General features: G+C 45.1%; 3 protein-coding genes across 5 annotated transcripts; 1 reads left to right on the top strand and 2 right to left on the bottom strand.

The window, feature by feature from the left end:
- Positions 1-55,410: 55,410 nt before the first annotated feature.
- On the top strand, positions 55,411-59,058 carry TP53I11 (tumor protein p53 inducible protein 11; the record flags this gene model as incomplete). Its single annotated transcript, XM_082283103.1, has 6 exons — positions 55,411-55,571; positions 56,126-56,184; positions 56,758-56,806; positions 57,239-57,335; positions 57,883-57,984; positions 58,925-59,058. The coding sequence occupies exons 1-6, from the start codon at positions 55,443-55,445 to the stop codon at positions 59,056-59,058; spliced, it is 570 nt and encodes a 189-aa protein (XP_082139229.1). The 5' UTR covers positions 55,411-55,442.
- A 5,098-nt stretch (positions 59,059-64,156) lies between these two features.
- Positions 64,157-184,018, bottom strand: TSPAN18 (tetraspanin 18). Of its 3 annotated transcripts, none has more exons than XM_082283173.1 (10): positions 183,879-184,018; positions 121,923-122,053; positions 89,551-89,640; positions 83,762-83,853; positions 82,806-83,000; positions 77,324-77,398; positions 71,507-71,605; positions 70,100-70,279; positions 67,198-67,281; positions 64,157-66,265 (listed from the first exon to the last, which is right to left on the bottom strand). In XM_082283173.1, exons 4-10 carry the CDS (start codon positions 83,822-83,824, stop codon positions 66,218-66,220), a joined length of 744 nt encoding a protein of 247 aa, XP_082139299.1. In that variant the 5' UTR covers positions 83,825-83,853; positions 89,551-89,640; positions 121,923-122,053; positions 183,879-184,018; the 3' UTR covers positions 64,157-66,217. The 3 variants fall into 3 exon arrangements, with proteins under 3 accessions (XP_082139299.1, XP_082139301.1, XP_082139300.1); XM_082283175.1 differs by lacking the exon at positions 183,879-184,018 and adding an exon at positions 183,296-183,344; XM_082283174.1 differs by lacking the exon at positions 183,879-184,018 and adding an exon at positions 182,235-182,352.
- A 72,595-nt stretch (positions 184,019-256,613) lies between these two features.
- Positions 256,614-275,882, bottom strand: CD82 (CD82 molecule; the record flags this gene model as incomplete). The annotated part of the gene is made up of 8 exons (XM_082284143.1): positions 256,614-258,160; positions 258,662-258,745; positions 259,035-259,226; positions 260,883-260,990; positions 265,678-265,752; positions 266,904-267,028; positions 270,379-270,451; positions 275,820-275,882. The coding sequence occupies 8 exons, from the start codon at positions 275,880-275,882 to the stop codon at positions 258,083-258,085; spliced, it is 798 nt and encodes a 265-aa protein (XP_082140269.1). The 3' UTR covers positions 256,614-258,082.
- Positions 275,883-288,358: the final 12,476 nt, after the last annotated feature.

Genomic DNA, 288,358 nt, shown 5'->3' with positions numbered 1-288,358 from the left:
CTACCACCATTGCTGATGGGTTCAGCCTTGGCCAGCAGTAGGTCCATCTTGGAGACAGCTGGTGTTGACTGTTGGACATTGGGGAGCCTTCTGGCAGCAGAAGACACCCTTGTAGCCATGCCACTACCCAAACCTTGCCACACAAACCCAGCACACCTTGACAGTGTGCCACACCCTCCTATCCCCTACTTGAGTGGCAATAGTTACACCTGACTGCCCTACACAACTTCACATGCAGCATGTCACAGTCATCTTGACAGCTCCCCAGCCCCTGGAAACCCACATAACTATTCAAGGCACATTTTGTTCCTCCACAAATCATCCACACATTTCCTTTCCTCCATAAATGCTGTGATAACAGCTGAAAAGTGAAAGCAAAATAAAGCTGTGTGATGCATGTGAAATGCAAAATGGCTGCTCTGTGCTGGTACCATTTGTACACTCCTTTTCCCCTATCACCCAGAAAAAGGGGTCATCAATAGAACAAGGCAAGAACTGTAAGGGAGGGTGATGCCTTGTATTAGCTGCACTGGTGCAGGCCATCTAATACATCTGGTACAGTTTACCCTAACAGCAGATTATTTTAGCCATATTTGCTTTGAAGTGCCAGATCAGAAGTTCAGAGATAAAAAAAAAAGGGAGATACACAGAACTACTGAGCTGCCACTGGGGTCTCCTGCATAGGAAACAACTCCTCTGTTTCCTGAACAAGATGTGAACAGAAACAAACATCAGCTCAAGGACAAGCAGGGTTCAGGGCAAGTAGAAAGCCTCAGTTGGAGAGAGCTCTTAGTTCAGAGCCTGGTCCTATCAGTTGCCATGTACAGTGAGGGAAGGGCTAGCAGCCTCATGAATCCTTAAGAGAAAACAAAACAAACCAGTGAAATCACTGTTACTAATGAGGACCAGCACTCTGTGTCTTTGGAAGGATCAGGAGTACAGTTTCTGCTCGGAATAGCCATCAAAAAGTGCTGCACAAGATGGAAAGGGGTACAACCACTCCCTTAGGGTGAAACTGCCCCTGGAGATGAGGGGCAGCCCAAAATCTTTCCTGTTCTGGAAAGCCCTGCAAGCTTGCTGCCTTCCTGCTACAGATGGTCATGAAAGCTGGTAGGAGAGGGTCTCTTTTTGCACATTAGTGCACTTGCCTCTGATGTGTTGACACCTGGACCCTAGTGGAGCAGCAAGGGAACAGTAATTGCCAGACGATTCTTTGGAAGATAAATGCTTTGGTCTTAGAGCCCTTGTGTGACTCTCCATCATTTATTACAGGCCTTTCAAGGCTCTGGAAGCACAGAGAGAGGATGTGGTTTAGGCATGAAGGGGCTGATCTGGAGGTGAACAGAGCTGAAACTCCTCTGTCTCTGTGTACACACAGATGTATACACACAGATGAATGTGCACGCAGGCATGCAAGTTTATTTTCCCATGAATTTCCTTTTATACCGAACATCTGTGGAGAAGGATCAGGCTGAATCTCTGTTTGAAACAACAACATGGGACTGTAAGCTCACTTTTCTTATCTGCCTTAAATTTACATAAAAGTCCTTGTCCCATTACCTATCTGTAGGAGTGAATAATCTTCCTCTATCCCTCTGAAGATTCATCTTAGCTGTAATGGCACCAGTCCCAAGAAAGCTCCCTTTTTTTTTTTGAGCCAATTCTATATCCCTCAGGGGTTAAAATTCATTCATATCAGGATGGGAAGGAAATCTGTTCTTTGTGCAAGTGTTTCAGACTAGGTAACATCAGATCTGGCTGTCAGATCTCTAACACATGACTGAGAATAATAATAATCATGAGAGAACATATTGCACATCATCTTTGATCCAACCAAAACAATCCCCAGGCTCTTCCTCTATGCCCTGTGGCCTCAGCCAGAGCTGAGATGGTTAGATCAGGGTGAGGATGATCATGGCCCCTGTGGTGGAGCACAGCAGGGCTGGGCTCATTAGCATGCCAAGAGAGGCCTATCCCAAAACGGAAAGCACCACAGAAGGCTCATTTTAATGCTCTGTAGATGAATAAGACTGCAAACCAAAAAATATATCATTATCTGGGCACATCTTGTAATTCTTGTTCAAACATTTTGGGTAATTTGCTGCTACTTTCAACTTGTCTGTCCCCCATGTGGCAATTTTTGACAAAGGGGAAACAGTAAGTGATCTATTCTTGGAACATTTTCCATTGCTTATTCAGACCAGACTCTAATTCAAAGGATAAAATCCCCATACAATCAGGGGTATGAATAGCACTGTCTGGTGGAAATCAGTCCACTGTTTAGTAGCAGGCTGGTTACGGTTCGTTACCTCTTGCCCAACCCCAGAGCTTTGGGGATGGGGAAGGAACCTCCCAGGGAAGCAAGATGAGTCAAAGATCAGTATCATCAAATACAGCTTGGGCACACATTTGTCACTGACCACTTAGAAATGATGAAGAAAAAGCAAAGAAATGCACCAAAACCGTCTTTTTCCTACCTGCCTGCTTGTCTGGTAATAGGACATATCTGATGCAATAATGTCTCAAAACTGCCACTTAAGATCACTTGGGACTTTTTATAGGATATAAACCTTGCTCTGAAGTTTCAGAATTTTTTGTTATTACCAAGAGCAGCTCTGCATTGCCATTAATGGATATGCTGAAAAAGGAGGGGCCACAGTCTTGCCTGCAGACCTGTCTTTGGTCTCCTGGGAGCAGCTGTGGGGCTGAGCTGTTCCCCTGCCAGCTGAATGGAAAGGCTTCTGCATTTTCCAGAGACAAAATTCCCCCTTCAGCGGATGAAGATGTGGGCAATGTTTGACATACAGAATTTGATACACATTTTTTAAATGTCAAAGGTGTAGATAGAGGGGATCCACTTTCAGAGGAAATTTGTGATTTTGGTGTTCATGGGAATCATAGAGTCATGTGAATGTTTGGGTTGGTAGGGACCTTTAAAGGTCATCTGGTCGAACTTGTGTGCAATGAGCAGGGACATCAACTAAAATCAGGTTGCTCAGAGCCCCATCCAACCTGGCCTTGAATGTTTCCAGGGAGGGATCACCCCCCAGCTCTATGGGCAACTTGTTCTAGTGTTTCACCACCCTCATTGTAAGAAACTTCATCCTTATATCTAATCTAAATTGATTCTCTTTCAATTTAAAACCATTGCCCCTTGTCCTACCACAACAGACCCTGCAAAAATGTTTGTCCTCATCTTTCTTGTAGTCCCTGTTAGGTACTGGAAAGCTTCAATAAGGTCTAACTGGAGCCCTCTCCTCTCCTGGCTGAACAATACCAACTCTCTTAGCCTGTACTCACAGGAAAGTTGTTCCATCCCTCTAATCACCTTCATAGCCCTCCTGAGTTCAATCCAACAGGTCCAAGTCGTTCCTCTACTGAGGACCCCAGAGATGGATGCAACACTCCAGGTGGGGATTTCACCAGAGTGGAAAACAAAGAGTGACTTTTTTCTCCCCTCAAAACAAAATCAAACCCAAAGCCCTAATATTTATGTATAAAAAACCACTTGTAACCTACAAGTAACTATCTGACTAATTCCAATCATAAACACATCTCATCAACATCATCCTTTTTGCTCTGATGAATTTGATGAATTCAATTGCATTTCTCTATGTATGCAATAAATGTTAATAAAACCATGCCAGGGAGATCAAGAGTGCCTTGTGTCATGTATTGGCACTTCCTTATTCGCAGAAGAAGCTCAGAGTTTATTGAAGCACTTTATCATCATTTTGGGCTGGCACAGGGTGGTTTCAGCCACGCTGTGGCTTACAGGTACCCCCTTGCTCCACAGCTCAGCTGGGAGCCATCCAGTGGAGCAGTGAGCATGGCTCAGAGGGCTTCACCCCTCAGCTGCCCTCTGCTCCCCATGGCAAGTGTCAGCTGCTACTCTGTGCTCTGCTTTCATTGCTCCATCCACGCCAAGGGGCCAGCTCAGTGCATCAGCAGGGTACAGACAGTGGTCAGTTAGTGATGCTCCCACGATTCTCCAGGAAACATCTCTGACTGCAAGCAAGGCCTTAATAGAATTGTCAAGCTGATTTACAAATACGGCTGCTCTCTGGTGCAGATGATGGTGCTGATACAATCTTTGTGGCTTGGAGTTTATTTGCAGCATGGATGTTGGAGCATATTTATTTGACAAAGGGAAGGAAAGGAATTACTTGGGCTACTGCTGGATTTGTCTGAGGCTGATGCACCAAGTCAAGTCAAGGCATAATCCCCAAGTAGTGTTGCAGATAAATGATGGACGGATTGGTCTTCTCTGGGCAGAGTGCCAGGGCATGTCCTAGGGAGCCCCACTACTCTGTTTAGATGGTGTAGTAGTAAATAAAATGTGGATAAACAGACCTGTTGAGTACATACGAGGAGCCCATTTACTCTGTATTCCCTGAATTGGAGGCAGATAATCTCCTTTATTTTTGTTTACACTCAGCTGCACACAGGTTTATTGGGAAGAAAGCAGCTTTCCCTGCAACGCAGAATGCAATTACTGAGAGATTGTCCCTGTGCCTCCAATGGCTCCCAGTCAGCAATCGAGCCACAGGCGCTGCCAGCAAGGAGAGTTGCCAGGAGCTTCTCAGGGCTGTGCTGGCCCTTTGCACTTCACACCGTGACAGGATGGTGAGATGTGTCCTGCTGTTTTGCTCCTGAGGAGTCTGTGTCTAGTGGTGGAGAGATGCAAAATCAATCTTTTTAGCATCAGTTCTTTCATTTTGTTTTACTGTTTTCTGTAGGTGTGACTAATTCCCTTCTTCACTGCTGCTGTTGTGAAGTGTTTATACTCTCCCATCTCTCCCATCAAGTCCTTCTCCTCACCCTGTGCAATCTTTCTACAGTGCACAACTCAGGTTTTGCATGTCTAGCTTTCAGTTCTCCTCATGTTTCTTTTAATTCCTTGCTGCCTAGGTGATTTCCTCTTTGCCCCTCTCAGCACTTCTTAACTAATTTTTCACACAATTTTGTAAAGAGAGAGAAAGACAAGAGCAGGATCATGGAGCACCCTTGTCTGCAAGAGTCCCACCCTGTTCATCACCTCCATCCTTGGATAGCTCTGATAGTCTCCATATCCCTGTGGAACACAATGGCACAGGCTGTACAGCGTATACAGAGGACTGCCCAGTGTCTCTGCCTAGAGCCCCTTGCACTGGACTCAAGAATGTGTGCTTTTAACCCTTTGCATTGTAGGGCTACACTAGACAAAGTCAATCTGACTTTTGACAGAGACAGCTGTGTTAGTTATTCTAATTGCTTAGCTTTCAAATTCTAACTCCCAGAAGGATTGCGTGAGCTCTGGGGTTTGGTGTGGGGTTTTTTAGTTCTAATTTTTTTTTTTCCTATGGAATCAGACAAACACAATGGAAGCGATTTCAAGTAAGTATTTCAAGTTCCATTACAGATTTCAAGTCTGGTTTAAGATAAGTCATGATGACTGTGGAAAAGGACTGAAGACAGGCAGACTTACCAAAACCAGAGATGAATACACTGTCAGGAAACCATGACAGGTCAATAAATTGTGGAGTAATACAAATAATCAAAATAAGGGAGGATGGTAATCACAACTGTCAGTGCTGACAGCAATTTCATACCAAAGAAGCACTGTTCAGTGGAGAGATGGGATCAGCCACAAACTAATAAAAGAACAGTATGAAGGAACTGTACACTGAGCCAGGGGAAGCAGCTGTTAGGCTCAGTGTCTGCTTAGACTCTTCTGCAATAACGCTCAACAGTGTCTCAAGGGTGGCAGTGATGGGCAAGAGATCCCCATGTGCTTCTTTAAATGGGCTTTCTGACACTGAGGCCACAAAGCATGAAATGATAGATAATATTCAGCTTTGCTTTCTCTGCTCCTGGCACTGAATGAGATGTGCTGTCCTGAACCCAGGAAAACCAGAGGGCAGCTCTTGGCTTTGGGATGAGATGAAGACTCATTCAAAAGCTTTTTTTACATTCCTCAAGGCAATGAGGGGACAAAATGTTCCTGTATTGAAGGGTTCATGTTTGCTATCCATGTTGGGGATTTGACATTCCAGTTACCTGTCTACAACCCATTAAATATGCTGTTTCCCTGCACGATCAACAAATTTACACTTCTGACCTACCCAGCTTTGTGGTTTATATCTGATAGCAGATTTTGGCTTTATATCATTAAGAACCAGCAAATTAATAGAAAATTATCCCATTTCTTGAACAAATTAGAGGACTGTCACCAGTGTCTGAACAAGACACAAATGCCTGGAATAATCCTTATCTAATCTAATTTGAATTTGTGTGCCGTTGTTAAAGAAAAACCTGCACACCTCTAGCTGTAATCATTCAAAAGGGCGAAGGCATGACAAGCATTTTATATGCAGACCTCCACAAATAACACCAATTAACGTGCCCTGATCATTTCTCTAGAGAAAAAATTGTTATTGATGAGTTCCCACAATAGTAATGACTGCCAAGAGAGAATTTTTCCCTGAAAAAATAACCAACCCATAACCAAAGATTGCCGTAAGAAGAAAAGGACAATGAAGTGTCAGGGAGAAGAACCAGCCAAGTAGCAACAATATTTAAAAGTTTTGATTGCAATCTTCAGTAGGAAGCCAAGAAAATGAGATTAATTTACCAAGGATGCTCTCACTACTGCGAACTCAGGGCCTCTGGTCTGACACTGGAACTTCCTTCCTGCAGGCATGAACAAAAGGGGGTGGCTGGTCATTAGCTGGTCTGAAGATGAGAGTGCGATCTGGCTTTAGTTCTTGCTGGATTATTATCTCCTCTTAATTAAAATGCCCTATAACATTATTTCTCCTTTAGAAGAAAGAGCCTTTGAAAGCTGCTAAACCTCAAGACGAGGTAGGAGAACTTACATCCTCAACAACTTGAGAAAAGGGAAGGGTCATTTTTCCAAATTAGAGAAGCAAATCTAGGAGCATATTTGCTGACTGGTTCCAGAAAGAAAATCTTTATCCTCGAGACGAAGCCAATTAGTGAGGCTCATGACTACATGTTCCACAAAGAGCATTTTGTGGGAGGAGAAAAAAAAAAGCCGGTGTTAGATTTTGAAAAGGTGACGAATTTCTTGTCCTTCTTTCCATACAGTAGGCACAAACAGCTGCAGGGCAAAGCCTTCAAGTCGTGGCACTGGCCTGAGCCCACTGCTCTTTGGACCAACATGCAGGTTCCCAGGTGTTCTTCTCTACCAGCCATATCCCCAGCACAGGGCCCACCAGAGCTTGCTCAACCCTAAGTCACAGTCCTGAGAGTGTCTTGTTTTCAGTGACTTGAACGCTGGAACTGACTCATATTCCCTATTTTGTTTATATACTCATCATATTTGCTTCCCACTTATGCATCACTCTAGCTTATGTCACAAAATTAGAAAATGAGACAGGCTTGTTAGAGACCAAATACGATCTCTGGTTTGACTCAGCAGTGTTTATGTGGAGCTATCCAGACATAATGCAGTTTGGCACATTGATGATGACAGAAAGGACAGGTTATAATAATTTTCCAGTCTTTACTTCCCCCCCTGAAAAAAGCCCAACCCACCAAAATCAATTGTCATCCACTGACACCTTCATTAATAATAGAAATAGATATGCATGAACATGCCTTTCAGATCTGCGTTCAAAATTTAAGACTCCTTGCAAAGGATTGCTGTTTTCTCCCATCTGTAGGAGTGATGCTCGTGACAGGTACTACCTCTCCCTCCACAAATGCTCTTGCTCATTGCTTCACATATGGGAAAAGATCATCCCAATTTCACACTTCAGATGTCTGCAAAAGGCTGAATCATCTTTATCTCTGGCTCTGACTATGGCTGGTTTGTTTTAAGCTCATGCAGGTGTTGATGGATGAAGCCACCGGCAGTGGGGTTTCCCACTGTGTGTGGTGGGTGCCATGCCAGGGCAGAGGCTGGCCAGCTGCACTCACTGCCACGTGTGGCTGTGTTTCCAGGGGGTGGCAGGTGAGTCCACACAGGGGGACAGCAGCTACACAGAGTTGTCTCCTAGCATTTGTGTGGGGACCAAAACGGGATCTGGCAGCCAACAGAGCAGATTTGTGTAGCCAACAGAAACTGGCAATGAAGGCAGTGGCTCCAGGAAAACAAACACAAATATAGAGGCACAGCAACAACAGGATACTATGGCAAGGATGGAAGATGAGCTAGCAAACTGACTCAAGCAATCAAGCACAAGCCAGCTGCACAGGGTATCCCTCAGCTTGGCAGGGAATATGGGCAAAGCACCCCTTCCTTGGCCCTGGAATCATGATATGCTGTGAGGGCAGCAAACTGCCAGCACAGAAAGCGATGATCAGCTCAGGGCTTGGTTCTGGTGAGGGCCTTTTGCCAAGATGGGAAATAGCAAGGACACTGTTTGAACCTCCTGCCTACCAATTATACAATTGCCAACATATTGCATCACAAATTTTTGGCTAAGGTGAGACCGGAACCCAAATCTACTGGGTCTGTATCCTCTGCCTTATTCAAGTATTTGACCACATCCTCTCTATTCCTTTCCCTAACAGAAGCATTGATTTCCGACTGGCACTGCCTGATTAACAGAGGAAGCAGCCATGAGGAGGGTCCTGATGTTCACTCTCCTCAGATACAGCAGGGCTGCATCCCCAGGACTGAACAACCTGCAGGGATTGCAGCAGCAGTGTTGGGGCTGGGCAGTGGAGCCACATTCTTGGCCTGAGACAGTCTCTGCGAGTTCAGTACAGGGTGCAAAAGAGCCTAGGAATGGCTGAGCCAGGTGGCCTGGATCGTATCTCTGTGGAAACAAAAACACATAATCTCCTTCCCTCTAAACACTCTGCCAAGGCAGAGACCATGCTGGACAACTTGCCAGCAGTCTTGGACATGTAGCCAAATTCAAGACAAACATTGACCTCAGCTTTTGAATCCTAACCAGACTGTGCAAAGATACCCTTAGTTACACTTTACTTTCTTTCCAAGCCCATATTCTCCAGAGGCCTGAGAACAAGCTGCTTTCTCACACTGCCTGAGAGTGGAGCTAAGATGATCTAGAGTCTGGGAAGAAGGGAACAGCACATCTTAATGGGGTCACACAGTCATGTCTAAGCTTTTATTTTTCAATGGGCCTTCTGTTTTGCTGTCTCTAGCAGGGTTTCTGGATGACCCCAAAGGCCAAAGTCAGAGCAGTACAGTAATTTGTGGAAAACACGTCACCGCAGTGCAGCTCACAATGTGTTGCTCTTACGTAGGGCAGCATGTGTCTCAAAACAAACTGGACCAACCCACGCTTCTACAGCATTCAGCTCCTCTTTCACTTTCTCTCCACCTCAGTGTTGCACTTCTCTGTCTTGTGACAAAACAGCCATCCCTACGGCTTCCAGCTAGCATGCTACAAACACAGGATTAGGACCACGGCTACTTTGCTGTGTGAATTCCCCTATGGTTAAAAAAGAGCAATAGATGACATGCAATAAGAATAATGACTTCGTGCCATCAAAAGTTTCTTGGGAAGAGAGCCATGCCATCAGATTTGCAGGATTTTAAGCTTTTTAACAGATAGCTTGGAAGCACTTGGCCTTGAGAGGCTGTACCTATCAAGGTGTTCTGTACCACGGTGGGGCTTATTACCATGAGCAAGAACAGGCAGCTCAGGGCATTGCTCAGTAATCACCTTGGTGGATACAGCAAGAACAGTCGTCACCTGGCCTGGCACTGTGGCCTGGACTCAGGTAAAACTATTCAATAGCCTGTGACTAAATGAGTTAAAAATGGGGATTCTTCTGTCACTTTAAGAAAACTCACATAATATTCCTGGCAGGTAATCAATCTCATCTTCTTGTGCTGGAGAGCTACTGCATCCCTCCATGATGATTCTCATGACATGGAGCATATGCTGTGCTCCTCCAAGACCACTTGTCATGGTCTGAATAATCCAGACCTCTTAAAACAAAAATGTGTCCTTCAGTGCAGGTTGGGGGGAAATTAAGAGCCTTGCCTGAACACCTCTTTCCCCTCACTCTAGTTTTGTGGGGAAAGCATCAGTATAAAGGGTTGGATGGGTAGAAACAAGAGGTCCTGATGCTCTAGACGTACTTTTTTTGGTGTTTCTAGAACACTCATGCACCTGCCTGTGCTGCTGGTGTAATTTTGGGGGCATGGACCCCGTTTGGCAGCAGGGTGGTGCTGCATACCACGGCTTTGTTAAGGAGCTGGTGCAGCCAAGTTTCTCCAATCCTTGTTGGATCCGTAACCACAACAGCCAGGAACAAACTCTGATTTTCCTCTGAGCCTTTGCTTCCATGTCCTTAGAAGGTTTAGGCAACAGACAGACATTAAGTTTTTGTTTGATTCACTGTTTCACAAAGTGCTTAAACTTGTGGTAATCAGGAGCAAGCAATCTCCTCTGGTGTGTTATAATGGTCTACTGGTGATAAGGGGCTCCTCTTTTGGGGTCCTCTATATGCTTCCTATCAATAAAATAATCTGTCTGTAACACACAGGGAAGTTGGTCCTATGCAATGAAGGTCCTAATCTGTCACGGGGTGTTTCGAGGCTTGTGATGCACTGAGAGGTTTCTTCTGGACCCAGCTGGATGAGTGGCCTGGAGTAATCATAGAGGTCCCTCCTTCAGGGATCATAACCTTGCCTTGCACTGTCCCTGCCTGAAGCCAGTCCTTGAGCCAGAGATTATGATACTAAAGAAACAAATGACAAAACCTTTCTGCCCTTGGGATCAATAATAACAATAGAGGCGGATGTGCCACAGCCTTTTCAAGGCAGGTATTATTCATACACCCCCTCAGACATGATTGGTGTATATAAATCATAGCAGAGACTATCTCAATGTGTCCCACTCTGCTCCTGTAAAAGAAGGTGCAGCTGGATTTTATTTCTCTTTCAATTCTATTTAAAGAAGGAGAATAATCTTCAATAACATGGAAAGGCTTTCTGATCCCTCACAGACAGTACAGAATAGAAGGCTCAGGATCCCTGAAGTGAGTGGCAGATGGGAAATGCTATTCTTCCTTTCATAAATCACAAATCAGAGCAATTTTCTTGAATTCAGTCCTGTTATTGTGGTTTTCCCTGTTTCAAATATGAGCATTAATCCTCCTCATTTTATGCAGCTATGTAATTGCATTCCCAAATCCAAGAGGACAAGTCTGCCTGTTTCAGTAATTCTTACGATTTGCTGTTCCACTTGCAGCTTGGAGACTGTACAGACAGGAAGAGCTCTGAACGACTCATAGTCCAGGAGAACCTCTTGGGACACAACCAGATTAGAGGCAGGCTGGGGGCAAGGAGGGAGCTGCACAGCATTTCAGCCACTGGAGGACTGTGGATGCCTCCATCGGACTTGTAAGCCATTACCCTTACACTGATTTGTGTAACTACTCTCCAAGGACAATAAAATGGAGAACAAAAGTGCTAGGGTCTGACGTAAAAGTTGGGTGTATCTTTTTTAATTCGAGTTACATTTAAGTTCAAGTCCAAATGCGTTTGACTTTTCGTCTCATTTGGCTGCTTTCATTTCCTCTTTCTTGCACGTTTTCAAGCCATTGACTGTCTCTTTCTGCAGCTAAAGCTGCTTAGTTGGGAGGCGGGGGGCGGCGGGAGGTTGCTCTTCCTGAAATGCTCTTATTTTATTTGCTGTTTGGGTCTGAATTCCTTCCTGCTCTTACAGTCAGTAAATGTTAAACATTGCTTGCTCTCAATATTTACCTATTTTTAACCCTGACTCATTTTATTTATTTCCATAATATGTGCCTCTCTGCGCTTTACTTCTCAATATCCTCATTCATTTTTTTAAACTGCAGAATATCCTCACTTATTTTCATTCGTAAGCACTTCTGTTGTTCCTATTTTTAGTTCACTTTTTAACTCTTTTTCTTTTCTCCTTGTCCAGTTCTGGGGGTTACTTTTCTGAGATGTGGGAGGTTGTCTAGCCCAGGAGCCCACATCTCTCTGTGTCCTCATCTTGGAGCTGCAATCAACCTGTCAGAAGCATTCACCTTGCTTACACTTTCCCTTGTAGAAATACCAGGATCCACTGATTCATCCAATGAAACCTTAAGCATCTCATACCCCATTCTATGGCAAAGGCAGAGCTGAAGGTGTCAGGAGACAAATTATCTCCATAGTTCAGCTTACTGCTCAGAAAAAGAAAATCAAAAAGAAGATTTTAAAGGAAGATCCTATGGGAAGCCAGCACGGTTAGCAATGGAAAGAAACCCCTTCCCTCCCCACTGCTAGTAATGAATCTTCTTTCCCTCTCAGCTGGTCCCAGACCTCCCCTTGGAAAGCTAATTACCAATGTAGGGCACGCGGAAGCTGGCCATACAGCATTAACTCTCAGACCCTAATGAGGCAGAGCGGCAGATGCTGGGGTTATTCAGAGGTTATGGGTGACCCTCCAGCCCATGAGGGGAAGCCGTGCTGGGAGTGGGGTCGCTACAAGCTCATGCAGGGAGCCTGCTTGGGGATATCTTCAAGCCAACCAACAAAGCAGCAGGCAGAAGGGTTAATGCTGCTCAATAAATGAACCAGCATCAAACAAGAGAGGCTTGTATCTTTCTTCCCCTGTAACACAATTTGTTGGCTGCTGGGAGCCTCCCCTCTTTTAACTGGGGCTTTCTCTCAGGCAAATCAGGGTGGGTGCTGCTTGCACAGCTGCAACATTGATTTCCAGTTTGGAGTAGAAAAGGAGTTATTTTCTCCTCCTTTGTGTCATCCCAGAATGAAAAGGAGACAAATAAATAAAAATCCCCTCTGTGCAGAATATGACACTGAGAGACCGTTGTGCATGGCACAGCCCCCTCCTCCACCCATCCCTCACCCTCTGGATACAATGCTCCCTCATTAACTGGACTTTTCATTCAGAGGCTGTTGCCCAACTTAATTTGGAATAATTTATTGGATCGGATTCATATCAACTTAATAAGGCTTTAGTTGAGTGCAGAAAATCCATTTTTCACCAGCAGTAATTGCAAGTGATGTTAGAAGGTGACCCCCTCCAGCAGACACTGATGGGCTTGCAATGCCACATGGTAAGGCTTTCATGGGTATCACTGGAAGCTAGATGGGATAACTCGAAGGTATCTCAAAGGCTTAATTCCAAACAGCACAATGTTTGTCCTCCCATTGTCCTGGGTTACAACGTAAGATGTGCCCACAAGCATGTATTCTATCACCATCTTCATGAACTGTAAAAACCAGGTGGGGCAGTGCTCCCTGCCTCCTCCCTCAAGACTATGCCCTGTTAATTGTCCAACAGTGCCTTGTCTCATGACTCATCATTCCATTGTGAGATGTTCCACCCAGAGGGAGAAACCAAGCATCCCATCCTGGATATAAATCCGATTTTTGAAGACCACAGGCAGCCTTTCCCACTGGATTTCCAGAGGACAAGAGCTACATACCTACCACTGGACCTTCTGAGGAAGAGCAGATCTTTCTACACAGAACCACATCCATTCACTTCAGGAGGACTGCAGCCACCACCTTATCGGACTGCTACTGCTACCCTGACTAACAGGGTCAGGTCATATCTGACTCTGTCAGTTTAAATCAGGTTTTTTTTCCCTGCCTTGTATAAAGAACTGTTATTCCTGTTTCCCATATCTTTGCCTGAAAGCCCTTTGATTTCAAAATTATAATAATTTGGAGGGAAGGGGGGTTGCATCTTCCATTCCAAGGGAGGCTCCTGCCTTCCTTAGGCAGACACCTGTCTGTGAAACCAAGACACCCATATATCCCCCCTCCCCACAGCCTCCTGGGCTCTGTTGCCCACTTCTTAGTGGGTTTCTCCTCCAGCTCCTGCTTCTCAGCTCCGTATTGACCCCCCAGCTTTGCCCAGACTTGCACCTTGTCAGATCTTCCCCTGCACCCATCCTGCCTCTCCAAACTCAGTCTTCCTTTCTCACTTCACTGCCTGCACAGCCCTTTCCCATTCTCTGTCCAGCCCTCCCAAACGACCAGTTTCACGTAGATCAGCGTTGAGGGGAGACACCATTGCCAGCCGGTGAAGAGTGGGTATCGAGCTCTGCCATGAAAAAGAAATGCCCACCATTCACTACAATTCCATGCCTGCTGCTCTCCTTGCTGCCCCCAGGAATTCGGAGAAGGGGTAGAACTCTGCTACAAAGTATTTTTAAACACTGTAATTCCCTCTCTTATCCACTTGCAAATAATTTAAGCCAAGCCAAAGCACATCTGGAGAAGAGGGGGAGAAGGGCCTGTCCCTGTGGGCACAGCAGCAGGAATGCTCGGCAGTGAGCTGGTACCTTCATCTCACCCTAACACCTGAAGTGTCACCAGCACCAAGGAGCAGTCTCCTGAGGGATAATCCCTTCCCACGGCTGCCCACAGTCACCGCCTGCTCAGACAATTCAGTCTGCAGCAGCGACTCCCTTTCATGTCCCAATCTGTCAGGCTGGGGAGGGGTTAAAGGAAGAGGCTGGCCTCCCCATATGCCAGGGGCTTTTCAGTGTGTAACCCTGGAGCTGCTCAGCTGCTGTGCCTTAGCAGTGCTGCCTGATAACGCTTTCATTGCAGCCGGGCATCTGGACAATTGTTTGCATATGCCACTGACTGCGCCGGCTGAAGCTCCTCACGTAAACTCATTTTCCTCAAGGTCCATCTGTCATGAAAAGGTTTTGGATGGACACATGCACATAGCAGGCTCACCTCTCCACTGTGCACACCTGCCTTCCCTGCTGCTCCTTTCTTCCCACAATATATTTATTTGAGAGACCTGAGATATGTAATGCCTGATGGGTAGATTTGCTGTGGTGGGGTTACTCTGCCCCACTGCCATGCCAGCTCGCTCATGTCAGGTCAGGCTGTGTCTGAAGGCTGCCAGTTATCAGTAGCTACCACTGAAAGTTAAATCAGCACTGCAGGGTTAATAGCACCAGGCTGAAGTTGGCTCCAGTAGGTTCTGGTCACTGTGGGCTGCCGCAGAGGAGCAGGGCCAGGCTCAGTGCTCTGCTCCTATGAGGCAGCTTCTGGATACTCCAACCGAGCACAGGCATCATCGTGGATGATGATGCTCTGACCGTTTCTGGCACAGCCCAAATGAATAGGTGTGAACATGGTTTGGTGGCCACAATGCACAACTCGTGCCCAGAACAGGCAGGGAAGACAGAGAGAGGCTGTGAAGAGACTGTGGCTTCTTCCCAGTGTTCCCAGCACCAACACGTACTCTGCTTCCACTGATAATTAAAATGCAGTGGGGAGTGGGAGGTGGAGGGAGAACAGAGAGACTTCTTTTCATAACTGCCTGAAGCCCTCTGACCCTTTATTTGAAAAATTACCATCATAATACCTGGAATTATCGCTGTGCTGTTAATTCTTCTCTCATTGTCCTCCTGAAAGATGCAAATGGCATCACCCATTACTAATTCTCAGCATCGGAGTTCTCTTTAGAAGAAGCTAGGCAACAAGAAAGTAATTCTAAAATCAGCCTAATGGGCTTCTGCGGAACCTGAGCGCAGCTGGTGAGCCTGCCAATGTGCTCACACGCTCCTGACACAGCGATGGGTAACAGAGTGGGCTAGCTACGCTTGGAGCAGAGCATCTCCGTTCCTGCTAGAGCAATAGGCTTTACCTGGTGCTCAGAGAGAAGGAGAAAAGTCCTCCCGTATCCCAAAAATGAGTAGCATTAAAGAAAGGCAGTGCAGGAAACAACATCTCCCCTGGTTTTCATAGTCTTTTGTGCAGATGGAGAAGAGATTTTTCAAAAACCCAAAGCAAACATTGACCTAAGGCTACTCTCCGAATATAATGGCCACCGTGGAGAGCTTTTGCAAATCCTGTTCCCAGGCAGAGAAAAACTGTTTCATTTGAATAAAGGGAGGGAGTGACTGAAGTCAGAAAATTATAAAGCCATGAGCTGAACTATTCCTGGAAAAAATCCTAAAACAAATAATGGAAGAAAATTTTTGAAGCACCTAGATAATAAGGCTGAGACATTTTTAAGTTAATAGGAATATGTCAGGAGTAAGTTGTGTCAACATGATCCAATTTCTTTCCTGGCAGGGTTATAGGGTTTGGGGATGAGGCAGGAGCAGTCAATATCATGTGTCCTCACTTCAGTAAGGTTTATGACATTGGGCTTATATGACACACTCATAAACAATTTAGGGTAGCATGGCCCGAAGGCAGCTTCTATAGGCTGAGTATAAGGTTAGCTTAAATCTGCTCACATTTAATTGTCAAGTTAGAATGATTCATCAGCTGAGATTTTGCAGTGATCATTCCTGTAGCAGATGTTATTCAATGTTTTCATTAATGGCTCAGATGATGGAATGAGAACAAGTTTATTAAATTTGCAGGTGGCATTAATCTGGGAGGGACTGCAGGCACATTTGATAAGATGAGAACTGAAAATACTCTTGATAAGTTTAAGAAATAGTCTGAAAATAACAGGAGATAAATAAATAACAGGAGTCTTTAATAAAGACAAGTCCAAAGCAGTATCCTTAGGAAGGAATAATCAGATCCTTAAATGAAAGATGGAGAAGGTGGGATGGGTAGTGGGCCTGCTGGAGAAAAAGGGCTCATAAAGCATCACATATGCAGACTTTAGACCATAGTTACATTTTGGTGGAAAAAATCAAAATCATAGTGGGATGTATGAATACACTTTTAAAGACAAAGAAGGAGATTCTTTGCTGGAGGAAGGCAATGATGCTCAGAAGTGACTCATGACACACATAAGTGTCCCTGTCACCAGAGAGCTGGTCTGCAGAAGGGTAGAGGGAGAAATGGCTAGGGAAGTAATTTTTCCAGTCAGAGCACTTTAACCAAAGGCTAAATACCTGAAAAAATCCCAAAAGTAATCCTCCCCAGCAGCCTAAGCTGTGTAAAATTAGGGCTGCCTTCCTCCATCCTTCTCACTTCCACCCAGTGGTGCACCCCCATGTCACATCCTTGGCTGATGGTGTAGCCTGAGTGGCTGAAGCACCAGCCCTGCAAAAATAAGTGTTTCCTTTGCAGTCTTGTCTCAGCAGCTGAAGTGCCTGGAAATGAAGCCATAGTTTTTTCTGACTTTTCGGGTGTAGGATTCTGCCCAGCTCAGTTCCCTGAACCCTCTGTACCCAACAACCCACCCGGCTGTGGCAGCAGTCCCACTGGCCACAAGGTAACCAATTCTCAACAAATACTTGCAAACCACGTAGATGCTGGCATCACTGAGCAAAATGGCATGTTTTTTCAACCAAGCCAAATTTCACAATTCTCCTACACTTGATCAGGGATCTGGGCCAGCTGCTCATTGCAGCATAAGTCCAATTAGAGGCTTGCCTGCTTTCCTTGGGGAGCCTGTGACCGGTGATACAATGACGAAGTCTCCCTAAAACAAGCTTGTTTGTTTTCCTTCTCTGCTCAGTTCCATTTGCTAATAAACTGCCCACACACATATTTAGACCCATCTAATCTTATGCCTCACTACAAGTGGAATGAAATCGGTTTTCTCTCTTGCATTATGTGAAAAAAACAGATGCAACCTATGTTGTTTCTAAAAGTCAAGGACCCACTGGAATTCAAGCTGTTTTATATTGTTCTTCCTGTCTCCCACTCTCTGTTTCCTCAGAAAAAAACCATCTTCTTTTCCCCCAAAGCAAACAGCCTGGAGCATACCCAAGCCCAGCTACACCACCTAGGTTTTGCCACATGCCCTGGTTTCTCCAGGAGACAGTTTCAGGTGCAACAGAGGAAATCCAGCTGTTCCCCACCCCGAGAAGAAAGTCCCTACTCGCTCCCCTGCCATGTCCCTGTTCCCCTCCTTTCTGCTCTAGCTCCAGAGATGTGCTCTGGCCACCTCCTTGCTTGGTTTGATTCCAAGGTGAGCCCAGCTGCTGGGGTGCTGGAGCCATCCAGTCCATACAATGTCCTCAGGTTAGTTTGAGCAAAAGGCTTTTTGGTGGTTTGTTCCAGGGGACAACCCCACCCTATTCTACCAGGGCGGCAGCACTGGGGGTCTGTCATGCTGGGATACCACACCACCAAAAGCACCACACCACGGAAAAACAACACGTGTGAGCTCCGGTCTCATTAAACTCCTCCCAAATTCCTTTTATAGGATTAAAGTAGGTAGGCTTTAGCTAATTCATTGTCACTCTCCTGGCTGTCCCCTTGCACCAGGAGGCTTAGATCAGCCCTAATGAGCTCACATGTGCAAAATGTGAGCCCACCGTTTATGCTGGGCACATTGTGCAGAAGAATGTGAGACTTTGCAAATGCTCACAAATGCTCACAAAGCCAGTTCAAACACTCATTTTTTACCTTAAGATACACATTTCCTAAGATAGCTTAAAATGCCATGGTGACTGCTGTTTGTTATAACACAGACAAAGGCCCTCTTGAGTGCCTAGAGGCTTTTTGGCCAATTAAGCAGAGATCTTTTGTAACCAGAGGGGTCATTTCACTGGTACAAGTCCACCTAAAGGCATATGCACAGGTATTACTAAAAGACTAGGGGAAAACAAAACCGGAAAATTGAATGTAGAGCTTTGGGAGGGGCACATGTCCTTCTGTGCCCTCTCTATGCACTTGTACACTCCTTCTTAAATCATCCTTCAGTGAGAGCAGGAATGTCTCTCAGGAGTTGCCCTGAGCAGCAGCCTCAATGTTAGTGCTGTTGCTGGGCTCCTGTCTCCAAAACTCTGCTCACTCAAGTGGATGAAGAGTTGGTACAATTATCCCAAAGCCTGTCCTGTTTAGATCTGTTTAGATCTCAGGTTGAGATCTCCAGATAGGGGCTTTTGCTGTGGGTATTTTTTTAACACTATCTTGCTGCCCTGCAACATCCTTTCTGTGGGGAGGGGGACGCTCTGCAGCCGGCGATGGAGGTGTGTGTGTGGCTGTGGGTCAGACCACACAGCATCCATAATGCTGGAAGAGGGCACGTGCCCACAGCCCTGGGCACCGCCCATGGCAGAGCTGCTGCCACCACAGCACAGACCTGGCTGAATGTCTGTTGACATGGTGTTACCCAAAAAGGGCAAAGGAAATCTCTGTTGATAAGTGAGAGCTACGCAGATGTGGAGTTTTGCCAAGTGAAGGTGTTTGGGCTGTTTGCAAGAGCTGTTTCTGCTGAATAAGGAAGTGCAAGGCTGCTTGGCTGTAATAAAGCATGCTGAGGAAATGATTTGTATAATCAAAAAGAACTCTGCATGAGTGCACAAAGTAGGTAAAGCAGCTCTCAGAAAATTACCTTAGACAGTACAAGGGTTAGAAAGATAAGGGGGAACCTTGCATGTGGTTTGGGTTCCTGGACACCAAGCTAATGTGCTTCCACTAGTCTGTGCTGAAGTTACCAGAGCAAATAACTTTGGGCTTCAGGAACAGAGTGTGAATACTGTGGACTTTTTATTTCCCCAGAAAGACTTTTCTTAATAAAATGAGTGAGATTTTTCAGATGTGACCCTAGAAAATCTGCTAAGCAATAACGGGCTTCTACTTACTTTAAATGTTGTCTGGGAGTGCACAGCCTTGGTAGATCCATGCCCAAACACAAGCTAGAATTCACACTTACGCTAAGCAAAGTTGAATTGAAATGATGAACATCTCCTTTTTTCCCCATATGTCCTTCCCACAAAGGTAAAGCTCTAAACTGCTAATTGCACTCAAAGTAGTTCCCAGTATTTCCTGTAAAGTAGGCTCTCACTGCTCTGATAGTGGTGGTATTTTTTTAAATTTCATGCTATTTGTCTCCTTGGATACCTGGCCCTACTCACCTCCCAGTGCCCCAAGGAAATATTTTACACTTCTTTGGAAAACGATCGTTGTAATTTTATTAGGAAGTGTGGGCTGAGGCCAGTTTGCAACTCAGCAAGGTGGACATTGCATAAGAGTTGGAGGCACCTCCGATAACAAGGATACACTGGAGAAGTGCATGCAGCCTGGACCTTGCCCTGCCTGAATCCCTGCAGATGTGACCACCCCATGACTATGTCCAAGCTCTGGCCGGCCTAGGGGCTGACCAAAATCTGAAAAGAAAAGCTGTTTGTTGCAGGCCTGCTGCCAGCCAATACAGGATTTAACTTCCCTAGCTCTTTGTGCAGGGAATATAAGTATAGTGTTTAAAACTCAGGCCAAGTCTGCCCTGGGTCAAGGCTATGAGTGACAGCTGGAGTTCATCCTGAATAACAGACATCATCACAGACTTGGCCTCTTGTCAGTTTTAACACCTCCAGAGATAAAACTGACCTTTTCTGGCTGTGATAGACATTTCAGGAAGAGGGTGATGGAAACATGATCACATCTAAGCCTTATTTCAAGCCTGCCTATTGGTGTCACTATTAATTTGCATTTAAAACTTAATTTTGATTATTAGAAAGCAAGGTGATTTTTTTGTGCTGCTTGTTTACTTCTTATATCACTTCAGGTTAAAACTTACTAGGCAGAAGCACTCACTACAGAGAGCATCCTACTGCATTCCTAGTTAGCATGGAAGTGGTCCACAGGCTTTGGACTGGCTCTTGGCACAGTGGAGAACTGCAGTTTTGGTCCAGAGCTCTGACAGACAGCTTCACTTACTATTAACACCTGCTGCTTCAGAGGTGTCTGCACATCCCTGACTCAGGGACAAGCAGGGACAGGACAAAGTCTGTGCCAGAGATGAAGAACCTGCATTAATTCTTGTTCCTTTCTTCTCCCCAAAACAACCCATGACTTTGAATGCCACTTTTAAGGGGTGCATTTCCCTTCAGCCATGCTTCTGAGAAGTGCTGCTGTTTATCCTTGCTCCCTGATAGGAGATCAGGCTCCAAGAACAGCTGCACTGGGAGCTGGCCTAACTTTTGGCATGAGGGGAGCTGTCAGAGCGCCCAGAGACACGAAGAGGCCAGATGCAGGAAGCTTTCTATTTACCCTAGTGGGACTGAAAACATGTTCAGTAAATTGGCAAAATATACTGAGAACAGAACTCAGCACACTGGAAAATGTGGGAGTTGGCAAAGGCATTCATGGCATTAAAAGTACATATGCAAAGATGCCAAGCATTATATTTATATAACTAGCAGGCAGTGGAACATTTCCATCCCCCTAGATGGTCACCAAGGCCCACCAAGGTCCTCAGGGTCCCACCATGAGCTACCAAGTACTCTCAGCTACACACATCAGTGTTCAACAGGTCAGGCAGGGTGTCCCATGGCCAGGGCAGAGGGCAGGCCAGCAGCCTGGTGACAAAAAAACCCAAGTGGCCCTCCAGGCTGGCAGTGAAAGAGGCAGAAGTGACTGAAGAAGAACCAAGTGCTCTGTCCCTTTGGTGTGAAGATCAGATCCTGCCTCTTATCCAATGCCAACCCCAACAACCAAGGGTTGAGGAATTTAACTTTGTCCCTGCTCTGTCACCAGGGCAAACCTATGTAAATATTTTGTCTCTTTTGCACTTTCCCTTGTTTACTCTGAGCTCATACCATTAACCCACCCTTATTTTGGTGACCACCATGTGCTAAGCTACATTTGCTGCCGTAGTGTTGAACACTCCCAGTCAGCAGGGAAAGAGGGAGCTGGCAAGCCTCAGCCAGCACTGCCTGACCTCAGCCTGATGCAATGCAGGGGTGTGGGACCCTGCAAATCCTGACACCTGGCTGTGGGCAGCAGGTCACAGCTCTCCCTCACAAGGGACTGGTTGAATGCCATTGTGCTGTATCCCCATCATGCACCCCACACACAGCAGACTGTCAGGGTGGTGCTGCACAAGACTGGCCCTGGGTCCTGCCGACCCTGAGCAGCTCCTGCTAACTCCCACTTTCCTTATAATGTGCTTTTCCCTTCTTTTGGTTTCTCCTGCATCAGACTCCTCGTGGGCAGCGTTCTGCGGGTGCCCGTGGCTCCTCACCGCCCAGCTCACATTGACTCAGTAGGGTACAGCACGGTGCAGGGGCAGCTTATTTCCCAGGAACTCATCGTGTTTTCCCTAAAAGAATCTTTCCTGCTGATACTACAGTCAGGTGCAGGACAGTAGCAGCCTACCCCTAACAAGCACCATTTTGCTTGCAGGAAGGTGCTCCAGTGCACTGCAGACACCAAGGGACACTGAAGAGTGATTTATGTTTTTATGTTAATCTTGGCTTCCAGTGAGCAAAGGTGCTCCCTTTCCCACAGTGCAGTTGCTAAAGAAATCTTGGGTTTAGTTCACTGTTTATGCATTTTTTTCTATGTTTCTGCCAAATAAACCACTACCTTCAGGAGGAAATCTGTCACTGGTATATGAACACATCCTGGTTTCTTCTGGGAGAGCAACTGGTTGCTTGTGAGTTTGGTGTCAGCAGGTATGTGGGAGAGGGGAGCTACACAGCCTAGAGCAAATGGCCACAGGCCACGGAGATGCACACCAGCAGTGATGGCTGAGCAGGGGACACCGACCTCTGGCAGAGGCTGTTCCTCTGAGGTGCTGCTGCAGTGGCAGTGGTGGAGTAGTGACAGCCCTGGAAGGCAACCCCATCAAAAACTTTAGTGTCACCAGCAGGAAGCCCTGAATTTGAGCTTTCAATATGAGGAGACAAGGTGGGCATGCTCTGGGTGAGGGTCTGGAAACCCTGCTTCAGCTGCACTGGTACCCAGCCTGGGAGCAGCTATAGGCAGACAGCAAAGGTCTGTTGTGTGTGACTTACCAAAAACTCAGCAGAGCGCAGGAGCTTGCTTGGCAGCAGCCCTGCTGTGGCAGAGATCACAACCAGTGACACGAGTGCCTCTGAGAAGGGCACAACTGTCGACCAGGGAAACCACACCTGCAGCAAACCACCAGCCCCAGCTCTAGCGAGGGTCCTGCTTTGCATATTCACCTTTGTGGCCATGCACAGTGTTGTCCTGCATGGCTGTGGCTCTGAAAGTGCCACGTAGGCAAAGAGATCTGTGGTGGATGCCCTGGCCATCCTGCTGGAGCCTTCCAGCTGTTGGCAGCTGCCTGATTTTGTCCAGGGGCTGAAGCAGTTAACTACAGAAACAGCTGAAATGTTAAACTAGGTGGCCTATATATGCCAAGAAACATTCACAACTGCTCTTTGATGTTAAATTTAATCTGTAGTATGCTGTGCGAGTACGGTTGGCTGTGCATCTCGTATAAATTAATTACAAAGAGCTCGTCATGCATGCAGAGAACAGCGGGCAGCACTATAAACACTGTGCGCAGTCATTTAAGGTCGCGGGGGGGAAATCCTGCTGCCAGGCTCTGCCATGGGAGCTTTTCCCCCTCTTTGGGAGGACACCCTGGACATCACAGCTTCTCTGACTGGTGAGCTGTGGTTAGAGCACATGGGTTTCTCCCTCCATCCTTGTCAACCCCAGTGGGAGGCACAGAGCCCCTTCCCCAGTCACCAGCACCCTGGGACGATTCAAAGATGAGGCATGCACTTGGTCTGGATTCTGGGGATACACTTACTCTTTAACAAAAAGATGAAAAGAAAACTAGTACATCTGGGAGCTGTTCCAGAAAGGGCCCATCCAGAATTACAGGGAGCTGTAATGGGGTCACTCACTGGAGAGTGGGTGATCAGCACCCAGGCTGGTGTGTGCTGCATGCACTTTGGGCAAAGTACCCCGGGAAAGTGAGAGACACCTTCTTAAGACACCTGTGCTTGGCAGTGGCACTGGGTTCTGTCTTCTTGCAATTTTTCATTCTCAGCCTTGTACCAACAAGCTCTGAAGTCTATACCTTGAGTCTTAAAAAGCAAATTGCTGCTTAGCTGTTGTTGGGATGTGGGTAACACACATTCCATCTGTACCATGGGTACACACCAGGGCTGTGCCTGCCCCCAGATCTGGCTCACGAGGAGCCCCAGCAGCACCTTGCTTCCCTGCTTTACAAAAAGAGACAGGCAACGTCCTTTTCAGAAGGGAGAAGTCTTCTCTTTTCTTTCTCCCACCCTTCTGACCTGGAACTTTGGCAGTGGAAATCAATTAACACAAAGGAGAAGCATCTCACATTCTGTCAGAGATTAAGCCAAGGAAATCTCAGCCCACAGGTGAGAAAAGAAAAGCAACAACCAACCAGAAGCAAGAAGTTAGAAGGGAAAAGCTCATGCAGCCTCATATTTGCAAGTGAAAAACTGCTGCAGTGCCTACCCCAACATCTGGTGTTGATTACCTACCCATCCTTCTCACAGCATTTTGTAATCATTAGCTAAATCAGCCGACTTTTAACATGGAAAAGGGAGTGAGAGTATGCAGGCACCAAGGGCACAGGCTGCTGGGGTGTGCAGAGCACTGGGGTGGGGAGCACTGGGGCTGGCCTGGGGTGCAGCTTGGGCATGTGACTGCTGGCAGCCTGGCCACCCCTTCCCTACCTCTGTGGTTTGAAAACAGCACCACTGAGCTGGCACCTGAGGTTTCCCTCCCCCACCCAAAACCGTCAGCAGCAGATAGCTGGGAGATGGCTGGGGGTGTCCAGGCAGGGAGAGAATCTCCTCACTCCTGGTTTCATTGGCATGGCAGCATGGCTGCTCTGCAGTGAGACAATGCAATGGCTGCAAGCAACTGGAGCATGCAGCACAGCTAACCTTGGAAGAAAGGGCTCCAAACAAGGTTTAGTCACTGATTTTCCAGCTCAAATCAAAGAGGACAGGGCTGGGAGGGAGCTCTGTTTTTGTTTCTATATGTTCCTTTATAGTTTCTATTGTTGCAGCCCATCAGAAACATTCACAGCCTTCCAGATGGGCAAGAGCACTACCAGACCCCAGTGTGGTGCCTAGGTTTAGGGGAAATCCCACTTTGCCCCATTAGTTCTCACACTTTTGCATCACTGCTCTTCACAGCCCTCTTGCCCTTTTCCACTGCTCCCTCCCTCCTGTGTTTGGCCAGGAGACTCACTCATTAGAGTATAAGCCAGGCTTCCCCAGGTACCAGAGGACAGGCAGCTTGCCTGTGTCATCTGCCTCACCTTTGCCTGTACCTGCAAAACAAAGCACAGGCAGCTCTTTTCCTGTGGGCAGGTCTCCATCAGCTTTGCTTTCCCCAAGGAAAGGTGCCAAAGATGTCAGAGGGGCTGCCGTGGCCTCCCCTGAGTACAGCTCACATCCCTCCCTGCTGCCTTCTCCTGCTGGGGAGAGAGGATGGCAGACGCCTTTTCCTGCTTTGCAGCAGCCACAATCCCGGTGATAAAGCCATTGTGGTTTCCAGCTGTGGGTGAGGAGCCAATGGGTGAGGAGACAGTGGTGGCTGCAGGGCTCTGGACAGGAGGGAAATGGCAGGGACAGGAGCTGCAGCCCTCACAGCACAGCCCCCTGCCCACCTGCCCGCTCTGCTCACCACCACAAGGAAGCAGAACCACAGCACAAGGTATAGTCATGGACCATTTACAAGTTGCAGTCATGTGGAAATCTAATCCCAGGTATAATCACTGTGCTGCTGTCACTGCCACAGCACCTGGGATTGCCAGCAGGTAACAAAGCCTGCTGGGATGAGATCTGCTGACTCTTAACGTTGACAGTCAAGTCTCAAAAACCAACTTTCTCCATTCAAGATTCACACTTCTCTCATATTGCACACATGGCTTGTTCATTTTTCTTGCAGCAAATCGGGTTGCTTTGCATTTGCTGAGCACCAAGGAGGGGTTAGGAAGTAAATTGCCCAAGGTGGGAGGCTTGAGACAAATGCAGAATGTTGATCCAGGAGATGATCCTGTGGTGTCTCATCTATTAATAGAAGATGTAAAATACACATGCTTCCAAAGCAGTTCCCAGTGAAAACCGAATGTAAGACCTTTAGATACAGAAGCCATAAAGCTGCTACTCCTGGGGTTAAGGAAGACGCTTGCTGTCAAAAAGAAGATGTCCACGAGGAAGAAAACACATGGAGAACCTTTGAGGTGCCACAGCTTCAAATGATACATTGTCCAACACAACTGCTCCACATATTGGCTTCACCACCACAAGCCCAGCACTGCTGAGGAGAGCAGGTCACTCTTTGCTTCCAGGTGTTCCAGGTCCTTTAAGCCATCAGTACAGGGTACAGAAACCTCCAGTCACCAGAGATGGATGCCAAGCAAACTTCAATGCCAAATTAGGTATGTTTCTCCCACTAGGCTGATCAATCATCACAGCATGTTTCTGGAAAGGGAAAGGCACTTGATTGCCCGTCCTACCAGGTTTTTGTGCCCAGAGGGAGGCTGTGCCCACCCTGTAGACTTGCTGTTGGTTGCAAGATGCTGCCTGTAGGATGTGCACAACAGGATGGCTTTTGCCCCTGCCAGCCATGTGCCTTCTGGAAGGCAGTGTGGGGGACAGCAAGGTGACCTGTGGGTTGAGATACAGAGTTAAACTCTGTGTTGACTGTAGTCCTTCAGCATTCAGGAAGGTAACTTCTGCAAAGCAGCTGTAGGGTAAAAGGTAGTCCTGACTGCCTTTCTGGAAAGTATGCTATGGCTATGAAACTCAAGAAGCTGTGATGGGTAGAAGAGCTTGGACTACACAGTCTAACCATGTTCCCTGATCTTATATCTTATAAATCTACCACTCAGCACATTTTCTGAAGCATCTTTCAAAGGAAACAGTAGGAAGGATTTCTGAGTGTGAGAAAATGACAACCAAAAGGGTGAAAATTGAAGTCAGCAACTATCTCAACATGCTGTAGGGACAACAAGACAATCTCGGATGCACAGCATAAAAGGACTGAAAAGAGAACTCTCAGGGATACTCAGAGGAGCTCAGTTGCTGGGGTGAGTAGCTGGGGGTAAAAGCAGCTCTAGGGTAACAGCAAAACAGCATTGCAGAATTCTGAAAAATAAGGGTGGCAAAGGGGTGTGGGAGGCTGCTGAGGTGCAGGAAAAAGAGGGAAAAAAATATTGCTCTGTTCCTTCTTTCACAGGGGATGGAGTCTGAGCCCAACCTGCTGAGGTAACAAAGCTTCTGCAGGAGCCTTGTGCAGGCGCTGGAGCCCCTTTCAGTGATGCTGGGCACACACAAGCCTCCCTCTGGCTCCAGAGATGACAGATAAAGCTGGGAATAGCTTTTTCACTTTCATTTTTGTGGTTTAGATTGTTTTGGGGTTTTGGTGGCTTTTTCTCCTAAAAATGGTATTTCAGCAAAGTCACTGAGTATGTCTTATTCTGCTTCAGATAAAATTTGCAGAGATTGGTTTTAAAGTTTGTATTCCAATGATAATTTTCTGCTTAATTGTGTATACACAAAATTATTTAAAAGACAGAGATTCAAATGCAACCCTTTGCAGGCCCTGAATCAAAATGCCTTGACCTGAAACAAGTTTTTGAGATTTCCTTGAGAGAAAAGCAAAAAGTTTGTGCCAATACGGGACCTACTTTTTCCTCTTTCTAGGCCTTGCCACTTTTCACAGATCAGAAAACACAATTTTCACAACAGTTTTTTTCCCTGAAAGCCTGTCCATCTGACTATGCAGCATCCTAAAAGAGCAGCCTGGGGACACAGACCCTGCACCAGATCTCTGCGCTCCCCTTCCAAGACAAAAAGGCTGCCTTGCTGTTAAAGCAGTTTGTGTCCTGTTCCTGGTGAAGAAAGCGTCCAGTCACCACCTTCACACCCCAGCCCAACCTCAGGGGCAGAATCAGTTCCTCTCATGAGAAGTGACCTTAGCCCAAATGGTACACGCTGTCTTGCAGGACCTGCGGAGCTGGGGTCACACCCAGCGGACACCAGGGGACAGATGGCCAGAGCTGCGAGAGGTGCTCATAAAAAACCAGAGACATCTACAGAGTATTGATTACTTCGGCTGTTCCACAGTTGCAGGCAGCTGCCCGCTCCACGCCAGCCTGCTGCCTCCCTTTCCCAGGCTCAGAGGGACACGCTGTCCTCTCCAAGTCCTTTCCACCCAACACCTCGCAACGTAACTAACTCAAGTAGGTTTGCACCCATCAGGTGCTGTGTGGGCAAAGGGCTTGCTTGAAGATGGCTCCAGCCTCCAACCCCTTGGACAGGGACCACCTTCACCTGCTGGGGCCCAGGAGGGGACATCTGAGGAAGCAGCACACCCCACTGCCAGCTCTGGCCCCTCACAGCAGCCTGCTGTCTCTCTCTTGCCTCTCCATACATTGCCTCACAGGCAGGACACACCCACTCATACCCCTCATGGGACTTGGATCTCACAGAGAAGATGACAGAAGGGGCCGGGCCCCCAGGGAAGAGCAGGAGGCAGTGCCACCCACCGGCTTTACCTGCCCTGTCCAAGGTTCCAGCTGACCTGGGAGAAAAATTAAGACTCAGCATTGTTTGAGGAAAAACGAAATCCTCCCCGTCAACATTGCGGGGGCTTGCTCCACGCACAGTCTAACAGAACCGAGTCTCTGTGCTCTAGCCTGCCTTGCATCCTCTCAGCACGTATTTTAATGTGTTCAACACTGCATATAACAAATCCTACTGATGTAGCAGCCTTAGCACATTTCAGAGGCATCGTGTTTAACAGACTGTCCTATTTGGAGATGCAGAAAGCAGGCTGGTGTTTCTCCAGCCCAGGACTATGGAAAACAGGGCTCTGCCGTGCCTTTGATCTACACAAAAGGCTTTCTCCCCCGCAGCGGGGGAGGCTGCTAGACCCTTCTCCTTTGCAGACGCTCCTCCGCCAAATATTCATGAGCACTGCTTGGGAGGGACTCCGAAACAAACTCTCCCTTCCCCACTGCTGCCTGGGGCCTCTGAGCCCCCATCGCTCTGTGTCCCACTCTCTGTGAGTCACTGTCGCTGTCCAGGGACTCTTACCAAGTGCAGGACATTCTTTAGGGAGAGTTCACAATTTTTTCCTTTCCTTTTCCCCTTTCGTTCAAACGCCAGGCTCTGGCTGGATCGTGCGCGTGCACTGGTGGGTGCAACCCTTTCCCTGCTCCCCTCCCCACTCTGGTTTGCAACGCCTCTTCCCCCAGGCCCACAGCTTGGGGCTTGTTTTACATCCTTCCCTCTCTCCTGCCTGATTAAGGGCCGCAGCCAAAGCTCCTGGGGCTCAGCAAGCTGCTGGCTCTGAACCACTTGATTTCCTTGGTCCTGTGGTACAACGCTGCACGTCACTGTCAGCCCCAGGCCACTGGTGCCTGCTAGAGATGCTGCAGCGAGGGTTTGATTGCGCACATACTACAGCTGCTGTGAAGGAAACTAAAGCCTGTTTGGACCCGTGTAACACAGCAGCGTGGCGCAGGTGAGAGCCTCCCGCAGACCAGCTGTTGCCTTTTGTACATCTTCTCACAAGTGCCTCCTGCTGCAGAGAGCTGCTGATCCCCCTTGTGAGCTGTGTCGCACCCCACGCCTGCCTACAAGGAGTCGGGAGAGATCTGCCTGCACCCATCCATCTGCCTGTTGATGAGGGAGCCAGGAAAAATCATACTTGAAAGCCTCAGGTTACTTATCAAACGTAGTCACACAGACCAGTATTAATGCTGTGACGATCTGCTCTGGCCAAACAGCATCAAAGAGAGAGGGGAGAGGGGCAGAGCTGAAAGCACATCCTGTGGTAGCTGTCTTGCCATTGAAACACTCAGCAGGGAGGACAAAGCTTCACCCAGGCTTCTGAATTAATAAAAGCTGGGTGGGTCGGTGGGTGATGTAGGCAGTCTCAAACAATGCAGTTGCTGCAGAAGGCCTCTGGCTCTTGTTTATGAATTCAAATCTTGGCTGAGGGTAATATTTTCAAAAGCACATTTATATGTGCCAGAAATAACCCCAGAATTCCTTGTGACATCAGATAACACAACTGTTTGAATGACGAACATTGAAAAGAAACGCTTACTACTTCTGAAACTCTTACCCTGCTGCAGCAGCCTGAGCTATCCTCAGAAAACTGCTCATTACTTCTTTGAAACAATTTTGAGAGATCTCCTTGAATGAAAATCTCTCTTTAAAAAAAGCCAGCATGACATATTTTGACTTTCCTTGTTTGACAATATCATAGTTATTTCATCTCAATAATGTAAAATGTGATTGTTTCGGCTGTGCCTTCTCATTTTGCTCTGTGTGCTTTTGTATTTCATTATCATATTTCAATGCCACAAAGCCCAGATGGAGTATGTATAATATTTCATCTCTTGTACATGTTCTGGCACAATCACACTGAAAATTTTAAACTTTATCACAGTAAAATGTTTGACTAGCTCCAAGGGAGGATTGAATTTGTTTTAGAACTTGGATTGGAAAAAAAAAATCAGCTTTCCCCCCCTGTTATGCAGCTACTGAAATGTCAGATATTCCCTCTGAAGAAATGTTCTGTTTCCCAAAGATTCATTAATTGGCCTCTGTGAAATGATACATTTCAGCCCAGTTCCCAGTGGATAAGCCTCCAGTTTCTCAAAGGACACCCTTGTGTTTGCAACGACCCCATCACACTGTATGTTTGAGGATGTGGTTCTCCATTAGGGTTTATCCATGGGGTTAAAGTGAGTTCAAAGGTTGCCACCCGATCCCACTCTCTGCACTTCCCTCTCCCTTTCTCTCCCGCAGGCACTGTCCTCTTCTATGCCTTCAAACTGGACCAGTGAAACGAGCTGGGTCAAATGAACACAGCAGAAACCTCCCTTGGAAAAAAAGAGTTCCATCAGGACAGGGACAGAGCTGCTGTCAACTCCTCTGCCACCTCTCTGTGTGCTACTTGCCCGTGATGTTTGCCCTTTACCATGCTGTCATTCTCTTTCCGTACAATCTTATCTGCTCTGAGACAACTGCGACATTAAAATGCCGGCACGCCAGATTTGGTCTCCGAGCATCCTTCCAAGAGGGACCCGGTGATGTGAGCCTCGCTCCAGGGCAGCCTCTGGCGAGGCTGGTGGTGGGAGCTGGCCCTGCAGCTCTCTGTGCAGCCAGGCTCTTCCCCTGCACCAACTCACTTGGAAAGAATATGCGTGTTCCCCTGCGCCCACGCTTATTCTCTTTTGCCTTTCGCAGGGAATCGTAAAGCAGTCCCCGAAACCACGCGGCCGTGACCAGCACGATCGAGGCCGCATTTGTATCGCAGAGAAAGACTGGGACAGTCTCGCTGCCGACCCTCGGTGGCTCTAACCCGCCGGACATGAAGCGATGAGATCCCCTCCGGCAGCTCCCCGACGAGCCGGGTGGGACAGGAGCCTTTTGTTGCTCCCGGGGATTTATTTCCACGGGTGCTCCCGCCCCTCCTTCCCTCGCAGGAACCCGGCCCCGGGACGCCGCTCTTTGTTCCCAGCGCCCAGACGCGGTCACAGGCGCGTAACCCGCACCGGAGCCGCGCGGGGCCGCGGCGCAGCCCGCAGGTGACCCACACACCGCCCTGCCCCGCCCGGGCGTGCGGCCGCGGCGCTGCTGCGCAGCGGGCGGGGTGCGCCGGGCCGGGCCGGGCCGGGCGGCGGGGCCGCCCCGTCGGGCGGTGGCGGTGGCGGGGCCCGCCCGCCGTGGGCCGGCGCGGGCGGGGCGGGCGGGCGCGGTAAAGGCGGCGCCGCGCGGGGGCCGCGCTTAGTCTGGCCGCCTGCGGGCTGCGCGGCTCCGCGGCCGCCCCGGACCGCTCTGCCCATGGGGCAGCCGAGCCGAGCCCTCGGGACCGTGCCCCGCCGCCGGAACCTGCGCTAGGGCGGTGAGTGCCGTGCGCGTCCCCCCGCGCCGCGGACTTTCCCCGCCGGCTCTCGGGGTCCCGCGGGTCGGGGCGCGGACCCCGCCGCGGCCGTGCGCCCCGTTTGAGCGCGCTGCGGGCAGCCGCCCCCGCTCCCCTCGCAGTCAGCGCGGACGGGGGGGGATGGATGGACCGACGGACGGGCAGGGGAGGCAGGAGAGGGATCAGCCCTTGTGTTGGCTGCGCATGGCTGCGATGGGACCGTCTCCGTCCTGGCCGTGCCTAGTCCGGGTGGGATGGGTGGAGGAGGAGGTGGTGGAGCGTTGTATGCTGGTGGGAGGGTGGCAGGTTACTCTGAGCGTTGGAGGGACAGCAGCCGTGCCGCCTTGCGAGGTGATGCGCAGGCGGTCCTTTGGCTTTGTGGCGAGGGCTTTCTCCTGGCTGTTACTCGACTCAAAGGCAGGAGTCCGATATCACTTCTTTCCTGGAAGTGCCCCGTCTTTTTCCACGTGCTCGGAAAGCGTCACAGGAGGTACCCAAATGAGTACCTCAGCTGCCTGAAAGGGAACGCTGATGAGTCCTGACCACTGCACAGCCTAGGAGGTCAGCCTCGGCGGCTGAGCATTGTGTTGGGTTGGGATGAGGGAAGCTAGCACAGCTGTGCTCCCCGTGGGATGCAATCCCGTAGGTGTGCTGGGGAGCCCTGGCTGCGAGGAAGGCTTGGCCACGGTGGACGGGGAGGTGCTTGGGCTGGGGATGGAGGGAGAGGGGCAGGGGAAGGGAGCCGCGCTAGACCCCCTGACATCACAGACGGGAAGGCGAGGAAAGCCAGCTCTCAGCGGGCTCTGCATCCCCGCCTGAGCTTGCACATTCCTGCGTGCTGAGCCGTGTGCTATGCCTCTTGCAGGGTCTGCCTGTCCCATCTGAGCAGGTGCACTGCTCTGTCTAGAGCAGCAGCAGCAGCTGTTAGGCTTCCCTGTTGAGAACAGCTCCGACTGAACAAACCAGGCTGAGCAAGAAGCAACACCTTATTCAGCACCTGCTCCTTGCCCTGCCTCAGTGCTGCTTGGAGTTGCAGTTCAGTGAGTCTTTTTCTTGCCTGAGCAATGAACCTGACCTCTTGGAGCTGCCTGAGAATCAGGGCTGCACGCGATTAAATGGGTATCATTTACTCTCCTCTGTCTGCAGAGGCTGGGAGTTACAAATGCCAGCAGCAACCAAAGCCTTGTTGACTTTAGGGTACCACTGGCACAGCTGAGCCGTGAGAAGCTACAGAGTGTGCAAGAGCCCTGGCTATTCTGGACTTGGCATAAATAACTTGTTCAGTCACTCTATCTGCAGTAGAGCAGTCTGCTGAATAATGGCATTCAGGGCCTGTGGATGAGGAAAGTGATTTTTAAACAAATAAATAGTAGTTACAATTCAAGTAGGGGAGTCAGCCCAGGGAGGAAGTTTTCTTAGAAAGATTTGGCAAAACCCCCAAATAAACAAGGTCTTAAGACTCATCTTGAAGACACCTCAACTAGCCCTAGCCCTGTCTCAGCTAGGTTGCATAAATGCACACCTGATGTGTGCACAGCAGAGAGTGAGGGACACCATGAACCTGTGGTATCCTTCTGCCCTCAGCAGAGAGGAGCTGGATACTGATGGCAGCTGGGAAAAGGGGGACCTGGTTGCTTTAGTATGTGTGTGTTCTTGTTCTTTGACTGCAGTGCGGAGTAAGGTCAAGGGAGTAAAGTCAACCTCTTTGAGTAGGTTGTTGTCCCAACCAGGAGGCTGAGAAGGTGAGGTCTGCTCTATAGTCTCAAGAGAAGTTGGTCCTTTCTGCTTGCAGTCCTGTAGTGAGGTTTTATCGTAGAGATGTGAACAGAAGAGCATCTCCAGAGATGTACATCAAGGCGAGGCTTGGGGTGGCCATTGATCTCTTGGAGAATAAACCACAGACATGCCCTCCCTTGAGGTTTTCAGTCCATTTGGAGCTGCTTGGAGGCTGGGGTGTGATCCAAAGGGAAATGTTTTCCTGTTGTTCTCATTGAGCATCGAGTGCTGAAGTGTGCACAATGCCAGGAGTACATCTGCAGCTGGTGTTCACTTGTCCTGCAGCTCTCTGAAGGTCAACACGTTGAATAGTAGGGGCTGGGAGGGATGGTACCACATGCTGCTTACAACCATCACTTTGAGCTGTTTGGATTGTGAAATGTTCTGTGCGATGTGTGTGTTTGGTCGTCATCCAGTAAGTCCCCAAATTTCTAATGAAAACTGCTAAATGCCGTTAGAACACAGAGTATCTCCCTCTGATGCAGGCAGGATTGGCTGCCTTCCCACCAGGCTGCCCAGGAGGCTGCACATTGACCTGGGTGGGGCCGTGCATGAGGTCTATCTTCTTAGTGCTACGTTTCTGGCTACAAGCTTTCCCTTGGCACAGGATAAAAGCACACGTGAACCAGAAAGATGTTGAGATTGTTTATGTTTGACTTCTGGCCTGGTGCCAGAGGGAACGGCTTGGTGACCTTGGCACTACTGGGACATTATTTATAGAAGGTAGATCTTCTGGGTTTTGTATTTTTGATGTAGGAATATGAAAATAAGTCTCGGGAGGAAAAGACCCAATGCTGGCCACAAAATACATTTGGACTTTTTCCAGACCAGGAAAAACAACACTTAAGAGGTGACCAGGTGTTCCCTGTTCACATTGCTTTCTGCCTTCCCTTGGAAAATATGGGTTTGGTGCTGTTGTGGAGATCCCAGGCTAGCATGAGTTCACTCTGTGTTTGAAAAGTTCTTGTTCAAGATGCTGAAAGAAATGTTCACAAAGAAATCCAGCTATAACCAAAGACACTCACAGTAGTTTAGACATGAATGGAAAGGATAAATGACTCCCTGGCCTTCTTGGGTTTCTTCTGTTTGTGAAGCTCTGTGTCATCTGCAGGGCTTAATGCATCTCTGTGTGTTTCAGTGCCCATCTGTGGTGCTGATTAGTCTGGCTGACCCCGGATGACAGATGGAGAAGAAGAGACTTGGAGATGCACAGGGTTTTACTGGAAGGCCCAGCACACAGTGCTGGCACCACAGCTGTGCCTCCTAGGGCTCTGGTGGAACCCCAGGGGCAAACTTTCCTTCTGGGTTTCACAATGTGCATAAGTCTCTCATCTTCATTCTGTGCAGTGGGTATGCATTCCAATTGCCTAAATCTGTAAATGTCTTTCTATCCCTCTGTATGCAAAGTAAGAACTTATTGAGCGTATTTGCACATTGGTTTTGATGGGGAAGTCCTTGCCTAGGCTGTGCCTGACTCATTTATGCCAGACCTTGGTTGGACCCTTACCCAGCTCATCTTCCAGGGCAAAGTCAAGGACCAATGTCTATAAGAAAGCTTTAGTCCAAATTTATACTGACTGCTGCTGTGATTATGGGGAGGAGAGATCCATCACCAAAACAGGGAAATTATCAAAACCGTTGTAGTTGGGTTTAGTGCTAAAGGTTGAGCAGCTTCTGCTGATGGTGGCCAGGCACTGTGTGCTCACTTTCTGAACCTGTGGGGCCAAGATCAGAAGCCAAAGTGTAGGGACTGGTAGCTGGCTCCATTGCTGCAGAGTTTCCAAGAAGTTTTTGTTAGGGATTTGGGTTAACATAATTTAAGTCAAAGGCACAGAGGAGAGCATGGGGAGCAAAGCAGTTAGGCATAAATCCATGGTTCGGTAGTCCGGTCTCCTGAGGAGTGGTATTACAGATGAGTTGGTGTAGCAGGAGATGTGCACAGAGGAGTGTCAGATAACTCTGGCCAACTAATTATTTGTTTGAAGGGATTCTGTGTTTTAGAGGGAGATTAGTGTGCAGTCCCCTCTGCAGCTGCCTGCTGCTGCAAAACAGAGAGGAATCCCTCCTTTTGGTACTAAAATGAGGCAGCAGCACTTTGACTGCGTGGCCCAGAGGGGCAGGTGCAGGCAGAGTGGCACAAAAAGGCTTGTAACCCTCTTGTTTTTAGCTGTATCCTGCCTGGGTTGAGAAAGTAAACAGTTTGAGGCTGTGTCAGCAGCCAAACAAGAGACCTACAGAGAAAACCCACAAGTCTTCAGGAAACCCCATGGGTGACTCAGGCGGTGTTTTTGTCTGAGTACCTGTTCATTCAGTAACCCATGATGGCAGCAGAAATGCTTTTTGTAGTGGTGCCACCTTATGAGTGAAACACAAACCTCTGGTGTCGGATGTTTGTGGTCATATAAAGACTTGAGAATCCCTGCCAGCCAACAGATGTTCCAGGAATTCCACTGCTGAGCCTTAAAATAATCCCAGCCCTTGCTGGGTGCTGCAGTTTCTTTCTGGGCTTCCAGCTAGGGCTGCTGTACATGGACATATATGTGACAAAGAGCAGGCAGTTTCCCAAGGACAGCTGTGCTTCCTATCCTTCCTGACACCAAGAAGGTGCCTTTCCTGGCTGTCTGGCCCTGCCTTGCTGTGTGTGACATGCACCCAGCCAGGCAGCAGCCTCTCTAGTGCCCTGTACTGTGTTGCTGCAAAGTTGTGAGAGATGTGTGGGCAATGCTGGAGCACAGCCTGGGTGCAGACACTCTGCCATGTTGTACGGAGTCCTCAGGAAGGACTGTGTTGTGGACATGGAGGCCTGTGTTTCCAGTCTTAACCAGAGCTCCAGGAAGCAGGCTATTTTCTGAAGACACAAGATACCATAAAGGTCCATGGTTTTAAGTCCCTCTTAGTCTTTCTCTTGGACATTTAATTTTAGCTGCCTGGCACGCCATTCATGGTAGACGTTTGGTGTATTCTAAGTAGGTAGAAACATGAGCCACCTCCTTGCAGAGGGGAGAGGGAAATTCAAAAACCACAATACTGAATCCAGGGGAGCTGGGTAGTATTGGCTTTCACCAACATTTTCTTTGTGGCCTAGGAAGAAAAGTTTCTGTAGAAGCTGCTTAATAGCAATAAAGAGTCTCCAAACATTACTCCACAGAAAACAGAAATCTACCAGGAGTCAAAGGTTGCACCAAACAGGAGAAGAATGTGGACCATCTGTCTGTGTTTCCCTAGGTTGTTTTCATGGTAAAGTAAAATAAAATTTAGCTGTCTTTAATATCAGCATTGCTGGTGGGGTCTCTGTAAGTGCTGATCACAGACCTGGTGTGCTTCTGAACAGTAGGCACCTATGGTGCATCCTTCCACCCTCCTGCCCTACTGCTCTGCCCAGTGCAACCATTTTCTCCTCGGGGTGTATGAATGTGTTCTTGCCTTGTCTGCTGGCAAAAACCCATCAGGAGTTCATCCAGTCCCTTCCATGAACTGTGACATCATCCACTGTTTAAATCTCTGGACAAGTAGGATGCATTGAGAGTTGAATGGAGGAATAATAAAGCAGTTGAGCATATCCCCTCCAGCCAATTTATTCCCTGCATCACATTGCCATCCAAACCGAGTGCCTGTCATTAATGCTTACAAAGAACATGGGGGAGAAGAGGCCAACCTGGAACCCTCAGGGCCCTGGCTGTATGGAAATGACATTTCAGTGAAAGGCACTGAAAGTGCCTGAAGTGGGGAAGGTGTTGACTAAAACCTGACACTTCCATGTCATGAGCTCTTCTAAGCAGGAGGCTGTGCTATATGTTTGCTATATGTGTGTGCTATATGTTTGCTGACATACACACATACAGTAGCACAGCACCGTGTGTGTACACACACATACACAGTCCTGATGGGTGATCCTGATATTACTGGAACTTGTTGTACCCAAGTGTCTGAGACTTAAAACTGTAAAAGAAGGGAAGGTCCTTAAACAACCCTTGATAGTAGAGATGGGACATCTGGCAGTACTGCGTTTTCCATGGTTACTTGAGACCTTGATTTGTCAGCACTGATGCTGCTATCACTTGGCTGCCTGAATCTCTCTGTTGCTTCCTTGTTCCTGGGTAGAGGAATCAAACAAAAGTAAGGAGAAGAACTAGTTTGTACAACCTTTATCAATTTCTTTCCTGAGACTTCTCTTGCATGTACCAGGCAAGATGGAGAGAGAGCTCCTGTGGTACCTCTCAGTTCTCAGATATCCCTTGTCACCAAGGCTATTTATGCCACATACTGGTGTCCATCCCTTTGCCTCCTCTCTGCTATGAAGAGAGAAATCTTGCTTTAGTTCCTTAGCCTGATGTGGGTCCTCTGTGCCTGTGACTAATAAGAGTTACTTAGGGCATAGCATCTCCATACCCTTTTGTTGCATGTTGTTGTCTAGTTTTTCTTATAATCCCAAAGTGTGTATCTATGCCGTGATAACTTTTGCTGGGCAAAAGTGATCCAGGGTTTGCCTAGGATCAGGTGTGAAAAGTTCACTGCAAGGATCTTGATCTTGTCCATCCATATAAAAGCAATCAAAAGCCTAGTCTTGCTCACCATCTAGGCCCTTCTGGTAGTATATGGAAAGAGGTGAACCATTGCAGGGGATGATGCATCTTGTCCTAAAATGGACACCTCTGGGGGTTGGCTCACCCTGCCTATTTCCCAGGGAGCCTGAAAGAGCGAGGTGAGGAGATGTACAGATTCAAGTTATAGTTGATGCTTCCAAACTCCATTCTCTCTACCCATTAAGTGCTTTTATTCTGGGCTGGGGACAGGCTGACTCTATGTGTGCTCCTCACAGTACACATACCCTGGTCTTTTGTGGAAGCTGGAGAACCTGTCATGCATCAGAGACATTGTCTCTTTTAGTCTCCTTTATATGAGTTCTTTTTTCTGCTGAAAGCTTTCTAAAGGGTACTTGTGTGCTGAATAGCCATTGTTGATAATGCATGATATGAAATCCAAAAGGAAGGCTGAGATTAAATGTCACGCACTTCACAGTCGGGGAATTCAAAGAGCCTTGTTGATCTGTGCATAATTCAGGGTTGACAGCTCATGCATAAACAAACATGTGCACATCCACATACATGGATGCGTGCAGAGTTTTCCCCTGACTCAGCAGCACATGAAAGCAAAGTCAGGTGGGTGTGAGTTCCAGGGGGGTGGGTGCCATGTTTGTGGGGAAAGCCTGTGCCTTCTTCAGGACTGAGAACCACACTGGCAAATGCAGTCACTTGTTGTTAGTGTGGTGGGCTTCTTTCCGCCCTCCTCCTCTGTGCAGCTCTGTGCTGAGCTGTGGCTGCTTTGATTTTCTGCATCTGGGTTTAATCTGACCATGAGAATCTTCCGAGAGCGTCTGGTGTGTGCAGTATCGATGTGAGGTTCACCCCAAGGTTTCCACAGTGCTTTCTCCCACCAGCAGTGAAGGAAGACAGAAAAAATCATTGTTGTGCTAAACTGGTTGTTAGTCAGGCCAGGAAGGGCATTTCTGCCTCTGACGTGTGTAGTGAACCAAAGGCTGCACAGGTGTCCACAGAGCAGGTCTGGGTGTCACAAGCTGGCACTGGTGGGGTACAGTGGCTGGGCCATTGCTTGTGAAATGTTTTACCTGCTGCACATGAGCCATGTGAACTTCTGCAGTAGATTTACTTCTCATATACAACTGGGAAAACTGAGGTCTCAGAGGTTTAATGACCCAGTCTTGATTTTATGAAAGGAGAAGCAGCACTGCCAAACCTATAATCTAATAGTTTGGTTTTCAGGCTTCCTACTCTGCATGCTGTGCTGTAGTTCTGTTTCTAAAAACAGCTGGTTTCACTTTCAAGTGCCTCATTGCAGAAGAGGGATATACTTGTGGCTCCTTCTTACTTTGAGGGATGCTGTGGGACAGTGCTCCACAGACATGTCCCTGTGCACCATGTGGTACCCCTCTAGTGGGCTGCTAGAAGTTTCTTTTAAGTTGTTGCACCACTGACTTGTGAATTAGCAGAGCCTGTGCTAGCTCTGGCAGTGGCTATTTAGAAGTTTTCCTCTTCTAAATCTGTCCTCCTAGCTCCTGTTTGCCCAACATGGGGAATTTTGCATCTGACATTTTTAGCAGTAACCTGTTGCTATAGAAACTGCTAAGGTGTCAGAGGGAGATTTTTGCCACCTTGGGATAGGCTACCAAGTAGCTGAAGTATGTGTTTTGTTGGAAGGCCTTCTCCATCATGTTTTTGCTAAGCAACTCCCCAAGCCTGTCTGCATGTCTGGGCTTATTTCATGTCTAAGGAGCCATGAGGGAGCCAGAGTTCTAATTGTGTGTGAATGAACAGGCAGATTGTTTAAGGAAGATGTGAGAAGGTGTTCTCAAGATGCAGTGATGGGTCCAAGTGGTGTGTAGGGTGGTAGTCCAGGGCTGAGAGATCACCAGTGTTATCAGTCTTTAGGGCAGTAAATGGTTGACCTAGAAGGAGGAGTTGAGACTCTCAGTGACGTCTGCCAGGAAAGAGTCTGGGATAAGCTGCTCCTCTCGCCCCTGAGACCAAAATATAGATGAATGCCAACATATTTGGCTGATCTAGTAGTCTGAATTCTCTTTACTAAACAGCCAAGAGATCGTGCAGCAGAACCCAAAGTAAATCCACACAATATATATGTATATATAATAAATATATTTATATCTACATTCATGTACACATATGTATATTTATATATAAAAATATATATGTAAATTTTTATATATGTACATTTATCTAGGTGTTATTTGTTCATATATAACTTAATATTTATAAATTAAATGTATTTGTATAAATAATAAAGTTTTACAGGATGTGCATGTAACCATGTATATGGGAAATGCTCTATACCAGGGTTGTTTACAACTCAGCTGTTGACTGATAGTCACTTGGGCCATTTCATATCAGACCTGATTTACAGGACTTCTGTGTCATAGAAGGAAACTTTATTGCTTGTACAATGAGAAGTGTGAGTCCTGTGAGTGCCTATGTCCCTGGGGCTCCGGAAGTATCCTGGCTAGACCAAAAGACAATCTTGCTGCTTAATGCAAATTTATTCGTCTGCCCTTTTTCCTCCCTATTGTGTGTGCCTAGACTGCACATCTGGTCATATCATGACAGACTGTGGAGATGAGAAACCCTTTGTTTTCTACACAAATGGAGGAAAATCTGATGCTGCTGGGGTGTCCTGCAGGAGTTGTTCTCAGGCTGGGGTTGCAAACTCGCCCATGAAACTGGTTGGGAATCTGCTTTTGTGGTTCTGGAGTGGAACAGACTCATTTCATCTTGCATTTCATGGATGTAGACATGTTGGTAGTGTACAAATCACAGTTGGTTGCATTGTGCTGATGTCTCGGTTTTGAAAGACAGGTGTCTGCTAAGGAAGGCAGAAGCCCCCCTTGAAGTGGCAGATATAACCCTTTTTCCCTCCAAGTTATTATATTTTGAAATCAAGGGCCTTCAGGCAGAGATGTGGGAAATAGGAATAACAGTTCTTTACTATATATATATATATATATATGTATATGTATATGTATATAACCAGTCAAACAAAAACAACAACAACTATGACAGTAACAGCACACACAAACCCAGTGCCAGCCTTCTCGGCTGTCAGGCTATTTCCCCTCGGGTGCAGTTCCGCTCGCAGCCGGCAGGGGCGCTGGCGGCTCCCGGTGAGCAGGGCAGGTGCGATGGTTCCCCCGCGGCTGCAGGGGGCGCTCCGGAGCGAGCTCGGGAAACACGCGGGCAATGGCGGCCTGGGATCCCGGGAAGGGAAGGAACAAAGGCTTCACAAACCGCTGGGCAGCCGATCCCGGACTCTCAGGAGCAGCAGGCTGGAAACGGCAGGCAGGAGCGGCAGGGACGAACGCAAATCCCGGGTGGCAGGCGAGATGTATCCAGATGGGAGAACCCCACGGGTGCCCAGGCAGGCAGGGCGAGCAGGGCTGCAGCGTAGCGAAAAACTCGAAGCAGCAGCAGTGGGGCAGGGCAGCCACAGCTCGGCCTCCAGCAGGGCAGGGAAAGCGGCTTTTGGGGTCCCGGCGTTGTTTCCAGCAGGAAGAGAAGAACGGCCAAAAAAAGAAGAAGCAGCAGCTCCTTTCTCTGCAGCTTCTCTCTCCGGACGCTCAGAGCGAACTGCCCCCACACCCAGGTGTAGACAAAAAAGTAGCCAGGCCCGCCCCACTCCCTTTTTGTCTTTCTTAAGTACAGCTATTTGTCCCCTAGCAACATGCATATGGGAGAAAATTCCTTTAACAGAAAAAAACCTAAGACTAAACTAAAACCCCAACATTATCCACCCCGAATTTTTTCCCATACTAACATGTTACATGAAACTTAACTTTTTTTCTTAACCATATAAATCTATGCATTACCCAAATTATACACAAATATACATGCTGATAGTGATACAAGTACAGAGTCATGGGTAGTTCACCCTAAAACAAGGTCCCCTTGAGGTAAGCATCGGGTCTCTCCATCCTTTTGCATCACCCACCAGGTGCAACCTGGTCCCTGAGCAAAAACGACCCCACGGATGGGTTTGTCTTTGCTCAAGGCAGACTTTACCCAAACAGTTTTTCCAAGCATACCTCTCATGTGCACCACTGGAACCTTATCTCCGTCTGTTGTTTGTAGGGGTTCGGATTGGGCAGGGCCTGCTCGGCTGGTGGAGCCTCGGGTGTTAACTAACCAGGTGGCTCTTGCTAAATGCATCTCCCAGTTTTTGAAAGTCCCCCCACCCAGTGCCTTCAAGGTGGTTTTAAGCAATCCATTACACCGCTCAACCTTCCCAGCTGCTGGTGCATGGTAAGGGATGTGGTACACCCACTCTATGCCATGTTCTCTAGCCCAGGTGTTTATAAGGCTGTTCTTGAAATGAGTCCCATTGTCAGACTCGATTCTCTCAGGGGTGCCATGCCTCCAAAGGACTTGCTTTTCCAGGCCCAGGATGGTGTTCCGGGCAGTAGCGTGAGGCACAGGGTAGGTCTCCAGCCATCCAGTGGTGGCTTCTACCATTGTGAGCACATAGCGCTTGCCTTGGCGGGTTTGAGGCAGTGTGATGTAATCAATCTGCCAGGCCTCCCCATACTTGTATTTGGACCATCGCCCACCGTACCACAGAGGCTTCACCCGCTTGGCCTGCTTGATCGCAGCGCATGTCTCACAATCATGGATAACCTGGGAGATACTGTCCATGGTTAGATCCACCCCTCGGTCTCGTGCCCACTTATAGGTGGCATCTCTGCCCTGATGACCTGAGGCATCATGGGCCCATCGAGCTAGGAACAGTTCTCCTTTATGTTGCCAATCTAAGTCTATCTGGGACACCTCTATTTTCGCAGCCTGATCTACCTGTTTGTTGTTACGATGTTCTTCATTAGCCCGGCTCTTGGGGATGTGAGCATCTACATGACGGACCTTCACGGATAGCTTCTCTACCCGAGTGGCAATGTCTTTCCACTCTTCAGCAGCCCAGATTGGTTTTCCTCTGCGCTGCCAGTTTGCCTTATTCCACCTTTCCAGCCAACCCCACAGAGCATTGGCTACCATCCATGAATCAGTGTAGAGGTAGAGCTTTGGCCACTTCTCTCTTTCAGCTATGTCCAGAGCTAATTGAACAGCTTTGAGCTCAGCAAATTGGCTCGATCCACCTTCTCCTTCAGTAGCCTGTGCAACTTGTCGTGTGGGGCTCCATACAGCGGCTTTCCATTTCCGGCTAGCGCCTACAATTCGGCAGGAACCATCAGTGAAGAGGGCGTATTGTCTTTCACTCTCTGGTAGCTCGTTATATGGTGGGGCTTCTTCAGCACGTGTCACCTGCTCCTCTTCTTCTTCAGAAGATAACCCAAAAGTCTCACCTTCCGGCCAGTTCGTAATTATTTCCAAGATCCCAGGGCGACTTGGGTTTCCAATTCGGGCGCGCTGCGTGATGAGGGCAATCCATTTGCTCCAAGTAGCGTCGGTGGCGTGATGCGTGGAGGGAACCTTTCCTTTGAACATCCACCCCAGCACCGGTAGTCGGGGTGCCAGGAGGAGTTGTGCCTCTGTGCCAATTACTTCTGAGGCAGCCTGGACTCCTTCATAAGCTGCCAGGATTTCCTTCTCTGTGGGAGTGTAGTTGGCTTCAGACCCTCTGTAGCTTCGGCTCCAGAATCCCAGTGGTCGGCCCCGAGTCTCACCAGGCACCTTCTGCCAGAGGCTCCAGGACAGACCATTGTTCCCGGCTGCAGAGTAGAGCACGTTCTTCACCTCTGGTCCTGTCCTGACTGGGCCAAGGGCTACGGCGTGAGCAATTTCCTGTTTGATCTGGGCGAAGGCTTGCTGCTGTTCAGGGCCCCAGTGGAAATCGTTCTTCTTGCGGGTAACCAGGTAGAGAGGACTCACGATCTGGCTGTACTCGGGAATGTGCATCCTCCAGAAACCTATAGCGCCTAGGAAAGCTTGTGTTTCCTTCTTGTTGGTCGGTGGAGACATTGCTGTGATCTTATTGATGACCTCAGTAGGAATCTGACGCCGTCCATCTTGCCACTTTACTCCCAGGAACTGGATCTCTCGGGCAGGTCCCTTGACCTTGCTCTTCTTGATGGCAAAACCAGCTTGCAGGAGAATTTGAATTATTCTCTCTCCTTTCTCAAACACTTCGGTCGCGGTGTTCCCCCACACAATGATGTCATCAATGTACTGCAGATGTTCTGGAGCCCCACCCTTTTCTAGTGCAGTCTGGATCAGTCCATGACAGATGGTGGGACTGTGCTTCCACCCCTGGGGCAGTCGGTTCCAGGTGTACTGCACGCCCCTCCATGTGAAGGCAAACTGAGGCCTGCACTCTGCTGCCAGAGGAATAGAGAAGAATGCATTGGCAATGTCAATAGTGGCGTACCACTTTGCTGCTTTGGACTCCAGCTCGTACTGGAGCTCCAACATGTCCGGCACGGCAGCGCTCAGCGGTGGAGTCACTTCATTCAGGGCACGATAGTCCACAGTCAGTCTCCATTCCCCATCAGACTTGCGCACAGGCCAGATGGGGCTGTTGAAGGGTGAGTGGGTCTTGCTGACCACCCCTTGGCTCTCCAGCTCGCGGATCATCTTGTGGATGGGGATCACAGCATCTCGATTTGTCCGATACTGCCGGCGGTGCACTGTCGAGGTGGCAATTGGCACTCGTTGCTCTTCCACTTTCAGGAGCCCAACTGCAGAAGGATTCTCAGATACTCCAGACAGGGTGTTCAATTGCCTAATGCCCTCTGCCTCCACAGCAGCAATACCAAATGCCCACCTGAGTCCTTTTGGGTCTTTGTAATAGCCATTCCGGAGGAAGTCTATGCCCAGAATACACGGGGCCTCTGGGCCGGTCACAATCGGATGCTTTTGCCACTCCTTCCCAGTCAGGCTCACCTCAGCTTCCAAAAGGGTCAACTGCTGTGATCCCCCGGTCACCCCAGTGATGGATACAGGTTCTGCCCCCACATGTCCCGATGGCATTAAAGTACACTGTGCCCCAGTATCAACCAATGCATCATATTTTTGTGGCTCTGATGTGCCAGGCCATCGGATCCACACCGTCCAGAAAACTCGGTTCTCCCGTGCCTCTTCCTGGCTAGAGGCAGGGCCCCTCTAGCCCTGGTTATCATTCTTTCCCTGGGTGTACATGCTCGAGGTACCTTCAAGGGGATCCGACATATCATCCTCCCTTCTGAAATATCTGGCAGCTCGGTCACGGGAGGCTGAGGCTACCTTCACCTTAGCGGAACCCCCTCGGTTAGTGCCTCCCTCCTTGAGTTCACGCACCCGCGCTGCCAGGACAGAGGTGGGTTTCCCATCCCACCTTCTCATGTCTTCCCCATGCTCACACAGGAAAAACCACAGCTCAGCTCGTGGGGTGTACCCTCTCTCTCTAGCAGGGGGACGACGGGCTCTGACTTGGGGGCCTGTGACTCGCACTGGTGCCACACTGACCCTCCTCATCTCCTCCCTCATCTCCTCCCTCATCTCCTCCCTCATTTCCTTCCTCATCTCCTTCATCTCCTCTTTGAGGTCCTGGACCACAGCAGAGACATGAGCTTTCAGCGGGCCATTGATCATGCTGTCATAATGCCTGAGCTTGCTGGCAACAGAGCCCACGGTTTCTCGGGTATTGTCAGCATCAATCGTTGCAATGAAGGTGGTGTATTGCGATGGCCCTAGCCTTGCCAGGTTCCACATCATCTGTCCTGTGCACCTGACCTTATCGGGGTCATTATCATGCTGTCCATCCCTCCCAAAGAGTACCTCTAATATTGCCACCTCTCTTAGCTGTTGAATCCCTTGCTCGAGTGTCTTCCACTGCATTCTATGATGGTACTCCTGCATTCTTTCTTTGTGAATGAACCTTTCTCTCACACTCATTAAGAGCCGCTCCCAGAGAGAAAGGGGCCCTGGCTCCCTCACAAATACCTGGTCCACACCTGGGTCCTGGGTCAATGATCCCAGATACCTTGCCTCACCACTATCCAGTTGCACACTTGTGCCCATAAGGTCCCAAACCCGAAGCAGCCAGGTGGTATAAGGCTCACGCCCCCTTCGCGCAATGTCGTTTCGCATAGTGCGGAGACTGTCGTACGACAGGGACTCAGTGATGATTTCTGGCTCTGGCTCTCCTGCTGGTTGTGAGGGCCCTGGTTGTCCATCATCATTAACTGGTCGTACTGATTTGGTCTTACACTTCCTCCTTTGCACAGGGGCGACTGCTGCTGGCTGTGGTTGTCCTTGTGGTTCAGCTGAAGCCTGGACGGTTGTAACATCCGTGGGTTCTACTGCTGTACCATCGGACTCACCCTCTTTGGGGCAGGGAGAGGGCTTTTCACTAGCTGAGGAGGTGTATTCCCTTAGCAATTGGCATATCTCCTGGCGCACCTGGCCCATCTCCTGGCACATCTCCTTGCGCACCTGGCCCATCTCCTGGCACATCTCCTGGCGCACATGGCCCATCTCCTGGCATATCCCCTGGCGCACCTGACCCATCTCTTGGCACATCTCTTGCATCCCTTTTGCCAGTACCCCCACCCAGTTTGGGTAGTCCATTTCTGAGGTGGGCTGTTGGGCGGTATCAGTCTGTGGGGCGGGGTCTCTAGTGTCTGGGGCTACGTCAGTCTCTGGGGTAGGATCTCTAGTGTCTGGGGCCGTGCCAGGTTCTGGGGCAGGATAGGGCTCTGGGGTAGGATCTCTTGTGTCTGGGGCCAGGTCAGGTTCTGGGGCAGGATCTCTAGTCTCTGGGGCTGGTGTCCGGGTAGATATCCAAGCCAATCTCAACTTATCCTTGAGTGCTAAATAGAGTAGGCCTATCAGCAGCAGATGGTTAATATTCAGAGGGAATTTAAACCCTTCGAAAATTGATGGGGTGGGCCCGAAGAACTGGTTGAGGGGTTGGGGGAAAACTTCCCCTGGTGTCATTTCCTCACAGAAGGTACCATTGTTAACATAACCCCAAAAACATGTGCTCAGTGTGTGATAGCCGTTTATCCATGTGCCCACATTCCGGAGGAAGCTAAAAACCCATGAATTCCTCACCTTCTCAACCCATAACGCAAGCTGGATAACAGCAATGGTAGCCTTAGTCAGAGGACCCAGATTCAAGTAAGGAGCTGCAAAGGGGAAGAATATAGCTACGGCCACATGCCACCCGAACCAGGGTAAACTAGACCACATAGTGCAGCCTAACAAGGTTCCTATATCTGGCACACAAAATAAAGTTCCAAGAACTGTTATTCCTTTTTTTTTCACCTCTCTCTCTTAATGCCCTCAGGCCCCACGTTGGGCGCCAAGATCTGTCTCGGTTTTGAAAGACAGGTGTCTGCTAAGGAAGGCAGAAGCCCCCCTTGAAGTGGCAGATATAACCCTTTTTCCCTCCAAGTTATTATATTTTGAAATCAAGGGCCTTCAGGCAGAGATGTGGGAAATAGGAATAACAGTTCTTTACTATATATATATATATATATATGTATATGTATATGTATATAACCAGTCAAACAAAAACAACAACAACTATGACAGTAACAGCACACACAAACCCAGTGCCAGCCTTCTCGGCTGTCAGGCTATTTCCCCTCGGGTGCAGTTCCGCTCGCAGCCGGCAGGGGCGCTGGCGGCTCCCGGTGAGCAGGGCAGGTGCGATGGTTCCCCCGCGGCTGCAGGGGGCGCTCCGGAGCGAGCTCGGGAAACACGCGGGCAATGGCGGCCTGGGATCCCGGGAAGGGAAGGAACAAAGGCTTCACAAACCGCTGGGCAGCCGATCCCGGACTCTCAGGAGCAGCAGGCTGGAAACGGCAGGCAGGAGCGGCAGGGACGAACGCAAATCCCGGGTGGCAGGCGAGATGTATCCAGATGGGAGAACCCCACGGGTGCCCAGGCAGGCAGGGCGAGCAGGGCTGCAGCGTAGCGAAAAACTCGAAGCAGCAGCAGTGGGGCAGGGCAGCCACAGCTCGGCCTCCAGCAGGGCAGGGAAAGCGGCTTTTGGGGTCCCGGCGTTGTTTCCAGCAGGAAGAGAAGAACGGCCAAAAAAAGAAGAAGCAGCAGCTCCTTTCTCTGCAGCTTCTCTCTCCGGACGCTCAGAGCGAACTGCCCCCACACCCAGGTGTAGACAAAAAAGTAGCCAGGCCCGCCCCACTCCCTTTTTGTCTTTCTTAAGTACAGCTATTTGTCCCCTAGCAACATGCATATGGGAGAAAATTCCTTTAACAGAAAAAAACCTAAGACTAAACTAAAACCCCAACAGCTGAGTAAGTTCCAGGACTGCAGATAGAGAACTAATGTTGCTGGAGGTGTAGATTATTGTCTTTGGGGAGGGAATCCATTGAGAATGGCTTTGAAATCACTACTTCAGTGACAGTATACAGATGGATGTTTTGCCTGTGTGTGGCTCAGGGGACTTAATGTCCCAAATTGTAGTTTCTTAACAATTTTCTCTTGAGTTCTGGAAAAGGACAGAGGTGTGGGGAATTGTTGAGAATAAAGAGCATTGGCTTCCTGGAGCATTTATGAAAGTCTCTTGTCAGGTGCTTGGGGGCACAGTGGAAAGAAAATCTGTGGAGGTTTGAGGTTGTCAGGAAAGGAGGTGCCAAGAAGCCCCATGTTACTGTGAAGATTCAGTGTCCAGCAGTGTGGTGGATAAGCAGCACGTGTATGGACTCCTCCCTGCTCCTCCCAGGGTCTTTCCATAGAGTTCCTTTGAGCCTCTGTTATACCTCAGGTGTGAGGCAGAGGAGATGAAATGCAGAGTTGCACCATATTGTCTGTAAAACTGACCTGTATTACAGTGTTTGGTTGAAGGGCTTTCCAAGCTTTTTAAGCTGCTCTTTTTCAGTAGCAAGTGTTGATTTACTTGGCTGGTGGTTTTTTTGTGTTTCTGTGTGTCTGCATATGGGTTTTATTTTTCCTTCTAATGTTTCCCTGTAGAAATCATCTGCAGGACAGATGGCCCGTTAAGCTTCTGGGGCTGTCTCTCACAAACACCTGTCTAAGGCAGCTGGGAATCAATAAGGAATTCTTCTCTTTTAATGTCCCTAAAGAAAACCAGCACCAGATCCTAATATGTCCTATTTCCCTCTTTCTCTCCATCCTCTCAGCTTCCTGGGAAACTCAACTGTTTGGCTGTGGCCATCTGTTGAGACAGCAAGGGACTGGGTGGGAGGTGGCAGCCAGAGCCTTTGGGGAGAGCAAGGGCATCTTTGGGGTGATGGATTGCTGTGGCTGGCTAGGTTGAGAGCCTCAGTGGCAGCGAGGAGGATGATGCAGGGGGTGGACTTTCATGTGAGTAACACAGATGAGAGCTGCTGAAGCAGCTGTTGTACATTGTTGTGCCTGTACCTTTCATCCTTTGTATTTGCAGCCAGGAATGGGCTACTTGAGAAGGCAGGGTAGCATGGCCAGGCCTGCACGTGGGGGGTGAGTGCATGTGTGTGGCAGAGGAAGGGTGAAGTCTGTTTGTCCCCCGTGGTGGGAGCCCACTGAGCCTATACAGAGGGGCCACGGTGAGGCCAGGTGTCCAGCTGGGCACCCGCAGGGAGTCCTGTGTACTGTGCCGGTCAGCACAGCTGTGCAGGACACCTGCCTGAGCACATTCAGGGTGTCACAGGCTGCCCTGCCAGCTGCTGCGAGAGGCAAACAAGCATTTCTCCCCTGAGGTGCTGCCCAGGCTTGCCTGGAGGGGTCAGGGAGTTGCTGCAGGTGGTGCTTGGCAGGCTGGCGGGAGTGAGGTTGCTGTGTTTAATTATAGCTCCCGTTCGAGAAACTAGTAGAGCAACAGAGCTTTTTATTGTGTTCTGGGGAAACTGAGCACTTTACAGGTTTTGACTGCTATATAACACATCCTGTGACACAGACGGAAACTTTTCTGTGGTCTCTGCAAAAGGAAATTTGAAACCTATGGGCAGTAAAATTCCGGAGATGGGCTGTACCTCCCAGATGCTATGGGATATAGCCAATAGTGGTTCCTCTTGGGGCAGGATGTTTGTACAGCCACAGGGAGCTTAGGGACAGGAGCTGCGGTACCTAGGGGCTGCAGAGGAGCAGTGGGGAGGAGGGTGCAGGGGCTGAGCCTGCTTGGGCTAAAGCAACTCTGAAGCAGACGGAGGAGAGGATGCATGAAAAAGGCTGAGCAGACTTTGGATGCTTTTTTGTGAACTGGTGACTGAGTAAGCAACACAAGTTAACTCTTTCCTCCTCAGCAGGCTGCAGAGACTCATTGTCCCCTATTGAGGGTGATGCTTGCCATATCCATTATGTTTGAGGGTGCCAGAGCTGCTGTAGGCACTGGGTGCTGCTGCCTTGCAAGTGGGGACTTTGTGGTCGTGGGCAGCTCTGCACCTTTCACAAACAGCATTGGAGGGCATCCAACGATGTCTGACCATGAGATGTGCCCAGCCTGAAGGATGAGCTTTAGATGTGCCTGAGGCTCTTGGTGTGTTGCAGATGATGTGGTAGACGATCTTGAGGCACCCAGTGAAGATGTCCTTTGACCTAAGGATCTTGCTTTGCACTTTCATTGTGTGTAGGGGCAGAAAATCTACTGCCTAGGTGTGTAGGTGTTCCCTAGTGCCTTTTAGAGTCACTTAAGGAAGCAGCAGGACTGTGGTAGGGCTGGGGATGAGCCTTTGACAAGACACGCTTCCTGCTGGTATTACAAAGAGCCTTCTGTGCTGAAAGGGCTGATGGTTATGTGTGAATGGAGTCCTGTGTACCTGACTTGTTACAGGTGAGGAATCTGAAGTCTCCCTGTTGCTTAGGTGTACAGACTGCCAGACGGAGCGGGAGCAGCCACTGCATTCTGCTGCTGTGGTGGCTGAGTGCTAATTGTTTTTACTGCCTGAGCATCAGGTTATTTTTGGCTTGATCAAGTTTCATTCCCAGCTGGCTGGTGGTAAAGAGGTCCTAGTAGTCTCAATCTCCACACTTGATAGAAATCTAGGCAGAGAGCTGGTTTGGTCACTGGGTTTGGGATGTGCAGTTGCAGAAATACAGCATGAATATAGCTATATCTTGGTAGTTACATGGGACATGGAGAGTTCTGGCTCAGGGTCTGCTGCACCATGCACTTCCAGGGGAAACTCTTGTTAGGCCATTTAGATAGGATGCACAAAGATGTTCTGTGGCTCTCGGGTGTGTTTTTGGGTTAGACACAGGGAATCTACCTCATCCCTCAGGATTTCAGAGTCCTGAAGTGTCTGAGGTTGTTTACCAACAGATTTTAAGCATGTAAAAGTGAGCAGACTGAACCTTCATGTGTGGTGGGACAAAAGGAGTCTTGGGTCCCATGTGATTAGGCAACAATGTAATGTTTGCAAGGACCAAGGTACTTGGTTGGTCTGTGGATCCTGTCCTTAATCTACTTGTGTTTCCACTGCCTCTCCTCTTCACCCTGCCCCACGTGTTTGAGCCCAGGCTTTCTTGACAGCTCTGTGGCTGACAAGGTATAGGGTCCAGAGCAGCTGCTATGGACCCAGTAATGTCCTCACCAGCAGAGACAGAACTGCCACAGCCTGGAGGAACATTAGAAGAGCTGGACAAATCCATTACAGCTGCTGGCCCTTGCAAGAGAAACCTGGGGGCATCAGCCTATCTATGAGGGCCAAGTACAGTACAGCTGCCATGGTGGATGCCCCTCTCATGTGCACACTCCCTTGTGCTGCTGCAGTGCTGGAGAACTCCCCTGGGCTCTGCCAGATTGCTCCCAGAGAACTGCTGAATTGGAAAGGGATGCTGCCTCTGCTTCATACTTAGCATTGGTTTTCAACCTGTGCTCTGTAGAAGATGCTGAGGCATGGCAAGTGCCCTGTCAGGCTGTTACAAAGGACATGCATCCACTGTACCTTCTTGGTTAATTCTTAGGAGTAACAAATCAAAGCGGGCTCAAGATGTTGTCTCACTGGCCTGAATGTGAGTGAGCTGAACAAACTTTTGTCCAACTTAAATGTATAAACATTTCATTGTCCCAGCTTGACTCCAGTTCATACTCTCTTCCCCTGCTTGCAGACTGGAAGTGCCATCAAACCCTTGGAGTGGGAGGTTCTGCAGTGCCGCCTCTTTAATTCAAGCAGTACTGCTTTGTCAGGTAATAGGCTGCACTGTGGATGGCCCACTGAAACAGCATCCAGCTTAGCAGTAAGCAGCATCCCTGTGCCCAGGGCCCTGGGGAGCCATGTCCTTCCAGGCAGGCAGGCAGGCTGCCACCCACGAGCGGTTTGGCTCTGGCTTGCGGCAGCCGCAGGCAGCCAGCTCCAGGCGCGGCAGGAGCGGGGTCTGGTTCTGCACCCCGCGGTCGGTGCGCAGCTCTGGCTGCTGCAGCACCGTGGCTGTGCAGTTGAGTCTCCTCTCTCCCACGCTGCAGAGCTCTCCTCTCCAGACGCTGGGAGGGAAGTGGAGACGTTGGGGGAAGAGCTGTGGAGGTGGGGAGAGATTGAGCTATCATTAGCGTGGCACCAGTGAGGTTTCTTTGCACCACTAAGCAGTAGCTATCAAAATTGAATGCAGTATGCTGAACAGTTGAGCAAGGGAGCAGATACTGAAAAGAGCCTGCGAAGGAAAGGGATCTATGAGGAAAAAACCCTCTTTCAGCTGCACAGAGGCACTGCCCATCACAGAGAGCTGTGGCAGGGAGTAGGAATTGCCTGTTTATGGTGGTTGATCTGCACAGTCCCTGGGATGCTTGGAAAAAGGATTAAGGAGGAGAGAATCGCAGGAGAACGAGGAGGTGGAGGTTTCCCTTTGCAAACTCACAGGCTAATAGAAATCATCCTCTAAATTGTCAGTGTGTCAGGATACATTAATGTAAGTATAATGTTTTCAAATCCTCAGCATCTTCTATCTGAATGTCACTGAATTAGTGCTAATTGCATTCATTAGCTCGTTAGCCATTAATATTCAGCATTCATTAGGCTGGCTCTGTCTCTGGAGGATGGGGGTAATGAGATGTGGGACTGGCTGTGGGGCCATGCCATACCTGTGCTGTAGGAGCGTGGGTTTATGTACCAGGTTGTTTTATTGGCATTTGTGTCCGGCCTGTGTTGTCCCAGCTCTTGGCAAGTAGCTTACCACAAATTAGTGGAAACTTTTAATGGGAGAGCAGTGTTAATGATGATGTGGATACATTTCCACCAACTCCTGCCCTGAAAGCAACTGGTGAGACAAATGATGAAGGCAAATTTTGATCTTTTGGCCTTGAGCCAGTTGCAAAACTGCCTCTGTAATCACAAAGCTCTTCAGTGTAGTCTTCATTGGTGAGTCATGGAGTCCCACCTTTCTTTGCTTCTTGCTCTCAGGAAAAATCCTCTCACTTTTTCTTCCTTTTTTTTCCCCTTATTTTTTTTCCTTTTTTTCCCCTCTTCTTTTTTTTCTTCTTCCTTCTTTTTTTTTTTTTTTTTGTTCTTCCTTCATTTTCTCTTCCTTCCTTCCTTTCTTCCTCCACCCCCCCCCCCCCACCCCATCCATCTTCCCTTCCTTTAGCATTTCTGGCCATGAGGCCAGAGCAGGAGATGAGAGTATCAGGCTTTCCCCAGCAAGAAACTAGGAAGGATCCAGAAGTGCCAGGATGGTATGGCCAGCACACTCAGCACCCCAAGTCCTGTCAAGACCGGAAAGCCTCAAGTCTCTTATCCCTGAGGAGAGTCAGTAGGATGCTCTTGCTCAGGTGCTCTGCCAGACTTTCCCTCACTTTAGAGATGTGGGATGGCCTCAGAGTGGTCCTGAGGCTCACAGTGAGAAAGAGGAGCATTCGCCACAGGGGTGTTGCTTCACCATTGGAATGGATGGCTTTGATCAGAAAATGCTGGGCTAGAAATACCGCAGCCACATGTCTTCTCTGGTTTCAGCAGTTCTGGTGGGAAACCACTCAGCATCCAACCCGGTGAGTCTGGGTCAGCCAGGAGCAGAAAAAATGGCAAAAACTGTAGCTAGTTAAAGAGGCTGAGCTTTTCTTTTAAACACATCACTCTGGCTTTGGGGTGGATTTTGTGTGCACATTACCTAGATTTGAATACACACAATTTATTGTGACAGTTTAGGTTGGCAAGCCCCAGACATGATAAATCTTTCAAACTTTTCTACTACTTTTGGTCAGCTACCATTTGAGCTTCCTGTGTTGTGCTCAAGGGTAGGCCTGAGTATACAGCTTCCACCTTCCTTCTGAGCAGTTTTTTTCCACTGTCCCACTTCTGGAATATTTCTGGACCCTGACTGCTGCATCTGGCTTTGTGCTGCCTTTCCAGGAACCTGGGCTTAGCTATTCAGTGGAATAAGAGCAGCCAAACAAGCCATGCTACAATCCAAAAGAAGTACCTCCAAAATACTGAGTAGCTCAACTGGCTCACTGAAAAGCATTTTGCCTGCTCTGCTCAAAGGATCTTATTAAACCCTTGATCATGGGGTTCACCTTTTGAACCATCCCAGCAAGACCTCTTAACTTTGCCTCAAAGAAAGAGTTATGTTGAGCACTTGCAGACAGGACTCGCTGTTAACCTGTCTGAACCACCACAGGGAAGGGTTTTCCTGTGAGAGGGAATTCCCTCGCAAGGCACTGGGACAACATCTGCATGCACAATGCCAAAATAATTGTACCTCATTTTATTACTCCCCAATGACTCATGAAATATTTAGACATCAACATAAATGGTCTCCTCCTGGGGCAGCTCTGGGAAGGCTTGCCTGGGGCATGGGGCTGCTGGTGCTTGAGCCTGACACTTACTTGGATTAGCTGTGCTTTGGTGCCTGGGGGGGAATTTCAGTGGGTCTCTGGGAGGGTGAAGAGGCAAATGGAAAAAAGTGTTTGTGTTCAGCTGAGCCCAGATGAAATGAAGACAAATTGGAAGAAAAGGCTTTCTGAACCAAGGGTTTCCAGGGTTTTATGACTACGGGATGAGACAGAGTGATTTCATGGGACTCAGTACCTGTACCTTTATACACATGCCAGGGCAGAAGTTATCTTTTTCAATTCTCTCAGTTCCCTGTATTTACTTATCCCGGATGGTATTTGTAGTTTCTAATTGCCATCATTTCCCAGAAAGCAGCATGTCTTCAGGGAAAATCATTCCTCTGGCTTCTTGTTGTTCAGGGGCTGCTATGTTCTGGCACAATGTGGGGGGCTGCAGCATCTGAGGGGAGACACACAAATAAATACCTGATACTTGTTTGGGGTTTGACCTGAAATGGCAGCTGAAGAATGTGATGTATTGCATGGGAAAAGAAAAAAGGCCAAGTATTACTTAATGACTTTAATTCCCCTAGTCTGAGACGCATTTAATTCCCCTAATCTGAAAACCAGAAAAGAGGTACTATTGGGCATTGCCTCATGCTGGGATAGACAAGATTATGGTTTGTAGGTTAAAAGCATTTATAACTAAATGTCCATGCTAAAGCCACTCTGCTCTGATTTTTTTCTTTCCCCCCATGGCAGATCCCGGTGAGGGCAGAATCAGCCCGAGATGAGCCACCTGTAACTGGGGCCGGCCTCGTTGCCAGGGCTCTGTGCCCCACAAGGATGAGGAGCCATCTGCCGGCCTAACAGAAAGATTTTGTGGCAGTTGTTTTATTTTCCCCAAACCTCGTGGAATTTCATGTGACAGCGGAGCCGCTTCCTGCACCTTCCTTGTGCCACCTCACAGCCAAGGGCTTGGCGGGGCAGGGCCACCACCATGGCAGCGAAGCAGCCCCCGCCACTGATGAAGAAGCACAGCCAGACCGACCTGGTGAGCAGACTGAAGACACGCAAGATCCTGGGCGTCGGCGGGGAGGATGACGACGGCGAGGTCCATCGCTCAAAGGTGAGGGCAGCAGAGAGGGAAGCCTGTGTGCACTAATGATGGAAAAGAGACCTTATGCTGGGGAAACCAGGGTTTGGCCATCCGTGTGGTTTGGGGTATTCACACCAGGCATTGTGAACAGGAGCATGTCCACGTGAATGCACACGGCTCTGGGCAGCGTGCGCGTGAGGGCAGGACAGATGCTGAGACACGCTGAGGGCTCTGCAGGAGCCTGTGCTCCATCAGGATGTGACATGCAGGTGATGTGTGTGAGGAGTCAGTTCCCTTCTTACACAGATAAGAGGAAACAAGAGTTAGTGTTGACCCTTCCTCTGCATGCTGCAGGTGGCTGATCCCAGTAAGGGAGCAGTAGAGGCTGTAGCTCCTGATGGAAACCAAGGCAGGTGTTCGGACCAAGGAGTCACAGATGCATCCCTTGTCCTCCTCCTCCTTCCAGCCCTCTGAGAGAAACTCCCACATGGGATTAGGCATGTAGTTTTGGGCTGGTGAGTACTGCCTAAAGACTGGGGAAGGATCTGCTTAGCTTGTGCCTTTCATTTGAATTTTAATTTCAGATTAGCCAAGTACTGGGAAATGAAATCAAGTTTGCAGTCCGGGAACCACTGGGACTCAGGTAAGGTATTGGATCACCTTGGAGCTGGGTCATCTGAGGGCCCTCAGCCCCAGCATTCCTGACAGCTCTGGTTTCTGACACCAGCTCTGCTGCTGTGCCAGCATCACTGCTCCCTGCAGGGGCTTCTTGGAGGCTGTGGAACCAGATCAGCTCTGCCTTCTTCTCCCATAAATGAGCCCGAGGCCCTTGAGTTCTTGTCTCATTGCATGTGCAGAGAACTATAAGGGCTCCATGGGGCTGGAGGAGCTCCTGTTCTACTGTATGACAGGGTGGTGTGTCCTGTGGGGACCCTGCTTTGCACCATCCTCTTGGCAGGGTCATTTCCCTCCTTTGCTTGGGTGAGGGAGAGTCTGGCTCTGTCTCACCATCAAGGTTGGTCTGCATGCTGAGGCTGGAGCTAGCGGGATGTGGAAAGCTGAGCCCTTCCATGGGAGGTTTCTGGCTGCCTCGCTTGTGCATGTGGGAAGGATGAAGGCTGATGAACAAGCAGGCAGCCGGAAATGCTTTGTGAAGTATGAGTGATGGGGTCACCTCCAAGCTCATGCTGGGTCCTCTGTCTTCCCTCTCACGCAGGGTCTGGCAGCTGGTTTCCGCCGTCATGTTTTCCGGGGTCGCCATCATGGTGAGTGAGGGATGTGGTCCTGGGAAGAACCAGCTCCCGACTGCCAAAGGGGTGCTTCAGCATGGCTCTTCGGTCTCTGGCATTTATCTTTCTCCACTGCCTCCAGCAGCTCCTACTGCTTTCTCCTGCGAGGCCTTTGCCCTCGCTGTGTATCAGTAATGGGCTTTGCCAACAGTGTCCTTGGCAGTTCGCTCCCATCACCAGAGTCCGTTTTCATTAGCAAGGCCCATAAACCAAGGAATGGCAGCCTTGGCCACAGAAACCAGCCATGCAGCTGACATGGTGATATTTCTTTTGCCTCCTTAATTTCCAATTTCCTGGCCAGTGGCTCCAATCCCACAAAGGCATGATGTTGAAGCACTGCTGCCCAAGAGGACATTTTGGTGGCCCCAGCAAGTTCAGGTTGCTGAGTTTCTCTCTTGCCTCTGCCAGGCCCTCGTTTTCCCTGACCAGCTCTTTGATGCCATCTTTGAGGAGGAATCGGTGAGCAGCAAGACTCCCATCCGGCTCTATGGAGGAGCCCTGCTCAGTGAGTGCTGTACCACCGTACTGGGGCACGCTGCTGCCCCACAGAGTAAGGGGACAGGTGGCCAAAACAGCAGCAGGGGACAAAGTCCATGCCCAGCCGTACACCTGCAGCTGGAGAGCAGAAGATCTGCTGTTAGCAAAGAAATTGCTGAGGGGGATTTTGAAAAGCTTGGTGGCTACTGCTGCTTTTTCCTGGCAGGGGTTCAGGCGTGCTGCAGGTGGGGTAAGAAGAGCTGTGCATGCTCTGAATCCCTGGGGGAGCACGCCATGTACCCTAGCAAAGGCAGCCTGCAGAGCGCCCGGGCAAGGGCGCTGGGCTGCGGCTGGGGCTCAGCGGGAGCCGCAGGGGAGGTGGGGCCTGCGGAGGCATCCCGGGAGCGGCGCAAGAGGAGCGGGGCGAAGGGCCGGGAGGCGAGGGGAGCTGGGAGAAGCGGTGTCGAAGGAACAGGGGCCCGAGCCGCGTCCTGCAGCGGCACCGCGCGGGGCGGGCGGGAAGCGCGGCCCTTCCCCTCCCGGCCCTCCGGCAGCGCGCCCCGCTGTCCCCGCAGGCATCGCGCTCATCATGTGGAACGCCCTGTACACCGCCGAGAAGGCCATCATCCGCTGGAGCCTGCTGGCCGAGGCCTGCTACTTCGCCGTGCAGTTCCTGGGTGAGTGCCCGCGGGCCAGCCGGGACGAGGAGGAGGGGGGTGCGAAGGCTTTGCGCCCACGGGGATCAACGGTGGGCGGGGCAGCGGCGTGAGCAGTGGTGGAGTATCTTCCCTGCCAGCTGCTTGTCTTTTCCTCCCCCATGGAATAGCCTCTGCCCTGAGCTGCTCCTTGAAAGGTTAAACATCACCCTCTGACAATTCATTTATTTTTCTCCCTGAAAATGTCCTGGGCTTTATAGCCAGCACAGGTCATTGATGGAGCAGGCTGCCTAGGTGCAAGGGTCTAAAAAGAAAAGATTATAGCAACCTGTACTAAAAAGGGGGATGTTCAGTGTTACCAAAACAGAGCATAACAGTTTAGCTTGTTTCTACGGAGCTTATCTATATTTAACAATGAAGGGGGTTCTTGTATGTGTGTCTTGGTAGCTCAATGTGTAGCTGGTTTAGATATGAGCTGTCTGTTGGTGGCCAAAAAAGTGAGGTGTTCAATAGAGGCGATGTGTGTGGACTGTGCCTATTTTGTAGATGTTCCTAAAGTTGAGAAATGTTTATCAGCACTGAAGTGTTCAAGCAACAAAGCAAAGTCAGGAGGATGTGGCTCCCACATTAACACCTGAGAATAATGGCAACTCACATCTGCTCGAGTGACTGTTTCAGGCTGCCTGAATATGAGGCTGCCGTGAAAGCAGGGTTTCTGTAAGGGAGAGCTCTGGGATCCATGGCAAGCTTCAAGGCTGTGAAAAAAAGCTAGTGAAGAGTCTCTGCCATGGGTTCACTGTGCATGTGAATGAGCCTGTGCTGAAAGCGCCCGTGCTCGCAAGGCTCAGCAGTTCCTGCCGAAGCTCTGCATTAGAGGGCAGCAGAAAACAGCTTTGTGCTATTTGTCTCCTTTTGGTTTTGCATCACCAACCTCTGCCTTGTCTCCCTCCTTCTCCTCCAGTTACCACTGTCTCCCTGGTTGAGAGTAGCCGGATAGCCACAGGTGCTGTGCTCCTCCTGATCAGCCGAGCCCTCTTCATCCTCATCAGCATTTATTATTATTACCAAGTTGGACGTCGTCCTAAGAAAGTCTAATTCCTGGGCTTTTTGTTATGGGAAAGGTGGGAGGGGGGAGTTTGTGTCGGTAATTTTGCATTATAATTTTTTTTTTTTTTTTTTTTTTTTTTTTTTTTTTTTTTTTTTTTTTTGGTTAGTCCCTTTTGGTTCTAAAGTAGTTTCCTTCTTTACCGGCATGAATCAGTGTGTAACCCAGTGCTGGTGGCATTGCCAGGTGAAATGGGGGGGAGCAACATCGGTGGGACCCCCCAGCCCCTCTGCAGGAGGTAAGGAGCAGCAGGAGGAAGGCTCAGGGAAGTGTGTGGGCCTGGCAGGCTCAGGGAAAAAAGCCAGTTTTCTAGGGGGAACTGGCTGATGGGATCACAGGCTCTGAACCCGCTGGAACAAAGCACAAAATAAGGCCAGCATAGTGAAACCAAACCCTTGAGGAGACAGGGCAGCAAGACAACCAACAAAGGACTTGGCTACTCTACTTGGTAAGCCCTGCACCTCCCCTGGTTTACAGCCCGTTCCCCTTTTAGCAAGTACTGACTGTCTCGGTAGCCAGGAGCTGGATGGGGTCACGTTCAGTGCTTTGCAAACAGCTCTTCTTTCCTCGCTGCCAGAGGTGCATTTTTGTGTAGTTCATAGTTTTGCACTGGATGCTGTGCAGAGCTGGGCAGGAGATACAGCAAAAGAAGAGGGAGAACCCTTGCTTGTTCCCTCTGAAGGGACAGCACTGGGAAGAGTGGAGCAACTTGAATTACAAGATGTGAGAAGTGAAGGAAGCTATTGGAAATAGCCCATTGAGCACAAAGACATCCCCTTGTTTGGGGTGTGTCATGAAGTTTCTAGGCGGGGGTCCTGTCCCTTCACCCCAGAACACTTCACACAGTTGAAGCTTTACTGATGGTAGTAGCAGTGGTGGATGTGCAGCAGCACCTGATGCTTTAGTTGAGCAGTGCTGCTGTGGTTAGCACTAGTAAGAGCAGAGTACTGTAATAGTAAGAGCATCTGCACAGATGCGTGGGCCAGGGAGCAGCCTCTAGGCATGGCCCCTGGCTGTGGGAGATGGTGTTCCAATTCTGCTAACATCTGCAGGCATCATATCTCTTCTGATCTCGAGAAGAGAGGACCAAAGTTTGTAGCATTAAGATATTTCATATTTAACTGGGATGAAGAACAGCAAGGAGCGGAGCATATGAAGGCAAGGACAGACTAAATGTGCTTTAGTACTCTCTGGCCAGTTTCTCCAGCACCTCCTGGGCTTAACAGCGTTGACTGCCCTGCTTCCTAGTGCTTTCCTTGTGGATTATCCTTGTCCACACCTTGAGGCAGCATTTTTTATTCTCCATGGGACTAAAGCCAGAAGGTCTGTGTACAGGATATGGACTTCTTACTCATGCACTACTGTTCACTGGATCAAAGCATGCCCTGGAATATAGCTGGCGTTCCAAAATCCCAGTAGAAGGATTCCTATACAAACAGAACTGCTTGTGTGAACAACAGTCCTCAAGCCACTGGTGAGACTGGGATCTACAGCTATTGCTATTTAACACCTTAGTAGAGTTAGAAGAAGGTAGTGGGTAGTTATTGTATGTTGTGTTAGTGCTTTTGGCTTTTAGAAGCAGCTGCATAAGCTTGGGACACTGTGTGCGTTGTACTTACCGGCCATGCAAAATGCCTGTCACCTAGGAATGCTGGAAATAGTTGAATCAGGAAACATCACAACTGTAACTTAGTTCTTTGCCTAATAGGTAAATCAAATGGAGAGGCAACATCCAACAGCAGGCTAAATTCTGGAGCCTCACAGCAATACACGCTTGTCAAGCTGCTTTCAGCATGTCCAAAAATGATACTGAGCAACTAAAACTTTTAATTGAGAGGAGTGTTCCTGTTCAGATGGAAGAATTGGGCTCTAAGAGGTAAACCTTTCCCTGTGAGGCAGGTAATGATCAAATGCAGGCTGGAGAGGATCAGAAATTAGACCAAGTGGTGCAGCATGCGGGAGCTGGAGCATGGCATGCTGTGGCTGTTGCTCTCCCCCTGTGCATCACCTGCATGGGCAGCTGCAATGGCCTCAGTGTGGCACTTTGGCTGTAGTTGTGGGGATAGGTACGTGAAGCTTGATTCTTTGTGTTTTGGGGTGTCACATGAATGTATACACAGATTGATGGTTGGTTTTCAGGGGGGTGGGAAATTATGTTTCTAGGACAGACAAGTAAAACCTACCACAGCAAAAGTAATCTTACAGAAGAAGGAAATGGAGAGTCTTCTTAATGCTGCCTCCCATCTGTGTTGGCCACAGGTCCTATGAACTTAGTTATGACTTGGGTCTGATTAGAGTACCTTAAAGTGTCATCCCATAGGTGAGAGAAATGAGTTACTGCACTGTGTGAGAGCAGTAATCCAAATGCTCTCACATTAGATGGTTGATGGTTAGATCAAGTGGGAGGGTGGGGGAAGCGGTTACAGCTTTCCAGGGTAGCTTTAAATAAGGTGAGATCAGATTCCTCTGGTCCCCTGATTAGCAGCTGCCTCTGCAAAACTTGAAACAGTCAGCCACTTCTAGGTTTGCCAGTCAATGGCTTCTTCTGCTCCAACATAGAGCAAAGCCTGGGGGAGTGGCCACTTAAAAGATTTCATGCTACTTAGTACCTAGTTCCAAAAGTGGAGTGATGAAGTTGTTTTGATGCTTCTTGCTCCATCTTACTGTAAGTGGACCATGTAGAAAATATGGAGCTCTACACCTCTTCTACAACTAAGCTGTGGTTCCTGGCATGTCCCTTCTCAGCAGCAAGGTGTTGCAGGAGAAACATTGCCAGGCCCATTGGAGGTGGTGAGTGTGTAGCAGGTGAAGCCTAGGAGGGAGTTTCTCAGGGTACCTTGAGGATGGAGCCCAGACAGAGCAGCTGCAGCACTGCCAGAAACCAACTGCACATGGTTGTCTTCCCTCTGTTGTGAATGGGGAGAAAGGGAGGAGGATACCAAAGCCTTTGTACAGACCTGTGTCCCCAAGGACAGAAGTGCTGACATTACAGCTGGAGGTGGCAGTTGAGAACATAATTTGGGATTGAAAGCCTGACGTGTCACTTCAGGCTCTGCTACTGATCTGCTGACAAAAAACCTCCATCTCCACAGGCCTCAGTTTCCTTATCTGTTACATTGTGAGGGAGGCCTTGGACCGATGTCATCTCCCAAGGGAGACTGCAGTGAACTTCCTGCATGTGTACAGTGCTGTGCAGGAGTGGGGGTCTGTTCCCCAGGGGATTGTGCTCTAAGCAGGCACAGTCCAGGACTTAAAGCTGACCCCCTTTCTCTGCCAGGGATGAACCCAAACTGTTGCATTCACAGAGCCCTCTCTTTGGAGGGTGAAGAAAACGCATCATTCACATAACTCCCTACATCATCTTGTTTGCGCCTAACCAATATCTGGCAAACTGGAGCTGGTGACACAGGAGAGGCTCTGTCTGTCCTAAGCTGGCCTCTTTTCTGGTCAAGGGTTTTTACTTGGGAGGGTGTGGGTGGGGGGTGGTGGTGTAGGGGAGAATGGGACACTTCAATTTATACCTCATTTTAGCTGCTGTACCTGAGTTTATTTCTCTTCTGGTAAGAAAGTGACTGTACTTAACACCAAGCAAATAGTGAAAATTAAAGCTGTTTCACTTCACTGTCACAATATCTTTTATTTTTTGGGGGTTTTTTTAAGAAATGCACACAAAAACCGTGCAGAGTGCGCTTCAGGCTTGTGTTCTGGTTTATATTACCAAAAAAAATTTCCTTTCAATATAAAAAAGCATTACAGTAGGGAATACAGGATAAATTAGCTCCACTATCTAATAAAAAGAACATTTACATTTTTTTAAAATAGATTTCAAACATTATTTCACACACAGCCCTTTTCCCAGGCATTTGTGACAGTCAGTCATTGGAGCATTAAATAGCAACCAGGAGGCAGGGATGCTGAGAGGGGCTGGGGGCTTGCCTGGGCTGGTCTCTGCTACTCCCTCCAAGGTGCTTGGGCCATGGTCACAGTGCTACAGCGAAGGAGATGGCAGCTCCTTCTGCTTTCCAGCCTGCCTTGAGTTCTCCAGCCAGCAGTGACTCCAGCTTGAGCCCCTGACCCCAAAATACTCACCAGAGCTGTTAAAAACAAGTACAAAAATACAATTGCTTCTCCTGCCTACAGTTCTGAAAACTAGTGTACAACAGCGAGGGCAGCCACGAAATCAAGGGACAAAACCAACAAATTTACGTACTTTGCCATACACTGGGAGTCTGCTTTCTGGGCTCGCTTGTTCATTAAATTCCTCCAAGGAAAATTCCTTCTCCATGTTACTAACTGCCACAGATCCTCTCAGGCTTGCACACATCTTTACAGCTATCTCCAGTTCTTGTTTGGAATTGCTGCCTGGCCTTTTGAGCTGTGTTCCCAGTGGCACATGAGCCAGCCTGCAGAGAGGATTTGAAATTTTCACACAGGAAAGACCAGTGGGGGATCAGAAAAGGTAGAGGAGAAACAGCTGTGCACAGCCCAGAATAACAGATGAAGAAGAGATCCTTTTGAAGGTACAGGGACTATCATTGGGGAGAGGGAAAGCAATAAATCTGAAAACAGACAAAGCAATAAGTACAGAATTAGGAAAGCCAAAGAGAAACAAGCCATTAGCAATCATATTTCAGGCATGTACATTTAGTACTTGGTGCTCTGGCTGCTTTGGTCTGGTTCCCTGAGCTCTAACAGGTTTTTCCCCCATGCCACTGCTGGCAGAAAAAGGCTTTAAGGCTTTTTTTTCCCTTCAGCCACCCACCATGCACAAATGAGGGTATTTGCCAGCCAGGCTCTGACCTAAGAACTCTGCATAATAAACTGAGGGGAAAGGAAGAAACTGGAGACTGGGGGAGGCAGTGCTGCTTCTTTCAATCACCTCCAGCCAAATTATCAACTCTGCTGACAGTTTTGTTCCTTCCCTGGGAATTGCTCTCCCAGAACAGTCACTGACACCAGCTCCTGAGGCAGAAGGAGAACAGATAAGCTCGCTTTCTGCTCAGCCCATTCCCTACAAGACTGGTAGATGGAACAGATTTTTCTTACCTTAAGTGCAGCACCTGCTGTCCAGTAAAAAATACTGCTGGGTTTTGGCTAACAAAACTATTTTCCTTTATTAAACAACAGAGCAGAGTTTAATGCTAAAATGCCTCATTACAAGAAGGTCCAGAGGGAAATAGTTCAGAACAGCTTTCCACAAGGCTTAATGCAACATCTGACACTGCTCAGCGGCCCTGGCCACGTATTTGGTTGCTGGAATATGCTGACTGCAGCATGGGGGGCCTGCAGCTCTACCTGCCCAGCCCTCTCCTGCCAATGAACAGATTGTTGTTCTTAAATGAAGCTTGGAAAAGCTCCTAATGCCTCCTTCCTGTTCCTTAGGATCCTGATTCCCCAACCTAGATATTTAGCCATGATCTTCATCTGTTGTGGCCCAGGCTTTCTGCTGTTTTCCTTCCTTGCCTGTAGCCCGTGTGGTGCCACTGGGAGAGCTCAAGGGACACAGCCCCAGGGGTCTAAGGGAACAGCCAGAGGATGAACATGCTGTTGCAAAACCTGGGCACAAAGTTTAATGCTCTGCTCCTTCCTTGCCAGAAATTACAGCTTTCAGAGGAGCTGTCTTGAGTCTGTATAAAAGTGCTCCCATAATCTGAGCCTATAAAATCTGTAAAAAGACCTAATCTAAACAAGAAACCACAGCCCCTTCTGTCATTCCCCAGGTAAAATGTGTTTGGGGTCAGGGAATAAGTGACCTGATGAACAATTAAGGCAACAGGGATTGATGATTCCAGATGAGACAAACCGGTCACCTGTCTGAGTCAATATCCACCGCCACAGGAGCAGCAGCTGGAGCAGTTTGGCTGCACACTGGGTGCTGTTGGAGCCTGCCTGGGGGCTCAGCAGCTCCAGCTTAATCTCTGACCAAGATCCAGTCCCAGGCATCTTTCTCAAGTTCACTTCCAAATGATTGAGTGGCTGACATGTTAGTTAAATACCAAACTATCTCAAGGGAGGAAACACTATCAGCTAAAACAATTCTGACTTGATGATTACTTTCATCATGAGCCCATGGGAGAATCTCAGGGGAAGTTCTCTGACCAGAAATTATTCCACCAGACTGGTCCAGGAAAACAGCATGGGAGTGGTTGACAAACTTCAGCCTCTTCAATCCAGCACCATGTCTGGACCTCCCCTTAGGGCTGGAAAAGCATGCAGGAATCACTGCAAATATTTATGCTAACAGAGCACCACAAACCATTTTTTTGCAAGTATCAGAGGAGAGGCAAAGGCTGACAAGTTTTAAACATTATATCCTCCCCTTCTCAGGAAGGCAGCAGTATCAATGATGCTTGACCAGAACCATTATTTTTCCCAGGAGATGGGAACACAGCAGGGAACCATTTGGTCTCTTTCACAACAATGAACAATAAATCTTAGTAAAAACAGAAAGGTAGGCACCAAACTCTTGACCCTCAGCCAGCCTTAGCTGAGTCCTGTTGCTAAGTTAGATCACGCTGCCCCTGCTTGGAGTTCCAGAGAAAAGCCAGCCTCACTGAAGTGCTTGACTTCTCTGACAAGTTTCACATGACAGGGGCAAAGCTTCCACTGAAGAATGTGTGTTTTCATCCTGTGGCTGGAAATCAAAGCCAGAATCACACAAATGTTGACTACACCTGCTTAGACAAGCCACCACTGCTTGTTTCAAACCCACCTGGACAGTCAAGGCCAACCTGTTGCTTTATCCAGCCCCTGCATGTGTGTTCTTGAGTCCTTTGTTGTCTAAAGCATGATAAAGTGGTGAATGGTAGGCTCAGCCTGGTGTGAGAGGCAGCTGTGCTCATCCTCCCAGCTCCGTCCATCTCTAGTGCAATCGGCTGCGCTGGCTCCTGCTCCACAGCTGCTGCGGGTGGCTCTGGGCAAGGGTCCGGTGTACAGTGTAGTGCACATCACCTCAAAGTTCCAGCCCCTGAAGTACAATCCTTTTGGTCATTCATATATTACAACCCTCTTTTTTTCTTTTCATTTTTTCTCCCTGTCCCATTTTGTTAAAAAAAATAAAGTTTTTTGGGTGTTTTCAGGTTTTGTTTCTTCAGATTTTCCTTCTTTCTTCTGAGCATGTGGGGAACATGGTGGTTCATGGGCCACTTCTTACTGGATCCCTCGAAAGAGACACATAGCAAAGATCATGGCAAACAGCTGGGAAGAGGAGGGGGGAAGAAGAGGGCAAAAACAAAACAGAGAACCGTAAATGTCAGCTGCATCTGCCAGAAGATCGGCAAAGCCCTCCCTGGCCCTGGGACCACCCCCATTGCTCCCTCCTGCCCAGCACTCAGTGATGCAGAGAGGGGGACCCTTACCACCCAGGGGAGGCTGTGGCAAAACTCTTTCCCCTGCCCCTCTCTCCCCCCCAAACTGTTAGTGGGTCCAGCAGCAGCCTGGCTTCATTCCCAAACTGCCCTTGGTGTCACAGGGGTGCAGGATTCACTGTCCCTGCTCTGCACATCATTGCTGCTGCCTGGGATGGGCACAGCACAGCCTTTGAGGGAGGCTGCTGGGCCTCTGCCCAGACCTCCCTCCTTTGCGCAGCATGGGGGACTTTAAAAGTACCCAGCCTTTTCCCTGCAATGCCACAGGGACATCACTTGTGGGCTAAAACCATGTCTGGTGGATGGATGTTCGTCAGAGACATCACCAAAGAAGCGGGTACTGATGCAGGACGATGGAGATGCTCTGGGTTCCATACAGTTTCAGGCTCTAAGCAGAAGGTTTTAAAGCACAGGCCGGGTTTGAACACGTTAACCAAGTGACAGATCAGTCAGCTTGCCGGGCACTGCGGCAGTGGGAGAGCGGTGGATCCCCGAAGGCCCTGTGGCCAGCGTGGCAGGGCCCGAGCTCTGTGCAGGCCCGGCACGAGGTGGCACTGCAGGCGTGTGGCATCGGGTGTTTCCCTGCCTTTTGTGTCACAGGATCGAGGAGCCTCTTTCCAGGCAGTTAAAACCACACGTTGAGAGCCTGCTTGCACTTTGCCAGAGCAGCTTCCCTTGGCGAGGGGGAGCAGCTGCCTGTTTGCCTCGCTGCTGGATGTGGTACTGCCACCGCTTTTGTTCCAGGCGGACAACAGTAAGTACCTCAATAGCCAGCACTCCGATGGCCAGGGCTCCTGCCAGGTACACGTACGTCTCAAAGGAGTTCAGGATCACGGTGTAGCAGCCCTAGGAAAGACAAAACGTGGTGAGACACACCTGAGCAGCACATTTTGTTGTTCTCACAGCAGAGCCCTCACTAGGACGTGAGGTGCTCTCAGACCCAGGCACCACAAGCACGGCTCCCTCTCACCACCTCACCCAGCCCCACGGCACAGGAGGCAGAGATCCACAGGACAGTGCTGGGGAGGGGAAGGTTTTGCTGTAGTGGGGTGGGAATGGTTCACACCCCTCACTGACCATGAGGAGCTGCAAGTTCTTGCAGGGCGGAGCAGCACAGAGAGGAACGCCATCTGCAAAGGGCAGAGACTAAGCACAGAGGGAAGGACACTCACTGCAGGTGACAGACATCCCAGGCTGCTAGTGAAAAGGATGATTTATTTAAAGCCAAGGCAGGAGATTCTTGATTCATCTCTCACAGCCAGCAGGTCTTTAGCAGCCCAGGACCTTTTCTCTGTGCTTTGCCCCAAAAGAGGCTGGCTGAACACCTGCTGATCTCACTATCAGAGAAGAATTTCATTAAGAACTCAGGGCCATGCACTATGGCAATTATTCCACTTATGAAGCATAGCCACCATCACCCTTAATTAAATTTATTATTGCTAATACAGTTAACAGCAGGTAGATCTTCCTGCAAAGGTTTCAGAATGTTTCTGGAAATCACCAGCTTATCCTGGCCTCAGTTCTCCCAGCATAAAATTTCAACCCACTGGGAAATTTCTGCAAACACGGGACACATAAAAAGAGAAGCAGATTGGAGTTTGTCCAGTATGAAAAGCAGCTTCCTCTCCACTGAGAATATACTTCACACATACATTTTAATCCTATCTGTACTGCTAGGATGTTTCGATTACCTGGGTTTTTTCCTTCCACCCTTAATGAAAGCATTGGAACTGCAAAGACAGCACAATAGTTATGTACTTCTGTCCATGCCAGAGCCTGCTCGCTGTGAGTGAGGCACAACCAGCAGAGTGAGGAAGGACATGGAGAGGATTCACTCATGAGGCCAGCCTAGGGGACACAGACTGCTGGGGCAGTAACTGAGCTGTTAAAACCATGCTTTTGTCAACATGAGACCACTCAGCATCAGCTCTCTTCCAGACATGTTTCAGCCAAATTTTCAGAGGAAAGCATCCAGTCCAGCAACAAAGGTGCTTGCCAGACCTCCAACCTTAACCCAGCCTCCAGCATGCTCTGCTCAGCTGGCTACAGACAGGGGTGAGCACAAGCATGGTCAGCACTGTCCTACCAGCATGGTGTCCCAAGAGCTTGACTTTGCTCCAGCAATGCCTCAATTCAGCTCTCAGTTGCTTGAGATTGTCTCTCCTACTTTACAGAAGTGCACCACTGTGCTTGGTGACACTTGCTGTGCACACAGCTTCTCCCACCAACACTCTGTGGTGACATGGGCTTGCAGGAAACCTTCCCTTTCCATGGAAGTTGTAAGCCTCAGCATCACTACACAGGGAAAACTTTAACCCTCTTTCTCAAAATGCATTTCTCTTCCCCTCCCTGCTGTGTGTCATCTCTCTCCTCCCTATCTATTCCCAGCAATCAGACCTGGCAGAAGCAGCATGGTGCTGTCTGCTATGATCTCACGCAGACTGCCTTTGCCAACCACTTCCAGCTGCCAGCCAAGGAACAGTTCACATGCTGCTTCCAAACTCCTTTCTTCTCTTTCTCAATCTGCTCTTAAGTGCTGAAAAGAGCACCACTGCCTAGTCTGGAGGGAGAAGGAGGCTTGTACATACTGTCAATACAGAGCTCAGTTGGTTTAACTAATGCTGTGGTGAACACAGTCAGGAACTTTGCTGGAAAGTTTCTTAAACATCGCGTCTTGGTGACATTGGAAGGAAACTTGACCCAGTGTCAATGGGATGAACTGTCTTGTCCCAGCACAGTATTGCAAAAAATTGTCAAGCCAAGAGGCCTGGCAAAACAATCATAGAATAGAACTATAGAATGGTTTGGGTTGGGCAGGACCTTAAAGATCACCTACTTTCAACCCCTCTGCTACAGTCAGGAGTACCTGTCACTAGACCAGGATGCTCAATGCCCCATCCAACCTGGCCATGAGCATTTCTAGTGATCAGGCATCCACAACTTCTCTGGACAACCTTTTTCAGCATCTCACCACCCTCACAGTCAATAGTTTTCTTTGGTAATATCTAAAAACTACACTCTTTCAGTTTAAGGCCATTCCTCTTTGTCCTATCACTACACACCCTTATAAAATGTCCCTCTCCAGCTTTCTTGTAGGATCCCTGTAGGTACTGGAAGACAACTGTAAGAAATGCCATTTTTCTAATGTAAAGATAAAAGAAGCAGAGAAATGCAGCTCTCCAATTCTTCTCTTCCTTAGAAAACAGACATGGTTTTCTGTGGCTGTTTAACCCTTGATGTTTTGATTGTATATAATGATTAGGAGTCTTTGTGAACTAAATTGGAACCACTCCTGTAGCCAGTAAGAGTCAGCTCCATCCCATCCTACCTGACCTGTGCTGGCTTGCTAATTAACTTCTCAGAGATAGTTCTAACCTTCAGAAACACAACAGAACTTGATCTAAATTCCCACCTTACCTCTCAGTCTCTTAGGAAAATCTTCATATTTCTGATGATACAGTACAACATGGACTTAGCAGTGTATGCAATGAAAGAGGATTTTCAAAATCAGCCACATACCGTCACTTCAAAAGCTGTCAGCAGGAGTGTAACTAGGATGTGAGGTACAGTCAGGGCCTGCCAGATCCACTAGCTACCCATGGCCACTGCGGCTGTCTCTCTGCCCCCTGTGAGGCTCCTTTTCCCAGCGTTCAGCCTCCCTTACCTGCCGGTTCTGAAACCTCTCCACGCCTGATAGACAAGCTTCCTTGTTGACAAACATCCCTTCCCGGCTCTGCAGCTCTCGCTGGCAACAAGCCTCCGGTGTCACCCCTTCCAAAGAGGAGTATGGAAGATGAGGGATAGCTTCAAAATCTTCTGGTCCATTCACTCCACAGCAGGCAAACTAGGGAGAGGCACAGAGAAGAAAGGAAAACAGAACTGATACCTTTCCGTGAAAGCAGACGTGACAAATCTAAGACCTATTCTCATAGGGATCAAAGCTTTAGTCAAAGCAGAGACAACTGTTCTTTCCAAAGAAGTGGATTGTGCTCATACCTTGGAGCTTCTGTTTCATTGAAGTCTTCATAAAGTCCCACTGTTTCTATGTCATACTGTAGATTCTAAGGTACTACTGGGAATATTGCTGCAAACTACACAGGGCTTTGGGGCATATCCAGAACGACTTGCTTGAGATCACCCAGCAGTACAGCCCAGGCTCCCAACCACCCCTTCTCCCCATGGCTAATGGCCAGGATTGTTGCTGCTTAAAGGCACTGCTAGGTGATTCGAATAAGGTCCCTCTTTAGGATTCCAGTCAGATGCTTTTTAAGGATTCAAGTCATACCCTGACTCTGTCTCCTTTCAGTCAGCAAGAGGAAATATCTTTAATAAAGTCCTGAATCAGCATGAAGGGCAGCAATCATCTTTTCCTTTTAAGATTAAAATTGACTTTTCATCTGCAGAGGCTGACATCCTGCTTTTCACTCCTGAAGGGACACACCATGGGGTGTGCAGAGCACTAACACATGTGTACACACACACACACACACACACACAGACTGAACTTCTTGTGGTACGCATTAACAACTGCAGTTCCAATGGCAGTCAACCTGTAACCTGCCCGATTAGGGATGTAATGACAAAGTCGATTTTGATGGCTATTATTTCTGTAGTGAAAATATATCATAAACACTCCTGCCTAAGCTGCTGTTAACCACAAAACATTAGTTAATGCCAGCTTTTGGTAGCTGTTGGCTGGGAATAATTCTGAAGCAGACTGCAAGGTAGAAGGCCCAGAGCAAATGCAGTGATACCCAGTTGCAGGCACCTCCACTGCTCTCTGTGCCTGATATTTGAAAACTGGGGGTACCCATTTAGGTCCAATGCCTCAGGTTTTGGCAAATCAGGTGACCCTGATGCAGTCATTAAGAGTGTCTCTCTCAGAACTGGCATCTCCATTTGAGAGACTGACTGCCAGCCAACCTCCCTTCAACCACAAGCCCTGGTGCTAGGCTGGACACAACAGGATGGTTGAAGCAGGCTGACCCTGGGAGAGCTGAGGGTGTGGGCTGAGCAGCATGTTGGTGGCCACTGACCACGGGCAGAATGGGGCTGGTGCTGTCTGACTTACTGTGATCATAACAGAGTTCCAGGTGGAAGAGAAGACATCTGTGTCGTTGTTCCTCTGGTAATGCTTCTTCAGCTCCTTGGTGAAAAACTCTCTGGTCAGCTGAAATACAGACAGGTGCAAATGTAAAGGCTATTGCCAACATTTCCCAAAGCTCCCTTCTGTGAATGCTGGGGGTTCTTTGTTTTTTTGGGTTTGTTCTTTTTTTTTGCAAACCTCATAGGAGAAACATGTGAAGAGCCATTGGCTGAGCCATATCTATGTATACAGTGAAGGATACCTGTTGAATAAAACTGTTACTCATTAAAATCAGGGACTGAATTATATCTGTACTTCTAAGATAATTAAAATTATGTTTACACTTAAATGTTGGTTGGTTTTAGTTTTTGTTGGTTTTTTTTTTAATTTTCAGCACTATTTGAAAGTACTTCATAAATTGAAACAGGCCTAAACCAGATTTTACAAAGATTGTCAAATCCATGCCCAAACTGTATTTTCATTTGGTGTGCTTCATGAAGTCCACAAGCAAAGCATGATTTTCCACTCCACTTTTCCTTCAAACCAGTTAACTTCCTACTAACAATAGGGGAACTGCTCTGAATTTACTTCCATGTGTGAGAAAGCAGAATGAAGCCCTAACATGAAACTTTCTGGAAAAGAAAAAGAATTAAAAAACACATAATGAATAGGAAATAGTCAACACAGCTTATAATCAGAAAAAAACACTATTTCCTTGACAATGCTTTAGATTATCTAAACTAACCTGCGTACATAAATTTAAAAAATCCTCTTTATATTTGTGTTTAGATAATTTAAACATTTTTCCAAAAGTCAACAATATAAATTATTGGAATTTAATTTACCCTTGTTTATATTTACAGTAAAACAGAAAAAAATGCACAAATTTGTCTCAGAGTCTTCTGGAGAAGTTAGATACCTTGAAATTACATTTACTTAGGATGACTCTCTGGAGGAATAGTAAACATACAATCCTAGTAATCTTGTTAAACTGAACATCCCAGTTCAATCTTGCTGCCTTTCTGTCACTTCAGGACAAAAACTTAAAGAAATCCTCTTTTCATGTTCCCAATAGGTGTTGACTTGTGTGGTCCCTTCTCCAAAATACCTTGTGACTTGCCACACAGGCAAAATCTTCTGCCACTGCAAAAGCCACAGCGAAGGGGGCTGGACTTGGCTGGCTACAGCACTGCTGTGATGTTGCATATTTGCAGGATCAGGAATTAAGCTGCCTGAAAAATACCCTTTTTATTCCCCCCTGTTGTTCATACAGCACTGCTGACGCAGTAACAGAGGCTGCTACAAGCTGCTTTCAGGTTCTTGATATGCAACGTGAAATATCGCACATACGCATGCATATGCATGAGCTCTAGGGGTGCGCACAAAAGCACAAGCACAAAACTGTTTGTTTTGTTTGTAACTCTATCACAAAATTTAAGGACTGAAAAGAGAAAAAGGCTGTGGTGACTTTTTAAAAGATCCTGAATACCATGTAGTATTGGCTTCTCTTTTACAAATACAAACAAAGGCCAAATGTAATTACTTCATCAGCAACGGGTAAAACTTTGTCACAAATACTTGAATCAGGCAGTTCGCTCAATGTCACTACCTTTAATTAGTTATGCTGTTAAATTCCTAAATTACTTTTTTTGGACAGATACTCAGTCATTTTTTTGCTTTTGAATATTAAAATACCAGAGGGCATGGCATTTTTCCTTTGGGAATTTGGTGCACTGAGGGAAGGTGAGTTAGAAGATGCTGAAATATGTCCTCGGTGTTCTCCTTTCCTTCCCGTTCTCTACATGCTTTATCCATGCAGCATCCAACCCTGCACACAGCAGCACATTTTTTTGATGCTCATCTGTTCCTGAAGCACAGACTTTGAAACTGATATTACCGTTGATAATAATCCCAGCCCGCTGCCTTTGTTGGGGTCTAAAACAAAAGAGTAATTTAAATATAAAGTGAAAGCTTTGTTTTGACAGCAGTAATCCCAGAGGAAATTGTTCGGAGTTTGTGTGTGATTTTTACAACACTTGGCCTAAAACAAAGCCTAATGCTGGAAGGGTACACTTGCCAGGAAAATAACTGCTTATCCTGAGCATCTCAAGTTCAGAAAAATGAGGCCAAAAATAAAAAAAGTCTTCTTTTAAAAACTTGCTGACAAAGGAGGATGAAATAAGACAGTCCTACTGCCATTCCCATGGCCTTCCTCTAGCTGAAACAAGTACCGGCCCTGATGACGTTTGTGCACATTGGATTTTTATGGCAAGAACAATTAGGAAGGGAGCAAAGGACCTACTGCTAAAACTAGAGCTTCACACACACTTTGACAACACAGTTGTGGCAGCCACAGCCATGAACAATAGGGAGCTGTTCAGCTGTGTTTTGGGCGGGGCGCCTCCAATGCAGCATATGCATGCATACACTTACATGTCAGTGAATGAAGTGAGACTGTTTTGTCACACTGGTTCAAAAAATAACTTTGCTGGGATCAGTGCAGCCAGATAAAAGGGGTCTAGAAAAAGGGGGGCATTTCTGCACAGCACAGGCATGCTGGCACTGCCCAGGAAGGTCACAGCCTTCTCATGCCGCGCTGTGCTCAGGGATACTGAATGCTGTGCAAGAAGCTGCCTTCATGGTGCCTGCTTGGAAAACAGGACACACTCCTACCCATCTACATTGGCCTGGAGCATTCTGATGTGTCTAGCACAGTACAGGGCATGGAGGTGCAGTCACCAGTGCTGCACTTCCCACTCCTGCAGTGCCCTCTACCTGAGAGACTTCTGTCCGCTCAGCTGAGGAAGGTTCATGTTCTTTAGCTTTTGCCTTATGTTTGAGGACATAGAGGCACCGGCATCCAAAGTGACTGGCTTACTAAGTGTTAGAACTGGGGCTAAAATGCATCCTGACTCCATCCAAAGCTCTGCCACTGGACTCTTCTGTTTGTACCATCCTTTCTTGCTTGTTAAGACAGTTCATTAAGAATCAAATACCCCTCCTGGGTTTTTCCCACCCAGACCTCTGAAGGGCATGTAAAGAGAAATTCCTATTGCTCTTTCACAGCCTCGCTCTAGTGTTCATGAAAGTCATTATTTTATGGGGGAACTTCTAGATGAAAAAGGGTTCTCCACCCCCAAAACCTCCTTTTCAAAGGAAGAGAAACTCTGGTAATTCCATAGCTGATGAACAGCAGCCTTCCGCTGCAGAGACTGCTTTTAAATAGCTCTTTAGAAATGCAGCTGGACTTGCTGGTCACAGTAGCTCACCTTCACGAACACCACCTTCACTTACCCCCCCACCTTGCTCTGCTTCACTGACTCTTCCTCTCATGTCAAATCTCAGCAGAAAACATCTCTTTTCTCCCTTATTTTTGTCTCTTGATTTCTCTCACTCCCTTAGCTGTTAATAATTTAACCCCATTGAGTGTTTGGGAGCTGTTTTGGATGTGAAACTATACAAGAGAAAGCTGCACTGAACATTATCTATAAAGCAAACAGATGAAGTGTATCTTTTGGCTCATTTTACACACCCAGAGAGGCCACCGCCACATGGACTGGTGCAGCGACCATCAAAGAATCCCGCTTGGTAAGCCTCGAAGAAACTTAGATTGCCTAAGTGTGCATTTGCCACCACATGCCCTGAAAGTAATTTGTTTTGCAAGGAAGAGAAAAGCACATCTGATCTTGACCTTCAATTGCTACTGTGAAGAATTCTTCCCGACCCGGGGTCACTGAAAGACTACCTCTGTCCCCATGGACATCCTGTCCAGCCATCCAGCTCACCCTAACCCAAAAGTGACAGCAACATTGACCCCAAGTAGTTTCCAAGCCAGACAAGCTACCACCACAATACACAGCAAAACCAAAACAAGGGCTATTTTTTCAGAAGAAACCTGAGGAGAGAACAAACCACAAGAACTCGCAGATCAAGTTTGACTTCTGCATAGAGCCATCTCCAGCTATGCTGGGATCTGACATTCTTCATTCTTTCCCATTTAAGCCCTTCCTGTCAATCATTCTGGCAGAGTGGGAAGCTGGTGATACAAACAAGGAGACAAGCTTAAGAAAGATAGAAGTTTGTTCCCCTTCAAGTTTTATCTCACAAAAGACTGCCAGATGCCGCAGAAGCCTAGAATAACCGCTGCGACCTTATCTTGCAAGATGCCATGACCTTACATGTCCCGTGGCTCCCATGGGAGTGGAAGGTACTGATTCTTTGCCCAGAAGCTAGCTGTAAGCGAGGAGGACACATCAGCAGTGCAGTCACCCCACACCCAGGACTTGCAGCAAGCCTGGGCAGTTTCTTCTACCTTTTACAGGTTTCCCACAGAGAGGGGGGGAGGTGGGAGCCATCAGCTGACAGCTGCTTGCCCAGGCCTTGCTCCCCAGGGACCGTGTCCTCTCTCTGTCACAAAGCCTATGCCTGGGTCTGCAGGGCAGTTCCTACGTGTACAGTCTGCTCCTTCTTCTGAACCAAAGGCATTCTCTAAAAACTCCTAACAGCAGAGCTGTCATGACCAGAAGACATCAGACCCCCCATGCTGCAATCTGTTAATAGGTGTTTCTATGAGGATGTGGTCTCCAAGCCTAAGATGGAATGGGACACCCATTCTGTGTGCAGAGTGCCATCCCTTCCCCACTGCCTTCAGATCTGAGGCAAAGACAAAAGGCCACCAGCTCATAAATGGAAAAAAATCCTCTCACCAACTCCTCCCAAGCCCATCCTACTATAAAAACACCACACTGTCTCGCTGTGAGCTTCCTGAGTTTTGATTCTTTTCTATCAAAAGCTTTTTTAAATGAATAAAATTAAAAGTATATCCTGGTTTAAGAAAATCATCATTATACATGGCTGTTCTTTGCTCATGCCACATTTCTCTCGTGTTCAGTAGAGCAAATGTGCTGTATGTTCTCTTGCTACTGCCAAAGGCAAAATAAGCAAAATAAATACTAGCAGTCACTGGTGACCACCTCTACCAGCCAATGTTTTTTCACAGCCATCACTCAGAGAAGGATGGACCTACTTCAGTCAGGCTCTCCTTTGCACATGTGTGAACATGCAAAAAAATGCATGGACCTTTGCTGTTTAGAGAAAGAAATGAGACTGTGGTTATTACTACTGTAGTAAAACTTTACTAGTAGCATAGGGGAGGGATGATGGCCATGTAATAATATTCACTGCAGAAGAATAGAGAAAGGCTACATCATATGAAGCTTTGGAGAGAAGGACAAAACTAAGCAGAGAAATAAGTGGGGGGAGAATTGCTTAGGGCAGGTCAGGGGGATATCTTATGAGTAGCATTGGTAGGAGTCTGGTGAGCAGCAGAACATGGAAGTTCAAGAATGAATATGATTAGAAGATTCATAAGAGAATTTTTGCACTGCAGAGCAAGCATTGGCTCTGTTCACAAAACAGGAGTTTTCCACTAGTAATATTAAACATATGTCATACTGGAAAAGGAAAATAGTTGCTTTTAATCATAGTGTGACTATTATAAAACTTCTCTCTGATGGAATGTGCAGCTGGTTTGGCTGCAAGAGAGTCAGGAAGACTTTAAAAGACTCTAAAAACTTCAGGAATAAGTAGTCCCCCCAGTGTCCCCATAAGCTATCCATCCTGCACTAGCCAGGTGAGCCAGCATTCCCTGATGTGCTGGCAATTCTGCAGACTGAGGGTAGGAACAAAGGAGGTTTGCTGATATTTGAAACCAGTCACTCTACAGACAAATTAGCCACCGTCTAACACCCTGCTCCAGCTGTGTATAATCCCACTAGAGTTTGCCCACCATCGGATACTTACATTTTCTCTGAATATAAAAGCCAGGATTGCAGCTGAAAGCTCCGCCAGGAAGATTAACAAAATGAACATGAAGAACTGGAAGAGAGAAGATAAAAAACACAGACATAGCATTAAGTGTGTGCAGTAGCTAGTAGGAATACAGGGTTTTGCTAATCACAAAACAGACAGTAAAAATAATTAAGGAAACTTTTTTTCCCATGACAATTAAAAAGCCCTTATGAGACAGTCACTTGGAGCACACACATTCCATCTCTGACCTCATCACAGGACATGGGAGCTTGTGATACTTTTGCCTGGTTCTAATGAGTAAAAGCAAATGAGGTTACAGAAATCATAGTATTTCCTGATACATCCACACCAGGTCAAAACAGTAAAGCCTATTTGGATGGAAAAAGTTATATAATTGTGGACATGCTCACACAGGGTTAAACTGTCCAGACACAGGTATAGGTATCACATGCAAATGCACACACACCCCTGATCACAGTACAAACAACACAATTTTACTGTGATATAATCACAGCTTATTTTGTGTGGAAGGAAGTACTGAGATATACCCTCAAATATTTATACTGATAACCAAAAATGGACTGTTTTCATTTCAGGACAAAATTAGCCTTGGTTAATATCCCCCTCCACACAATGGGGTTGCACTAAGTTAAGTACTAACCACACAGGACCTCTACAGAAAGTTGATAACACACCATAGTAATTTAATTTAATTTCATTATGCAAGTATCATCCCTGTCTTGTATGGTATCCAATGTGTGCATGTTCACATCCTTAAGATAAGGGCATGCTGCAGACTTGACAGAAAGCACAGTCTGCAGATTAAGTGATAGTAAAAGGGAAACAGACATCCAGGTTGAAGTAAAACCCTTACCCTTACACTTGTGTCATCATAATTTTAGGAAAAGGGAAGGAAAGCACAACAGAGAGGCACCTGGCTGTTCAGTCTAAGCTGGAACTGTATTTCGTCCTGTTGCCCTTGCAACATTCTGCTGCTTCAATCTGAAAGTTTGGTTTTCAGTCTTACTAGAGGCACCTTGTTTCGGTGATGTTACCAAGCCCAAGCGATTCACCGTACCTTCACCCCCCCACCCCACAGAAGTAAATCAGATGAACTCAAGAGGTCTCATCCCCAGAGGCTGAAATCCTGCTGTGAGGGTGCTGTTCCTGGGACCTTGTCCACCCAGAGCACTCAGGCACTCGGGAGTGTTTCCAGCCCAGGATGAGTGATGGGACTCCTGCAAGCTCTGATTCAGATTCCACCTGACCAATTCTCAGTTACACTGATGCCTCATGCTAATTTGATGCTGCTTCAGCCCATATGAAACAGTAAAAAGAATAGACAGGGACCTGCCCTTTAACATCCTTAAAACAACGAATGCTGGTGCTGAACAACAGCTATAGGAACAGAGCAGAAAGTGGCTAGATTCACACTCTCTCCCAAAGTGGCATTTATTTCCATTCTTGTAGACAAAACAGCGGGCTTGAGAAACTTTAAGTCTGAACTAGGTGGACATTTTTTACGTTCTTATCTCCATAAAGAGAAAATTACTTTCTGAATCAGCCTGTCTGAAATTCAAACAACCCAAGAATTAGCCCACAGACTCTGGGATAATTTTACAGAACTGAGTAAATGTTAAGACATTAACTCAGATTTTGGCACTGTGTGAGAAAGGCAAAAGTGAATGGAGAACTGTGTAAGACCACATCATGTGGAGGGTAATAAACTTGGTACATGTTATTAATAAAAGTAGATGAAACAAGTGAAAATAAACACAAGAGAAGTCTGGATGGGTTTAGTTTTTGTTGGGGTTTTTTTGTGTGTGTGAGAAGTTTATAGAAGGTCTTTCTGAAACACAAAACAGGCAGACAGGGCCAGAAGTACTATTGTGATCCCCAAGCAATGATTTATAAACAGTGTCTGAAAGGCTGTGCATTGTGCACCTCAATAATGGAGAGAGACTTCAAACTACCTGCTTGGAATGGACAAAATGTTATTTTATTGTCAATTATCAGAGCTGTAAGTGATTTTTCCCCACTGGAAAAGCACATGCACCATCCTATCACATTTGTCTTCCTGTTTCTGCAGTTGAAACAAAAGAAAAGGAGCCTGGGCCCAAATGACAAAACAAGAAAAGCCAGATGAGCAGAGATTTTTGTTTCTAAGAGCATGCTGTTGCTTGATTTTGCTGAACTAGTTAACTCTAATTTATTCTTACTGCTGGAGTTTTCTGTGTGGCTTTTTTTTTTTTCCTGCTCAGAGACTGTTTTAATTTCACCACAGGAGGGCAAAGAACAAGTGATGAGAATGAACGACGCTTTGCAAATTCACATCATCATCCATCAAGGGATCTCAGCGTAGTCACTGAGGTCTAAGGTGGTGATCAAGTGATTAATCCCATCACCCTACTAATTGCATTTCATTTACTGATTACTGGGAGACACATGTTCACCCGAGCAGCAGCACAGGTCTGCACAGAAGTGGAAGCAGTTGTTCCCAGATTATCCGTGATAAGCTTCATTATCATTCCCAAACTGATTTACACTTATATTGTGCACTCTGAATTACAGATTTGTAAGTTACAGTAGAAAAAACCCACAAGCAGCCATTAGGGTTGATGAGAAAAAGATGGATCATCAGTGTTTCAGAACTTGCTCCCATTCTGCATTTGAAGGAGAGACAAAATCTGCTTAACTGTGTTTTGCTTCCAAAAATTAAATTGATTACTGACGTGAGAGCACAAAGGACCCAGCTGGTTAATGCATGGGACACAGTAACCTCACATTCAAATTCAAGCTTGATACCTGACATTTGAACACACATATTCCCCACATCCAAGGTGAACATCCTGAGAAATGGAATCTCTCATATTGGTCAAAAATCTTGCCTCAGCTCCAGGCAATGGTTATAGAAGTTTTCACAGAAGTGGTTTATCAGAAGTTTCCACAAATTAATGCTTATTTTTCATAACTCATCCAGTGTTCCGGTTTCAGGACTGCTGTTCCAAAAAGAACAGCAACTGCCTTTAGCTCAAAGGACGTGCATTTTCATGCTGAGAAGTTTGAGGGGCTACTACATCCATTTTACAGGAGTGAAAAACACGATTTTGAAACTAAGCCAAATGAAGGTAACATGGGCTGTTCTTCTAACAAAGCTGAATTCAGTCCCTTGGTACAATGTTGTATGTTCAACAGTACTTTGGATTCTGATTTTTACAGTGTTGTTTTGCAGTCAGAGGACCTTTAGGACAAGTTATTCAATGTCTTATTTGCAGGCCACTGTTTGTTCCTTTTTTTTGTGAGCCAGGTCCAAATGTCAGGAAATCTAGAAATACTTCACAGCCTTGTGCTTAATGCAACATGCTAGGTTCCACAGTGATGGGGTTACTGTTTACCAAGAGACAAGCAGCTTAATGAAAAATAAAAGTCCTTGCAAACACTGAAACCAGAACCTAGAGAACATGCATCTTTCTTGTCCCTCCTAGCTTCTGTTTACATTTGGACTAAAAGCTTCAGTCATACATTATGCATCACTGTGAAATCTCACTCAAGCATCTCTCTGGCTCATCAATTCTTTAACAACTTTGTAAGTGGACTTGATTTGATCTAGCAATTTCTCCCCAGGTACCACCCCCACAAAGGCTTACACTCTCTGTTTTGCAAGTGTTCCCAGTCTCTCTGCCATACAGTCATGAATCTTTTGCCTATTCAATGTCTAAAACTTACTCCTATCAGACTTCGGGTTTCACAGATGTTTTAAGATCAGCTGATTTTAACATCAGCTGGTGTGGCCCCGAAAAAGAATTTAGCAACATGTTTCTTCTCCCTTGGTGTATCAGCACAGGTCCTCATCCAAGTGCTTCACACTGCTTCATGTGAGATGGCTGGCTGTTTAGCAGAGTTGGTGTTGATACCAAAAGCCCTTGAAGACCTGGCTGATCAAAATGGAACAATAATTCCTTATCCAGTAATTACTTTTAGAGTTTCTCCTAGTCTAGGGTATTACTTCCAGCCCACATTTTTCTCACATTTCATTCAAAATAAAATAATAATAAAGGTAAATAAATAAAGCAGCAAGGCTCAGAACTATCTCTAGGAGTAAGAAGAGTAATAACCACAAAATTGAGTGTGCTGGAGTATAACTAAAACACATGGATAAACATTCAAACCTGTAACTGATGTTAAATCAGGAAAGAACATGGCCCAGAGCTCCCTTTCTCCGGCCAAGTCACCAGTCTGTATGAAGCAGACATGATTCAGACTGAAAATATTACTCTCCCATTCACTTACAACAACATTTCTCATCAGATTTCACTTTTAGTTTCTTAATCTGACAGGGACAGGCTCTGAAGTAACCTCAGGCTCACTGGGCCTGATCCTTTTCATTTTATTAGGTTCCTCTGGGCAGATCTCCATGGACTTCACAGGTGACACAATTGTTTTTCTGATTTACTTCTGAGATGAATCACTAGAAATCAAACCCACAGCAGCTTCCCCTAAAGGGCTCTCATTTGCAGGCTATGACCTCAAGGCATATGGGAGCCAAGGGCCAGAGAGAATTTATCCCAGTGAAGCCATGCTCATCTCTAGAAAAACATGGGTTTGCATTCAAGAAAAAAGGCTTTCCTGTCCTGTTTAGAGACAAGCCTTTTTTGAACCATGAAGCAGCTGTGCAGGATGCAATCCTAACAAAATACAGTAAGACCGAGATTTTAAAAAAAGGAAAAAAAAAACCAAAACAACAAAACCAAACCAAAACCCACAACAATCCCAAAGTGCCACCAGACCCATTGGGAGAAACAAATGGTCACATTTCACAAAAATGAAAGAAAAAGAAAACTAATGGTCTGTGTCTTTCAATACATAACTGGCAATGCCTTCCAGTAGGAGATAATGGCCAGAAATCCTGCAGTATCAGAACTTGGGAGGAGTGGGGGGGCAAGGGCAAAAGTGACTTACTTTAACTCTTTGTATGAGCTAAAGTAAGTGGTATTGATGACCAGCATGGGCTGAAATTTAATCCTGTCATTCAGGGGAAAATTTGTCCAAAGGTAACAGATCTGGTTCATTTCAGGAGCAGAGTAGGCTGTATCAGGAAGTGACCAGCTATTGAGAACCCCTGAGGAATGAATCTACAAGTGGAACAGTGGGTTTTGAGTACCCAAGAAAGGACCGATTCTGGTCACTTTATAAATGTAGAAAAAGCCCAAACAACCAAATGGGGTCAATTAGAATGAAAGCTTAAAAAAGTTAAAATACACTCCCAGACTGGGCTCAAATCCATATAGGTGAAAAAGCAAATTATCTGTATTTCTAGCAGTGTGCAAAAGTATCCTAAGCCTACTTATTATCTAAAGGAATAATGGCTACAACAACAGGCACCCATTCCTGCACTTATCACAACATCATCTATCCAGTCACCACTACTCTTGGGAAGCACCAGGGGGCTAACAGAAATTGCAAGGACACTTACAAAGAGCAGGAGGCATTTGTTCTCACGGATAGCACCACAGCAGCCGAGGAAGCCCAGCAGGAAGAGCATTGCCCCCATGGCCAGCATGATGTACGCTCCTGTGAAGAGCAGGGGGTTGGCAGCCACTATCTCTCGAAAACCTGTGGGATCCACAATGACCCAGATTCCCAGTCCCAGCAGGCATGCTCCTCCCAACTGTCACAGCACAAGGAAAGGAGAGAGAGGGAGATAGGTCAACATAAAACAACTTGCAGAAAAATGGGATTCATTGCTATCTTTTGATCAAAGGTGTTAATTTGGAGAATTTGTGTTTCTTCAAGGCATATGTTCCCTGCTGTGCAGGTGACTTCTGACATGCTGCTCTTAGTATCTCTTGCTCAATAAATGAATCATTTGCAGCAAAAGCACCTTTCTTTCTTGGCACATCACTCTGCCAACTGTTTACTCTCCCTACTGCAGAGAGACAGTCTTGATCTGCTGCCACATCTGTAGAGGACAGCCCGGTGAAGGGGCTCGCATGAACCATACCTGCCACAGAGGCCAGGGTGGCTGGGCACTCCCATCCTTCCTTTCAAAAACGAGAACAACTAAGAATGACTCCACATGTGGCAGGAAAATTACTACTTCTGAGTGAAAACCTCAGCAGGGCACCTAGGACTAGAAAACAATTTCTTCTGCCATTCAAGGATAAACCATGTGCACCATTAGTTACAGCTTTCCCTGTGGTTTCCCCTGTCAAGGACAGCAATAACTCAGACAACAGTGACCACTGTGCTGCCTTGCTGAATGTCTGAGCATCTTTGGATGCTGCAAAACACTCAGTGATTGCTAGTGCAAAGCAGAGGGGATATTCTGTATCGTGGCAACTTTGCCACACTGTAGTCTATCCTGCTGGGGAACAGCAGGCTGCGGGAAACAGGGGGATCCAGAAAAGAAAGTTAATTCCAAATACTTACAAATATAAAGAAATTGAAAAGAAACATAAGGTATTTCATGCAGCTCAGACAGTCTCCCTCCATGGTCTTCAGGGTCCTCTGTCCAATTCCTCCTGCAAAACAACAGCACTTTCTTAGCATACCCATTTTTATTGGAATGACACAATCCTATCTCCAATCTATTTGTATTTCCCCCAAGGCCCAGTGGAGTCCATTATGCAAAAGAGCTCTTGCCTTATCCGAACAGGCAACACAGTGCAGGCTAGTAAGAGATAATGACTGCTTCTAGGTCCCTTTGCTTTCTTTAAGGTTTGAAGGCAAACACAAAAGTAAAGGGGAAGGTTGCAGGAGAGGAAATGTCTAGCTTTGCTTGCAGAGTGAGATACTGGGGAAAAGATATCCCTCTGCACATGAAGAATTTTTTTTTCCCCACTCCTTAAAGCTTGTCAAGTCTAAGAATCACTGAATGTACCTGTCTATTTCGCACTGAGAAAAGGTCATATTGAAACAGGAGCCAGAACAAGCTGTACCCAGTTAGAAGACGCACAACAAGTGTCTGGGACAGCTATCTTCATACAAGCTTCCTCTACAGAATGAATGCCACACAAACATGGACAACAGCTTCAGGGAAACTTGAAGACATTTGGCCTTGGAATGACAGCAGTGCGTGGACATGGCAGGGCCCAAGGAGGCTGTCCTCACATGGTTACTCAGCCTGGGGCACAACACCTGCTTGCCATCAGTGTGAGATTTTCCTGTGCCAATGAAGTCCTGCTGCTCTATGTCCCACCCTGCACAGGTCTTTTGCAAGAGGAACCCATGGATCAGCATTGGAAAGCTTTTGAGGCCAGGAAAAATTGCTAAGGAGTCTTAACCAGTTCTGAAACTCAATGTTTGATTTAGACAACTGCTTGGGGAATGCTTGCATTGGAACGCCAGCAATAAATCCTGACCAGGTGAGTCTACAGTGGAGGAAGGTTCCTGCTTGCTGTTTAATGAAGTGTCTATGTTTCCTAATATGCCATTATATCACCAAGTACCCTAGAGGGACTGACGAATAAATACATGAAATAGTAAAACTTTCACTGAAACAGAAAACAATGCAGTCATGGCACAGTGCATAGATGTATCTGTACATTTGCAAACACTGAGGCACAGGTTTGCTTGGCTCCACAGATAAGCCTTCCCAAAGCCCCCATGCTTCTTAATGCATCTCAGTCCCTTTCTCCACTGCAAATGCTATTCTCTAAACAGACTTGCATTTAATGATATGCTATGTTAGCTAAGTCCATTTAATTCACTTAAAAGAAAAAACTGAAATTATCCGAGATTTTCACCAGGCCAGAAATAAAATTGCCTTTCACTCCATTGTTTCTGTTAAACCACAAAATCTGTGAGTGCTGTAGAGCCTCATGAGGTGCTTTCCCCTGCGACCATAGGAACTACTCTGCTTTAGCCAAAGAGCTGAGAAAACCCATGGCAGGCAGTGCTCCCAGCACGGGGCTGCCTGAGGTAAGAACCAGATTTTTTGTTACACAGTGTGTGTTTGGTGCAATGCTTTCACTTGATTTAAAATCAAATCAATTCCTTCTTAGTGACAAGACAGGCTGAGACACAAATGGTGTGACACAGAAGCTCATGTGGACATGCAGTTGCTTTTCCTCTGCATCTGCCTGTACCTGGGGCAGGATAGCAGCGTGCCTCTGCTGGCTGGTACTGCCCAGGGAACCCCTTTTGCTAGAGAAATCCTGAGAAGATCCACCTTGCTTCTGGAGAAACACAAACCTGAATCTAAACCTGAGAACGAGGGCAATATTTTTTCTTTATAAAGTTTATTTTCTTATACCTATGATACATAACTGTTCTGCCCAGAGAGATTCAAAGACAAGACTGTGACTGCACAGAGCTCTGATGTGGGCCTGCAAGAAATGCCCACAGCTTCCTGACACTGTTTAAAGCCATATTTGCAAGTCTCGTGAAGAAAAGAGTTCTTAAAGTCCAGAAGGGTAAGGAGCTGGGCAGGGAATTCTTCAGTTTCATGGGAAAGGTGAGCCTTCAGTTCCACTAACACATGAGTTGGGCACTAGAGAGGGATATGAAAATACAGACAGATCAGTGGGATACTGGGATTTCAAGAGTCCCACAATTAGTGTCACCTAGGTGTTCCCATCACCACACTAAAAATTCACGCTCCAATGAAACAAAGGATGGCTAAATCTTAGTATATTAGCTGAAGTCTTAAAGTTATCTCAGAAATTTCAAACTCCTGATGCCTTGAGCACCCACCTGTGTGATCCATATTACAGCAGCCTTTGTCAAAATAAAAAGAACAAAACCCGAGAGTTTAGCCTTATTGTGCCACTATACATCATTCACACACCCCACTACAGTCACCCACACGAAAGACAATGCCTGTGGTCCAAGAAGCAGCAGTTCCTAAGCCTATCACTGTCTTGCTGCTTTATAGGGTTGATAAATCACGTTCCTGCCTTACTTTCCTTTCCATGTCTGGGACTGCTCCCTCTGTAAGGCAAGCAAGCTTCCTTGGAACTGCTCCGATTTACATGAGCTGAGTACAGGTCTACTTTTACTTTCAAAGACAAACATAGGCTATGATCTTTGCATTGCTCGTGCCTGCCCATCCACTCAGTTTGTTAAAATGTCTTCTAGACATAAGCAGGGAAGGGAGATTGTAAATCCATTGAGCAATAAGGTCCTGAAAACTTCACTGTCCCAAAGAATCAGTCAGTCACAATAACCTGGGAGTAGCACGAACACAGGCACACTCAGCTTTAGGGCTCCCTTCTGCTTTGCTGGGGCACAAAATTGTCCCCAGGAGTGGTACTGGGCTCGGATTTGTAATTTCTAAACCCATCACACTTCACACAGCAAAGCAACAACTAAGTGCAACCCTACTCATTGCACTGTGCTTCAGCTCAAGACCACACCCGCTGGGGCTTTCAGATTCCAAAATTCTTCCGCTCAGGATGTGCAAATGGAACTCGGTGGCAATAATGTGAGGTCTGAGCTGGTAAAGCCAAGAACAAAGCATATCAGAGTTTTCACATCAGAAGAACTCAATGCAAGCTTCCAGAAAATACCAACCCGCTGACCTGATCTGAGAAACAGGAGCTCTGAGCAACTGTTGCACTGCTGGAACTTAGAACTTGGAGAGACCCACACATACCAGCACAACACACAGGTTTCTGCTGGGTACCCAGCTTTCCAAACAGCACAGGCAAGGCCATCCTTTGGATCCTGTGACTGCACTGATTCAAACAGGGCAAGTCAACCAAAAGCATGATCTGATCTCTTATGAGGCACTTAAAACCGTTTGGTGTCAGAGCTTGGGCACTCTAGCATATCTTACCATCTAGCTCATATCTGCGGCGTGCTCCAGACTTTGAAGAGTATGTAAATAATGCTATTTACAAACAATGCAAGCAAAATGCAGATAATATGAGTTACAAATAACGTAATTATGAATGCATTTGTGCCAACTACTGCCTTGCTAATTAGCTGAAGGTTCCTGGAGTCCCTGATGACAGGCTTCATGGCTAAAATAACTGACATTAGGAGACAATCCTGACCCACAGAGATGGGCTTTCCTTCTACTTTTCTTTTTAAGCCATACACACAAAAAGCAAATCATCTGAGTTACTCCTACTACACACTGATACTAGTGTGATAAAAACTGAATGCATATGCCTTAATCTACCTTTTAAAAATATCTTCACTCCCCTCCTCCAGGCCCCAAATCTGTGAGAGATTAAATTCTTCTCTGCAGGAGACATTTAATGCTAAGCTAACATTAACAGTCAGAACTGCAGAAGACAGCGGCTGACAGATGCTCTCCCTGGCTTGTCCCATCTCAGACCTGTGAGACATATGAGATGCATTTGTTTTTGTCTGAAATGTAGCTATAAATGTTCAGCTTTTACTTAAGCACATTATTCTACATTTCTCTCTCCCCTATATCCCCCATGAATTTTATCTTGCAAAGTGATGGGGAGGCTAAAAGTCCCCAGCAGCGTAGCCAGGAAACACAGCCCAGCTGCTGTAATCAGTTAGGAATAAAGTCTACTTTTTTAAGGCAATGCATTTTTTTGTTCTCCAGCCACTTCCTTCCGTCATTTGCTTTGCATGCCTTGCAGCTGCCTTGAACTTCACATTTCTAAAGGCAGCTGCTCAACCACACCCCTCAAAAAAGCTTCCAATTTTCTCTTTGCTGCCACTGACATTTCCCTCAACCACCGTTTCGCTTTAACACTGGATTGAAACCCACAGAATCAACTGTGGTTGTTCCTTTAGCTTTGCTTTGAAGATGGAATCACTGAAAAACTTAGGTTGGACAGGATCTCTGGATGTCTCTTAGTACAAGCATCCACTGCCCCCAACCTGGGCCAATTCCAAATCTGATCCAACTTCGAAGTTAGAGCACCCTGCTTAGAGTTACATTAGTTAAGTTTTGAATATCTCCAAGGGCTGAGATTCCCCAGTCTCCCTGGACACCTCTTCCAGTGTTTGATGATTTTCCTTGGTGAAAAGATTTTTCACAACAGCTGCCCAAGGTGTGTCCGAGTTACCTGGTGGCAAATGGAACAAGAGCATCTCATGGACGTGCTAGCCTATCAGAACTGTCAGGAGCACCTTATCTTCACCAGTCTCAACCCTCACATCTTCCATATCTTATCACTACTACCCTCTACTGAAAACAAGTGTGTGAACCATTTTCCTTGCCCATCCCTAACATGTCACTGCAGACAATTCGTGTTTCAGCACATAAATTCAGACAGATTGCCCAACTGCTCATCACAGTCTTCCCATCTCAAATATATGATAGAAAACTCAGAATAACTGAGATTGAGAGAGATGTCTACAGGTCCTCTTGCCCAACCCTCATGCAGATCACTTTTTCAGTCACTGCCCTTCTATCATATGATCCGTGTATAACTTCTTTCAGCATAAATATCTCTTTGCTGTCAACATGCATGAAGAACTTGTCCACTGAACTGATGCTGAACTGTTGCTTCCTGTAAAACCTAAAAACGAGTTCTGCAGTACTTCCTACAATATATTAGCCTGTGGTTTGAGGAGCAAATGATGTCAACTCACACTTACTTTCATAATCATGCACGATGTACCAAGTAAAAGCAGAAGATGTGTTTGAAGTTCTCCAGAACCAATGCCAGGCAGCCTTTAAAGGCATTAAAAAATAAGGACTAAATTCTCTTTCAAGTAAACGTATTGATTTCTAGTGGCTCTCCCAGATACGATGTCACTGGAAATATCCCTGAAGCTCTAAGCCGTACCAGTGGCAAAGGATCACCACCACTTGGTATTGCTCCATGGTGTCCTCTCCCCAGCAGTGTGGCAGGCCACCCTTTGGCTTGCAGGTGTGGAGACTTGGCTCAGCATGCTTGTCTTCCTTCCCAAGTACATCTCCCGTAAGAGGATTTCTGTGTTCACTGTCTGCAAGCAGTACTCAACTTTAAACCAAAGTGGTGGGATCTCCTAAGAGAACATATCTAACAGGAAGGGCCTTCCAGAAAATCCTCTCAGAGTATTATTTTCACACCGTCTGCTCCTCTAGATACAACAGAGATTTAGGGCAGTTTCATAAGGAGTTTCATAAGGAAGGATGACTTTCTGCAGTACCTTGCTGGTGATACGGTGGCAGATGAGCTGTGTTTTTCTTACCCCCTCCAGCACACCATAGCTTAACCTTTAGGGCACCCTTAACCTGCCCTGACAGAGATACAGAGAAAGTACCTGGCATACAGAAAGAGCAAGCCATGAACAGCACTCACCTTTGCTAATCTTGGGACTTGAAGCGCAGTGTCTCTTCCGGTGTCTAACTGTCTGGGTGTCCCATGTACCTCCTTCTATCCAAGCTTGTCCTGCAAGAGAAAAATACACAATTACTGAAGAAGTCAATAAAATGCAATCATGTTAAATACACAGTTTATTAAAACACACCATCCTGATGAATATGCTCAGCCTAATTGCCACCTTAATTTAGTGTACATTAGCATTAATGAAGAGCTTTTAATACCCAGCAAGGGATTTGATTCCTCAGAATCTCTTTAACAATCTTTGGGGTGTTTTAAATGCCCACAGACCACACGTAAATCTATAGTCCCATTACACATGCACTTCATATCACAAGTGGACTAGATTAATACCAGCTGCACCTTCAGTATTTTATAGGAGGTTTAGACAAACTTTAATCTGCTGTGACTTTACAGCCCATTTACTGGGAAAATGGAAAAGGCAGGAAGGAAGATGGAATCCACCTTTGGGAAGCCCAGCCATTAGGAGCAGCAGCGTGAAATGTTGGGTGTTATCCCTCATTCTTCCAGCCAGCTGTCATGCCAACTTGAGCAAACTATTTCCTTTGCCTCATTGTCACTGCCTGGGAAGCAATGGCAGAGAGGAGCAGCAAAGCCACAGCCCTGTCCACCCAAAAGCATTAGATATAATGGTGCAGGCAGAGGGACTCAGGTGCCCACTGCCACTGCCCTCAAGCTAACAATCACAATTTTCTCAGTACGTTTTAATTTCTGCCCACACAATGCTAATGACAGCCTTTGACTAGGCAAAGGAGAGGTGAGACTACAGACTAAGGTGCAAGGCACACAGGTTTGACTCTTGCTTTCTCAGGGCACCCTCTCCTAGATTGCTTTTCCCACCTATCTGACACAGCCCCTGTATTGCAGGGCTGTGGGGAAGCGGTGGTCTTTAACTCTTCAAAGAGCACCCCATGCCATAAGACCACAATACTCACACAGGGCTCAGCACTGTAACTCACTCACTTGTGCTTCACAAATGGTTTTGGCATACTCACAGCTTTGCTGGAGCTGCTGCTTCCCTGTGAGGCACCCGATAAGTCACCTGGGTCTCTCCCTGCTCTCTCACTGCCAGCATTCCATCATGATTTCTGGAGTGGGTGCATTTAACGTGTTGCCCACAAACATTTGTAAATGCGCCTTTGAAAACTGCCTCCCATTAAGACTTCTGTGAGTAAAAGTCTATCGTTTGTTGTTGGCAGGAAGTGAACAAGGAGTTTCAAGGTGGCTGAAACTATTACAATATAAAACATAAATGAATATTCATAGACCTTTTGTTTTGCATGAATCCTTCACGTTTAATGTCCTTCCTCTGTCACTGAAAACCTACATCTCTAGATGAAGAGCAGGGATGGCTTCCCCTTTGAAATCCAGAGGGTACAAACATCTCTTGGCAATCCACCTGTCTGTGCTGTGAAGTGCTGGAGGCAGGAGCTGGGCAGTGGCTGAACTGCCCTACATTGCAATGCTGGGGTCAAGGGCTGCCCCGGATCAGTACAGCTTTTCCACCAGTGTCAAAGTTCAGAGGGTGCTGTGTGACTGACTGGGAGATGGCTGCAGCAGGTTCAGCACATCTGAAGAGGGCTTTGGAGAGTGTACAGCTAGGACAAGGGACAGTGCCTCGCAGCAGAGAGCCCCTGTTTGGCACTCAGAGCCCAGTGCCCACGCTGACCTTTATAGCTATTTCTTTGGTGTGTAGGGACACTTCATCCTGTGTTTTGCATGTGTGATTAAGAGACAATTTCTTCAGCTGTCCTGTCCTGTAATGCCAAGAGAAGATGGCTCTAACTTTAAAGCAGAGATGACACTGTGCTATACAAACCTATCATTAAGAAAATAACCAGAATAATAGGATTCCTGCTCCTACTGTGTCTGAATATAATTACATCCCTACAAGCCCTCAGAGGTCTGCCTGGGAGAGGAATTTTATTTTTTATCCATCATAAGTCACAATATTTTAAAGAAATTGCAGCACCCCAGAGAAGAAGAGTTTAAATGCTTCAGTAGGTACCAGCAGGTAGCGTGTCAGAAGGGATGAAAGACTGCATTTGGTGCCAAACAGCAGCAATGTTCCACCTTACTCTGTGGCCTTAAAGGGGAGGAAGTCCCTGCCAAACAGATTCTCTTTTGTTAATAGCTACGATTTTGTCATTAGGGAGAATTGCACAAAGTGCAAACCCACCATGCCTAATTGTGACTCCAGCAAGCTGATGCCTTTAATTACAGTCACTGAGGAAACACAGTAGGAGCTGGAGCAACAGCTGAGGCCAAGCCTCATCCTTGGGCTGGCCAGCTGTGGCTTGTACATTGTCCACAGCCACCACATCAACTCTCCTTGGCTTTGGCTTCTCTTCACATTCATATTGCAGCCCTTTGAGGAGCAGGCTTTGATGAAGGAAAAGCATCTAAACATGATCCTCCTGCTGGTATCATGCTGCAAGAAAGACAGCTGGAGCTCCAGAGCAAAGAGGGATGGAGCAGAGAGAGTCTGATACAGACAAGAGGCAGCAACTGAAACAAGAAATGAGTGGAGTGTGCAGGATGGAGAAGCAAGGCCTGTCTTTGTGAGAAATCTAGCCTCCTGCATGTTGACTAGATCAGGAGGGGTCACCAGATGAACCCCTTGCAAGTGTCCCACTTCGCAAGGGCTTCTAAGTACTGCCAGCCCCCTGTGCTCACCACATTTGCAGGGTTGAGAGACACTTAAATACATGCCAGCCCATATATTCAAAGGAGAAGCTGAAGACAGAAGTCGTGTCCTGCTGGATCTCTACATCAGGTCAGTGTTTTCATGGTGAAGGGTGAGGAGAAACATCTCTGTGGAAGCAGGATCAGAATAATTTCATTTCCTTGCAATGGCATCAGAAAAAATGTGAAACGCTTTTTGCTTTAGAACTGGACCTTGGCACAAGGTCAGCCCCCTGTGTGTTATCCTGTAACTATTGCTCCTACATAAATAACTAATTGTTCTGGAATTTCATAGCACTTGCACAGCAGAATCGTTGCTATGACACAACTACATTACCACACGTAAATCCAATTAGATCTCGAAGTGCACTGTGTAACTGTAATCGGCCCCTGTGGAGCAGCCATGAGACCTGCACAAGGCCATGCAACTGGATACTAAATTACAGTCAATCTACCTCCTCTTTAGTTGCATTAAAATGCTAATGTCACTGTAACATGGGCCCATTTACCAGCGATGACTGCCTTGCCTTGCACCACTGGAGTGAATGAGGCTGCTGCACTGCCTCAGAGCATTTAATTCCTCAGCACAGTTGAGTGAGCAAAGCCCTTAGGGGCATCTTACATCTTCAAACAGTAACCTGATTGGCTTTTATAACACTAAAAGCATGTGAGGCTTGTGACAGTGTTTAAATGAATCGGAGCTGCCTCCAAAACTACCCTAAGTTTCCTACACAAGCAGAGCAACTGGGTCCCATCTCATCCTGATTGCTTTTAACAAGAACACATTTCTGCCCCCACAAGTCCGTGTGCGTAAGAGCACATCAATCTCACACAGGAGGAAAAAGAGGGCTGGACTGAACCCTCTAAATTTTCATATAAATAATGCCAGCTCTGCAACGAAACTACTAACACAACTCTTGCCCTCTGTTTTATATTTGCAACTTTGCACAGTGTGTGCATAGAACACATGAGATCATAAAGAGGTAAAAATCCCCCACACGTGCACAGACATTCAGAATGGAAATTCAGAAGTCCCAGAGCAGAACCAATTCTAAATGCTGTAACGTTTTGAAAAGTGCTAGATTATGTGTTTGAAGTGCCAGCATGGCTTCAGGCCACAGGCTGCTCCACTTCAGCTGGTGCAAATGTGCGCACTGCACCATTCGAAACATGAACTGCCTGCTCACTTTGGCCCCTTCCCAAGCAAGGTTCCACAGGTAATCACATCTGGCTCTTTCATACAGCTTCTCACACACAGGCCCCAGCTGTCTCAGAAAAGAAGATCCTGCATACAGAACCAAAACATAGCCTGCAATGCTTTTAAGTTCTGTTCCTCTAAAAAGAAAGTCCTCAGATAGCTCACAGGTGTATTTTCCCTTGTATTAACTGCAGTACAATGGAACCATATGGTACAGATTGTCTGCCTTTCTAAACAGATGACCCAGAGATGACATGCACTGATAATATAAAAACATTAATTTTGTTTATTAGATGAGAAAACCAGGGCTAAAAGGGGAATGGATGTGCTAAGCCTCCTGACCCCCAATATAGCTCTCTGCTCACCGGTCTGTACTGAGAGCAGTCCCAAACCCTTGAAAAAGCTGATCACTTCTGGCTGACAAGTTGCACTCTTTGGCAGGCATCTTCTGTCCCAGAAAGCTGTTATTTAACAAATCAAAAGGGAGGCAGCTAACTTTGGCCTCCTATTTCTGAAAGTATTTCTCTTCCGGATGGAATAAATGTCACCCTCCTGAGTGGATCGTGGGCTTGCAGCACAAGCCAGGTGACATTACCCACTGTCATGTCAGATACTGTCGAGTGTCTAAACACTCCATATGTTTGCACACCTCCAGGTGCTGAGGGGATTTAACACAAAGCCTAAATGCCTGCCACTTTTTCCCTGAGCCTGACACATCTCACCTTTACAACATGTGGCTCCTCGGTGCTCTTTTCTGTTCTCTTTTCCTATAGCCCTGCTTTGTTTGCAGCAAATGCCTCAACAGTTTGTGGCATTCATGATGGTTTTGAGAGATGCAGGAATAAATCTCAGGAACACTGGACAGTTGCTGTGGCAACCTTGTCCTCCTCAGACCATGATTTTCAATATTTTAAGAATTTTCCTGATACTTCGCAGGCTTCAGGGAAACAAGGCAAAGAGCAAAAGTTATTTTAAAGTAAGGATGTTACCAAAAGGGATTACTATAAGCCACAGGGCCTCATCCTATCAAAAAGATGATGATGTTGATGTCCATAGCAAGAAAAAGAAGCCCCAGACTGTCTGAGCAGAGGCAGAGGCAAGGGGCCATGGGCAAGGGAATTTGAAATCCCTGCTTGTGTCATCTGTTCTAACACAGAATGGACCTGCAGATCAATAGGTTAACTTATTTTTATTGTGTTTATTCTCAGTGTTTTTTCATAAGGCAGAGGTGTAGAAAAACTAACCCACTGTTTAGGATCATTTAATTGGGGAAGAAATAACTTAATTCATTTTAAAAAAGAAATCCCAAACAGAACATGAAATGCATTAAATATTGTACCAAAAAAAAAAAACCCAAAAAAACAACAACAAAATAACAAAACAAAACAACAAGAAAACAGCAAAAAAAAAGATACCAACAAACAAACAAACAACCCCCCCCACCAAACCAAAACCAGACCAAAATCCCAGAAAACTAACAAAATTCCCTGTTCAATGTAAGAGCCTACACAGTTATAAAAACAAAACAATCAGTTTAGTCAGGTTTAATCAGTCTAGAAAAGCAAAGGTTAGGAAAAAGAGCCTCTAAGAAAAGCAGATCTTAAATGAGGGATGTCAGTAGTACTAAATAAACCAGAAAATAATATTTCTGGAAATCTGAGAAGTGACATTATTTATCTCTTTCTGGTCATCTTTTAAATTTTTTTAACAACTGGAATAACAATGCATCCCAAAGTGTTATGGATTCTAAACATAATAGGATGCTATAGGAAATACATACATTTCACAAGCTATAGGTGCGATATGTGCAGGAAAACTTGAATGCAGCAAAAGACCTGAGAAATGACCTAGGAAAGAGAGGCAAACCTGAAGTTTAATTTACCCTGCTTATAAGTCAAACTGATACGTGTCATAAATATTCCATGTGCAAATCTAAACTGAGTTTCACTGTAATCAGCACCTTTAACTTACTCTAACACATAAAATTGCAGTTAATGTGGTTTGAAAGGAAAATGTGACTGATCTCAACCACACCTGTCCCAATTAAGGTACGAATGCCCAGCTATTCAACACCTTTTGCTACAGCTATCTTTGATTTCAGATTAAGAGAAAGAACCATTGCCACAGCCCACAAGAGAGCTTCAGATGTTCTGCAGGAAAATAAATGAGAGTCAATAAACCCCATAATCTTGGCATACGTGTTTCTAAATGTTCTCTCTTCCTCCATGAGATGTATAATCTAAGTGCTTCAGCAACCATCAGGTTCCAGGCAGACAAAAGACCCCAAGCACAATTCATACGTAGATGACAGGAGTAGAGGGACTGAGATATGAGCCAAGACTTGAAGGCTGGCTCCCAGCTGCTTTTGCTTTCCCAATGGATAACAGATACTGCATCAATACACACACTGTCATGCTAGTGATTTTGCTGCTCTCTTAACACCTCATTTTTCTCTCTATCTGAACTTATTTTGAAAGCGTGCAGTTCACTGTCCCCTTCTCCTTTCTCTTTTGTCCTTACTCAGGGCATGGGAACCATGAAAGACTGCATGGCTGGTTATTGTTAATGCATTTGAAAGTGCAGGCCTTTAAAAGGGGGTTGTTCTGGAACATGCCATGGTTTTCCTTGCTATTTGCACAGGCAGCTAATGATCATCCTAATAGCTTCTCTCTCTGAAGTCGTAATAAGCTTACAAATGAACCCATTCAGCACATATTAAAAAGCAAGGGATGCTCCTTTGATTACAGCCTTTATGGAAATCTCAGAATATTTGTTTTGTTGCTGCACAGCCACAATTAGGACTTGCTGCTGGGAGCTGTCTCAGCTGCCAGAGCCGTGGGGCTTGGAGACACCTCCAGTGCCATAGCAACACAGCCACCTCTCCCCGCATCAGACACAGGGAGCCTGGAAGCCCTTTAGCCTAGGCAAGCAGCTTCAGCTCTTGCAGAAATTAAGAAATGAAAGGCACCTAGTTAAACTTCCTCTGCTGACGCCTCACCTGCATTCTCAAAGCAGCAGGGACAGCCCCTTGCAGCTCTCCCGAGGGAGCCGTCCTGCTGCACCTGCCACGGCCCTGCCACGAGCACGGATGGGTCACGCAGCCCCTGGGGCACGGCTGCACAGCCCACTCTGGGGTCTGGAGGCACCTGTTTCACACTGCAGGAAAACTGGGAACAAGAGGAACACGGGTTGGGGAGACCTGAGGAGGCAGGAGCTTTACTTTGCTGAGGTGCCAGTATAGGGGAACTCGCTTCCATCGCCACTTGTAACAATTCCCCCTCAATAACCTCATCCTTCCACGTGTGGCAGTGGAACCACATAACCTTACAGTAATCTCCTTACCACTTAACTGCTCAGAAGTTGATCTAAATCCCACTTATATTGCTGACAGACTTAAACTCCTCCAAGGGAGCGGGGGGGGGGGGGAAATTAAAGGATGTAAAAACCTGCAAAATTGGGGTTCTAGTTTTCATTAAGATTTAATCAAACATTCCATGACAGCCAAAAGTTAAAAGACCATACCTTTCTTCCCCTAAAGGAAACACTATGAACAATATACCCTCTTTCCCAAAATATCCTTATTTCCTGAGCACAGTGCAGTACTTGGGGAGTAATTTATTTTTGCAAACAAAATCAGCAGCTTACGTGCTGATGACATGGATCCAGAGGCTTTCAGACAGCCTCAGTGGGGTGACTTTCACCCACAAAAAGTATAACATCTCCTCTCACAAAGCTGGGACTCTAAACAAACTGCTTCTACTTTGTCTGAAAGCCAAGACCTTTGTATGGAACAGATATTTTCTAAATCTCCAGGAGACTGGCTGAGGTTAAAGCAGGTCAAACCATGTAATACAGATATCTTTGTGTTGATACTACCCATGGTGCCTATTAGGAAGGCCACAATTGTAAGAAACCTTTTCTCGTCAAGGATATTTAATACAGTGCCAGAGAGCCTCCCCAGGCAGTCTTTGTTTTAAGGTTTGTGAGCTTTGGGGGGAGAGGATTGTGTCTCTGATTGTGAAGTGGTCCAGGTTTTTAGCTCTGTTGTAATCTAAATAACACATTCCAGCAGCACTGGAAACTTCACTACCAGCATTGCTTGCAAGAGGCCTGGGTATAGCCTGGGGCAAAACCTGGAGCACCATCAATCATACACACACATAAAAACTGGCATGCACTCGCAGGGTATCATGAGGACTCTCCAAACTGAAGCAGCAAATTTAACTGTGGAAATACTCCAGATGCTGATGAATTTTCTTTTACTCAGGCTTCACTGTTATTTTACCCACTAGAAGTCAGGACTTAGAAACTAAAGACATAAAACCTTTTCTAATTCAAACCAGAGGGGCTGCAATAATTACAAGTGCATCAGTGAATGATCAAGGCACAAGCTGCTCCCATGGCCTTAAATCAGTACAAAAAACAATCTGTAGATGGACTGCTGAGCACCTTCCTCTTCCCACCCAAAAGAAGCACAAACACAGTCTGACCCAACCCGGCAATTCTGATTTTGAAAGTCTAGGCAACCTTTTTAGGGAAGACAACAAAACATTGTGATAAAACCAGATCTCCTATGAGGAACAGGACTCCACAGTCTAACTTTCACACCAATCAGGGCTGGGCTGAGTTCTGAATGCAAAATCACACCAGTTTTCAGTGGCTGGAGCTCACTGTACCCACGCTTTGCTATGTCTCTTTTCTTGATCAGCATGCAATTTGAAAGCAATGCTGCATTTCAGTTAAAAATCCCATATTTTAAAAGTATCAAAATGAGGTTTGCAGAACAAAGAGCCAAAGCAGCCCGGGTAAAGGCTGAGAAAATGTAGGAAACAACAGGATGTTCAAGCTCTCGTGAGCATGGAGAGACAACCCTTTGGGGACAATCTCCCAGTTAGGCTGCAGATTTGCTCTGCATTAAGGACAAGAAAAGTTGTCTCAAGAAACACAGCATTTAACAGCTTCTTCTCCTATCCCTGCTGTCAGCATGGGGAAAAGAATCTTTCTGAAAACATTGTGGAGTCTTGCTGTGAAAACACATTTGACAATAAATTTTATGACAAATTTCATAACAAGATTTGCGGTTATCATTCCTCATGTCTGATGATGCACAAACCACCTTGCATCAGACCATTAAAGACCATTTAAGCCTTAGATTGCTTTCCACATTAGTCTGAAAGCCCTTTATGAAGCTGTGTCCTTTATAAAGCTGACGTGGCTTTGCTCTGGGATACCCAGCAAGTGTCCTGGGCAGCTTCTGTGGTCTCCTGGCTAGGGCTCAAAGCACTTCTATAGTTCCAGTTCTGCTAACATCTCTCACAGAAACTCACAGACATCAGCAAGTCGTTTCAAGCTGGTGTTCATCATCCTCCCCCTCTCCCTGTATTTAATATAATTAACAACAACACTTATCTGTCACCCATGGAGTCTTAGAGATTTAGTTCAGTACCCTATGAGAGTGCCAGGCTGCCTGTACTGAAAACAGAACCCAGAAGACAGTGTTCAAAATATTGTCATTTTGAGATGAAAACAAGTATTTTGAGTGACTGCCACTATTTTTTAAAACTTCTCAGGTACAAAAGCCCAGAAGAGGTCCTTCATATGGACCAAAAAAGGTCAGATGGTTTGTACTCCATCTTTGCTACGTTCCTCACAACAATGTGCTCAAAACTGTAGAAATAACCATTTAGAGCTGATGTCTCTGAAAATGTTCTCCTGCAGCCCTCAAACAAACAACCCCTGTAAGTTTCCTTTACAGGTTCTCACCAGGAAATTTCTCACTAGGAGAATCCCAAGTCAAGGATCTCCTGATGAAGAGAGACAAAGCAAGCTTTGAAATATTAAAAGTAGATGCTCTCCACAACACAGCTGAGGTTCCACACTGAGCAGCACCACCAGGGCTCCTGGACAGTGAGAGGTTGGATCACAGGCATTGCATTTTGGAGGGGAAGAGCATTCTGGTTACAACCTGAGGGCCACTGCCAACTCAATGAGCTTTGAAACTCCATGTTCAGCACCACAACCCACACATCACCCTCCCTGCTGTTCCCCATTGACAGTGGTGTGAACCAGCTCTTCCAGAGACGGGAGAGTCTTCAGGGCATTTGAGGTCAAGGATCAGTATCCTGGAGGCCCCAGTTGCTAATAAGGCATGGGGACTGGATGTGGGGACATTTCTGGATAATGTAGTTCCTTCAGAAGTAGCTCAGGAACTAAAGTTTTCCCGTCAGTACAGTGTCCATCAGGAATTTGAAGCAGATACGTCCAATAATCTGATACTCATAGAAAAGCTACAGTGCAAAACTTCCCCCAGTAAGGGATCAACCACTTGCATCCCTTGGAAAAACAGGTTTGTTCTTATACCTTTTGGATGAAGCACATTAATGGGGATACATGATGCACTCATGTAAATTTGCCTTCCAATATTTCTGTTTCTGTTTATTTGCACCAGGCTCCTCCAGCTCAGAGCCCGTACTTAACCTCCATCCTTTCAAGCTGTGCACCCAGGTTTCTAGAGGTGAGTGCAGCATGACTCTGATGAGATGGAATATGAAGTACCAGAGATGCACAGAGAAATATGAGAGGCAGGAGATGTGCTTAGGGATCTAGCATTTCGATAGGCTGTGCTCCTTTTCTGAGCCTGCACACTCCCTATGGGCAAGTGGAAACCAGGTGATGATGCTGGCCCACTGTGGAAAACCCTGCAAAATAGCTTTGACTCGGTTTGTCCTTCAGCAGTTTTGCTGTTTAAATGCTGCAAGTCATTGGAGCTGAGCACACCTCATCAGCAGAGCCAAGCTCCCCCCTTTCAGCCCCTTGAACCCCAGAAGAGTGAGCACACTGAGATGTGCAGGCTTTCCCTGAAGTCTTGCAGCTGCTGAAACAAGCATGGGCTCACCTTGCCCTGACTGACTGAACCTCCCACCCTCCTCTCCTCTGAGCAGGGGCTTGTTTATACTCTTCTTTCTCATCCATTCCACTGCTTCAGATTTTGAGAGGCTCTATTTTACCTTTTATTTCCTAACTTTCCCACTCTTCTGCAATGCATGATGTTGACACTGTTAGCTGTGCCATATATCTCATACCGTATTAATCTCTTTTGTCATCTGATTTTTGCACAGGAGTTGTCATTTAGAAAATCTGATTTTGCTCAGAAGCATCCAGACAAATCTGTGAGTCAAAAAAAATGGATGAGAGAATAAAAGCAAGTGCCAAGCAAGCTCCCATTTAAGCACTTTACATATCCTGTATGAAATACAAGCTCCTAAAATTCTTTTTTCTGGTGAGATGACATCTCATACAATATGCTATCTTTCCATTATCCCGGGGTGACATGGCTCAGGTCTCTCAGCTAGTACTTATCTGCTGCTTTCTCTGCTATCCTGGGAAGGTCACAAATGAATTAGGTGACTCCAAAGCATTTTGGAGTAAAAGCCAGGATATCCCTCTGGTAAAAATGTGTAGTCAGAGGTGACCAGATAACTGCAGTCTATCGATACCAACCTAGGGAATTCATTTCTGTAAATCAATGAAATACTGCTAAATCTATACCAAACACCCAGAATAATGACTTTCTCTCTACTTAAGTCTAAATCTTTGCTATTGGCTCAGTGAATCTGAAACTAGTCCTTTCAACTGGACCAATAATTTGGTCTGGAGATTTAAAAAAATTAATTCTAGGATGGGATATTCCTTTCATGTCAGATCTCATTCAGCCATTTAACAAAAAAAATTGATCACACTGGTGGATATGGTAAAAGCTATTAACCTACAAAATAAACTGATTTTAGTTAAGGCACCGATGTGCAAGGGTTTGGTTGAAGACTTTGAATATCTGCCTCAAGAAGTATGATACATTTATATGAGTCATAGGCAAGATTGGGAGGAATTTACTTCACGCTCTCATTTTTTTAAGGGCTGAAAATGCAGGATTTAGTTCATAAAGGCAACTTTAAGTTACCACCTGTGGTTATTACCCCAGCTTTGCTTGGAGACCTGCATTTTACAGCCTAGCTGTAGTGGCTCATATAAACAAGGGAATTTGCCTGGGGCAAAGGGTGTTTAACCTCGATGGGTCTGACAATATCTCCAGTCAGACTGTGCTTCATTTTCCCAACCACACAACCAGACCATGGCCTCAACACAGAAGCAGCTTCTGGTGCTCTGAGCAAGGCCACATTTTTCTAGCTGAAATAAAATGATATGTCATGATTCTGTTCCCTTTACAGCATCAGTTTCTTTCTACTGTACTTGAAGGCTTAGTGAGCAATTTAATAGAAACTTTATAATGTGGATGCTTTTTTTCCTTTTCAAAGATAATGTATCTATCCTTTTTGTCAACAGATCAAACAACACCACAAAAAATTGCTCTTTCCCAAAAACTGGAGTAAACCATATTGCAGTGGGGATACTGCTTCTTTAACTATGCAGCTAAGAGTTCAACTAGCAACCCTGCATAACATAGGACAAGGTTCCTTAGCATCTGTCCCTTTCACCCAATGTAAAACAAGAGCTCCTAAATCAATAAGCTTACTCCAAACCCTGAAGAAAAGCACCATCAAAAGCCTTTATGCCCCACTCTTTTAAATACAGGCACTTTAGGCTTTCCATGGCCACTAAAAAAAGGTCCATGGAGGTCTGACTTGTGAATGCATTACTCTACATATTAAATAAAGAAAGCAGCATTTATTACAAAGCTGAACAGATTCTGTGACCACCACAAAATGAAATAGGCCCTTGAACTACAAAACTGGTAAAATAAACAGAAGCATAAAGAAAATACACTAAACAATGGTTAAAATCAAACTCTACCAACCTTTCCCCAGCTCATCCTCCAGGTGAACATGAGCAGACACAGACTTCCCACTCAGCCCCAGAAGCCAAGTGCCTTGTCCCAGCCCCAGCTGATCCCCAGGTGTGAGTGGTAGGATCCTCAGCCAGAACTCACAATGGGCAGCTTCTGCAAAAGGGCAAATGTGACGCCTGGGCTGAGCACAGATGTGCTTCTGCTGGGAACTGCTTCAGGAGAAACGAGAGAGCCACCAAGCTGGAAAGCTGGGATAGCGCTGCTTGATGACTTTTCTCTTAAGAACACGCTGCACCCATTAACACCTGTGACATGTTTCCTTAGAACATGAAGCTCTACTGAAACCCAGGTGACATTGTAAAGAGTGAGCAAAGGGACTTCCAAAGCACACTTGGATGCCTTACACTGGCATCTATCCAATGCACCTTTTACAGGGCACCATCCTGCAGGAGGGCAGCCACTGGCATTTTGACTGGTTAAATGAGAAATGCAATGTCTGTAGCTCGAGGGAGTGAGGTATGGACATACTTCACTTCTGTGTTTGCTTTTAGTATTATGCAATATGCTAGGGAAGGATGGGGTTTTTTTGTCAAGGACACCCCACAACTTACCCTTTCTCTTCTCAAAGCCCTAACATTATTTTCCAAATCAGTTGGTCGCATACTCAGTCAATCTAGTGATAGGAACTTCTTCCTAGATGGCTCCAGCCAACAAGCACCTGGGAGCTACAGGTTGTAAGTAATAAGATTGCAACTAAGCAGTATTCAAAGGGGCACTGCACTGACAATCCCAGAACTATGTAATAGATCGTCTGGAAGAAAAATGTACTTTTTGCCCAGTACACCACCTGAGATCACCACATATGTCCATGGCAAAGGAAATGGACTGCAGAGGAGCACACCCTACCCTAACGAGTGTGTGACACCACCTGAGGCAGGCTCAGGGCTCACAGGGAGGGTTCCTGGTTTCCAAGTCAGTCCTGAAAGACAGTTTCCATGAGGACACTGACCTTCTGGGCAGAGGTTAGCGGCAGGGAAGTGCCATCATTCACAACAGCAGGATAATAAGACAACCTCTACATTTTGCAGCCTCAATTCTTCAGCAATGCTGGTTTTCAAAATACCAAAGATACTGGGTGCAAGGGGAATGCATTTTTTTGTGTTTACAGCTTCAAACAAAAGCACAGTGGCAGTAGCTTTATAGACCTTGGATATTGCATGACCTACTCAAGCACTCAGGCCCTGAGTTCTTTGTCACAAGGTCTGTGTTCAGAACAAAGCCAAGTCCTTTCAGCTCCACTTAAGTGGCTCTACTAGCATTCATTAAAAGGACAGTACAAGGGACAGCAAATGGTTTGCTAGTAAAGACTGATTCTGAGGTGCACTATGAATAGAGGAGAGGTAACGTAATTACATTACTAAGGTGACTGAGGTCACTGCCACATTGTTGTTCTCCCTTTAATTTAAGCAAAAATAGTGTAAGGTGGCCATAATTGGAGAGAGGGAAAAAAAAAAGACATGAGAAACTGCTCTGCTTTTGGATGAGTCTGACTGCCTGATTATAGGATGTTGGTGATGTCTGAGAGGGAGCTACTGAATATTTAACCTTAGAAATGGAAGCTTGGTTGTCTCTTGTCCTGTTAACATCCACACGTATCTTCCATTAGCTCTAATTAGGGCTAACAGGGTGTTCACTGAGTATCTCCATAATTAATGTTAATAGTAGTTACAGGCAAACGTTGATAGAAGATGAAATGCCAAGGTTCTTCTCCAGGGTTAAATACTCAGCAGTCTGTCTGTCTCTCATTTCCATTTCCTCCTGTAGCGGCTCTTTAATCAATCACACGGATCCCAGACAGCCTTACGCACCGAGTCTTGCAACAAGAGACACGTGCAGCCATAAGTAACAGCACATGCTGTTATTTATACAAAATATAAATGCAGACACACAATACCTGACACGTATTAGGCTAGTTCAAGCCCGTGTGCTCACTGCCATACAGATATTCCAACCATGTGCTTACAGCACAGACTGGCACATCCCTTTTTCCCTCAATATGCCCAGGTTTCACAGGGAAGCAATATTATTTCTATCATATATTAAGATAAGTAATTTTTAATTAACAAACCAAAGAGCAAACAGGATCATAGGAACAACCTCAATTACTCTTACTAATGCCATTATGCCACCTTTAGTTGATAGACTATACTATATTTCCAAATCAGACGTTATTAACAAACCATTAAATTTGTAAATGAGAACAGAACAATTATCAGCCATAATTAGAACACCTATAATAATGCACCTTCTATTGTGCTTCTGGATCAAGCCCTGAGCAGTAGTTCACGGAAAAAGTGTTAGCAGACTGCTTCCAGCCAGGGGTCATTTGCTAGCACAAAGTCTCACTCTCCACTCTCCTATCCCATCATAAGTGGAGAATGTTCATTAGAGTTGTGCAATTCTGCAGCTGAGTAGATTTATAAACTGCCTTTAGTTGGGAATGTATTTATAAAGCCTCAGGGAACCAGAGGACTACTCTGCTGTTTCCCTCAGGAGCTGCAGATACTATTTGTAGAAATCTTAGGATGTTGAAGCCTTTGCCAGGGATGTCTCAAAGGGGCAAAACCATCAAAAGAGTGATGGGAGAGCCTGTGCAGGCAGCCAGGAAGGGAGGAAGGACCAGGACAAAGTCCCACTGGCGCTGGTGGTTGGAGCCAGACATGGAGCTGCACTAGTGGAAAATGTGACTCAGGCATCTGAACCCTCCGTGTGCCCTGCTGCTGACAGTCACTGGTCCTCGTGCGCTTTGGGGCAGCTCCAGGCACACAACACACACAGACATGAGTCCCACAGAAAGGAATAGGTGTTCTCTGTAGGGTGAGGAAAAAAAAATTGATTTGTATATTTATCAACTCACCTACACTGGCTCCATGTTACATTAAAGAGGAGACGGCGCCCACGACTCTTTTTAAATCAGAACTGGAGAGGTTTTGGCTTTGTTATGTGAAAACAAACTTTTTTTTGCTTGCTTTGTTTTCTGCCCTGGGGAATTAGTGATTCAGGCAGGATGCAGAAGACTCAGGGGGATTTATTTTTCATCATGTTTAAGGAGGGTTTTTTTCTACCAGGCATGAAGGCTTATTAATGCAGCTCTGCTCAGTACTAGACTTTAAATAAATCATTTTTCCCCCTTCATTTTTCTTCATAAGTTTATGGGGGGAGCATGGGGAAGTCACTGTTCAGGAAAGCAAGGGATATGAAGCACAGAAGGCACTATCTGAGGCATTCTGGCTCTCTGCAACGGGGTCAGAGCCAGCTACCCTTTTGATGCATCCCCCTTTGCCATTCCCTTCTCAGCCGTTCTAACAAGGAGGAGGATCTCACACAATGCCCAGGACAGGTCCCACTCTGGGCACCCTCACACTGCTCTTTTTGTGGCACTCGGTGCCTGTACCACATCCTCCTCTTCTGGTTCCACATTTCACCCATCTCCTCTGACAGTACATCCATGACTTGCATTGAAGCACCCACTTCACTGCTGGATCCTCAGACTCTGCAACTTTGTGAAAGAGGAAAGTGTCTGTAGGGTAAAAACCTTCCCATTTTCTTGGTCAGGTACTTTGCTGTATCCACACAACTTTTCTCAGAAATGGAATATAGAGTATTCTTTACAGAGCTATAGGACCAGCAAATATTTTAGCTACAGGCATTCTACCAAACACAGAATGTTTCTCCCCAAATAATGAGTTGCTTTCAATATATTTTGAATATCCATGGCATGCTGTTTTTCACAATCACCTAAAACAGTTGAAATACATGTAAGAGAAGCAGAACCAAGAATGGCCAGAACTCAGTATCACCTGTTACAACACTGGTCCCTTTTCCAGCCAGCTTATACTCTTGGCATTTAGAAATACACAGTGGAAAAGAAAATACAGTCAGTAAAATAACACTTGTAAAATTGCATTTTAAAATCAGGGTGCTGTAAAGCAGCAGCTACAAAAGAAGCTGAAATCCTAAGCAATGAGTTGTCTAGACATTTTTATAAGAATTGCAATGAATGTTGAGTAAGTGTTCAAGGAAATCTGAGTTGATTGAAACATCTGACTACTCTGTATTTTAACTGGATGGCTGGCGCTGCTTCAGCGTCTTGCCAGCAGGATGAGAAGGATATTAAAATAGGGAGCAGAAGGGGATCAGCCAAGAGCAGTGATAGGATAGTTCATCTCCTCTTCATTATTACTTAACTTAGTGAGGATGTTCTCTGGTTGTGTTGGATATCCAGTTAATTTTATCCAGGTCTCTGCAAAGCACAAACCAATGTTGGCAATACAGGTAGCACAAAGAGACGGATCATGTCTGAAGGAATTTGCTCTCACTGGATTTTTTTCCTTTTCCCTCAGCACAAACAGAGCAATAGAAAAAGGTTTGAACTGAATATTTTCTGTAAGACAGCTTAGCCAGAAGCTGAAAACATGAGCTCTGAGGTGTATTTTCTAACTTGAAATCTTTGTCTTTTTTTGCTTTCTGATGCCAACTCACAGCTTTACTTTTCTATTTAGCTAAAAAGAGACTGGCTTCTAGTGCAAACTGTGTGCACGTGGGACTTTGCACAGTGAAATCTTATGCTTATCTAGGGCTGTTGACATATGAACTACTGATACATGAACAGCCGGTTAGCTTCTGATACTACACAAAATGGAACTCAAACCATCTGCAAATGCGACTGTCTGAACAGCATTACTGGCGTTACTGAGTTTGGGGGAACTACTTAAGAGCTAAAAGCAACCACTGAAGTAATCTACATCCAGAAGCCACAAAAATGTATTTATTTTCTTCCTCTCTCTAAATTAAAATAAAGCCCAATTATAATCATCCTAACCATAACACTTCAGTTTGCAAACACTCTCAAAGCTGCAGTGGGCAATAAATCAGACATGTCACTTCCAGCAATTCATCTCTGGAGCTGGTTGCTACATGGCCATAATATATAAAGAGGTTTCTTCCTGGTGATCCTCCGAGCCAAGATTTTTTTGTTGGCTCTTCTTTAAACAAACACTCCTGTATGTTGCAGTTCAATCTAAATTTATCATTCAATCCTAATTATTTTCCCCTAATCAGTAGTTTGAGGGTGACTTTGGTTTTGATAGGCTGATTCACTGTCATACTCATTTAAAAAATTAATTCAGTTAAGCCAACTCCAAATGTATGTGCATGATGTCTCTGCTGCATTAACTCATCATCATCACATAAGTCACACTGAAGGCAACCAAGACCTTCTGTTTTTCAGGCAAATTGTCTCAAGAGAACGACAATAAAAATCAATAAGGGGCAAAAGAAGCTCCTGCAATGTCATGAAAGAGCAGCAAAATGCACAGAGGCTCTGTCCAAACACAGCTGTAACATCCCATCCCTTCCACGTCACTCACAAGGATACGAGAGCATTTTCAATAAAGCAACAAAAGCAACATGAAGGTTTATATGTCTTTGATGTCCCACAGCTGGAGGGAAAGACAGCAGTTTACTAATCCTGTACCATTTCCCTTCCATTAGTTTAAGTTTTCAGTTTTGGATGGTGCTAAATTTAGAAGGAGGGGTTAATTGTTTAACCTTGGAAAAATAATTATGCTTCTTTTGGTGCTGCCTTTTGGCCTATTTCATATTTTTAGTTGCCCAAAGGATTTAAAGCTCAATGCAATGATAAACTCTTTAGTGGAGACTGTACCTTTGGATTCACTAAACAATAATCTGAGACTAGAATTCAGATCTTTATAGATTTTGGACCTGCCTGCCTATGCTGTGGAAAAAAAAACCCTCAACATTTATTTGAAACAAAACTTGAAATTAGGTTTGGTTTCTTTCATTTCTATTTTGTTTGGGGTTTTTTTTAATCCAGTGTTTCAATACTGAACATATTCAATTTCGTTTCTATTCCAATTGCTACTGTTACTTGGCTAGAAGAAGAGGTGGTGTGGCATAGCTGCTCTGGTTTCAAACAGATTCCTCAAACAATTTTTCAATCAGAATTTCTTGTAGTTCTGTAACTATTTGTCCTCCTATATGTCGTGAGCTGTGGGGTTTTTTTTTTCCTCCAGTAGAGGTAGTTGAGTAGTGATAATTCCTTACACTCTCAACAAAACTGGTGTTTAGCCCAGACTTGTCATTCACACAGATCTGTACAGAGATAAGAATTTCAATCTCCATTCTGGTCACTGTCATTTCAAGTTCATCGATACTAACATGGTTCCCAAAAACGTTACTCCACTCATCATTTCAGCAGGAACCAGAGTGCACACTCACTCCTCCCATCCAATTTTCACTCCAGAAATTACACAGGCCTTGCACATATTGTCTCTACTAGGAAAAAAAGAAAAAATCAGGGAAGAGAAAGGGGTGTGCTTTCCCTTTTAAACAGGAAGATTTATATGGTATAAAGTGCTTAATCCAACAGGTTGTTGGGATATTAGTACTAAAATTTGATTAAGAGATGGCATTTTATTAATACCACTTGTTAGTACATACTTGGGTTATCTAAGTAAACAATCTGGTAAAACACCTACCAAATTTATTTATGAAGGCATGAGGAAGAGAGAAATAAACAATTTATATGACCAAAAACCCTGTACTAAAGTATAGCAATTTTATGTCTAACTTCACCTTCAGCAGAGAGAAAAGGATTTGTCATTTCTAATTACAATAGATACTAGGCTTCTGTGAATAGTTACTTACTGACAATCAGTGGCTTTGTGTGCACATTTTCATACATATATATGTATGTATATATGTATATTTATACACACACACACAGAGCCAAGACAAAGCAGATTCACCTTCAGCCCAGCCTTTCAACAGTCGCCTCACAAGGAGTCTCAGTGAGCCCCATCCTTCATCCTCTGACTCTCTTCACACATGCATAAATAGAAGTACAAAGTGTGGACTGCAACATCAGAACAATACGCTTGTGTTGCCAATCATTTGCACTCGCTTTGCAAAGAGGCAAATGCCTTCATAAATAATATTTTCTAAAGGCCTGGGAAAAACTGCTCCACTTTTCCTGACCTTCTGCTGTTTGTCTTGAAACCCTTCAGGTTTTCAGACTTCTAACAGTTTTGTTTCTAATATTAGTTCAAAGTTTCGTGCTGTCCTCCCTCAGCAATGAAGATGAGCCAGTCTTCAATGTGACTTTGCCCTGGTGTCCATTTCTCCACCACACACACTTCATTATACTAATTTGTTTTCACATATTAAAGTTGAATGTACATATTCTTAGATCAGGTAGTATTTCTGTCATAAAAATTGACTGTGCTTTGAGCAAGAGGACCCTGATTCCTTATCTGAGATCTTTCATGGTCTCTCAGTCTAAAGGTTAATTACCACTACTGACACAGTTCCTAAGTGCTGTTTGAAATAGCACAGTGCTCTACAGATATATACAGCAAACCCCATAGCATTGCAATATGAAATAGCCCACATTTAAACTGGCTGAGCTTAAAAATTATTTTCTGACTACTGTCAGTTAGTGAAGTTTATAGACATTTACACATGTGCTGTACAACAGGGCATCCTGCTAATGATGAGCTTCATGTGCTCAGCAAAAGAGAGAGGAGAACATTGCTGCCCTGCAATCAGCATAGTCCCCTCTGAACACAAGAATAATGCATGACTTGGCCAGTCACTGTCACCAAGCAGTGATGTGTACAAACTGCAAAGAGCATTTTCATGTTTAAGATTAAATAATTATTTTAAATATTCAACAGTCTGTGCCTTATTCATATTGTACTCCCAGGGTCTCAACTCACAGGCTCTGATTCCATGTTGCCAGGAAGGCTACTTGTCAGCAGTTGTAGTGTGAGCAACAGCAGGAGGCTCAGAACAAGCACGTGAAATAAAGTGCATATGCCAGGGACAGCACAATGGCTGGTTTGCTAAGTGGCACGAAGCGCTTCACCCTGCGGGAGCCCTCACATCTCTGCACTGAGCAGCTGGGTTGCACTTTTCTCCTATCAATAATAATGATAAATAACCATAACAGTAGCAAAGTGAAAGGAAACTCTGAGCTTACAGGCTGCATCAGGTGGACTTCGTGCTCCTGCTTCCAAATGCACAAGGATTACTTTGCCCACCTCTCCCCCCACAACCTCCACTTTCGCAGGGTTGGCTGGGGGCCTGAGATGCTGGACTACCCTGTATCCAGGCAACAGGCATCCCTGAGGCTCTGCGAGCCCCTGCAGTGCATGGGAGGAGAAGCTGGGACAGGTACCTTCCCAGACTTCATGGAGTGTGGGATAGAGGGAGCTTTTCCTGTTTTAAAGAATAAAGACAGAGAGTAAAGCAAGCTGCCAAACTACCTTCTGTCAATGAAAGCATGTTCCAAGGTCTCCCTGGGGCTGCCTGGTCCCCCTGGGCTGCCTGCTTTCCCAGCACTGCTCACTGGGAAAGAGCAAAACTTACTGTGACCTTCTCTTTTCTTTGTCAGTGCTGTGTATGTTTTCTCTTAGGTACCTCTCTTCCTACGCAGGAATTTTCCAGATTTACTAGCCATCTATAGGCAGCAGTCTCTATTCCTGGGGCCATGGTTTTGCCAGGCAAAACCTACCAATGTCATGATTAATGGACATGCACTCCCATCACCAGGCTTCAAAGATGGTCTGTGGGAATAAAAGATCAGTTGAGAACAGGTGATTCATCAATTCTTATATTCCAAAAAAGTTCTTCATTGGTAAAGGGATAAACTTCTAGAGCCAGGGAGATGAGTGGGAGTATTTACACTGAGTCCAGTGGCATCCAGATTTCATACACAGTGCCTTAGGCAGGTTTACTCATAACACCCTGTTCCACTCAGTTTCCAGCTTCAGCTGATGCTGAGAGGGACTGGGGCAGTCTGACAGAGATTTCATATTTGAGGAAAGACCAAAGAACACCATGAGCTAAGAAAGCTATAGACCCAAACCTGCTCCCTGAGCATCTTCAATTCTCAGATAATCTACAGGCCACTGATATTCAAAACACAAATTGCAGAGGATGAAGTTATTTGACAAAGAACTGGAAAGATACTTACAAGAGCTTCTGTAGTGTTCAGCTGCCCTCCAAACAATTTTTCAAGTTGCCATATGGACATTATGTGATTGCAAGATATACAGGGAAGAATGGTCACGAACAGAAAAAAGGTATGACAAATTGCTGCATGAAGATGCTCAGAGCCAAACCAGACTTAATTAAAATAAACCTTGTGTCTAGGACAGGAAAGGGGTCATGACAGCCCTTTCCTATCTTACTTGATGCTGTGTCAGCATTTGAGGTTCTTAGCCATAAGCATAATTTGTGACACGGCACTGCACAGCAGACACAACAGGTAGCCTAACCTTCCTCATCATCACAGTACTAATACACTATCCAGTCAAGATATTTACTTTCATTCACCGTGACTAGAAACGTTAAACAAACACTGCCCAGAGGTGTATGAAATGATAAAATCAGGAGCACTCTTCAGAGCTTGGGCATTCTCATGACTCCTGCTGCAATCTCAGCTCCCTGCCCCTACCTTTCCTTCTCTCTTACCAACTTATACAGCCTCACTGTCTTGGCAAATAGCTTCTTTTCCTTCTAGCAGTGACAGCTGTTATTGTAGGAGACAGCACAGTATAAAGTTACTCATTAAGGGAGGTAAAGAACCGTCTCCCTTCAACTCCAGTTGAACTCTGTGGGAAAATAAGTACAGTTCTTCTTTTCTTTGTGAGCAATGACATGGAACATCAGAAAGTCCTTGCCTAAGTGCACGTTATCCAGATGCCCTCAAGGAGATTAACTCAGGGCGTGCAATTCCCATCCTTTGCAGTACAGGGTGTGTTCCCAGCCAGCTACACCAATTTTACAACAATTTGCTTAAATCAGAAGGGTGAGGTGGGACCTGGGTACCAGGTGTCCTGGACTTCAATCTGAGTTCACCCACTGATGGAGGAAGGGGAAAGCTTTCAATCTTTTAAATCAGACCAGATTTTTCACCCAAATTCTCACGCACATGAAGACTGTCTTGAATCACATAAATCTTAGAGCTTTTCCCTTCCCAACATGTCCTTTTTGCAACACTCCCACAGCAAAAGAGTTGCAGCAAAGAATCTGGAGGAATGGTAAGTGGAAGGACAGAAGAAGGATGGATAAAGGGCAGGATGGCACCACTGTAAAACTGAAGCACAGGGGTCCTTTCTGAGATAAGGTGTGCTCCAGATCAGGTGACAGCAAAGATCCAAGGGGACAGCTTAATCTTGGGCTAGGAAGCCACTGAGACCTTCAGAGTGCACTTCAGCAAAGCACTACCACCACTGTCTTCTTCAGGACCTACCACTCAAAACACCCATTTAAGTGCTTTGGAGAAAACGGGCCAGATGCTTTCACCCATCGCAAAGCCAACTCTTCTGCCTGGTGCTATTTTGTGCAAATCAATCTCTCATTCAGAAATTAAAACCAAAATGAGCAGCACTGAAAGACACATCAGAGGAGCTCTGATTGAGGAGAAACCCAGAGAGATGCTGATTGATTACTCCCAGCATGCCTTTCCCCGGGGCAATAATGAAGTACGTGCCTGGGAAGGGAGCCCTGAGCAGCGCATGGAAACATCTGAAAAGCTCGCCTGCATCCACAGACCTCCCTGCCTGAGGAGCATATTTAAAGCAGTTCTACAAAGCACTACAGCCAGGGTCTCTCCTGCAAAAAAAAACATTCCCTTTCCTTCCGTTCTCCTCCCCTTTAAATCAAGCTGAAACCCCAAATCTGGGAGCACCTCTGCTATGTGTATAATGGTATCTGTCCAACATTCCTCAGTAACAGAATCACTTGGGATGGGGAGGAGAGTGCTGCTCGTCCTGAGCAGGCATAGTGCAAGGGATACAGGGGGGATAAACAATGCCCTTTGGAGGCTTCAAACAGAGCCTACTGCTGGTGCTGAAGGCAGTTGTTTTAATCCTCAGCTGCAAGTCACTGGGAAACAATAAAAGAGAATTAGCAAAGAAAACAATGAGCATTCATGCCTTGTTCCTTGACTTGCAGCTGAGAGTATTCAGCAGTTCAGGGGTGGATGGGAAAACAGGAACAGGAAAACCTAGAGCACACAGGCTCTCTGCCACTAAGAGTGTAAAGCAACTCATCAGCAGAAGGAAGAGTAATGCCCTAATCGTAATTTTCCTGCCAGACAAGACCCAAACTCTTTCAGAAATGGTGCACAAAAGGAAATTTTATATTAAAAGTCCAACAAAACAAAAATTACTCTGCATCAGTATGCCCAGAAAAAACATAGCAAGATGATCAAAAGATTCTGTTGTTTGGATGACAAAAAGAAAAAAAGTAAAAAAACAAACCAGATGGGAAGAATTGCTTCAGTTTGAACTGGAAGAGTTTTCTTTTAAAACAAAACAATACAAAGGTATTTCTTCACATTAATTCCCCAAAGTTTTGTTTAATCTAAGAAGAAACTTTATTTTTTTTACATTTTCTAACTTAAAAAACACCAACTACCACAAACAAAACACCACACAAAAGAACCCAAAACCTCTTTTTATAAAATGTTTGGATCTAATTTTAATAGAAAAAGTAGGTTTCATTTTTAAGTGTTAAAAAGATCAGCTTTGGCATTTCTAAACCAAAAATACATTACATTAAAAGATCTGGAAGTAAATATATTAATGTTTAGATATACATATATACATATGTAATCTTACTGTTGGTTGAAACTATTTACTTAATTTTAACTTGATTTCATGAAGATGTATGGTCTCTGTGAAGATTCTTGGATATAAAAGTTTGTGTAATTCCTGTCTTTCATAAAAATTGTCTAGTACAGAGGTATGATTCACAGACTTGATATACACAGCTGATTTCCTAGCCACAGGAAAAGAACATTAGACTTTTGATCAATTGGCATTACTCTTGATCAATAGAAAAAATACATAGCAAAGGATCAAGATCCCAAGCAGCTCAGACAGCAGTTTGGGATTAGCTTTGTACACCTAACACTCAGGACTGTTGAGTACCCCTGGGGATTTATATTGCTAGTCCCAAACATCTGGATTTACGTTTAGCTAGTTTGGAGTTTTCCAAATGAGTTCTTTCCAACTACATCTTGAAAAAAAAAAAAACCAAACCAACCAAAAAACTGCTTTTTAGAAGTCACCATCGCTTATCCCCATTTCCTGAGATGCTTTGTGGAGTATACACAACTTTATCCACCATGTGGTCATACTAAGTCTCCAGGACAGTCAGAGCTTTGCTGTACTGATCTTCAGGTATTTTAAACAACCATAAATTGTGCCTCACTTAAGTAGTCTGTGCTTACAGTCTTTACTTTGAACACTGGCTTTTGGCAGAAGGACCCAGGATAGCGGAATGCCAGCTCCTGGTTCCAATCAGTTCAGAGAGATTTGGCCCTCAGTGCTGCTACCAGATAACATGCAGAATTGGGAGATGGAAAGGGAAATGGAAAAGCAAAGGCAGTCCTGGCAGATGATTACACTTTCCAGTAACGTGATCCATACATGAAGCCAACTCAACTTACAAGCCAATAACTTGTGATAAACTTATAGCTCCGTTCTGAGAGCTGAACATTCTTAGCATGGGGGAAAAAAGAACAAACTCTTTCCTTGTTAACTGAGTCCTTGTGGGAGAAATAAGTAAAAGTTGAGGATATTATTTTTAGCTTTCTTGGAATGTACTCTTGGACGTACTTTGCAGCCCGAAATGTTATAAATGGTCCAGGTCAGTTTGAGGAGTCAGTAACTAATTTTGCCTTGCCAAACATGTCCTCTGGACTGCACTGGGTGTCCATCTTTCTCTCTCTAGCCTCAGCAAGGGCTCCCCAGACAGCAGCAAGGATGCCCAAGCCTGATAGCCCTGCTGCAGAACATGGGGAAACCAGTGGTTTGGATAGCCACGAACTCTAATATCCTTTCGTTAACAGGCTCCAGGGAAAAGTGCCAGAAACACTTCCAGGTGGCAATTACACAGAGCCAGTTCACAGGAAAAGCTTCCTCCTACCCTCCTGGGCTCAGGCCTGACTCGTGCCATGCTACAGGGAGAGACTAAGCCTGTTAAAGTGCCTAGATAATTTAAAATATCAAGACAGTGCTACAAGCCATCTGAAAATTAGCACGTCATTAGTGACTGGGCATTTGAAAATAAACCTTTCACAGATGTTTAAAAAAAGGAAATTTATACTCCTTAAACAGATTTCTTTGAAATATACTTCTGTTTGCACATGCTGCTGGGGGTGTTGGTCCACTCATACATGTGCTGTACTCCACTTTTTGGGAAAAGGAACAGCTGCAGACAGTCACATGTTCAGCTCAAGACCTCCATACGTCGGACACTGGAAGCTAAACTACAGCAGAGCACTGCCATTATAACCCCCTCCATGTCATACAGCCAGAAATGCCTGCATGTCCTCTCTACCTCAGCTCTCCTGCCACGTGCTTCTGAGGACAACGGCCCTGAATGTCCAGCACCAGTGTCCAAGGCTGCTCCTACTTTCTCATCTGCCAAGAACTGTCAACAAATATAATGTCTGCCAAGGATGCCCTCTCCTTCATTAGAAGGTAACCGGAGCATGAGTCATCTGATAAAGGACAAACCAGACATCAGATTATCATCACCATTATCTTTACCGTGCACAAGCCTGACCTATGTGTAGGCTCCTGTCTCAAAAGAGCTCTCAAGATTTTACACTAAATAGATGCATCAATGCAAGCAAGACACCTCAGCTTTAAAATGGGTCAGGGCATTTAAGAGTAATAATAAACTTTTTCATACTCTGCAAGTTTAAAAATCAACTGGGTTTCATTTTATTTTCTTTTTAATGTAAGACACATAGAAATTTTTTGATGTGCACTTTTACAAGTGAGGAAAGGGAATTTCTGGATTACTTCTTTCATTTTTTCTTCCCTTCCCCGTTTCTGTTTTGTCACAGAAAGGAGGAACAACGGGGAAAAATGTGAAGATAAACCCTGCAGAATTAAAACTTCTTAATCTTCAGGTTTCTCTGTAAAGGAATGCTAAGTTCCACAGAGCTAGTTTCTACACAAAATAAAATACATCTCCTACAAGAAAAAGCTTATCAGCTGTATTAGCATCTTTATATATAGATGGGGAAGGAAGGCAGAGAGGAATCAAGCTACTTCCCACTGTCAGTATGCAGTCAAAGCACAGACCTAATAATTGAATGCAAAACTCCCCAAACCCACTTCACTACTTAGAGGGTAATACTATCCTTATTACTGATTTTAGTAGTATCACCTTTCACTGATCCCAGCTCTTACTCATAAGCCCAAGAATAAAAGCTTCAAATACATGCACATATACCCCTCTTATGTACCCGTTTCCTGAGAAATCTCTATGGTGAGAGAAGAGTTCTAGCAGCTTTTAAACCAAGTCCCCAGCTTCACTCAATAGTTTTCAAAATGCAAAATCAAAAGCAAATGCACTTTTGTAGGTCTCAAAATAAGCAATGCAAAGCCTTCACTGCCATTCCCAGTGACACCCTATCTCAGCCACTCCACCCAGGACATGGCACAGCAGTGAAAGGTAGCTTTGCTTTCCCGTCCTGTCACATTGGGTAAACCCCATTTTTCCTTGATGAAACGCTTTACCCATGATATAGTCAGTCAAAAAAAGCTTTAAATTACTCTGGCATTAGATATAAGTGGCAGGAACTGTTAGAGCTAATGACAATTTCTTTCGTCCTCCATCATGATTGTTTCCATGTTACACAAGCTCCCAACTGCATAGGGAAACAGGCACAGCCCAAACCAGTCCCCACATGCACCACAGTTAAGATCAGAAGGATTAGCTCCAAGTCTCTGGGGCAATACCTCTGAAAAGGTCAATCCACTGCTGGCAGAATCAGCTCTAGCACCGTTTGAGTCCTCTAGACCCATAAGAGACAGAAGTGGCAAACACGTGCCACACTGTCAGCAGCCACTTAAAGCCTGATGAGCTTCCTTGCAGCACCTTTGGCAGCAGAAGAGCAGAAATCTCCCACTACCAGCCAAGATCCCAAGCGTTGCTCCTCAGAGAAGGAGCTCACTGGTGGCCACACTGCTGAGAGTTGTTGGAGCGAGACTGAGCAGTGCAGGCTGCAGGAGCCCTGCCTGCCCTCGGGATGCAGGGCTGAGCTGGCACTCACCCTTGGCGCTCCTCGCTCCCTCGTTAGTGCGCGCACAGTGAGTATCGGCCACGACAGCTCCTGGGACAGTTATAATGTGAGCAGGCTATGAGCCAAACACGAGGCCTGGGAGTTTGCAGGGAGCTCGGAACAGCGGCTGTTGGGCCAGGAGCATCCATTTATCCGCGCAGTGTTAGCTCAGGCGTCCCACGCCAGCCGTGTACGCGTCAGGAGTCGTTTGCCGCTTCACTGGTAATCTGAGAACCGAGCCCAAGGGCCATCACATCGTTCCACACCACTCACTCTGAGTGATATCTCCTCTTGGTGCCATAGTGGACAGCGTTTAGGACACACCAAATCACCCTTCATGAAGAAAAAGCCAAGTGAGTGCATTCCCCTGCTATACTGGTGCCAGCTCAAGCTCAGAGTAAAGTGAAGGCCAGAAGGCTTGCCCAGTTTTATCTCTAGTATAAGCACAATTTATCACAGAGGAAGATTTTCTTGGAGACTAATTTTGTAGATATTTGAGAGTAGCACAGCTTGTCCGAACAATTTAATTCACAGTCAAAGGAAAAATTAAAGAAAATTAAAATGTTCTCAGTAAGATATCCAATTCCTTTGGTCAATGCAGCCTCCACTTGTAGGCTTTTATAAAAAACACTGAACCTTTACAAAGTCCTTACTCCATTCTCACAAAATTGCAGTTTCTTTAAAAGTTGTCAAACTGTTCAACATTTTAATAACAAAAAAAAAAGTGTATATTGTCAATGCACACACAGATAATAATCATAATAATATTGAACTATTAATATTCTACCAAAAAAAGTGTTTCTAGAAAGTACTTTCTGCTTTTCCACTTCTGTAATCACACCTCTGCATAACACAGATTGAGTATTGTGACATGATTGTGGTAAATGGACCTCAAAATTTGTTGTCTCTTCTTTCTAAGAAGGAATTGGGGTTTTTTCTGCTTTAATTTTTACCAAGTTTGCAACATTATCAGTTGTTGAACAGATTTTTACAGGGACAATCACAAGGAAGCAGAGCATCACAAGGAATCAGAAGTGATTGCAACCACAGGAAGCGCAGCTAGAAACTGTATCCCAGTTCAAGAGGCTACAAGAAGATACAAAAGGAAGAGAGCCCAAATCTTGTGGTCACATGCACAAGCACACATTCATTCCTCTTCAAGACTTATCTTTTTCCCAGCTCCCAAACCTATGCTTTTCCCACTCCAGGGCCTGCCTCTGCTTTGTGGAGCCAGGGGATTCAGCCTTCTCTGTGCTCATGTTGCTCCAGCTGTCTGTTTGTAGAAGTTGCTAAGTGGATGTGTTTGAAGTTCAGACTAATTTTGGAAAAGCAGACAGTTTCTGCTCATCAACAAGTGACAGTTGCACCAGGGAAAAATACCAAACTTCAGGAGTCCTTTTCCTGAGCTCTTGCATGTTTAGACTGACCCCTGCTACCCATAGAACTTCACTCCCCAAAATATTGCTGCTCTCAGCCTCGCTTCCTGCAGGCTCAAACATTGCAGGGTAACTGGACTGTGGTCATCCCCAGCAGTGGGCTCGGCCATCCAGCAGAGCAGAGGAAGCTGCTGGCCCAAACTGGTGCACGCCACTCACTCAGCACTTCAGCTGCAAACATTCATGAATAAAAGGTAGATTGTAAATGAAAAGGGACACAGAACTCTGTGCCTCTGTCCCATGGCCTGAACATCCTCTTCAGCAAGGAAAAAAAAGGCAAGAAAACAAACATCATTATTATTCATTATTACTGAGTTCAAGATGCAGGAAAATGCAACATCCTCTGCTCCTGTCATAGTAGCTGGACCTCATCATTTGCTACTTTGCTTCTTTCCCTCATCACCTGAACTAACAAAGTAAGTCTTTTGCACAGCCCAAGGTGCTATACATGTGTACGAGGGGCTACCACTTTCCTTTTGCCTAGAGCTTGCACCAAAACAGAACAACTTTCAGCAAGGGGGGAAGAAAAAGCCACTGTAAAAAAAAATCAGTTTTGAGAAAGAATGTAGCATTATGCCATTTTCCTTATATGGCCACTGTTATCCCATGTGGAGGCACAAACAATAGCCAGCTTGTCAGGGGGTGGAGTAAGAAGAAGGCTTGAGGGAAAAAACTTTTATATATATATATATATATATATATATATGTATATATTTCCTGCTGGCCCTCACCCTCCATTTCCTCTTGGATTTCTTTGTGACTGCACTGAAAGGGGTCAATAGCTCCCAGCTTGAGAAATGTAGCTTTTGAAAGGATGATCACCAGCATCTGTGTTTAAAGCATGCCTTTTACTTCATGGCCTCCCAGCTAATGCAAGGCTTTTTAAAAAGTGAGCAGCAAGATAAACTTTAAGGGAAAAGAAAAAGCCAAGAGTAGAGGAGAAACAGTACCTATCTGCCTTGGGCTTACTGACACTTTCACTGGAACAAAGCTTGACTGGCAAAGCAGGCATGGAACATAAGCTGCAGATGATCCAAAGTGCTACAGATCATTACCCCTGGATTCAGTCTCCCCCTCCCCATCCTTTAAAGTCCATTATGAAACCACATGAAGCAGCCAAGCACCAAACTGGAAAAGAGTTTCCAGTGATTAAAAACAATGGGAAAATTAGCACAGGACTCACTGAGCACATCAAAGCTTTGCAATCTTCAGTGTTTAAGAATTTCGGATTTGACAAACAGTCAACTTAGTCAAATTTTAATAAGCTTAATTAACTTATCTTGATAAAAAAAGACTGGACCAGTGGCTAAGATTATATTTAGGCTTTCTGTTTGAGGAAATACTCCAGAAAAGTTATGGCACATTAGAGCCAGGACTTACTGGGCGGGAGGAGGAACAGGATTGTAACCTCCTCCTTTAGTGCCAGAGGACAGAGCCCATGTGGAAGGCTGGCACATGCCCAGTTTTTCAGGACCCCCAGGCTCTATTTCACATTGAAGCCTCATTCAAACCTACAATAGCAATATATTGCAGTTGCTGTCTGTATTAGGACGTTGTTTTAAATTCACTTTGGAAGTGGATGAATCCACGTGTCCACACAAGGAGTTTGTACAGCTCAGCTGTTGCTGTACTCTCCAGGTGTAACCCAGCTGAAACTCCATTCATCTGCTTTAGAAATTAACTATTCTCCCTGATAAAACTTTTCAAATTTGAGAAGCAAACCAGCTAAAATGCACAGAAAGATACTCTACTTTGTGTTAACTAAATACAACCAGTTATAATTTTCCAGCTCAAATCTATTTGACTTTGTATTTATCTGGTTATTTGATTGGAGTCTTTCAGTAAACATTAGCAGAAGCCCACAGCATTCAGCTAAGACAAGCCTGAAATTCACAGATGGAAAGGTGCAGCGGTACCTCCAGCAGCATCACACAGAGCAAAAAGGTATTTCATCCTACCAAACTGTCTGAGAAAAAAACCAAAGAGACCAGAGAATGCTCCAGAAGCACAGAAGTAAATTGCCTCTGCAAGTCTCTAGCACTGGCAGCATATGACTTTGCATTTCACTTTAGTTTCCAATCATACAATCTTTCTCACAGGCATTCAAATACATTAGTCTGTGCCTTATCAGATCCTGAATTACCATTGTAGCAAAGCTCCTAAGTCTGAGAAATGCAGTTCAGAGACGTTTCTGGGGCTGTAATGAGTACTGACAGATAAGCCACACTCAGGCAAACACACTTGCAACTGATGTCTGGTTTAACACAATACAGCCCTAAGCTTCCCTAATACAGCATAGGAAACAGAATCCTCCCATCACGTACTACTAATTGCATCTGCAGTGGTCAGGGGTTGAAAGAGAAGTAAGCAGATTAATTCTATTAGTCTGTGCAATAGTATCCCAAGGGGACAAGGGAAAATCCCATCATTTAAATCAGGACTGGTAAACACTGCTGGGAACGATGTTACATACTAGTAGGGGATTAAGAGTTTGGACTAAAGGGCCTCATTTTTTCTAGATCTGGTTTCCATGAGTCATAGCAATTAGAACTGCAAGGCTTTTTGTTTGTTTTTTTCACTTACAGATGACCTGATATATCTTTCCTAGTTGAAAACTACATTATTAAATTAATTTCTTACTTAACCCCTTCTCCGCAAGATATATCTCTTTATTCCTTTGTCTGAAGAAGTTTTCTGTTTAAATTAAGGTACTTCCAATATAAAATTACTTTAGAACACAGGATCAAAATATTGCCTTATTAATAGCTTGTATGTAACAATTTTCTTTTTTTAGCATACTCCTCCCACGCTTTTAACCTATATTTATTTCAACCTTATGAGCAGACTTTATCCTCTAAAAGTACATTTTTGCTGAGAAATGTTCCCCATGCTGTAAATACATTGTAATGTTTCACCCCTGCAGACATGGCAGGCAGTGGTGACAAAGCCCCTCTTGAGCCAAATGAATGGGAAAAGTCCTTTGCTCATTCCAGTGCAGCTGAGCCTGAGCATCAGGAGCACTGTCTGCCTTACCTGTGTGCTGCTTCGAAGGGACAGACTTTCAGGGAAATACTTGTTCTCCTCAAAAAGTCAGGCTGCACTGGACACGCATCGGTCAGGATCCTTGCTTCGGGTCTCTAGCGCTGTGATTGAGGCTGGTCAACCTGTCAGAAACAGCAAGGAGAATACATAAGGCACATTCTGGGCCTGAGGAGAAGACTGCCACCTTGTTTTACTTCCTCCTGCTTGGGTAAAGACCAACTCCTTCTTGTGCACCTGAAGGAAGTGAGGGGAAGCACCTCTCAGTGTCCCTGCAGACCCTGTCAAGGTCCGGACTAAAGGCAAAATCTTCCTCCTTACTTTCTAGTTCATTAGGCTGACCAGAAAAGGGCTTTGACTGGAAGGCAGGAGGAGCACAGGACTATTTCCAGCAGAATAAGAAAGAAGCAACAGAGTTGCTCTGCATCTTCCCCTCTTGCTCCTCTCCACAGCAGAAGAGAGTCACGCCCAGGAAAAGGTGCTGTGCATCCCCAAAAGGCAAGTGCCAGAGCAGAGGATGGAGTAGGGTGTGAAAAAACACAGGTAGTTAAATGTTTAACACACACACACTCACCCCTTTCTGTATTGTATGCAACAGACAGGCACACACCTGTTCATCTACTGCATAGATGTCAAAGTACAACTTATTCTGAATGGAGGGAGCCAGAAATGATTGAGGATGAAAAAGAGGGCAAGGTGATGGAGCTGAGAAGCAGATAAGGGTGGAAGGAAGATACCAACAGGTGCTCCAGGGGTGAAAACAATAAGGCAAGCAAAAGAAGGTAAATCAGAGCCTGCAGAAAGGCACAAAAGGCAGTGGGAGAGGAGAAGGGATCATGCCAGATTGTGTCTGTTTTCTGCTTGCAGAAATCAGCCAGACACGGGGCACAGACGTGGAGCCACCTCTTTAACTGAGTGATCACTCCATAACAGCTCCTCTCTGGAGAACAGCAGCGAGTCTGGATCTCATTCTCCCTGACAGCTCCAGCTCAGATATGAAGACGGCGCCATGTAAATCCATTTCATGATATTAATTCTCTCCTCTCCAGTCTACCTTGCTGCTTTGCTTTCTTTTGAAGGCCAAATCCTCTGCCCTCCCAGCCACACCAGCACCTCAGGGTCAATGCCAGCTGTCCATATGAAACGTCAGGTAGCATCTCTGACCCCTCTGCATCACCCAATGCTTAGCACCTCCTTCAGGATCACGATGAAAATCTGGGAGAGAAGGTCTTTTCACAGCAACTCCACCCAGCAGCCCCATAAGACACGGAGACAGGCCTGCAGCAGGACATGTCAAGCTCCCCCTCTCTGTCATGCTGTCTGAAGATGACAGCCATACTGAGCTGAACTGCCATTTGTCAACCCAGGGATTACAAAGGCACCTACAAGCCAGCTGGAAAGTGCTTATGTCACACCAGACCACACGAAAGGAAATTCCTCCCACGCACAGGGTATCAGCCCTCTGTCAGCAGCTCCCTGCTCCCCAGCACAGAGGTGTTACTTCACATCCCCCCAGGGTGAGAGAGAGGGTTCAGTGGGAACATAGGGGCCCTGGTGAGGAGTGCCCTGCAGCCTGGACACTCATCTTACGTGCAGTAGGGGGGTAGCATGGTCTAGTGAGCAGAGCAGGGGCCCGCCAAGTGGTACTTGGGCAGATGCTCTCCATGCCTGCATCTCCATTGGACTCTTTCAGCACTTTCAGCTGTGGCTCATCCTCCCATGGGTGCTTGCTTACAAGCCTGTTCTCTGGTCTGCACAACCTGGCATTTCAAATACACATATACCAGCCATATCCTGGTTTCTTTGAAGCAGAAGGACAAGTATTTGAGAGGCGCAAGTGCTTGTATGTAGAAAATGCATTATGTCCGTACACTTTTGCACAAAGTGCTTGCTGCCTAATAAAAACATATCCTACTGAACACAGTCCTAGTCCTGTCAGACACAAGGTATTGCATATTAACTCCCAGCCTTTGAAGACAGTGAGGGGAAAAAGAGAGGTTATTCAGGCTTGTAAAGTGACCCGAAACCACAACATGGAAAGTGTCACAGGCAGGCATACAGAGAGTCATCTAAAATTTGATTCAATGGCATCTTTAGTAGCAATTTTCCCTTTCCATTATGGAAGAACAGTCCTGTCCATGTAGGCAAACCCCATTCATGCCCTATTACTATTCCAGCTGATGTACCACTGTGATCAGAAGCAGAGGGCTCTAATATATTTAGGGCCACTAATAATGTATTTTTTTTCCTGTGTGTGCTTGCTCAGATGAGAGATTTCAGTCATCTCTATTCAAGGAACATTAAGAAACACAAGATATATCAGGTCATAGAAATCCTCCTCTCCAGTGGAGGACCGTGCCTCTCCTCTCCCCCCTGCTTTGTTTACATGTAATCCAATTGAAAGTGTCTCAAGCAGCAGGAATATTCCCCTTTCTCTCAGCGGACTCCAGAAAAGTCTGACAGAAAGCTGTCTTAAAGACTTGTTGCATGCATAAAGAGTCTGTCTGGTTTGTTTCTAAAAAAATGTCATTCCTTAGTATCTCACCAGAGCAAAAGCAGTAGCTTGTGAGAAATGTGAATAAAGAAAATAAAAAGCAGGCTTCTTCTCCAAGCTTGAAGCAGAGGGACAGAGATGGATAGCAGCACTAGAGGATCCAACACTCCTCTAGCCTGCAGGTGAATTTTCAGTAGAGGAGTAGGCCCAGTGGACTACAGATCATCTGGGCTCAATACATTTTTAATATGAAAACAAAAATAAACAAAAGCTTAACGTGGAATTTCTCCTGGTTGCTGCCCCAGTCTTACATTCTCTCTAATCAGTGCTGGCTGCTGTCAGAGACAAGACCCCGGATTAGACATGACCTGACCCAGACCAGCAGCTCACGGGTGCTGCTCCCACAGCACTGCACTGAGCCCCACACCCTTGGGACTTTAGACTCTGCAGCTCCTGGGTTTGATTTAAGGGGCACAAGTGACTCTGCTGGAATTTATCTTTTAAAAATTTCTTTTTTTAAAATCCAACCCTCGTCACAACTTCTTCCCCACCTCAATGCTTCTATGCTTTGGGGCCCCAGTGGTGGTATATTTTGCAAATTACCTTTTTTTCCTCTTTGTATATTTGTACAATCACACACATGGAAGTATAAAGCCATTTAATCAAGCATAAGCAATAAGAGTTTGCACTACATACTGACACAGAGATCAGGAGGAACACAGAGCATTCCCATTTAACATTTTATGCATCAGAAATAACACCAAAACTGATGTAAACGAAGCCAATTCCTCATTACTTAACACAACACAAATCTTTGTGCATTAAATACAAGTGAAAGGGAGCTGTGAAGTTGGCATTAGCTTGACAGATGTTGAGATGAGCTGCACCAGAGCTGAGTATCTCAGCCTGAAACAGTGCATGTTAAAAAGGCATCTGCTTATTGTTTGATATGTGTATTTATTTACATAGACGGCTTTGCTGACATGCTGAAAGGTTGGGGAGGGTGGTGTAGGCTGGCATTTTAAGCTCTCAGCAGCCATTCAGCAATCGGTTTGTTATCCTTTGGTCATGTCACAAGCTTCCATTTTATTGCTGAGTGGTGACAAAAGGGGGGAGAAGGGAAGGAACCAGGATCCCCTCCACTGTGCATACTTAAGTCCCCTCCAGAAGCCCTTAGCACACAAGGCAGCGCTTCCAAGCTCAGCCTCCACAACCATGTTGCCCCTAGGGCTCACCCTCCAATTTCTGGGGCCTCTGTGCCTTTGATACAGACATGAGAAGAGTCTCTGAAAAGCAAGTCAAACACAGCTCCTTGTGCATAAAAAGAGATCTCTTTTAACAAGAAAGAAAATTAATTAAGTGGGTAAAATCCCACAGGTTGGAGCAGCAGCTGAGGAATTATCTTTCTATCAGGTTGGTAATGAGGACTAAAAACCTCACACAAACATTAGCAGCTTCATATGGGCTCATTGGCATTTCAGATCAGATGTGAGGTTTGGCATTCCCAGGAGCACCAGATGCAGCTCCAGTTACAGACCAGACTATGCAAAAATGCATTTTGCCCTGCTGAAAACAGTATTGTCACAATGTCTGAAAATTAAAGGTACATCTCTATCTTCTAAGAGTAATCTATTCTAATATCTTCTTCCCACAGAAATTATGCCCTGGGAGAATGTAGGTCACAACATCCAATGCCTCAGGCTGATCTGACTCACCTCTGAAACGTGAGTTTAGATATCTAAGTGTGTGGGGGAGTTATTCAACATGCCGTGGGGAACAGCCAGCACACATCTAGGTGCACATCAAATTGATTTAAGGGTCTGACATGATCAGACACCGGCCAAATCCACCACCTCTGCCCTATTGAATATAATATTAATAATAGAATATGCTGAGTTGGAAGGCACCCATCAAGATCATGGAGTTCAACTCCTGGCCCCATGCAGGACACCTCAAGAGTCAAATCATGTGCCTGAGAGTGTTGTCCAAATGCACCTTGAACTCTGTCAGGTTTGTGCTGTGACCACTTCCCTGGGGAGCCTGTTCCAGTGCCCAACCACCCTCTGGGGGAAGAAGCCTTTTCCTAATATTCTACCTAAACCTCCCCTGGCTCAGCTTCATGCTGTGTCCTTGGGTTCTATCCCTGGCCACAAGAGAGAAGAGATCAGTGCCTGTCCCTCCACTTACCCTTGTGAGGAATGAGGTTTCCCCTCAGTCTCTTCTCCAGGCTTAACAGACCAAGTGACCTCAGCCACTCCTCATATGGCTTCCCCTCCAGACCCTTCATCATCCTCATGGGCCTCCTTTGGACACTCTCTAATACCTTTAAGTCTTTCTTACATTGTGGTGCCCAAAACAGCCCCCAGCACTCGAGGTGAGGCCGCCCCAGTGCAGAGCAGAGGGGACAATCCCCTCCCTTGCCCAGCTGGCCATGCTGTGCCTGATGCCCCCCCCCAGGACATGCTTGGCCCTCCTGGCTGCCAGGGCACTGCTGACTCATAATCCACTTTCTGTCAACCAGGACCCCCATGTCCCTTTCCTGTGGCTCTGCTCTCCAGCCTCTTGTTCCTCAGTCTGTCCACAAATCCAGGGTTGCTCCATCCCAGGTGCAGAATCCAGCACTTTGCCTTGTTAAACTTCAAATGATTGGTGAATGCCCAGCCCTCTGATTTGTCAAGGTCTCTCTGCAGGGCCTCTCTGCCTTCAAGGGAGTTGACAGCTCCTCTTACTTTAGTGCTGTTGGCAGACTTACTTAGTATTCCTTTGAGTCCTGCATCCAAGTTGTTACTGAAGATGTTGAGGAGAACTGGGCCAGAGATGGAGCCCTGTGGACCCCCATTGGTGACCAAATGCCAGTCTGATGTCATCTCATTCCCTATAAGCCTTTGTGCCTGACCTGTGAGAGCCAGTTGCTCGCCCATCCCATGATGTGTTTTATCCAGCTGTGTGCTGGATGTTTTGTCCAGAAGGATACTGTGAGAGACAGTACCAAAAGCTCTGCTGAAGTCCAAAGAGATTCATCTACTGGCTTTCCTAGATCAGCTAGGTTGGTTACTGTATTGTAAAAAGAAATCGGGTTTGACGAGCAACAGTTTCCCCTCATGAAGCCGTGCTGGCTGTGACTGGGGACTGTGTTGTCCTCCAGGTGTTTCCCCACCAACACTGCTGGCTGCTCAACTGTTAAAACTCACAATTACTATTCAATGCCAATAAAATAATACAGATTTTTTTCCCATACCCTGAAATGGAAAAACTACCTGATCTGTGACCAATAACAAGAATGGCAATCATATTCATGGTAACCACTGCAACAGGGGATCCTATTACAGAGAAGCCACGAGGCCTACTGAGCACCATGCTGAACTGTGACAAACTGTTCAAAGCTACATTTCAGAAATGCTTTAATTTCCCTGGCAACTAAGACAAAGGAATTTGTTCCCTCCCCCAACAAAAGAAAGAAAGAAAGAAAGGGAAAGAAAAAAAAAGAAAAATATGTGAACTACTGGCCATCTTTGCCAAAACATGCCTTTGTTCATCTTCCTGCCCCTTTGTTACTGTTCATATCACAAGAGTCCCTTGAGGTCCCACAGAACCAAGCTTCTTACTTTGTGCAGCATAAAAGAGCTCCCTGCCCAAAAAGCTAGCTGACTAAACAAATAAAAAGCAGGAAAAAAAAATAATAGCATTTCCCCTGTTACAGATGGGAAGCAGAAATCCAGAGAGATTTTGGTGGTAAAGATCAGGCAGGAAGCCAGTGAATGAACAGGGAAGAGAACATCTTCAATCTCAAGCTTATTCCTTCAGTGTGGAGATCACTGTTTCTTCCTTTCTCATTCTCCTGTTTTTCCACAAAATTTATTTCTTTTACAGCCTGTAAAGTTCATCCTTAAAAGCAAATTTGACAGTCTACTGATGCTTCTCATTTTCATGGGGAGGAGATTTAGGGATTCTGATGTAAATTAAGCACAAGGAATTCTTAGCTGCCACCCAAAAATTGCCCCAAAGAGGCCAAATGCCTCCCCCTTTAAATGAACAAGTGCTGCAGGTACTGTTTTGTGAAGTTTTTAAATATACCTAATCATGGGGCCTTCAACTCACCAGCTCAGAACCACTTTAGTGCAGGTGCTTCCAAGGAAGATGTTTCGTGTATTACCCATGTGTTATCAGTCAACACACATGGGAAGCCTACCAGATGAAACAATTATTTTGAAATTGCATGGAAGTGAAATATATCTCTTTTAAATGTTTCACTAATTACGCAGACCTACCAAAGGCTAAAGATAATAGAGTATTTCCCTACTACGTCTGCCACTCATTAATTCAAATGCCCTCTGTGCCCTAAACCTATTGGAAGAAGAAACCAACTGCACTTCTGAGCAATAGGATTAAATTACCTGCCCCAAGGAAGCAGATTGCCTAACAGAAGCATTTGCAATATTAATAGCTACTTCAAATAATTTTAAATAATTGTTTAACAACCATGACTACTTCCTCAGTTTTTCTTGAGTTTGAAATATCTGTAGTGCATAAATGAGTCAGTCTAACTGTTTTTCAAGTTATTCTTTCTTGTTTGACTCAAAAGGATGCTTTCTGTCAGCCTGAATTGTTAATTTAGGTTTACTATTGCTGCTCTCTCCTCTTTCCTTGAATAAAGGGCTGGCTGATCCCTGGGATACTGCAGCACAGCACTTGGGTTTTCGCACTCAAGCTGTCACTCTATTAGCTCTGACAATCTGGCAGTTTTCTATCATACTTTTTAAAGGGTCTCATCTGTCTCTTGTAGCTTTTTCCCCAGATTCACCTGAGAAGGCATGTTGACAGTTTTGGGCAGGATGCTCCCAGAATTACAGGAGCATCCAAGGGTAGGAAGAAAACAGACATTCAAGGCAGCACACGCTGTATGTTCAGCAGGGGTGTGTGATTATTACAGCAATTCAAACGTCTGCTGGTAATGAGGTTAGTTTGGAAAGGCTTTGATTCCTGCCTAGGGAATTTAGTGTTGTTTGCTTGCTCCTTGAGAATGCCATGGGCTTCCTCATGCAGTGCTAGATCCAAATATACTTTTGTGTATTAGAGAGTTTTATGTATAATACATGTGTGTGTGATTCTGGTCCTTCAGAAGAATTCCCAGTGAAAAAGCTATTACAGAATGGGGCACTTCGTGGAGTTGTATAGCTCTTCAACTCTCCTTTGGAATGCATCATTAGTTCCGCATAACTGATATCTCTGTTTTATCTTCTTCAGATCCCCTTTCTTTAAACAAACTCCAGATTCCCCCACTCCCAAAAAAATGTCTCTTAAGTCCTGATTGTTTTTCTTGAAACACACAATAATTTTAAAAGGCTTAGCAGGAGTATTTCAAGAGGAAAAAGCACACAAAACCCAATAATCAAGTGATAAAGGCCAAAGAGAAAGCCACAGTCAGCTATAGAAAAGGACATTCAATGTTGTTCCATTATCCCCTTGAAATGAAGAGTTAAATCTTGCAAAATTCCATTCCAGTGCCTGCTACTCCACCTGAATCCTCCTGACCACAGCAACAAAGCCATTATACACCACACATCTCGGCATTTTCATCAAGTTCCCAACATCTAGTACGTGGTTCAAAGGTTTTGGTCCTTCACAGTAATGAATCTTGGGATCAGCACATGAAATCAAACTGCTAGGTGCAAAGAGAAAAGAAAGTTGATTTTCCGAGACGTGGAAGAAACCAGCCTCTGCCCTCAAATCCTCCTTTATATTCCCCACTTAGCAGGTCAGGTCTCCTTGCCCACATGTTACATCATTTCTGCATCGCCTCAGTGTCCTCCAACCTTCTGCTGCTCTTAACTGCTTCCTCCTAGAGCCTGAGGTAGCTCCAGCTGTGCACAGGTACAAATAAGCCACAATAAAGGTTTGATTTTTGCGAATCACTGAACTTAACCTCTAAATAAAGGCTACCATAGAAGAGTACAGTGCAAATACACCACCTGCCTAAGTCAAAGTAAAGCAACTTTAAAAATTATCAATGAGTAAATTTCCATGGAACATGCAAGCCAGCAAAGTCACACACCACACATGGAAGTAAAGTTTAACTGACTTGCATGGAAAACATGCTGTTATTGAGCGACAGGGCTGTCCACGGCAGAAAACTGAGTAAAGGCAGAGCTGACCCCTACAGAAGTAGCTACTAGATTTTCAAGTACCAAGGATCTGATGCCAAAATGTAAATACTATTAACAACATAAATCTTAAAGGCCTCAAAAGGGCTTCCTCTGTCTGCACAACAGAAAGGCACCTATTAATGACAGAAAGCCAGTAACTGGAAGGAATTAAGAACATGCAGAATCAGCCAAACAAACAGCTGCACAAGATAAGGAAGAACTCTAAGTTAACACCAGGCAAAGAGATACATCCGTCCTATTCTTCTCCCAGAAAACAAAAATAAAAAATTGTCATAAGAGCTACATTTTCCTTTTTCCCTTCTACACTCTGTGTTAAAACAAACAAACAAACAAAAAAACCAAAACAAGCCAACAAAAAACCCAAACAAACAAACACAAAACATTTTCTGACCACCAATCTTTCATGATAGAGCAACTCTGACAGACTTTTTTTCTAGAATTCAGTGTTAAAAATGTTCAAAACTTTTCAACAGTCCAAAGTAAACATGACTATCAATATTAGCAATTCCAGCAAGTGTTAGAAACATGGGGATGAGGTAATTGTTTCCTTAGCTAAGGCTCAATTGTATGAGCACCTTATAGCCATTTTGTGTCACGTGGCACTCAGCAGAATTACAGCACATCAGAATGGACTGACTAGGGAGAAGGCGGGTATGAATTTCTTGCTGGAATTTTCTGGTGATGGTGCTTTTAAGGACTCATACCAGCTTTCATTACTAGGGCATCTTCCCCATTTGCAAATGTTTTTCATCACTGCTTTCCCCCCAATTCTTGCCACTGTTTTTCTCTTTCGTCCTCTCATTCAGCAGTTTAAAGACCTAGTAATCAAAAACAGTGTGGCATAATGGACATTGCAAGTATGGGGCTGCTCATGCAGTCTAGATCAGGGACAATTGTTCTTATTACATGGCACAGACAGAACAAAATACTCTGGAGATTCTGCAACAACGCTGGATGAATCCCAAAAGATCTCCCAGAACTGGAGAAATGGGATGCCACCCCTGTGAAAGCTGCAGAAATCAAGCTCTTTGGCTCACTGTCACAGTGTGTCAGCAAACAAATATCTCTCCCTAGCTTTCCCAGTTATTAATACAGTCATTAAAATGTGAGACTATGTTTTCTGTTGTAAAAACACTGTATTGTCAGAGAATACCCTTGTGGAGGACTCAGGCAATTAGCGAAGGAGCAATTCTGAGCCTTGAACACAAGAGAAGGAGGGATGCCAAGGGAAACTACAATTCCTTTGAAATTGGGAGCAAAACTCTTGTGTCAGCAACAGGACCATAACCATATCCCAAACAGATGTATAGAGACCAGCTTCACAAAGTTTTCAGAAGTGGTCAGTGGTTTGGGGAATGCATCAGTACAAATGTCTCAGTCTGGGTGTTCAAGCCTCCTCAGGCAAGAAATACTCAGTTGTTTCTGAAAAACCTGGCCCTTTGGGAGTGTTTCAAATGAAACCAAAAAATCTGTCTCACTCTCAAAACTTTAGATGTCGCTGACATAAATGGTGGGACCTTGCCTTGCTCACGAGCCCACAGTTATAGAAGTGTTCCCAAAATGTTGCACATGCTGATATGCCTGTCTTTCTGAGCCTGGTCATGCAATAGTCTGTAGAAGCCAAAATACAACTTTTTACCAGCCTGAAAAATAAAGAAGGGGTCTGACTCAGGTTTCCTCATGACAGTGGGAGCCAAGGGTTCCCATTGCTGGGCCTATTCCTTCCAACCCTAACCCTATCCTGCAAGGATAGGTCTTGAAAATGATCTTGGCCTTATCTTTTGCCTGGCCTTCCCCCGTGCTTTTTTTTTTTTTGTAATTTCAACTTCCATTTTTTTTTGTACAGCATTTCAATAAATGGCACACCTACAATTCAGTGTTTTGCTTCAGCCTAGAAACAGTGAAACTGAGAGACAGGGAAAAAGACCAACACTACTTGTAAAACAGTTTGACAAAGAGTGTGAACTAATATAAGCCTTCTGGCCTTACAACTGACAACAGGAGCTTTTACTAGTACTTAGCTTTTAACTGCAGCATTCCACAAGAATCTAGAGGAGGCAGCATCCCAACTCATTAGGTAAGCATTGTCATCAGGAAAACACAACAAGGAAACAACTGCACAAAGACTCTCAGCTGCATTATTTGTCTTGGTCTCTTGAGCCACACAAGCACACAAAAAGGTTCCCAGATGAGCAGTGGCATAGCTCCTAAGACAGCTGCTCTGGACAGACAGCTGTATTTTGGGTGGAATTAGGTGTTTAAAGGCTCTCAGAAAGCAGCTCCTAGCTGCAAGAAGCCAAAGAGAGCTCCTCCAACAGGAAAATTTTGTTCCCTTTGACTCACCTGGGGAAAGTTACTGCTTATAATCAATGATTACTTAGGTCAGCTCTAATGTCTGGCTACCAGCTAGCAAGATACAGCAGTCTGCACAGAGCTCAAGCTAGGACCGTGGAGGAGCTTTCTATCAGAAAAATGCTTTTTGGTGAGTGGAAAGTGAGCCCAGCAACTGGGAGAAAGGACAAAGGCTTGGGAGGCTTGAAAACTTGCTCTTTCACACCAATGGTGCAATCAATATTTACAGCCTTTGAAAGGTTTCTCAACACTTGCACAGCACCAGACCATCCGGGCAAATTATCAGACAACTCTTCCAAGGCACAAGACAGTAACAAGTCTCAAGACAGTAACGAGAGATGTAGCATCCATATCCCTCACCTAAGTACACCTCAGAGTGAGCTTGCCAGAGTTTTCACATGCTGCTGAAGCATTCAAAACACTCCACCTCCTAGCTACAGCAGAAACCAGCTGCATTTAAATTAAAGGCAGGTGAGAAGGAAAACTAAGGTGCAGGCACCAGCTGCCATCCCAGGTGAAAGCAGTCAGAGCAATGTTACGGCACAAGCATCTAGAACTAAAGGCTTCTTTCCCTCTTGGGCCTCGCCTCAGGAGCAATACAGGTGGAAGAAGCATTTGGCTCACTTTGGGCTTTGCTTTCTCAGTGTCTCCTTTGAACAGCTGCTGCAGTGTCCTGCTGGTACCCAGGGCCAGCTGAGTCACGGATCTCCTTTGACCGTCCTGTCTCCACAGCTCACTCTCAAAACAGTGGACTCCTGTACCAGGGGTCACCTGGAAACAAAGTGGGTTAAACAAGATGGTGTCAGCTCTGCCAAATGAGCTGCCAACCAGCAAGAGAAGAAAGCCCTCCCTAAAAACAATCACAAGATGCAGGAGCTACTCTTGGTGCCCAGATAAGGCTCCACAGGGCCCTTCTCCACATGCAGGTCTTTCCAGAGCACTGCAACCAGAAATTCCAAGCCAGACAGGAAGCTTTTCAAGGCAGACATTAAACATTCATTTGTAATAAACACCCTCCTGAACCCCAGGGACCAGTGAGAGGTGTAGGGAAACACAGCAAACCGAATCCAGAGAGGCTAGATGCCTTGCACTGTGGTTATTTGAATATGTGAAAAAAATAATAGAAGTGTTCTCAAAATGGTCCATGTATTAAGAAACAGCAATGCTTTTTCATATTTTGGACACTTTAGTTCTTCAAGGGCAGTCTTCCCTTATCTCTGAACAGTAAGAGAGTGTGGTTCTCACTGTTATTTTAGAAATGTGTGCAAGAATTTCAAACACACTCTCTACTTTCCAATGTGATTCTTGGACTGAAATGTCTCCATGCTTGCAATCATTTTATCTCCTCTCTACAGAGGAGGGGGCAGTTGGGGAGAGCAGGGGAAAAAGGGATCTGTGAGACCACAAACCAGACCGGGACTCCTAAGAGCAACTGGCTATTGCTCATTTAATGGCTTTGGCTTGTCCAGTTAGTGCTGGATTTTATTTGTCTATTGAATTTATGTTCATGGCACTGTGGTTTTAAACAGAACTGTGGAGTTCTAGCAACATATAGCAGGAAAAGTCTTGCAAAATCAGATGGAAGGACACATACAAGGCACTCTGCAACCATCAGTGAGGGTGGAAGTCACTATATGCAGTTTCCATGGGAAATGCTTATAACTCAACAATATATGTGTGTACATTTTTCATAAAATTACTTAATTTCACACAGGTCAAAAATAAATATTTAAATGATTAATATTTTGAGATCATAGAAAGAAGATGGGCAAACAGTGAAACTAATAAAAATGCAGCTGAGTGCCAGCTGAAGCTTTACAGCAAATTTTTTCATTTATGGTAATGTCCACTGTGCATTAGCATTTCCATAAATACTCCACAAATAAGATTAGAAAGGATTTTTTTCAGTTTCTGCTGATAATCAAGTGTTAAAGAATGGCTGCAGAATAAGAATTTTGTAATTCCATGCAAATATTCATGCAAGAAGCTAGATCCTATGAATTATACGCATTTAGTCAGGGAGCAGAAATACTATTGTGTGACCTATATGTCAAAATACAAACTGAATCGTGCAGCTGGAAGCTGAACACTTGAATACCAGCCACTGAATACTAAAAAGGAATTGCTTGTAAACAATCAGCAAACCAAGAAGCAATCTATGAGTAATTTCAAATAACTCATGCAGTTGAGAAGTCAGTAAGTTATTTGTAGAAAATTTGTCAATAGAACTCACATAAAAATGTATTTTAAAATTTCTACAAATTATCATGTACATATCAAACAAGCATTTATGATTCATCATGAAGAGACATAAGTAATTATACCAGGGGTTGAAAAGGCATTTTCTTTCTTGTAGTATATTCTGCAACCAATCAGGTGCATTAGAATATTTTTAGTTATAATACTGCTGATTCCCAAGGCATAAGCCATTAGTGAGTGATGGAGGCACAATGATGGAACTTGATGGCTGAGTAATCTGATTCGCTCTCACCACGTTGGAGCAAAATCTGACGTCAATGAACCTGTACTTGAATGTCATTATTCAATCTTCTCCTTGCAGGTGACCATACCAAATAACAATTTCATTTTCTTGATTTGGAGAAGAGCAGTGACCTGAGATTCAAAACACAGCACAGCCCTCTTTAATCCTTTAAAAATTTAAAGCACCTGATTTGCCACCATGGTGCGGTTGGGAACGAAAAAGACCACAAGCCCTCCTAGCGATGGATTTTCCAACGGCTAAGAGCTGCAGGACAGGGATCTCAAGCTGTACATGACAGCTACAAAAGGAGATTGGTGACCTTCCTGCACTGCTAAATCAATTATTTGCTGGATTTACCACAGTACTGCATGGAAATGCAGCAAGCAGTCAACAACAAGCCTCAGTCCCCCAGGTTCATGGCTGCAGTTCCAGATGGAAAATTCATGAGCCTCCCAGTTCATGAGGAAAACAGCAGGTTATGGAACACAAGTAAAGCTGGCCCTGTTCAACTTAACGAGATCTACTCCAGGAGCAAAAGGAAACACATTTCTAGAAGGGTCTTATTCTGAAGGAAAATTCCCTGAGCCACAGATCTTGTAAAAACCTGAGGTTTCCTTAACCTCAGTAATAAAATGGCAGGAGCCAACATTGCTGCAGAGATTTTACAACATTTAAAAATTACTTTATCATTCAGCTTCTCTCATCAATTTTGCACTTCATTTGCTCCTCATTTGGTTATTACACCAGTTCCTCTACTGCTGTAACAATGGAGATCAGTACGTGACATCCTTTGTTTCACACAGAAGCCTTTGCTTCCTTCCTCTTGACCTGAAATCAGGAGCACTGCAGTGGACAGTCCAAGAGGCATGAATCACATTGACCAAATCACAGAATCACAGAAATCAAGGCTGAATCACAGAAACCAGAGCAGCAGAAGGGTGGGAGCAACCTCGCTCCCGAACAGTTTGTGGGTTTTGTGACTCTACACAGGGTCATGTATCTACATTCATTTGGGGTTCTACCACCTGCCCCTCCTAAAATGTTTAGATCCCTGCTTGTTACAGCTCAGCAGTGCAATATATCTCCACAGCCTTCCATGAATTACACATTTGGGGAAATGTTAACAACCATGAGACTTGTTGCATTTCCTGAGTGTTTTGCAAGTGGTCTCAAACACTCGTCCTTTTTCCTTCAAGTCAGGTACAAGACCAGATGAACTTGCTCTCAGGTGTATTTTGATATCTCCCAAAAAGCAGGGTTACTAAGTAGATGGTTACTTTTCAAAAATACTGCTTTTCCCTGCAGTTGTACCTCTCCTTGTCCACATGAGCTTTACTGGCAGTAAATGTTGTAACAAGGAGAGATTACAACTTGCATTGGCACATCAGCGGGGTATAACACAGCCTTCAAACAAGACTGATGTATTTGGAATTGAGAGAGAGACAAGGTAATGTAAAAGGACAGGAGAGTTATTATAAATATACTATGTGTTTGGTTTGGAGTCCAACATTTTGGAAGTGGCTCTGGCACGGTTGTCTAGTCAAGATTAATCACACTTCTGCCAGCACTCAGCCAGGCTTCTGTGATGTCCCTTCAAGAGAGTGAAGACACTCTATCCTCCTGCTTGGGTCAGCAGTTAGAGGAAATCCTAGGAAAACAAGCACCTCCTTTGGGGCTGTATTTAAACAAACAGACAGCTTCTCCTGAATAAATGCCACTGTCATAAAGACACCCAAATAATTTTTCAACATTTCACAATGTGTTTAAGGAGGAGAGATGCTGTCAGGCTGAAAAGCCCAGGCAGCAGGCCATTAGGAACCAGCCTCACTTCCTCGGGTGACTGACTTTAGCTCTTTACTATATAGCTGTTGCCCTGCTTCCCCTCAGGATAAAGTAGACGTGTTTCACACTCCCCAGCTGCAGAGGCTGGGCACAGTTGTCCCAGGAACCCTTGGAGCTCTCCCAGCCCAGGCAGGGCTACAGGCAAGGAAGTTCCCAGCCTCATCCTCCTGCTAAACTGAGGAACTTTGCCGTCATGAGAACACCAAGCCAATATGCCACAATTTTGGAGCCTCACAGAAAACTTATCTTTTAAAAATGAATAAAACATCTTTCTTACTTCTAAAAAGGAACTGTAACACCACCAGGAAAAGCAAGCAATTCTCAAAAACTTTACAGCATCCTAGAGAAACAAACAATTTTATTATCTCTTCTCTCACCAATGTGCCCCTAACCTATCCCAGCTTCACAACTACATTTTCTCCAACAGATGGTCTAAGTGATTAACATAACTTTGCTAAACTTGGGGAAAGTGTTCTCAACATGTATTTATTTAGTTTCAAAGGCTGATGCTTCTATTTCAGATATGAGAAACCACATTTACATGTTTAAAAGATTGCCTCCTCAACAGTATCAATAGACCTAATAAAAGATCCAACCTACTTTCCCTGTCAACCTTATCCAGGAGACTGACACTGATAGTTGTGTTTCAGTACAGCTCTCCCCACTGAATCTGCTTATATGTCTCTGCCGGCCTGTGTTCATATTTCAGTCAATAAAGGATGCAACACTGAAAGCAACAACTTTCCCCTTGAAGCATACCAAAGCATTTCCTTGCTGTAGCATTTGTATTTGCTACCAGTACAGGCGGGATTGTGTCTTCCTTCTCTTAGGCCAAGTGCTCAGGGAGGAAGAGATCAGCAGGAGCAGAGCTTGCACTCACTAGCAAGAGGCCTTGCTTTCAACTCCTTTGTGCAGTATTTATAAAGTATCGATAGAAGCTGAAGGTGGCAGCTGGTTAACATCCTCTAACACCAGAATGGTTTCATCCACAAGTTAGCAAGAGCCTCATAATTAATTGAGGCTGCAGAAGGAATGCAGGCAGACTGACTAATTACCTCCGATACTCTGGCAAAGACGCTTGTTGTTGGAACACGTGTTAGGGGATCTCCAGTGCTCACAAGCAGTCAGGATCTCTGTTTCATGTCCCCACTAAATATGCATTTCTAAACACCCAACAGAGCTCCCTCAGCCAGAGCCTTCACTCTGTGTTGTATTGCTACAGCCATCACTTTCCTTTGCCTCACAAAGGCGGCCATGCTAGGAGCTGCCATCCGCTCCTAGCAACCCTAACATTTACCTGCTACACACTGACCAGCAGGAGAAATCAAGTGTGAGTACTGAGGGCAGCATAAAATAATGTCAGAATTGCCACTGCCAGCCCTCCAAGCTGGACACCTACTTGGAAACAATCAGAAAATCATTCTTGCACTGAGAACCTTGTACGGTTCAGCAAAGTGAGCACGAGGCAAGTGGAGCAGGAATAGAAAAGAAAACCAAATCACTTCTTTCAGTGGAAGGAAAAAATAGCATAATTTAAAACAAACTTTCATACAGCATTGGCTAAAATGCCTGCTAAGGGTACTTATGCAATAAATCAGCTTCTGATTCCTGCTTTACCTTGTGACCTTTTAAGTCTGTAAGTGGAAAATTCTCTGGTTAGAAAAAAAGTAAAAGGAGAGATCAAGATAGATAGTTCACCTGGCAAATATGCAAGAGGCTTAAAAACTACCAGCCTCATTTCCGCAGATTAATCTGCAGTGCAAATTTGAAGATGCTAATGATTTATTTCTCACCCCTTGGCACCAACTCCCTCTAGGTCTCTTTAAGACAGAAAAATGAATAATGATAATAATAACAAATTTCTGTGCTCTTTTCATCAACAACTGTGAGCTCTCATTTCTGACTTGGTATTGAAACATCAAAAACAAGCTCCCCAGCCCCCATCCCACAGGGTGATCAATGATTCTTTACCACTTACAGAAGATCTAAAGAGGCCCTTATTACATTTATTATGTTACAGTCACCAGCACAAATTCTTTTCAAAATGTAGTAGTCCTGTCCACGTGGCACTTAACTCCCTAGTAGGTCCCTCTGCAGTCAGGTTAATAACCTTCATATTGGGTAGGTAAAGGAAGATTAACTCTGAATATGCTGAAACCAAATTTATAGTATGATACCTCCTCCTTTTATTCAGTCCTAGGCCCTGCTGGCCTGTACCTAGGACTTGACAAATCTCATTTGACATTGTTGGCAAATGCTTCTTGACTGAGCATTTGGGATCGGTGAGGGTCTTCTCATTTCCTCCCACTGCAACTCAGTTGGTCTAGCTTCACTTTGTCTTCCTAGTCCAGCAGAAACAGCTAGCAAGCAAGCAAGGGAAAATAATTCCTTTCCCATTAGAAATTCAGCTCTCAAAAGTTTATTTCTAAGTTCTGTATTTTATCCACACTGACCTGAGAGCAAAATACCATATTTTCAGAACATACTATCCTATTTCCAAACTTCAACAGGCACCAAACTCCTGTAAGCTAATAAAATCCTCAACACAAGATGGAAGAGGAAACTCTAAATATTACTTTGTGTGGGGAAACACAAAAGGTGGAAAAGTTTTAGGTATGAGAAAAAAGCAGGTTTCAGAAATAAAGCAAAATAATTTTGGAATTAGTTTTACCTGCAAAAACTTGAAGATAGAAGAAGCTACAATTAATAGCAAGTAAGGACATTAAAACTGGTTAGAGTTTCTGGATTTGGCAGAGATAGGTTTTGAAGTAGCAAAAAATATGCTTAGCAAGATAGAGAAGTTTAAGCTTAATAATGGAATATTGTGTATTATAATGTAAGGTATAACAAGTGAGTATTGTGTACAACAGCTGTACATGTGCTGTTTAAGATGGGTTAAAACAGTAGTATGGAACTTTTAGAAGCATGCTATTGGCTGAGAAGCTTTTAGGAGTGATTTGTAACCAGGAAGTCTTTGGACTTCCAGGACAACCTGAGCTTTGTACCATCTCTGTCTCAACTCGTTAGGTGAGACTGATAACAGAATAAAATAATAAAAGGCTCCTGGAATGCTTGTCCAAGCTCCCCGCCCCGTTTGTCGATGAAAACACCGACACTTTGCATTCTTACAAAAGGTAGGTATTTTTTCTCTCCTCTTTCTCCATTCTGAAGCAGCACCCAGCAGACGTGCAAGCACAGCTTGTTCTGCCCAAGTCAGGAAACCCTCAGAGCAGCGGCCTGCCCTTTGAGCCAAAGCAGCAAAAGTTTTCTTTAGGTATCAGCAAGGTAAGGAATAGAATCAGCCACCTCACTCCTCCAAGAAAGGATAAGCCAAGCAACCCAGCTGGGTTGTCTAGCAAAACATCCCCAACACACCTTTGCTCCAGTTGTTCTCCTCAGGGCTGCTCTGTTGAGAAGCTTTTGTGCTGATAATATGTGTGACATCCAGGTGCAGGCATGAGGCTCATTCAGCACAGTGCAGAGACACCAGGAGGTGGTTGGGGAGGAAAGAAATAAGGGATAAGAGAAGAAAGCAGCAGGTCCTGAAACTCTGAGGTGCTTTAACCTAATGAGAAGAGGATTTTACAAAGAGCAGCTATGAACCTGCTCAAAATCATAAGCATCTGAATGGAAAACATGCTGCCAAAAACCCACCTGCCTCCACATGTACAGCTACCAATCACTCCTTCCCAAAGGGAACAGGAGCCTTGTATTTCAGGGAGTCAATCCTGTTTCCAAAATGAAACACTGATAATAAACAGCTGATAATAAGCAAAACCCCAAATACCCATGAAACACAGAGCCATTCAGTGATACAGAGTCAGACTTCCAGCTCTCTACTTGACAGTGGCCACCAAGGACAAATCCTTGCTTTGAGTAGGGAATAGACTGCAAAAGCAGCCAGGTATCATTTTTATTGGGTGCTGTCAGGAGTTTTGAGCTGGATTAGGCAGAATCCCTAATCCTTTTCCACCATCCACTCCAGTCAGATTCTGGACTGCCAGAGACCCATTTTCAAGGATGTCTAAAATGAGATCTGAGAGGTGGAATTAGAACTTCCTTGCCCTAGTTATCTCCCCATCCATGAAAGGATGTAAATTCATTGGCACCCCGGAGATGGACCAGATGAGCACTGTTGTCTGACACAGGCACAACAGCAGGACTTGTGTGGGCTAGGAAAAACAGAGACCTAAGTAGATAGAGAAGAAGGCTTTCCAAGAAATCTTCACTTTCTGATTTTCAGATGTTGAACAGACTCAAAATCCTGTCACACTCCCCCCACTTCAGAACAAAGCAAGTTGGAAGGAGGAGAGGCTATTTGCTTGTTTTAGTGACGACCTTTTTTTCCCAATCACAAGCCTAACTGATATTTTCTAGCCAAAACTTCTTCTCAGATTCAAACAAACAAACATGCTCAAAACATTAAAACTCTCATCTTACATGTTTTAGATTTTAACATTTTGACTTTGTAGAAATTCCACAGAAAAGAGTGTATCTTCCTAGACCTCAAAATAATTGGGAAGAAAAGACTAAGGCATTTAGGAAAAACGTGTATCGCTGGCTCAAACTAAACTGAATATCCAGCAGAGCTCCTACCCCCAGGCTGGCTGGAGGCCTGGCTTTCCCCAGCTTAAGACACTAGCTGTAGTCACTCATTATTATTCAGCACCGGCTCAGCACAGTCAATACACACTCTTAGCACTGTAAAAAGCAAAGGAAGGTACTTTTCCTGCCTCAGAGGATTTATTTTCCAAGGCCATCAATCTCATCCTGACACTTGGTACACGTGGCAATCAGCAGATGGATAACTGTCAAAGCACTGCATCCTTTTTACCTTTCTTATACTAAAGAGAACATGGCTACATTTGGTGACTCTTTTATGAAAACAAAGCTGGTCAAAACATTCTGAATTCAAACCTCCTCTCAAAATGAGAGAGGAAAAAAACACCCCATGGTAATCTCTCCTGGTTTTCAAATGACTCTACCTGAAAAGCAGCTTTGAATAAGATCGTTTTCAAAGAATATTTGGAGCTAACCAAGCACAGCTTACAAGGAGCCAGCAGAGCTCGAAGCATTCTGATTCTTGCTTGGTAGGCAGGTGCTGGTTTTAATGTGATTGCTACAAAAGCAGAGACAGGAAACCCTCTGCAGGGCTGCCACGAGGCACTCCACACTTGGTAGATTTAGTTGCAAATGTATCCTAATTTATGGGGATGGGATTAGGAAAATGGAAAGAAACTTTGTTCCGACTTAGGCAAGGCGGTGACTTTGATGTGGCAAACCTGTGCCGTGCAGAACTGCGGCCTCCCACCGGATCGACGCCCACCTGCCGGCTCGGTCCCCGCGGCAGCCAGCAATTGCAGTGGCTTGCTCCACTTTGTGGGCCACACTGGTGCCAAGCCATGCTGCAAAAGCGAACTTCACGCTTCTTGGCCATGAGAATGAGCTAAAGGCTTCACCTGATAGGGTAGATAGGAATAAACAGACCAGGGTTTTTTCTCCGAGCTGTTAAACCTGTAATAATGTGCAATCAGAATGAATGCAGGGGGAATCTACCCCGAGGGAAGTGCTCTCAACATTACTGAAAGGAAATCTGCCTCAATCCCCACTGAAGGGAGCTGGAGGAAGCAGAGATCCATTCATGTGTGCAGCTGACCACATTGGTGCAATTTTCTCCAAAGCTTCCTTGGTTCTAACAGTCAGATCTACCCTTTATGGATATAATTTTTGGATGCCCAGACCACAGCTACAGACACCCGTCAGTATGGTGCTGTCAGAATGCAAACAACCTCCTGTTGCCCCTGAACACAAAGTTTCTTTTCGTAGGCGATTTTTCCCATCCTCTCGAAATCATTCAGGTGTAGCTAACAGCAATGCTAAATCACCATGGCTGTAAGCCCCACATATTTAAATTCCTCCGTTTCTACGGCAAAACATCTAATGGCTTTATTTCATGGAGAGCAGAAAGGGATAGCACAGTAACTAAAAAGAAAGTATCCTGCAATGCAAGGAGATTTCTATCACCCTTTGGCCTTTGTTCAGATACCTTGTGTAAAGGAGAGCCCAGATCAAAGAAAGGAGAGACACATAGGTCTGAATGAAGTTCCCTAGAAAGCCTGAAGTTTCCACTCTCTCACAAAACAATGGATTTACTCCATGGACAATTCCTCCTTTTTCTCCTCTCTTTCATTCCATATGTTGCCTCTGAATTTGAAAGACTGCCCAGCCCTTCCTGTAGCTTTATGCCACTTCACCCTAGCCAGCTTAGGCAGAACTGAGCTGAGTTTGATGCCTCCTCTCCTGGCACAAGCACCATGGGTGCTGCCAAGCACTTTAGAGAGGCTGGGGAGGGCGGCTGTTATCTCCATCAACATCTTCTAGAAGAGGAGTGTGCCCTTTGGATCCTCGGGGCAGTCACACCAGTGTGACATCGCGCCAGTCTGAGACTGTCCATTTAAAAATGAAAAAGAGACATACCCCAGCCCTGGCATGCTCCACAGGGGCGGTCAAAGGGGAGATAGGCAGTAGTCGAGCAGGTACATACTGTATTCCCTACTTCTCCCCTCCTCAAGGCAGCAAAAGAAGAGACTCCTGGGCCTCTGCCCCACCGATATGTCTGCAGGAGAAATACCAGTGCTGCTGCCAGAGCCCAGCCACAGCCACCTGAGGCAGGGCAGCCATCAGCAGAGTCACCAGCGCAGAGCAGAGCTGAATTTAAGGCTACATTCAGCCTGTGGTTCCAGGTTTAGAGCTGGGTACACGCACTCTGGACAGCCAGCACACGCGAGTCTCTGCGTGCCGAGTCACGCAGGGAGGCGGCGGAGGGAAGGGCCGAGCGCTGCTGGCCGGGCTCCATCCCTGGGGCCTCCAGCCCCAGCTCTGACGCAGAGCTCCATTGTGAACGAGAGATCGCGGGGGAAATGCTCACATCCGGGCAAACATCCCTTTTGAAAAACTGAACCAGTAATTAAGCCCTCACCTTTCTGAGCAGGCTGAAGCACACAAAATGTTAGAGTCCCAACTGGCAGTGTAGCAAATCAAGCACTTATTGACCATCATGCCCAATGCAAGGACAGCTGCCCTCTAAAGGTGCCGTGAACTGAGTGTGTGCAGGAGATGAGCCTCCTTTCCATCTGAGGGTAGCAACATCCTCCAACTCACTGTGCTGAGCCAAGCACACCAGAAGTCAGGGTGGCAAATGACAGCATTGTGCATCAGACCATGAATTATGTAAAACTATGCACATAAACACACAGGGGAGGAGGACATCCAACTTCTTCTCCCAGTTGTGGCAGGCATTAACTCTTCAGCATGTGCTTGCAAACTCCTTAAAAACCTCAAAGAATGTCTTTCTGGCCATGCATATTCCTATCTCCTCCCTGCCCTCCTTTTCACAAAAATTTCTCATACCAAAAATAGCCAGCAATGAACATACGATACAGAATACAGGCTGGATTTTCTGCGTGCCGACTTTCACAACCCTGTGGCTCCGCTTGCTTTGGTGGTGTCACTTCTGCTTTATGAGGGAGGGAAATCTCAGGTCCCCAGTGTGCAACTCAGGCACAACACTGTAAGCATTTTCCTGTAAAGCAGTTCAGTCATACTCTCAGAAAATAACTAGAGCCAAGAGTGATTTTGTAAGCTTAGAGAAAAGTGTCTCAAGCAAGACACAATGGCGTGGGTTGTGAAACGCACAAAGCACCATCTATACCCTTTGCCCTAGGCTCCATGTAGCAATCTCTGACTGCTGACATCTGTTAACTTTAGCAGACCTTCTAATTCTGTTTTTAAAACAGATAAAAACGAGTAAATGAGTAAACCGTCTTGACAAGAAACCCTACTTTAAATGCCCATTAAAACCTTAAACCCTTTTAAATCTTCTCCAGCAGCTGCAAGCATCTTCCCAATAGTTTCTGGGATGCCTGTTGGCTGGCTGCACAGCAAGCCACAGGAGCCTCTAAGGATTCCTGTCTCTCTCCTTGCAGAAGTAAAGACAGAGATTAGATTTGTCAAATGGGGATAAGAAGTTAACGGGGCCGATAAGGTTAGACATGCCAAGCGATTCAGCAAACAATTCTGGAAAGAACGATTAGATCTAGGCTAACTAAGTATGATAAATGCTGACTTTAACCCAATTACTTACAGTGATTTTAGACGTCTGGGAAGAGCTGAGCACCACAGCACTGTAATCAATGAATGTGCATGAGACTGGGCAGGCTCCCTTCCTCACTCCACCTCCCAAAGACATAGAAATTCAACTTGAACAGTTTTTGAGGTAAAAAGGCCTCAGAATTTTTCTAAAACTAAAAACTCTGTCTTCGTTGTAGACAGGCTTTAGCAGCAGGGAAATCACAATCAGTTCTTGGCTTTATTTAATTATTTTTAATTTCAGAAAATTAACTTGTTTCAAAGACTTCCACTGTCTGATGTAAGTTAGAAGCCAATAGAGACATACGCTTGGTCTCTGCTCTCTGAAGAAAGCCTTTTCCCCCTACAAATGTCATCAACTGGAATAGTCAAAAGAAAATATTTGTCTTAGACAAATACTCTATTTCTTTTTCTCTGACCTACAATCCAAAGACCCTGAGGTCATTCTCTACTCCAGCTGGTGCCTCCCCACTTTCTGTGGCTTTGTACCATCACCCTGTAAGAGTGAAAGTCACCCCAGACAGAGGCCAGCCTGGGGTCTGGGGCTCACTTAAGTCGTACAGGCTTAATGCAAAGAGCAAGGCGGTTTTGAAACCAAGACCATTTATATCAGATTTAAAAAACTCTAGATGGGAAAAAGATCCTGGTCTCTTAGCTGCTGACCAATGCGTGACATTTAATAATAGCAAAGACAACAACTGAAGGTTAGGCCAAAAAGTTTCTCAGTCAAGTCAGCTTTGATGTACATGTCTTCAATAATAAACTCATTTGCTGTTCATGTTTTCATGCTGAGACCTTTTCCAGAAGGAATACTGCCCCTCTGTTTTTTCCAAAACATCTTTCATTTATGTCATGAAACATATCAGCCTAGTTTTTTTCATCTAATTTAATTTGTGGTTCTGACTTGTCCTAGCACCAAAATATTTCATCAGTATGTTGTTAAAGAGCAGAGGTACGTTCACACATGCTTCAACAAACTATTTTGGACAGGGAAGTTTTTGGGGAAATTGCTTGGAGAAGTTTAAAAGAAATGAATGTTCTTTTATTATTAGGACTCGTAGAACATAAATACAGCTCCCAGACATTTTTCCTTTTTCAAAAAATTCTGTACTCTAGGAAAAGCCTTGAAACCACTACAAACTGGCAAACTGCAGACCCAAGGATTATTTTGTAGAAAAGAGTATGAAAATATTTTTATTGCATGCATTCAGAGCTACAGTGCTCTTGAATTATGCCGGATGTCTAAAACAGACCTGAATGTAAATAGGATGCACCAGTATGGCATGTGTTGAAATCAAATACAAAATATACGAAAGAAAATTTTGCTTCAAGACTGTGCACTCCCTTACTACTCCAGGATTACGGTATCTTACGTGTGTTCTCTCTTTGCAGTGCTTCTACGAGCCAGGGAAGCTGCAGACAGTACGGAGAGCATCTGAACAGAGCTCAGAGGTCTCTGGGGCTGCCCAGAAATCCCTGCACTCCCACTCTTGCAACCAAGCTCCATGTGCTTGGTCTCTGCGTACCCAGGGTAGCACCTGCCAGCAGCCCCACTAGTGAGCTTCTTGGAGACAGTTCTTTATTAGGAGCAGAACAATTCTGCGTTTTTAAGTCTAAATTACTTCCAGGCTAAGATAGCATGCAAATAGTAGTAAGCAAAATTCCTCCCAAGTCAGCTATGATAGACTCTAAAACAGCACTATGCTCCTTAGCATGTGCAGATAACACAGACTCAATTCAGGACCACCAGCAGGAGGTAAGGGCTTAAGAACCTAAGGACCTGCATTTTTCCTAAAGGGTTTGTTTAAGGAATTTTCACTGGCAAGCAGGTAAGGGAAGAAGAACTTTGGATGGATGAGATTAGTTGATTTAAAAGGTTTTGTATTTCGATCATGGTCAGAAATCTATATACTACAGAATCATAGAAAATACTGAGTTGGAAGGGATACATCTGGATCATCAAAAGACCAGCTCCTGGGTACCTCCTGGGTGCTGTGCAAAACTGGGAAAAGAAATTAGTGTGAAACAGCACTAGCTAGAAGAATTACCCAAGAATGAACTACTCAGATGCACAAGAAATGCATTATCTCCAGGAAGAGGGGTGGGGTGTTAGAAATGGTGTGGGAAAGAAACCAGGAGAAGTGATGAGTCAGCAAATAATTGGTTAAAACATCTAGCTTTAGCTGTGAGGCACTGGGCTGCTCAAAATCATACTTGGAGCAGAGCCTAATACTCTCCAGCTGCTCCCTTCCACCATAAACTCAGGGGCACTCATTTTGACCCAGGAGAGTCCTATGAAAGGCCTAGAAAGATTCCCATGAGAAATATGCCAAACGAGGCATCCAGCTACTCCTTCATTCCCCATTTCACCGGCTGACACGGACACTGCCAGCTCTGCTGGGAACCAGTGCAGCACCACAATTATTTCTGTTCTCTAAACAAAACTCTGCTGGGCTTGGGTGATTAGATGCTTAGAGCCAAGGAGCAGGTGGAAGAATTTTGTTTGGCAGTGATTCAGATCTGGCAGTGCCTCAAGGGACAACAGTGTTCAAGGGTTCAACAACACTCAGTCCAAGGCAAATTATGAAGACCGCAGACTGGCGTGAATTGAGAAGCCCCCATTAGGCAGCAGATGTGTGAGGGGCTCTCCTGGTAGGGCACAAGCAGGCACAGCAGGTCCAGAGAGGAGGTGTGAGGGGCAGAGAAGCCTGTTCTGGCCAACTCTGCCCCAGCCACCAGGATCACAAGCCCAGCCTGCCACATGTCCAGTTGGTGCTGGCTGGCAGTAACTACAGCTGATCTAAGCTGTCAAAAGCAGTTTCTTTATTAATACAACCAAAAAGTCATCTCTGCGCAGCTTAGCTCAAAACATCAAATAAAGCTGATATCAACACCAAAGAGTTGAATTTGTCCATGCAGCCAGAAGAAAGGAATAGAGAGAGCAGTCTCCAAAGAAATTAAGCTGCCTGTAACCCTGCTTATTGTCAATTAGAGCATTTGATGGCTCATTCAACAAGGGTCTAAGTATCATTCTGCCCTAGCCCTAAATTCCCACACAAGACATAACATTTGTTTGGCCCATGATTTCAAACTTTGCTAACAACTCTTCCTGCTACACGTACATGGACTGTACCCATAGGAGAAAACTATTTTGGGTAGGAGGTACTCAAATCCAGAACAGTGGTTCTGAGGCAACATGTTTGGCCCTCTTCATTCTGCACCCTGTTTTGCTGAATCTACAAGGGCATTGAAGAAGACATTGACAGGAGAGGAGGGAGAGCTACATTTACAAGAATTCCCCGTAAGCACCAGGAAAAGTAGCCTGGGATACTGCTGCTTATAGGAAAGCAGAAATGAATGCTTTTGGTATATTGCTTTCTCAAAGGATTGGAATAACTTTCTTTTCATTCCACATGAAGATTTATAGTGGGCTTTAATTCCCTGCAAAGGAGCAGGGAGTACTCTATAAAGGATGGACATGGAAACTATGCAGACAAGACGGCTGTTGGGTTAACATTTACTTTAACTCTAATTTTCTGGTGACACATACAAGTGCTTTAAAATAATAAAGGTTGTCAAAATATTTTCCATAATAAACTCCTACGCACAGCGCATTTACAAGACCAGCACAGTTTCCTATCCAGCTGGTGCACTAGCTGCTACCAAGATATTTTTTGATTGCTAAGATGCCATTGCAGCTTGTGTGGGAGCTTGCCTTCTCACAATGGGCTGAAGCCTTGCCCCTCCTTGTCCTTACATCTCTTAGCATGTGTCCTGCATTCTCACCAGTGGTGGCATTTGGGAAGTGGAGGATTTCTCGTGTAAGGGTAGCTAGTGATCCCAAAGTTATCAACTACCCCAAAACCAAGGCAGGGGAAGGCAGTATAGCTCTGTGATAAAGGCTCATGCATAATGCCTCTGGGCAGACTGCAGAGGACAACAACTCCCCTGCTTTACTCCACACTCTCATGGTTACACATGCAGGATGGAAGGGTGGGGGGGGGGTTTTCCATTTTTGCTAAACACAGCGGCAAGACAGAAAAAAATGAATTTAAGACATACTCTCAATTTGAGAATGGCAGATTCATTCCCACCACCTCCTATCTCTGGCTTGGGACACAAGCTCTGGAACAGGGATCCTAAGGCTCTTTATTTAAGACCTTCATTTTATGCCTTAGTAAAGCTTCTTTTCCTCCTCCTTCCACCCGCCCCCCCCCCTTTTTTTTTTTTTTTTTGTTTTTTATTAATTGGATATATAAAAAGAGAAACAAACAAAAAAGTCCTCAAAAACCCATAACAGGGTGAGGCGCCCATGCTTTCTGCCATAATAACATTCTCTAATTAAAACACAAAGCAGCCAGGGCTACAGGATTAATGGACATGGTTTCCTCTTTTCAAGTCTTGCCTGCTGACAGATCGCCTCATTCCTTCCTTGCTCTTGAACCTCTCAGGAAAAAAAATAATCCAGTTTGCTTATCTTACAGTGTGAGGTTGCCATGGAAACCGCATCCCCCTGTGAGATGCTCTGTCATAACATTTCAGCACTGTATGGAAGGCTTAAAGACACAGCATCCTCTACTCCGAGGGCTCCTGAGCTAGCCAGAGTCTTTGCAGATGAGCAGCTGTCAAACCTAGTGGAAGTCTAAAGTTGGGAGGGAGAGACAGAGAAGGAACAGTAGAAATACTCAGCTGCCTGGTTCTTTGCAAAAATCCTCTTCTTGCACTGGCAGTTAATATTGACCAAGAAGTCCTTCAATTTGGTGTAAGACACATTTTGCTCTTTGGAGAACCTGTCCCCTGACAGCCTGTTGGAAAAAAATAGTTCTGGCACCAAAACATAACCCATCATTCTACCATGGGGTAGCACAAAGCACCTCTTTAGTCAGGGTTTTATGTCAGATTAGTCTTTGAGCCCTATTTTCTCAGTCCTTTTGTAAGAAAGGAGGGGAAAAGTAGCAAGCACAATAATTGCCCATAATGGGAACAGGCCTCCTATAGCCTGCTCCTTAATTACAGGGATGGCTTCCAGGCTGTAATCACTAGGGGTCCAGATGGAAGTTCTCCAAGCTCTTTGAGGGACAGAATGTGTCAGTTATTAATTAAACATATGAGGCAATTAGCCTCAAAACTTCGTAGTAAATCACTACAGCTGTGTTACTTTCACTTTTTCCTTTGGTGAGCGCAAGTCAAATGCACAGTGCCTTTCCCAGGGGGGTTGCAAAGACTGCAGCCAAAAAGCATTCCCAAACAAGACCTTTGTTGTGGGTGGAAAAAAGTATCTGCAGAAAGTTTGTTTTCAGAAGTCAGCTACTTCACATTCATATCCCTCATGAGAGACGATGGATTCTGCGTACGAAAGCTATTCACCACTCAAGCTGTCTGGTGTGGAAGGCAGCTGGACTCTCTCTGCCACCCCAAACATCAGCCTGAAGTTGTTCTGGTATGGCAGCAGGAGGAAACCATTCCTGTGATTGATGCAGCCCATATTCCAGCATCAGCTATCAACTGTAATTAATTGTTTTGGAGCTTGTCAAGACTTGTGTCTTGATAGACTCTAGCACATACAGGACCCTGTTGTGGGTTGGTCAAAACAGCCTGAAAATGAGATGCTGTGTTACAATTCTTTGTCTATCTCCAGGTTCAGAAACCAGGCCAAAACCACCACAGTTGTTAAAACCCATCTAGTGATTTATTCCAGCATTTGTCTTCGCAGACAAAAACTCTCTCAGTCACATCAAGGCAGCCTGACGTCAGTGCATTGTTAGTGGGCTTTTTACTCTTTGGTTCAGTTGGAAATTCTATCAACTACAAAAACCTCAGTTAGTTTCCCTACACTTTTCTCACATGTAGCTGACAAAAAATGCAGTAAGTCATAATTGACAACACTAAGAACTGTGTGGTGACCTCAGCCCTGTTTTACTCTAATATAAAAAGAACTTCAACCCAATTTTACTCTAATATATAAAGAACTTTGACCCCTTCCTTAGACATTATAATATGCTTGGAGAAAACATTTTGAGAAAACTCATAGGGAAAATGGAGAAGAACAACACATGCAGGCTGCAATCACACACTGCAAGCTGCCCACAGTACTTGGCAAAACACAGCAAGAGGAGTCAAGGAGGCTTCTTTGGAGTGAGCAGGCACTGGGTTCTCAAGAAGGATCAGCGATGATTGCTTGCCCAGTTCAGAGAACACAGCAGCCTGAAGGAGACTCGAGCCCACTGAAGGTTATGTGAGTTAGAAGAGGACACACATATCCTCTTGCCATGGAAGAGCATAGAACAGAGCCAAGGGCATGCCAAGTAGACCTTTAGTACACTTGAATTTAACAGGGTGACGAATGACTGATGTGCAGAATAGTAAGTACTTCATGTGCAAGCTGTTCTCATTTATAGATTTATTTCCAACCTTTGCTCAACAGGCCAGATATGAATAAAATAAAGGTGCTTTCTCTGGGAAACCAGATTACTGTTTTGAGCTTTTTATGATAAAAACTGGATGCAGCTTCTCATGTCTACCTCATCCTTGTCCTAGTATTGTAACTCATGTTTGACTGTCATGTAAGCAGAGACACACTTTTTGCAGTTTTTCTGAAATTAATTCTAACAAATTCAAACTGAAGTACTAAATACTGCTGAAAGCAAAACCTTTCAGAATATTTGCAGTGAACAGAATGTAAAGCAAAATATTACCATTGTCTTTGATTGAAAAAGTCTGAGTGAAGTTGAATGACTTTAGAGTGGATCTGCAATGTCTCTAAAGCTTTATGCTTAGAAACAGGTAGATAATATATGCAGCCACACACATATGGGACTTTTAATAGGGCACTTTCCCTACTGTACATTGGAATAAACTTCTCAGTTTTCTGCATAGCCAGTGTCATTTTCAATGTAAACTCGATAGCATTTGCTCAGCAGTCCGAAGAAAACATCAAGAATGAAAAGACAGCTTGGGTTCCCTAAGAGTAGAAATGCACCTTAATTTAATATAATTAAGGTTTATTCCAGAAAGGAAAAACAAAACAAACAAACAAAAGCACAAAAAAGCTACTCAAAAAAACCCAAACAAAGAAACAAACAAACAAAAAAACCCTCCTGAAAATGAAAAACCAAACCTCACCCCCAGGAACTAAGTCACTTGTCATCATCCCCTTATAAAAAGGGGCAAGAAGAAGCATTAAGCAGACATCAGTTTTAAGCTGGGGTTCTAAATTGAGTGTAAGAAGTCAATCATTTTACAGCCCTGCCCAGAGTTGTCAGAATGTTACAGCAGAGGGGTATTTTCATTTTCCCTAGCCAAAAAGAATTTAAACTTAAATGAAACTTAAAAATGAAAGTAATTTAACCACACTGGTACATTTAATCCTTGAGGGTCTTTGACATTCATGAAAGCAGGGAAGTTGTTCTGTATACAGAGGGTTACCCAAGAGTAACCTGACAAAAAAACAAGCCTCAAAAACATCAAAAGAATAATTGCTAATTAAATATGCTGGGGATTTTTTCAGCCTATTACTAAGGTCTTGATGATCTTTTCTGATTTCCCAGAGCTCAGGCAGGAACAGTGACATTAAACATTCTGTGTGTTATTGAAAGAAAAGAAATAAGGGACAACTGACACAAATTGCTTCAAATTCCTTTCAAGATCCTACACCTTGTACTTACAAAGGTGGAACTCAGTTCTGGTCAACACAGACCATATCTTCTCTGCCAAACAAGCCCCAAGAACACTGTGGCCAAGAAGCTTCTGTTTTCTGGACATCGCTGGCAAGATGTAACACAATTTTGTGGTGCACAGGCAGACTGCTTTTGTCCTTCAGACTTTTTTTCTTTGGTAATGGTTCTGGACCTCTCTGCCTAATTGCACCCACTTCATCTGTGAAGAGAGATTTATAATGGAACATAATTTTGAGAGATTAACTTTGATGCTGGTACATGGCCCATGCAGAAGTGACAGCAAAAAATTTATATTAGCTGTTGCTCCTGCCAAAGAATAACAGAGAAGCTTATTACACAGGCAATCTAACTCCCAAATTAGTACTGATTTTCACCCCATGCCACTTTACTGCTGTTGATGATGGGAAGCAGCAGCAAATATGAAGCAAAAAGCCATCAGGAACTTAGCTGCCAATTTTTATTACTGAATGGGATGACCAAAGTCTTTGTTCAGGTACAAATCTCAAAGGCAGCAAGAGCTGAAGACAGAGCACAAAAATTACTGGAGGAATCAGGACCCTTGCCGAAAGGTTCTCAGGGAACTTCTAGTCCAGCATTTCTAATTCAGAAGTCTGGCAGAGCATCAGTGCTCTCCCTTCCTCCCTACTACTGAAGAATTCTCCTAGATGTTGTGTCCAAGGACCCACAGCCACATTTTACTGGCACTCCTACCACTGGGAAGCCAGAGCTTCATTTGAAACTTCTGGATATGCTGTTTAACCTATGGAGACCTCAGTACTAACTGTAATGGCAGCAATCATGATCCCATCTGCAAAAGGATACGATGGGAAGATGGGCCTCCATCTAAACTTTCTCTGCCACAATTCTCTTGGAACAGAGCTCAAGTGGACAGGACATTCACTAGGAACAAACTGTGAACTGTGGGACTTAAAATATTTCCAATGCTGTGATTCACCACTGGTGTGATACTACTAACAGACCTAAACCACTGCAAGCAATGGAAGAGAAATAAATCTGGAAAAACAAGATAAACTGGGCCCCTTTCTAGTATTCAACAGAAGGAAGGGGAGTTCTTTAGCATCTGTCTTTTGAGAAACACCCAAAGGCACAAGCCAGCCTTAAATATTCACATGATGTGCTTAATAGGAAGCAAGGCTAGAAACTCTGCCCTGGAAAGACCACAACACATTGTAACCAGAAAGTTTACATTTGGCTTCACTTCAAATGAATCCTGACTCCTCAGATCACCTGAACCGTTTTCTTTTCTCTGTTTTCCCATGTGCTGTTGATGCCTCCCTGTAATTAGTTAACTTATTTCCTTTCTCCTGACCTTTGTGCCTTATGGGTAAGAAGCAACTTCTGTGATGGAAGTGTCTTGTAGGACTCAAGTGCCCATCTACACAATTTCTGCTGAAGTTCTCTTTCAGAAGGAGGATAGTGCCTTCCTCAGCTCTCGCTGAAATCATCTGTATTTCATCTATCAAGTTCCAAGCTGGAGCCATCCTAACTGAAATGGTGCATATATATGTAAAGTTTGTCCATAGTTTGCACAGATCCTCTGTGGATTAATCCAACTAAATAAAGATTGTCATAGATAATGGAAGACCCGTAAAAAATGAGACAAATCTCCTTGCAACACATCTGAGAGGTTACAAGTAAAATATTTCTTCTTATTCTTTTATTTCCTGCTCTTTGATACGATGCTTCACACATGGATTTGTTGTTGGCCTCAACAATAAATCTCTCTATGTAATCTCTCCTAAAACTATTGCTTGGCAAGACTTGTTACCCCTGTTCACACTATGCATGGCTATTCTTATAGCTGAGTAGAACTAGTTTATGGTGAATTCTCAACTATCTCAACATCTCCAACTGCTACTGAAAGGCAGCATAGCAGTTGGAGGCGTCAAGGGAGAGATTTGTCCTCAGATCAACTCCGATGCAGGAACTCCTCAGTCATGTCATGTACTCCTGAGCATGGCAAGGCCAGGCTGTCAGTCTGGGCCTGACAGCTCAGTGACATCTCTTGTGTTCCCTTGTTAATAGAGTCTAGAAAAGCTTTTTATGGTAGTTGACAGAAGCCATAGTAATAACTTGAGATAGGCTCATGCTACACTTATTTTGCTAGTGTTTGGTTTAATGAAGTACTTCCATAAATTTTCAAGGTAGAGCCCGCTCACCAGGGAATGCCCAGATTAGACAGGGATGGGTACCTTCAAGGATTCAAAGATCAGCCTTGTAACTTTGCTAAAGAGTGACTGTGACTCACCACTCTGCAAACTGGTGGGTCAGTCCAAGGTTCAGCACGAAGGGGCTACTAGACAGAGATATAGAGTTATGGCTTCTAAAAAATCCTTGCTGTGGACTGAATAAGCAGTGCCATGGGTGTCCGATGGGAGGCCAGCATTAAACAGGGCAGATGGAGCCATGGGCTGAGGGAGGTAAGGGAGCAGACACGGGGTTATACCCTGCGCTGTGGGCACTGCACAGGGCTAACACTGGAGAAAGGGAGCAGGCAGGAACTACAGCTCCCCAGCCCCTCCAGAGGAATCTGCTCCCAGCCTGCAAAAGCGTGCTTTTCATAAATCAGCCAACAGCTCCTTAATGTACAACTTCACCCTCCACTCCGCAGCACGGGGAGCGATGCATCCAATCAGGGATGGCTCCGAAGTGCTATGCCAGCAGAAGTAGCTGAGTAAATTACAACACTCTCCTCAGCTGGAGACAAGATCGTGGAATACGAATGGTTCACAAAGAAATCCAGATAACAAAGCACATTTAATGGCTGCGGTGTCTGTTAACATGAGAGCCCATTAAAGGACCAAGGGGTGCCAAAAATACGCTTCAAGTGGAAAAACAAAACATAACCACAACAAGAACCTTAAGAAGCAACACATGTAATGGAAAAGGGGTAAAAAAAAAAGAATTCCTGTGCACGAGGCCACAAACCATACAAAGGGGCCTTCAAGACCACAAACTCTGCTGCTGGACACTGACATCTGTGGCATGTGCAGCAGGGCCAAATCAAATACACCACAGCTAGGCCCGAGTAAGGCGATATTGCAGCTCTGTGTGGAGATGCAAACTCGAGTTCTGGAGGCAGTAGGATGGCCACACCATCCTACATTTCTGAGGCTCTCTTTGCTGGTTGTCCTGATGTCATCGTATTACTTCCAGTTTCAGAAGCACTTTTCTAAACACTGTCTCTGGCATCCCTTCAGTGCAATATAGGCAAACAAAAACAGCTTTTCCGTCTCTTTCTGTTTCTCTTCCTCTCTCTCTGCAAGTCTGTTTCTCTCTTTGTAAAAAAGAGAGCAACATCAGTTAAGTCATCCAGCAAATGGAAAGTGGTTACAGTTCCTGCTAAAAAGGACACTATAGCCAAGAAACTACCACTACTATTAGTGATTTGAAGTCCAATGGAGCAGGAAGCAGCAAACTATGCAATAAAAGTTTAAGAGAATATCTACACTAAGCACACCAAGCACACATTAGGCTAGAAGCAGCTGTGGCCATACCAAATTCAAGGTCCCCAAGATGTCTTTTGCATGTGCCTGAAAGGACCTGCTTCATTCAACATCTTTTAAGCCTGATTGAATCAGACAGCCTCTGCAGTTCTCACACACAAGCTGTGCAAGTTCAGCTGCTCTGAGCACTCTCTCCAGTAGTATGCCCTTGCCCTTTGAGGTTGCTTTAGGTATCACACTCGAAAGCTCTAGAGATTCCTCAAACTATCCAGGGATACAAGTCTGATTGAGCCAGACAGCATCTCTACAGCAGCAGCACCACTAAGGGCAGGACCACATCTTGTTTTTCATACGGTGCTGGTGACTGGAGCTGGGAGATGGTAACCCAGAGCAGAAATCAGGAGCACTCACGAGCAATGCTGGCTCTGGCACAGACCTTACCTACACAACTCTGCTTTGGCAACTCCCATAGCAGCCTGTGGTACATCTGTGTCTCAGTTTTCTCACCCATATAACAGAACACACATAATTTCTGTATCTCACTGGAGTGCTGCATTACCTGCGGTTTGCTTACTTCTGCAAAGAGACCAAACAGTATATTTCCTCAGGAAAGCACATCAAGAGACAAGTTCTAGTCTCAACTTGAAGGATATAAGAAAAGTTAATATCTTTGGGTCTCCTTTATACCCATCAGCAAAATCCACCCACTCCTGCAATTTGCTTTGAAATAAGGCAAAAAGCACTAATTGTTCAGATTTATTTGCTGGCTGGAGTACCTAAGAGTATGCATTCTCTGCAGACATGAACTTGTTCTGTCCCAGGGCTTGAGAAAATATCAGTTTTCCTGGTACACAGCATTGTACTTTGAAAGACTCACCACAGCATGCACTACATGAACTTGCCTGACTAAACTTAGACTTTAAACCAGAACAAATATATTGCTGTGAAAAGCACAAGACACGTCTGAGCAAGTTATTTCCAGATGATTTTCCTGCGAACATCTAACAAAACTGAAGTTTACATTAAATATACACTGAGGATTTTCTCTTTCTTTTGAGGGCAATCAACATCCAAGTTCCTCTGCCCCAGGAGGTACTGGCACAATCCACTCTGATTAGACTCGGAAGGGGGAGCAAACAGACAATTACTCTGATAACAATCTTATCTGAGGACAGAAATGAGATTAGCAGCCTAACTGCAGTGATTCTTACCCAGATATACTGTTAAATTCTGACTAACCCAGCATGGGACAGAGAAGGAATTTCCCTATGGAGCCTGTTGGCAAGTAAAGTGAGGTACAATTCTTCCCCTACTGGTCCTTTTCCAGCAAAGAGAATTATCTGTTAGGATCAAGTGGCCATGACCAGCACAGGTTCCAGGCTAGACCTCTTCCTGATATTGAAGCAGCTGAGCAATTTCTTCCTTCTAGTTTTCAACTGTTACACAGAATCTCGTAAGCAAAAAACAGTAAAATTGGCTGGGACCCTTCCCTGCCAATAGGGAACAATTCCATCCTGCTGGCTCTCCTATTATTTAATTTTTGCAAATCTACTCTCAAAATTCTCAGACAGAATGCATTAGCTTCTTATTAACCTAATGACCAATGCTGTTGTGAAGTCCTCCACAAACAGTTTTTACTTTACTTCTGTAGTTTGATCTCATTGTTTTTAATTGTTCCATTTAAAATAGCCAAATTAACTCCTGTCTGCTGGGTTTTTACAGCTTTCCCATCCCTGGAACACTGTCCAGTAACAGACAGGGCAACACGATGGGATACTAACAGAACTTCTCCAAGATAAGGACCCCAAATAAGTCTGCCCTTTGCTCTCACAAGGACAGGTAATTAATGCAGTAACAGGACAGAAGTCTAGCTGCTCAGAAGGTTGCTTACACCATGCCTGTACCAACAAGTTTGCACAGGGGTCTTATAAGTATTGCCTGCAATGGACACGGCACACCAGTCTTGAGATGTCAGCTTTCTTGCTGATAAATCCAGATGCTGTAGGCTCTGCTCTGCAGCTGGGGGAATGTGCCTGTGGAGGGGTGGGGACAGCTTCAGCAACTGAACTAAAAATTTTGTGTTTCTGATACTGTTTAATGAACTCTTTACATTGCCCAGTTGCAGGAAGAGGTCAAAGACCTACAAAACACAGATTCACCAGAAATGCCGTACTCAAAAGGACAATTTCAAGTCTGGGTAAATCAAGCTGATGGTGATTTGAAAACTGATAAAAGGCAGAGGGTTAAATTTCTTCATGCAGTATATGACAGCATCGTGCTTCAGTATTTGCAGTTTTCTTTACACATCTATTTAGACTAAGATGAATAACCTTATAAAAATGCATTAGTAAGCAGCAGAAGAAATGGGCCAACTGCTGTACTTCTGCTTTGCTGATCTGAATTCATGGCATTTAGTAATAATCCTTCATATAGGAAGTTTATTTATACAGACAGGGATTTCGGGAATTCTGCAGGATTAGTCAATCTACAGCATTCTCAGGGCATGAATTTTAGCATCAGAATTACACTGCCTGGATATTCAATGCCTAGAGTAAATATTTGGGCTGATGAAGGTTAAACAGATTAGTAAAGATGAAGCCAGGGTTCTCTGCTTATTTACACAGAAGCTTAAATATTGCTGCTCTTCATTTAAGAAGCCTAGTTTAAAAGAAAATCCCACAAAAGCAACAAACAAAATATACTTACCCAACCTGAAGTGACATAGCACCAAGATTTCTATCTTCTTCAGCCTAGGTAGGCATGTGACAAAACCACACACTGAATCACAAATCTCACACTCCTTGGCCTCCTTATGGGAAACATGCAGAGGAAACAACAGCTTCAGCACAAGCTTGCTGATCTGAGTGTCAGCTGCACCAGGGAAATGGGATAAACAACCCCCCTCCCGGTTCTATTCAAAAACAAGAGGGAAATAATTGGTGTGAAAACCATTTACAGTTCAGTTACACTTTTGTGATGTGAAGAGGCAGTTATGCACAAGGCTGTCTGGGACCTGATCATGTCGGTAAGTCCTACTGTGGAGAGGATTTCCAAACATTCTCAGCAACGCCACACATCAGCTTTCATCAAAATCAGCAATAAATTCCCATCCATTACAGGCAAAGCGGTGTTAAACTAAGTCCAATTCCTAAGCCCACCTGCTGTATCCTCCAAGCTTACAGTGACATTTTCTGTCTCATGTCAAGTGCCTGATTCAAAGCCCCTCTACTGCCAATAGGTCTTGGATCTGCTGGTAAAGGACCAGTAGGTAATTGCTAGAGCCAGAGAGCAAAATTCTGATTTCACTCTTTGATACACATAGATTAAGACTGAAAACAAAAGGGCAAGCCAGGTATGCCAGCAGGTACACAGCTAGCACGAGCTAGAAGTTTGAGGAGGAGTGGCCAAGCATTATTTCACATTTCAGCCCATTTGTTCAGTTTCAATTTCTGAAGCAATTTTATTAAAAGGAACAGACATTGAACTGTTTTCTATTAAGGCATCAAGAAAAAAGCCCCACTTGTGTTTAAATTAAATGCCTCTGCAGAACACTGCTCTCACTTGCTGGCTTTCCACCCTTCATTGCTGTGCGTCACTCAGCCCCGACCCCACTGACGTGTTTTGTTTACCACAGTCTCAAGAAAATTTGCGTACAAATTTCAGACACTTTGGAGGAAGAAAAAGTGCCTTCCCACCAATCCACGTTTACTCTGAACAGATGTAACATTCCTAAGAAGCTCTCAGCTGACTGCCTTTGAAGTCTGAAGAAAAAGGGGGGAGGGCAGAGCATATTAAAAAAAAAAAACAAAACAACTCGACCTTGAAAGCTACATTTCTTCCCTTAAAAGAAGAAGTCTCCAGGGACTCTTGAGCAAAATAAAAAGCAAATTACCCAGATCCTTATCTCATGTTATTTTTGAGAGCATTTTCTTTTGTTCCGTTGCTCTTGTCATATTTTGGATTAAAGGACTTTCACAGACACAGCACATGTGCAGGCAGACCATTCCCCATTCCAGATTTGTGCCCCCCATGCCAGGCCAGGGCAACTCCTCCCGCTTCAGCTTTTCCTTTTCAGGAAAAGCACAGCCCAGCCTCAGACTCAAGCATGACAAGAAAATTTTCACGACAGGCAGCTTGCTAAGATGAGTTCTGCAAAGGTAAAGCATTGACCCAAAGTGAATTCCCACTCACAAAAGCACTCCCACAGCCAGTCACACCTTGTGATGGATCAGTGTCTGGACAGCACTTACACAGCACTCAGACTTGCACACCGACAGCCCTCAGAGCTGCACTGTGACCTCTCACACAGCCATGGCTGAAAATATCATTATTTTATGAGACACAGCTTGCACTTACCCAGAAATGTCAGTGGGGACTAAGTTAACTTTAACATGGCAGAAAGGGGCTGCTTTTCCTGTTTTTCTTCTTTCTGTCTGCTGCCATGTCCTCGGTGTTCCTCCCCTCCTCTCTCAAACTCAGCTCCTCCTCTGTTAGCCTGCCCTATTAACCTTCTCCATATCCCACCCACCCAAATTTGCACATTATTAAGCATCCAGAGCCTTTTGTTCAGGTCCTTAAACAAAAGCATGGCTACTGCATTTCCTGGCAAGAGGTGTCTCATACCCAGCAATCACTTAGGGCAGCTCTAATAGACTCATTTCTCCCAAACACAAAATCTGGGCACGCCAGACAGGCGAATTCAAGGACATGTCCTTTCCCGAATTCCACAGAGCAAGATAAGCCTGTGAGCCTTGTGCTTACTTTATCTTAACTAAGAGGCTTCCCCCGTTTTCCCACTCAGTAAGAAACTAATTATTTGCCACTGAGGCACGGAATAGGTTAAAGTTTCCTCTGTCTTGTCTCAGTTCCCTTTGCAGATTAGGGGAAAACAATGAAGTCTCCGCACTTTGTGATATTGCTAATGCTTCCTGTGGGGATAGCAGCGCCGGCTGCAAAGAGGATTATGATTACACTTTAAAAAGGAGTGTGCACTGTACTGCCGCAAGAGGCACAGGCTTATCAGAAAAGAAACCGAGCTGCCCCCAAACTATGCACTTGGGACTCCTGCCTGCCTTCGGTTCTGGCTGATGGCTCTGCCTCAGATCACACACCAGCTTATCAGGAGTGATAAAGCAGAAGCTGATCTTGGAGGGGCTGGGGGTGGGGGGATGAATGAGTAACACTGTGCAAGCAGCTTGCAAACATTCACCATCAGAACACACAGCAGTGTTTACAGATCATCCCACCACATTCATCTGCAACAAAACACCAGGCTGGCCAGGCCACAGCAGAGTGCAGGGGCTGTGCATTCCTGGCCACAGTTGGAGAATTTGAAAGAAAAAGTGGTGGAGCGCTACTAGCCGTGGTGATGTTGGCTGGCCTTCCTCAGGCAAGGCTGCAAATGCTTTGAAAAGCACAGCATCATCAGTGAGACCTGTGCTGAGCAGAGTTAGCTTTGAGGTGCGGCTTCAGTGCTGGTAAAGGGCCTCTGTCAGTCGCAGTGCTGAGCACAGAGTGGACTCATTGAAGGAATAGTAAGAAATTGCCACTGTGCAGTCATAAGGTGCATTTCTGTCACTGGGCTCCCTAAGCTACCATGAGCAAGACACAAGTTTTTTTCACACCCATTCATCTCTACCAGCACAACTGCTTTTTTATAATTCCTTTACTTCATAATATAATATAATTTTATAATTCCTTGACTTCAAACAGTGCTTAACCTACATGCCAGGATGCAACTACAGGTCAGCATGCCACTTTTCTCCCTCTTGCACTGTTCAGCCAGCATGAAAACCTGCATCCTCTTGGTAGGCAGATCCTAACACATGTCAAGAGGGTTTTGTTGTTCCTGTTGGCTTGAATTTTTTTGTTTGGTTTGGTTGTTATTTGTTTCTTTTTGTAAACACTATCCCTGTGCTTGCTCTTCTCTGAGTAATTTGTACAACTGATACAAGCTGGAGTTATCAGATATTCCTCCTCACCCCTATTTCTATTCAGAGGAGTTTAATAGCTCCCTATCTGCTTGCTAGAGGCTACAACAGCAAGCAATAGCATTAATGCATGTTCTCCTGAATTTTAACAGGCTTAAAAATCCCTGAGCTTCACCCCCACATGCCTCGCCCAGCATGGCACTGTCTCATTACACACTGCTGTTCTGAGCAGTCTTTGCCACCTCCCACCACACACCAGAAAAACCACAGACCAAACCTTCCAACCAGTCATAATACTGAACAAAACAACAGTTTTAAGATGCTCACAAGGCACTTCCATGAATTATTGCATGCTTTAAACCAAGCTGTTTGACTTCTGCAGAGGGATAAGTTCTCTTAGAGTCAGCGAAACCTGGATGCTTTTCACCAACCAAAATAAACCTTCTTGTGCTGGTACAGTTCTTGTATCTCTACTAACCTTTGCTGCTGGATGCCAGACTTGCCCAGGTTCCCTGTCTATCCACTGTTTCTTACCACTAATCTCTGTTGAAAAGTAACGGGAATAGAGCTGAAAGACCAAAGACTTGCCTGGCTTATGGCTTTTATGAAACAGAACAGAAATTTTCCCATCAACATGACCTCAAACAGCTTGTGCTTTAAGGGACTTGAGAGCCCCAGTAGAGACCTGAATTCCAGCTGGCCTAATGTTTGAGATGCTCCCCTTTACTCAGACAACAATGGGGGCAGAGATATGCATTAATATATTAAATAAGGTCACTGTCTTTCAAATTTTAATCACGTCATCATGTGGGCCCTGAGCCTTGGAAAGGATGATCATTTCTCAATTTCACATGCTGAGAGCCAGGAGACTTAAGGTATGCAAGGAAACTTCATACCTCCGAAAAAATGTCCTGCTTGAAGGTGTTTCAGAGATTATCTAAAAAGATTAATAGGATTATTTGATAACAGGTTCTACACAAGGCAACAGAGAGAAGAAGGCCAGCCTAAGCAAGGAGGACCAACACAGAAGGAAAGAGAAACAATCCAAAGAAATCTATTTAGGTGGAGTTTGAATAACTAGGCTTGAGAGAAAACAAATTCCTAAGAGTGGATTCAGGTCTAGTCAAAGGCACTTCATCACCACCTCTGCAAAAAAGTAACTCCTTTTAGCAACATGGATATTGAATTGTATCAGCAGTATTTCACAAGCTTTCCACTCAAATCTAGTCAATGTGCCTCTGCTCCTTCCATCCCCAGTGGCTCAGAGCCACTTTGACTGACAGTGGCATCCAGGATCATACTGTTGAGACCTTTGATACCCCCCCTAAAGGAGACCCATCCACAGGGTGGGCTGTTGATTTAAAACAAAGGAAAAGCAGACACACTTCGCCAGGCTGTCACTAGCAGTGATACAGATAGAAAAGCATTTTGCAAAGGACAGCTCTCAGTGGCTGGGCAGAACCAGTCAAAATGGCTATCAAAGAGAAAACTGAAAACAAGGAATCAGAAGTCTCTGTACAGGCAAACTTTACACCTCTGTCTTGTTTGACTATGCAGGACTAAGCCTACATAAAGTCTACCTTAAGATTCAGCTGCAGAAAGAATTTATTTAGATAACAGAATGTCTGGCTTCCAGAATAGACTGACTAGGCACACAGAAAAATTGCAGCCACAATAAACAGGAGAAACATCAATGCTTTGTGGTAAAACATGTTGTTTTCTAACGTGGGCCTTAATGTCAAATGCAGTGATTCATTTTAGGACCTGCACAGACTCAGCAGTGAATTTCTCACCAGTCATCTTTACCACAGCAAAAAAACCAAACCAGGCTGGACTGAACTGACCACCCCACCCAGGAGCTGCACAGTTCTATGGCCTCCTGAGCCTCCTTACCTGAAAGATATTTAGCACTCCCAACACTTTAAACTGGGGAGTGTTTGCTGGCCTACTTGGATTTATCTCACTCTGCCTATACAGAGAGTTCGGTACATCAACTTCCAGAATGCAATTTATACATTTCCAAAATCAATCAGAATCCCTAAGCTTTTACAAAAGGAAATGAAAAATATTGCTGTCAAACGCCCATCAGACCTAGAAGCCTAGGTGACTGTCATACAAGAAGGAAATTAAAAGGCTGCATTTGAGATAGCGTATGCTCTTCCCATCCCTATCTTGAAAGGCTACGATTAAAGTGCTCTAAGAATCAAAATTCAATTTCTTTCAGGTTTTGCAAACAATGTTGGCCTTGAGCTAAAGGCTGCCAGGCTGCCTGCAGCCTTTGAGGAGATTAGGCTGTTACCAGCCAACTACGAGGATCTTAAATCCAGTATTAATCCTAATTCCCATTTAACCACATCTTCATTGTGCAGTGAAAGCGGGCTCTGCATGAACTTGCACATTCATTCTTCTATGTGCAGTGATCTGTGTCACCAACAACAGATGTTAAACTTCATGTATGTTTAAGAGACACTTTCCAACCCTGGTTTCCAGGAAATCACAGCAAAAGAGAAACTGGTGCTGGAAAGAGAGTTTGTCACACTCGGATCATTTCTGAGAGATTATATGAATGGGAAATTTTCAGCCCAAAAGCTTTTATCAGGCAGTAACAGGAGATTTCAGCCCTGGCTTGGGAGAAAACAGGATGAACAACCAGGTGACAAGGACACAGAAGCACCTGTGACCCTGACTCCATGATCAGGGTGCAGTGGTGCTGCCAGCATCACCCCATCAGTACCAAACCATCGAGATGAGAGCCACTGGGACTGCAGAGAGCACTGCCTAGCACCATCATCACAGCCACTGCCAGGACAAGTGTTTGGGGACAAGAGACTCAGCATCTCCTTTCAGCAAGCCCTTGTTCCCCTCTCCTCTTAGAGGTTCTGAAGCTGGCATGGCCCACCTTGCCACCCTCACACTATGAGCCCCAGGAGATCAGGTCAGACCAAGGTGAGGCCTTCCCACTGCCCAGCAGAGCAAAGGCATTGCCAGCAATTCTTGTCTCCTGAGGCTGAGCTGACACAGACTGGCTACAGAGGCTTTTGCTGAAGTTGGCTCTTCCTAGCATAAAGGCCAGGGAGCCAAAGTGGATTCCTATGTCCTTTCTAACATCACTTTACACCAATTCCCTTTCAAATCCCATTAGGGCAGTCAAATCGGACACATCTCCAGGCTGCCAAGCTTGCTGCATCATCCATGGCAGGGTCAGATCATTCAGTACCTCCTGGTATTCCTAGACAAGGAACACTGATCCCAGAGACAAAGCAACCGAAAGTGAGGACAGACTGCTTCTTGGTCTGCTATCAAATGGAACAATTTCAATTTATTTAAAAAGAAGTTCTCACAGATATTTGGAGAAAAAACCCAATAATGTTTCCTGTGTTTAAAGCACAAGAATTCACTGCAGATGAAAGGAATCTTTCAAAAAACACATTCCCAAGAGAACAAAAATGTGTTTGGCACCACTGCCTGTTACAAGCAAAAGGACCTCCCTACTAGCAAGTGAGCCAACATCTGCTGGAAATGGCTTTTTTTTTTTTTTTTTAGTAGGTACAGTAATTACGGAAAACCTCTATTTCCATCAACCTCAAATTCAGCCACCTGAACTTCCCAAACTAAAAACGTGACGATTTTTAGGGACTACATTCTCTAAATGGAGGCACAACTCTATTCCCTTCTCCTTACAACTGGCTATTACCTATTGCTTGCCTGCTGGGACTCTCAAGTGGAGGTCCCAATAAAGCTGTGGTGTACTGCACTAAGAGCAGGATGAGCATCAGCTCTTGGTAGCTCTCCATGTGCATGCTCATCCCCTGCAGGTGATGTGAGGTAATTTAATTTAGCAGTGATAGAGCTTACTTAAATTGCATTACCTTTCATTTGCCATGGGCTAAGACCACACACATGGACAACAACCACAGCTCATCCAACAAGTAATTTGACTGCGTGCCTGGCTTCTGGAATACTGCAGACTGGTTCATATAGGCTTTTTGCCTAAAGTTCAAGCCAGTGTTTGAACTGAGAACTTTCTCTTTCCCAGAAGGTGTTCTACCCATCATGCTGCTACATGTCCTGGGATAAGGTATCTTCAGTCTTGGGAATCTGGAAACACAAAGATTCTTGGTGGAAATAATTACTGCTACACTGAAGATGGAAATCTTTTAGAGCACAAAAGCTCCAATGTTTTAAACCTCAATTTCTCTGATGGGAGAGCACAGATATGTCCAGTATGAGCAAATAGGGAACTCTGCCTATTTACTGTCATGGCTGCATCTCCTACAACTCTTCTCATCTCAGAAACATAGACTAGTACATGCAGAACCAATTTCTGCAAGATGACAACTTGCAAAATTTAGACTGTGGTTGCTGTTAACCAACACTTCTGCACCCCTTCTTTCCTCATGCAGTCAAAAGAAAAGAGAATTAGTTTTAAAATTATGCAGGCATGTAAAAAAAAAAAAAAGGCAGAAGCCACCTATCAAAAAGGGTGAGCCATTCCCTTCCAATAAATACCTTTACAGATCACACCTGCATAACCCACTACCCTTTTGGCCAGCCCAGCAACCGGCTTCACAGGCTCATCCAAAAGCCTGGCTCTGCATGTCATGTTTCTTCAGACATAGTAGAAGATTTTGTTTTGCATTTGTGCTTAGCATTTAATCTGCAGAGATTACCTGCATACTTAATCAGAGAAGTGACGTTGACATGTCACGTACTTGCACTCCACTGTAAATCCTACTTTTCCCACTGCCAACACCACCATCTTCTAGCATGGAAGGAGGGATTGTAGTGGAAGAACACAGCTCAAGCTCCCTTCTCTTTGGACACACAAAAACCCAAATGGAAAATGCAACAGAGTTGCACAGTTTAAAATTCATGTCTGCAAAACAGCTATGGACACATTAAGAGCCACCTGTTTATTCATGCAACCTTAAATTTTCAAGATTAAGCAAAAAGCATTTTTTATGAGAAACAAGAATTAGAAAAAGTAGAGATTTTTTTTTCCTAGTGATCACAAAAATTTCAGGGGGAATAATTTCTCATTAAAAAAATATTGTTTGCAATTCCTAAAGCCACCCATTGAGAAAATGTAAGAATTATAGAGAGAAGAGTCCACTGAAAACAGCCTTTAAATATACATGAGATCAGTAAATGAATTGTAACTGTCCATGATGGGAAAAAATAAAAGGGGATGGGGCGAATAGCTGTTTCTTCTCACACACACACACTGACTCAAAGTAATAAATTTGCTGAAAGCCAAACAGGAAACCACGGTCAACACAATGCTTGGTGCACTATGCACCAGCCCTATCTTCATATTATTTAGAACAATTCAAGTTAAAAGTTTTCTGTAAAGCTGACTTCCCCAGCATCTATACAACACCTCAACACACTCATGTCAAATGAGAAAGGAAAAGCCTGTTCCACAGAGTCTCACTGCTATCCCAGTCTCTTCAGCTTGCTCCATCCAGTGTCTCCTTAGTCCAAGCCCCAAACAAATCCACGCAGCAATCCTTTCCATACTGCCTGCCCTTGCTCCTGCCCCCAGGTGATACCTGTGGTCAACCGTACACTTCAGCTGCAAAATGGAAAGGACTGACGCTGTGAAGATATGAAATAAGATGGCAGCTCATATTTAACAGTAAATATACCTTAAGAATTATAAATAAATAACATTACAGGTTCACTGAAACCTGAAAGCCATAAGCTTAATGGCCAAGATAACCCTGCAGCTCAGAGATTTGGGCTCTCCTGAGGGCTAAAATTGCCTGGCTTCTCCTGATTAAAAAGATAAGCACAGACAGACCCATTACTCTAACATATTTCAGAGACAGCTAAAGGAATGACTGAGCCTCACGGGTCTAATAATACAGAATTTCAGTTATTTATATCATTGGCTAGCCAAGTATTTACCTGGTTCCAAAGCAGAACATTAACAGAATCTCTGTAGGGTTGAATGAGATATTCCTAACACGTCAAAAACCTCAGCCAGAAACCTAAATAAATGCAACAGCAGTTCCTCACAGATACAGACAGTATCCTCCGAGGAATATGCCTGGTTGCCTCCTGCACAGACTTAACCAGCCCAGCCACTCTGGGCAGCAGCAGCAGAGCAGCCACAGCAGCGCAGAGCTACTGCAAACACAGAACCTGCTCAGCATTTTTACAAGCCTTGCTGCCCAGCTCACAGCAGCCATGGAGAAAACATTCCCAGTGCTCTGACCTGTGTGTCCACCCAGAGCCCATGCCTTCCCTTGCTTGGGATGGTGAGGCAAGGCATCCAGGAAGCCAGAGTCTCCTTGGTGAAAAACTGTGCTACTGTAGGACACTTGTGCTCAACCTGTGCAGGGAGGATGCTCCAGCCAGGCCCAGGGCCCTCAGGTATGTACATGGCTGGATGAATTGCTCCGGCAGGGACAGACATCCCCACATGCTCTGGCAGCCACACAGACCTCCCCTCACAGCAAAGGCACCTTCACACTGCAGGCAGGGTGCACGCCCCACAGAGCGGGTGGGGAAGCACCCAGACTCCACGCTGCTATATGAATCACTCCAAAAAGGGGCTGCAGGAATCATCCAACCACAGCACCCTGGTTCCAACTTCACTTTTTTTTACAGAGGAGGGGGAGGGCACCAAAGGGAGCTCTTCAGCCCTGTGCTAGCCTTTCCTGTAGGATGCTGCTTGCAGGGACTACCTGGCCTACACCACGCCTGCAGATGGGCTCAACTGTGCATACAGAATTGGTCTGTCCAAATCATGGGTGCATCAGTCTTCCTTATCACTGGGAGAAGTGGCTAAGAGATGAAAAGCTACTTGAAACCTAATTTCTGACTAAACTGTCGTGTTACAGTTGAATAGCATCAATCGCACTTCTCCCCCATCAGCTCCATATGTTGAAAGGGTTAAAAAAGACAGCAAAACCATTAGCATTTTGATAGCTTTCCACACATATATAGCAAAAAGTCTTTAAAATTCATTGCACTGAGATAATCCTTCAAGTCTAGCATTTCCTCCTCAGCTTGAGGCAACTGACTGGTTTTCCTCCCCTTAATAACTTAATAGAAAGCTCCAAGGAGTTGCCAGGCTAGAAGCCTCAAATATGCTTGAGAAAAGCAGAGTCCTGAAGTTCAAGAGAAGCCATGTAAGGTGTCTGGGGCTTAATTAAGAAACAACTATAGGGGGCATCTTATTAGATACTGCAAACCCCTAGAGATCCTGGCTTCTGTACATCACAGCTCACAACACATGCACACGCTGTTTTCCTTCCAAAATGCTGAGTGCACACAGCTCGGACTAATTTCAGCTGCCACAGAAGGTGCTCAGCATCTCTGAAGAACGAACAAATTAAAAACCTTGACCCTGATTCCACACAAGCTCAGGGACCTGAGCTCTCATCAGGATCAAGGCTGAATTTTTTAACACTATTACAACCTCAAGAACAAAGCTGTGATTTTGAACTGCACAATTGGCATTAATACTCAGCAGCTCCACACCTGTGCCTGGGAAGTTGCTTTATTTTTTTTTTTACAGCATGTGCTGTTTTAATAACTCCAAAGCAAATTGCTTTCTCAAGGAAGCACCCGGGAGTGCTTCAGGGCAGAGACAGAGGCCATCTCACTTTGTGGTTTTGATTAGCTTTGTTGCAGTGAAAACAGGCAAATGCTTCAGGACCGCATCACTCCTCAGATATCACTAAAGGGTAGGACTCAAGGAGTCACTAACTTGTTAAGGGCTATTAGGCCTGATTATAGGCTCTTCCCTAGCACTGTTTTTGGGGGAAAACAGTCTGAAAAAAACAGTCTGTACAAAGGAAAATGTTTGTTATGAACCTGTGCACACTTCTAAGGGAATTTAACCGGTAAGAAGCTGACATTCAAAAGAAGGAAACAGTAGCAGTGAATGCACTGCAGTACTATGTGGAAAAGAAGCTTCAGATCTCAGGGCCACCACCTGTAGTCTCCCACTCTAATGCATATTCCAAACCATGACATACTGACTATTTTGGCTGAGGTAAAAATTTCCCCACCCCCAACCCCATTCCTTCCAAATCTTCAGAAGACCTTTCTTTTCTATGAGAAAAAAATTATCAACCAAGGCCTGCCCTTAACCTCCCCCTGCAAAAAACCTCCAAACACCTGACAAATAGAGCTTCATTTACAGAGAAAAAGTTGTTCTACCCAAATTTGGTAAATGCACAGTTAACACAGCCAAAAGAAGAAAAGGTCTTAGCAACATATCATTGAGTTACTTGGGACGTTTGGCTCCAAGAGCACAGCAAAGCAAGTCATTTATTTAGATGGAAAAAATCTTCTTATGCTACAGGAAATACTCCCTTCCATTTTTTAAACCTGAGCTATCTTTCCTAGGAGCAAAATTTGGATAGGTGATATTCTCTTATTTTCTAGTGTGTTACAAGTTTCCCGTGATACCCTCAGCAAGTCATTTAGATTTCACTTACATCAGTAAAATGGGAATTCTCTGCCTCAAAAAGGTGCTACAAAGATATAATCCATTTGCAACTGTGAGATGTTCAGATAATGTGGACCACACAGACACTCTATAAACAAATGGTAGATAATTACTGTGACAGGAAACAGAGAGGCTGCATCTGCCAGAAAAATTCTGAGCAACTGACTCATTCTGGTGGGCCAGTCCAGGGAGAGTTGAGATGCCTGCCCAGTCTGTTCCTTCAGGCACAGTGCACTGTTTCATTATCCACCAGTCAATCTCTGATTTCTATCTCGGGGTGTACACACAACAGCAAGTGCGACCAGCACTGAGAATCCTCTTTCAAACGCATTTGCAGTTATCGGAAGGGTGAGAAAATTACCTTATCATCAGTTCCAACAACTGCATCTGCTTCACCACCTCCTTGCTAGACAATTGTGTGTCTGGACAAATCCTTGCTTTACTTAGGCAGAATTCATCACAAGGAAAAAAGCTCAGTAGAACAGAAAAGGGACAGGAAGAAACAAATCTTGCTCGTGAAGAGTTACCTACAAAGCTACAAGACAGCCAGACTCAGGCAGCCTTACATTTAATCATATTCTATTTTTAAAAAATCAGTATTTGGTCCCACTCCACACTGTGGTACTCCATCAAGGAGTCAAGGATTACAGCTGAAGATTGTAGCTTCTTGTTAAAGGACAGTCTACAGGTGTAATCCTGTAGGATGTTAAGGGAAAGAGATGCACTGCATGGCTTCTCTTGGGCTCCTTCGGCTTTGAATGACAAATCCTGGATGGTGACCTTGAAGTCAACAAGAATACAGCTCCAGCCACAAAAAGGATTTTGCAAGCCAGTCTCAGGGAACAGCTGGAGCATGCAGCCCTTCTCTGGGTTATGGCAAACCCTTTGCAACATTATCCTGGTGCAGCCTGACTTTATCTCAACGGGACAAATTTACAGAGTAGCTCAATCATATCTGTAAGATCTCAGCTCGCTGGAACTATTTTCAGACTAGCCTATTTTTTTTTTTCAATTCATCATTGCTGATTCAGAAGAGAAGAGTGAAGTCTTACATCAATAGCCTGCTTTTCCAATAAATTAGGTGTACTTAAAAAATGGGCAGAATTTGGGCGTGAAATGGATGCAAAGCAGTCCGGTCATTCTGTGATTAGAAGGTGTAAGTTGACTCTTTAGGGGAAAAGGTGGAGGCATTAAAAAGGCCTCATATAACTCCCAAATTACAGCTATCATTGAGAGCACAGTCGAAGGCTCTGAAGAAAGGTAGCAGCTTACCTTTATCTTCCTGGGGATCTATGGAACCTTAGCAATCAGCCTCCTAGAGGTTCCTTTAAAGGTTCCTTTGATGACTGCAACCATAAGAAGCAAGACTAGAAATCTGCTGTCATTTCAGTCATAGAGGTTTTACACTTGATTAATTTAAGAGAAATATTTTCTTTTCCTAGATCATTTTTTTGTGAAAACGTATTAAGATACTATTGTCATCTTATATTTTAAGATAAGTATTGCCTGTTTATTACAAAAAAACCCCCAAAACATAAAAGCAAGGCTTATGGCATTTTTATTTCAAACACTCTGTCTCTGGGGTCTGCAGACAGACAGACACAATGGAGCTTGTCTCACATCCAGGACTGCTTTGACATTATGTGATTTCCAGAGCTGACTGTTGTGGATCTGAATGCTATGCTGCATCCAAAAAAAGCTGTATGGTAATCCTGGTTCTGATTTCCTCTGGGTCAGGCCTTCCACTGCTGCTTCTGTATGCTGTAAACACACCTTATGCTTCCTAATTTCACTTGAAGGAAAAGAAGGGGTGAAACAAAAGGGGCAAGCTCAGACTCATCTGCCACGAGATGAACACAAGTCTTCTTAAAACAGCTTAGTGGAGGCCATCTGAGGATGAATTTGCCTTCTCTGAAATGGGAAACACCCATTATTTAAACCTCAAATACACAGCAAGGGCTTGGAATTTTTTGCCTTTAAGAGGAGTGTTTTGTATTTGTCTGTGCATTGATGAAGCTTCAATCCTCAGCCTTTTTTCCCTCCCTGTTTTCTAAAAACAGCAAGAACAATATACAAAGTAAAGGCAGAGTGGCATCCCCATATAGTCAGTACTGGAGTGCACACCTCAATTTTGCCATCCCACCTTTTATGACAGAGGGATCCCCTGAAAGCTCCCATTGGCAGCCAAGCAGCACAGAGCACACCATTCAGGCAGTTCAGGGAGCTGAGCTGCACTGGAACAACCAGAGTCAGGGTCTTTGGTGGTGCAGAGCACAACCACAGAGAACAAACACCCTCGCTAAGCACACACCCAGATTAGCTGAGATCCCCTCTTGACTCTCTTCTTGTTGTCTCCTTACCCTCCAAGGAGAATTAAGAAAGGATCCAGACAGGACTACTTTCTTCTCCTCTCCATAAAGTACAAGGAAAGAAGAAGTTGGAAGAAAGAGGCCTATTACTGAAACCATGTGTTAGCCTTGCCTGTGCTGAGCTGGCTGCAATCAAATCAGCACAAGAGTGTTTCATCCTGTTCCAAGCTGTTCCTCTCTTGCCCTAAGCATTATTTTTCCAACTCGGCCCAACAACAATGGCCCAGGCACAAACATATCAGCAGTGTTCAGCTATATTTTCCTTGGCTGCTTGAGGTGATTTTCTAATAATATTCCTCAGAGGAAGCAGTGGTTTAGGAGCTGTATAGCCTTGTACAGCCTTGACCCTGACAAAATACACCAGCAGTGCTTCAGGGTCAGTCCTTCTCCTCCTGTCACTGACAAGCTGATTGCTTTGCCAAGGTCTTCAGAGATTCTTCACTCCACTCCATAAGAGCACATCCAGGGGAGACACAAACCTGCAGAACTAGTGAGGAAAGACAGCAAGGCCCTTGAAGAAGGCACGGGGACACCTGGATGGGAACTCAGTTTTTGGAGGGAACCACATTTTTTGGGACTTGAAATAATTTATTTCACATAGGGATGAAAGTTTGGAATACACCTTGGACCCCTTCATACATAAACCCATGTGCTCTAGAACATCTGTTCTGTGGTTAGGACAGACATTTCTGGTGTGTAGGAAACTTGCTTTCAGGACCCTGTTTTGGATTCGTGACAGCCTAGGTGAAAAACCCAAACCACTTGGCTCCTAGCTGTTTTGACTAAGAAATTCTATCCTATATGCAAGAAATTCACCCAAGCAGAACCGAGTGGAGACCAACCCTTTCCCACAAAGCAGTAATGGTTTCAATAAATCAGCATTTTCTGCAGGCAAATTGTTTCCTTGAAGACTCCTAGCCAGTCCTAGCCTCAAGTAGTAACCAGTGTGGTTTGTGCTGAAGACATAAGCCTGGAAGCAACTCATCCAACAGAGGTTCTGCTTAGGAACAGCTCGTCTCCCCTAAGTAGGGCCACTGCAACGTGGCATAGAAGAAACAAATAAGGTTTCATAAAATTTGCCCTGACAACTCAGGATTCTGTCTTTTTCTCCTACTCCAGTAGCTAGTGCTGTTAAACAGAGGGAAGGAGGTATGGTGAGAAAACCTCACACTCTCCGTTCATGTTTACTTTTTTCATTCCTTAGTCTGGGACAGGAAAAACATTGCTGATGTCCAAAAGAGCATGTGCCTGTGCATGTGTGTGGCAAAAGCTTTGGAGCCTGGGTTGTACATTATGTGGTCAATTTTATGCACGGGGGCAGACAGCATCCTTTTCTTCTATAGCTCTGAGGAGAGGTAAACCTGTCTCCACAAGGAATTCAAAGAAAACACAGTAATGCCCCAGATGTATGTCATAGCTTGTCTCACTGATTTAAGACACTTCCTATGGAGTGGCTTGAAAGAATCTCCAAAAGTACAGTCTTTTTAAACTCTGTTCTCCAGAAAGAATGTTTTTCTACTTCTAAACACAGCATTTTTTTTATGTGCAGTACAGGATTACCCTATATAGGTCACTGACACTCCATGGAAACCTAGATAAATAGCTTTATCCCTACACTAAATTTTGTTGGCTTCTCTTCCTTTATTGCTAAGAATATTTCAACTGGAACAACATATTTGTGCCTTTGAGGTTCTCTGTTCCTGCTGCCACTTCCCCACCTGGAGCTATAATCCTACGCTTGTCACAAACCCAGCCAGTGCTTCAGAACTTATTACAGCTACAATCTGCAGATTATAGCAACTTCTAATAGGGGATAAGCAGCAGGAAAAGGTGAGTTTAAGCTGCAAAGAACCTGCTGGTTCAAAGAGCCCTATTATTAATATTTATTATTTTTAAGCATTCATTGAGCGCCGCAGAAGATAAAAGAATGAATTGAAAGAAAGAACCAAGGAACCAAGTTTGTATAAGACAAGACAAAGTGAAAGCTTAAAGAATAAGTGCAGTGCCTGGGGTGGAGGGGAGCCAAAGAAAAAGTAGTAAGAGGAAGGGAAAAAAAGCCACACCTTTTATCAACACAATGCTCCTAACAGTAATAAGTATGAAGAGAATTAAAGAATTCTTCAGTGTCTAATCAGAACTGTTGTCCATAGGGGATCTTCTGAGCATTATTACAAGGCATTGGCATATCTTTAAAGAATGGAGCTTTGATCATAAAAAGCAAGTGTGTGGATGGGGGGGGGGGGGGAAGGATGGAAAAACAGCAAGAGGAAATGCAACTGGTATTAGGGAAAAATCCAGCCCTGGACAGGTGCTTTACAAAGCTCCAAGTAAATCCATGTAGATTTTGTGTAAAGGGTTAGAACGAGGCATAATTCTCACTCAGGTCCCTTCATTACAGGCAAATTTCTCCTCTTTCCCACAAACCCTTTGTGCCTGTTGCCAAAGGTATCCCTGTTGATACCTCTCTTCCCTAACAAACATGCAAGCTCATGGCTTACACCATTTTAAATCTTCACACTTTCCAACAACCCACAATGCTTCACAGTTCCAATGCACTCCAGCACGATTAGCTAACAAGAATGTTCATCATACCCACATGCTGAGGGTACTGTCTCCATTTTCACAGCTGGTGAAACAGATGCTCAGAAAAGCAAAGCAACTTTCCCAGAGCTAAGGAGTGTCTACAGCAGGCTGATGTTAGTGATGCTGGCATTCGCCCACCTCAGCTCTGAGCTGTAAAATCAGAGAGAGCTCTTGGGAGTGAGAGTCCAACCCCCTCCCAATGCCCTCTGCTCCCCAAGGCTAGTACAGAGCTTCAAAGCACTTCCCAAAGAGCATCACGTTACAGAAATACTGTAAGAAATCCACTACAAACTGAAACTTGGAACTATCTGCTCCAGCATTAACAAAGAAAATTACTGTTTTTTAAACTAACTCCGACTCTTCTCCTGCCAAGCCTTCCCCTCTGCAGCATCAAAATATGAACACACAAAATGTGAAGCCCGAAACCTTCTGCTCCTTTCAGCACAGTGAGGAGATAGAATAAGGTTTCCCAGAGACTGGCTGGATTAAGTCTTTTTTTCTTTTGTGTCTTTTCTGCTTTTTCTTTCTTAATCACATCAGACTGCTGATCCTGACTGATGTTTCCCTTAACATTTAAAAGAAGATAAACAGCTCTTAGTTAACAAAGCATCACTGTAAGCTGAAATCCTTATCAGTTTTGCATGTTTTTTTTCAATCCTATGAACCCAGAGTGATTCATCACATCAGCAAGGTATTACACTCTCAATTCTTAGGCTGGCAAAGCAAAGAGATCTTTTGGTGCTTCCAGCACTGTGCCTCAAGCACTTCCAGAATTATCTCTCAGTTTTTCCTGTCTCTTATTCTACAAAACAGCTTGGTGTAACTCTAGAAGATCCCTGTTACATGCCATATTCCCATTGGAAGGAAAAGTTCTGTTGATGAACACAAAATAAGCACCTCATCCCAAGCAGCTTTGAGAATCCCCTCTGACACTAACAGGAACAAAGGACAGTCGCCAGTTCAAAAATACATCCTATCCAAAGTTCATCCCTCTCAATAACATTCCAAGACATTCAATCCTTTATTTGCCATTATTTTTCATACATGCCCATGGTGTACCCACCACATTATTACCACCATTAAGCTCCATCAATTTTTATCAGCAAGACTGACATTAAAACACATTCTGGTTTCAAATGACTACAGAAATAAGCACATCAGCAACAGTGACACCGACTGCCATTCCAAAATCTGCTGACTCCATTCAGTGGGAATCCTACTATCTCATTTACGCTGGCAACAGGTTTTGAGGACCTCATCTGAAATGTGCCTACAGGTCCCAAAGATTGCCGTGGGAAACGGGTTCTCAGCAGGTCTGAGAAAGCAGTCCAGTATAGGCACAAGCTCCTTCTGTACAAGAAGATCTGGTTTATTTTCCCTCCCCAAGAAAATGAGATGTGCTATCAAGTGAGCCAAGAACAAACTCTACCATTGCTTTCCCAGCATAGAGTGTTCCAGTTGGGTGCCCTGTGAGGTCCATGTCTCAGGAATAGGCAAACTGCCAGTCAGTTCATTTAGACCATTTTTCCTGAAGAAGTGTAGACACCATCATTTAGTGCAATATTTATTACTCTAGAACTCTCTCCTCAGACTGTCATACACTGAGCTTTCTGTAAGGAGTAAATATAGTAACTGTTTCCATAATAATGTTAAAAATACCCCAACAGATTAAATTCAACAGATGAAACAGGGCCATAAATACGTATGTCTAGCAACATGACCAAAATCACCCTTCTTCAAACTGGGCATTGGGCCATGAAAAGAAAGCTGCTAGCATTACAATCTCAGTGTTGAGCCTTAGGAGCAGCACAGAGCTGCAGAAACAGTCAGTGCAGTAATCATGCACAATATACATAACCTGAGCTGCAGCCGGGGCCTCTAAGCTCCTGAGCCCCTACCAGGCTGTGCCACTGACCCACAGCCAACAAGTCACCATACAGCCCCATACCCCATTCCACTCATCTGTCTTGTGGGCTTTCCTGATATCTGGGATGGCGTAAGATGTATTTAAAGCTGTTTACAGCTCGAGTGAGAAGTCTGAAAAAATATAAGAGCTGTTATTATCTCTGCTATACTACATGACTTTTCACATTAGCAGTTTGGTTTAGTTCCACTTCCCCAGAACGAACAATTGCTGTAAGGCTTTTTCCTGACAGTAACACCACAGCAACAGGGGTAAAGAGGGTACTGGTTATACTGCTGCCAGAAGACTTATCAGGGCAAATTCCAGATCACACTAAGCACCAGAAATGACCTAATGAAGTTCTTTTCTAACATAGCCATGCACCAACTGAGGGCAACAGAAAGGCAGGAATAGAGATGCACTAAACACAGTTGATCAGAAGCTGAGCTACTAAACAAACTCAGACCTAAGCCGTAATTCACATAATCATGCAGCCCTTTGATAATCAAGTAGTATCAAGCATACAGATGAGATTCAGTTTCAGCATTATTTATTTGATCAAAAAGCATCCTCTGTTTCTGCCTGAAGTGACAGACTGGTCTAAAAAATCTGAACTCCATTTGAGTTTAAAAACTGAGTCTTCTACAGTGATTTTTAATTTATTTCTCAAGAAGCAGGAAACATCCATTTTAGACCAGGTTTATTTAGCAAATACATAGCAAAGGGAAGATCCTTATAGAAAAAAAAACCAAAAAACAACTATAACAAAAAAAACCCAACCACCCAAACCACAAGAACCCTCAGAGACTTATCAGTCATTGGAGTCCTTGTTGGAAGGACTATAGGGTCAGGAAGGATCCTGTGCTGAAACAAGATCCTTACTAAAAACCTGTGACAGTCAAAACCCCACTTCCAACATCTCAGGACAATGACAACATACTGGTTATGGTTTCCTTTGAAATCAACTTGGTGAGGATAAATCGACACCACACGACTACTCTCAACTGTCATGCAGTATTTGCTGCGTATCAGTCCACCAGAAAAGCAGCATTCACATTAGGCACTTGGTCATCTGGAGCTTCCTGTATCAACACACCTGCAGAGGCAATTAAATCCAGAATACCCCACACATATGCAACTCACCAGGATGGTGAGCCTCTCTGCCTCTAGCTCCAAGGAAGACCAGTGAAGGACAGCCTTGGTAGAGAGCAGAGGGTGGCAGAGGTGCAGAAGCAAATCCCATGGTAAGAGCAAAACATCTTTATCATAGTTTGTTTCTTTAAATTTTATCTGTGCAAAAATAAATAAAAACATGCTGACAAACTGGTTTAGCAGATGGTGTGGTTAACAGAAAAAGATCAACACACTGCCTTCCTATAGCCACTTCTTTCAGTCTCAGACAATTTATATGAAATTAGCCCATGACGGATCTTCACCAATGCACAAATGATAAACAGCAAAGCAGCTGTGAAATGCTCCAAGACAAGAGCTTGGGTGGGGAGGAGACCCATCCACTGTTTGGTGGGCAATGAATTCACCCACGTCCCATGAAACTATGGGATGGGATAACCCATTCACTAGTCTGGAAGCTCAAGACTGAAAGAACAGTGAAAAGATAAGAAATGTAGGTGTAGGGGAAGGAATGGACACCCGAGGAATGCTGAACTGTGCAGTCATGAGCTAAGGTAGGACCAAATGTAACCTGGCTGCCATTCCAGTTACCAGTGAGGCAGCAGTGACCATCAGAAAGCTAAGCTCTAGCCATCTGGAATACATCCTCACATGAAATACAATTAAAGTCCAATCATCTTCCCAGTGCTGAGAAGCGGATGGTATGAAGGGAAGGGACAACACAAAATATTAAAATTTTACAAGGAATAAGCAGCACGAGAAAGAATGGAGTTGTCTGTACTGATTTTTCTGTGCAACCATTTTCTTCCTTTATTTGCCAGTTCCAATTAAAATTAATAATTATTTCCAGGGGGAAAAGAAAAAAAGAAGAAAAAAGAGAACATATAAGAAGCAGCTTAAAAGGGAATGAGTACTTTCAGATCTGAAACAGCTCATTTTTATGCATCTTGAGGGAGAAATGCACAGGCTTTGCCCTCTCATGCAAATACAATACTTGTTTTGAGTCATTATTTTAAAGTGACAACTAATGACTACCCCTTCCCAAAACAAGTTACTTTTAAACTCTCACTGTACTACTTGTGGGTGTTTTTTGCCCCCAAAAAACCAAGAAAAATTGATCCATTTTATTGATAAGTCAGTTTAAATTAAATAAACAAACAAACCATACTGAAATTAGTCAAAAATTCTTGAAAAACTAAAAGCAGGAATTGTCTTGCAACAATATTCCCAGACAAGGGCTGCCTCAGCAGCCTCACAGGATTAGCAAGGAGTATAGATATCCATCTGTTTTAATTATAACTCCCAAGCAGACCTTGGACCTACTACCACCTCATGCAATGACTCATCTTCAAGATGTCAAGAACTATGCACTACCTCATGAAACTCTCTAAATACAACTTAGACCACCATCTGCTTTGTTAGATACCTCAGGCCCCTTAGGCCTCAATTTAGTAGCATCTGAACTTTTCTTTTCATGTCTTTCCTCCTCTAAGACCTATAGCCCCATAAATCCAGTAGCCTCTGTCCCCAGAGCAGTTGCGCCTGTTTTCCTGCAGCCTGGTGAGAACAGACAGGGCTCAAGATAATTAAATAAAAACACAGGAACTTCATTATTTATTTTAAAGGAAAATGTGTTTTCTAGGAAGAAAGTCCTTTAGTGGGGCAAATCTGTAAGCTGTTTATCAGCTTAAACTCATTATCTGTCCATATGGTCTTAGCACTGTGGTTTAAAAAAAAAATGGGCATGCACTAGCTGATGAAATGTCATCTGCTCTTATGCCAGAAACTAGTATTTTTTCATTGACGTCAAATTAGGATCCTTGCCACAAGTGAAGGACTACCGTAAGCATAGTCATAATATTTTAATTATGAAAGGATCTTACAGAAGGCAGCAAGGAAGGCAGGGGCAATGCAAGAAAACCCATTCACAAAAAATACAAAGTCACTTCATTCACATTTTGCCTCTGCTCTAATTCTTTTTTTTTTTGGGGGGGGGGAGGTGAGGTGGGAAGAGAGCAACCCAACTTAGAAAAAAAAAAATGGCAAAGGAATGAGTTGCTAAAGCCAATAAACACACATCAAAGCATGAGATGGCTCTGCTTCAACTGCCTACAGTATTCAACCTGGGATAGATTAAGGCAAGACAAAAGGTGCTACGAGGGAAAACACAGCCCCTACAGCAGTGCAGACCCTCTCCCTCACTTACTCAGCCCTAATGCTGAGACCCCAGCCAACTCTGCCGCACTGAAAGTGGCAAGGGCACATGATAGGCCCAGGTTTGCAGAAACCCAAATTTGTCCCCCAGCGTCTGCTGTTGTGATTTGAAGCCCTTCCCACTCCCCTGCTGAGTTGCTGCAGCAAAGCGGGAGCTGGGTTTATTGATTCTGTTAGTCACAATTAGCCGTGGGACACACGACCAAAGGTTTAGCACAGGACATTAAACCTGACTGAGCTGTCAACTCGGTTATTCCAAGGAGAGAGAAACAAATTGAAGTCACAGTAACAGATGTTTCTCATGTTTTATGAACTGCAATATTATTGCTAGTTACAGACACAGTTTCTGCCTTTTAAAACAGACCTGCAACGCTGTGCGTGTGAAATTATTTGAAATAGCACACAGACAACTTGGCAAAGGACTTAGAGATAGCTCAGCATTTTCGTACTCGCACAATGATTCTTGTTTTCCTTTCGCCCAGCCCCACCCTGAGAAGTATAATACATGTTAAAGCAGCCAAAAATGAGATCACGCCAGGATAAAGTACTTCGTTGCCATCATCTGCGACGAGGATGCAAACATTCTAACTCCTCTCCTCTTTTGTGAGAAACACACTCAGCCTCTTGTCGGTTTCCACTGTGGGGAAATTAAGTTGTTGGGATCCGTTCTGAGTTTTAAGGGAGCCTGGAAACTAAAGACTGGTGTTCTTCCCAGGATGTGTTATCCTTACACCTCAGGGGTAATAAAGGGATTTCCCCATGATTTACAAAGGAAATCTGGAACACCCTGCGAGCGCAAACCACCCCCAAGCCCGTTCTGCTCCTCCGCATGGAGGAGCGAGCGGAGGGGCTGCCGGCGCCCCGCGGGCTCTGCCCAGGAGCCGCTGACACCGCACAGCGAGAAAGCCCTCTCGTGGAAAACACCAGCATCACCCACCCGAGCCCTCCCCCGTGAGCCGGCCCAGCCCCGGCCCGGCCGCAGCTGCCCAGGGCGCCGCCGATCCCCGTCTCCCACCGCGGCCCCGTTCCCCCCGGGCTGACATCCGCCCCTTTCCCGAGGGCTCCTGCCCGTCCACCTGCAGACCTCACGGGGTTAAACACACAACGCGGGCAGCCGAGCAATCCGTGGCACAGGTCGGCCTTGCAGAGACGGTAGAAATTTTGTGTGGATTTTGCTGGCAGCCTGCAAGATCTCAGAGAAGTTACAGCTCTTCCTTTCTCCTCACCCCGCTACACTTGAGTTCGTGGCAACTGTATCACATGGTATTTCAGCTTACGCCAACAAAAGCTGTACCTCGGCCACCACAAACACAGAAACATTAACTGCCTTCCAAGGAGGGTCAAACATTCGAATCATTTTAACATACTATAAAAATACCTCAGTGGAAGCAGATAATAAAGAAGCGCATCTGTACATTGTGCTACACAGGCGAATTTGAAAGATTCCCCCCAAATTATGAAAAAAATACAGAAGGTATCTATTTCTCCGAATGACATCCCTATAGTTTGCTCTCAGTTTCTATACTTTTGTGACAGAACAACTGCTGCTCCTTAGGAAAACACTATCAAAATAAGCATTTTACTGGTAGAATCCATCAAACACTTGCATATATCCTGTTGAATTAAGACAACTCTTTAACAACTCCACACACTTTTCACCCACTAGCAAAAGTCCAAGGCGAGCCCACAGTCACAATTTGCGTGTATCCTGCCAGGCACACAACCATCTCCAGCACACTTCTGCCCAACCAGCTTTGGTAGCCACTGGCTATTCAGTGAATTACGTGCATGGAGTCTTTTAACTGTGTCCAAATTTGCTCTTATAGAAATACAAGCAGTAATCGGGCCGAGCTTACTAATTGCTGAGAGAAGTGCTAGAGAAAAAAAAAATTATGATTACCAAACAAACTTCACAGAAAACCACCCAAGTTCAACAACATATCTGAAAATGCTATTTGCTCGCTCACTATAACCTTTAAATAAAAAAGTTATGATAACACTTGAAGTACCCAGTTCAGCTTGCAGATCCCCCATGTGGTACCTCGCTAACATGTTGCTGCAGCTGTAAATCTGTGTTAAAGAGCGGGCACTAACGCAGGGTAACGGGATGGAAGATCAGCGAAGTGTGAAAGAGAAAATTCCTACCAGATCCGGCTGAAGTAAAAGCCACGAGTAACTGCCCCACCTTCCTCCTCCGAACTTCAGGGGTGGTGGCACGCCCCAACACGCGACAGGCGCAGTGCAGGGCGCTCCGGGCACAGCCTCCGGGCGCCCCGGCTCCTCCGCTTGCCTTTACGGTAAGAGGGATCCCGGAGGGAGGGGTGTCGGCGCGGAGGCAGCAGAATACAGAAATACCGAGGGCAGGCTCTGAGGCTCCCGGAGACGCTCCCGGGGCCCGACCCCGGAGAGGTGTTACCAGCGGGGCGAGTTCAGCTGGCTCGGGCAGCCAGGGCTCCCTCCCCCAGCTCCCGTGCCGGCGGTACTGGCGGGCGGGCTGGCTTCTCAGCCCCACTAACTTGCACGCCCAGCACCACGGGGAGTCACGGCTCTCCCGCACATCCTCCCCTCCCCCGAGGGAACAGCGCAGCGGCGGGGTAGGCGAGCCGCCCCCGCGGTGCCCCCCGTCGGCATCCCCGAGCGTCCCGGGGCAGCGGCAGGGCGGTGGGTGCCGAGCCGGAGCAAGGCTGCGCGCCCAGCCGGGCACCGAGAGCGGAACCGCGCCCGTTACCTGGCGGCTCCCGCGGCGGCGGCTCCCGGGCACGGACCGGGCGGGCGGACCGAGCGGCGGCGGCTCCCGGGCACGGACCGAGCGGCGGCGGCGGCTCCCGGCGGCGCTGGGCTCCCACTGCCGTGCGCGCCCCGTGCCCGGCAGCCGCGGAGCGCCGGAGCCGCCAGCGCAGCCGGCTCCACCTCCCGGCCGTGCCCCCTCCTCCGCCCCCGCCCGGCCCGGCCCGGCCCGGCCCCGGCCCCCCGGCCCCTCCGGCTGGGCGCGCCTCTGCCCGCGCTCCGCCGCCCCCGCCTCGCCGCCCGTGCCTCTTGTCTGCCTTCCCCTTCGCCAGAAAACTTCCCGGGTGCCCTGGGCAGGAGCCGCCAAGGGCAGCCCGGGGTGACTCGTCCCCCCCCCGCACCGGGCCTCGGCCGCTCGGGGTGCGGGAGTGGCAGCCCGGTAAGGGCGGCCCGGGCGCATCTTAGCCTGGGACCTGAGAGCAGCCCTGAGCCCGCCGAGCTCGCAGCAGGCACCGGTGGGAGGGAGAGCTGCCTATCCCCGTCTGCAGAGTGTCCCCGGTAACACCCAGATGCACCGGGGGGATGCACCGGGGGAATCGTGGGACGCAAAATGAAGGGACCAGGGAGGTGGCAGAGAGGTCACTCGTTGACCGGTACGGCAGTGAGAGCTGCTGAAATGCCTTCGAAGATCTGCTGGAGAAACTTCAAAGGATGACACTGTGGGACTGCGAAGCCTTTCCGAAACGCATACCAAACTGAAGGAAGAGCCCATGTTTGTGACATGGGAAAAGCCATGGTTTCCTAAGGAAATAAGGCTTGTGCCGTTGTGCTACGTGTGCGTGCCTGTAACTTCTGAGCCAGTTAAACAGTTTCACTAGCATTTGACAGCTACAAATTACACAAAAATAGATAACTGTGTAGAAGAGGTCATCTTCTTTACTGCTCTTGCACATAGAGCAACTGTGTTTCAAGCCCAACAGCATATGACAAGGGAATCCACAGGGGTGTTGATTTCAATTATCCCCTAGGAAAACTACTCTTCACTGTTCCTAATACTCACTAAGTCCTTACCAGGTTGGAATGAAAGAAACTGAGAGAGTAAAAAGAGTGCAAAAGTAACACTTATTCTCAGTAACAACCAATAGCTCAGGATTAGTAAATTGGACTTCAGTAAATTGGACATTACATCCTCATATAACAACAGAGAGAACAATCCTGCAAGGGCCAGATCATGCAAGTTGTATGCAGATGTGTCCTGGTGCTGATAAGAAGTCCTGCTTATTTCATGATGCTTTGCAAGATGGGGGATGCAGATTTGGACCATCAAAGCTTAGTAGAAGAACAAGAGACAACAGGAATGTCTAACAGTGCAATGCAAAGGAAAGATAGATGTGCCAGCATCTCTGTATAATCTCTGCTAATGCCTCATATATCTGGTAATGAACAGTTACAAAGCTCCCCAGGTGCAGATATTTGTTGGCATTGGCTTTCTTTTATTTCTTAATGTGATATAAAAATAGGGAGATACACACAGAATTTAACAGTTATGGTCCCAAATCTATTTCTGTGTAATAGCAAAACTAGATTACACAACCAGACCGTATTTGAAGCATATGTTTTGTTATAGTCTATTGCTTAAGACAGGCAATCATTTCAGCATCTGATATTTTCTTGTAATGTTTTGGCCCATGTTTTACCATTTCTGTTTTGCTATTCATTTATTTGTGTCACACAGCATGATCCTAGCTCTGCTTGGTCTTTGTGGCAGGGAAGGGGATTTCCATTTCTTTATTAGACGCAGTTTGACACAAGGTAATAGCCTTGTTCCTTATTTGATTCCTTTGCAAAGGACTCAGTGCTATTTTCCAGGAGGCTGGCTTGTCATACCCCTTAAGCAGCAGATCATAGCTCTTTCAGGCAGAGATTACATTTTTGCTCTACAGACCTGTCAAACTGGGTCCATTGGTCCTCCCCCTGCACCCTCTGTAACAATCTCACACGTGTACCCCTGTCCAGGACTGTTGCAGGACCCTACATACCAGGCAATTGAGCTGTACTGGTGAATAAATCATGAACGTGTGTATCTGTTTGGCTGCACAACACTTACCCTTGTTTCAGAGCCTAGTGCACAGATCTCATGTGGAGGGTTTCCAGTAAACTGACGGGGCTTAGTCTCGATGGAAACACCCCTGTTTTAAACAGCCCCAGATTCTAGAGACAAAATCCTCTCCTCATCAGGGACACTCTTGGCATTTTTTCCAACAACTGCCACCCCTCTCCCCTCCAGTGACATCACTATTCTGATATTTTGAGAAAAAAAGTGAAGGGTGATGTATCCAAAGACTTGTATGTATTTTCTGTTTTCCGTCCTGATTCTATGAAACTGTTTTGTAAATGAACAGAAGTCAACTATATGTGACCCCAGCTTTCAAATCTTCCACATGCTAGCATAGACACAATAGTGCTTTTACATACCCAACTGTGCAATTTAAGGGGCCACTATTGAAAATTAGCTTCCCGAGTTTATAGTGCTTTCACCGTCATGAAGGAATTGCTTTGTGAATCCCAGCCAGCACTGAATTGAGCTTTGCATTTGAAGCTGGGGTTTACATTCTTTGTTATGTGTAAAGAATATAGTATATCCTCTGTGAACTTTAAGCATAACAAGAACCTTGAATAAAGCCAGTTTTACCATAGATCAACATGTGAGAGAACTGTTTTCTGATAAATAGATTATTGAATTGAAATCAGAACAAGAAAAGAGTTCCATGGTTTAGCCCAAAGCACTAAAGCCACTTTCTCCTGTTTCAGAAATGCCTAGAGCTACAACCCTCCCACAGTCTGAAGGGTCTGTCCCTTGAATATTACATCATATATATCACAATCCAAATAGCCTCTCTGTTACACTTCTGATAGGCTCGAGTTTTTGGGAAACCATGGACAAATCATGGCAGGTTCCTCTTAGGTGTAACTATATGGATTTTGAGATAGATAAATTTTACGCCACAGAGCTCACTCATTACTTATGAATGCTTTCTTGTCTGTGCTTCACATCTTAGTTCTCAAATTCGCAGTTTCCCTGTTCCTTCCTCCCTGGCCTCCCCAGCTTTCCTCCCTCTTCCTTTGCCTTCAGTCTGCGCTCTTTCTTTTCCTATTATTCTCTCTCGGTATTTCGACAAATGCCTTTCTCAATTTGCTGTGAAGGCAGATAAAGCAGGAACGCAACCCCGATCCAGCTTGGCTGTGATTCCTAGAGCTGGACTGACACACAGCCCAGCTCATTGCCTAGACAGATGGGCAGAAGGAAACTCTCTGGCATCTGCATGCTGGAACCTGAATACCAGTCTATTTCCAGATAACCACAGCACATTCCAGGAGCAATCTGTGCTCAGGAGAAATCACACAGTGTTATTAACTCTGCCATGAAAGTGAATGGCACTTCTGAGAGCACAAAACAAACAAGGTCTCAGCCACAAAGAGCTTAAGATGACAAACTGACTGTCTGAACCTGATCACCTGCTCCCAGATAAAGACAGCAAAGAGAGAGATCTTGTTTTTCTGACATGTCAAGCACTTACAGTGCTGACTGAAGTTACACTGCTCAGTATGTTCTCTCATCTGCTATCACACTGCTTTCCCAGGGCCCCTCCATCAGGCTTGGGAAAACAGCATGAGGGGGCAGTTGATGCACTGGTAGTGAGAGGTTTGTTCAAGCTTCATTATTAAAATCATAATTAAAACCTTGCCAGTGTATTTTTTCAACCCAGTTTTGCTTTCCCAGGCTCAGCTGGGAAAACTGAAGCTAAATTGTTTATGAGTTGGTTTCTTTGTCAATATCAGCATTTCCCAATCATTTTCATCCAAGCAACAGCTAAAATTTTGGAGAAAAAAAAATATCACAGACCCTCCCTTTGCCATGTTTTTTTTGTTTTTGTTTCTTAAATGAAGAACTAAGCTGCATTTTAAATATTCATTTACAGATTTGTTTTTCCCAGCTTTGTTTTCATATTCACTTGATCACATGGTAACATACATGTACGCTTTTCTGAAGTGAAAAAGCATGTTTTGTCATCATTTCACATATCACCTTCCCATGTCTTTCTGACCCAGACCACAAAATTGGACTCAGGCTTCCAGGGCAAGAGAAGTGCTTTTCTTAAGCTTATCCAACCCACGAACAACATTTTATGCTCACTGAGATACTCAAATAGGTAGACATAATTTTCGTCAATGCTTTCATGCTCACCTCCCTCTTTCCTTGTCTTTGAAGTTGTAAGATTACACAAAGGAACAGGCAGCAGTGCCTAAACCCAAAACTGCAGCAGCAATGACCGAACAAACCCTTGGACTCTGTCCAGAAAAATCTCAATTAAGAGAATTCTTTGTAATAATTTTAATATGTAGCAGTGAAGGGATACTGTAAAGGCAAAATGAACATATTTAAGGTGACAGCCATTTCCACAGCAAACAGCAGGTAAAGCTGTATATTCCTAGAAAAAAAAAAAAAAAAAAAAGGACCAGAAAATATCCTGTTCCCTGTTTGCTTTTTATTTCAGAAGTTTTCTAAAATGGAGATTAAACCAAAACATCAAGATTTCCAACTGCATATATTTTGAGAAAATTCTCAACATTCATATTTCCTCTGAAGTGCACAACTGAGATTTTCCTGTACTCCTTGAAATCTTTATGGAAACTAACTCTGTTTCTCACAGTCTCTTTAGTAGTTTTCTCTAAGAAAGAAAAAGCAAACTGAAGGCCCCCGTTGTACCAGGAACTTTGCAGTCCCTTACATGTTTAAATATGACAAGAGAGACAAACACAGAGGAACAGCTATCTCCATTTACATACAGGAAATGGAAGCAGGAAGAATGAATGCTGAAGAAGTACTAGAGGTCTGTGTCAGCTCCAGGACATGAGCTAGGAGATCCTGGATCACAGACAAATGCCTTACTCATCCAAATATCTATCCTCAAATGTTTTGTACTCTTCTTCCCATTTACATTTCTCAATCACAAAGAGAGGAGGCTCAAAGGCATTTTTAAAACTCCACATGACACTAAAATCATGAAAGTATTTTTATTCTTATAAGATTTTACAAAGCACCTTTCTCCTTTAAAAAGCCAAAAAAGGTAAACCAACAAACATAGCTTTAGGGTTTACTGTTCCTTGAGATGTTCCAATTAAATAACATCTTACTGGACAGTTAAAGTTCTTGACAATTTTCCAGTCAAAAATGTGGTATGTAACTCACAGGTATCTACAGAAAACAGAAGTAACTGCCAGGGGGAGATGGAAGTGTTGAAAACTTCACTTCTGACAAGAGTTAGATGGTCACCCTGCAATTTGTTTCAACACAGCCAGTTGTGTTGCCATAACGTGTTGAACATCTGCTAAAAACATATGGAATCCTCCTGGGGGATGTAAGTCCATGCCATTCATCAAACTATTTCACTGCTTCCCTTTTCCCCAAATGACTCCCTCCAGAGAGCCAGCTGAAGGAAAGGGTTCCAATGTCTATATGTAGAGAGGGATTCCTATCCAGAAAAGTGGTGGTAGCTCCCCTTAGAACAGGGAATAGGTCCTATCCAAGCACATGTAACATGGCTAAGGAGAAAAACAAAACAGCACCTCATCAGAACTCCAAATCAGTCATCCCCCTCCTTAAGTGAAAGGAGGTAGCATGGTGTCCTGCAGCAAAACTAATCCCCCTTCTGCAGAATTCAGTTTACATGGGCGCTACCAGGTTAGCTGGGAGACTGCCAAAATAATGACCTTGGGCATGGAATGACCTAATGTTTTTCCCAGTATCACGCAAAATAGAATGTTATTAAATCCAGAAAATTGAAGTGTCCACTTACTAAACATTGGGATGAATATTCATGGCTGTGTAAAATGATTTCAGGAAGGCTGTAAAATGCAACAAGAACATCAATGACTCAGAGTGGTGACAGTCAATTTTCATGGTGTGAAGGTTGCTGGACATCACACATGATCCCAGAATTTTTCATTATCAAATTCAGTGCCTTAAGTGGGATGTAGCTTTTCAGATCTAAACTGATCTCTAGCAACAAATGGAGATGACATATCCTAACAAGTCCACAAAGCAATGATTGGATGGTGAAGCTACTGTAGCCTCATTGGGATAGCTGTCAAAAACTACGTAGCTTTCTTTTGTTTTCTGAAGCTTCTGTTGTTTTTCTCAGATATGCTACTTTCTATAATAAAAGACAGTACTTTGCAGACCTCTTTTCACTTGTCACACCCCTTCCAGGCATGTACACAGTGAGGGCAGAAACAAAGCTGCACAAGTTTTGCTTCTTTTTCCCTCCATCTCAAGAGTCCTTTTGTGCTTTTGTGCGTAGGGCAGCCCTGCTCTTCTGTCAGCGAAAGGGAGCTGGTAAGTGAACAGAGCAGCCATGCAGGGTATGGGAGCTGGGAAATTCCTGAGTGTTCTATAGTGGGATTGAGGCTGACTGGACACTAGGGCAAGATTAGTTATTTTAAAAAATGTAGTCATAAAATTAATGGTCCTTGTGAACCCTTCGCCAGGCACTAATTAATCAGCCTCCCGTTTTTACAAGTGAGAGCAAATGAATGCCAGGAATATGCAGTGATTTCGCCAAGTGGGCAGTAGGACCAGATTTATTAGAATTTTCGACTCCTAACCTGTGATCAAAATATGATTACACCTCTCTCAGTTACTTCAAATGTGAGTTTTCTTCATCTGAAGATGAAAATCCTTTCACTGGCTGGACCCTCATTAGTCAGAACAACTGCTATACAAATAATGTTATTTTGCAGCTTAAAAATATGGATTTTTGTAGACCATCATGGGACACAGGTTGGAACTATGTGAGTCACTTATCTGACTGATTCCTGCTATGAATGTTTTAAACAACATTGTGAGTTATTAGCTGCTGTTTCCTATCAGGAAGAGATAAATTGTGGATTTATTAAATGTTGGAGCCAATTTCACCCCTGGTTTTACTGGACTGATTTCAATGAAACAATGCCAAGGACACATTCTCTTAGCTAAGTAGCCTGTAGCCACCTACTGCATTTAACTTACTGTACGTACATCACAAAAGCTTACAAAGCAAGAGGAAAGAACCATCTTCTTGATTCCTGTATTCTGAGCTACCCTCAGTGAAGGACCCAGAACTCAGATTCTGTCTGAAAGATCCCAAGACTAGTCCTGTAGACTTACAGTCCACTAGAAGGTTGAATCCACCAAGCCCCTGAAACCTGAGAGTTGTGGAAAGCCTGGCAAAGGCTCTAAAGCTTCTTGCTCTTCCCTCTTGTTGTTACCAGCCCCTCTGTAGAACTTTTCATGCCATGTTATGGCACTTTCTGTCCTCCTGGCTGTGATACCAAATTGCAGAAGTGGCTGTGAAAGTTAAAGACTTTAAGAAAAAATTGTTATCCGGATTTTCCTGAAATGTGCAGCAGAGTCAAGATTAGGGAATTTAGAGGGAAACAGGAATTTGCCCAGACCACTTCTGCTGCACTGCTTTTAAGATGGTTTTGGTTGCTCTAGAAGAGGTGCAGAGGGGAAGAAGTGGTGCAAGCCCTTGAGTTAGCTCCTTCTGTGCAGTGTACCACCCAGTCCGTACATTTCTCTCTTCCTCCTTTCCAGTACATCTCACTCTCCCGCTTTCATCTCCACTTCTCTAGGCTCCTTTTCTCTCACTATCTCTAGCCCTGTTGTGTTCTCTGAAGCACTTTAATTCTTTATTTTCCCCTGTGTATTCCTGTGATAATCAATCCCTCCCTCCCTCACTATCAGGTCTCTGTGTTGTCTTCAGGGCAATCTCATTTTGGTTCTACAGATAAAGACACAAAGCAGGGAGAGAGTAGAGAAACGGGGGTCAGAGAAGAGGTTTTTCTCTTTCAACTGACAAATGGGGGCAAATCCCTCTGTTGCAAGCAAGAGCAACGACATGTTAGAAAGGAAGAGAATGGAAACTCTGCCTTTCTTGGAAACAGCGACTGAAATATAGCAATAGTTTTGGGAAGCCCAGGGTATTGGTAGAGCAGCTGGTATCCTTCCAACTGGGATTTGCTGTGTTCCAGGGCTATAATCAAGCAAATAGAGAATTTGCCAACCAAGGCTTTATTCAGTGTGCCAGGGAGCATCCATCCCTTCACCTGAGCTAGAAATGTCTTCACTAATGTGCAGCATGTGCACGAGTCACTAAAGAGCCTTCACCCTTCATCAGTCAGACAAGTGCAGTTGTGTGTGCAGCAGGACGAGCAGAGGCAAGGGGATGGCAAGCTATTAAGAATGAAGCCTAATGGCCCCTTGAGAGCCCTGGGAGGGGGGAAATAAAATAAAATTTAAAAAACCCTTCACCTGAATTTTAATCATACCCAAGGGAAGACATGAGATTTAATACAAAACATTACACAGCTGCTTTGCTACACGAGATTAACTTCATGTAACAGGATGAATAAAAATATTCCCACTCCAACTTTCTGAAACATTCTGCCCTGAGGCAGTGAGAGAAATGGCACAGAATGCGGAATGAGGCAGGGGGATGAGCTAGAGATGCTTTTAAGTTCTGTGCAAGTCACCCATCCAAAGCTGGGCTCTGACACAGATCTCCTTCACCATCTCAAATTAATAATTCATCCTTAGCTGGGCAATCATTACAAGATCTCTTTCTGTAGACAGACAGTCAGAGAGAACAAATGTAAGAGTTAATGCTGGCTGGCAATCCTGTGAACCTCTGGGAGCAACAGGCTATGACAGCACTGCTTAAGTTCTCCTAGGACTGTGCTGAGCGCCGGGGCATCTGCTAAAGACTGTAAATGTGCACGGATGAGGACTGACCCACTTCTGCAGTTGAAAGCTGGAAAGCCTCCCAGATACACACATGATGTTTTGGCAACACAGAGAGAGAGAAGTTCAAGGAAACTAGGAAAAGAGTTCAGAAGAAGAGTGTGAACAAAAAATACACAAACAGCAAAACATCTAGTCCTAAACTCTTTGTTATCAGTCATCCAAGGTCAGTTGCTGTCAAGGTCAGTAGAGATTTTTGTGGTAGAAATGAGGCAACTTCCCTCAGCCACCAAGAGAAGTTGTACAGCCTGTCAAAGTCAGTAGGGACTTGGTCATAAATTGATTTACAAGAACATCAGCTGGAGATAAAACCTTTTTACTTTCCAATCTGTAGAATAAATGCATGTCCCTTGACAAGTAACTTTTCCTGGTAACCCCATCAACCATTTATGAAGCAAGAGTGGTATTTGTTTAGTGCTCAGCATGACAGGCAGTGTGCATTTCACAAAATACACCTCCTTCCATAATCGACAATTTAGAAAATTAACTATTTACTATACTTGCTAAAAATTATCAGAAGCACCCAACTGATCATTGTGAACGTTTTGTACTTGTCTTTTGGGGATAGCAGTCCCATTAGATCCTGGAAATCAAGGAGCTTCTAGCGCTGCCTAGGCCTTGGAAAATAAATCCAGATCTCAACAACTGCTATGAGTCAGATGTGATTTTCTTCTTTTACGCCAGATGAGAATTCACAACTTCAGTGTGATGCCAGTCAGGGAAATACGGAAACAGAGAGTCGCCTGGGACAGCAATGCGCTCAGGGAAACTGTGCTGCCTGCTTAGTCTCTGTGGGAGCTCTGCAAAGGCAGGCTGGCTGTGGCTGCTCAGACAGAAGTCAGAGTTACTCAGAACAGATGGAGCAGTCACCTACCTGATCTCTCCCAGGTGTCTGGCAGTAGTGGCTGTAGCAATCCCAATACCCTTGTGCTCGCCTCTTCAGCCTGCGATTACAGTTGCACACCTTCCTGCTACTCTTCTCTTGCCTGTGGAAACAGCAGACTTGCACCAGTCCCTCATCCTGGGGACTGAAAAATTCAACTTTCTGTATGCTATGGAGAAGCCTGGAGTCACCCCCAGGCACTGGTGATGCTCTGCAGCTGGAGGTGTTCTGAGTGAGACATAAATCAAGATACTTGGTCATAAAGCAGCAAGTGACAAGTCTTGGAGGTAAAAAAAAGGTGTTATCTTTAGAACCAGGCCAAATGCCAGCTCCAGCTAAGATAACAGACATTCTACTGACTTCCTGCAATTTTCCTTCAGTGAAATATTATCCTCTTTACTTCCTGCCAGGGTGTCATTTAACACTGCTTTGCCAGTCTACTGTGATTTGCTCAAAGGAAGCTGCATTTCAGTGAGACTAAAGTAACTCCACTACATTAGAGATGTGCACAAACTGCATGATTCTGAATGAGATTTATATACATATTCAAGAAGCTACATGGATTCAGTAGTTTAGTTTAATTTTGGTCAGTGAATTTAGCAATAATCTTTTGTTACAGGAAAAAAGGCAACAAACCAGTTACATAAATGGATGACATGAGCATTCTTGTTTGTATCTGGAGAGTACATGTCACTGAAATAATTTTCTCAGAACAGTAGCAAGACCCTCGTCCCATAGCACCCTGATCTCATATTCCAGCAACCACTAATTCTCTCACCTGGAAACAACTGCTATTCCTAGAGACAGCAGTTCTGAAGTGCCCTCCAAACAGGAGGTACCAATCCAATTCCACTGCCTTGTTTGGACCTGATGATTTTAAAAGTGTTGTCCATCTTAAACAATTCTATGATTCTGTGATAGATACTGGGATGTTATATACAGCAACTGTTGCTGCACATACTGAAGTGTTCAACACCAGGTGGGATGGGGCTTTGAGCAACCTGGTCTAGTGGGTGGCATCCCTGCCCATGGCAGCAGGGTGGGAACAAGAGGATCTTTAATGTCCCTTCCAACCCAAACCATTTTATGATTGTATAACACTGCAGTTCTGCCTCAATGATGCCTTGCATACACCATTAGGTGATACAAATGCTTTGTCATAACCTATTGCTGGAACTCAAGATAAAACTACAGCAAAGCAATTTATTGCTACCTGTATATTTACACTGGAATATGTCAGTGTACCTGAGGAAGATGGAACAGCTCCCAGAGTAGGCAGGAGGAAATGTTGTTTTTCTGCTCACAATAGGTTTCCTCATCAATCAGGCATGTTCATTAAAGCTCGCTTCCTTTAGCAGGATGACTATAAAGGGCAGTTGTGGAGGAGGAAAAGGAGTACAGACTCATGACATGCCATTTTCCAGGATTTGTCCTGGAGATTAATTTTATCCACCACTTTAATGAGGCTGAGTCCTCACGAATGGGTGACCAACATCTTCACATTCTAGGGTGATAGTACAATAACAAGACATCCTCTCAACACATGTAATGCTTTTCACAGGAGCATTAGGTACTGAGCACAAATCACAGGCCAAGTAGGAGAGGCATAGCTATTCACTGCAATTCAGGTAGTGTCAGAGCCTCGGGATCCATAAGGTCAGAACTGCTGTGGCTAATAGGCAATTTCTGCATCAAGTGTCACACTGTTCACATGTTCCTGCTTTGCCCTTTCCTCCTGGGGTGTTGATGGTGCTGTTGATGAAGGTGGGACTACAGCCAGCTGCTCTCTGACGTGAGGTGTGCCAGGCAGTGGGATACTGCCCTCAGCTCCAGAAGCTGTCAAAACCATCATGGATTTATATTCTGTGGAAGTAATTAGGGACTCCCCGTTGCTTTTCCACTCGCCTCCCATTTGTAGGGCAATCACATCAGACAAGAGCCATGCTCAGTGAACACTGCCAGCCTCCCCTGAAGCCAGTGGGGACTATTAAGAGAGGTTACTGGGGCAGATGGAATATTCCCCACTAGAATGCACACGCAGAGCTATAGATTTTGCCTTTGAACACAGCCTGTGGCAATTTCCAGCAGATAAATGAAAGATGCTATTCTCATTTGTTTGGGTTTTCCAATAATGATTTGCATCACTTGTTGCTTTAAGTTGTAGTAATCCCATCTCCAGTCAGTGGCAGAGACACAAATTAATTTTTTTCTTCCCTATTTGCCTGATTTTTTCCATTTACTTCCTCATTCTCTTCACAACTAGTGCAGGGATACAGAGCCTTTGTGCTAAGGGAGTCTGGAAGGGGAGCTGCTGCTGCTCACCAGACTCCTTTTGTTAAGGTTTGCAAGGGGACGGGACTGGCCCTGAAATGCCTAAGGAGTTTTCTTTAGCCAGCTTTGGTCCTTCCTCGCAACCAAAACTGGACTAGAGGTTCAGAGGCACAACCTGAGCTCATTTTTTCCTCCTGCATCAGGCAGAGACCTTTGTAACGCAGTGAGTTTCTGAGGCCTTGGGATTCCCGCTGTTACGTGAGGCTCACTGGGGGATAAGACCCATGAGTTTTGCCAGCATGAAAAGCCAAGCTCTTGCAGTTTCCTGTCTAATAGCAGATCCCTCCAGCAGAGTCCTTGCCCTCCCCCTCGGGTGAACTGCCATTGACCCAGCGAATTCAATTAGTATGGTTCTTCCTTTATCAAACAAGCCCCACATGGCCCAAACCAAACATGGTGCATTTGAAAACAAATGGCTTGAAACGGCTCTAATCTAGTCAGACACTGTCCTCTGCGAATGTTCCCTCCAAGTCAGCCTACCCACAAACACAGTCAGGGCATCATCAGGATCCCATCTGGTCTGCAAGGGGAGTGGGGACCCTGACACCCTGCAGAGCAGAGAGTATCACTGATTTGGGCCTGTATCAAATGGACCATTACAGTGCCTCCACAGTGCTTTTTCATCCAGTTTTCTCACTGTCTCCACTGCTGAACCCTGAAGGAAAGGGGAAGAATTCTTTGGTTGAAGTCCTAGGAAGAAAGCTTGTGTAAGCTTGACTCATTCCATTTTTACCATGCACAAATGGTGATGCAGTGTACTGTCATATGCAATCTGGACAAACCCCACTACCTAAAGCACTTCCGTAAATCACCAGAGCAGAAAGCACAGCACCTTGACTGGAAGGCTCTGAATCACTTCAGCCACTCCATATGTGAAGACTTTTTCTTTACACCACAGGGAAGTTGTTAGTGCTCCCATTTCTGGGGCCCACTGATCAGCTACATCTGTCCTAGGATGCATGCCAGCAAAAAGAAATCCCACATGAAAGGGGAATTCCCCACCCGACCTGTCCAGAGGAAGAACCCAGCTATGATGAGGAAAGGGAGCTGTCTTTGCTGGGAGATTGGCACAGACACAGATGCTGTCCCTATCATAAACAGCACGGACTTGTTTGGGACCCCTCCTCTAACACAGTGCACCAAGCACTGAGCCAAGGCTGTCAGAAATTCCTTGTAGGAACCCAGAGTGCTGAGAATATTTCGCCACCTGTTTTGAAGGGTTTTTATCCCCCTGAACAACACCGTTTTGATCTCCAACCTTGGAAGAAACTGCCTACGATCAGACAAGAACTAGAAAATACAACGCTGTGAATTAGGTGATAGACTACTATGTAAAATTGTCACAGAGTGAAAAATTTAGAGGTTTTGGGCTTCTCTTTGTAGTAAATAGATAAGAGCAAAAAATATCAAAATGAAGGATTGTTGTTGTCCTCCAAACCTTCTTTTTCTACTACTCCATATTCTGCAGTAAAAGTAATTTGGGATGATTGGAGAAAAAATTCCACAGTTCCTGGCCACATTACTGAATTATTGGTAGGAAAGTAAAAATAATATAAGTTTCTAGTAACCATTGGTTAAATTATCTTTAAAAGGCAGTGTAAATCTTGATAATTGGACTTCTCTCCTGCTTTCAGTGCTCTATGTTATGCCTGGGTCACACTAGTGGCTATGTTCCTCTGATAAGACTTAATAAACAACTATCTGGCAGCAGTGAAACTCCAGGAAAAGTCTGGGTTTATTCTTTGAAACTCCTTGCAAGGACTTTAAAATACTCTCTCCCATCAGGAGGGATTTGATTTATGGCACGGTTCAGTGTCAATTCCTGGGCACTCCTGACACCTATTCAGACACGTCTCCCATGCCCCACCTTCTCTTGGGCAGAAGACACCAGGCACAACCCCTACTAGCTCACAGGACATGGACACAGAGGGAAGCTGGGGGCTGTCCCTACCCAGCAGTGCCCAGCAGAGTTGCCCTTTTGCTTTGGGACACAGATGGAAAACAGCATAAGTCAGGCAGCACATCTTAGGCAGACTTCCTGAGGTTGTTCCCAGGGAAAGCCTGGTAGAAGAGGATCAGAGACAAGTGCAAGTGTGAGAGGGCTCAAACAGCACTGCCATCAGATCTGGAGGACTGGTGACTTGTCTGAAGATAGCTCTTGTGTAGCACACTGAGGACATGTTCCAGAGATATGCTGGAGGACCAGCGACACACATAGGAATTTCAAATCAGGGCTGTGCATCTGGGTAGCCATCAGGGCTGCAAAGACACTAAGAAAAAAACTCAGTCTTCCTTAGCACAGCCCATTCCAAAAGGCTTCGTCCATGTGGTCATTCAGACAGCAGGACACTTGAGCCATCTCCCGTGGCAATGCCCACTGAGGGCAGTCTCCCCTGGGCAGTCCTTCTCATTCAGCCTTATCCCTCTTGGAGGCAATCTAACGGCAGGAAGGAGGCAAGCCAGGGACAAGTATTAATTCCAGGAAGAGTCAAAGGCAGTGAGCATATTCCCTTTATACTGCCTTTATACATCTGTTTTCAGTGTATAACACATGCCTTAGGTGAGTTTAACAAAACTGTGAAAAGAGAAATCCTGTGAAGCTAGACCAGATATCTTAGCAGAATATATTTGAAGAAACTGCTGAAAAACATAAATTAGAAGTTATCACGTTTTCTATTCCAGGCTGCCTGAAAGGCATGACATACATATATCCCTGTGTGGTAGATGGGAATTATCCCACTGGAACCAGTAGCCAGCACTCCAAATTTCTGAGATGAGCCATTCTTTTGAACCACTTCCTTTGCCCCAAAAGCCCTTGACAGGTTTTCCATATTCTCTAAAATATATGTTCGCATTTTGTCTTTTTTTTTCTGTCAGACTTCAAAGATGAAAAGGGGCAAATACCAAAGAGGAATTTCTGTTGCCTTACCCAATCCCATCATAAGTAAGGAACAACTGGAAATTGTTGCAACGCTAGATGCTTCCCCGGGGACAGGGTGCTCCCTAGGAGCACTCATGGGTGGAATTGCACCCACTGCTGCTTCTTTTTCCCTGCAAACAAACACCACATTCCCTACAGAGCACTCACACAAGGGTGCAGCTGCCTCACTGAGAACAAACTAAAACATAGCTGAGGAGACTTCTGGAAAGGCCTTTAAGAAAGCTGGAGAAAGCAGTACTATCAGTAGCTCAAGTGCACCAGCACAACAGAATTCGCTAGGAAAATATATTGATCTGGCTCTTCTGATTTTGAGATTTGAAAAGCTCACAAGAATGCTTGAAGTTGCTCATTTGCATTTTGTTACCCAGAATGCAGTTCCAACTCATCTATTTCCCACAGGCACCAACATCAAAGCTGTGGAAACAAGCTATCTTTGCATGGAAGTTTTCTTTTTAATTAAACATTATAAACTAGGGCCAGAAAATTCCTTCTCCTTTCACAGCTGGAGAGAGCATAAAGGAGAAGTGAGGGTAGAGAGACAGAACCCATCAGTCACTGTACAGAGGGCGATTGCTTGGCCATGGATGCTTACAATTGCCTTCCCACTGCTTGGCTCATTCGTGTAACATATGGTGAGGTATGGAGAGTGCACCTATAGCCCAAAGGTCACTGTGCCACCTGCAGACCCCAGACAACATGCAGCCTTGCACAAATACACATGGAAGTAATTAGGCAGGCAAGGGAGCTGGGATTTGAAGCGGAACCCCCTCAAGTCTGCTGCATTAATCCTTCCAGCTGAGTTGAAGAAGAAGTCAGAATTCCCAGGGGTCTGATTGCTGCAGCTTGTAGCTCAGGGTGGAAAAAAAGTAATTTACTGTTTCCTTGCCACAGACATGCCATTACATTTTTGAGGTTTGGATGGAGAGAAGAGCATAAGGGAGTTCCAAAGGGGCCAGGTTCATTTCCTTCATTATCTGCACAGTCACCGCTGGGCAGGCTGCTTTCTCAGTGTTGCTCTTCCACAAGTTTTCAATTTAGAATTTACATTTGGCTTTTATGAATTTTCAGTTGAAGATGACAAGGTTTTTGGGACCAGTGTGGTAGATCCCAGTGAGTGGATATGGGGATGCAGAGTGACAGGGAGTTTGGATTCTTCTCATCTTTATAATGTTGCATCCCTTTGAAGTCTTAAGCTGTGGACTGTGCCACACTTCCCTGCATTACACTGATGAAAACAATGTCCTCTTGCCCCAAAGATCTTATCTTACAGCTGAAGCACCAGCCAGGAGATAAGCATGACACAACATGACAAGGAAATCTTCATGGTTACTGGGATGTGATAACTTTGGATTGAAAACAGGCTAAAAGGAAGTGGGATTGAAGAAGGGTGAGAGGATAACTGTACCCACCAGGGATCCAAGGTTCAGATGTCAGTAAATCTTCAGTCTTCTACCTCAGTAGATCCAAACAATCCAAACACCTGTGCTCATCCTACACATATGTTACCAGGCAATTTGGGAAAAGTTTGCCCGTCATCATTCCCTTCATGATACTGGCATATTCCATTTGTCTCCACCCTACTTCACTTCCCTGGATTCATCATCTCTTGCGCACAGCTTTCTGTGCTTTTTCTCTCAAAGGTTCACTGCTCAGGCCACTTCTCACACAAAATTATGACTCCACATAAGGAAAATATCACCTAGCAACAAGTGAGGGTGGCTCTGGTACGGTTAGAGGATGGAAAAAAAAAACCCATACAAAAACCTCATGACCAAGACCACACTTCAGTCCCAGGACCAGCTTCTCAGTTCTGGAGTGGTCCTTTTCCATGCAGTCCTATGAGACAGGACTAAGAGGCAGGAGGGAATGTTTCATCAGCAAACAGGGGAAGGCCAGGGCAAATATATCTGACCTTTCCTGGAGCCTGTATAGCCATTACTTCTGGTGGCTGGAGATCTAAAATATCCAGTGTACTTGTATTGGGTGTAGGTGGCAAGTGGGGCAGAGGGAGGCTGCCCCTGTGGGTGCCCCTGTGGGAAGAGGTCACGCTGGACACAGCCAGCTGGAGAGAGCTACACCACAGACCCACACCAGGACACAGCTGAGCCCGGCAGCTAAGCTGGTGGCACCTCTGTGGAAATGTATTTAAGATAGCAGAAAATGCCACAGAGAGAGACAAGAGGGAGCAAAAAGAGTGAGAAACAGCAGAGGGAACACCAAGGTCAGAGGAAGAGGATGAGGTGCTCCATGGCACCAGAGCATATATTCCCTGCAGTCTGTGTGAGAGCTCACACAAGAGCCACACAGGACCAGATTTTCCTGACAGGAACTGCAGCCCATGGAGAACCCAAACCAGGGCAAAGAAAAAGTATCAGATAAAAATGAGCAACAGGGAGAAACCACTACATGCTGACTATAACCCAAATCCCCTCTGTGCTGTCTAGGGAGAGTAAAGGAGTCTGGAATGAAGGAGTGAAGTTGAGCCTGAGCAAGAGCAGATGAAGGCGTTGTTTTAACATTTGGCATTTTTTGTTTTCCACTATCCAAATTAGTAATTACATTTAAATTTTAATTGTCAATAAATTAATTTCTCAACGTTATAGAATCATAGAATCATGAGGCTGTTTGGGTGGGACTGGACCTTAAAGAGGGTCATCTATTTCCAACTTCCACTCCATTGGGCAGGGACACTGGAGGGTGCAGTCTCTGCAGACTGCTGGCAAGTGGCACATCATGCTCATGTCACTTCATCAAGTGGTTCACATACACTTAGTGAGTGATAAGCAAGCCACTGCATTCATCTTTGTGCCTCTTTTACTAAGTGAACATACATCATGAGTGCAGCCATCTAAGATGTTTCTATTTCATCATTCCCCTAGAGGTTTTCTATCTAATTTTAAACTAACTGTTTACATTTTCTGGATTGTGTCAAATAAACAGACACCACTATATGGAAGCTAAGGATACAGGAAGAGGCAGGGCTGGGGAGCACTGCTAAGCACTCTCTCTTCTCATCTCTTCCTGGAACATAAATACTGGGCATGCAATTCCTAGTACAATTGTCTCTGTTCTTGAGGAGTTGTGTGGGGAAATTCTTGAGCATCACACAGAGATGTCTCTGCTTTTTGAAAAAGCCAGTTGAAAGCATGGGGGGCAGTTCTGAGTGAACAGCAGGTATGTTTCTATGGTACCTTTCCGTAGCTGCTTGGCCAAGGATTTCCAGGCACTTTGCATGATGCAGCCACTCTTCTATGGGGTCAAGATAATTTCCTTTTCGTGGTGCTTATCAGGGAGGAAAAGGCTTGGTGCCTGCTGTTCCTGCTGAATCTTACAGCTCTGCATTTTCTACTCCACCCCTCAATGGAGGTAAAAAACCAAACTCCATTTGACAAAATGTTCTGCCTCCTGGTGAGAGAAAAGAAAGCAAAATATGCTGGGACAGCATCAAAGTCAGAACTATGGGAGCTACTAGGAGAAAATCAAGGTACAAGGGTACAAGCTACCCAGCAAATCCCCTTACTGAATATGAACTGAGAAGCTGATCCTAGGTTTTAATCTTGGACTACCATCTTCAGCTGCTTTTTCCTGCCTTTTTCTACATTTGAAAATGAAGAGAAAACCCTAAAACTGCTCTGGAAAGCTTTTACTCTGCTTATAGTTGGCAGAGTCACATGCTGCACAAAGTAAAAAGAAATGATTGCGTGGGGACAATGGACGTAAGCCTTTCTCTTGCTGATTCAAACATCAGAGCACAGCACACTCAGTCCCATAACCTAGACTAAGCCTTTTGCTGAACGTCCCCAGACTGCCATTTCAGGGAATGTTTGCAGAAAGTTAATGCCATGTCAGCACCCCCATGTGGGAAATGGCAAATATTTAGGCACTGCAAATGCAGAAATGCATGTGTCCAGGGGCTGCCTTAACAGCCTTCTATTTTCACTGCACGCAGTGCTTCCCAAAACCGAATGTAACTCACCACTGGCAAGCCAGATGACTGCAATTCAGTGCTGCTTAATTTCTGTGTGAACTGCGTGGATTTATCTTAGTTCTGTCTTAACACAAAGGTCTGACATGTGAGGAGACAGTTTTCCCCAGAAAGGGATTTTCCATTCTACCTGGAAAGATGCCATCTCCCTGGTGAAAGGCAAAATTCTCTAGCTAAGGGTCAAGTACGTGGTCCCTATGAGAGAACGGTGTTTTTCCTGCATTATCAGTCCAATACTACAGATATTAGATAATCATAGAATAGCAGAGCAGATGCACAGGTCTCAAAGAAAGACACCTCATATTTGAGTCTCTGACTGCCATGGTTAGGACATATATCTGACCATGTAGTTTAGGGATTTAAAGCGCCTTACCAGGGTGATTTAAAGCCAAATCCTCCCTCATTCTTGGTGGAACATTTTTCACAGGCAGTTCAATTTTTGTAGAGCCATCAGGAAATAAAACAAGGCGGTGCCTGTGATCTCCACACACTTTCTCTACTTCACTCAAAGGGGAGAAATGCAGTTCTGAATCACTTCCCATCAGTGCAAAGAAAGAGCTATAAGTGGTTAATCATACCCAGCTAGGCTGGTGCCTTGGTGACAGCATACAGCAGAATGGCTGAGATGGGGCCTGAACAAGCCACTCCACCTGCTCTTCAGTCTCTTCTTAGCCCTTGTGTGTTACAATCATTATCAAAGCAGCTGGAGTCATTACTGCACTGCTGATTTGTACTCCAGGGTCTGGGCATATGCCTGTCTCTTGCCCACTCTGGGGTGCTGAGGAACAAGATAAGCTGGCTTGTCTTTATCAAGATGCCCAGTCCCACTTCTCAGTAAACAGTGAAGATTTTCACTGTTAAAAAGCCCATCTTACAAAGAATGTTATTTCAGCCTGGGCACAAAGAAAGCACATTGGATTCCTTCTAGGGGAAGTCTCCATTAGAGTGAAATAGATATGGGGATGTTGTCCAGTGATCCATCACCAAGGATTATGTACAAAACAGCGAGAAAAACTTGGAAAGCACATTTTGACCCCATGACCAAAATTTCCTGTGAACTCAATTCCTGTTTGGGTTGAGCCAAAGCTGAAATGCCTAGCTGGGATCTAAAGTGTACTTTTTAACTGCTCAGGTTTTAGGCAAGGCCATTTTTCCTGTCTCTGATAAGTTGGTGTCTTAGCCCTTCTTTCTATGCCAGGGAAAGGAAGGTGTGGCATTAGCACAGTTTGCAAGCCTCTGATTTAGGGCTTGGAGAAACAATTGAGAGTAAATTACTCACTACAGCTTAATGAGTGTCTATCAGCTGAACTGAAGTAAGTGTGCACACTCTGCTCACAGTGAATGCTTTTATTTAATACACAGATATAATAGCTAACCTGCTGAGTCCTTTTATTGTTGATAGAAATAAGGACCTGCCTTTAAACTCCTTTCTTTTGGTGACTACAGTTTTCTGTGCCATATTTTCCCCCCTTCTAAATAAATCTCTTTCAAAAGCAAACATTAATGAAGAGGAATTCAGCCAAGCAAAGCAGAGGCCTGAGGCTCTGGAAACATCTAACCATTGAACACACGACAACAGTGGCTGTTACCATCTGCTGTACCAGAGAGCTGAGGTGTACAGCTACATCCTCTCCCACACTGTAAGTGTCCCTGGGCTGGCTTCCACACCTGCAGGGCTCTGGGCAGCACTGTGCCTTGCATCACTGTGCGTGTGACAGGGCTGCTGTGTTCCCCAGAAGTCCCAGATATTGGATGTTTGCCACCAGAAGTGTACAAGGAGGCAAGATGTGATGGGGAGCTGTCAGAGATGATATCCTAGACTGTTTAGGCCAAGCACTCATCTGGGTTTTGCAACTTTTGGAACATGTTAACCAAGAATGAGTTTGTAACTCTCAGTACAGCAAAGCGGTATTAGTAGGAATAAAAGGTACAAAGTTGAGAAGAGAGTAGGCAGCAGGAGGTAATACTGGATTCAGACTTTCTCAGCCCTTCTCACATCTGCCTAGATTCTACACTCTCAAGGAGCTTAAACCTTAAGTAGGATAATTATTTGAAAATATTACAGCAAAAGATGAATCACTCAACTTTATTAAACTTTAATGACTCTTTTGATTGCTCTGACTGAGATGACAGGACTAATTCCACTGTATTTACAAGACTGCTTTAAAATAATATCAATCATTTCAACATTAGACCTGCTGATTTTCTTCTTGTTCAACACTTGGCCAGCAATCCAGAGTCTTTGTGTTTGCAGGCTGGCTTATGGAAAATGAGATGGCATAATGCCACAGTCCAGGGAAGCATCATCACCCAAATGAGAATGTTTTATTCAAGAAATGAAAGTCAGCACTGCTAGTTGTTAGACCAGCAGCTGAAGAAGGGAGCCCTTTACAGCCCTCTCCCATGTAAAACACTTTGGAAACACTGTGGAGTTTGGTACACGGGCCTTTTCTTTGCACAAAGGAGAAAATCCCACTCGTTTTAATTTTGCCAGACAGCTTTACATATTCGGCTACTGGACCAGTAGTGGCAATTTCATCACATTGAAGGGATTTACAGACAGGATAAGAGGAGATGTTTACCACTGAGTCTCTCTACAGTTATGCTTGCCCCAGTTCTCTGTTTGAGGAGCTGAGATTGCCTGTGTTGTATGTCACACTCTTTGCTCCCATAACAGTGGAAGCTCTTGTCATGGAGTATTACATTACACAAGATCAAACCTCGTGGGCTACTTCAAGTGGTTACTGACTCTTTTTTGTTCCATTTCAAACCTTGAGTTACTGAGGTCAAATACAGTGACCCTAGCCTTCATTTGGCATCAAAGGGAGGGATACAGCCTTTATGCACTGTGGGAACTGCAGCTTCAAAGGACATAGCATCAATACATACAGGAAAGTGCCTCCAGCACTTACTCGTTACTAGCAGGGGAAGGCAGGATTTTCCTAGAGGTTCCCTGTGGGCCCAGGCACGGAGCACACCCTTCCAGCAGAACACTTGCTCTGGCTGAGGGCTGCAGAGGCTGCACAGGAAGGGCTCTTTTGTAAACCTTTCAGACAGTCAATTCCTTTAGGATATGGGGGATTCCTAGGAGGCACATGAGAGGACACACATGAGACTTCTGATATCCCAGATCTTTACAGGTGCACTCTAAAATAATCTTAAGTATCGCCACGGAAGAATTCCTGAACTATCTGCCACCCACTCACTACACTGAGTCAAGGGCAGCACTCAGACATGTTTGTCTTCCTTTAAAAACCTTTTACATTGGCTGCAGCTGGAGGCATGTGGCAAAAAAAAAGAAAAATTGGTTTACCAGATGATTCTAACTTTGTAGGTCTGGCTTCAGTTCACATTGCGTGGACTTCACCTTTCACACTGTACCAAACCACAGGTACAAGCCTGGTCACCAGACAACAGAGGCACTTTATATAGCATGTTTGTCCTTGTAAACATGCTCCTGCCTCAGTTCTCAAACAGCTGGGCCAGCCTTCGGATTTCTGAGTTTTTCAAAACTGAAGAGAAACTGCTGCCCACAGACCTCAAATTGGCACAAATTTACATGGTTGCTGGGGCTATGAGCATATTGTAGGGTTTTTCCTCTGGTACTCTGGGGAAAATGTAGTATTTTAAGGAGCTTTCTTAATATTCTCTCCTTCCTTTCTCTCTCATACCATAGCTCTTTGTTTTGTGCCATTTCTGTTGTCTGTTAAATTATACAGTACATTACACTAAAATGCTGAGATGGCCTAGCTTTAAACATAGATATGTTAATGCAGAGAGAAACTCCTGTGACTGTGGGACCACTCCTGGAAGCTACTTGTCTGAATTAACGCAGTTGCCCATTTTATTGAGATACTTTCTGTATTAAATTAAATATTAAGCAAAGATTAAAAAAATAAAAAATCCAAACCCTGCAGAAAAGCTCTTCCATCCTAACAGCAACAAAGTAAATATCTTTTCCATCTCATTCAACTGTGTTCAAAGTTCTTCAGCAGCAGCTTCAAGATTGCAGCCCTCTTACCAAGCTCAGATGCTCATTTTGATAACACCTGTGCATGTCTGCATCCCCTCAGTCACTCACTGGGAAGGGCTGAAACTCCTTTTGCTCTGGTGTGGAAGGATTGGTCTGATAGCAGCAGATATAAAGGATTCTCAGGATATGTGATCTGGAGACACCCTGTTACTTGCTTAGAACATCTCAGGGTTGCACCACTGAAAAATTTATTGCATCTAGAGTAATCATCAGTAGCATATATCAGAATAGTAGAATATATCACTGTTCTGAGAAGGGGAAAGAGCAGAAAAAGGAAAAAAAAAGGGATAGCAGGGTAGTTTATCACAGATGCCTTGTTTTGAGAGGGCTAAAGAGGGCCCAAACCCACTACTTTACAATATATCCCACTAAACAATATGCATTACCATCTAAAAGCAGCTCTTTCCAGCTCTACTGTACTGCCAAAAATTACTGTTGAATGTTCTTTTTTAACTCTCCAAGTGTTTGTCCATGGCTGCTTCAAACAATGGCAGTTCACAAGGATGTAGAACAAACAACCACAATTCTTTTTTGAATGCTTGCTATGGTGGGAACAAATAGGGAGAGCTTAAAGGAAACACTGGTTGCAAATAGCACAGGTGAGCAAAGAACTGGCACGGAAAGGCTTTTGCAATTGCATGCCAACATTCTTTGCTCTGCTGCGGAAAGGGGGGAATCTTCTCAACTGGGACTGTGGCTAAAAAGGAAGGCTCTTTTAGCTCTAGGTATGAGGCAATGTGAGGATTTTCATGCCTACTTAGAGGACACCAAAGGTTGTGGGGGAAAGGGGGATAAAGGCAGTCTCTTCTAAACAAGTGTTCTCTAAAAATGCTCTGTTTGGAGCAAAGTAAAAAACTGAGGTGCGTAAATCCTAAGCAACAAGAGAAGAAACTTTCAGCCTGCAGAAATTCCTCTAACAAAGCCTTGGGATCACATAAACAAGGTTATTAATAGAAGTCTGCCTCTCCAGCAGCCCTCAAAGGCTGCTTCCTCCCATTCTTCTGTCTGCACCAATTCAAGGCAGGGAAGCCCTGGCTTGAGAAAACCTCACTTGCTCTCTTCTTGTTTTTATCTTCCCCTTCACTGTATTTCCTGTCAAGCCTGCAGGTCAGAAAAGCCGGAAATCTCTTTGTACCTCTGTGACTGCCATGTTGTGACCAAGGAATGTGCCTCAGATGGAACCCAACTGCCCCTGCCCTCTGGTGCAAGACTGTGTGGGGAAGAGAGTGCAAGTGTGGCTGGGCACCCGTGGCTGTTCACCACCAGTACCTCAACTAATTCTAGTGAGGGTGGGAGCTGGGGCACAGACTGCTTTTCCAATCACATCAGAAAAGCCAGCATTCCTGCTTCACAGCCACAGGACACATGGAGGACTTGACCTTGCCTTTCCTGAGCTTTCCAGTCAATGTCCCAGCAGACACTCCCAAAACATTTTTTTTTCCTATTCCAGCTTCACAAATCCCAGGCATGTCTTTAGTGATTTTGCTAGCAAAAGGCAGACTTTCATGCACCCCTGGGGTTTTCTGAGGAACTGACAACCTCTGACAAAATGAGGTATTTTATACTTTTCAACTATTTTTTCTGTTCTGTTGTTACAGAGATTGCAGCCATACTTTCTCCAAAAGTTAATTTTCTCAGCTTCTAGAGTTACAAGAGGGCTGGGGAATAAAGTGAAAAAAAAATTACACGAGCTCTAGGATTTACACACAACACCAGCAAATGCACCTACCACAGAGAACCTAGAGGCAGTCAGACTCCCATTTGCACACACAGCAAAGAAGAAACCATTATTAATACTGCAAAACCACAAAAGGTGAGGCCAAATTTCTCTGCATCTACAGACAAAATATTTGATAAGACTCGGCGCTCTTCCTGGGTGCTGATCTAGTCAGAAGGTGTTAACAAACAGAGAACAAACTGAAATACTGCACCCATTTGACCTGATAGCTTCTCCAAATTCAAACCAAGCAAGGTGTCAAAAATAAATGCTTCTCCCAGGATTAGACTTCAGATAAAACAAAGAGAAGTGACATATGCTCCCTGTCAGTCTCTCTTTCCATACACGATCTAGACTATTTGGGGTGTCAAGCTCTGGTGTGTGGTACAGGTTGTTTTAGACTCACAGGAAAACTCCTAGCACAAAAAAAAGCCCCTTCCAGTACACATACAGAAGCAAGAGCTGCTGCTGTCTTTGCTACTAATGCCTCATCAAAATACATTTGAGGACTCTGTTCTAAAATCTGTATCACTTCTCATAATGAAAGAGATTTTGCATTGATTTTACATGATTCTTGAGGACTCAACCTTCTTTTCTTCAGCCTCAGTAAGTCCTTCTGAGTTGAAACAACCAGTATGAGTCTTTAGCTTTCTTTTGGAGGCCCTAACATGTTTCAAGTGAAGGCAGGGGAATAGAGAGAACTCCTTTCCAAGTCTAAAGTTCTGGCTCCTTTGTTACTTTTGAAAATCCATCTGCATTATTCAATGACAACGTAGTGCACAAGAATGTCTGTTGAGCAGGGTGTCTGCTGTGGCTGTGTGTGAAATAATAAAGCCCTACTATCTGCAGAATAGAAGAACTGACATTACTTCTGCTGCTAAAGAATATTCAGCTGGAGGAGCTGGTGCTGTGTTTGGCTGTCTGTCATGACCACAGAGCAGCCACCAGCAGGATATCAGTGCATCATGGGCATGGTGATGCCAAGCCCACACCTTGTGTGATGTCCTTGGAGCTGAAAGAGCAAGAGTGCAGCATGCTGAGGCATCAAAGCTGGGAATCAGCTTGGGTTCAGGAGGAACACAGCCACAGCCCTCAGGGCTACTGGTAAGCGAGTAAACAGGGAAACCATCACAGTGCTGTGCTGCTGAACCTATGGGTTCAGAGCTCAGCACTGACTCTTCACCTTTGTCCCCACAGATGTTGCAGACATGCCTCAGCAGCTTTGCTGAAAGCTGAGCAATGTGTAAGCATGGAAAGAAATTTTACAAATGGAGAAAAAGCAGTACATTTATGATCAGAAAATATTTTGACCATCACATTATTAACTGTTGGGGTTGATTTTTACAATTATCATAGAAGTCAACACATTAAAAGTACACAGAAGACTACAGGATGCCTGCATGGATAATGGGACATGCAAGGTTACTGTAAACAGCATAAGATGGATAAAGAAGTTATAATCCTCTAAACCAACCTCTAATTGCTTACAGGAAGATGGAAATTGCCCTGTCCAACTGGTCATTGGTGACTGTACATTTTCCGCATTCTTCTCTGAATCTTTGCTTTGGAATACTCTCTGAGACAGGCTTATTTTCACACATGTATATCTTGTTTTCATATATCACTCTGGGTAGTTATTGCATGGTCCTCTGCAATCCCTGGTTTCTGTCTGCATGGAATGCCAAAAAGACAGGAAGATTTGATTATAGGGAAAGCATAGGAGGAGATTATAAGATTATAGGAGAAGACCCAGCAAGGGACTGAACTTTTTAAGGAGAAATATTCCTGGATTTTTTTTCACTTTTTCTTTTTTTTCAACTCTTGTACTGCCAACAGAAGCTGGGAGAGAGCAGGGAGCAAGTATGTTGGAACAGGGAGCAGACCAGTTGTGATGCCAACCTGCAGTTGGGCTTAATCCTGTCAAACTGCAATCAAGAAGACACATAGCTAAACAAACAGGCCAGAACCTCTCTCCTGTTAGACATCCAAAACTCAAAGGACTACCCTCTAGGCAGCACTAAGGATAAAATCGTGAAAGAGCTTGCAGAGTGTGAGAGCAACCCACAGATTTGCAATGACTCTTCTCCACAGACAGTGTTACTTACAGCAACCAATACCAAGAACAGTCACGGTGATGGCACTCTTCCAGCAAAATGTTATCAACACTCTACTTCTGTACACAGCTAATTATACCATGCTTAAATGCCACAGGGAGATGGCTGCTCTATCAGGAAATGCACAGAAACATATGCTGCCATACGGAGGAGATAGTCTTCACTGGGACCAATCTCTGTGGGTATAAGGCCTCACAGCCCTATTATATTATTGTTTATAAAGCAAGTCCCCTGGAAGGTAAGCAGGAAAAGGGGAAAGCAAAACAATGTGCCAAAACATTTCTGTTCAGCTTTTGGTACAAGAACAGCAGCGAGTGGGAAGGAAGGTTATCCCTTCTCTCTAGAAGGGATAACAAAGCTTTATGAACACGTTGCCGAGTCCTGCTCCCTGGACAGGAACTTTGCTTTGTTGCTAAAAAGCATTGAGCTGATATATCCTATTTAGGAAATTTAACCTAACTCAGAACTTGTACACCACTTAAAGACCACTTAAAATGCAGCAAGGCAAAATTAAAACTCAATTATACCAAACTAAATGTCTTGATTCCTAGTAGTGTGCTTGTAACTAGCCAATAAATCTTAATTAGAAATAATCAACCTCATGCTCACCAGAACCCATTTTGATTTTTTGTCCTCAAAGAGCAAAACCAAAGGAACAGTGAGGCTGACATTATTTGCAGATCTAGTGTCTCTGTGCATCTTCTACTCTCCTCCAGAGAAGAGAAAACAAAGGGAATCTTTTTTTACTTGCCTACAGACTCTTACTAACCCCATACTTGGATGCCTGGTGTAACTATCAGTTGTCAGCAGTCATTTACATCAGGTACAAAGTGACTGTAAGATGATACTAAGTAAGAATGGTAGCAGTTTGCATTGGTGTAAAAATCACAAGGTGTTAAATCATGAAGCTGTCCCACTCTTCGCCTCTGCTTGCAATCCCAGAGAAGAGTTTGCCTTTTACCTTTGAGCCTGTTAAATAATATCTTCGATGTTGCTGGGTCTTGACGCTTTTAACGCTAAAGTCTCTCGGTTCCCTGCACCAGTGAGGAATCAATATGTCACTGTTAACCGGTGCAGCACAAAATTTGAGTAGTAGAATAAAGCCAGTTTCATTACACTCAGGCAACTGAGTTTGAGGCCCTTCTCATAAACCCTTCCTCCCTTGTCTTGCATCCAATTCACATGCAATGTTCCATCAATCAGGATGAAATAGGCTAAGAAATCTCTCAAAGTTGTAATCTGTAAAGCAGTAGTTACCAATGAGAAGCACTTAAATCAGCCAGTGATAGAAGAAGTGCAGAGTGGGATGTCAGCAGGAGCTACGTGCTCAATCTTTCCTGTTTCCTATTCAAATTCTTGCCCTGGACCTATCACGAAAGAGTGTGTGATCCAGTTCCACTGGAGGGTGTGAAGACAGCAAACAGTGACAGAGGCAGCTGAGAGAATCAGACAGGAGAGTCAGTACGGAAATGTGATTCACACGGAAAGTGCGTGACAAAAAATTTCAGCCCTGAGTAAAGGGGAAGAGGCAAGACTCTTTCTGAATACCACTGTCACAAAAGCCCCAAACATCTTAGTGCCCTGACAAGTCTTCCTGAAGAACCTTTAAAGGAAAGGGACTCTTGTTCTAAAGATGCTCAGTCAGGACTGGGTGCTTCTGCGGAGTTTTCACCAACTGTAAGATCAAGTTATTCTGTGCCCTATCTCAGTCCTGCCTGTCTGCCAATGGGAACAGCAATCCCTGTCTAACAGGGGTCTTGTAAGATTCAATGTCTGCAGAAAAAATCAAACTGGTAAAAGGGAACCAGCCACTGAACACTGAAGTGTTACTCTGTGCTGCTCTTGATGGAAGGGATTTAAGCATATCAATTATTTGTGTCCAGCACAACCTACCTTCTGTTCATGGATGGATACACTAATGAGCAAAGCTGGACATAAGCTTTCAGTTAGAACAGTTTTCCATTTCAAAAACGCCAGTTTAACAGAATCAAACTATTTCATGGGAATGTACTTGCTTAATTGAATTTTCTGGCACAAATCCAGCTGTTTCCTCACAGGTTCTCCTGTCTACCTGGTCAGTGGGCAGAACTGAGAGCCTGGCAAACCTAGCTCCAGCTGTGATACTAAAGATTTTCCTGGCAGGAAGCCTGGAAGCCCTGATTGAGCCAGAGCAACCAGAACTGCTAGGAACCCAGCTGTGTAGCAGCAGGCCTGAAAGGAAACTCATGGCAACTTTGGGCTGCTTGGACAAGTCTGCTTCATAAAAAAAACCCCGAACAAACAAACAAATAAAAAAACCTCAAAGAAAGGCATTTGGATGGGATTTTTCAAGCTGATCCACTGGAACTTAGAGCTTTTGGTCTCATGGCAGACAAACAGTTTTGCTGTTAGACATTTTCCCAGAGTGGCATTCCGGGCTGCAGGCAGACCCACAGTCAAGCCTTTCTTGTCTTTCTTTCCTTGTTGGTTCATGTTCACACCTTAACAGGAGAGAGGAAACGAGACCAATTCAGCAGGAGTGAAAATGCCTCTGAACATGTACTGATAGCAGCCCATCTGGACTTTTTTCAAGGACAGGTGGTAAGAGAGGGCCACATTGATCTTAGAGATTTTTCATTGCTCAGTCCACTGGTGTTGATAGATTATGTAAAGAACCAAAGCAGGAGGTCAAAAGCCACCAATTACTTAAAAAAAAATCCAAAGTGATGAGCAGCCAACTGGCCAGCTAAGCAGCAGACAATATCAGACAGACAATACAATAGAGACAGAGCCACACTCCCTAGTGATCTCCCGAGGGAGTCAGGAGGCCAGCAGAGAGGTTCCTGCAGGTGTAGATGTATGTCCTGATAGACCTGGTATGGACTGCGCTTAACTGCAGTTCCTGTGTCCCTACTTTGATTCTTTCTTCTCTTCCATGACTTCTAGTGGAGTTTGCATCGGACTCTCAGCTGCTGGAGCCATCAAATGCACATATTCCCTTCCCTCTACAAGTTCCTAGAGCTGTTAATCCAGCTGCTCCCACAAGTATTCAAGCTGTGCAAAGGACAGATGCAGAAAAGACAGTGGGAGGAGAGGAAGGAGTTCATAAAGATCAACCATCAAGCACTGCAAATGAAAAATGCAACTCAATAAATAACTGAAAAGGCCATGCTTCCTGGTGTGTGTCTGATCTCAGCCCTCAAGCTCTGAAGCCTGTACTTTCCTTCTACTTATAAAGGAAAAGACATTTTAAAAGCCTCAAAACATTTTCTAAGTTTATTCTTTTAGAGGGCAAATTGTCTGCTGACAATTTCAATCTGTGACTCCTTAAAAATGCACATCTTCCTGCCAAGATACCCAAAGCCCTGCGTAGACTTGGAAGATTCTGTGCCAAAAGAACCTCCCCTCTTTTCCTCACAAATGCACAGTTAAAATATCACTAAAAACATTGGTGGTAGTTCTGACTACACATGTGGAGTAGAGTGGAGAGAGATGAATGGAGAATCAGAAGGTCATATGGATCCTCCACTTGTGACTTCAAGTTCTGTTGTAAAAACAATTGCTAATGACTTGCTAGTACAGCTCATTACAAAGAGGTCAAGAGGGTGAGAATTTTGCAAAGAATGTTCTCTGTCTTTAGAAGATGAAAACATGTAATGCTTTCTACAGTCTATGGAGAAGAGGTAATTAGCCCAGAACATCCTCACAAAGGCATGTAAAGCTCTCCTGGAAAGTCTCCATTTTTTTCACAGATTTTTGCTTTAATTTCCAAATTGAAGCAGTGCTTGTTGCTAATATAACTTTATACACTTCAATGAAGTACACCCATTTGAAGAGCTCCTGCCAGCAATGTCTTGAAGAACTGGACACTAGAACGAATAATAACAGAAAATGCAGGGGAACAGGTACACTTACAGAGCTCTGGAGAGAAGGGATGCAAGACTCAGAGAGGGCAAATTTGCCTCTAGTGTTTTTTTGCATATATGTCCCTTTCACGCTCTTCGATTCTGCAGCAAGTACTGCCTGTGTCTGTGTGTTTGAACTTCCCACAAAGGGAAGCTGGGGTTTTGCTTCAGAGAGGGGGGCTGCCAAAGAGAGCAGTGTTGTCCAGGCAGGTATGACATCAGGCTCTGGGGAGAAAGAATGACAGCAAGAGCAACAGGAAGCTGAAGATTCAGAAGCGGAGGCTGCCCTCTTCCTTTCACCTCCTCTTTCTCCCCTCCTTCCACTTGGATGCTTTGATAGTGTGGGACTGTAGTTTAGTCTGGATAGCCACTGCTAAGGTACATACCCTCTCACTGCCCTAGTCTCATAGCAAAAACCATTCCTCTCTCTACCCTTTTCTTGCTGTAAGAACGGTGGTAGTCTATGTTCAAGATAGCAAGGGCTTCTTGAAGATGCATACTAGGAAATACATGCAGAAATGTGGAAGTGAGGAGAGAAACTCAAGTTTGCAGTAACTGGAGACTGGGTTCAGAGCAGTCTGATTTGCTGCTGTGCATCAGGCCTACCCCAAAGCAGCTGTTAGCTCTTTTCACCCCCAGCCTTTTCATAAAAATTACAATGCAAAGCAAGAAAATCCAAAGAGCACCTACTAAATTCTTAGAATACCATGACAGAACAGAGACGTGTTACCTTTCAAAGAGAGTTCAAAAGCTGTCACAGACGTGGAGGCAGTGTCTGAGGAACAGCTCGGCCAAACTGACAGCCCAAAATCTCACCTTCGACAGAGCCTAGCTCAACACAGACCCCCAGTTTTTGCTGAGCAAAAAGCACAATGTCATGTTAATAATGAATAGCCTTGTGCCTCCTGTACTTAACACTGGAGCTTTGAGCAGATCCACAGTACTTTATAAATTATCTATTGCAGCTGATTCAAGGCCCGCTGGGAGTGCTCTTGCAGCAAGCATCTTGCTCAGCTGTAATGGAATCATACCATTAATGCAATTTCAATTAGACATACATTATAGTGCACAGGTGTCTAAGCAAACAGTCTGCTGGAAGCCTCCCCCAAGGACTCATATCCTAGGGAAAAGGTAAGTGGGACACTTTCCAAGGAATCCTACAATGGCACTATAAAGGCACTAAAGAAATAAGCAAGCCACCAAGCTAAAGTGGGAGGAGGAATGTGTCTGTAAGGAAAAAAAAGAGGGTCTTCACTTGCTGGTAGCTAATTCCAAACTTCCAGCTTTTCAGTTATAAGGTAAAGAACTCTCCCATGCTTCATCCAGTAATCTCTACAAGAACCAAAACACAGCAACATTCTTATCAGCCTCTGAGTCTGTACTCATGTGCCCTGATAGGAGATCCTCATCTCCTTTGGAAATCACGTAACCATCATCCATGCAAAAAATATTTATTGGTCCTTTGGTCTGGCTGAGGCTTTGAGCCAGCTGGGTTCCAGGAGAAGAAAGAGATGCTCACCATCTACATACTTACTCTTGGAATTACAGTTCAGACTCCCAGAGAGCTGGCACCAGCAGTAGGTGACTGCAGCTACTGCCAGCTCTCTAGGCGAACAAAACCTTTGTCTATTACAAGCAGTGCTAGTCTCCCTGGAGCACAGGAAATCAAAATCTCATTTAATTCTACATCACGATAAGCTCTTCCAGTCTACTGCTCAGGTCACCATTCCACACCCAACCTGACCTGCAAGGACCCTATGCCTGAAGGTGTTGATAACTCGAGGGAGAATGAGAGCACGCTCTCTATCAGTTTTTGCTCTCGCTGCAAGACTGCCAATGAGGCGTCTAATTAGTGTCAGTTACGGGTGATGTTTTTCTGAGGGGGAACTGAATGAAGGATTTGCTAATTTATTTTGTGCAGGGCCTACCAAGAAATATAAAACACTAATAACCACCAGTCACTGCTGAGCTGAACTGGATTTGAAATGGCAAGCTACAGACAAAAACTTCCCAATCTCTGCTGCTGTCCTGCCTCCTGCTGATCACCCTCATTAACAAATTCTTATATTAATGGCACAAATATGAACCAGATTGCATTCACATAATGATAATACTGGCCTGAAAGAAGCAGTGCCATCAATTAATGCAGGATCTTTCTCAATGATTCAGTAAAACGTCCTCTGCTCTCATTCTTTGTGGGCCTGGATTCACCAGCCTGTGTCTTTCTTCTCTCACGTCTGTGGCAAGCAACACCTTGAGAACTTCCAGTTGCAAATAAAAAATTGATGCTTGAACTCAAAGGCAGGCTCCTAATCATAGGGCCATTAACTCATACTGTCATAAACTGTTTCAGCCTCTTTTGGGCGGGCATTCAGCAGTAGCGTGTTGCAGTTCCACATCATCATGGTTGGTACCACTCCTAAAACCTGCATTCTTCTGTCGTATGAACATAAATACTTAGCCCAGATTCTCAAAAAATGGAGTAAGGGGGATGACATGACAGACAAACTTGTTCTCCCCTTAATGTTTATTGAGGAACAATCCAGAAAGCCAAAGAGAAGGAAATTTTAATTTGCAGCCTGCCATCTAATTTCCCTACATAGCAAGTGTCAGTCAGGTGGTTTGATTTCTCAGTAACCTTTCACTGACCATTTAAAAGTAACAATCCAATGATAGATGGACCACAAGAAAACCACTGTCACGTCATTCACTGCCCTCATAAAGGACATTTGATGCTGCCACCTGTTAAGCCTTTTTTTGACCAGTAAGTAACCAGAGTAGTCTTCCCTCACATATACCCTTAGTCATGGAGAAGGCAAGCTACTTTCAGCTTGTCTGATGTTGCTCCAGGCAGATTCTTGACAGTGCTAGTCATCTGGAGGCTGGCTCCCAAAAGCAGAACAGCCTGGACAGATGGGGGGTGGCTACTGCTCAGGGCATCAAGGATAATAAAATGCTGCCACAGTATCTGCCCCTGGCAACAATGGCACAGTAGTCAGGGCCTTAGGAGGGGTGGAGTATTAGGTCATACAAGACACCTTCCAGACCTCACACCACTCCAGAAATGACAGTGCATATTGAAGAGCTGCAGGGTGTCACCTGACAGATGATGCTTCCCTTACACTTCCAGAAGATATTATCCAGACAATACATTTGTGACAGCTGTCAGAAACTACAAAACACACAGTAAGTCACCTTCTTCCTCTGCTTTTGATGATGTCATAGATATCCAAAAGGTGTCTTCCAAAACTACTTTTTCCACCCTCATCATGGCTGTCTAATCACCGCCTCTTATCATACCAAAGAAGAGTCAAAGCAGGAGGCCAAATGCCTTAATATGTGCTGTTGACTGCTCATCTTTTCTAAGTGTGGATCAGATGCACATTGGCCATTTCCATGGCTGTAAATTGTATTTCCCCTTTAGACATACACAGGGAAAGAGACTTCTTTTAACCTGCATATCCTCCCCAGCAAGTAACCCTGCAGATCCTTCCCTTCGTACCAGTGCTCTGAGAGAAGTCCAGAGGCCTCACGTTTGAGTTAGATCATCTCTCAGTAAGGCCTTCCCCCCAGAATGTGCTGCTCCTCTGACAGTGCATCCTGCTGGCCCTTAAAGGTTAATTCAGGTGCAAGACCACAGTTTTAATTAGAAGCTTCCCCTTGTAACACTACCAAAAGATTAAAATAATTGGAAAGAAGTAGGCAAGCTGTGTGCCCTTGAGGCTTGACGAGCAGCACAGGGGAAAAGGGATACAGCCCAGGTGAGATGGAAAATTCCACTGGTTCTCAACCTCTCTGCCCTTAACCTCAAATATTTTGCAGACTGTTAACTTAACCTGCAACCCTCCCCCAGCTAACCTCAAGGCTCAAGAAGGGCCAAGGTTATCACCTTACTTCCGGAAGTGCTCATGGACAGAAACAGCTGGAGTTGTCCAGCTGTTCCCCCAGATAAAGGAAATTAAAGGAGAGGAAGTCCTGTGAATAAGCATGAGGAGGGAAGATTTTGCAGGTGCTTAGGGCAACTGCAAAGGAGAAGGCTCCTCTGAAGGAAATGCGTTTAGAGGAATATTAATTCTAGTGGAGCAAAATAGGTTGGGAGCAATGAGATTGCCTGTGGTATCCACCATAGGATTGCTGAGGGAGGCTTGGAGGAAGCAGCGGGGAGCTGAACCAAGGAAAGACAGCAGTGGCTGCACAGGTTGTGGCCATAGTTTAAAGACTGGGAGATTTGCAGGCAACAACACATGAAGCCCTCAGATGACCAAGACATCAGATTAACATCCAAACAGCAAACCAGCTGTTTCCTGGCCCAGAATACAGTAAATCGCATGCAGAGGTTGAGCCCCTGTCTTCTGTAAGTCCCTCCAGGAGCTGAGGCACCCTGACTCACATTTAAAACCTTGCATCATTGCAAATGAACAAAAGGAAAGGGTGGTTTCGGTGTGGTGCCCAGCTGAATCAGAGACTGGTTCTGTTCTGCAGCTCAGCTTAGGCGTTTAAGGTCCTTAGAACTTCCACTGCTCTAGCTCAGAGCCCACTGCACCCTGTGCCTCAGCTCAGCCAGTGCACACAGACTGGCCCTGTTCTTGGACTGCACTTCCTGCCATTCCAGTCCTGTCTCGTCTTTTTGAGATGCAGTCCTGAACTCTTTTGTTTCTCTTCCAGTTGAAAGCCTCAGTGGAGTAAAAGTTACTGACTGTAGCAAAACAGTGTGAGTAAGTCTGTGGGGCAGTCTGCACCAGCAGGACATTTCAAGAGGATCAGATAAACAAACTCTCCTGCCATGAACTTGTCAAAGCCTAATCCCAAAGGTGCAGAGGTGAAATGCTATTTCACACTTCCACTACCTCCCTGACTGATGAAATTTCATGACATCTTGGGTTTGGAATCAGGAGGCTTAAAACTTCTGTTCCTGATGGCTGGTGAATTCAGACTCTGCTTCAGCCCATACCAGTGTCTCTCAAACACAGAGAAAGACACAGTCTCCTTTGCTTGAACAATGTACAAGGCAGCTTTTGACCAAACTACTGTATTTCTCCTGGACTGGCAAATCAAAGTTGCATTTGAATGGCTTGAAATGTTTTCAGGAACACTTTGGAGATTCAGAGAAAAATAGTATTTTTCTCTATCCAAAGTCTTTAATTCTCTCTGGCTATATTTAATCCACATTTCTTTTTGAAGCAAACTTATAATATAGGAACCTTGCACAAGAAAATTCCCAAATCATGATTCAGAGGAATTGCATATAGACTGAATTCCACTGAGAGTGCATTTCTGCCAAAAAAGGAATTAACAGAATAGTTAGCCTTTCCTCAGGATAATGGAAGTCTTAGTCCTACTGGAAGAAATAGGCAGGTAGGAGACCCTTAAACAAAAAATAAGGATAGATTTCCCGAATCTATAAAAAACTACCACTAAAACTTACTGAAAAATCTCACAAATTTTGAGTGACCCAGAACACTTCATTTTCAACTTTCAAAACCTAAAAAGACTCACACAAAGTCCAGTGCAGCATGTGGTGGTGACGGTCGGGATGTGAGAAACCTGCCTTACATCTGCTTGCAGATTGTATGTATTTTGTATGGCAAAGTATGCTATTCAGATATATGTCTTATAATGATGATCTCTAAATTCACTGAGGGGTTCACTGTCCTTGAAAATTCCAGCACCCACAATAGACAAAAGACTTAGTGAGGAACAGCTGAAGTGTTTCCTTCAGAAATCAATATTCTGCCACTGAATCACCTGAGTATAAAGCCTTTTTATTCTTCTTAAGTAGGAATATGTTGTAGGCTCTTTCCAAGCATGCCTACCTCCTACAAAGAGTAACCATGAGCGCATGTAATTGATTCTCAGCAAGCCTGCAATCTTCCATCCCTGTTAGAGCCCCTGTTTGCCTGCAGTCTGGCTGTCTCGTGCTGCTCAGAGGTACTGGGAAGAGGCTGCAACACACACTCCAGAACAACCACCTCTGCCCAAGGGCCCCTCCTGGCAGAATCAGTATTTGGTCAGGGTGCCTTATCTTGGGATAGTGCCAGACTGTCCTTTAAAGGGCACCAAGTCTGACTTCCCATGCAAGGAGATACACAAAAAACTTTGGTGAATAATAAAATGATCCCATGTTTGTATCAAGTGGTTCCTGGACAAGGATTGGGATACCATCAGGCTTAGCTCACTCGGCTCACCGCAAACTAACAATGTGCAAGTAGTCCTTTCCTATGAAAGCTTAGACCTGCAAGCAAACATCTCATCTCTGAGATTCTCCTTCATCAAGTAAATCTTCATCAGGAGAGGTGAGAGGAAAATGCATCGTGTGTGAGACACATGCAAGGCTTTGCTGCTGGAATTTGGCGTTGCTGCAGAATCTCATACCGAAAGGCACGGGCCCAGCCCATGGCAAACCATCCCCACGTCCTCCCCACAAGCTGTGGTTAGTTATGGGTTTCATTCCTAGCCTTACTGAAAATGTCAAAACTTCTAGTCTACCTTTACTCACTTGCTAACAAATTGCAGGTGTTCTTCTATGCATCTGGGAATATTAAAAACCATAAAATTGCACCCTTCATCCCCTCACACCTTCATCCCAGCACACTAATAAAGACTCAGAAATATTCCCAGAAAAACCTGTTATCAGGTACTGTCTTTTTATTCTGCTGGTGGTGACCCTGAAAAATATGAATCTGAAATGATATAGTCTATACAACAGTAATGGCTTCAGTGTATTTAAGCTTCATGAAGCCACAAAGTCCTGTTTCTCTACAGCAGAACAACTTTTGATGGTATGCCAAGTAGTGACTGGAGCTGGTTGGAATTTTTCATTCAAAGTTGTTTTTAGCCTGGTTTACTAAGGAAACAAGGATTAAGAAATACAGTGTCCTTTTGTCCATTTACCATCCTAGAAAAATTTTGATTCTACTGGCAAGTTTAAACCAAATTGAAGAGGGGGTTTTGTCTGCAAACTATGAAGCTTCTAGAAGTTCAGGAAAAAAAAAAAAAAATCAGTGGCTGGGTGTAGGAGAGAAACCCTGTCAAGTGCACCCATCCTGTGCTGAAGTAAAACTGCAACGTGAGCTTGGGACTGAGGAGATACCTGAGACTCCATGGGAGACAACATTGTTAGAAGTGCTCCCACCGTGAGAACCTTTGAAAGCTACTTAAATCTTAGCACACACCAGAGAACCTTGCCAATTTTGAGAAAATTGCAGAAAGCCAGGCATCACTAGCCCAATGTGGTTATTAGTTTGTTTCATTAGATTGTTTTGCAGAGCTGTAATGTTAACTAGAACCAGATTTTCATAGAACAACGTATTTTTAGCAATATTTTTTTTTGCATGACTGATGTTCTTTGACTATTAGAGAAGCATGTTGGCATCTTTATTTGAAAAAACAGAGAAATATCACAATCAGATCTGACACTGGGACCTAGACATGCTGGCTTCTATCCCTCCAGTACCCTATACTGTCCTTTCTGCCTGTTGGAGACCCACCTTCACTCCTTCACAGCTGAAGTTATTTATAGGTGATTGTTTTTTACACATACAGTCATTTTCACAGAGCATAAAAGAACATGGGGGTGCTATTGCACTGAGGATCATGGTTCTGCTGAAAATGTTAAGAACATGAAATCAGTCCAGTTGGAAATCAACAGGCTGAAAACACTGATAGTTCATTTCAGCTTCCAGCTGGCTTTGACACCTACAGGTACAACCTAGTCCCAGTGATGCACCCACTTGTGACCCCACCATTAGCGGTACCCTGGCACACAACTCTTTCACAGACACAAGCACTGATGTGCAGAGTCCCAGATGTACTCCAGACCCACAGCCCCAGTTTGCTCTGGGCTTGCTGCCATTTTTGTGAATAGCTTCTATGTTAATTTTCATACAAAAACCACTACATCGCTCTACCCTTAGAGCGTGAAGACTTCCATAACTGTGTCCAAAGGAAATGTCAGGATATTCCTGCCACCACAAGGTGAAGTTCATGGTATAAAGCCATCAATACATAGGCTACTGCTGGAGCTGTGTCTGCCTCGTGATTCATTTCTAATCTGTACAACAGATACTAGAAATTGAACTTTTCTGCCTTCCACTCCTTGATTTTTGTTCCCTCTTCTTCCTGGCCTGTGCAGAGATAGGCCAGTTTATGAATTGCTCCATTGTAAACCATTGCCCAAGAAGGCTGGAGGGAGACACAATGCCTCCTCTTCAGGAACAACCCTTCTCTGTTACAGAGGCTTGTAATATACACAGAGACTGGACCACTTTTTCAGGTGTCTCTGTCAAAGGGAAGAGCTCCCACTTGATCTACTTTTCCCTCCTTGTTGCCATCTTTACTCTGGTCAGCTTTTTCTTTCATGCAAGTTGTTGAACCTTCCCTTACAGAAACTTATCCACGTAACAGAAAGAAAATTGCTTCTTCCATATGATGTTGCCCTTTTGTCCATCAAAGTAAAGACTAAACATGAGAAGGATGGGGAGTTTGTCTAGGGAAACCCAGCCAGGATCTGCCAGGCTGTAACCATCTCCCTTGTAAGCTTTTGTGTTCTCAACATCTATCACTATCAAGCTGGTCTGCGCCTCTGACCTATATCCAGTACCCTTTCTAATCTGAACTCTGCTTAGCAGAAGAGTATTCAAAATACCTGGAGAGATGCACACTTGGGAGCCACATACAAGAAAAGGATGATCAGACCCCATCCTAGGAGAGGACTATCCTCCCACCTCCGGCAATTGCAGCATCTCCAGTAAAAAGGGGGTGACCAATCAGCAGGCCCACGGTGCCAGGCGTCGATTTGCTTTGCCAGTGGCCTATGTCACTGGCATTAAAGACAAGGAATACTCATCCACAGAAAGGAGAAAGGGAAAAGGAGGGGAAAGAAAACCTACTTGGGCCACCTGAAACTAATTTTACATGTGAAGGCTTGAAAGACCTTGTCAATGTTATGCAAAAGAAGGGGCCAAGTGACAACTGAGATACTCTGAGATGTTCCCCGGTTACCAGAAAAGTCATCTCTCAAGAAGAGATCCACTGAGCAGTTTGGTCCTTAGGCCAGCCACGGAGTACACCCAAAGGGGAGACAGGGAGATCAGAGCTGTTTTGGATGAGCTCAGGCAGTCTCACTCCCTCCCACCTGGAAACTGTAGCCTTACTTAATGAATTATTTGTTAGATTGCATGTTCCTTTCAGCTGGATGGAGGATCTAGTTCTCATGCACGTTAGAGTCAACGCTGTGCAGCTTGCACAACAAAAGGAAATGGTCAGAGCCTTTTGAAGGGATGGAAGAGGGAGGTTCCTGCCTCTCAGTCAGTGCAGTTAACAACTCCCAAACACTGCCTTTGTGCAGCCTCTGTAGCACAGAGCACTTCGAGCTTTGGAATGATAAGTGAGAGTAAATACTGCAGTAATTCACATGCTTCCCTTCCCCCACACCCTGACCTTAATGGGAACCACATGAGGAACACAGGACTCGGGGAAGATCACTGGGAAAGGCAAAGCGATGCAAACAATTAGCCACTGAGCTGATAGCATGAAAGCCTGGCAACTACTTCACACCTCTCTCCTGCCAGGGAGCCCCTCTGGCCCCATCTTTCCTAAGCACAAAGTGCACCTTCTGTCACTGCTCTGCGGTGGGAAGTCAGTGAGGACACGGAAGGCCAGGAAGAGAGGCAGAAGGGGCAACTTGGCTCTCCTGCTCTCAATCCTTCCCCTGCTAGGGGGGGATCTGCTACCTGCACATCCCCAGTGGGATAGTGTTATTACTATTACTGCACTCTCAAGCAGACATTCATTTTCTCATGACCTAAGAAAACCCGAAACCAAAAACAACAACAAAAAAGACCAAAAGAAAAGAATTTCTTCAGACTTTCCAAAACAATTAAACTTCAAGCAGAGACCAAGCCTGAAGCATTTCAGTCAAAAAAGCAGATGTTTTAAAAGCTCTGCACATACATCAAAACGGAGCTTAGAAAGTCCTGAAGGAAGTAACTACCTCTACAAAGCTATTACACTCAAAAGGGAATTGACATCCGTAAGAAGACATAATCCACAGGGTGAAGCTGACCTACAATGATGAGTATGGTTCTCTAAATACTGCATATGAAATGACCGAAGCGACGATCGACTCTCACAGAATTAAGTGGGTTAGCACAGCCCATTGAAGAAAGGCTGCCACCATCCTAAATAGTCTCTAATATACTCTCCTCTTATATAGTTTCCCATTCATACAGTTTTCAAGGGAAGGTGGTGCAAGGAATTACTGTGGCTGAGTCACAGCAAGGTGGAGGAAAGCACGGCAGTGGGTGCATGGGGTGTGTGTATATGTATGTATATGAGCACACATGCCATGTGGCTGCTCTTCCTGCTACTTTTTCATTGCATTCAGTGGATTATTGACCTCAAATGACATTCCTGCTGTGTTGTCTCACTCAATAATGTGAAGAATCTCACACACCTCCTCTGGAATCTCTAATGAATTCTGTAGGAAGACGTTTTGTTAGTAGTCCTGTACTCTTATGTCCTGGAGCCTCAGAGCTCAGTTTACAGCTTAACCACTGCCCTTGTGTGTGCCACAGGGGGAAACACCTAACGTCACTTTCCCTTAATCTTTCTTTAACATAGACACAATGTCATACATATCAGAAACTTAAAAAGAATCTTGTCTGCAGATCCTGAGAGCTTTGAAATCCTTGAAATGAAGCAGATGAGAAAGAGAAATTTTTTTCAGTTATTTTGAAGGGCCAGCTGATAAAGATGATGCCAAAAGAAAGGAATAGGAGTCAGTTTGTAAAATATATTGTAAGGTGAAGAAAATGTGAATTTTATTAACTGAAACTCATCTATTCAAGTAACCTTGGAACTGAAACCGCACTGGAAACAAGAAAGATGATTCTGTATCGATCATGGGATTCATTATAATTTTTCACTGTATGCATTTGAAAGATTCAATGTCTACAGAAGTGCTCCCTAATGTATAAAATCCACTAGCTGCCACTCTCAATTAAATGTAGTTAATGAGATCTCTGTTCACCCTATAGAGAAGAGGGTTGTGTCTCCATAGTTTATTGAAAATGGAGTTAAAACACGGCTGGGATTTTAATTGGTTATTGTGGATATCACCACGACATGTCTCCTATGGTCTGTCTGGTGTATCTGAGGTTCATAAAATCCAATAAAGCATTTAAACAAAATCCAATAGATGCCTGAGGCTCTGGGCTTTAATACCAGAACATGAAGCAGACGTACAGAGAAATGACAATTGACAGGACATCCCTTGCCGATCTATACATAATAAAGGAGAAGCAGCTTTCGCAGTTGTACGCCCCTCCCCGAGATGTAACAGGGCACGGCTTTATCCCATGTCAAGCAGGTGCAAGAAAAACAATTTAGAGCTGTGGTGCTCTAATGTGTGCCAGAAGGAAGAAGCGTCTCCTGGGAGCTGCCAAAGGACAACAGTTCACTTTTTCTTTTGGGGACTCATGGGAGACAAATGGCCTGGAGGAAGGACACAGCTATTGTGATTATAGCAACTGGAGGCTGACAAGGATGGGTGCTGATGCTGACAATTAGAACTACATTGTCTCCTGCAGTTTTCTGCTCAGAGATTCTTATGGTCTAGTTTTAAATGGACGAGTGAAGTTTACCTCTCACTTCTCTTTGGAGGATTTTTTCCACAAGATGACAGACTGGAAGGCAGTCTCAGCTGAAATTCCTCTTCACTGCCCTCTTTCACTGGCCTCATCCCACAGCTTACTGAGAGTTCCCTTCTTTTCTGGAAAGGCTGCAGGAAGAAAGCTCACCTGGGAGATCCCTGCCTGACTTTCCTTGGAAAATTATTTTTCTTCTGATCACCAGTTAAGAGGAAACAAAACCCAAAGCAAAACAAACAAAAAAAGCCGACATTGCAAATTCAGCACATTTTTTCATCTCAAGGGGTCTAAAAATACTCTGGAATTATTGAGCTGAAAATCACAGTTATAATAAAGTGGAAATGATCCCATCAGGCAAGACAGGCCAGCTGTATCATTACTGTTCCTGGGCTGAATGCGCAGAGAGACCATTACAGCATCAGCTGAGCAATTACGAAGCTGTAACTGCACTCCCCGCAGTAACTATCCTTAAGTGGGCACTGGCCGAGCAGACTGAGCAGCAGCCAGGCAAAGAGCTGAGCCCAGCGGCTGCGGAGGGCGGCAGGGCGAGGGCTGGATGCCTTGTGGCAATGAGCTGAGTGCTACCGCCTGTTGAGTGGCGGCGATTTTCACTCACCTCTTTCTCGTGCAGATTTCCTACGGACCCTCCTATTTGGGGTTGTCCTCAAAACACTGCTTTGATCCACGTGTGGCAGCAGCCCCCGAGCTCTCTCCATAACATATGTGGTTCTTACAGGGTTCCAAATTTTTTGGCTGTGCCTGAATAAGGTCCCATCGGCTCTGAGTGCCCAGAGAGCTGCACTGGCTCAGGACGAAGAAGCTGCCACGTTGGTTCAGCAGCAGCTTTGTTAACCAGCTGTGGCAGGAACCACGAGTTGCAGGTGGCAGCAGCAGCAGCGCATCTCATCCTGCCACAACTGAAGGGAACTTCCATCGTGATTGGTGCAGCTGGCTCTGCTGACAGCAAAGCTAAATTCGGCCCTTTCCTTTTCAGTGTTTTCCTCTCCATTTTTCCTCCTGTTCTCCTTTGCTGCTGCTACAAGTCTTTCCAGTTCTTTTTAGGCCTTATCTGAAAACATCTCTTTTCTTACCCTCTAGTTTGTGGGCTGGTTCTGTCCTGCAGTGTGATTCGGCTGCATTGTGGTAGATTGCACTTTTTGGGATTACTTTGTTTTCCTTGGCATAGCGGGGGCTGCTGTGCAGCAAGGGGAGGACTGAGGAAAGAGAGCTGCTGATTCATTGCAGCTGTTTAAACAATCCAAGCACCTCATCCTCTCCTTTCCTTCCAAAAGCCTCACTCAGCATTGCAAAGCCAGCCTAGTCTCCTGCTTGCTTTTGTTTTCCTGCCCCTTAAGGCTGTGGTAGCAGCAGAGGCATGTTCTTGGGTCGTTTTTTCTTCAGCCAAGATCCACCTCCAGGTCCTACAGAAGCCAAACCCACTACTCAGAGTAAACATACAGCACCAGTAATCCAGGTCCCCTTACTCAGAGTTCCATGGACACTAATTCAGGCTTGAATGCAGGCTTCGTTCATTGCCACATCCAGGGTGATTTTGCAGGGAAAACAGGAAGATACCCAGAGGGCACACCTTAGCAAAAAGCTACAGTGATTAATCACACTGTACCGGGAATATTTTCAATTTTCCTTGAAGGAAATTTTGGCAGAATATGGTAATTTAAATTTTGGAAGGGAAGAAAAGTGTACTGGCAAGACCAACAAGAGAAGTCATTCTTCTGCAGATAATGGAGGAATTGGTCTGCCAAATGCTGGAGGCTCCATACATTTTCAGCATCAGCTTTTCCTGAATCCGGGGGACGATTGTGGTATGTATAGCATGGAGATTCATGGCACTGAATCACAACACAGAAGTCTAAGGAGGCAAACAAAGAGACTCAGAGGTAAACCTTGGTAGGTAAAGGACCTGGGTTCTAGAAATTCCTGGAAGAACGGGGATTAAGATTTATTTACACAAGTCCTGTGTTCTTCTGAGGTGAATTATATGACCTTAGGTGTGGAAGGTATTGGGAAGAGCTGAATAACTCTGTGGCACTGACATAGGATTAAAGGAATATAAAAAGCATTCTGTCACCTGGACTAGTGACCCAGGCATGTGGACAACCACCACAGTGTATTTGCAAAAAATGTGGTCTAGCAGGTGATCAAACAGATTTTAAATCTGTGGATCCCAGTTCTGCTCCTGATCTAAACAATATTGGGCAAATTGCTTCTCTGTTCTGATTCTGTCTTGCCTTTGTCTTACTTAGTTAAAAAACCTTTGGGTAAAGCACATTTGGATACGACCTGCTACAGCAGCATCGTGAACTTCATCAGCACACCCAGACACCTTAGTAATAATGATAATTGAATGTGTTTTGGAAAGATCATGCTGATTAGTACATGAGACAAAAATGGGAGAGACACTTAACAGGATGCTAGGAGACAGGGAAAGGGAGAGGGAGAGAGAGAAAGAAACATCCCTAGCTGAGTGTGCAAAATAAACTGGGATTATCAGGTTGGCACAGAGCATTTGTGCTTTGCTCACTGAGACATTATCATCTTCGCATTATGCGCACAGACTCGATGGAAACAAAATGCTACCAAGTGAGGCCAGAAGCAGACTTCCTACGTGCAACTGTGGTTTGGGACACGTGTTCCCATGTACTTGGCATCTTTCCTTCCTGTTAGTAGGAGAGGAAAGGCACGTGGAAGCTGAGTTCTGCATGGGAAACTTGTGTATAGCTGTGGGCACTGGAAGAATGAAGTTATGTGCTGGAACTGACCTTGTACATGGAGGACCTCTGGAGGGAAGGCAGAAGCCAGGGAACACTGAGAACATGCTCAGTGCCTCTCCCCAAGGACTGGATTTCATCATGAAAGGACCACTGTTTTAGCAAATTGTATGCTTTACTTGGGGATGAGAGGACAGTGGTGAATACCATTTTTATTTAAGTACAGAAATGTCTTTGACATAGTCTCCATGGTATCCTCATAGTCAAACTGATGATATTTTGTTTGAATAGGTAGACAATGAAGAGAAAAACAGAAGGAATATCTGGGCTCAAAAGGTTGTGCCTGGTGGTCCCTAGGGATCAGTACTGGCGACAGTTTTTTTTGATGTCAGGTGTTGTCTGTGTTAATAAACTGGACTTTGGGACAGAGTGCACCTCAGCAAGTTTGTGGGTGGTACCAAATTCCAGTGTTAGAGAACAGGGCTGTTATTCAAAGGGACATTGTCAAGCCAGAAAAAATGAGTTGAGAGGAACTTGTTGGAGTTTCAAAAAAGACAAATTCAAAGTCCTGCAGCTGATGCAAGATAATCCCATGCAAAAACAGCAGTTTAAGCATCTATATTTCAGTCAATGATGTCTGTCCTGACCACAGCCAGGGAAGTTTTAACCCAGTCAGGCGTTTCTTGGCAGCAGGTGGGCCAGCCCTCTCAGAGGGAGCCAGCCCATATGGAAGGAGCTGGGCTTATTCCTGCCATCAAATGACTGCTGAATTTGCCTTTTTGTTTTGAATATGTGGACCCGTGGTTAGGATCCTATCAGTCTATTTTAATTCAGTCAGCATGGGCCTAGCTGAAGATATGAGAAACATTTTCAAAAACTCCCATTTCTCCTGGCCTGTGGATTTTTTACTTTCAGTAACATTTCTGGGAAAATAGCATGTCTCTCTAAACAGTAAAGCAGCCAGAATGGACACCAAACTACAGCTGTTATCTTAGAACTGGCCGCATACATATATTCCACATTAGTATAATAAACAGTTGATGTAAGCCAGAGTAGAACCAGGCCCTTAGATATTTATCTAAATTAACAGAATTGCATTACTGTTTTGATAGCAGATGAATCAAAAGGAGTTTCATGTCTTATCACAAGCCTTCCCCACTTCTCAAGGAGCTTGTGGGGAGTGCATATATCCCACCCCTGCTTCCCACACAATTGCTACCTCACCTGTCTCGCACCAGTTGTCTGGAATAATTTGTGGTTTTTTAAATCAGTAAAAGTTCAGCTGAGAAAGAAATTAATTTGTTTCAGTTTGAATTGGTAGGATCCCACCCCATGTGGACACAGGCATCTTGAATATAACAAACAATTTAGAATTAAATTGCACACTTGGTTCCATATGATTGACTTCCCTGGGATTGTGCTGACAGAAATAAAACCAGAACTCCTCAGATTTCAATTAAGTAGATAAGTTATTGTCTATGCCTCCCTTCCTGTTACTTTGAGAAGAAAAGTCCATTATTAACTTACCAGATTGTCAGACTTGGAATTCTACAGTTGGCAGGTTCTGTAATATAATATATACCCCGAAAAGATAATGTCAAACCTAGATGTAGACATGATGTGAATCAGAGGGATGAGTGAGATCAGTGCACCAAGTCTGAGCCCCCTTGATGTTTCCTGAACAGCCCAGCTCTTGGTACTGTCTACAGTTGTATTTTGTTCCACACAATGCACTGTACAGTGTGTGATAGAGGTTACTCACTCCCAGTAGCTGACCACAGGAAGCCAGACCTTGTCATTTGCACAGATATGTTGCTACGAATGTCTCAGACTGCACATCACCAAAGCACTCTGTAGACTCATTTGGCCTATTTACCTCATTGCAGTGCATATTTAAATTTAAATGGCAGCTAAAAGCCCAGGGTACTGACCTAATCATCATTCAAGTTTTTTTCCATTGTTTTTCTTTCTTTATCTGCTGCTCTAAGGCAGGTCCTGCTTGACTAACTTGGTCTTCTAAGGTGACCCACAGTGATGAGGCCAGTCCTGTTTAATCTCTTTATTAATAACCTGGATAAGGGCATTGAGTGCACCCTCAGCCAGTTCACAAATGAAGTTGGGTGGGAGTGTTGATCTGCAGGAGGGCAGGAAGGCTCTGCAGAGGGGTTGGGACAGGCTGGATCGATGGACTGAGGCCAACTGTGTGTGCCTCAGCAAGGCCCAGTGGCAGGTCCTGCACTTGGGTCACAACAACCCCATGTAGCACTACAGGCTGGGGGAAGGGGGCTGGAAAACTGCACAGCAGAGTACGAGCTAGGAAGGTTGGTCAACATCAGATGAACATGAGTCAACAGTGCCCAGGTGGCCAAGAAGGCCAATGGCATCCTGGCCTGTATCAAAAATAGTGTGGCCAGCAGGGCCAGGGCAGTGATTGTTCCCCTGAACTTGGATTAGATTGGATGATAGGGAAAATTTCATCCCTGATGGGTTATGAAGCATTGGAACAGACTGCCCAGAGAAGTGGCTAAGTCTCCATCCCTGGAGGCATTTAGAAGATGTGGCACTAAAGGACATGGCTTAGTGGTGGACTTGGCAGTGCTGGGTTGGACTTGGTTATCTTAGAGGTCTTTTCCAACCTAAGTAATAAACTATCTTGCTGTGTAATAGGTTTAGGGTGTTTGGTTTTATCCCCAACACCCTCAATACATGTGAGAAGCACCAAACAGCAGGGAAAGAACACACTACCCTGAGAAAGGTATAGAGCACACTCCTCGGAGAAAGGTACTTCTGTGCTCTTCACAAATAATACAGTAAATGAAGAAGCAGAACAACTCCTACACTGTGTCAGAAACATACTGTATTAATCTTAATACTTCATCCTTCACAGGAAAAGAAAATTTGGATTCCTGGTTTTTAATCTGCTATAGACCCAACACAAATTTTATAAATTTCCCTGAAAAGAAAATCCTTTTAGTCTACATTCTCAGGAAGCTCTCATTCCAAGATCCCAAAATATTGTTCTGAACGTGTTTTCACAGTATTTCAGGATATGAGAGGAACTATGACAACTGCTGACATAAAGCTTAATAGAATAATGGAAATACTCTATTACATTTAATCACTAAGGGCACCTGCTACTTAGTACTGATTGAAGCAACTTATCTTAATTTCTAGATCAAGTGTCTCCTGTTAGTGCCTTAATGAAACAGTGTGACATACAAGAAAAATTACTTTGCTTTGCATATTGCCATTTAAATGATTCAGGGGGGAAAATCAACCCAAACAAATATTTCAGCACTTTCCCTGTTTTGCAAACATCTAATTTTCCATAAAAACACTTTTACGACAGGAGTGTCTCTCTTGGGTAACTTCAGTCTGTGCACAATATGAGCACATTCTTTGGAATGTCCTATTTCAGTGCTGTCCAAGTCACCTCATGTTGGCTTCAGCAGGGTAAGTGTAGGCTCCCTCTACCCCAAAGCAGGAATGTTCTCGCTGCCACGCTGCACCAAGTTGAAAATAGCTGGTTTAGCTAAAATAGCTGGGGTCACATCTATGTGTACTTAAGGCATTAAAACGAAGGATCTAGCCTGTCAAAAGCAGGGGAATATTAGTAGGGATGTTAGCAAGCATTACTTCAAAAGCAGAGGCGAGATGGCAGTGGCTTGGGAGGAACTATGTGAAGGAGGGACCCAGGCACCAGCAGTGAGGAGGGAGAGCAGTGGAGTGGTGCTGAGAAGGGAAGCAGGAGCTTGCATGCAGCTAATGCAGGTGCTGAACTGCATGGGAAGCTCTGTTTGCCCAGCCCTGCTCACTGGGAGTGCCCCTGAGGGTGCAGTAGCTAAACAACTCTGAAAATCAGTGCACAAGTTATGCAGTTTTTCCATTTCTCTCTTCCTGTGCTGCTTCTCTCCCTTCTAAGACAATTCCTGCAAGGGATAGCAGTTGCATTTTGCCCTCGGCTGCTTTGATTCTGGTCCCGTTTCCTACTCTGGGGTCTCCCCTGAGGGCCACTACTACCCTGCTCTTCCCAACCTCACCCTATCTGTGCCCTTTCCTCTCAGGCTTAATTTCCCTGACTTTGATCCTTTAATTGGCTATTTCCCGCTCTCAGCCATTAGCCTGCTTCCCTGTGTGCTGGCCAGCATCCCATGATTAATCTACATTTTTAGAAAAGGGTAAAGCATAGCACTGAAATGGCACCCAGGAGCATGCAACTGTGCTGTAGGGGGGCTGAATAAGCCAGAAAACCAGGAACACATATTCCTTAATGAGGAGCATTTGCAGCCACTGTTACCTGAGGCTTTCTAAAGAGCAGCAGTCTTCATCGTCCTTGTCTTAGTCCAGTAGTTTTGCAGGTTCTTGTAGCACCCAAGACTGTGTCATCCACTGCAAAACAGAATGATGACAACTCCTACAAGAAAGATTTTGTGCATAAAGGTTGTAGCCACTGGCAGTGTCACAAAACAGAACAGAACAACTCAAATACTTCAGTGTACTGTAGGATAAGGAGCTAAGATCAAAATTAAACCCTTATAAACTAATCACAGATGTGCAACAGCTAGTAAGGAAACCATTTTCTAGTATGTGGGAATCATTGACATTTCTTGTATTTCAGAGAGGGAGATGCATATGACTTGGAAGAAACTTCCTGAAATGCTGTAAATCCACCCTCAGGTTCCTTTTCTACCTTCCAGGTGAATGTCAGACAGTACCGGCATCTTTCACAGTTTTCTGATATGAGCTGCCATTTTAATCAAACCCACCATACTTGTAAAGTATCTTCCTAGAAAAACCCAATATGTAAAAAATTACCAGCCAAAAATTGTTCTCAAAACAATTCTTTGGACTTGGAAAGATTTCCTTCATGATCCTGATGTCTTCAATCCACTAAGATGGGGACGGGAAGAATAAAATGAGAGAGCACCATAGTTTATAAGGCAGCAGCAGAGAAATAAAAAGGTAAGCTGAGATGAAAAGGAAAAGGGAAAGAAGAAGAAAGGAGCATGGGATGCAGAGGAGTGTGGATAGCTAATTCTCTTCCTCTGACAGGCCAACAGCTAAATTTTTTTTCTGAGAAGGATCAGCCCACCTCACAGCTGCTTAGAACATGAGCTGGGGGATGGGAGGGGAAGCAGGAAAAATAGCAGTTCATTGCCAAGCAGAAATTGCACTAAAAACAGGCACCTGGGAATGTGCAAGATGGGATTTGCAGGCACAGCCATGCAAGGTGAAGAAAGAAGACATATTCTGTAGGGTAGGAAAGGCCACTGAAGACAGTTCAGGTGTTCAGTGTGATCTTCTTTCTTCAGAGTTAATTCACACAACTTGGAAAAGAAAAAGAAAACTGCAATAGTAGTTATTATTTTTATAGGAACATCTACCCTGTTGGTGCTTACCCTCACAGTTTTGGGTCTCCCTGACCTTCAGTTGCATGCTGTCCCCTCAAGTGCACTTGGGCAGTGACCCAAGTCCAAACCCACGACACACTTGCCGCCAGAAAACTCTTTCCTGAGACACTTTCACCCCCTGCAACAAATCTTCCAGACAGTAGATTTCATGGGTCTGCTAACTGTGTGTATTTCTGTGTGGGACCATGTAAAAGCACACACTGTTCATCACTCAAGATTTGCTTTGCTGTCATGATATCACTGTCTGGGACTGATATTTTTGGTGATGGCCAGAAACAGCAACAACATACTTTTCCTCATGTTTTGATTATACAGGAAGAACTTACACGATAACACTGATTGAAGTTCAGAAAGAGAACTAGTCAAGTTACTTTAAAAGAAATTCCTAAGTGAAAACATGGGTTTTCAAAACTTTAGAAAGAAAATAAATACTTGTAGAAAATTTGATAATTACAAATATTTCTAAAAAGCAGGTATAATCCCCAACTTCTTTTTTTTTGCTCTTTCTAGTAAGAAAAAATGGAAGTGAGAAAAAGAGAAAAAACAGACAAATTTAAAAAGTGAATGTTCATGTTTAACTTTGAATTCTAATCTAAACACAAAACTATTTTAGTATTTTAGACAAATGTATGAGTGTTTTGCTTATGAATCAACATTTAGGGGGAAAAAAGTGTGAACAACACTTTCAAAAAGAACTTTATAGACAAGGTATGAATTTTCAGATGGTGTCGCTATTTCTTATTTTCAATTTAAAAGTCCAGCAGCAGAGATGAAACAAGCAATTGTCCCCAGAGAAACATGTAACACTGAAGTGCACAAGGTGAGAATTGTTTAAAGTCACAGTGATGGACACCAGCTTTCTGACAGTGTTATAAGACAACTGGTGGCATTTTGTAAAAAGGACTTTAAGTTCTGTTTATCTGAACTGACAGCAGTTAGAAGTACATGCCATCCTTATCTATCGACTCTAAAGCTGATCTAACTGGATAGGAGACCATTTTCACCGAGGGCTGCTGCCCACAGTTGTACTTAGTTGAGTAAATTCAGACTTCATGTAGCCCGAACCGCATACAGACATTTGCACCAGTGCAAACTGCATGCAGAGTGTTTTTCTATCAGAATGGCAGCACTTCACATTTTCTTGCACATCTTCAGAAGAAAGGAGCCCACAGGGTCGGGACAACAAAGAATTAAGCAGGGAGTGTCTGCGACAGGGAGAGTGCAATTATTATGAGTTACAACACCGTCAGGATTAACATGTCTCTTTAAAAAAACACGTGCAAAGGAATCTCAAGCCATTAAACTGTCTAGCTCCTAGCTATTATTTTTGATCCATAAACAGTACCTTAAACGGTACAGTGCCCTCTAGCACTGTAATAAAGTATTAGCCGTTAGTTAATACTTACCCTCCAAATTGCTACTCAGAAGCCTCTTTAAGTCTTCCCATTCAAAAACCTAGCAAAAAAGAACAGTTGATTCTGAAAGGGCTGCAGCTCCATTTAGAATCGGTGTTTGACTCTCTTCAAATTGTTAACTCTTCCTCACCCCCAGGGGAAGCAATACTATCACTCATATTTTACTGGTTTCTAAATTAATGTTGTGATTAATCTTCCCCTGGGGTTTTCAACAGCTCCTTATGACAATGCAGGTTACTCCCTGAAACAGGAATGGCAGTAATTGAGAATGGGATCAGAGTTTAAGAAACCATGTTTTTGAAATGTGTCTAGAAACAAAGGAACTAGATAGGAAAAGAAGTGGGGCAATTTACACCTTGTTATAGAATTAGCCATTGCTGACAGTAGGAGCTGGATATGGAGAACCATAGCAGACTGGACTCATATTTGAGTCAGGATGAGCTGAGCAACCTCCACACCTCCCCATGTCCAAATGCAGCTAAACTGTATGAACTAGATCTCCTGAGCATTGGTCAGAAGAGACAATTTATAGGAGCAGGATCAATCTCAGCTGCTTTGGTCGACTTGAAGATGACAAAGCTTGGTGTGATTGTCCTGTAGAAAGGGACCAGAATATGGCATGGAAAAATAATTTTAACAATCATAGAATCATAGAGTGTTAAGAGGATGGAATAGACCTTAAAGATCATCTAGTCCCACCTGCCCTGCCATGGGCAGGGACACTTCCCAGGTTGCTCAAGGCCTCATCCAAAAAAAGTTCACTCTTAAGACATGTAGAATAATGGACTGTAGTAGATAACTCCACTCTTAAATGGTCCCAGTGGCTAAGAGAGAGATTATCAGAAAACAAAGTGTATCTGTGTAGCTTCTGCAGTCTTGGGCAAAGTTCAGTGGGTGCCAGCTTTTCAAGAGGAACTGGGAAAAAGCAAGGAAATAGCCAAGGCCTTTGATATATACTCCTACGTTGCAGAGCAAGGAGGCACCAGACAGGGAACATCCATGTTCACACTCTGCTGACTTCTACTGCTGCCCAGAGGGACAGCTGAGGGCCTGTAGCAGTGTGGATACAGTAAGACAAGTGGGCTTGCTGAACCATCTCAAGTGCCTGATTTCATACACTGTGTCTGTTTGCAGTGGTAAACAAATGCAATACTCACTACAAAATAAACTTTCTTCTTCAGTGATGCACTTCTAACTGCTCCTTGAGTTGCTAGTCCTGCTGCTTCTGTATGGAACTCAAAGCTTCTCCCAGGCCCATGTTCTTGGTATTCAGACCTTCCTTGTAGATACAGGCACGGACCTTATAATTGCAGTCACACAGAACCACCCACCCAGATTCTGCTGCGTGGAAGGGGGGCTGCAGAGACAGAAGAAATTCTGTACCTTTCCCCAAGTACTTATTTTGGCAAGATTATTAGGCTGTGCCTTTGAGATCCCATCAGTACTTCTGCCCAGTCCTGTTTTGACTGTAGAGGACACCCCCAGTGACCAGAGAGGAATGGATGAGAATGAAATTCTGAGATAGCATACAGAAACGAGATATTTCCCCCCTCTTTATTCCAAATATCTATGATATGGATGTCATGCACAGCAGATTATATCTATGCCTAAAACCAACAGGCCATTCAAGGGAAATTGTACTAATTAACTATACAGGCTGATTGTTGTCTCATTTAGTTCCTGTCAGTTCTGCCCTGGAAGAGGACACAAAGAAGAGATTGTGGAGACTTCAAGAAGCGTGGATGAGTTTTTCCCACAGTTTAGGATACTTACATGTTGGAAAGTCAGGAATCAGTTCAGTTGCTGTACTATTTTCTCCCTTACCTGCTTCATCTTAGAAGCCAGGACCTGTTACTCCAAGCAAAGTCCATTCAGCCAGTGTGGTGGGAACTCTTGGCAGTCAAGAGGATCTGTGAGCAAGTAGGACTCAGTATCCCCAGCTAGCAAGCTACTCCATTTGCTGATAGGAAAAGGACACACAGATTGCCCCACTGGTGCTAGCATCTGAATCTGGAGGATTAGGTGGAATGCAGAATATGACAAGGGCTTGGGGAGCAAGAAGGGGAATCACAGCCAGAAAATCCCTCCTCACATGGCCTCCTTCTATCTCCTCCAGTGGCCTGTAAGATGCTTTTGTTCCAGCCTCTGTTTTCAGTCTCTTTGGTCAGAAAAAAAGGGAGCAGCTGGAAAATACTTTTCTAAAGACTGTGGTAAAATAAATTCATCCCAGCACATATGGAAGACAACCAGAGCAATTCCTATTTTTTGCTGGAAGGCTTCCGTCACATGAACTGCAAGATCTCTGAAGTGCTGTCAGTGCTCTTTGGAAATAAAAATTATAAGGAGGTCCTATTTTAAAACCCTTATGTGTAGAACCCTGTGGGACACATCCAGAGCATTGTGAGATACTGTACCCATTGTATGGTTTGCATCACTCATCAATGCATCGAGGCTGGCACTGCTGTTAACTGACTATCCCTACACCCAATATATTTAAGCAATCCCACAAAAGGCACACATGACCTCTCAAAATACATTATCACATGGAACTATTTTGAAATAAATCATGTGCTACTGGGGTACCTAGTGAACTTTGAAGTTATGATATTGTGTATGAAAAGCCTGTCTTGTCTTTCAGATGTCTCCCTCCATCTCTGATTTAGGCTTTTGCTTTCCACGGAAGCTTGAACACCACTAAAAAGCTTGGCTTAATGGAAAAGAGGTGATTAGTATTCCAAATCAAGCCTTTAACCTCTTGGATGCGTTTCAAAAACACACTGTAGTGTGAGATGTTGTAAAGGTTTTATTAGTACAAGCTTGGGATGCCCTGCATATCTCAGCTGTAGCTTTGCCAGATGCAGGGTGTCAGAGCAGCAGGAGAGGGCTGCTCTGCCAGGGCTGAGGGTGACAGCAGGGCAGGCAGGGCAGTGCTCCCACCCACAAGTGCAGGGCTGTAGTGCAGGAGTGGGGAAGCAGAGCATGTCCAGTGATTCTCATCAGGGTTGGAATCAGTCCACCAGCTGCCAGACAAGTCCACAAAGGCAAGGCAGCTCTCAAGTCAGGCTATGAATTCTAGTCACTGGGTCAGGGACCAGGGGCAGGAACATGGTCAGGCATGTCCTCAACATAGCTCCAGTAAGGTCAAAGGCCACTCTCCCGGGTCTGTCTCTCTGACAAGGCTCCACACAGATCTCACACAGCTTGTTTCACAGTGTCTCACCCCAGGTTACAGCAGCACATAGCAGACCTGGGCATGGGCACAGGCAGCCAAACCCGTGCTGGGTGCATGGAAGGTTGCAGAGTCTGTTGGTGCACTCTGGCTCTGGCATAGGAAGGCAGCTCTTCCTAATCTCAAGAGGTGGTAAATGTGAAATCAGTGGGTGCTGTACCTTCACCACGTAGTGCCCAGTGCCTGAGGATGAGCTATTTTATAATATTCTGGAAAACAATACACAGCAGAACTGAACAAAATGTCCAGAACAAGCAAGCAAACAGAAAAACATCTGTAGCATGTTATGGAGACACACTCACAGAGTCACCCACATCCACGCCCATTCACACAACACATCTGAGGTCATTACAGAATTCTGTTTGTTTCTGCAAAAGAGAAAGAGGAAAATGTTTGAAGTTTCCGTCTTGATGCATGTTTAGAACCTCTGACTCAATTTCCTCCCACTCTCCACTTGGTTTGACTCAACTCAATATACCTTTCTCCTTCATCAACCAGTTAAGTAGCATAAATCTCTGCCACTTCAGCCCACTCATCCGGGGCACCTAATAGCTACTAAGAAGGCTCCTGTAGCACACCTGAAATCAGGGACAGCCTCCTGACACCAGCACCACAAAACACAAGAGATATTGCAGTACACTCTGGATGCTAACCCTGGGCAAAAATTTTGACTAAACACAGGCTGGATGCTGAAGAGTATCTTCTTTGCTGCAGGAAGAAAACAAAACACAGCCCTTGTACCCAGTCATTCTCAAGTAAAACCATCTAGCTGAGTCCTTGGCACTGCCCAGACAGAACTTCAGGAGTGTGCGTTGGCACCGGTATCCAGATCTGGAATATGTGCCACTCCTATGACACCGTGCAAGAAATATTTCTCAGGTGATGGCACAGACAGACACTGAGAAGGTGAGGAAGCTAATTGGTGACACCAATTAATGCTCTGTTTCATCACAATTTCTTTGCAGACACAAAAAAACGCACTCAAAGTCAAGTGAGACTTGGAGACTAGCATCTGCCTGTCTGTTACATAGAAGCTGCTATTGACGTGTTTCACATTCAAACCTATAAAAACCTCAAACACTCGGCACTCCAGCCAGATAGGAGATTTCTAGGCTGAGAAAAAACCTGAAGGGAGTCACAAAAAGAACCTCTGGTCAGAAATGAGAAATGTTAGCAGTTTTGTCAGTGGGAAAACCCACCCAATGCCTGCTCAAGCAGCATTTGACTCTAGTTTGTTTCTTCTGAAATGCTGAGATAATCTTGAAACTATGCAAAAGAAAAGGCATCAAGAAAGAGAAGTGGGAAGCAGAGCAGTGCTACAGATTTGATCTTTTGGTGAATAATAGCTCTGTGCAAACTGTGATTCCACGGCTGGTGAAGTAGCACACTATGGCAAGAGGAAAGCGACTAGAAAAACAAGAGAAGAAAAACAAATAGTCCTATCTCACTCAACACCACCAGAGACTATAAAAGAAGGGAAGAGGGTTCTCCTGAGCTTGGTACATCCCTCTGCAGTGGGAAGGTCACAGGACAGCTTTTGAAAGTTCCTGACCTGGAGGCCTTCCTGCTCTTTGAGGGCCTCTCTTTCCACACAGTGCTATTCCAGAAAACAGAGACCACGGCTCATAGTTGCTTTAAACACTAATTCAAGATCAAGGTATTAGAAAAGCTGTTAAATGTTAACAGGAAAAAATGTTTAGTACTTTTGGGAGTTTCCTTCACTTGGGAGGGGAAAGGTTAAATTAGTAGGTTCACTGATGAAGAAAAACCACTGTCGAACACAGCCTGAAGGATTATTTTACTGCTAATCAGTGGATTTTATTGTAATCTGAATTAAAAACACGCTGCTGGATATCAAAGCACAAAGGCTTTATCGCTGAACAGGGCTATCTGCAGTAGGGACCACAGGAACTGAAAAACAAGACTTCAAATGTAAGGCTTATTCGATTCAATTAATTCAGCCTACAGAAGAGAAGTTTTAGAGGTGACATAATTGCTGAATATAGGGATTTGCACACAGAAAAGCATTTAATAAGCGGAGGAGGCAAGCAGACAGGCGTTTCAGTCTTTCTGTCAGAGACATAATGTGAACCAATAGTTGGAAGTTCAACAAGAAAAGTTCTTTCTTATTTAAATAAGTTGTAATTTCTGGGAAGTCAGAACTACTATAGCATAACAGTGGAGGTCACCCTCTTTTGTAGTCCTTATGACAAGACTGTATATCCTTTAAAAACACACACTATCTATCTTCAGAGGGAAAACTGCAAAGGGTGTGTTCAAGCTGGCTCCTTCGCTCACAAAGTCAAGATACCTCTGTGGGGCATTCATGCTTCAGGACAGACAGTGAATTCTGGGATGGGGCTGTTGGCAGAGTAGCCTGCAAGAGCACCTTTTGCATGGCTGCCAGCAAGTGGCCCAGGTGTTATGTAAGCAGCCAGCGCCCAGTGCCCCCAGCTACCCTTGCACACGTGAGACAGCAGCTTCATGCCACAAGGGTCTAGAAGGATTTTAAGATCAGTTAAGAATAACTCGCCCAATGCAGGGATCACGTATCTCCCTCTGAAACATTTGGCAGTGGCTAGAGACAGCATACCAAAGGAGACAGCCCCCTGAGCAGGCACAGTCTGGCAGGCGCTGCATCCTTGGCACAGGCTGAGCAGCGCACAGGGTGTCCTTGGAGGTCTCCCATGCATGCAGCGACCAGAGCTGACCCTACTTAATTTATGAGCTCGTCTGAGATCACAGCCTCATGTATAATGGCTCCAGGCTCCATTGAAATGAACTTTATTAAAATAAATTCCAGCTGCTTGGAAGGAGTTACAGAAACGACAAAAAGAAGGCAAACTCCTCCATTCTCTAACTCACTGACAGCAGAAAAAGAAATAGTTACTGAACACCAAGCAAAATTCAGCTGGCTCAACTGAAGGGGCATGAGAAAAAGATCTAGTCAAAGAACAAGCAATTTTGATTAAATGGGATGGTTACAAAAGCTAACTTAGAACTCCCAGCCAGGCAACAGACTTAAAGCAAAGAGACAGAAGGACAAAGGGTCAGGAGGGCACCAGATAAAGCTTCTGACTGAAGGTGGGATACATTTTAATAAATCAGATTCATTTGCAAGGGGTCTTGAATGCTTGTACCTTTCCTGTTTTGTCTGTTCCCTGGCCTTTGGTCTGCTGTATTTCCTTCCCCAGGATGCCTGTGGGCTGTTAATGGAGAATATTAGGGAGCAGCACCAGGATGTACCTCACTCTGCATGTTGTTGCCAGCAGCCTACATGTTCATTATTGTCCCTGTTGGTAGATGCTCTTTTTATTCTTGCTTGGCTCCTGGGGAATTTCAAGAGGATGAAACTTCTAATGAAGCCTGGCATTCTTGCCCGGCCACAACCAATCAGAATTGCAGTCTGGTAAGGATCTCAGAAGAAAAACTCCAGTTTTCTGTCCTTTCATGGGTCAGCAGTGAGGAGATTAGATCTAAACCCTACCAGAGGAGCAGAATTGCTCTCCTTTATCATAAGGTTGCCAGGAAAAGTGCAGTATTCACAACTCAGATGCTCAGAAATCTACTGCAGTGCACAGTGGGGAAGGATCTGAACAAATGGGATTAGCTGTTGGTTTAGGTGGGAACTAACCTTCCTGTTATGAAGTACTCATGAACTAGTTACATTTATAGAACCTACAAAAATGGGGTGTAACTTTCACCCCTCAGAGCCACCTCCCACTCCCACCTCATGTCTTGGCACTGAAACTGCCCCTTGGATTTTCAGTATGAGCACCTAAGCTTTCAGGAGTTAGGGGCATGAGACATTAGCAGTGCTTATGTGCCCTTGTCCCCATTCCTACCCTTCTGCTTCCCAGCAATGAAGTCTCATGACCTTCTAGCAGATGTCCCCAGTTTTAACCAGCATTGCCAACAGCTTGCTTTCCACAAGAAATTCTGGAGTCTCCTTACAGTCATTTACTGATAATGCTGGAAACAGCCTTTTTCACCTCATGTCAGGCATCACAGACACCATAAGCGATAATTTACCTGAGGTTCCTAGATCCAAGACACCTACAGTGCAAAAATAAACTAGAAGTCTGGGATCTAGTTAGTTTCAGTGAAGTGGAAAGAGCACACCTCTAGTACAGTCAGCAAAGCAAAAACATTTGCCAGATAATCCCATAAATGGGGAAGAGCTGCAGATCTTCAGCAGTTTAATGGCCACTGAGGGAAGGATGTCACACCTCAGTAAGAACAGGTTCTACTGAATCAGATGAGAACATTCTCGTTCAGCAGTAATTTCACTTAATGTCAGCTCTGTAGCCGGGGTTTCATGTGAATACCGTAGCTGAAAGCCATTAGACTTCTCCCTTGTGCTATCATCAGTCACTTTTGGCAAGGGCTGTTAAATGGAATAACTTGCAGAGTGAGCCAGAAATAGGGCCTGTGGAACAGATTCTTCAGATCACAAATGCTAAACCATGGAAAAGTATTGGTGACAAAGAGGGTGGAGGGGAGAGAGAGAAAGTTTCCACATACTATTTTTTTCCCCCTATCACCACCACACGTGGTCTACACCCCAACATATGTTAGCAATGAGTGTAGCCCAAGAGACATTCCAGATCTTACTCAAGAGCTGAAACTTGAAAGAACCAGCCCAGTTTGAGATTAATCAGAGGGCAGGGTGACGGTGTGTGTTGCGTGTAATGGAGTCACCCATGCTTAGATTCCGCAGGCAAGGGGGCACAGAGACACCAATGGCCCTCTAATCTATAGTCTGAGGCTCTCTTCAGCAGTCACTGAAGGGTTCAGCTCCTAGCTCAGATTAGGTTTTCAACTCTGACTAGGCTGTCAGTTTGGGCACCTCAGGTGTGTTCCCAAAGCTAGAGGGATGAAGCATACTTTGGGGAGCACTTGGCTTTGAAAGAAGGTTCTTTGAATTTTATGGCTCCTTCCTTTCTTGCCTCTACTTCTGCCTCTCTCCCCACTACCACTGGATTGGTTTACCAATTTTCACAGAAACATTCTGAGCATGAAAGAAAATGTCTCTTCACTTAGCTAAATCCAAAGTATGCCAAGATGGATGGTTGCTGAAGAGTGAATACCATGTCAGGCCATGTCAGATCAGAAATAAGCAAGCTAAATGTTTTCAGCAAAAAAGAAATTAAATACAGCAAGAGGGTTACTGTGGGACACAATGCTCATGCTCATACAATTCTAAAAATTAAAGTTATACATACATGTTTAATAGATTTAGGCAAAATAAGTTTGTAAGTCCGATAGACTTGGAGACTTATATCTTTAAAATTCCTGAGAAGATATTACAGAAAATCGGGAATACAGATATATGTACCAACACATTACTGGTGACATAAGTTAATTTAGGGAGACCTATTAGGAGAATGAGATAGTTTATATAAATGTGTTATTTTATTTATCACAAATGTTTGTGTACTTGATTTAAAAGACAGCTAAAGATTTACTGGGACCTGGGATATAGGCTGGGGAATTTTATAAAGCTATAAATGAAAAGGGAGCAGAAAGGAGAAACACATTTCAATTTTATATACCCAGTACTGAGACTGGAACCAAATGCAGAGCAACAGAACAGTGCTCCCAAAGAGCCACAGCTCTGTCACATGGGGGCCTGGCAGGTAACATATGGAATTGTTAGATGCAAAATGACCCACCAGTTTTTGGCTTCAGTAGAGCTCTTTTCCCAATGGAGTAAGTGCAGTAACTAAATAAAAATTCATGGAATAGGCTGAATGATGCAGGTCCATATCTTATCAGAGCTGGTGCCTGTGTTCAAATGATGAATTAGTTTTGGCAACTGAATTTGGAAATTTATTGCTGTTTTTATTTTTCTTCAGTGGAGGAAAGACTAGCACTTGGAAAAGAAGCCTATAAATCTTAACATTAGAGAGGGGAAAGGGCAAGGTGTTTTACATACACACAGGGCTAGATGAGAAATTGTTTTTTCTAGACACAAAGAGCAATGTGCAACAGATTTCTTTTGAAGATTTTTCACTTACTGAAAAGTAGAAAAAATATTCAGTGCACATCCCCTTTGTTCTTTTAATTCCAGGTTTTATTAATTTTCACCAAAAAATATGTAGGCATTTCAACAAGAATAAAAGCCTATTGCTTCTTTTACGCAAAAAAGTGATTGCAGATTTTTGCCAAAAAGAGGAAATGACAACAGAAAGCAAACCCATTTATCTCTTTGGAAGATGATATAACCAGACTTTTTCTGGAATGAGAAGAGTTTGGGAATCACCTCACCCTTAGATGAAGTATCTGACCCAAACAGTGGTTTGCTACTCTCCTCTATGGAGCACAGATGGGGAATGCACAGTTCCCATGGGGAAATAGCCAAGTAGAACAAGGCTGTTGAAAGGGTGATGGGAGCAGCACTTGTAAATGATAAAAAATCCTGACATCAGTCGAAAGTAGTCTGAGGAGCCCCAGCCTGCATGGGAAAGAACAAGAAGATGCAGCAGATATTTAACTGTTCTCATAAAACTTTCCATTGGCTATTTGCAGTGATTCCTCCTATCCCCAGGCAAGATGAACAAAATTGCCTAATTAAGTCCACATCTTTGAATGTCCCAATTAAACCAGCTCCTCATCTTCTCTTGCTGAGAGGCACCCTGCATTCCCTCACTGAAGCTGGTGGCAGCATTTAATGTAGTATGCTGAGAGCTTATGGCTAAAAGTTTGAAGCTCTGAGAATCTCTCCCATGCCCTTGAATTTGGGATGGAGCTGGTAAGCAGCAGGCTCTAGAAGGAACATGGACACTTCAGTTTGAAATGAGCTATTAAGGAAGTTCATAAACTCTCTGGTAACAGCAGGTGACGACAAGAAGCCCTGGAGGGTAACATGGGCTGGCAGTAGCTTCAGAAGAGGTTTGCCTCTTACCTTGGCAAGCACAAGGGAAACTCCCTTCTCTGCCTCCTGTTTCCCTTAAACAAAAACAACTCCCCTCAGAGTATTTTGGAAAGGAGAATTAGTGCACTAAGATGACAAGGCATTCTGCAACATGGGTCTGAGGAACTGCTTCCAAGAAAGAAATCCTCATACACACAGATCACAGGAACTTGAGCCCTTTTCATATCAAAGCAACATGCTCAGGGGCCTTCAAAGTGCATTCTCCATTCCAAGGCCTAATGGAGTTGGAAACCTTCAAGGAATGAGAAAAGATAAATTTCTGCCAAAGAGTCCTACTCCCTGGATTCTTAAGAGATCAAAACGTTTCAAGCTGCTAGTTCTGCAACTAAATATAGGATAAAATGGGATATTTTATCCCATTAACAACACTGCCTTCACACTCCTTTTTCTTCAAGTCCCTAGTTTAAGAAAGGTTAGAGCAGTGGGAGGTGAGGAAGGGAGAAAAAGTACTGAAAGGAGAAAAACTGCTAAAAGACAATGCAATGACATTTTAGAAAATGGAAAAAACTGAAATTAAATATAATTGTATCACTGGAATATCAAAAATATCTGAGTTATTACAAAGCATAACTCTTGATTTCCAAGGAGTAGAATCAGCACTCTGATATGCTGTGTGACTCATAGAAAAAGCTTCAACTTTAAACTGTAGGATAATGGCGACAAGATCAACAGCTGATGACTCTGCAGCACCCCATATAAGCTGTTCCAGTGTGATTTCTACATCAAGACCAGATCAGCTTGTGGCTGAGGTGAAGCCTTAGATCATGACAAACTTTTTTTTTTTCCCTGATCTTAGTTTTAAATCCAGTCCAGCAACCACTTGCCACATCAAGCGTCATGCACTTACCAAACCTTCAGCAGCCTCTCTCTTAATACTACAAATCCTGAATAGCTCCCCAAAACTCCTTTTAGCTCCCAAGCTCTCCTGAATGCTGCCCAGCCCTAGCCTCACCTAAGGCTGTCCTGACTGGTACCTAAATATCCATGGCCCTTCTTGGAACCAGCCTTTATTCTTGCCCTGTAGGCAGAACGATAAATCCCAGCCCAAATCCCGGCTGCCTCTCTGGTGGAAAGACACCAAGCAGTTCTGTCACCCGTGCCAAAATTCAAAGCAGCCTTATGACTCTGTGCTCTCTCTAAATGCTGGAGTTAGGAATAAACTTGCTCCACACTAACTTGTATTCACAGACCCATTTCAATGGGCAGCCATCAGTAATATCCCAGAAACTACCCCTACTCTGAGACCTCTGGACTTTAGCAGACCACAGCTAAGACCCGCATGAGGTGGTTGCAATAAACAGTTTTTACTGCAGTACCAGAGGGCCTGCAAACAATAATGAGGCTGTTGTGACAAACACCCAGCTGAACTTGCAGGGAGACCTATTGCAGAGCTAAGTGAACGCCAGGGTTCAGGCTGGATTTATAATTCTTGTTCCAAAATACAAGCATCAAAGAGTTTCAGCCAGACTCCTACATGGAGGTTTGCAAAAGTAAGTGTAAACATGCCAGAAAGCTCCTCCGAGCCATGATTAATTGCAGGGATGAGGTGCCTCAACAGCCTTCGACTAAAATTAGGATATGAATACGAAGTAACTAGAGCTCCTTTTGTTCATGAATCCCAGAAATTTGCACAAGCAGGCAGATAGGGCTCCCAGACTTGTGCTGTACTTGAGCCTGCAACATCAAACTCTTTTGAACACTGGATGTATAGCTGGGGTTAGACTTTACTTTTGGAAAAGAAGTACAAGCCATGACTAGTTCTTATCACGCCCTCAAAGCTTGCAGAAGAACAAGAAAACAGCAACATTCGAGAGCATAATTTAGAAGACAGAAGGTCTCAGCAGTTATGATGGAGCATCAGGGTGTGCAAGAAAACTGAGGAGAATGTGAGTTGTTTTTACCTAACAAAAGACTTCCATGGATCATGGGAAGAACTATGTTCAGTAGGATCCGACAGCTTGCACTGACACCATGCTGTGACAAAGCCTAGGCCTAGGAAGGAATCAGACTGCACTTCTGTCCCCTCTGTCCAAGCAACAAAGTGCTGCTAGCAGGCTGACCACAGCTGCTGGTTTTTCAGATACAGTCCTGGAGCACTGCTGTGCTGTGGGTGCTGAGATCACAAAGACTGTGCTAGACCCTCTACTCAACTGCCACCAGAATGTTTTACTTACAGTTTATTTACTGTCTAAACCTAAGCTAGCCAATAGGTTCACCTTCTCATCTCATTTCACCCCACAATCATAGGTTCTTTTTCCAGTGTTAGTTTTTCAGAATGCAGCAGTTAGAGGTGTTCTTATAGCTGTTCCATCCCACAGCTAACAAATTTAGCCATATATTAATAAGAATCTCCAGTTCCAGAAGTTTTCCTGAACTAGAACCTTCTTGCATAAATATTCACCCTTCATTCTTAACTCATGCCTCACTTTATTCCAACGAGCAAGATGTTACTGAAGCCAAAGAATCCTATCAACACCAGCCTTCATTCATTCCTGAGGAAAGGGCAAACACCAGCTTCAGTATTTTCTGTCCTTGCAAGTAACTCTGCAGAAAAAACCCAGGGCTGTTAGAATTGCATTCACACTTTATATTCATTACTGTAAGCTACACTCTTCAAGATTCTGGATAACCCTAAACCTGATGCAGAATGTCATGGCTGCTCCCCTTGGCACATCTCACAGCAGCCCTGCTATCCGGGCACGTTTAGCCTCAACAGCACAAATACAGATCCTTAAAAGAAAAATGGGGACAGCCCTTCTACTAGGGCCTGCTGCAGTAGAACAGGGGCAATGGCTTTAAACTGCGTGAGGGTAGATTCAGATCACGTATAAAGAGGAAACGTTTTTACAGTTTTAGTGTTGAAACACTGGAACAGGCTGGCCAGTGGGGTGGTAGATATACCTTTACTAGAAACATTCAAGGCCAGGTTGGAGGGGCTCTGAGCAACGTGATCTGGTTGAAGATGTCCCTGCTCACTTTGGAGGTAGTAGATTGGTAGTAGATTGGAGGTAGTAGACCACCAATCTAAACTATTCTATGAAGATTCCATTAAATATACTCCCCCTAACCCCCAAACCAGACTATCAAGACATTCACTGCTTCTGTTACCAGTCTGCTACAAACAGGTGAGCTTTACAGTTTTAATAAACTTTTATTTGTCCTTGCATGGATCCTAACCATAACCTTCCACTGTCAGTGAGACAGGCTTTCCTTTACTGATGGAATCAGACAACAGCAGCTGTAAGCACTACAAGCCTTCCAGTATCCTGAAACATGCCATACTCTCAACCTGCTGGTCCGTGGCTTTTATCCTTACAGGAAACATCTCTGCATACTATGAACCAATTACATGGGCTACTCTAGTCCTCTTCCTGCAAACAACAGCTAGCAAAGCTCTTATAAGGTCCTGCTGGCAGTAACGGGAGGATTTGACAGAAATTCTCCTAGTCTGGGAGAATAAAGAGTTAAGCATGAAACAGTTACTCTTGAGATTTCTTCATTAAGTGAGATGCTAACAGACTAACCTTTCCCACCAAGCTGAATTCAGGGTAGAGACAAAGAGACTGCTTTCTCCTCTAGTTCTGCTTTACCCTCCCCTTTGCTGCTGGAGCATAGGAGTCCTCAGCATGGCTTGCGAGGAATTCAAGAGGAGAGGAGAAGATCTCATTACCATTTTTCTGCCTATTAAAAAGTGAGACAATCGAGCTGTGGTAAGAAATAAGTAGCTGTATGCAATTACGAGAATCGCCAGACATCTCATTTCATGTCAGGCAAGACTATTGCCTAATAGGAAGACAATATAATCCTGCTGTTGCCTTGCTCAGATGAGAGAGACTTGAGCTAATTAGCTCCCACTATAGCCAGGCATGAAATTGCCAACTTTATTTTATGATAGCCATCTGAACTGTGATGTGTTCTCTGCATCTTCTCATCCCAGAAAAGCTGGTGTAACCAGCTTCATTACTCTAACAAAGTGCAAGCTCCTCACTAATGGCCACAGTGATACTGAGGGAAATCTAAGAGAAAACAAGAGAGGGCTCCCAAATTCCAGACATGTCCTACCAGGGACCAAGGCTCCAGAGCAGAGGCATCTTCCCACCTCTGCTCACAGAGGTGAGGAAATTCCTTGCAGCCAAGGGCCTGGACCCCACAGTATTCTGCAGCCAAACTTTCTCATCAAGTTTTGGCATTCATCAGCCAAAGCAGGAGTTGCTGGGGACTCAAGGAAGAGCCAGCAAGCGTGAGAAAGAACATTCAATCTCAGTGTTACAGGAGGCAGGAGATTGTTTTCATAACATCTGTGGTGAGAGTGCATAAAGCAACAGACAGACTGCCAATACTTGGAACTACTCAAAAGGCAACTCTGGCAACCTCACTGATTGTTTTATAAACAATTGGTTTCAAACTGGTCCTGAAGTTAATGGGAAAGGCAAGAGAGTCACTTAAGGATAAAGGTGCTGTGGTTTCTGCATTCCCTGCTGACTACTTCCACAACAGCAGCCCTGCAGTGGAGTGCTCACGCTCAGGCACAGAAGCGGTGTCCGTCCATCTCACACTGCTGGCAAGGACCAGTGTGGCTAACCTCAACAGCTGAAATACAGCCACCTGCTGTCCTGCCTGTCTTGTAAGTCCCAGTCTCCTGAGAACAACTCTTCCAGAGAAATTGGCTTCCTACATCCCCTCCAGGGCTGGCTGCAACTCATCCCACTGCCCTTCACGGCAAGACCACGGCTTGGCATTTGCTCAGCAAACTAACCTACCTGGCCATGCTGGCTGGCTCCTCAGGGCAGGGTGCTGCTCTGTGGGGGCCATTCTTGTCATTGCCTTATCAGGGCAAACCCCACACCACCACTGTGTGTCCCAGACTCCTCTCCCACCTCCAGACCATGTGCTAAGGCCTCCCCCTTCTCCTTATGCAGTTCCCTCCTACAAGTACACCTCACTTTCCAGTGGCTCCCACACTGCCCCAGCCCACCTTCCACACCACCTCACTTCCACAGGTTCATACAGACCTGGTACTCATGTATTTCCACTTAAAAACAAAACAAGACAAAAAAACCCACCCCAAACCTTCAAAAAAACACCAAACCAACAAACCACACACTACAGTAGCAGTGGCTGCATCATTTCAGTGTCTCCACCAGTCTCTTCCCAGCCTCACAGCACACAAGGAGACACATTAGCTTCCACCAAGCACCAACATGATTCCAGTGACACACCTGCTGCCATACAGGCACTGAAGTCAAACCCTGTGCAAAACTGTATTTAGTTCCCAGGTGACTGGCAATGCACTGGTTTTGAGGAAAGGCATCCACTGATTTCTCCAGGCAGCTTCTCTCATACACCACATGGAGCACACCTCAACTGCTGCTCTGTCCTACTTTGTTCAGCAGCTCTGAAGAAATGCCCAAAGGGCTCTAGAGGAGCCTCTCCAAAATACAAAGTGCTCAGGTGACAGTCTCTTTGCCCAAGTAAAAAGTGACAGGATGAGAGGAAACAGCCTCAAGTAGCACTGCGGAGAGGGGAAGAAGGGGGATTAGATTGAACAGTAGGAAAAATTTCTTCACTGAAAGGGTTGGCTAGCATTCCCCAGTCTATCCCACCTCAGAAGACTGATACACCCTGGTTTTAGGTCACAAGTTTACAATATAGCTTTATAATCCTATTTTGTTCAATTCCAAGTCTTTTACATAATGTTTACTATGAGGTAACCACTGAAAAAGCAGAAAAAAATCCTTCAATCAGAAATTATTCAACTATTTTCAGTCTGTTTAAGCAGAAGAAAGAAAAAAACCAACAAAACACCCCTGCACTTTGATTTATAGGAACTTACACCCTCTAGGGAAAAATGGTTTGGCCAAAAGAATTCCCAATCAGTGCTTACCAGAGTTAATTACAACATCATATTAAAAGAACAACTTCTTTTTGAATACTTAAGAGTATCGTGAAACAAGCTCTGCCAAAATTAAAGGTCTGCACTGTGCTGGGTTATTGTTCCAGGCTGTCTGCAGACATCACTGCATGAGTTATACTATTCTGACATCATTTTGCAAGTTCAGTGCACAAAGCACATGCCTGTACTATAACATGACAGGACCTCACATTTCCACCCTAGTAAACCCTAAATAGTTTCCAGAAGTGCTATGTAGAAAATACCCAGGAAGCATGCTGGGTAAGCCATTCAGATGATCACATGCTCTGGGATTCTTGCTGTCTCTGAAGAACTTCCATATGTCCAGTCTGTAACTCTAAGGAGAGCAAAAAGAAGGAAAAAGTTAGTCTGGAGCACAGTCCTCTGATCTCTAGCACTGTCACAACTGTTGCTTTGGAACTGGTTACCTGATGGTGGCAGACAGATTCCGGAAGAACTGCAGACTGAGAGCCTCCAGGAAAATTGTTTGGACAAGAAGAGACAACACGGAGAAGACTTAAGGTTATGACCAGCAGATAAATGCTGGCCAGAGACACCCGAAGGAAAAGGTCTGGCATTCCAGTGTCATAGTGAGGATCTGGGGTCCTGCAGGAGGCCTAGGTCTGATGCTGGTATAGTTCCTAACCTGGTGAACACTCTCAGAATGAAGAGCAGAATCAGAATAAACCCTGAGCTGCTGCCATTGCTCAAAGGAACATTGTGAAGCAATGGGAGTTACTAACATCTGGACCCTATAGGTGGGAAGGAAAACGTTGTCTTGTTTACTAAAGATAGGGCCTGTTGTTGTTATGGAAGTAGGTTTCCATACTTTCTGCTTAACTCTGGATTGTTGAGGACAGAGGAGTTACTCCACGACACCACTCATCAGTGAGAAAGTTACAGGAAAGAAGATGCCAGAGCGAAATTTAATTCAAGTGCATAAAAATACCATCCTTGGAGCCTAAAGCAGGATTTTCCCCCTCAGATTCCATACCTTATAGAGCATCTATGTACTATGTGGAGTATTATCCTTCTCTTAAACCCCTATTTTAAATGCAGGCAATATTTTTTGCCCAGAGAACTGAGAATAACTTTTCTCCAGGTACACAGCATCCAACATTCTTCTAATCCCTCCCCACAAAAGCCAAACAGCACACAAACCCCAGTCAGTTGTATTATTAGGAGCACAGAGGAGAGAAAGCAGGAAATTTATACCTGTGCGAAGAAAGAATTCATGGCCAGGGTTACAGAATTTACTTAGGAGAAGGTAATTTCCAATGTTTGGCAGAGAACATTCCTGCCACAAGGCAAACAAGTTGCATGAACTCTGCCAGCACACACCTGCTAGAAATTGTTTACAATGGCTAAAGCACACTTAGTACCTTACTAGCAGCATTTTACTAATAGCTTTGGTTCACTAATTGCGTATTTTTTGCTAAGGGCCTTTTGCCAGTTTACAAGAGTTTGAGGACTTCCATGCTGGTAGATTTTTACACTGACAAGCTTTTAGTATCAACCTGGTTTAAGATGTCATTCAGAAATCCTGGCTGCTAGCTGAGGTTTAATAAAAGGCCAAGGCTAGAGCAGAGTCTCAGAGGCTAATGGGATAGAGCCAGACCATGAATAATTGAGGCTATGTTCTCCATTTATGGCATTGAGTGGTAGCATTTGTGGGAATCCCAGGGTCCTTCAGCTTTTCGGCAGTGAGCCCCTGTGGCTGCCTGTTCCTCTTTCCCCAACAACGTCACAGAGGCTGACACCACCACTTGCAGTCTGGCCTTTGGCAGCCAGAAACCAGGCTTTTCTGAAGTATACCACATTCAGCCCAAATCCTGAACAAAGCTGGCAGGCACCAGCCACACCACCACACATGGGAGAATTACAGGGAAAAGAACAGCTGCCACATGTTAAATTTGAGTATGTGCCATACAGAAAACAAGATGCACTGCAACCTATACACTTACCCATAGCCACACTAACTAATGCAATTCCTCTTCCCTCTCCAGAAGAAAAAAACACCTCGTGGAAAGAATTATAGCAGCTCGTGAGTGCTTCACGATCACACAGAATGAGGAACGTCACCAGTTCATTACTAGGGGCCTTGCTTCAGGCCACAGGGCGGTCACAACTCTACTCTTGCAATATTAATTATTGGCCTGGGACAGCTATAGAGCAGCTTATTGGCTAGCACAAAATGCTTCCATGTGCTGAGCTTCTGCAGAGGCTGGCGCTGTGGGCTTTGCTAGACAAACACTGCAGCTCCCCAGAAGCCTGAGTGCTAGTTTGATTTCTAGTTCCAGCAGCAAACGTTCACCTCTGGAGAGCAGCTGGGAGCCTGGCCCAAGGAGCAGAAGCAGATTTCATGCTCTCTGAAGGTCTGAGGACATTTTTCCAGGGATCTTTTTTAGATCAGATTTATAAGTATTCAATGCTCTCTCCTTCCCCACAGACTGCCAACTCAAAGGAATTGAGCATGGAGGGAAACAGGAAAAAATGGAGACAAGGAAAGAACCATGAGAATTTCCTCATGCTGAGCTTCCAGAGCTAGGTAGAGCAGAAACACAAGAAAGAAACAACTCTCACAGTAGTGGAAGACATACAACAAAATATTTGTGTTCTTCTCCAAGAAATGGAAGGGAAAATTATCCCTAAAAATATCAAGCATGTAGCACAAATCGTTTACAAGGAGAATACATTTGTAATTACAAGTTATTTTAGCTACCCTGCTGCCAGGAGTAACTGGGAGCAGAAGGAAGCGATCAGTGTCATCTTCTCATTCCCCTGGGACCAGCCCAGGCTGGGTTTTCTTGGTGGAACACCTCCCTCCAGTGGCCAAAGGCAAGTGGTTTCCACAGAGCTCGGGCAGTTGGGGACCTAAGCTGCGGACGAGCAATTGTCCTCACCTTCCCTACTTTCTCCGTCCCGCTCCACAACAGGCTGAATGGAAACCAGCAGCGCCCTTGCCCACCTAGGAGCTATCAGATCAGGGCTGGCAGTTTTGCCAGGAAGTGGCGCTCTGGGAAAGCATTACCAGCTGATTAAAGCAGGGTGCTCCGGGAAACCAACGAGAAAGGAGAGACCCCCTACGACCAAGAACCAAGATCTCCTCAAGCACAGCCCAGGACAGCCTAAAGGAACAAGTTGTACTCACAGCTAGGACTGATCATTGCACCCTACTGTGGCTCCAGGATCTATTTAAGCCCCTCTTGCTCTGCACTCATCTGGTCAGGGTTACTGAAGTCTTGACTTAGAGCAGCTGCCACCAGTGTTTGCTGGTAACACCCCAGTACCTTCTCTGCAAACTTCGTTCTGTTTCTTCAAACATGTATGAGAACTTAGGTCATGCTTATTACTTCCAACAGCAACAGCTGTAAAATTCATTAGCACACTACCTTAGGTTCTTCTGAGCCATTTTAAATGTCCAGGTGTACCAACATGGAGCAGGATCTGAACGAATTTTGAGATCTAGCTCATATCCATTTCTCAGCCGCTTAGGTAACAAAAGCAAGATTTATGTATTTGGTCTATCTGCTTCTCAAGAGCTTTTCAGTCAAGATCAGCATGTGGGGACATAAACTACAGAAAATGGCTATCTAGCTTTCTTCTTCCTCACAGTGGCAGGGCAGGGGCTGAGGAATCTTTTTTTAAATAGCAGCCTGGAGAATCCTACTGAAGGTGAGTAGGAAAAAATTATATAGTTAAGCTAGCAAGAGCTGTATGCACAGTGGGCATAGCAGCAAGCTTGTATTTTATCAGAATTAGTCCTCAAGGTTTATGACTGCAGACTGTGCAGGTTTGAAGCAACATCTTCAAATACTTAGCTTAGGAGATAGCAGGTAATTCAAGGAACTACCACTCATTCAGCTCACCATAAGACAAACATACTTCATAAAACAAGACAAAGTTTACTTTAGAATGCAGCCCAGAAAAATTGTCACCTCCCTCTGCTGGGCAGTATCTTCACTGTCCACGCGGATCTCACACATGTGCCCAGACCAGCTTTTTGATACCTTGAACAAACAAGATGTCAGTAATCTGTATGTACAGCAGAAAGGGGCGGAGAGGAAGCAGGGGGAAAACACTTCAATGCACAAGTCATAGGCAGAGATACATATTTTTTAGCAAAGTCTTTATTACAGAAATATTCACCCTCTAGACTTTTATATCTGTACATGCATTTCTTCCAGTAGGAAGATATTGCTAAAAACAGACAAAAACAAAAAAGGAATTCCCAGAATGGGCTCCTTTTTACTTGCTGCTCAGCATTGGCATCTGTAACTGAACAAGAATCTTACAAATAAGAACACATTATAGAATAGACTTTGTGTTACAAAAGCTAGCAAGCTTTACTGCTAAGGGTGCCTTCTGCTATAGCAAAGGTCAGCTTGAAGGATCTGTGCAGGAAGGGGCAGATATCTCAAAATTGCAAAGCCTTATCAGACCTCCATAAAAACCAGTTACCCAGTCATAGCTACTCTCCCCAGTCACTGCTCTCTCCAGAGATGAGGACAGAGCAGGGACCCACTGCTGGGGCCCTGATCCCCTGCACCAACCTTTCTTCCCAGAAGGAAAACCAAGTAGGTACTGAAACCATCCCTTGGAACTGCTATGACTGTTATTACTACCTGCCCCACCCCTGACCAGAGACAGTCCTGGAACCACCTCTGTAAGGCAAAGGCTCTCTCACCAAGTACCTTGTAACAGGTCCCTGGCAAAGGACCACCCACTTCTCTCCCATACAACTTCCTGATGTCAGGGTGATTGTACCATGTGTAACAGCAGGAAATCTGCTGTGCCTCAGACACCTCCAAGAGTGAGGATTTGCACCCAGCTCTCTTATGTAAGCAGTTGGGGCAGTGTTTCATGTGCATTTCCTACTTTCTACTGGTCTACACCACTCCTTGCTGCTGGCCACTGGTAGAATAGAGCAAATGGCCCAGCCATTAGCACAGAAACCTGCAGCCTGCACAACTGCAGAACCTGCTACTTCTCTGCTGCAGTGCTGGCACTTGAGGCAGAACTCAGGATGCAGCCATGGCTCCAGACCACAGTGGAGTCAGAAAAATAGACAACTGAAATAAAAGCAGTTTGTCTTTACATCCAAACTACACAACCTATACTGGGCACTGATAGCAGTGATATGTCTAATATACAGCATCAGCAATCCAGTCAGATCCCTCCATACTGATATTTAAACCCACAGCTAACAAATTTTATGTTCATGAAGGAGCAGGGGAAGAATCAAATTAATTATAACCTCTATAATGTTGGCAACCCGAGAATGCAACCAGCAGAGCCAGCCTGGGGCTGAGTGCACACTATGCAGCAGTCTCTGAAGTACCTCCAAGCTGACGGGAGCCAGCAAAGCAGAGCTAGGGGAGAGGAAAAGGTAAAGAGGCAAATGGGAGAAACATATAAGTGACAAATCCAAAACCCAAGGGATCCATTCCAGCAGTAGCTGAGCACCACCACCACAATCTGCCAGGTCACACTAGGAATAAATAGGCAGGCTTGGCTCCCTCCCGGTGGTTTCTCATCATGCTCAAAGGGAAGAGCTCCACTGAAGGCAAGGCATAGCTGACTCCAGAAACAGGAGAAGCAAGTGTGACAGTAGCACTCTGTATTTCAGATGAGAACCTAGGCTGGAAGATGCATAGGAGGAGCTGAATCAGGTTAACTGCAAGGAACGAGAAGGCCTATAAAGCACGACTAGTTATCACCACAAGTCAGTGAAGCAAGTGAAGCTACCAAAGCACTGGAAACTCAGCAGAATTCCTAGCTCATGGGACTTCAGGGGGGAGGTGAAAAGATGTGCAGGAGAAGAGCAAGGGGGAGAAATGTTGTTGTATGTTAGGCCCAGTGGGGTTGTAGAATGAAGATATGAATAGTATTGTTTAACATGGAGCAGGCAGCAAAAGCATTGTCCCCTCAGGTTAATTGGTGTCTCATGTGATATGAGACAGTTTAAGTTCTGCTTCTTGAAGTAGAAACAATCCAGAGGCAGGATGCAGGTGGCCCAGGGGCCCTATTGCCAGAAGATCAGGCTGTGTTGCAGCTCTAAAAGTTCTTAGCAGAGTGGTATCAGAAATGGGATGTCACAGGAATAATGGTCAATGGTTGGACAGTCTGGGTATGAGGCAGGAATGTTCTGTTTGCTTCTTTCTCTGTGGTGCTGTAGCTCTGGAGCCAGCCAACTCAAGACTTGGGCACTTTGGTGTAGTCTTCGCTGTGTATGTTCTTGCAAAGCGAAATGGACAGTATCATCCCCAGCAGCTGGAATAAGTATGAAGAATGGGAACAAAATCAGCAACCAGACAGGTAAGGTGGGAAGAACAGGTGATACAGGGGAGCAGAATACAGTGAACATCTTTTAATGACACCACACAGGTGAACAGAGTTAGTCCACAATGCAAGGCAAATGCAATAATTGGAATGACAAAAATTTGGGCTTCATAAAGATGTGCCTTCATCTTTGTTACGGGCTTTTTAAGGCAACAAGTGGGATTTCACTAACGTGGGATTTTGCTTGCCTCGGTATTCTGGTTACAGAATTGCCAAGAGTCAGATACAGCAGGAGGAACTACAAGCAGACAAGGCTTTGTTTGATTTTTAATCCAATCAATAAAAGCAGAGTTCAAAGGTCCAGGCAGACACAACCAAGAGCTAGAACTGCACTGCCATTAAACCAGGTGTCAATCACTTGAGAAAACAGCTTTGCCTTTAAAAGAGTCTCCATGATAAGACTGTATAGGTTCATGTCAGGAAGTGACTTACCTCTACAACAGCAACACCAGTGCAAACTCCAAGAATGATACCAAGGTTGTCCTTCAGCCACTGCTCTACACCATCCATGCATCCCTATAGAGAAAACACGGCCACAAAGAAGAGGCATGATTCCAAATATCTCAAAACTGAAAATCTGTAACATATCTTTGCACACAGGAATTATCCCAGTTACATGCTATACCATGTTTCATGGAAGCTTTTGCAGAAAAGGGCAGGATCCCTCTCACTCTGTCCCTCTTGCCCCAAATTCCCCAGGTACTTCAAGCAATAAGGACGTGAAAGAAGTGCTCTAAATTTTCAGGGGAGCAAAGACAAGGCAGCTTCAGTGGAAGTTTCACAGGGCCCAGACATGCCCACTCACCTGCTCATGAACAGGCCAGTCAGCATATGTTGCAGTGCCATTGACAGGGTCATCCAGAACACAGAAACCTCTTCCTTCCACTAAGTCCTTAGATCTATTGGAGCAGGAGCACGGATACTCAGTATTGCTTTTGTTCCTAAGAATCTCATTATTTTCCCATTCCTCTGCTCCAGTCCAGCCACAGCAGGCAATCTAATAATGGGAAAGAGGTCATTACAGTGTTACACTTTGCACTGGTAAGATAGCTGCACGTGAAAATAAGCAGGCAGAGGTACTCAGGAGCTCTCTGTGAAACAACAGTCATTTGCACACATTAGCTGCATTAAACACCACCCCGGTTACCTATGTATAGAGCTGTCCAGAAGACAGGGACATTATTTCCTACTAAAGAGTCACTCTGCTAGCAAAACAAGAGTTAAAGGGCCCCGGGTCTCAGCTGTGGCCCCGCCGACAGCAGCAGCCACCGCACGGTGGCGTTCCCATGCCACCAAGCCCCAGCACACCACTGCACGCCAGTGCCCACCTAGATGTAGTACGGACCAGCTGGAGCACGGGATGGGGAAAACTTTCCATCCAAAGAAACACTTACATTCCTACAGAGCCACGTGATAAAACCCTATTTGCTGGAGGGGAAAGCACATGGGGAAGTCTAGCAAGGAGTAAAATCTTAAGCATGGATCCCTGTGCTTGCCCAGTGGTACAGAGAAGAAAGGCTGTCAATGTCAAGGAAGAAGTTTAGGGAAAATCCTTTTCTGCTCAGAAAGGAAAAGTAATGTTTCTCTTATAATAGACATGAGATACAAACAGCTGAAAACTCACACCAGGACAAGCATTTGGTTTCCAAAAGAGTGTTGTGAAGACCCAGCCTCCAGAAGGAACTACCTCTCCCTCACGAGAAGTTTGACTTTAATTCCAAGACTGGTTTACAGAACCCCACCCTCTTTCAAATGCTAACTCCAATGTGTGAGACAACATAGACCCCTAACACTCGACCTCTCCATCTCTGCAAAACATTTTTCTTCTGTTCCTACATAAAAGAAGGACTCAAGAACAAGCCTCTCTTCTCAATAGACTGAGGCTTCTCTTGAGTTCACTAACAAGGAGTTGCAACTACAGTGACAAAACACATAAACCATTCTCCAAGGAGGAGAAATACTGCAGGTCAGTGTTTTGCAGACCAAAGAACAGACAGAAGACAAATGCTGTTACTTGTACTTACTACACATCAGTCCCATGTTGGGTATGTATTTAACCACAACAGCCAGCCAGCTCTCAAGCTTGTGGTTTGGCAGTAAACAGCTGTCATGACTCCAGAGTGCTTGAATATTCTCTAGCTGCTCAAGTGCTGACCCTGATGCTAAAACAGAAACCATGGGCAGTTGGACGGCTCCCAAGAATGCTGATACTTGCAGAAGAACCATCACAATAAGCAAGCAACATGTACCAAGTAGTAAGGCAGGTGGTGCTGGTGACTTGCCTGGTAATAAACTAGGGACTTTTTGCTACAAAAATCATGTGAAAAATGTTTTTCACACATGTTAGTATTCAGGAGGCCCAGCAGAACAAAGAGAAGTGTTGGAGTACCACTTGACAGATTGGATACATTAGGCCATGCAGCCAACACTACCTAGTTCTAACACGCAGCATGCAGGAATGGCTCAGGGTCTGACATAGAAGCAGCAAGCCAGACCATTTTCTAGTCTGCAGGCACCAAACCTCACAGGCCACTTTATAGATCAGCCAGATCAACGTGCAACAGTTGTTTCTCTGTCCTCAGCCTAGCTTTAAAGGTCATTGCCTGCACTGACAAATAGCATCATCTACCTCTTGCTGCCCCCCAGGACTCACCTGCATCTGCACATAGTCCCACGCATCTTGCAAGTTCCTCTTATCTTCATTCAAAGGGTCATAATCTTTAATCAGATCCACAACTATGTCGGCCAACTCAACTTTCAGCTGGCAAGAAAAAAAAGAGGCAGGAGAGCTAGATTACCAATTCTTGTAGCCTTTTCTTCGGTGTTTCAGATACATATGTAAAGCTACAGTCACTCATAAAAGCTGACTGCAAAACGTTAGCAAGTACAGGTAAGAACAGCAGCTTTGCTGCTGCAACAGCCAAAGCACCAGCAAGTCCTTGAATGGGCACAGGGAAACGGTACAAACCTGATGAGCAATAAGGAAACAGAACTGGGTATGGTTATCCTGCTAAGACACAGGCTGAATGACTAACTGCCTGCCCCAGACGAGACAGATGTGCAAAGTAAGTGCAAGCTGAAGGACAACATTGCCTTAAGGACTCACAGGTCATGTGTTTCTAACCTCGTACTGCAGGCAAGACCTCGGTCCAGAATCTCAGCCACTGCAGCTCATCGCCACTGCTCAGGGAAGCTGTGAGCCACTCTGCTCCTGAATGCAGATGGGTTTTCTGATATACAGCTGGTGGAAACTTGCCTTTTTCACAAGGTGTTGATCTACCTCTCCCCAAACTCCCACAACTGCTGTTTCTATATTAGGACAGGAAGTATTACAACTACCTAAACTGCTCATTAAGTCTTATCACAACGTTCGGTGTATCAAGTCATCCCTTCACCACCATTCCTTCTCCAGAGGTATTTACAACACCCTTTAGTTTGATGAGAAGTGCAAGCCACCACCTGGCAGACTTCTTCACCTTTTTCCTTCCCACCTCCTTCTGAAGCTCTTCTTAACAAGCCTGTACATGAGGACTGTTAAGGACAGACCCAGATTAACAAGAGGCTGGAAAAAAGTGTCATTAGACTGCCTGAAGGATAGGATAGAGTTATATCAGCCTAAGGACTATGATGTTCCCATCCCACATATTACCTTTTCGACTGTGGTGCTACAGCATATTTCAAATCAGTGGAAATGGGTTTTCTCTTCTCTTCTACTATCAGGCATTTTCAATGACCATGACAAATACCAGGACACTCAGTAAGAGGATGCACTGCCTACTGTTAAGAGAAGCTTCTCTATATCAGCAACTCTTCTTCCTTGGAAAACTGCAGCTCAGTTCACTGGGATCAGCTATGTCAGGCCAGACAGATGGGAGCTGCATGATCTTTCTTCTCATGATGTCTAGCTCTTCCCCTTTTAATTACTTCACTTCCCTTTTTCCTTCCCTTCAAATCAAGGCAACCTGACCTGGTTCTCACTAATGAGATTGGCCTTGGCTGCTGCCATAAGCCTTATCAGTTACTGAACCTCTGAGTTGCCACCCTGACCCCTCCTGCACACTGCTGCTCCACATGCAGTGGGAGGCAAGGAGAGCTGGGTTGGTTTTCCTACCCTGGGCCCATCTAGCCCCTTAGCTATTGGGTCAGATGGAGCCTAGTGTCACTTCTGCAAGAATCCCAGAACCCCACCACAAGCAAAGACAGGACGTGAACCTGATGCCCCCAATCACAGCTACATAGGGAAGCTGTGTGTCTGCTCTGCCCTCACTCTTACAAAAGAACAAGCAAGAAGTCTTGCAAACAGCTCTTGTTTCAAAAAGTGAGGCATTTCAAATTAAAGAAAAAAATCAGGCATTCCTAGGTGTTTCAGCAAGCAATCTGAGAGAGGGGGAATGTTATGCAAACAATGGCACAGCTCTGGAGAGCACACACACAGGCAGCTTGCTTGTGGGTTTAACCGGCAGAGCAGCCCAAAGGGAAAACACAAGCACCTGCAGCTGGTGCAGAGGGAGCACCTGGCAGAGGAAAACTGAAGAGCAACAACCTAGAGAGGCACAGGGAACCCTTGGGCTTTCAACATCTTCACCCATTTAAAGCTATCAGGACTCAGTACTGTGTGAGACATGAATGCCTCAGGAAATGGCTACCATTGCTTTCAGGGCTTCTTGCTCCTTCCCAACTCTAGCAAGCACACTGTCAGAAAGGCACAATGCCACCACCTCAAAGAAGGGGCACCTAGATCCTAGGCACCACAGGCACAGCTCACTGACAGAAAGCAGCAAGGCTGTCAGTCTCCCCATCCCATGGGCTACTGAAGCAGGGGATGGGGAAGGCTGAATGCCAGAGGCAAGAGCAGATCTTTGATCACAGAATGGATTGCGCAGGCTTCTTCCCCTATTATAGACACTGTCAGTCATCTATCCTGTCCCTGTCAGACACAAGCTAGATCCTACCCTCAGCATTTATTAGCATCTAGGCTGCACACAAAACTAAGCTCAAAAAACCAGGAGGGATTCTCCTCTACCTTGTTACTTCAGATTCTGAAACTCATGCATAGTCCATAGCCCCAGACAAGTCACTGCATGCAATCACACAGGCCTGTTTGCTGCAAACAATAGCTAGCAAGTAGGGCTATTCCCAAAACACCACTGTTCTTCTTTACTCAAGGCACTCAGAGCCAAGCTGCACAGAACTGTGTGAACTAGGCCAAGAGAGAACTTGCCCAGGCTCTGTTTAGGGGCTTGTGAGTAGGTGAGTATCAACATTCAGTTCAGGAAGTAGAGTATCATTTGCAACATTTATGATGTTACTATTTTGTTGTCCATAAAAAAACCCCACCTCACAGTTTCAGTCATCAACAAATGTAGGGAAACTTATGTTGCATCAACATCCTCCCAGAAGTACTGGGCAATTCCAGTCTGAAGGGGCATTCCTCTAACAATGCCCATGGGAGAGGCAAAGCAGCAGCCTCCCTGTCAGAGGCCCAGCCTTTTACAGTTACACTAACTCTGTTTCAGTATACTTTCATATTTCAGTGTTGGGGAGGATTTTGACACCAAAAAGGAACAGATATGCCAACAATAACATCAAGTGAATCCATACAAAGAAATACTTCAGTTACAAGTGAAGGAGCGAGTATCACCTTGCTACATTCTGGATCCGAAATCCTTTCCTTCACTCCTGCTATTCCTTGTTTTCTATCTAACCAAGTTCCTGAAGTCAGAAAGAAGTAAACACAAAGAACACAATAGATATCTAGGGACTGGCTGTTGAGCAGTTTCAGTGTGCCTCACTATGCTCCAAGCTGCCCTGGGATGACGTACAGCCAGCGAAGCAGAGCAACTCACACAGCAGCACTGAAGCGCAGCCCCAAACCTCTGTGCTGGAGGTTTCAGCCAAGACCTTCCTCAAACAGTTTTTCTTAGTGCTCTAGGCAGGTACTTTGGAGGATCCCTGAAACAGAATGGCTCTAGAAGAGCTTTTCCATTAATTTTGTACATTAGGGACTGAACAGGAACACCTGCTCAAAGCTCAGCTTCCCTGACCATTCTCCCAGACCTGTACAAGTGATGATCTCAGTCACTCCGGCTCCAACAGCTGTGCAGAACAACCCCCAGCACTTTTAAACTCTCCCTGGTCTGACTGAGGTTTAAATGAAGAGCTACAGCTTAAAAGTTGGAATTTTCTAGAGTAGATTGGCAGCTGGAAGAGAAATGCTAACAGAGATACAGAATTTCCTGATCTGAAGTCACATTTCCCCATTGCAGGGGAATGGCCATCCCCCCACCTCCCCATCTGCATTAGTCAGAGCTCTGCGTTGAGAATCATCTTTACACACCAGTTTTAGTCACTGTTTTAGTTTCTCCCTCAGCTTCTGCCAGCCCAGAGAGCAAGCTATGGTCACACCACATTTGGCAAGGAACCCAGCCAACAGCTGCTCACAGTCACCACAGTACAAAGCTCAGATCAGATCTGCGGTGGCACGCACCTTCCCCCTGCCCCCAAACTTCTCCACCAGGCCCCATCCATAACTTCCTCAACCATTCTGCTTTCTGTAAGCATCTAGCTAAAGGGTTGGCTTAGGAGAGGCAAGCACAGCCAAACAGTGGTATAGATATACAGTTATGTAGCCAAGGACAGGGTTACCCACAACTGGTACCAGAAGCCAATGGTGACTGCACAGCTATAACATGTTCCTGCTGCATAAATGTGGCTCCCAGTTTAGCTGTAAAGTAGCTGAAGGCCTGACCAGGCACTGCCTTGGCTAGGAAACCTATAGCTAGGATGGATTGTTGCAATGCACTTAGGTAGCTCAAAAATTATTCCCTTTTACACTACAGAGCATGTTGGAGCTCTAGAAGCACACACTGTGAAACTGCCTTCCTGACAAAGGGATCCACTTCAAAATATTAAACCACTTGGCTTTAAGCTCCAGCTGCAGAACAGGAACCACCAGATATCTGGGTTTGCTCCTGGGGAAAGAGGACAGCTCTTCCAAGAAGAGTTCTACACACTGATACAGAAAGACTGAAAGGACAGAACAAGGAGGAAGACCAGTCAAAAAAGCGCTCAGGCTGGTAACTCCTCAAGGCACCAGTGATGGCAACATGGTAGTAAGCACTGCTACTACATGCCCAAATAATTGTCTACAGCAGGACCAAGAGGACGTGTGGTCTAAAGCATTCCAGGACTTTTTTTTTTCCCCACTGTTCCCACTACCCAAAAATAAAGCCTGCATACCAAATAAAGCTTCATAATCCTTGAGAAAGCAGCACTATTGAGACAGATACAGAAAAATCAAACAGCAAAGCTATTAATCTGGGGTAGAGAAAAGGAGAGTCCAGTTATGCCTGCTAACAGTACAGCCCAATTTGGAAGAAAGAATTTCTAGATGTCACCCTTCTCCCAAGCCAAGACCAAGGAAAAGACACACAGTAATAAAGACTTACCGTTTCCCTCTGGAAGTAGATGACCAGTGCAGCAGCAATCTGAGTTAAGAGGATTAACATGAGGCAGGTGAAGTACTGGAAACAAAAAACAATAGATGACCACTATCAGTCTTTAGAAAGGTCTGTACATAAAAGTTAATAAAATTTCATATACAAGAGAAATTACAACATTGAGCTAACACCTCTTTGCCTGCAGACAAACTCTGCTATCAACAATGCTTTTCCAGGAAAAGGCTTAAGTACAAGCACCAACATCAGACCAGTGCAGTTCAGCACTTCTCCCATCAGGCCAACAGAAAGGCTTCAGGAGGGAAAGGGTTTACAAGCACTCTCTGCATGTGTCACTCCAGCTAGGACTCTCTCTCCCACATCCAACTCCATTCCCAGACCATTGTGGGCTCAGTCAATCAGTTGGACTCTGCCTACCCCAAGCCTCAACAGAAAGAAAAAAGAGTCAATTTTACAAACCTCATTTTAAATTTTTTTTTAAATCAATTACCTTTTTTTAAAATTCTATTTAATTTGTTTGAGGATCTAAATTTAAGATCCAGCAGCAAACTGCTGAGGTTACTTTTAAGTGGTGGCAGTTACTATTGTTAGACTAGGAGATGCTCCTAATACCAGGGCACACAATGTGTGCCATGCTTGGTTTCCAATAGAGATGTGCTCTGAATACGCCAGAGTCAAGTAGCAGGCTGAGGTGTATGAAGCTGGTATCATCTCACCCATCATGGACAGAAAATTTCCTAGAGATTAACTGTTTGAAGAGAGGTCCTGACACACAGGACATTCCTAGTTGGGTCTCTCTTGACTCTTGCACTTTCCACAGATCTAACATAGCAGGACACTGTCACTCTTCCTCTTGTCTTTCACTGCCCTTGGAACTTGCTCTTCCACCAATGAGAGCACAGTGCCAACTGGGAAGTCAGGGTGAGGGGGACAGGGTACACTTCTCAGCTGGCAGTCCTCAACCCCCTGTGTGCAGAAAGTATCAGTGACATCCTCTCTCATTCAGAGTTACGAGCTCATTATCAGTAATGCCTGACAAGCTCTGCTGCAGTCTGCTGACTGCTGGAGAACTTAATGTGTGCAAATTAAGAACTAGATCCAAGTTGACCTAGCAGAAGTAACATTCCCAGGAGACTAAAGCCCCATCTACAATCCAACAGATATTTTGCAGGAGAGGTATTAAAGGTTGGCTCTAAAAGAGGCATGAATACTCTCACCAGACCCAAGAGACATCGGATTTCATTGACTGCGCCAAGACAGCCCAGGAACCCCATCAGCATGGTGAGCGCCCCAACACCGATGAGGATGCATGCACCAGTCTTCAAGGAGGGAGATGACATCTCTGTAGGAGCCAGGAGAGAGAACAACATCAGCTACTGACAAAAAATACATCTGCCATCACCATTTATAGAACTGCCTCCATATCTACGGATAATGGTCTTTGCTACAAAGAGACTACATAGAGGTGAGACAAATGTGGTTGTCTTTTGATGAAGGTAGATTTAAAAGCCATCCTGAAGGTCTCCAGAGTCTGGAAGACTCAAGGTCACTCCAAACAAATGGACCTTGTTTGGAGAAAGTTTTCTCCTTACTGAAATTTTACTCCCTCATGAATGTACTTTGAGTAAGATAAAAGATGATCTACTCCACAACTACTATTTGCTTCAATTCCCTTTGCTATCTTCAGAGAAGCTTTGTTGCAAGTCTTAAACCCCATTTTTGGACAGCCTTTTCACTTTTAATACACTATTTCTTGTTGTAGCCATCCTGTTTTCACTTAGCCACTTACAGTCAACACAGGGACACACTAACTCTGTGGAGTGAAACATGAAGCAAGCTACAGCTAGTGTCGAGCACAGATGATGTGACAGGTTACTTAGCAAGTCAGTGCTGAATGGCTTGTGGCCAGGCACTTACCACAGGCTGTTGCAGCACCTGTGCACAGCACCCTGCTAACAGATGCTATTCCAGGATCAGAACAGATATAATGCTCAAATTAGCTACTTTTACAAATCCTCTTAGCTATCCCCTGCTATTGTTTGTAATGTCTGCACTTTTTAATGCTCAACAGTTTTTCAACCAAGTTTAGGTCAGACTATTTCAGACGTGCTGGTGCTGTCAGCCCTCTCCTCTTAGCATTTAGTACTGCAAGCAACAGAAGAAAAACTCTTACATTTGAGTTGGTCAGCAGACTATTTCTTGCAGAATAGGATTGGAGAGAGCAATCATTACAGCACAAAATTTGAAGAGATACTCTGTCTAGAAACAGTAACTAGGAACCTCATTTATCATTAAGAGACAGGGAAATCTGCAAGCCGCAGACTGTAGGGGAATTCTGTATGTCCAGTGATTAATAAAAATAACATTCTTAGACCTCAGCATTTAGTTTCCTGAACTAAAGAAGTCCCAGGAGGCAAGCTTCCTCTGAGCTCCTCCTGAAATATGTTAAAGGAGGATAATCAAGTCCAGGCTGATGCTTTCCCCCCAAATATATATTTCCTCCTGCTTGTGATACCTGGCACAAGCCACCAGCTTCCCAACTTTTTTCCCCAAAATATGCTGAACAGAGGAAAGTTCAATTATGGAGAAATGAAGCAGATCCATTTGCTACACAGATCACTTCAGCCTTGATTAATTTCCAGGCCAGACTCTCCCTGGCTGGACATATGCCACAAACCCCAGGATCCTGCTTCCTCACCAGTTCTGTGACTCTTGCTGTGCAGGTTACGTGCTGATACTGCAAAGCATTTACTGAAGCAGCAGCCTTACAGGAGTGGCCTTCACAAATCTACCCTATTCCCTCCCTCAAAATCAGCTCAGCTATCACACAAGTCAGTGTTCAAGTGCCCAGGCTGCAGCACCTCCACAGTGCTAGAAAGCAGTTGCTTCGTCAAATTCCCATTAGAATAAAGAAAAAGGTATTTCCAACTCAAAAGCCCCTTGGAAAACTGACAGTGTCAGGGGACAGGAGCCACACTTGCAGTTCTCATCTGCGATAGTCTTATCTTGCAAGAGAAGGCTCTGAGGGTGTTCAACTCCTGCTTGTTTGCTGTCACTCCGTGTTTTTCCCTGCGCTGGGCAGGCAGCCAAGCAAGGGAACAACAGGCTCCTTTGGCAGCAGCTGGAGTGCCCTCCCTGATGCCTAGGTTACTAAAGCAGAGGGAAAGAGGGGCAAGGCATGGGAAAGGAAGTGAGGGGGCAGGGAGAGAGCTGATACTGGAAATCTCCAGGAAGGAAACTAAATCCTTAAATGCTCTGTTAGCAGAGATTCCGAGTAAATGGGAAGAAACGGAGCCAAGTTTAGGGACTTCTCCCTCCACAAGTGGCTGCAACACCCATCAACCTGAGGGAATCAGCTGCTGACACACTGGTATTAAGCCCACCTCAGACTGTAAGGGGTACTGCAAATAGCCAGGCCACAATAGGCTCCTTTTAGCCTCTGTGTATTAAAAGTTGTTTCTGCTCATGCCCCCACTTTATTAACCAACACCCCTTGTTGTGCTTCTTGACCTTCTAGTGCTGTAAGAGCAAGCCAGATGCCACAGCACAAAAGCAGAGTAAGGAGCAGTATCTGCATGTGTGGTATTAGCAGGGGTGCCTTCACCACCCAGCACCTTCCAAACCAGGCCAGGGTGCTCAGCAGGGCTTGGGAGATAAAGCCCTTTGCAGAATCAGTGTCGTTGGGAACAGGGCTACGAATGCCAGTACTGTTCATTCCCCATACGCAGGCAGCCCTCCTGCACTGTCTGAGGCTGCTGCCCAACTCAGCAATTCTGGAGGTAGTGACAACAAGTAACCAGAGCCACCAAGCAGAAAAGTTTGAAGTGTTTCTAGGAAAAAGCTCAAAGGAAGAGGATCTTGTGAAAGACAGAGCTGAGATACTCATTTGGTGAAAGGCCACTTACAGTCCTGTGAAGACCAGACTCTGATAAACCAGCTTAGTTTTTTGGTTTTTGCAGAAAGCAGACCCTCTGTTAAGACTCAAGTCAAAGTTTGTGGCTGACTTTAGGGAAAGGAAGCTAAGCCCCTTGCACAACACAGAACACCTCTGATGCCCACGGTAAGTCTCATCAAGTGTACACAAGAGTATGTTTTAGAAGTCAAAGCACTAAAGACTTCACATAGCCTCACCCCCCAAATCGGCATCCTCCACTGCTTAGGAACAAACACAGCGTCTACTTTCAATGTACATAAAGCACCAGTAAAACCAGGTACTTACTTTCTTTGGCATTTAAAACATTCAAATTGAAATAGATCATTACAGAAAGAAAGCAGTGGAAGCATGGAGGACTCGCACAGCAAAACTGCATCAAGGCATTGGGGGCCTTTGCACATGATGGTAATAAGGAAACCATTGTGCAAACACAGAGCATGCAGTGAAAATAGGATGAAATATTAGCCCCTGTGCTCAAGACAAAATATCTGGATTGTTGGTTGAAGAGGCAATGGTCTCACTCAGTCTGGCCCTGGTGTTTCAATCCACAAGATTAAGAGGAATGCTGTGTCTCCATGATTGCTCCCTTTCACCGTGTTCATGATAAACAATCTCATCTTGCTAAACACCATGCTACTGCTCAGGCCACAGACCATGCACAAAAGTATTGCTATTCCTGACTACACCATGGTCAAACACAGCCCCCCAGAGTAGAGACAACTCAGAAAAAGAAGGAAGATGAAGAAACGCGGTCTTACGTAGAACCGCAATGAAACTGGTTTTGTCGGCCAGGATCCATATTCCAAACCCCAGGATCACAGCACCCAGAATCTGAAAGAGCAAGAACAAAACATACATGGTTTTGTGTAAGTTATAAGCTTAGACAAATAAGAGGAGGCAGTCACTATTATCCATACTTCCAGACTAAAAACAATCATTCCTTTGCTGTTCCCACCCATCTCCCCTACGGTACTCCTCCCAGAGTAAACAGGATTAGTACAACTCCAGGAAGAATGCCTCAGGCAACTGCACAGGAGCCCTAGGATCTGCTTGGCAGTTTTTCACACAGTATTTTCATAGCACATGATGTTGTATAGGAGGACCATTCAAAACAGTCTGAGGAAGAGACACCCTGCTGCTAGAACACTGTTGTCAGAAGCAAAAGGTAAGTGCATTGCTTCTGTGAAGAACCAAGACAAGACAAACACATATGATTTTAAATATTTTTTTAATAGACAAACCCGTGACTCTAAGGGCCAGGCTGGAAGATAGCTGACAAAGGATTAGATATCTGGCACCGGGAACCTCTCCAGGCAGGAAAACTTTGGCTTGTCAGGCTCTGTTACAATGCTATGGCCTCAAACCATGAAGACAAAAATCCAGCAGCGGGTTCCCTCGAGCAAAATGCTTCACCCCTTCCAAAGCCAAGCTCAGGCATTTTGGATTGGCCACTACTTTGTGCCAGAATACCTCAGCCCCACAAGCCAACACCTCTGAGCCCCAACAGAGTCAACAGTTATGAAACATTAGCCGTGGTCTCTGCCTTGCTCACCACACAGTCTTATCTAGGGCAAGGATTAGCAGAGCAATATGCCCCTCTGAGGACTCAGCTGAATCCAGACACTGAATTCAGCAGTCAAGCAACACACTCATTTTCTCATCTCACTTAGAAAGGTGGGGGCAAGCATGCTCTGTTTTAGCTTTCAAGTATCAGCAAGTCTTCAGGTTTGATAAGAACCTGAAACTTGCGCTGTTCAGCCAACTAGGATTGGAAAACACTTGTGCAAAGGTCTAAAACAGGCTTTGAAGAAACAAGGAGCAGACAAGAACTGCAAGTGAACTCCAAGAAGCTGTTCTCACATCAGCAGGATTTCAAGATAGGATGAAGTGAAATAAAGTAACAGGGCTAAAGAGAGATTGCAATTCTGTGCTTCACTAGATAATGTTCTAACACTTGGGAGACAAGGAAAATGCCAAACCACCACCTGAAGCAAGCTGGCAGAGGGTTGTATGGACAGGCATTGGCTCAGCAGTTTGAAAGGTTATGCTAGGCTTCAGCTCCTCATACAAAGAAGCTTTTCTGAACAAAGATAAAGCCACAGCCTGAAATAAGCTGCTTGCAAGCTGTCTCATCTTGGCAGAAGGTGCAACATGTAGTCAGCTCTGGGAACAGCTTTAGAAAGTCATCAAGCAAGTTCCCACCTATGAAGAGCACAGTGACTCAGCTTCAGAAAGCACACAGCTGTTGTATCCCAGAAAAAAAGAATTCCCCCTTGCCTTTTGTCCCAACATGCCATACCCACAACGCTCAGTCTGCTGATCAAGCTAGAAAGGTAGAAAGGCCCCTTGAACATGCAACAAGCAGGACACCTAAAAAATTTCTCTCAAACTTGGTGGTATCAAGAACTGCTGACAGTTTAAGGCAGTCTCACATTTAAACTATAGTTTTAATAAATATTTGTCTTAACAAAGATAAAAACCGGGCTATATGCGACATCCCCTTTGGTTCACTGACCCTGAAATGTCACCTAAGTTTTGCTGTTGCTGACAAAACACAGAAGGGCTGCTGAGCAGAGTTCCTGGGAAGTTATTTGTTATGAGATGCTCAGACTATCCAAGGCCTGTTTTCACTCTGATCCTTGCTCCAGTCCACAACTTGTGCGTATGCCAGGAGCTGCTGCAGAAAACACTACAAGGGGAAGGCAAGGAGACAATAACTACAGGGAGAAAACACTGTCCCATTAACAAAAGTATATTTACTTCCTAGGAGGATAGCATCTCTGCTCAGCATCTTCAGGAGTTTACATCACATAACAAGGCTGCTTCTGCCACTGGCTTGGCTTCAGACCCTCCATAGAAAAAACACATCTGCTTTCCATGGAGTTTAATTCCTCTGCTCCACTGCTGTAAACTTCTGAAATGGGGAACACATGCCTCCCCTCCTCCCTGGGGGGGTGGAGGTGTCACCCCCAGTTTCAGCAAAATCTCCTTCTACACCCAAGCCAGAAAGATGCAGATCCCTCAAGACAGGGTCAGCAGTTTCCCACAGAGAGCTAGCCAAGAGGGGCTTGGAAAAACTAAGCTGTGATAGAGCTGACTCATCTTTCTGGAAAGAACATCTGGGGGTTCCCAGCTGTCCTTGCCCAGCACTGCTTTCCTTCATGCTCGGATTGTGTGACGTAACACTGAGACTGGCACAGGGACCAACAGAAAGGCTCTTGCTTTAGGTGGTAGCCTTCTGCTGCATTTACTGAAGGGTTAGAAGTAGGACAGACAGATATATTCCAAACAAATACTTTCCAGAGACTGTTAAACTTGTCTCACAGACCTGTGTTTCCTTTAAGGAGAAGCATGTGCTGCAGCACATGTCTGCTAGCCAAGAAGGTAGACATGTTAAATTCTGATTAGGAAACTAAGATTATACTCCAAACTTATCTGCTATCTTTTCTAGCAAGCAGGCAGGCAATCCAAGTAACCTTCTTCCCTTTAACCAAAGCAGGTCAAACCCTTCCCTGAAGTTAAGGCTCCAAGACTGCAAAATACCACTAAGTCCCCAAACTACTTCAGCTATAGCAAGCGACCTTCTCACAGACCTCAAGCTGCAGAGAAGTGCTATTTCAATGACTAACTTATAAAAAGAGGCACCAGCATGTCTCTAAAGGCTTCAGTCACCAGCAAGGCTGAAGAACACACTTTAGCCAGCAAGGGCTGGCCTGCACAAGGTACAATCACATAGGCTCAGCTCAAGGTCAGAGCAGACACAGGGCTCTGTCAGCAGCATAGTGCTCACCTTTGCACAAGCACTCTCTTCACCAAAGCTCAGCAGCTTCAGGAAATCAGCACAAGGTATTCAAAACCTGTCTGTGCTGACAGCTCACAGCAATACAAGCAGTTTCTCTGCTAGACTAATATTGCTTTACCACACTGTACAAGCTCAAGAATCACCAACTACCCTCCCCAATTCAGACCTTGAACAACAACAATGGAAAAACATCTCAGGTCAACTACTTCCTATGAGAGGGAGGGTGCAATGTATGCCACCTTCCTCAACATCTGGCACATGCAAAAAGCCTGCCATCAGTCAAGGCAGAAGCACACTGAAAATCTTCACTCTAGAGAGTTATCAAGCTCAGCCAGAACGCAGTGGCTTTGAAGACCTCACTTTGACAGAGCAGTCCGAGGGGAAGACAGTGCCTGTGCCGCACAGCAGGGTTAAAGAGCTCATTTAAAGCAGCTTCTCCCTTCAGTCAGCACAGGCCTTCTCACAATACATCCTACCCTACAGTTCTTGCTCTCCAGGCCCAGCTCAGTGAATCAGATCAGCTTTCCACAAGACGGAGGGGGTCTGGGTGCTACACCAGAGGAGCTGGCTTGGAGCAGGGTGTGCGCAACACAAAGAACAGCTACTTCCAATCACTTGCCACCCAGACAGGAGCTCTCAAACATCTCCAGGACCCAGAGATGGATTCAGTGCCTGCCATCCCCACCGTCTTGCAAAATACAGGAAAGTGCAGTGTGGATGTGGGTCAGCCCAACAAAGCAGTTCAACTCTGCCTCCCGAGAGCACATCTATCCATCCCTACAGGCTGCCTGCAACCATGCCCGGCTCAGCAGAGCAGGGAGAGACAGCCAACGTGGAATAGAGATGTCACAATGACCATTGACAGCATACAGCAGAAACAGTGACAGTGTTGTATGGTACTGTAGTATTTCAAGCCGTCATCTTCCTCCTTTCCTACATGCTAGGCTGGCTTTCTTGGAGAGAACTTTCTCTACGCAGGGATTAACTAATGAACTCAGAGCGAGGTTTGGGCACAAAGGAAAACCAGACAGTGCCCAGCTACTGGGCTTCAGCAAGACTCAAACACTGTCTTAACAAATACAGCTCCCAGGGTAGACTGGTTGTTATATGCTGCCTAAAATTTATCACTTCAACAGAGGAGAGAGACTGGATGCTGATCTCTGCAGAGGAGTCCTGCACTTGTAGGAGAACAGGTTTGGACTCAGATGATTTTTCCTATCTTTAAAGTGGACTAAATCATACTCAGAAAGACCTAGTGGCACTTGAAATACCTCTCCTCTCCCTCCCAAGAGCCTTCCCCATGGATGCTCTGAACACCTCTGGCTTTGGACCATAAGACCGCAGTTAACTACACTTAGGATGGAAGCAAACACAGAGAGCAAAGAGTGAGCACAGTAAGCCAAGGGAAACCAGATCCAGATGTGCCTCAAGTTCATCCTGTGTGCTACCAGCACAGTGCAGCCATGCAGGAAGCAGGAGTGAAGCTGTGTGCAGGGACAGAGACTAGAAAGCAGTGCTCACCTTATCATGATTTATTCCCTCCCTCCTCTCCCAGCCTGACCCTTCCTTTTCCTTACACACTGCACAAAGGATAACGATATCAGACAGGCTATTTTCTTGCTGACATGTGGAAAGCTGAAACCTTGCACTTCCCCACTACACCATTCCACTGCAGGAAGGCATCACTAACAGTACCATCACCATCCACAGGTCACACAATATCTAAGCATCAGAAAGACACATGCAAGAATGTGTGTGGCCCTCCCAGACCCAACCTGTTCCAAAAGGAGTTCACCTTTTGCTAAGCCTCACACTTCAAAATGACTGCAGCCAGTGGGCTGCTTTATTTCCCCAGACAAGCCTGTCCCAGTCTCCCCCACCTCCCAACTCCATTTCAAACAGGAGACTTGGACTAATTCATCTTGTTACAAATCAAAACCAGCCGTTGGGACTCAAACAAAATTAGAGTTGTTCTTTGAAGCCTGCCTGGCCTATTTAGGAGGGCACTGCCATTACTTGGCAGGCTTTGTAGCTTTGCTGCTCAGGGACAGTTCAGCTGCTGCTCCAGATGTGTCAGAGAAAGTAGTTACAACAACTCTCCTCCCAGAAAGAACCCGTAACTCCTGCTTTCTCCTCCCAGCACAGGGAGGGAGCTGTTTGCACTGGAGGCAGCAGGTGGGTACTGGGAGTGGAGCTGCTTGGCTTACCTGAGACACACACAGCAGCTCTGACATCCCTCAGCTTCAGGGTTTCCCCTCCCTCCTTCCAAAACTGTGGCCATTTTATTTAATGAAGAGACTAGGCCAACACCCAAAAAAAACCCCTAAAAAACCCCATCTTCCAGCTAATTTTGGTCCAGGCCTTCCTTCTTACTCCACAGATGCTCACAATACTTACAAGGAACAGGAGATTGAAAAGGAAGAGGAAGTACTTGGTAACTTTTACGCAGCCAGACCCCATCTTCTTTCACTTGCAGGACCTAAGGGGAAAGCAGACAGACAATGCGTTATGTTACAGACAGGTCCTCTGGGCAGCTTCAGAGCAACACCCTAACCCTGTGCAGAGCTCTGGATCATCTGGTGGGTCTCAGAGCACGTGCACAGACAGCACAGAATATGTGAGTTGCCTTTTCAGGACAGCAAAGCAGGATACCACCACCCCTGCTGCCAAGATCTCCTGGAGAGTGACACAGAGCTATCAGCAGTTATGGAACAGATTTAATCACAAATACACTGCTAATTCCATCACTATTTTTATGGATTTTGCAATAGTGGCATTAACCAAAACACCAACCCTAGCTACCACTGGTGGTGGAAAGTGATGCAAGCCACTTCAATTCCCTGACAGCAGTAAGACAGATGCATGGAGCTTCTGGAGCAACACAGATTATTAAAGGCAACAAAGATTATTAAGGGGCTGGAGCTTCTCTCTTATAAGGACAGGCTGAGAGAGTAAGACCTGTTCAGCCTAGAGAAGAGATGACTGAGAGGGGACCTCATCAATGTCTGTCAGTATCTGAAGGGAGGGTGTCAGAGGATGGACCAGGCTCTGCTTGGTGGTGCCAAGCAATAGGACAAGAGGCAACAGGCAGAAATGGGTGCACAGGAAGTTCCACCTGAACATGAGGAAGAACGCCTTTGCTGTGTGTGTGACCACACACCAGAACAGGTTGCCCAGAGAGGGTGTGGTGTCTCCCTCACTGGAGATATTCAAGAACCATCTGGAGGCAATCCTGTGTCATGCACTCTAGGATGACCCTGCCTGAGCAGGGAGGTTGGACCAGATGATCCACTGGATGGTCCCTTCCAGCATGACCCATTCTGTGGCTCTGTCAGCTTTCCTGCTTCTCCTTCCTCCCCAGACTCAGTTATGTTTCCTATATAAACCACAGAGAACTTTTAAATTCCTTAAAATTTGCTCTACCAAGCTCCTTTCTCCAAACAGACCATGCCACTTTAAGAATCACCAGCCAGAGAAACAGCAATACCAGGCTGGGGTCACCAGTCTGGCCTGGGAAGAAACAGCCCCAAGAGAGAGCAACGTCAGCAAGGTTCTCTTCTGTCAGCCTGGGTGTACCAAGGATCACTGGAATCCAGTACGTTCTTTTGTTTCAATCAAAGGCTTTTGCTTAATCCTATTAAATATTTAGGTTAACTCTGGAGCTAAACTGGTATGTGGGCCTTGTTAACTGGCTATCCTTCCCAACAAGCAATGGTCACCCTAAAACTACCAGGAGAGAGCAGAAGTCTGAACTCTGTGGCTGAAGTTGCTGCTCTAACTTCAGGGAATGCCATGGCTGGAGACTGTGCTAAGCCCATCACTGCACAGCACCTAGCAAGATGTTATTGAGATGGGAAAGCAACACAGATATAAAATGTCAGCCAGCTGTGCTACAGACTTATCTCAAAAAAATCTCATCTGTATAGCAGTCATCACACCTAAGGAGCTTACTACACAGCCAGGTTAGCAGCATGTGAGTCAGATTTTCTTCAGTAAACTCGTCAGATCAGAGGCGACAAAGCCAGCAGCACCCAAAAACAGGTCCTTCAAACGAGCCATGGAAAAGCTCTGTAATAGTTTCTGGTCCATATGTACACCAAATACCAAACACACAGCATTCCCATATCCAGTGCCCCTGGGTGCAGCCACCAGTTATGAGCAGGTTCTGTTCCAGCACAGATGCACTCTGCAACAGCTGCATCACTACCAACCTAGGAAAAGTGAATGAAGGCTCTCTGCTGGCAGAATTCCTCCTTTCCTCTGTGGGAGAAATGTTCTCTCAGGCCACTAGTCCTGGAAGATACCAACACCTAAGAGAGCACTTGGAGAGGATAACTAAGATGTAAATTTTCCCATCCAGCTGGCTTACTTCCTGGCTTCACCATGAACACATCTCCTCTTAATAGCATCACAAACTGGAGCCTGGCAGTCTAACCAGAACGTGAAGGCAGACAGATTCCTAGGCAATGATGAATTTCTGTTGTGGGGGTTACAAATATTTTTCTCCTCTTTAACCTAGCCAAGAACTAAGCTAGGTAACAACCTCCTGCACAACGCACTGGACTTCTTAACTTAAGACATCTGATCCCAGGTGCAATCCTCCTCATTTTCAAACTGGAGGGGCAACTCCCAGTACTCACTGACTTGCTTCCTAGCACTAAAAGCCATATGCTGCCTATTTCCAACTCTGCCCACACTGTTTTGATTAGTCAGGAAAACAGAGATTTGCAGAACTGTTAGGACCTTTATAAAAGTTATTTCAGCTAATTAGGCAGTTAAGCAAGTTTACTGTGGAAGAAGATATGCCTGAGGTAACAAGAGTAAGATATTGCTTGCAGAGCTCTTCTACTCCTAGCTATTTGTTAAAGACATACCATCTTCAATGTTTATTAAAAACAAAACAAAACAAACAGCAAACCCCAAGTGTGCATTACAGCACTATGCACCATTCTCTTCTTGCCACAGGGCAACACATCTCCTTCATAGCTCCTAGACACAAAGTAATTCAAAGCACAGTTTTCAAGTCAGAAGAGAAAAAGCAAAACCTTTGAGCTTTTAAGATACTTTAGAGCTCCACTGAAGTATTAAAGATTTTCCAATTTTCTGTTCTTTGCAAATTAACTTATTTTTGTTCACTACATCAATGAAACTCCTCAAAATTCTATCTTCCGAAATTGTGCAGTCACAAGACTAGCAACACTGTCATACAGTAGAAACAGCAGCTCAACAAAATTTGAGATAGGTCAGGTTTAGAAGCAAATGAGCTTGGAGTTATCAAAACCAGGCATATCCACAGGCCACTTGGCAGCAAAAAGCCAGCTTAAGTACCATAGCCAGAGCTGCAGTCAGAGCTGCCCATTTGCCTTCTGAAGCTGGTCAAGTTTTGAGCCTTAATGTCTTGCAGCAATGCATGCAGAGGTTAAATACATGAAGTTTGCAGTTTTCAAATTCCACTGATTGTCCACAATTATTTGTTTTTTCCTTTCCCTCTCCACTCCTACTGCTTTGACCATTTGAATTTTCATCCCCAAGCAGCAACACCCATTCTTTTCAACAATCCTGTACGTACACATCCAAGTTTTCCCTGCCATTCTCCAGACTGATGCCAGCTTTGCAGAGGATTTCATAAGAGACCATCACCTTTTCTCCCAACCTCTCATTCTCCATCTTGTAAAGATATGCAGGATTATTTATGCAGTGTGTTGCTTTGAAGCACTACTGCCATAAAAACTTGGTTGCTAACACAACCTGGTCAGCTGCTGCGTAGTTGATCCAGGGCCTTTCTCAGCCCAGGCTCAGTCCCAGGACCTTCAGGGAGAACTAATTCCAGGAAGGCACCAATTGATCCAGAACTCAGGGGTTTCCTACCAGGAGGAAATGGAACAGATCTGCACAGGCTAGACTGGCATCAGGGGATGGCTTCATGCCCCCTCCATGACCTCTAGTTCTCAGGCCTGTCGTTCTCCCAGCAACAGCAATGACAGCAAGACGTGTATGTGGAGCAGGAATATAAAATCCAGGACACATGTGCCTGAGGAACTGCAGACAGAGCCCTGCTTTGTTAGTAACTGCAGAGGAGTCCCCTCACAGCTCAGAGATTAGCTTATTTTTGTCACAGGAGCCTGTGAAACTCCCAGCCCCCCTCCTGTAAAAGGTGACCCCAGAGAAGGACAGGTGATATGGGGAGAGTTGAATACCTCTGCCTTCCGACCCCACCACTGGCCACAGAGGCAGGAGGGGGAAAATTCATGCACAGACGTTATAACCACACCAGTCAAGGGGCAGAGAGGCTAAGTTAATTTTTAATTGCAATTCTGCTCTATCCAATTAGATCATGTACTGCCTCCACCCAGCAAGCACTGCATGCTTGGTGCTCAGTGAAGTTTATGATATTTGGCCCAGGCTAGAGCTGTACATGCCTGGGCCACGCAGCTCTGCTGGGCAGGGCTCAGCCCTCCTCTGCAGCACCACCCCTGCGCTCACTCTGCAGGTTTCTCCCTGATGAGCTCTGGCAGCTGAAACACCTCAGCTGCCAAGTTACTGTACAGCACAAATAAGGGGCTCATTTATGAGTGTGATGAAAGAAAAGGAAGAAGAACCAGAAAGCAAACCAGAGCAGAACAGCTGTGGAAATCACCATCTCAGTAGATCAACAAAAAAGTGCAAAGTTCATGCAAACCCTTAAGGACAGCACACATGTTCCCAAGAGCACCGAGCTCTGACAGTCAGTCCGAGCACTCCAACTCACGTGAAGAGGTTTCACATTTGACTGCATCTACATAGCCTGAGGATCCTCTTGCTTAAGGAAAGGAAATGATGGGTTACAAAGAAGCTGCAGGTTGTTTCTGTGTACTTTGACCAGTTGCGCTCCACCACCACCACCCCTCAGGCTCTAACACCAGGGGACATAAAACAAAGGCAGAACCTATAGGATGCCCTACTACCAGCTTCTACTAGGCTAGGATGAGCTCAAACCAGCACCAGATTTGGCCTTCACAAGTTATTTCCCTTGCCCCCACAAACACCTCGACCGCCCTGTAAGGCTGGCATGCTGGCTCAGTTCTGCTATCCCTCCTGCCTGCTCAAGGAGAAACTTCCAGTTTGACAGATGCAGAGATGCAGCAGCCAGCACTATCAACTAAAGATCTGCAACATACCCTAAGGCTCCTGATCCTTCTTCGCATCTTGCATCTGATGTGGAAGGTGGGATCTTTGGGTGAAAGTCCAGCTGGTCCACTGAAGCAAGCACCAAAGCAGCCTCAGCTGACCTCAAGCACTGCAGGTGCTTCTTACACAAGAAGCAAGCACCATCTTCCTCACTTACCTAAGTCTTACGCATTGCAACAGGTCATTTCCCTCAAGATACTACAAGGCTGAACACTTAAAATATCTAAAGCTGTCCCTGATCTGGTCTCACCACCCTGTCTTTTCTTTCTCACACCTAACATTGACCAAAGTTGGCTGGGTTAATTCGCAGACAGACTGACCAAGAAATCCTGGAGATGGAGGAGCTCCCACTGCTGTACTCGGGTTGCATAACCGGCTCCCTCTGCCCAAAGCAACTAGCAGGTGTCCCTAGAAAGGGATCAGCATGCTGCTGGTTCCATAAAGATGTTTATCTCCACAGTAATTTGCATGAGGTTGAGGCCATTTTGAAGGCCAGTGCAGTTACTTGCTGCAGTATTATCCCAACCCAGAAGCCAGAACCAGATTAGACCTATAGCTGGATAGAGACCCACAGAAGCCAGCACGCTAAATAAGCTGCTCACTAAATGGTCACTTTCCAGCTCCAAGGCAGACATCCCCATGCAGGAGAGACTGGGGAAGGGGCAGCTCAGAAAGCCATGGGGCAGAGGAGGAAACAGGTTATTTTTTGCAGGATTCTGAGCCCTTGCACCCCAAGGGCCAGCTGCTTCTCTGTCCATGCACATGTAGAACAGACATTGGGCAATCAGAAAGTCTCCTGATCATGACTGATGGGACAGGACAGCTTCACACAACAGTACCAGTTAATGAACAATGACAGAGTTACTAAGTCTCCTGTTAACCAGGTACATCTCTGCCCTCAGGGCAGGGACTGTAAGATACAGCCCCATTAACATACAAAGAATATCCTAAGGAGTTCATCTTGTTGACGTTAATATACAAAGGCCTTGGACTTTCAGTACACCTGGGAGGTACATCTTGTCTCTGGCAAGCAAATAACCACAGAGCTGATGAATGACCCAAGTCTAAATTCACTGAACTTTCCTTTAAGCTTCACTGAGATAATACCAGCTGTGTAATGACCTTGAAAACGTAAACAAGATTATGTTTGTTGTGGAGATTTTCCAAATAGCATCTCTTCACAAGTTACAATGGAAGGATTGAGGGAGAAGCTGGATCCTAAAAATTAAGGTGTATATATATATATTACATATTTTCTATATATTTATATGTGTGTATCTCAGTGGTACACGGCTTCTTTTTGAAGGAAAGTGTCAGTACAAGGTGGAAAACTATTTCTGCATAATACAAATTTTGAAAACAGAACAAAACAGCAGACCCTCTCTTATTCCATCCACTACTAGAGACAGTTTCTTCTTAAGCAGAAGCAATTGTCTTCAAGGTAGAGGAGGTGATCTGAGGGCTAAGAACAGAGAGACCAGCTACAACAGCCTGCAAACTGCAGAATCACAATTAGTTCTCAGCAAACTTTGAACTACCAGCACAGACATATACAGTGAGACCCGAACAGCATCTGCAAGACATCTGCAGGACAGAGACTCAAACGTGCATGCAGTCCCTCCACATTTGCTATTCCTGGGGCAAAGAGAGCAGACTAGAGCAAGGCAACAGCTGGCTGCAAGTACTGCAGAAATACCCTGGAAAGAACAGATTTCTCAGAACAGTTTCTGAGGAAATTCATCAGCTCACACTTGCTCCTGGTGAGACATTCAGCTTTTCTGTCTGACTTCTGTAGTCAATATACTGTTGTGTGAATTATCTGACTAGCAACTGCATCCTCCAGCAAGATCCTGGATTAGAAAGCACCCGTAGGACTACCTACAACAGCTCAGATTTTTCAGTATGTTTTATCACAGCGAGCACATGTTGTGCATCTTGTAAAAAGGAAATGCGTATTTTAGAAATGTACTTCTGATGCTCGACAGGAAGTGATCAGATATTTATAAACCACTATCATATCGCTAAAAAGAAACCAAGTTCGCAGCTCAGTATCAAAGACCAGCAGAGGTTTTAGAAGCGTCTGTTTTCATCTCGGTATTTACAAGCAGTGCAATAGGTTTTGAGAACATCTGGCCTTCACACTTCAGTTTGAAAGCCAACATTTAAGTAGGTCTTCAGTCCCTACAACTGGCAAATTGAGAAAGTTCTTTGCTATTTTCTACACACTCATGCTTGCATAGCATGACAGTATTTGCAGGACAGCATTTCTCCGATTTAAGCAGAACTTTCCATGCATCAAGACCAGAGATACAACTCTGCCAAAAAAATGGGAGGAAAAAACCAACCCAAAACCCCACAAACTGTCCCAGAAGTCATTTGATTTTCTTCCCCCCCACCCACCCCCCCGCCCCAAAAAAAAGTAAAGGAAATTAATCAACTTACCAAAAATAGCAGACAGAAGAAATAACCAAAAGTACAGTTTAGTGGACTTTCTCTTTTTAATTACCACGTATTAGAATGTTAGTTGTGCAACAAGCTCTGCAGGTCAGGTCCAGAAAGAGGTCTCCACACTAACTAAAGCCAGCGTACAAAGCAGTAAAAATGCAGAGTTTTCACAAAACTGGTTGGGCAACTCTGTCACTTGACTACATTGGCTCTTTAACAGCTTCAACAACAAGACCAGCTCAGCTTTGTTTTCTACACTTGGAGCTGTCAGGCTGCAAACTTAACCTCTGAAATGGATGTGCCCACCAGCTCCCACACCTGTCAGTGGCACCAGTGTGTTGCAAAAGCAGTCCCCTGCTCTGGCCTGCCCCACACCTCCCCACAGAGGAGCAAAACCTGTGAGCAGGACCTGCACTCCGAACTGCAGCAGGGTGACCAGCACAGAAAAGCAGCACTCTGCTTGTGCTCAGGTAAGCTTCTCCCCAGCATGGTTCTGCAGCACAGGGGATGCTTCAAAGTGTTTCTCCATGCCAGTCATCAGCCTGCAAATAACAGGTGCAAGTACATGCACAGGACAGACTCCCCTGCCTTCCTTCTCACGCAAGCAATGCCTTGGAGGTCAACGAATCTCCTCCAAGGAGTTGCACAATATCCCTCCCAATGCCACTTGGCTTGGAGATACCTTCCTCAGACCCAGCAGCTTTCCCCTCCTGCCAGAGCACCCAAAAGCTACCACAATCCACTCAGGAAGAAAGCCTTTTTTTCTATTTTATGAGACAGCAACAGAGACTGTGAGACCTAGGTAGGAGCCAGGTAGTATAACTGATTTTTATCTTTTCTGCCTCCTCTTCCCATAAAATGCAAGAGGTCAAGGTCGAGGACTTTTTACTGTAAAGTTCCCTTTCCAAACAAACTGGTTTTCAGTTACTTCCATTTTCTCAGACACTAGGGCAAATAACTAGAGGGTGATTAGATTCAGCACGCCCATGACAAACATGTTTCTGAGAAGTTACAGTATCTGCTTGACCTGGGAAATGAGGTTTCCTATTCTCTTGATTATTTTCAGGAATTAGCAGAGAAATTAGTTTTACTTCAAGGGCAGGAAGTTTTCCCCAGCTTAGCAACTTGCACAGCCCTTAAACAAACAACGTCTCTCTCCACCTCCCCTCTGCTTATTGAGACTTCAGACTACATGCCTCCAAAGACAGGTGGATGGGGCTGAGCAGAGCCTGGGCACCAGCACCCAGCATGGGAAGGAAGCTGAGCTTACCCAGCACCATTCCCAGTAATTGCAGGTTCTCCTGGAGTACATTTCATAGCTGAAGCCAGACACTTCTAAAAGTCAAAGCACCAGAGACTGCCTCTTCAGAAGGGCATAGGACAATGAGCACTCCCTTGTCCTTCTCAGATTAACCCTCTGGAGACACCCTGCCAAACTAGCCAACTCACCACAGCAGTGAAGTCCCTTGCAGCTGACAGACCAGCCCACTGGAGAATGAAAGTGTCTTCTGGCACCAGGATTCACCTTAAGACCTCTCTCCCTGGAGTACATTCACATGATTTCAAGTGGCAGAAGGGAAAAAAAACCAAACAAACCAAAAAGCCAAAACCCACCACGAAGCAAACAGAAGAGGCCTCTGGCTTGTTATTCCAAATGACTGTGAAGCTTTAGAATTAAGTAATCTTCCTTGAACAACAGAAGAGACAGGTTAGTAGTCTACTTTAATCATACCACATGCTTTATATCAGATCCTTTGCTGATAGCAAGGCACTGATCTCAAGAAGCAGAGGCTTTAACCCTTTAGCCCACAGATCAAGTAGAGCTGGAAGAGTACTGCAAATCCATCATGACTGGAAAGTGAAAAGAAGTCCCACTGGCACAGGAAAGTGCCTCAGGCCACAAGGGGATTAATCTTTTGGCTTGTTACCAGAAACAGTCCCTCTACTATTCGTAATCCTAGGAAACTTGAGTTTTGCCAAATAGATCATTTGCTAATACACAGTTACCTGAACCACTCCTGTGCCCCTGCTAGTATGTTGGCACTGCTACCTGTGACTCTGGAGCACAACAGGACAGATCAGCAGCTGTAACAATCTCCCCTCTTCAGCAAAGTCTGCCCTACCATCACCATGCACCTCCAATCTGAAGACCCCCACTGCAGGCTGACCGTACAGGAATGAGAAGTACAGGATTCCTGCTAGATTCTCACACAAAGTATCTTGTGATCTCTCCCAGATCTGCACACCAGGGAGGACAAGGGAGGCAACTCAGCCAAACCATCTGTTACAAACAGACAGGGCTAGCTGAGCCTGGGGTCTCCAAACTCAGTGGTACAGAATCACACATGCTGTGGCAGCAGTGACACAGCCACAAAAGGTTACTCCCAGACCCAGCCTCTGCCCTAGAAGAGCTGTACTTCCACCAGACCATCCCAGGGTCACACCAGACCTTGTGCCCTGCTGGAGCACGGTCTGCCTGCCTGCTGACGAGAGGAGCATTGTCACAGACAGTCTGAGGATGAACATTTCACAACATCCTGAGTTTCATGCCACAGATGCCACTTGACACTACCAAAGGGTACAAACTAAAAGAGAAAGCCAGAACTATAAAAAGCTCCTGAGGAAGGGATTCTGTCTCAAGCAGCCTGTTTCCAAAATGATGACATACAGAGGGCAGGAGGGCAAGAAAAGTCCTGAAGTACAGAACTTTAAACCACAGATATTTTGAGTCATTTCCTGCTATTCAAAAACATTCACCTGAACCACATTTTCCCTCTCCAACATCACGGTAAATCACAAAAATAGTTTCACATTTGTAACTGGCAGCACCTGGCCACAACAGCCAAACCCCTTGCTGCCCTGATCACTCTGAGGATGCAACCCAGAAGCTATTTCAAACCTTGCTCTGGAACAGACAGTCCCCACAGGGGCTGCTGTACAGTCTCCAAGATGTACGGCAGCATTGTCTTGCACTTTTTCCTTTCACCTTTACAGAACACTCTCCTCATGCCAAGCTCATCCTACAGGAGATAGAAAGTGGAAAAGAAAGCTACATTGTACAGCTGCTGTGAGGAGAAAGCATAACACAGCATGAGCTGTTCCAGAAGCTGCAGCGAAGCTGCTTTGTTCCCAGTCTAAGCATTTTAGGAAGCGAAATGCCACAGTAAGAAATCTCAGCAGACAAGGCTGGAAAACAAAGGGGTCCTCTAGAAAACACTTAGCCAGCTGAAAGAGATACCCAAAAACTTTTGCTAGCCCTTCTGTGAAGATGGCCCTGAACTCCAAGGCAGGCTGCAATACAGAGATGTTTTGCTACCCTGATGATTGTTACCTTACCATGCAGCAACCCCAGCAGAGTTAATTGGAGCAATACAAGAACATTAATCAATGATAGGCCTGCCACCTGCAGTTAAGATCACTCCTCCAACACCATCCCCAAAAAAGAAAATAATCAATCAGTCCTTCAAAGCAATACATGTGTAGGTTCTGGACAGAACTGTTTCAAGCCAAGAAGAACAGACATGTGGGATAGGTTCCCTAGGAATTTGGCAGTTAAAGTAGACAGCAAGACTTTGAAAAGCTGGGTCTGTTTTGGGAAAAAGAGGGGCCTCCTTGGAGTCTGCAGACCTATGCACAGTGGTCTGGAAAATGGGTTCAGCTGAACCTGAACCAAGAGAGGCTGGGTGGCCTTTTCTACTTTCCTGAAAAAGTCTCCTTTTCTATATTTAGAGCACAAATATTTCAGAAGACTATTTGATGGAGGAATGCTAGAAGAATAAGATGGAAAAGAGTAGTTCAGAGGTATTTATTTTAAAATAAGAAAGAACCCAGAATAACTAATGTACTAATAGTCCAATGAGCCTCAGTGCAGACATAAATGCTCCCATTTCAGAGGGGAAAAAAAAAAAAAAAGCTGTCTGTTTCATCTTTAATCAGTGAATCATGATTGAGGCTAAAACTACTTTTTAATAGGATTCCAGACACAATTTTTCTTACTTTCCTCTGTCCCACTGTGTTGTTGTCTTTCCCCCCACAGTCCACCTGGTTTTACTTCACATCAGCTCCACAATTTTTTTAATCAAGCCAAACTTACCAATCACCTAAAACTACAGTAAGGGGTCTCATGCATGTTACCTGGGCAGGTTATGGCTGTGACACATGGCTCCCTGTGCCCCCAGGATACACACCCACCTCTCACTAGTGCAGCAGCTTGAAACCCAGCCCAGCAAAGCCCCACTACGTGCTCCTCCTCTGACAGGAGGCTGCCAGCAGAAGAACCACCCATCACAGGTCACCAGGGCTCTCCACTGAGCTCCTGGGTACGGGAATAACCATCAGACAGTAACACAGCTGCTGACCTGGCTCAGCTCACACACGGCTGCACAGGCTGCTCTTCCTGACAGCAAACACCCTGTGGCGAAGGCTGTCTCTCTTCTGGGCAAACAAGGAGCAACTGTTTAGGTTCCTGTGGGACAGCACCGGCCATCTACTTGTATACACGCCAGTGGGTCTTGCTGGTAGCTGACAGCTGGGATAGGAAGAGGTTTCCTATCTGCCTGAAGCTACACAAAGCAGGAACCTAGTGTTTTACTACAGGATCGAGTCTAAATCACTGCCACAACAGCTTCCAAAGCTGCAACTTGACAGACTGGTAATGAATGCAGAAACACTCAGGCTCCGACGCCACCAGCAGGACTGCAGCACCAAATCAAAGAAGCCTTTGAGGTCTTGGACTCAGGAACTAAAGCAGCTTGCCATTCCTCAAAATAGCCCTTCCTTGAAATAGCCTCTTCTGCCAAGGCAGCAGCCAGTTTGATGCAGTTTTGGAGATTAAAAAATTCCCATGAAGTTTTGGCAACTGCATTTATGTCACCTCAGTTTCATTCCAGGAAGCCGTGAGTCACAACACCTCCCCCAGGGAGCAAGGGCGAGAGGAAACTGACATTTCAGGTCTTCTCACACCAGGCAGGAGAAGCACCAGCAGCTGTGGGCATCACCTCCAAGCCCTCAGGAGCAGCCAGGACCACTCCCATTTTAGCTGCACTTGCACAAGGTGTTCTCACCCTTGGAGGATCTGGTGCGAAGGAGCTGCTGAGCTCTGTGCACGGGGAGCAGCCACCCCTGCAGCAAGACCCACGGAGGGGCTGGGGCTCGCTTGCAAGGCTGGTCTATCACACAGGACTCCACCAGCCTGCAGGAACTTCTGTTGTACTTGCAGCCTCTCCCCCCACTCCTATGCAGTCTCCCCACACAAGTGCAACAGACCCCTTATGAGCCAGGGAAGGGCTGTGCCTTTACCTTGTTTCACACGGCTCACCAGGGCT

The sequence above is a fragment of the Coloeus monedula genome, assembly GCF_965178545.1.
Source record: "Coloeus monedula genome assembly, chromosome: 6".
Classification (NCBI taxonomy): domain Eukaryota; kingdom Metazoa; phylum Chordata; class Aves; order Passeriformes; family Corvidae; genus Coloeus; species Coloeus monedula.
This window is presented reverse-complemented; position numbering and strand designations above follow the sequence as displayed.

Bases quoted from the DNA above. Each gene is read 5' to 3' on its own strand.
- TSPAN18 (XM_082283173.1), bottom strand. From the start codon at position 83,824: ATGGAGGGAGACTGTCTGAGCTGCATGAAATACCTTATGTTTCTTTTC. The intron at 83,001-83,761 runs GTAAGTATTTGG...GTGCTGTGACAG, and splicing joins TTTTCAATTTCTTTATATTT to TTGGGAGGAGCATGCCTGCT. The intron at 66,266-67,197 runs GTACTTACTGTT...TCCTCTTCCCAG, and splicing joins TCGGAGTGCTGGCTATTGAG to CTGTTTGCCATGATCTTTGC.